This window comes from Castor canadensis, chromosome 11 (assembly GCF_047511655.1).
Source record: "Castor canadensis chromosome 11, mCasCan1.hap1v2, whole genome shotgun sequence".
Lineage (NCBI taxonomy): Eukaryota > Metazoa > Chordata > Mammalia > Rodentia > Castoridae > Castor > Castor canadensis.
The window spans coordinates 114,208,718-114,429,384 of NC_133396.1; the positions used below are offsets into that span (position 1 = coordinate 114,208,718).

The 220,667-nt window shown below is 38.1% G+C and overlaps 2 protein-coding genes, 1 long non-coding RNA gene, 1 other non-coding gene and 1 pseudogene across 5 annotated transcripts; 3 read left to right on the forward strand and 2 right to left on the reverse strand.

Moving 5' to 3' along the window:
* Positions 1 to 30,996: 30,996 nt before the first annotated feature.
* LOC109676370 (heat shock protein HSP 90-beta pseudogene) lies at positions 30,997 to 40,434 on the forward strand (annotated as a pseudogene).
* A 21,672-nt stretch (positions 40,435 to 62,106) lies between these two features.
* LOC141413936 (uncharacterized) lies at positions 62,107 to 83,340 on the reverse strand. Of its 2 annotated transcripts, XR_012438974.1 has the most exons (3): positions 83,205 to 83,340; positions 82,338 to 82,468; positions 62,107 to 62,405 (listed from the first exon to the last, which is right to left on the reverse strand). It is a non-coding gene; the product is annotated as an uncharacterized lncRNA (long non-coding RNA). The 2 variants fall into 2 exon arrangements; XR_012438973.1 differs by lacking the exon at positions 62,107 to 62,405 and having other exon boundaries at positions 82,289 to 82,468.
* On the forward strand, positions 83,327 to 179,085 carry Rab3gap2 (RAB3 GTPase activating non-catalytic protein subunit 2). The gene is made up of 35 exons (XM_020157737.2): positions 83,327 to 83,458; positions 97,915 to 97,979; positions 114,411 to 114,534; positions 115,554 to 115,635; positions 117,443 to 117,490; positions 117,569 to 117,644; positions 117,934 to 118,035; positions 121,750 to 121,849; positions 123,984 to 124,082; positions 130,843 to 130,991; positions 131,831 to 131,910; positions 132,034 to 132,123; positions 134,074 to 134,213; positions 136,140 to 136,356; positions 136,898 to 137,041; positions 137,245 to 137,327; positions 137,671 to 137,735; positions 141,462 to 141,552; positions 143,540 to 143,667; positions 148,702 to 148,915; positions 149,302 to 149,399; positions 154,552 to 154,657; positions 155,426 to 155,586; positions 156,620 to 156,848; positions 159,623 to 159,796; positions 159,894 to 160,000; positions 162,273 to 162,339; positions 163,278 to 163,348; positions 165,927 to 165,962; positions 167,200 to 167,274; positions 167,729 to 167,947; positions 169,776 to 169,865; positions 170,837 to 171,058; positions 171,997 to 172,155; positions 172,355 to 179,085. Exons 1-35 carry the CDS (start codon positions 83,344 to 83,346, stop codon positions 172,508 to 172,510), a joined length of 4,182 nt encoding a protein of 1,393 aa, XP_020013326.2. The 5' UTR covers positions 83,327 to 83,343; the 3' UTR covers positions 172,511 to 179,085.
* LOC141414439 (small nucleolar RNA SNORA36 family) lies at positions 126,187 to 126,318 on the forward strand. The gene has a single exon (XR_012439467.1). It is a non-coding gene; the product is annotated as a small nucleolar RNA SNORA36 family (small nucleolar RNA).
* Positions 175,626 to 219,847, reverse strand: Iars2 (isoleucyl-tRNA synthetase 2, mitochondrial). Its single transcript, XM_020157738.2, has 23 exons — positions 219,419 to 219,847; positions 218,080 to 218,202; positions 213,761 to 213,920; positions 212,272 to 212,420; positions 212,141 to 212,190; positions 211,950 to 212,059; positions 211,777 to 211,867; positions 211,059 to 211,174; positions 208,304 to 208,473; positions 206,981 to 207,071; positions 205,022 to 205,173; positions 201,292 to 201,452; positions 191,502 to 191,604; positions 190,952 to 191,045; positions 185,679 to 185,787; positions 184,032 to 184,134; positions 182,909 to 183,034; positions 181,827 to 181,958; positions 180,774 to 180,880; positions 179,700 to 179,845; positions 178,921 to 179,111; positions 177,384 to 177,528; positions 175,626 to 176,192 (listed from the first exon to the last, which is right to left on the reverse strand). Exons 1-23 carry the CDS (start codon positions 219,683 to 219,685, stop codon positions 176,050 to 176,052), a joined length of 3,039 nt encoding a protein of 1,012 aa, XP_020013327.2. The 5' UTR covers positions 219,686 to 219,847; the 3' UTR covers positions 175,626 to 176,049.
* Between the last annotated feature and the right edge of the window lie 820 nt (positions 219,848 to 220,667).

Below are 220,667 nucleotides of genomic sequence, written 5' to 3' on the forward strand. Positions count from 1 at the left end.
GCAGAAGTTACTACTCAAACAGAGACTCAGCAAAGGAGAGCATGGTTTCGCTCTAAAACTCTAGACTGGTCACAGACTCCACCAAGAGAAGTCTGTAGAGAAATTTTATATTCCACTGCCATTTTAAGCAATATTGAATCACCTTGATCATAAGGCCCAGTGGAAAGCATGACTTGCACCACAGCCTGGACCTGCTGTGCAAAAGCCCTCCCTAAACCAGAAGCTATCTAGGCTTCTGGGCAAAGGGCTGGTGCAGCACATGCATAGAGAGTATGTATTGCCTCTAAAATCCAAAGATGGACCAGACCAGCACTGCCACATTATTGTAAAACAAGAGAAAACAGTGGAGGCAGAGGAATGGCCTGATAAGTACTAATATATATATATAAAGATTCCTCTGGCTACCGTGTGAATAAATGATTGCAAGGAGCTTAAGTACAAGTGAGGAGTCAAGGCAGGAAGTATTACATACAGTAGGCCAGGCATAAAATGATGGACGCGATGTAGAAGAGTGCAGGAGGGAATGGGCAGAAGTGGGGAGATCCCAGAGCTATCAAGCGGAAAGGGTAACAGGATCCAGTGATGCGTTAGAGCTAGGAAAGTTTGGAGGTGGAGGACCCCTGGGTCCCAGCTTCCACCCCAGAGAATGATGGTATATTTAGAGATAAGAAATGCTAGAAGACCAATGAGTTCAGACTGATCTGACCTCAGTCACAGCTCCATTAAGAACTGGATTGTACAGTGTCATTGTACCATTTCTTCAACCTTTTAGGTATGTTCCAGTTGTTACATTTCTATTAAGCAATAATATAAAGGGCTTGACACACGGCAAGTGCTCATAAATGTATGAACGAGTATGGCTTTTCTTCCTGCTGCTCAACAACAGCAGAGTTATCAAAGGCATATGCTTTCAGACTATCCATGGGCAGCTAAATGATGGACGTAACCCTCAGCATTTACAGATGAAATACAGATAGGATCAAATATAAATCCCAAGTCAGGGAGTGGTAAGGACAAAAGGAAAGAACATGGAAAAAAGAGCAGTAATTCTTTCTGTAGTAGCATGGGAAGAGCTTTGAATAAAATTATAAGTGCCATATAAAGTAGGACTATATTAATCCATGTAAACATTTCATGTCTAATGGGAAACATGACTCTGGCCTAAGTTCCAAAACACTGACTTTTAAGAGTTACTGACCCTGAAGCTTTGGGGAGAAGCACTGAGTCTGGGGATTTTCCCAGCTGGAGGATAACTGCCACAGCACTGATGGTTGTCAAGAGAGATCACTGAAGCTTCCTAAGCAGAGACTTCCCAGGAAACAGGACAGCCTAGAGTGGCAATAATGACCGCACAGCAAGTAAGAGAGATGATACTGGGGTATATATTCCTTTCCTTTCAGCTTTAATAAAAAAAAAAAAAAACACTACCTCCAGTTCCTGTGACTCTGAAAGGATTAACCAGAGACTCAATCTAACCCTTCCATTCATCCACTAGACCAATGTTATCGATCCCAGAAGGGGCACAGCAGGCTGATCCAGTCCATCGCTCACATCCCCTGTGCTGCCATTTCCACCTACTGAAGAATCTTTTAAATGCCTAAGAATCCACAGGAACGAGTGTCTGAGGATAAGGGACTTGAGCTCACTGGGTTCAGAGGGTGGCTTCTGGAACTGAAACAGCAAGGTAATTTGCCCTCCTGGTGATTACTTGGACTTTGCTGTTTCTGATTAAACCAACCAAGATGGCACCAAAGATACACTCTTTCCAAGCCCACACAGCAACATTATTCCTACCTCTTTACCACCTTAGAGACCACAATGGTTAGCACATGTCAATGCTGATGGAATGGTTGTTGAAGCAATAGTAAAAAGAGAAGCTAAAATAATATTAACATTTCCAAGGCACCAATACAACTTTTAGGCCTTTATTTATTCACATTTATAGGACCCTTCCATGATTCAGGCATTGTTTTACTGTGCTAAAGACCACAAGGCAAGGTCCTACACTCAAGGAATTCTCACATATAACTAAGGAGTCAATGAGAGACAATGGGCCAGTGTAGAAGGTGCCATGGCATGACTGCAAGGGGTCCCCAGGATTCCAAGCTCCACACACATGAGTGAGTTGATTTCAGAAAAGCATGGCCTTCATTTACCAAGCAGTTGCTGAGAACCCACCATGTGCCACGTGCTGCCAAGAGCCTACGGATTTTCTGAGGGATCAAAACGAGGATAGACCAGTCCCTCATGGAAGATGGACCATGGACTTCAGAGTAGTGAGGTTCTGGGCTCAGATTTTAGCTCTACTCTTTTGTAACTAGATTTTCTTTGGCATATTTGAAACCTCACCAAGCATCTGTTTCATTATCTGTGAAATGGGAGCAATTATAGTGCACACCTCTCATCTTTTTATGGAAATTAAGTAAGAAAACCACATGCTGGTCACCATTCTTGACACATATGCATTTAAAAGGTATTTCCTTAAAAAAAAAGGCTGTGTCTGTATTTGTATGTATGTACTAAAAACCAAAATTTTCTTTTTATTCAGGCCTTAGCAAGTTGACCTAAAACAAGACATTGGGGTGAAGGGACCTAGAGCATGGGAGGAGAACAGGATCCAGGACAGTGTGTGGGTCTGACTAACAGTTGTCTCCTAGAGTATCACCACCACCACCACCATCATCTTCTGTTCCCATGTATGCATTTCCATTTAACTCAAGTGAGATTTGTTTATGGTAACAACTTTGAAAATTATTCTAGTCAAAGCCAAGAAAATATCAGAATCCAGTCTTAGTAGCTATTTAAAGAATAAGGGTATCCCTCCAAAAGAGAATAGAGGTGTTTTTTCCAAATAGGACAGAAAATATCAAAACTATATCAAACATCAACTTACATTCATTTTTGCTCCTGTTATTTTTGCTTTACTTTATTTTCAGATATGCTCTTGCGTTTTTGCCTGAGCTGATCTCAGACCTCCATCCTTCTACCACCCCACCCCACTGCTTGTTTGTTGAGATAGGGTCTTGCTAACTCCTGCCTGGCTGGCCTTGAGTCACTAGATTCTCCTCTCTGCCTTCTGCATAACTGGGATTGCAAGCATGGCATGTTCCACCACCACAGGCCATCCTTTTAAAACAATGTAGTAATAAGTATAGAGAAACACTTCATCCTGCAACTCTGAGTTTACTAAGCCTGCACTAAACTGATGCTACTGTAAGAGGTACTTAAACTGCTTCTGCTAAAAAAGCACTGACTCCTCACTTGGGCCCACAAATTAACTCAAAGCAGGAGAAAAGCCTGGCATCTCCATCTCCATTTTGTACCTGTTGTCCTTTGTCTGAGCCATTCTCTCCTGCAGCCCCCTTGAATCAAGGAAGGACAGGAGTGATCAATAACATCTTTATGACATGGTATTGAAACTTCCCCTAAGGAACAGCAGAGGCCTGCAGGACAGACCACCCCTCCAAATGAGGACATTACCTATAATAATGAGGCTGCACCCTGGAGCAGGAGTAATCATGTCTTGGGAACCAGCTCACTCTCCTCAAGTGATGACAGCAATAACATCTCCAGAACTCTTGAAGAATGGGGACTGAGATAATGGTCAACTAGGCCCCCCACCACCACTGGAGCACACCTGTGACTGGGGCTGTTTCACTATGCATACCATTTGTTTCCTGCCATAATTCTTTGTCTAAAACTCAGGTCTGTACACGAAGATGGCTGAAGATGGGCTAAGTGCTTACTTTGCCTCTTTCCACAGTGTGCCCCAGGCTGTGTAATAAATCTCCTTTCTCCATCCTTCACCATTACCTGTCTCTTTTTTAGTGTGTAGGAGCAAGTGGACCGGAAGGACCTGACATGTGGAAGCCCAGGAGCTTGGACCTTGGGTCCGAAACTGGTTTCAATTCCAGGTATGACTCCAGCATGGTAACCTCAAGCTTACTGCCCTCACAACCAATGTGTCTGAACTTGGTGCTCAGGATTTTATTTATTAGCAAGCATAGAATTTTAGGCTTATAGGAATTAATTTCCAGGTCTCCAAAAATGTCCACCCACTTGTATTTTTCTCCATTCTAAGCCCAATGCTTTTCCAAATTAAAGACATTCTTCTCCATGCTTGGAAAGTGTAATTTTATAGCACAACATTTTAATAGATCTTCGCAATGGCCAGTATCACAGATAGCCATTGTATAGGCACATGTCTAAAGACATCTCCTTCCATTTCCATAAAGTCAAAAATATCATGAAATGCTTTTGTACATATTGAGGAAAGTGAAAATTGGCCAACAAGTTTCATTACAAAAGCCTCAACATTGCAACTAAGCAAATTCTACACCTGTTTTTGCAGTGCTGCAGGTAATGGGAACAGGACATTTAGCAGGTGAGTCTTGGTTCATAATTTTTTTTGCAAAAAGTTTATGGAATTTGCCAAAACTTACAGCCCCCTGTCCCCCAAATCTATCTCTTTGTCTCTCTATCTATTTGTCTATCTGGAAGGAGGGAGGGAAGGAGAGGGAGGGAAGGAGAGAGACAGAGAGAGAGAGAGAGAGAGAGAGAGAAATAGCTATCTGTGATTGTGATGCTGGCCATTGCGAAGATCTGTTAAAATGTTGTGCTATAAAATTACACTTTCCAAGTGTGGAGAAGAATGTCTTCAATTTGGAAAAGCATTGGGTGCTGCTTTACATTTGGATGTCAACAATCTTATGCTTTGTTTTTTATGCAAAAAGAAAATTTTAGGCAATGAGTTCTTCATAGAAGGATAAGTTTGCTCTCTCTCTCTCTCTGTCTTCCTCCCTCTCTCCCTCTCTCTTCAGACATACATACACACACCCTCTTTTGCACATACTCTCTTGCCCTTCCATCCTCCTTTATGGGAAGACACAGCAAGAAGATCCTGGGGTGAGATAATCCAGTGGGAGGCAAAAGGAGAAGGTGATGGTGGGGGAGGGGTGAACATGATCTAAGTACATTATGTACACATATAAAAACAGAATAATGAAACCCATAAAAATTTTAAATGGGGGAAGGGGATAAGAAAGAGTTATATAAGGGCTGAATATGATCAAAGTACATTATATGCATGTGTGGAAATATCACAGTGAAATCCTTTTGTATAATTAATATATGCTAGAAAAATTAAAGTCTTTGCATGATGGGAGCCTCTCAACCTTGTACTTCCCTGCCTTGGGAACTATAAGAAATAAATCTCTGTTCTTTATAAATTATCCAATCTCGCATATTCTGTTACAGCAACACAAAACAGATTAAGACACATGATTATAATAGTCTCAATGTTAAAATTTTAACTAGCTCAATACAAAGTACAATGTTAAAAGCTTAACCAGTGCTTAATACAAAGTACAGGCAAAGTCAAAGATGAGCTCGTGAGTTGATTGACTTAAATTTCATACTTAAAGTCATATCATTCATTCATGTAAACTATAAATCATGGTTGCCAACATTAGGGTCTAGGGCAAATACAGTGACGGTGACTACAAAGGCAGACAATCTATTCTTGTCCATTTGACAGTAAGTCAGTGTTGCTTTCAGCTACAATTTTTTGAGCCACTATATGGTATTATCCTTTTTCCCCTCATCTTCCTCATCCATCAGTGAAAATAGACCTTTCATATCCCAAGTTCAGCAAACAAAACTTGTAATGCGAAAACCAGGACAACACCAGGCAAAGAAGGACACTGGTCTCCCTACAAAGCATTAGTTCTTCCAACAATGACTGGGAGCTGCCTCCACTTGGAGAGGTTTAATGATGTCACTAGAGCATGTTACCACACCACTCCATAGTGGATTCTCTCATCTTTCTCATCTGTAAGAGGAAGCAACTCCTCTCCTTACAGGGTTAAAAATACTGCACTCATCACCCCAGCGTTGAGAACACGTGCATGCCCCAGAATACAGAAGCAGAGGCCTGGCTTAGAGAAACACAGAGCAACAACATCTTACTGTCTCTTTAACTGGAATGCACGCAGTGTAACTTGTGGGAAAAGAAAGCTCTGTATCTTGAGCAATATTCAGTAAAATCTTTCTGAAAGTAATAACAAGAGTCCTATTATAAAAATGAACATTCTACTGATACCCAAGAATTTTGAAAACTATGGCCCCTCCATACATTTTTAAGATGACATATAAAAATCACATATATCACAATGTCTGTTTTGTTATAAATAATAGCTTTTTATTATTAGCATATATCAATTGTGCAAAGGGTTTCATTGTGACATTTCCATACACATAATATGCTTTGATCAGATTCTCTCTCTACTACTCTTTTTATCCCCCTCCCTCCCTGTTTAAAACAATTTTAATAGGTTATGTTATTCTATTTTCATACATGTATATAAACTACTTAAGGCATATCCATCCCTCCATCTCTCTTTTTTTCCCCACCCTTCTTGCTGGTCTCCCCCCACACAAACTCATACTCATATCATTCATTTTTTTAAGTTCTTTATTCTGCATATGAGAGAGAGAGCACTCTCTAGCACTTGAGCTGCACTCCCAGTCCTTTCTGCTTTAGACATTTTTCTAATAGGGTATTGCATTTATCCCCAGGCTATCCTGGATCTCAGTCCTCCTATTTATGCTTTCCATGCACTGAGGATGACAAGCATGCACCAACAGGCCCAGACTGTATTGCTTGAGATGGGGTCTCTTGCAATTCTTGCCCACTCTGTCCTTGAACTACAATCCAAGTAACTAGGATTACAGATGCAAGCCACTGCTTGGCTTGGATCTTGTTTTTTAATCCAACCTGCCAGTCTATGTTTTTTGATTGGAAAATTGAGACCACCAACATTAAGAGTTATTATGGAAAGTTAAGTAGTAATTCTTGTCATTTTGTTGTTTTTTTAGTACTTGATTCCTCCCTACTCATTAGCTTATCTACTCTTGTAGTGAGATTTATTCTTTTCCACATTTTTATCATGTTTACCTTCCTCTTCTGTGTTTGAATTCCTTTAAGTATTTCTGCAGTGCTGTTTAGTGGTCATTAATTCATTTAGTTTTTGTTTATCATGGATGGTTTTTACCTCTTCAGTTATGAAGGATAGTTTTTCTGAACACAGTAATCTATGTTGGCAGTTATTGTCTTTAATGACTTGAAATACATCATCATGTCTTTCTTGCTTTTAAAGTTTGTGTTGAGAAATCTCATTCTTATGGGTTTGTATTCGAGTGGACTTGTTGCTTCTCTTTTTTACCTCTCAATATTCTTTCCTTGTTCTGAGTATCTAATGTTTTAACTACAGTTGCCTTAGAGAGGTTTTTTTCTGGTTTTGTCTATTTGAGTCCTAAAAGTCTCCTGTACCAGGATGACCATCTCTTTCTCAAAATATGGGTGGTTTTCTGCTATTACTCTATTGAATATGTTTTATATGCCTTAAGCTTGCATTTTATCCTTCTTTTATGCCCATAATTTGTAGGTACACCCTTTTAATAATATCTCAGAGGTCTAACATGTTCCATTTGTACTTCTTTTTTTCTTTATCTTTATCTGAATTTTTTAGTACTTCTATCTTGTCTTCAAGTCCTAATATTCTGCCTTCAATTTGATCCAGTCTACTGAAGGGGCTTTCAACTGAATTTTTAATTTGGCTTATTTAGCTTTTCATTTCCAGAATTTCAAATTTGTTAAAAGGATTTCTATATCTTTACTGAATTCCTCTTTCATACCCTGCATTGTCTTCTTATTTTATTTGGCTGTTTATTTGTATTGTCTTGGAATTCATTTGGTGGTTCATTTGTATCCTCTCTAATTTTGTTGATCAATCTTCTAATTTTTTTTTTGAGTTGTCTGGGACTACATCCACTTCACTATCATTAGTGTTCAATGGTGTGGAGCTGTTAACTTTTGGAGTTGTCAGTTTGACTTATTTTTTCATAGTTCTTGTGCTTCTGTGTTAGAATTTGTGCATATGAGGCCAAACCATTGGTTGGATAGTTTTTTGCTTTGTTTTTTGCAATATTAGGGGTTAAACTCAGGGCCTCATGTTTGCTAGGCAGGAGCTCTATCATCTGAGCCACTCCACTAGCCCTGGTTGGATGTTTTAATCACCTCTAGTCTTGCTATTTAGGCCAGAGCTATGTAGTGGCAGAATTGAGGTTTTATTTCTCACCATAGAACTGGGATATGGCTTAGAAGCCAAGCATTCACCCACATACTCAGGGAACCAGGCCTATTCCCAGCACTGCTCAGATCAAGAAAAACTTGCCAGAGTCTCTCACAGGGACATTTGTCTGCTTTTGGGCTGCTTAACTATAGAATCTTCCCTTCTTTGTGAATTAGGAACCACTGCTGGCTGCAGGGAGCTTCACAGCCTGTGGGCCAAGCAGGTTCCCTCTTGCTCCACAATTTGTGTTCCCAGGGGAATCAAGCATCTAAACCTAGGGGTATTCCCTAAATGCATTACAGCTGGAAGGAGAGTGGGGCAAATGGAGCCCTGAGTTCTATAGTGACAAGGGGAGAACAGAGGATCCAAGGCACTCTGCCTGCTGGTCTTAGTACTTTCAGATCCCATCCAGCAATTCACTTCCCTGTGGTGGTGGGGAGGAGGCTGTGGAAAACATGGTTCTGAGGGCCTAAGCTTCGGACTCTCAGTCATGCTTAGCAGCCAACACATGCCAGGATACAGTTCCTCAGAAGTGACTATCAGTGCTTTCAGAACCTGCCCAGTATTTTACCTCTCCACAGGTTGAAGGGCTATGGCTATCACTTCATTTAGGGAGGCCCAGGCTCAAGGGCCTCAGACCTACCTGGTAAAATGTGTAGACAGAGGGGAGGTTCTCAAGGCCAAGAAATATGCTTGCAATGGATTCAGTGCTTTGTTTGCATGGGGATCCTTAGGAGATGGAACTTGCTCCTCACCAGGAGGGTGAGGCCTCCAATCACTGTGCTCATCATTGCCCAAGCTCCCTGCTGATTATACTTTTCAACAGGCCCATAAACAGACCCTCTCCATCTCCAAGACCTCTTCTCATGGCTGTCTCCCTCCCAGACACTGTGGCAGCATGACTCTAGACTCCCTGAGCATTGATTGGTCCTTGTTTTCCAGTCCCCAGAATATCTCAGTCTCACCAGGTCTCCTCTCAAGATGGCACCTTGCTGTAGCTCTCCAAGAGAAGGGGAACAACAAAATATCCTCTACTGAAGCTAGCCTTCCATACTACAGTAGTCACTATGTCTCTGAATCCCACACTGAGTTTAAGACTTGTGGGGAGTACAGGCTTATTCTATAGCTAGAATTACCAATCTCTCACCAAGGCTATCTGGCTTGCCTTGTGATTCCATCTTTGGCTTTCTCCCCCTGCCCTATGAGCCAGAGATGGAGCTTATGGCTGTTTTCTGCTTTTCTCTTTCACCTTCCTTTTTCTCTGTGCTTTTCAGCTGTCCTGACACTTCTTTTGTGGTTCCCAATGCCCTTCCTGTTTATCTTTCTTCAGAATATAGTCTCCCTTTTGTTACTTGACTGGTCTCATTCATGGTGTCAACATGAAGGACACTCCTCATCGGCCATCTTGAACAGACAGCAATGACTTTTTCAAGACTATTATATTATCTGACGAAATATATTACCATTTGATACCTATCACCATTCACTTTAAACATATGAGAAAGGGGTTTTTTAGCATTTGGAAATTTAACATCTTTCTTTGTTCTATTTGAATGCATATTTTTATTATGCTTCCTACACACACAAAAAAAATGTATCCTAATACATTTTTACGGTTAAAACTCTTGGATCATGCCATTTTTTCTGCAATGAAAAATACATATTAATTGAAATTTAAAAATTTCTAAATTTTTTTACTTCCTGTGACCTAAGATATTAATCTTTAAACAAATTCTTGGATTGCACTATTATGAAGATTGTTAAATAAAATGATCACATGAAATAAATATTTATATAAATACAGATTATAGTAATACATAAAATTATAATGGGGATTCATCTTTTAGTGATATGAATCATGATCAGACTTTTTCTGAATATAGATTTGGCCACTAGCATATCACTTTATATTTTGTTAATGAGTTAAAACTAATTTTAAATTTTCATAAGATGAAATAAACATTGATTGTAATTTGGATGAATATTTCATAATATGATTTTATAATATAAGTTCTAACAATGTATCTTAGGGAAGCTTCCTGTAACATTTCAATGAACTAGTGTCACTACCCTACATCATCATCAGAGTTGACTTGCTTTCTAGCTATAAGTGAATTGGTGATACTCCTCTGAAAATAGCTGAGAGAAAAATTTTACATTTAAATGTCTTATGAAATCTATTTTCAGCATTTCGTATTTCTTATTTTTACAAAACTCTTGATAGGATGAAAGAGGCAAAATAATTAAACAAAATTGTCCCTTCTTCCTCATCCCAGTCTACATACATCTGAATTGGGACTTCCTGCATAGGGAATGTCTCTCTCCAACTTTAAGAGAAATACTAGAGAAGATAGGAAACTTAGGGATTCACAGTGCCTTCATTACCTATCCAACAAAGCCCTCCCTCTGCCAGGTACTTAGAGGTTTTTACATGCTTGGTCAATTGTGCCCACAGTAAGATTCGAAATAAGTGAAGGACATGAAAGCTCTTGTGAACTCAAGCCCATTCATTAGGAAAGACTATCTTAGTAGGGAGGGGTGAAGATATAAAAACTGATTTCCTTAAAACTGTATGCATCATATACCTTTAAAGACAATTTTTGTACACCTCAGAGGAATGTGTACTCCAATTTGAAATCTACTAAAAAGATTAGCTTGGGCTTTTAGTAAGTGAAATGTCAATCCCAGAGCTGCCATTATTAGCAGAGTAAACTTAGGCAGGCTTTTTAGTCTCTGTAAGTCTATGTGGGTTTTTATAGGGTAAAATGGGAAAATCTCTTATCTATATGCATATATATATCTATCTATATAGATATTAACACATTTATATCTCCTATTTATTTATCATATATATAGGATATATATATATTATAAAGTTATAGTGGTAATTAAATAAGATGCTCCTTGACTTATGGTGGGGTTGCATCCCAATAAACCTATTGTAAGTTGAAAATATCATTATGTAAAAATGCACATAAAACACATAAACCTACCAAACATCATATCTTAGCCCAACTTACCTTAAACATGCTCAGAACACTTACTTACACTGAGCTACAGTTGGGTAAAACCATCCAACACAAAGCCTATTTTATAATAAAGTATTGACTATCTCATGCACACGCACAGATGGGCATTTTATAGACATGATGAGATGTAAAATAACAACATCCAAAAATGCCACCATAGAGTACTGGTTGTTAATCCTCATGACTAGGAGCTGTGGCTCACTGCTGCTGCCCAGCATGGCAAGAGAATATTGTAGGGCATATTACTGGCTTAGGGGGAAAAAAAAAATCAAATTTCAAAAACAATTTTTTTTTTGCAGTGCTGAATAGCTATAGACTAGAGGCCACTTCTTTTAGTTCAAAGACTTGGAGACACATAGGCCAGGCCAGGTCTAAGTCTGAAGGCCATCCTAGCTACCATTTACCAGGTATAATGCTCCAATGATTCAACTTTTTTTCCTCGTGGGTATAATAAGACTAGTGTTTCAGAGTTAGTAAGGAAAAATACCTGGCCAATAGATATCTAAGGCAGAATGTTACATCCACAAAAAGCACCCAAAGGGCTATACTAGTTCAAAAAAGAGAGAACAACTTTCAGTTCTGGAAAGGGCTGATGGAGAAGGCTGCCTGAAAGAGGTGCATTTAAGATTGTCCTCAAAGTCCTGGTTAGATTTTGACAAGTGGAGATGGGAAGAAAGGCTGTGTGTAGTAAAAGGGATAGAATATGTTTAAAGGGCAAAGGTGGGAGTTTATAAGGATAGATTAAGGAATGAATAATTTGCATAAATAGGTGATAGCAAGAGATACAGTTATTGTCTCATGTGTTTATATTCTCACCTCACACCTCAGGTGGTAAAATTGGAAAGGTAGTTTGTTCATAGCAGGAGAACCTTGAATGCTGGACTTGGGAGCTATGGGTGGGAGAGCTAAAGTCAAAATTGACTCAGAGATCTGTAGCTAGGTGCAGGCCCTTGACTATAATACAGAAGTAGTAGAAAAGAACGGGTTTTATATTCCTTACTTATTCCTCATTGCACCTGGGTTGGATCACGTTAGGATATATTTCAGGATTCTGTTTGGAGAATGTTCTTAGGCTGACATTTCCCAGTTCTTGGGTTCACTCAAAACCCTTAAAGTTAACACACACACGTACCACAAAATAGTCCACCATGGCCATACACATTTGTAAAATATGCATACTGTGTCCTTTTTTTACAAGTTACGATGTGCATTAACATACTAAAAAGTCTGAGAAGTCCTGAAACCAATGAACCCTTTAATTTAATCCAGCGTTCTCATATTGTTTTCAGCACAGCATGCTGTCTTTACAGCAGCATTACTAACAGTTGTGCATAGGGTTCTACAGAACCCATTTTGCGTCTTAGACAAGACCTATATGGGCAACTGAATTATGGTTTTGGTTAGGGAACTGGGGAGAAGCAGGTGGGAATGCACAGGGTTACAGACAGATTGTTCATGCTGTATAAAACCAAGCTGTCTGGACCAAGAGTCGTGTAGATAAGCTTCATTGTAGAAAATTAATGAGCAGATAAAAGAATGTGACCATCCTGAAATTTGGCAAGAATGGCTGACACTTTCTTCTTTAAACACTAATTCTTTTAAGTTTTTAACTCTTCATATTCTGCCTGTTAACCCTTTTTAGAGCCAGAACTTCGGACTGCTTTCTGCCTGTTTTGAAAAGTGATTCTGTAGCTTGAGCAACACTGACTGTGACATTCAGGGTCACTGCAGCCAGAGCTCTTTTTAATAGTCTTGCTCCTGGCATCTTTGACTTCTTCCCAACAGTGGAGGCCTTCTCAGTTCATATTGGAACTACAAACATTTCTTCCCACTGAAAATCCAGGGGCTATAAATTGGCAAATGAGTAAGATATAGAGGCTTCTCTTCTGAGTAACAGGTGACTAGAAATGGACATTTTGGGGCTTGGTTATGGCTCAAGTCGTAGCAAGCATGAAGCTCCAAGTTCAAGCCCCAGTGTGCCATCCAAAAAAAAAAAGGAAGGGGAGGAAAAAAAAGGAAGAGAGACTTTTAGAAGATAACAACTTCTCTAAATGGTAATTGATAAATTTTCAGTATTTAAAATCCAACCTTTGAGCCACTGCAGATTACAGAGACCATAAGCTCTCTGTCCATGGAGTGAAGGCCTGGATATAAAAACAGTATGAGCCATACATAAGAGCATCTGCAGAACCAAAAGCAGAATGAGCAAACTACACTAGAACAAAGACAATTCTCCTAGACACCCTTTGAAAAGTATTTCAATAATTCCTATTGTGGAAGAATTTGAGGTTATAAAGTCTAGAATTAAATAATCCTTTTAAGCATATTGACATATATATTTATAGCAAGTAGACTTTTACTGCAAGTCGCAAACAAAATTTTGGTTCTCAGAATGGACAGAACCAGATGGGCAGCATGCCTCACAACAGACCACATTAACCGCACTTAGCCTTGTCATATGCCATGCTTTTCCTGCTATCTTTAGATACTTCTGGCTACATACTAGCTTTAGATACCCCCAAGATTTAAATTTAGCTACATATTAGCTGTCCTTTGCAAAGATGAAATTCTAAAGGCAATTACCAAGGGTTTCCCTCCATATATTAATATTCTGATCCAAAAGCATTAAAGTCTTACTCTTTTTCCTTCTATCCTCTGGGAGTGAATATTATATCACAAGCATGATTTTGACTCTGAAAAAAAATGGCACTGCTTCTATGGGATGCACATTCTTCCTCTGAAAAGTGGGACTATTGATGCATAATAGTAACTTTTCCCACCAACCCTTTACAGCTAACTCCATTATTAATGAAACATCAGTATCAGCCAGAAAGATGCTATATAGACATGAAGTATTAGGAAGCTGTACAAATCATAAGCAGTGCCATCAATGACTTCTTGAGAGTCTCAGTGTGCTGTCGATCACAAGGTACAAGCTTAATCTTAGAGAAGCTAAGTCAGTATAAATAATAAGAGAATTGATGTGACAACTCAAGGGCATTGGTGTCATGAAGGCTGTTCTCGCTTCCCATTATCTGTTCCTCACCCAATTCACTCTGCTGTTATAGCCAAACTCTCTCATAGAGGGTTTTCTTTTCAAATTTGCCTGGAGAATGCAGGGAAAACACTCTCACCACAATCAAAGCAGCATTTTCAAGCAGTGAATCCTACTCCAGCTCTCATTGCCTCTTACTAATTGTGGGCAGAGGGAAAAAAAAAAAAAACCCAAACCCAATCACCCATCCTTTCAATGTTCTATGCAGAGAAGGCAGAGATTCCAGGTGAGCAACAAGCCATAGTCCCTTGGTGTCTCTTATTTCTGGCTTCCATTGCAGAAATGCAAAATGTTGGCCAGTTCTATTGCAATGTGTCTTTCTTTTAGCTCTTACCTAGGAATGATTTCTGAAAAAGAAAGAGGCTGAGAAAGAAGGCCTTCTCCCCTGGACTTATGTCAGATGTATGTGGCAAAGGGGGAGAACTTTTTTTTTTTATTGTAAGCCTTTTCTCCTACTCAGGGAGAATTTGATATGCTCTCATGAGGGCCTGCTCGAACTTCTCCTATGCCCACTTCTGCTGCAAGTCACTATTGGAGGGATAATATTACTGATGTGATTGAACATATCCCTGAGTTGTGTTGAGTCAACACAAATGGAACAAGAACCACAGATAGAGAGGCTTTTTGCTCAACCTCAAATCAGCTGAAATTTGTGCCAGAGGAAAATGCAAAAGCTCTGTTGGAAAGGCTGTGACTAAAAGTCTGAATATTGTGCAAGGTCAAAAACAGCAAAACCAGATCATGAAGGCTATCTAAGAGTCAGATTGGCAGGCAGAGGAAGAGCTGGGAAATGCAAAGCAATAAACAGGCAGTAAAGTCAGCAACACAAAGAGTGGTTAGGTTCCAATCAGAACGATGGTCAGAGTGAGGGAAATGAAGGAAAAGATAAATATTGAGTCTCTGAACTGAAGTAGAACATACCAGAGCTGAACCTGGAAGCCCAGGACCAGCAGAAGGGAGTACAAGACTGGTGCAAATGCCTGGCAGCAATGAGATCCTGTGTCCAGCCCTTCTGCTTCCCTGACAACTTGCTGTTTGTGACACTTTCATGGTTTAGGGGCTGCTCTACTAACACATGTTCCTGGATTGCTTTAGGTGCCTTTACTTAGCATCCTAAAGGAGATCATTTTATCAAAGGAAAGAAAAGCATACTTTTCTATTGTTTAGTTTTCAATCCTCTATATGAAATAATCCCTATGTTGGATTGAATTTAATTCCATGTTTAGAGAACTCTGGCTTGTCAGTTTGGAAATTGTATTCATGTCTCCAACTCCATATTGGCATCTTCCTGTGAACATAAAGGAAAAAACAAGTCTAAGCCATCACTTTTCTTCCTGACTCCTAACCCTACAAGCCTAACAACTTACCCATTTGCATAGATGCAAATGAAAGGCAAGACCAAATGCCTATTTAGCAAGTACCACTAGACAAATGAGGCAGCTGCCACAACTGCTGAAGTTGGTGATATACCTAAGGAATGGCAGGATTCAGGAAGGAAAGAAGGAAAGTTTTAACTGTGTTTTGCAATGCTACATTGCAAGAACTATTGTGCTGTGTGTTTCAATTCCAACTTATATTTTAGTGTGTGAGGCACATTTGAGATAGTTTCTGATCCAAGCCCCTTGATGTCAGCCCTCACTGGATTTCAATTTTTGCTTCTGGAGCTCATCATGTCTTTGAAAACACTTCATAGGATGAACTAAATCTAGATCTTCTAAGTTTTTCTCAAAGGAGAAAGTGAGATTCATTTTACTTTCAAATCATTAAATTGGTTAAAACGTTGGTTAGAGAAATGTGTGTGAATTAGATCAATGTAATAGGTAATAGGTGTTTAGGTAAGATTTCTGTCATATGTTTCAGCCTCTGCCTTGCCCTGTCCCAATAAAACACCTTGAGAGCCCTTCATTATAACATTTGTAAATCGGTAAATTCCAACAAACCTGAAGAAACCAGCTATCTCATTTCCTTTACTGAATAAAATGTGCTTCTTCATGAAATTACCATGCTATTATTTAAACTCAAGGTTATTTATAATTTACTCATTATGAAGCAACTTGGAAGATAAAATGATTCTTTCTTCTTACTATAATGACTAATTGCTACAAAATAAAATGAAATATGTTCATGTATTGTTACCTGTCAATCATTTAGTTTTGAATCATTCTTCTGGTTAACACAGAGATGCCATTTGCTTTATACTAAGATTTTTCAATTTGTAAATAGTTGGAATTAAATAAATTTATATAAAAATATTGCTGAATATAATTTGTCCTTTTTGATTATTTTGTAAAAAGGACTTTAAAATGGTCATTATAAGGATTCATTGAACTGGGGTTGGGTTGAAATGCCAGTTGGGAAGTATTCTTAATTTCAATTTTTTTTCTAATACTACAAATGAAGACTCAATGTTTTGAAGTAGAATATTTAACTTGGCTTACAATGGCACCAGAGTAACACCCTCAACACATTCTCTCAGGATACCTGATAAGCATAAAAAAGACAAAAATCTCACATCAACACCTAAAACCACAACTCACAATAATGCTATTGCAAGAATCTTAGAAATAATTTAATTAATGATAATATACATGTAATCAGTGGTCCATATTTGCTTCACTGTTGAAAAAAATAGCTATCAGTCTGAAAGAAAATAGGAAAATGCTTTATGATTTTCCTGACTACTATTTTCAATTTGAAAATTCAAATTCTACACTAATGATAAAATTAGCCAATAAAATCCCAGGGGAAAAAAGTTGGGATATTGATACATGGTCAGTAAAGACAGTCATGGGGTAGATCAATAGAAGAGCAGTTGACTAGGAATGGTCCACACAGTAACTACATGATGCTCTTTAGACCCACAACCAGAATGCATTAGAACCTTTAGGATTTTTATATTGCAATCTCTAAGGGCAGGGACTCTGTTGCTTGCTCATTATAATATTCCCAGGACCAAGTAGGGCATCTGACACACAGAACATGCTAAAAAATTAGTGTAAATAAGTGAATAGCATAGATCCACTTATATCCAACAGTAAGATTCTAACACCACTTGAAAGATATTTGGCCTAAAAATATTTTCTTACAATTAGACTCCTCTTTGAGTTATAAATTCTGATTCTAAAGAAACCATTTGGGAACCAACTTCTTGCCTATCTACCAAGAGATATGAGTACTAGCTACATAGACACACTATACATTATAAATTTGTCTGTACTTGAAAAATATGCTGTGGTACTTTTAATGATGCCTATCTTATGCTATATTGTCCTGCTGTGATGCTTGGATCTAACCAAATTATAATAAATAGGCAAAGACATTGCGAACTGTTTCTTCTATGCCTGTCTCCGCTTTTTAGGGATGTTCTTATTACAAATAAGAACCTCAATTTACTGCAACCCAATTTTCCATTCATCCATAAGAGCTCCAACACAGGCATTTTTACTTAGTATGAGAACCTCAGCAATGAAAAAGAGGTAAACGAATCTCTACTGCAGTAAGACCAGGGCTACTATTTCATAAGAAGTAGGATTAAAATCATATTAAAGTAGGTAAATGGAAGTCACCCTTGTAATCCTAGCTACTTGGGAAGCTGAGAGATCAGGAGGATTGTGGTTTCAGGCCAGCCTGGGCAAAAGTTTGTGCAACTTAATCTCAACAGAAAAAAGATTGTCAGGGTAGCACATACCTGTCCTTCCAACTATGGCAGGAAACCTAAATCAGTAGGATTACAGTCTATACTCAGCTAGGCAAAAAAGGCAGACTCTATCTCCAAAATAACTGGAGCAAAAAGGACTAGAGGCATGGCTCAAGTAGTAAAGTGCCTGCCTAGAAAGTACAAAGCCTTGAGTTCAAATCCTAGTCCCCCCCCCCCCGACACCCAAATAAGTTGATAGAAAAACAAAATTAGTCTCTCCATGGTGGGGTAAGACTGCTCTTGGGTCATTGAAGAGAAACTAGTCATCATGGCAGCTCATCCAGTGCCTCTCACATTCCAACCCCCATCCATACAGGGCTGAGAGGAAGGTTGAGTACAGCCACTCTCCTCAGGGATAAGAGGAGGGCCCTGGGGAAGACTCCACTGACATCCAACTGAAACCCAAGGTGGCTGAGAGTGTAAGGCACAAGAGGGAATGGGCTTGGACTCCTTTGGCCTGCGGGGAAGTATAGCGTGCTCTGAAGGAAGAATGGGGTACTTTAACAAGGGCATTTCTTATGTGGGAAGAACATGTGAAAGACTGGGCAGATGGAGTTAGGACATGACAGACAACTGAACGAGCCCAACACTGTTCTCAGCTCATCGCACCTTATCCATCCTTGTGCACAACAAGAGAGCAAGTGATAAACAAAAAAAAAAAGAAAGAACTCACAGCTCAAGATCACATGCTCTGTAATGCTTGGGACACTTGGTTCCACCCTTCATTCACATTTTAGCATTAGTTTGGTTAATTTGGTCTGGAAAGGATCAGGTCTGCTACTCAGTTACCTCCTGAACACCGCATACCCCTTCCTTTCAGTTTCCCAGGCCTTATCTGGGAAAAGAAATTAATTAATTGGTGACTCTCTCTGCCTAGTCATGCACAAAGACCAAATAGGGTCCATTAGCAATTGTTCCTCAATTCAAGACAAGGAGGAAGGAACATTGCCTCAAGACAAAAAGAAACATGCCCAGAAACTCTTTTCAACACACCTTCCTATGCCAATTCCCTATAAACCAGGGGGAGATAAAACAGAACAAATGGAGCCCTTCTTTCATCTTCTGACTCTTTTTTAACTCCTATTGTTCAAAGAAAGAAATTTAGATGGCCACATGTAGGATTAAAACTAGCCATGAATTCTTTCAATTTCTCACATCAAAAGGTACAGAGTATTTTGTGCTTTTTAAGTTGATAGGCCTGATGACCTGCTTCCCTTCCTGGAATGTGATGCCATGTAAACAAGACTTCCGGGGTGGCCTCCTGGAAGACACAAAACCATGTGGCTAGAGAAGCCCCGGACATGAGTGAACCAGTTCAGGTGGCCTCTCCAGCATAGCGGCTTCCAGGTTGCCAGACTTCTCAAGTGTTGGTTCAAGGCTCCCAAGGTGTGTGTCCTAGAAAGAAAGCCTAAAGGATATTGAATTGCTTTTCCTAACAGAACCTCAGAAGTCACACAGCACCACTTTTATTGCATTATATTCATTAAAAGTGAGTTACTAAGGCCAACCATATTCAAAGGGAAGGGAATTAAACTCTACCATGTTAGTGAGTGAGAATTTGCAGACTTGTTTTAAAACTACCATAAGGCTCATCTCCACTCTGTGGGTATGAACTGACTCACATAGAAACAGATCAAAAAGCTCAAGGGGCCCAGTGTCAACAAGACATGTGAGTGACAGCCTTGGGATGCCAGCCCTGAGTCTTTGAGTCACTCCAGGCTGATGCCAGGTGGAGCGGAGTTAAGCTACTCTTGCCAAGATCTGCCCAAATTATAGATTTATAAGCAGAATTAAGAGGGATGAGGACTGGAGTCCAAAACATGGTGCTTAGAGGCCAGAGGAACTCACGAAGAAGAAAGGAGGGAAAACAAGCCAGAGAATGTTTAAGGACAGTACACATTTTCAAATAAGCAGAGACTACATGGTATTCTCCATTCCTGGGATCTCATCGAGGTTGGGAGTATGAGGAAAACAATTCTCCATCCCAGACAAGGAACTTTCTTTTCTATCTTAGAGGAATCAGATAACAAGACAAAATTAGTGAAGATGAAACTTTAGAGGGATAATTTTGAACCATGTGTTCAAAAATGGAAAGTTTCAGCGTGTCAAACATTAAAACTACCTTAACATAAAACTACTTATATTCATTCATCTATCACTAGCTGACCTCACGTTACATGCAAAGAAGTGGGTTAAAAATGAATAGAGGGAGTGATGGGACAAAAAAAAGATGGATAGAAGATGATGCTTAAAATTTTCTGGATATGAATGAAAAGGATTTGTGAGAGTAAACTACCACTCTTCAGAAAGAGAAAGATTTAGACTCTGCAGGAATTTAAACATAACAGTGAAATTTCTTATCCAGCAGTGGCTTTTTTTTTTGGAAATCCATTGAATATTCTCTTTTCTTCAGGAACTATTCATCCAGTCATCAGCACCAAGAATAAACTAAGCCTCCAGCCATGAGAGAACTTTATGATTTGATCAGCAGGTTTGGAAAACAATAATGGGATGGAAATCATATATGCTGAGCATCTACTAGGGGTTGAAGGATAATTTATTATGAGTCTGTGACTATATAAAATAATCTCATATTTTCACTGTGGAAGGTTACCATAGATTTTCTACCCATTTGCCAACAAGAATGTACAGAAAGAAAGCAATGTTAGAGCCTGTATTCAAAATAACTATCTGTTGCTATTGGTAACTAAGTCTCAGAGTAAATTGAACTGTAGGAATCTATGCCTCCTGTTGATTTTCAGATGGTTGAAAATTTTAGCAAAGTAACTTAGTTTATTTTGGGGTTTTATGGTTCAAGTATTTCTCAGAAGGTCAGTAGGCCTTGGGAAGTTTTATGTTCTATATTTAGATTACAAAAACTATGTTTTAAACAAGAATGTTTGGGAGTTATCCGAAAATTAAACTTAAAAAAAGTGAATTAGAAGATAAGTAAGATATCAGCTGTTGACTCAACCACTTGCATGTCCCCATTCAGGGCATCATCATAGATCTTTTCACTTCATGGCAGCTATTGCTCATACTCTCTAGGCCTTTCCAGTATCCTCTTAAATTTGTTTTTCTTTCAATCTTCACCCTATGTTTACCCTTTGGACTTGATGAAAAATTTGATTAACTCAGTGTACACACTGGGATTTTTGCAGTTGCAAGTAACAGAGTGTCCAACCCAAACTTGTAAACCAAAAACAGAATACATAGGCTTATGCAATTGTAAAGTTCAGAAGTTCAAAAGCATCATTGTGCTGTAGCTCAAATGATCTCAAGGACTCATCTTCTCTCTATCCTGTGACTCTACTTCTGTGTTGACTCCATTCTCAGAACTCTCTCTTTCCCTAAAACCCTAAAATGACTGCTACTGTCTCTGGGAACAATTTTCTTACAGGTTCAAATCTGATAGAAAACAGTGAGTATTTTTGACTCAGAACTCTTAAGAAATATCCAGAAATTCACACTGATTAGTCCAGGCCATATCTCAATCCAATCCCTATGCCAAGAAAATACACAATGACAATTGGCTTAGGTCTCAATCCAGTTTTCCCCCTAGATCAAGAGCCTCATCTGAACCATAAGGAATGAAGTGAAAAAGAGAAGCGTGTCCAAAGAAAAAATAGGGGCTATTGACAGAAGGGAGGCATCCAATAAACACCCATTGCACCCAACTTTGAACATACTCTCTATCTTCCTAGGCTGAGCTCAACACTGTAGTCATATCAGACTCTCTACTGCCCTAATTTTCCTTATTCCTTTCCCTCTTGATGCCATCACATGCTGAGCTGTGTGCAATAGGATCTGAGCCTGTTGATTATCATGAAGAGTGTAAATGATCTTACTCTAAGACAATAGAGTAAGACATACATGAACCGAAGGAGTGACTCAAGTGTTAGATTACCTGCCTAGCTAGTACAAGGCCCTGAGTTCAAACCCCAGTTCCACCAAAAAAAAAAAAAAAGAAAAGACTTACATTATTGAAGTCATTGGGTTCCATTCAATGAAGCACCCTAGCAACACCAGGTACCTGTGGAAATGAGCATTATTGCTTCCAAAGTATACTAATCATGTAAACTAAAGCACATATAATTGTTAAAATCTGCTCTGATGTAGAAAGAACTATGATAGTGATTGGGGACTAAAATATGCCACCCCCAAATAGGCCCCTCAGCATAAGGATTATTCTGAAGGAAATTGAGGAACAACAGATCCAGGAAAAGCTCTGAAAATAGAGCATAAGTTTCCTTTTTAAAAGGAAATTTACATTTATAAAAGCAGTTTCTATTTATAAAGATGACACTCTCTCCTATACCAGGAAAAAGGAAGATGACTAATCAACAGAGACCATACCAGCTTAAATCTGCATAACACATCTTAATCTAGGTTTACCACAGATTTCTCAATTACCTTCCTGTAATCTACCTTTCCCACCTAGCCTAAAACCCCTTTTTCTTTGCCTAGCCAGGGTGGTATACAAACCTTCAAGTCTGGCTGCTGTCTTGAGTCACATTTTCTTTTGTCAACAATGATATATACATATCTGATTTTTTTTTCCCCTTGTGTGATTTTTTTTTTTTTTTGGTAGCACTGGTGTTTGAACTCAGGGCCTCACACTTGCTAAGCAGGTGCTGTTACTGCCTGAGCCACTCTGCCAGCTCATTTTTTTTTTCTCTTGTTAATGTTTTTTATCTGTTTTGTATCGTTAGTGAATTTAGAACATAGAGAGACAGGTTTTTCCTCCCCTGCAGACCTAGAATGCACCAGACCTAGCATGCTATAAAACATTTAACATTGTGACCAATGAAATTTGGAAGTGCTTTAATCTCTTGTTTGCAGAATATTTAAGTACTTATCCTCCAAGCAAATAATCTCTTTGAGACTTCTTTTCAACCTAGAAAAAACAAGGTCAACTTCAAGCATATAAGGGACTGTGAGCAAAGTGGTCACATAAAAGAAATAGATTCAATTTGTGATTTTTCTTGAGTATATGTTAGAGCTAAAAGAAAAAGTTCAGAGCACATTTCATTTGACATAGTTTTATCCAGAGTCATTAAATGCCAGAGCTACGTATACAATATAGAAATGAAACAAACAACATCATTGTCCTCATGGTACAAATGGTCCAGCAAGAAATACACCCACGAACAATGTACACATGAACACATGCATTAGCAAATGTCACTGAGTGTGGCAGTAACCCTGATTGAGAGCCACTGCACCCTTCCCACTTCTCTTTGAACATTCCCACATGGAAAACAGATGAGCAGGTATTGGTTCTGTGACACTCTAGTCCCTACTTGGCATCTTCCCACTGGTGACTTCTCTTCCTCTGTTTTATTTTTTTTCTTCCCATTAAACCCTGCTGTGTTGACCATCATAGCTCTTTTCTGCTACTTTCCTGACTGTTGTGAAAGACCTGTGAACAGGAGGAAGGCTCACTGAATAATTTAAAGGCAGCTTCTCACTTGCAGAAGCAATGCTCCAGTTACCTAAGATAGCAGCAGGCCACACAGCTTTGTGTCTGTGTCCAGGCAGGCACGCACTGGTGTTGCTAAAATAACCAGTGAATCAGCAATGGCCATAACTACTCAAAGCATCTTGGGCTTCATTCAGAGTTGAGGGATGATGCTGTACCTGGATTAGTTAATAGCAGTGGGACAGAAGGCAAAAGGTATCACTAGCCTTTGTTATAACAACACATTCATGAGCAGTTACATGCTTCTTGAAATCAAATATGGAAGTTTTATCTTCTTCCCCTTTCTTACCACCAGTCTCTCAAGCATTTCAATGATCACCTTCCCCTGGGGATTTAGAGAAAAACAAATCATGATTACAGACTCCTTCCATGATGAAAACAAAATACAGGAAGACCTATAACTCCTCAGCAAGCTCTATTTACTCAAACCCCCACAGAAAAATTCAAAACATTCCTTAAATTATGAACTTGCAAAATTTCTAGCTGGGATTGTTGAAACATGCTGATTGAGACAGGGCTGAATACTGAGTAGAAGCTAAAATTGGAAGGAGAATGGAAACAAATCCAAGAAACAGGGTCCTCCTTACATTTGCTCTGTGATGGTTGCTTTCATTAATTTAATTAAGCTCCTGGATTAATTTAGGTAAGCCCCTCCTGATTCATTCCTGTTCCTACAGGGAGCTCAGCATGAGCCTAAGCTGGTTCACTCCAAGACTCTGGCACTTCAAGGCATGTTGCAAGGACTTCTGGGTAGGTGGGGGATCCACCAGGAATTTGCTTACATGAGGGACAGAAGAGCCTCCTGGAAAAGAATTCCTGCTCAGGAAAGAAACCTCCAGTGCAAACAAGTTTACCCAAAGATATTGGTCCAGAAAGAGAGGTACTGAAAGGACAAAAGGGATGAATGAAGGGCCTCTTGGAAACTGAGGGAGCCTCAAACTCCAGTTTTGAAACTCTTGAAATATTACTTTTAAAAAATACAAAACCTGGGTGATAAAAATTGGCATATTTTACACATTTACATATATTAACATATTTGGTTTTTAACACCATGATAAAAGCACATTGCAAATAAGTGATGTTATTCACAAGTTTTTAAAGGATTTATAAACATTACTAATTCATAATTTAGTGCAAGTGATATGATCCAGTACGGGGTCCCAAGAAAAAAGCTATATGGGGAAAGCTGTCTTCTCTGTTTTGGTGGCCTCTCTCTAAGATGGAATGGGTGACCTCATTGGACTCATCCCTGTCACTGACTGTCTGTCCCTCAGAGCATCCTTCTACTCCATCCTCACTGACCCAGCCCATATTTTATGTCTGGGGGCTGCAGGAGAAGAGCAATTGGAAACCACAAGAACTCTTTATGCATAAGCTCCAAGAGACACTGAGCATGCAGACAGACCTTCTGGTGCCAATAACTTCTTCACCAACTTGGTGACTCCGGCAAACACAGGATTTGGCTTAGGCCTTATCACCTTGACCAGGCATCAGCAGCCTTGGCACAGGTATCATTGGGCCATCACAGAAGTGGAAATGTCTTTGACTGACCCCAGTCATGGCTGTATCTTCTAGGCATATGGACAACAAAGCTGCCACTTTCAGTGTTGAGAGCCAGGGTGGCAGGAAAAATATGGTAGCCATCAGATAACCATGAAGATCTTGTTCCATCAATTAATCCTTCCCTGGTCTCTTCCTTAGGGGCTGGGCTACCCACAGGGAGCAAACATTCTGTTTCTCCATGGCTGGTTTTACAGAGGCAGACCACTCAGGGGATCACTGCCTGTGACTGGATGGGTAAGTCTCTTTAATTCTCTGTTTTAGTACTAAGAAGCCTGCTTGTCCATAGACACAAGGCTTATTCTGCATTATCAGGAAGTTTTAAAATATTACAACTGTGACTTCATATGCCAACTCTTTGTTTTATTTCTAGATTAGTTCAGGACTTGGTAAAGAGAAAGAGCTACTTATTGTCTCCTAAATACAGGAACCATTGTCATCGCCTCCACCATCATCAATCGTTATCACTGTATTTCAAGGGTCTGTTATATTATTTGGCCCTAGGAGACACCTAAAAAGACATTTAAAGTAATGGATGAGAAAATATGCAATACTCATCCCTGGGCAATATCAGAAATATCTGGTAGGAATTTGAGTGGTGTATAATAAGAGTGCATGTCCAGAGGAAAATGGTTTGATGATTGCTATCATGACTCAATTTTTATCTTAAGGTTTATATACCCCAGGAAATATATCTCACTCATTTAGTGACTCATACTTTCAAGAAACATGAGCATTTAGCATGCAACAAGCATATAGAAAGAGAATCCCTGCATTTAAGCAGTTCACAATCAAGTTGTCTAGGCAGATTTGATGTAACAGAAATTTAATATGACACGATTTACCAACAATGTAAACCAATTACTAAAGTGGCATAGAGGAGATGAAAATTAATTCTGTCCATCAAAAGAGTTGGGAAAGTTTCAGAAAGCTGAAGACAAAAAATATATAAACTAAAGTCTGTTGATTCACAATATAGAAAAGAAAGAAATGTTCAAGACATAGAGCAAACCACCTGTTAACTGTCAATTCTTAAAGCCAGCAAGTTAATTAGAATCCAGTTCGAATGAACTAGTGATTTATCCATTTCAAGAAGTAGTGTTGAGGACCTACCAAATTCTCAAGGTAATATGGGTGACATAAGGATTACATGAGAGTTAGATGTAAAGGGGCAACATGGAGCCTCCCTGGCTATCCTCTTAGGACTGAACTCTTACTCCCAGGCTCTGTGCTTGGAAAATGTTCCCTTCCTATGGGGATTCTTGCAGGTGGGGAAAAACAGGGAATGTGAACTTTGATCCAAACTTGAACCTATCATCCTGGGCATCCTGGATCAAATTTTTAAAATTCTCACATCAAACTTCTAAGCAATATTGTATTGTAAGCAGTAGAACATGAAATTACTTTTGGACAAAGATGCCTTTGTTCTGGAAACCATAATTCTCATGGAAATAACCACCTCAACCAACAGGTACACAATGGCAGAGATGTTTATGCTACTTGACCTTTTTCCATGACTATAGTTAATAAGATAAATGGCCCATCTAATATGGACCAATCTCTTCCTAGACTAAGAGCTGGACTAAGAGACACTTACAAATTACTGACGGCTACCTGAATCGAAATAATATATACCTGGACACTGTGCAACCATGTTTCCACCGTGTGCATGGACAAGCAATGGCCAATTTGTAGAGAGAGGATAATTACACACAGTGGGAAAGAGCAAGGGCAAGTCCAGCTGATAACAACCAAATCCCTGTGAACTAGCTTTGCCTCCTGCCCTCGGAGCCTCCTGCTCGCTATTAAACCTCTAAACATCTGCTTTATTGCTTAAGTTAGTTTAGTGGAATCTGCTTATTTGTCATCAAAGAGCCTTAGTTTAAAAAAAATATAATTAAGCTGAGGCCATTTTCTGGGATCTGTGGTTTGTAACCCTCCAAAATTTTAATTGATTTGCATGGTCCTATAAAGTCTATTTCATTGTGGGGTACTTCCTAAATATGACCTTAGACATATTATTCTATAAATTATCTTTTGTTTCTGGAAATATAGTTGCTCAAGGGTTGCTATTATGACCCCAAGATGGTAGCTGGAATATGAAGGCATGGGTGCTATTTCAAACAGAGGAGAAACTTGGAGGGAAAAAAATGGATTGAGTTTAGCAATGTTTACATTGTACTGGTTGTTTGTGTCTCTAATCTAGTGTTATTCTAACTCAGTTGAGGAAAAAGAACTGATGTCCAGTTATGTTCTAAAGGGACTATGCTTGTGAGTATGGAGGATACCTTCTATGAATTGGAGTTGCATTTTTTTTAAAGAGTAGAAATTCCCATAACTTATCCTAGTGGGATGGGTAGATCCAGGCCAGAAATAAAAGACTTAATGGCAGGAAACCTTATACCTTTAGCAGGATTTGGAGATATGAGGCCTGTGGCTCAGTAGAGGGGAGAACATATGTGAGATTTTTTTTTCCCCATGAAAAACTCTGACTTTCACCACTGTGAGGCAGGCCAGAAGAGCTATATAAGCTTCACCCAGTGGACTCTGAGGACAGAGTCTTGGCTAGCAGTCATAGATAATACAAGTTTTCTATTTCTCTGCATTATAATTGCCTTCTGTGATAGTAAAACCTTCAGAAAAGTTTCATTACAGTCTGGTTTTGGTTAAGCTGCAAATAAGGAAGAATAGGTGTGAAATGGTAAAAGGAATGCAGATTTTCCTCATCCTGAGGTCAGCTTTGTGATAGCAGGATTAACTGAAGAGAGACAGAATATTCTAAAACTGCAGAAAGTGGTCAGAGGAGAGTTGAGTCTCCCAGCCTGGAATCAGTCAAAACAGAAGCATAGATGTGGCCACTCTGACCTAGGAACCAGCAGGAGGCAACCCCCCACCAACTTCTTCCCAGCATGCTAGAGGGAAAACAATTATGACAGAGACCAGCTAGATGTTCAACAGTATTGTTTCCTACTTCTAAGCACATACAAGCCTATAGCCCCCAGATGACTTGCAATGGCCAAAGGGGATGTGGACCCTAAAATCTCCATATTCTCCCCTGCCTGGCCTCTCTTTGTTTGTTCCATTCAGAAGGTATGCAAAGGACTCCAAGAGGGTCATAGAAGACACAGCAAATTCAAAGCTAGAGGGAGGCTGAATCCCTGAGCTATTACTTGTAGAACTGCCACACCTGTTTTGAGTCGTGATGGGAGCAAGGAATAAACAGTCATTGTGTTAAACCACTGAGATTCTGAGGTTGGTTTGCTAACATCTAACATTAATTACTCTGACTAATACAGCAGCATAAAAACATGTCTGAAGTCCTGTTTTTGCACAGATGAGCCTTTGAAACACTAGAGTTGGGTTTACACAAAACTGAATCTCTCCCCAAAGAGCTTACAATGCTGTGGAAAGCTTAGAGAAAAAGTGACAATAGAAGGATAAATAGGAACCTAATAAATGACTTTGTTTTCCTGTTGCAGCTGTTAGTGATAAGGCACAGAGCAACCAGGAAAACACTTAAACAAAAACTTTCATAGTGCCATTCCCCTGACAGAATTGCCAAGAGGTGAGTGCTTGTTTTACAAGAGGTGAAGTCATTGCCATCCTACCCACTCATTAAAAGAAGCCTCCATTTTTTTCTTTGATCAGCTCACAGGTTTTGTTTATAACCTTTATTTTCTGCATTGCCATGGTTTTGTCTTTTGTTTTCTGTATCTGATGGAAAATAAAACAAAATAGAACAGTACACTATGACAATTCTTACTGAACCAAGACCTTGCCAACATAATGCTGTGTCCATAAGTAACTACAAACTAAAATATGACTAAGACTTCAAAAATAGCTGACCTGGTCTCCTGAGATAGTTGAACTTTCTTTTTTAACTGGGTAGAAAGAGAAATCCAGCCAGGTGAAGCAGGCCTGTGGCTTTATTTTTGGTTTTGTTTCTTATTAATTTGGGGTTTGAACTCAGGGCCTTGTGCTCACCAGGCAGGTGCTCTACCACTCAAGCCACATCCCTTATGCTAGGCTTTGTTTGTTTTTAAGTTCTCAAGTAACTTATGACACACGCTACAACATGGATGAACCTTGGTAATTATGCTAAGTTAAAAAAAAAACAGCCATATATTGTGAAATTCTATTTGTATGAAATGTCCAGGCAAATCCATGGAGACAGAAAACAGATTAGTGTTGCCAGAGACTAGAGGGAGAGGGAAAGAGGAGTGAGTGCTGCTTAGTGGGTACAGGGTTTCCTTTGAGGGTGATAAAACTGTTCTGAACCAGCTAGTGACGATGGTTGCATGACACTGCCAATGGATTATACACTTTAAAATGGTGCCACCAAGTATGATGGTACACACCTATAATCCCAGCACTTGGGGGGCTAAGATTGAAGGATGGTGAGTTTGAGGCCAGCCTGAGCTACATAGTAAATTCCAAACTAGCCTGGGGTACATAGTAAGATCCTGGCTCAAAAACAATAGCTTTTATGTTCAGTGAAGTTTATCTCAATTTTAAAAATCTGATGTTTAAAAATGTTTAGCATTTATTTATAATCCATTAGGATAAAAACCCACTTTATGCAGTTTCAATTCAAAATTCTGATAAAAAAATTAACTTAGTATTGTCTTCCTTGCCCCCACACTCCTGCTGTCTTCTACTTATCCTTCCTGAGGCTATAGTATCAATAATGGTAGCATTAAAACAACAAAAATTAAATGCAACTCAAAAACCCAGTGGCAGAAACACAGCTCAACTTCAGGGCAATTGCCAAATCAATAGGAAATAATGTGCTCTTTAGTGAAGTCCTGGGGGAGATTGGGCTTCTACTCATGGCAGACACAGAGTTATAGGTTCCTGGATGAGAAATTAATAAACGAAGAAACACATCAGAGGGCTTCCTGCTTCTCTCCACATTCTGCTGTTGCTGTTATTTTTAGACTCTGCCATTTTTAAAAATCTGGCTTTTGTGACAAACCAGATTTAGATAGTGAAGAAGAAAAGAGGTTGAAAGACAGACAAGGGGTTAGACTATGATTATTGTGTTGACCCTGGAAAGTCATGTCACAGATGCTATGCCAACCAGTGAGAAAAAAGACACAGGACTGAAGAAAATGGACTGAGGCCAGGAGTGGTGGTACATGTTTGTAATCTCAGCTACATGGGAGGCGGAAGTAGGAGGATCATGGTTAGCTTCCCTGCCAAGTGGGAGTCCCTGAGTTCAAGGCCTAGTACTGCTGAAGAAAGGAGGGAGGGAAGGAAGAAAAGAGAGACAGAGGGAGAAAGAGGAAGGAAAGAAGGAAGAAAAGAAGGAAGGAAGGAAGGAAGGAGGGAGGGAGGGAGGGAGGGAAAAGCCTTTTCTTTAAATCTTGCCCTCCTTCTTTCTTCTTCAGCCACGCTTTCTTCTCAGATAGAGAATTTGGCATCTCTGCCTGAGCTGGGAAATAAAAGTGGTGTGGATGGAGAGAGATGGTGTCACCTCATAAAAAGTCTACATCTTCATCCAGAGGCCCCCTGGCTGCTCTGTTTGCTGGTTTCTAGGCATATCAGAATGCCAAGCTGTATGTCAGCAACACCCCATGTCAAGCACAACCAAGAGCAAATGCCACTCAGTGCTTTTGGCTGTCAAGCCCACATCCTAGCCCTACTTTGGAGAAAATTGTGAAAAGAATCTGTATGCTGGAGAAGCTCTGCTTGCAAGAACCAATTGCTAAATTTTCAAGAATTTGCAAGTGGGTTCTTAAAACCATTAGTTTAAAAATTGTATTACAAACATTACTAGAGTTAAAAGAGCTCTCAGTTAATGGTCATAATTTATAAAGTAATAAATAGTTTAAAAAAACAGTAGATTACATAACAGATGTTATGATGATAAATTGGGAAAAGATTTAGCAGATTGAGATGCAACTCCATTTGTTTTATCATGCTTGAATTGCAACATAGGCTGAATATGGATATATTAAACTCATCAAAAATCAATACACTCTTGAGTCACCCCCATGTAGCCTAGGTGCTGAGTGCGAGTCAGACATGGTTCAGGCCCACCCTGCTGTGTTGAACTTGCAGCCCTTTCTTTTCAAGATGCCTGAGGAAGTAGACCATGGAGAGGAGGAGGTGGAGACTTTTGCCTTTCAGGCAGAAATTGCCCAACTCATATCTCTCATCATCAATACATTCTATTCCAACAAGGAAGTTTTCTTTGGGAGTTGATCTCCAATGCTTCTGATGCCTTGAACAAGATTCACTATGAGAGCCTGACAGACCCTTCCAAGTTGGACAGTGGGAAAGAGCTGAAAACTGACATCATCCCAAACCCTCAGGAACACACCCTGACTTTGGTGGACACAGGCGTTGGTATGTCCAAGGCTGACCTCATAAACAACTTGGGAACCTTTGCCAAGTCTGGTATTAAAGCATTTATGGAGGCTCTTCAGGCTGGTGCAGACATCTCCATGATTGGGCAGTTTGGTGTTAGGTTTTATTCTGCTTATCTGGTGGCAGAGAAGGTGGTGATCACAAAGCACAATGACAACAAGCAGTATGCCTGGGAGTCTTCTGCTGGGGGTTACCTCACTGTTCGTGCTGACCATGATGAGTCCATTGGCTGAGGTACCAAAGTGATCCTCCACCTCAGAGAAGATCATACAGAGTACTTAGAGGAGAGGCAGGTCAAAGAAGTGGTAAAGAAGCACTCGCAGTTCATGGGCTATCCCATCACCCTCTATTTGGAAAAGGAACGGGAGAAGGAGATCAGTGATGACGAGGCAGAGGAAGAGGAAGGTGAGAAAGAGGAGGAAGATAAGGATGAGAGAAGAAGCCCAAGATTGAAGATGTGGGCTCAGATGAGGAAGATGACAGTGGTAAGGATAAGAAAAAGAAAACCAAGAAGATTAAGGAGAAATACATTGATCAGGAAGAACTGAACAAGACCAAGTCCATTTGGACAAGGAACCCTGATGACATCACTCAGGAAGAATATGGAGAATTCTACAAGAGCCTCACTAATGACTGGGAAGATCACGTGGCAGTTAAACACTTCTCTGTAGAAGGTCAGCTGGAATTCAGGGCATTGCTCTTTGTTCCCCTTTGACCTTTTTGAGAACAAGAAGAAGAAGAACAACATCAAACTTTACATCCACCATGTGTTTATTATGGATAGCTGTGATGAGTTGATACCAGAGTATCTGAACTTTATTCGAGGTGTGGTTGATTCTGAGCACTTACCCCTGAATATCCCCCGAGAAATGCTCGAGCAGAGCAAAATCTTGAAAGTCAGCACAAAAACATTGTGAAGTGCCTTGAGCTCTTTTCTGAGCTGGCAGAGAAAAGGAGAACTACAAGAAGTTCTATAAGGGGGGACTCCAAGATGGCGACTAGAGGGAGGAAGCAGAAAGTGAGCCTCCTATAGTGAAATCTTGGAGAGACGCCAGAGACACACTTTGCAGGCATAATCACTGAGAAGAGGCATAACTTTGACCCCTCCACACCTCCAGCCAGCGCAGAGAATCTCCACTTCACATTAAACGGAGAAACCAGGAGGGCTCCTGGGCCGCCAGTCGCCCACGCCCAGATGGCTTGGGAAGACGTGGACCAGGTGAGCTTTGTAATACCGAGGTACTCCCACAGACAAGCCTGGGCCAGAGCAGCATAGCCCCCAGGACAGACTGACCTCCACCAGGGGAAAAAAAGAGAAACTGAGTAATAAGCAATAGGAACAAATAAGACACGCAGGAAAGAGGGTGGGGCGCCCTGAGCGCTGAAGATTGGGGGAAGGGAATCCTTCCCGGGACTGTAAATAAACAAGCCGGGCAGACCAGAGAGCTTCTGGTGGGAGTGGGGGCAGGGCGTGCGCCCAGCAACCAGGAGCGGGAAAGCTGGTGAGAGTGGTGGAGGGAGGAAAACTCCACAGGAGAGGAGGGAAGACCCACTTCCCACGTGAACTGTAAACAAACATGGTGGCTGGCAGGAGCAGCAGCACTGCCCAGTAATCAGGAGCAGGAAAGCTTGTGAAAGTGGCAGTGGGAGGAAAACTTCACAGGAGGTGGGGAAGACCCACCTCCCACATGAACTGTAAATAAACACGCAGGCCTAAGAACACAGGTGAAGTGTCAGCTTTCCCAGTGCTTAGAAAGGGGAAAGCTTGTAGCAGAGGCTCCCGCACAGGAGAACTCTGAACAAACAAAGCCCGCAGGGCCAGGTGAGTGCTAAGCTCACCCCAGAGATCTGCATAAACAATGCCTCCAGCAACAGCAGGCTGACAGCAGCGGGCAGGGAAGCCACAGCTGCAGATACCATTCTCAGAACTGTCTCCAGACTCTTTTTTTTTTTCTTTTTCTCCCTACCTTTGATGAGAGAACAACCGAATTATACCTGCAAGTGGAAAAACTTACTGAAACTGTATTGCATTTGAATTTGGGACACTTGGTGGGGCTTTGTGTGTGTGTGTGTGTGTGTGTGTGTGTGTGTGTGAGTGTGTAGATTTGTTCTACTTTATGCATCCCCTTTGATGAGACAATTGCAGAACAACATCTGAGGCACCAACTCCAGGACTGGAGACTGAGATAGACACCCAAATTATTAAGATTGAAACTTCATTGCATTTGAACTTGGAGGTTTTTTGGGTTTTTGGTGTTTTTTTTTTTTATTTTCTATTTTCCATTTTATTTTAATTCATTTTTATATACAGATATTTCTTTCATTTACTTATTTTTTATTTTTATTCCTATCTATTTTTTTATTTTTGATTTTCAATCCTCTCTCTGTCTCTCTAATGTCTGTTCAGCTTACTGTTGATTAGTACACTAAAGCTCCCTGTTTATACATTTGAAACTTTTTTGTCTGAAACCTTGTTCTGCTTTCTTCCTCTTGTCTGTGTATTTGTTTTCTCCTTTTCTTTAACTTCTTGCTTTCCATCTCAGCTCACCCTTCCATTCTAAATATTACCATTGTTATTATTACAAGCTAGAAAATACTTAATTGCACAATACAGGGACAGTAACAACACCAAAGACAATGACAGGAAGACAAAAAAACAGGGAAACCAGTTTCCCCACAGCAAAAAACTAGTACAGGAACCAGAGGGGAATGAAGAAAACAGAAACTCAGATCCAGATTCCAACAAAATGAAGATAAACTATGCCAAAGGACCCAATGAAGCCCACAAGAATAATTTAAAAGAAGACATACTACAGGTACTCAATGAGAATTTTATAGAGATGATACTGGATAGGGCCAACCAAAATGTACAGGAGACACTCAAGAAATTCCAAGACAACAAAAATAGAGAATTTGAAAAAGCAAAGAAGAAATAAAGGAAACCATAGAAGCACTGTATAAACACCAAAGTGAAACAGAGAACACAATGAATAAACGGATAAATAAACTCAGGACAAAAATAGACAACATTAAAGAGGAAACCAGCCAGGATATGGAAAACCTCAGAAAAAAGAACGAAACAGAACTGCAAAACAAAACAGAAGGCCAATCCAGCAGAATAGAACAAACAGAAGACAGAATCTCAGAACTTGAAGATGAAATGGTAATGAAAGGAAAAACCGAAGAACTATTAATTAAACAACTCAAGACCTGTGAAAAGAAAATGCAAGAACTCACCGACTCCATCAAAAGACCAAACTTGAGAATCATGGGCATCGAAGAAGGAGAAGAGGTGCAAGTGAAGGGAATGCGTAATCTATTCCACAAAATAATAACGAAAAATTTCCCAAATCTAGAGAAAGATATTCCCATCGAGATGCAAGAGGCCTCCAGGACACCAAACAGACCAGATCAAAATAGAACTACCCCACGACATATCATCATAAAACAACAAGTTCAGAAACTAAGGAAAGAATACTGAAGGCTGTAAGAGAGAAAAAACAAGTAACATACAAAGGTAAACCCATCAAAATCACAGCAGACTTCTCAACAGAAACATTAAAAGCAAGAAGAGCGTGGGGTGAGATCTTCCGGGCACTGAATGAAAATACCTTCAACCCCAGAATACTCTACCCAGAAAAACTATCATTCAAAATAGATGGAGCAATAAAAGTCTTCCATGATAAGCAGAAACTAAAACAATATGTGACCACAAAGCCACCACTACAAAGGATTCTTCAAGGGATTCTGCACACAGAAAGTGAAACCCAACTTAACCATGAAAAGACAGGCAGCACCAAACCACAGGAAAAGAAAAAGCAAGACAGTAGAGAGTAACCCCAATTTAGGTACACACAATCAAACCTTCAAACAACTAAAACAACTAAATGACAGGAATCACCACATACCTATCAGTACTAATGCTTAATGTTAACGGACTTAATTCACCCATCAAAAGGCACTGCTTGAAGAAATGGATTAAAAAGGAAGATCTAACAATTTGTTGCTTACAGGAGACCCATCTCACTGACAGAAATAAGCATAGGCTTAGGATGAAAGGCTGGAAGAAGATTTACCAAGCCAATGGCCCCCAAAAACAGGCAGGAGTAGCAATACTTATCTCTGACAAAGTAGACTACAAACCTACATTGATCAAACGAGATAAAGAAGGACATTCCATACTAATAAAAGGGGAAATAGACCAAAAGGAAATAATAATTATCAACTGTATGCACCCAATGTCAACGCACCCAATTTCATCAAACATACCCTGAAAGACCTAAAAGCATATATAAATGCCAACACAGTGGTTGTGGGAGACTTTAACACCCCATTATCATCAATAGAGAGGTCATCCAAACAAAAAATCAATAAAGAAATCCAAGATCTAAAATATGCAATAGATCAAATGGACCTAGTTGATGTCTACAGAACATTTCATCCAATTTCTACACAATATACATTCTTCTCAGCACCCATGGAACCTTCTCCAAAATAGATCATATCCTAGGACACAAAGCAAGTCTCAGCAAATATAAGAAAACAGAAATTATACCATGCATACTATCTGATCACAATGCAGTAAAAGTAGAACTCAACAACAAAAGTAAAGACAAAAAACATGCAAACAGCTGGAAACTAAATAACTCATTACTTAATGAAGAATTGATCATCGATGCAATAAAAGAGGAAATAAAAAAGTTCCTGTAAGTCAAGGAAAATGAAAACACAACCTACCAGAACCTACGGGACACAGCTAAGGCAGTCCTGAGAGGAAAGTTTATAGCCATGACTGCATATATTAAAAAGACTGAAAGATCCCAAATCAATGACCTAATGATACATCTCAAACTCCTAGAAAAACAAGAACAAGCAAATCCCAAAACAAATAGGAGAGAAATAATAAAAATAAGAGCTGAAATCAATGAAATAGAAACCAAAAAAACCATACAAAGAATTAATGAAACAAAAAGTTGGTTCTTTGAAAAAATAAACAAGATCGATAGACCCCTGGCAAACCTGACTAAAATGAGGAGAGAAAAAACCCAAATTAGTAGAATCAGGAATGCAAAAGGGGAGATAACAACAAACACCATGGAAGTCCAGGAAATCATCAGACACTACTTTGAGAACCTATATTCAAATAAATTAGAAAATCTTAAAGAAATGGACAGATTTCTAGATACATATGATCATCCAAAACTGAACCAAGAGGAAATTAATCACCTGAATAGACCTATAACACAAAATGAAATTGAAGCAGCAATCAATAGTCTCCCCAAAAGGAAAAGTTTAGGACCTGATGGATTCTCTGCTGAACTCTTTCAGACCTTTAAAGAAGAACTGATACCAACCCTCCTTAAACTGTTCCACGAAACAGAAAGGGAAGGAAAACTGCCTAATACATTTTATGAAGCCAGTATTACACTTATCCCAAAACCAGGCAAAGACACCTCCAAAAAGGAGAACTATAGGCCAATCTCCTTAATGAACATTGATGCAAAAATCCTCAACAAAACAATAGCGAACCGAATTCAACAACACATCAAAAAGATTATTCACCACGATCAAGTAGGCTTCATCCCAGGGATGCAGGGGTGGTTCAACATATGAAAATCAATAAATGTAATAAACCACATTAACAGAAGCAAAGACAAAAACCACTTGATCATCTCAATAGATGCAGAAAAAGCCTTTGATAAGATCCAACATCATTTCATGATAAAAGCTCTAAGAAAACTAGGAATAGAAGGAAAGTACCTCAACATTATAAAAGCTATACATGACAAACCTATAGCCAGCATTATACTTAACAGAGAAAAACTGAAATCATTCCCTCTAAAATCAGGAACCAGACAAGGATGCCCACTATCTCCACTCCTATTCAACATAGTACTGGAATTCCTAGCCAGAGCAATTAGGCAAGAAGAAGGAATAAAAGGAATACAAATAGGTAAAGAAACTGTCAAAATATCCCTATTTGCAGATGACATGATCCTATACCTTAAAGACCCAAAAAACTTTGGTTTTTGGTTTTTTGACTTCTGATGATGTCAGAAGCTTCTAGACATCATCAATACTATAGCAAGGTAGCAGGATATAAAATCAACATAGAAAATCATTAGCATTTCTATACACTAACAATGAGCAAACTGAAAAAGAATATATGAAAACAATTCCATTTACAATAGCCTCAAAAAAAAATCAAATACCTAGGTGTAAACCTAACAAAAGATGTGAAAGACCTCTACAAGGAAAACTATAAACTTCTGAAGAAAGAGACTGAGGAAGACTATAGAAAGTGGAGAGATCTCCCATGCTCATGGATTGGTAGAATCAACATAATAAAATGTTTACACTCCCAAAAGTAATCTACATGTTTAATGCAATTCCCATCAAAATTCCAATGACATTCATTAAAGAGATCAAAAAATTACCGTGAAATTTATATGGAAACACAAGAGGCCACGAATAGCCAAGGCAATACTCAGTCAAAAGAACAATGCAGGACGTATCACAATACCTGACTTCAAACTATATTACAAAGCAATAACAATAAAAACAGCATGGTACTGGCACAAAAACAGACATGAAGACCAGTAGAACAGAATAGAGGACCCAGATATGAAGCCACACAACTATAACCAACTTGTCTTTGACAAAGGAGCTAAAAATATACAATGGAGAAATAGCAGCCTCTTCAACAAAAACTGCTGGGAAAACTGGTTAGCAGTCTGCAAAAAAATGAAACTAGATCCATGTATATCACCCTATACCAAAATTAACTCAAATGGATCAAGGATCTTAATATCAGACCACAAACTCTAAAGTTGATACAGGAAAGAGTAGGAAATACTCTGAAGTTAGTAGGTATAGGTAAGAACTTTCTCAACAAAACCCCAGCAGCACAGCAACTAAGAGATAGCATAGATAAATGGGACCTCATGAAGCTAAAAAGCTTCTGTTCATCAAAAGAAATGGTCTCTACACTGAAGAGAACACCCACAGAGTGGGAGAAAATATTTGCCAGCTATACATCAGACAAAGGACTGATAACCAGAATATATAGGGAACTTAAAAAAACTAAATTCTCCCAATACTAATGAACCAGTAAAGAAATGGGCAAGTGAACTAAACAGAACTTTCTCAAAAGAAGAAATTCAAATGGCCAGAAAACACATGAAAAAATGCTCACCATCTCTAGCAATAAAGGAAATGCAAATTAAAACCACGCTAAGATTCCACCTCACCCCTGTTAGAATAGCCATCATTAGCAACACCACCAACAACAGCTGTTGGCAAGGATGCGGGGAAAAAGGAACCCTCTTACACTGTTGGTGGGAATGTAAACTAGTACAACCACTCTGGAAAAAAATTTGGAGGCTACTTAAAAAGCTAGACATTGATCTACCATTTGATCCAGCAATACCACTCTTGGGGATATACCCAAAAGAATGTGACACAGGTTACTCCAGAGGCACCTGCACACCCATGTTTATTGCGGCACTATTCACAATAGCCAAGTTATGGAAACAGCCAAGATGCCCCACCACCGACGAATGGATTAAGAAAATGTGGTATCTATACACAATGGAATTTTATGCAGCCATGAAGAAGAACGAAATGTTATCATTCACTGGTAAATGGATGGAATTGGAGAACATCATTCTGAGTGAGGTTAGCCTGGCCCAAAAGACCAAAAATCATATGTTCTCCCTCATATGCGGACATTAGATCAAGGGCAAACACAACAATGGGATTGGACTTTGAGCACATGATAAAAGCGAGAGCACACAAGGGAGGGGTGAGGATAGGTAAGACACCTAAAAAATTAGCTAGCATTTGTTGCCCTTAACGCAGAAAAACTAAAGCAGATACCTTAAAAGCAACTGAGGCCAGTAGGAAAAGAGGACCAGGAACTAGAGAAATGGTGAGATCAAAAAGAATTAACCTAGAAGGTAACACACATGCACAGGAAATCAATGTGAGTCAATGCCCTGTGTAGCTATCCTTATCTCAACCAGCAAAAACCCTTGTTCCTTCCTATTATTGCTTATACTCTCTCTTCAACAAAATTAGAGATAAGGGCAAAATAGTTTCTGCTGGGTATCGAGGGGGTGGGTGGGAGAGGGAGGGGGCAGAGTGGGTGGTAAGGGAGGGGGTGGGGGCAGGGGGGAGAAATGACCCAAGCCTTGTATGTACATATGAATAATAAAAGAAGAAAAAAAAAAGAAGTTCTATGAGGCATTCTCTAAGAACTAAAGCTTGGAATTCATAAGGACTCCACCAATCGACGACTGCTTTCTGAGCTGCTGAGCTATCTCACCTCTCAGTCTGGAGATGAGATGACTTCCCTGTCAGAGTCTGTCTCTCCATTAAAGGAGACTCAGAAGTCCATCTACTACATCACAGGCAAGAGTGAAGAGCAGGTGGCCAACTCAGTCTTCGTAGAGCAGTTGAGGAAGCCCGGCTTTGAGGTGGTGTACATGACAGAGCCCATTGAAGAGTACTGCATAGAGCAGCTGAAGGAGTTCGATGGGAAGAGCCTGGTGTCTGTGACCAAGGAGGGCCTGGAGCTGCTTGAGGATGAGGAGGAGAAGAAAATGAAGAAGAGCAAGGCCAAATTTGAGAATCTCTGCAAGCTCATGAAAGAAATCTTGGATAAGAAGGTTGAGAAGGTGACAATCTCCAATAGGCTTGTGTCTTCTCCCTGCTGCATTGTGACCAGCACCTATGACTGGACAGCCAACATGGAATGGATCATGAAGGTCCAGGCATTTAGAGACAAGTCTACAGTGGGTAAATGATGGCCAAAAAGCACCTGGAGGGGAATCCTGACCACCCCATTATGGAGACACTGAGGCAGAAGGCTGAGGCAGACAAAAATGACAAGGCTGTCACGGACCTGGTGGTGCTCTGGTTTGAAACTGCGCTGCTTTCTTCTGGCTTTTTCCTTGAGGACCCCCCAGACCCACTCCAACTGCATCTACCACATGATCAAGCTAGGCCTGGGCATTGATGAGAATGAAGTGACACCTGAGGAACCCAGCACTGCTGTTCCTGACGAGATCCCCCCACCTGCCTCTGGCATGGAAGAAATAGATTAGGCGTGTTCCAATTCCCATTTGGAAACCTGTGCCCTCTGTATAGTGTCCCCATGACTCCATAGCAGCCCTGAATGGCCCTGTCCTGCCTGGCTTCCTCTGCTGATGCCTAGTATTTTGTGTTTGTTTTTGTTTTTTCTTCCTCCTGTCCTGTGTGTAAGGCAGGAAAGAAGGGCCAACAGTCCTGGCACCTCTCTCATTTTGACAGCAGGGTTGGGTGTTATGTAATGTATTTTTGTTTATTTTATTCTGAAATTAAAGTATGCAAAATAAAGAAGATGCAGTTTTATACAAAAAAATCAATACAAGCATTTTGTGAGAGTAAATTGGCAATATGGAGTTTATAATAAAGTACATTGTATATTTTTAGTACTAGTAGTAAACTGTATGCCTCACACTTTTTACGGCACTCAAGCCCATGATAAACTCATAAACTTTCTTTTTATTTTTAGAGAGCCAATTATGAAACTTCATCAGTACACCATTGCCTGAAGTCTATAATCCCAGGAGACCTGAATTGCGTAGTTGTTTCATCTCGATAATGGAAGGAAGGGAGGAAAGGTGAGAGAAGGGAGGGGAGAGGGAAGGAGAGGAAGGGACTTCCCAGACAATCCCATTCCTTGCTTTTCAAGTCTGAAATAGTGAAGAAAATGATAGCTACAAGTGACTCGGGGTTCATTCTTCACATAGGTAAGAGCAGGTGGCCCTCCTACCCGAAATGGTTTGAGAGGCACTTTAAACCACCCAGCCCAGAAATTTCTATCCCTTTGGCCTGCCCAAACCTGCTCCTTGAAATTTGCAGGATGTGAGCGCCCTTCCTTTGGGTGAGCCTGTCTCCCACAGCTTTCTCTTGCCTTATTAGCACCTTAGACCACATCTGTGTATAAATAACTAGATGTGACCTTGAAAATCTTGGAACTTCTCAGGAAAAAGAGATGTAATAGAAAGTTCTGGTGTGTGGAGAGCTGGGAACCAATAGAAACATCTGGCATGCTACCTTGGCAATACAGGTCAGAAATGGGAGAAATGCTGTGCCTTAGGACGTGGGCACAGAGAGGCTACGGGAGCGTAAGGGCTTTGCAAAGGGAAGTGGAAACACGCTAAGTCTCCATCACTTCCAGCCAGCCTGCTGTGAGCACTAGTCCTTGGAGTTGAAGTGAACTTTCATGTAAAGGATGGGTTCTGGGTGGCAATGATGTGCCAGTGTAGGTCTTTGGTTGTAATACTAATCCGTGGATACAAGGATGGTAGGGAAGGCTGTGCCTAGGTGAGAAGCACAGCATATGTGGAAGTCTTCTGTACCTTCCACTTAATTTTGCTGTGAGCCTACAACTTCTCTGAAGAATAAACCTATTTGAAAATAGGAGGTTAAGATCCTAAGGATTTACCTTGTTTACAGCTCTAGTCGGCAAACCTAGAGGGCCTCTTGCCCTGCCTCTCACCATTTTCACCTCCCAGTGTCTCTTACCATGACAGTCACAATTATAATTCTTGGGACAATAAAGTCATAATTTAATAAGTAGCTATCAAGGTGTGGATTGATACATGAAAAGGTGGTGGTGGGGGGATGGTGAGAGAAAGAGGCACCTCCAGAACCTGAAATCAATTAACGGAACTAATAAATACTTAATGTTTTATCTTTCAACGCCTTCCTGCCCTTTGCCCTTTGGATCAAAAACACTTATTTTAGTCTTCTCGGAAGTGTGTTTACTGTGACTGCCTTGCTTTTCAAAATGTATATTCTGCATCTCTGTTCAAAGGTTTCTTTGACCTTACTTCCTATTATTCCTGTTTTCCAAATGTAGCCTTGAGCTGCTCTTCAATACTATCATCAAACCTTTGAAGTTTATTTACTTGTGATGCAAGGAGCTCCCTCCTCTCTCTCTCCATGTGTGTTCCTAGAAAGGCCAGATGGTCAGAATATTGGTTTGTATTTAAGTATAAAACAGATCCTAAAATCTGATGTGAGCATAGCCTGGCTGGTCTTTATTCTCTCATCTCTTCCCTCCTACATGTATTTTACCAAATAGCAAAAGTCATTTTTAAGGGTGGGACTAGTTGTTAGTGGCCACTGTAAAAAAAAACGCCAAGAGCAGAGTGCCAGATCAAAGTCAGCTGAGGGAGGGGGCCCTTAGGTTCCCTGTGCCTGACATGACCCCCATCCTCTCTGCAGTGATGTCATTCTAATGACCCTTAACCTGTGTGACTGAGCCTGCTTCATTCACAGAGCTCAGCAGCCGCTCCTGGCCACCCAAATCACCCTGATCCACCTGAATCTCCATTAAGTGCTCCCTTAACCTGCTGTTAAAGGTGCTGGTGCAATCTGTGATCAGAATTCCAAATTCTTCGTATCCCACCAGAAAGAATTCATGGCAGGACACGTGAGTGTGAAGAGAGATTATTAAAAGTTAGGGATGAGAAATACAAAGGGAAGCACAGTGGGGCCCAGGTAGAAGCCACAAACTGAGAGAGCATGTTTTCGCCTTCTGGTGCTCTTAAAACCTATGATAACCTATGGGGAGGGGCAGACCAGGTGGTTCTCATTCAATAATCAATGAGTGGGAAGGGGAGGGGTAAGTCCCAGCCAGGTGAGAGTGGTTCCTGAGCCAAAGCATGGTTAATCTAAGATGTAACTTTTTTTTTCTATGAGTCCAGAACTTGCCCTACTTTAGCTTGCCTCACTGTTAGACTTGGGTCCACCTAAACCAAAAAATGCAACCAAAGAGTCAAAGAAAATTACATTTTTTTATGTGTATGGTTTTTTTTTCCCTCTGTTTGAAGACAAACCTCATTTCCACATCTTGTGAATAACTTTTACTGGAAAAAATAACAATATACTGCACAGGAACCATTCCAGAAATGCAGAATGTGTGACGGTAGTGCATTTTCTTCTCTTATGCAGCCAATGGTCCATAAGCAGACACTTTCACTCCATGATCAGATCACAGAGGTCAGATCAGAGGGTTGGCATGCATCATTTAATGCCATTTTTTCAAAGATGTCACCTTTGTTATTTTTTTTTTTTTTTTTTTTAGCCTTGTATGCACATATGAAAGATGTCACCTTTGAGAAGTTACTGCACAACCAGGTAGTCATCTGAATGCCCTCAACTCTCAGACAGACCCCAGTGACAGATGTGTCTTCCTAGAGATTAGCTCTCAAGTGAGTGCTCTCTGTTTATTTCCCAACATTGTAAAGAAAGCAATCCAGGGACTGGAGGTGTGGCTCAAGCAGTAGAACTCCTACCTAGCAAATCTGAAAGCCTTGAGTTCAAACCCCAGGACTGCCAAAAAATAAATAAATAAAAAGAAAACAAGCAGGAAATCCAGTGTAGATGAAGCAACTACAACCTGAGTTAAATTCTTGACACTTATTGAAGCTGCTAATATTTTTATAGGATAGCAAATAAATTGATGACTGTGTGAAATATTCATTCTTAATAAGTAGCAGTCAAAACCATGATGAAGTTTTGATTGCCGGTGGCGCTTCTTTTGGTTGCACATGACCAGGTAGTTAAAGGCAAATGCATGGTAGATGTTTCTGGGAGTCTAGCTTGGGAATATTGTTCATGAATGACCAAAAAAGAGATTATATGAGTCATGACTATTTCCTTGCTGACAGGTTCACCAGCAGCCTGGCTCTGAAGAAAGGCAAAGGAAGAGATCAGTGAAGGGTTGGTGGCTCTGTGGGGACTAGCTCCTCTTTACTCTGCCTGCTGGAAATACTCATTTAATATCTGCTGGAAGCACTCACAGATGTCACAAAGTGTACGGAGCATTAGAAATGGCTGTGCTGAGCTGTAGTGCTTACTGAGTCGAGGCCTCGGGCAGAACACAAGGCAGAAGCTAAGCCACAGGGAAAGAAGACAGTGTGGAGGAAACTTAGTGGGCCCATTTGTGTCTCTGAGGCATCTCTTCTCTGAGTCCTGCCCTCCCCATTACAGCTACTGCTAAAGCAAACAAACAAACAAAAATAAATAAAACATAACAGCAGCCAACTTGCTTCTGTAGCTTTTATGTCTGCTCACTCAGAAAGGGCTGTACTCTCTCTTAGCTGCAGTCAGCCCAGCTGACCTAGGGGCCCAGCCATCACTCCTGCAAGGGCACCAATAGCTGAAGAAATTCATTGCTAAAGAAAGACAAGGAGTACAGGCCCATTCCTGGGAGAGTCCAGATTTCCAAAACTTTTTGCCTTTGACCTTGTTTTCCTAAACAAAACTCCAAAAGGGTGAGTCATCTGGGGGAGGGATCATGGTTTAGAAATGCAAATATGAGAATTTCTGGGACATTTGAGATTAGCAAGGGAGAACAGCAGATGTGATCAGAAATTACATTTCCTCTACCTACAAAGTGTGCAGTTTTAGACAAATTATTTTTCTATAACCAAGTTTTCTTTCTTGTAAAATGGAATGATAATATATCTGTAAAGGAAAAGGAAAAAGTCAATACTACAAACTACCATAATTTGTTTTGGGGTGGGGGGGTAGGGAGGGAGCAGTACAGATTTGGTCTCAGGGCTTCGTGCTTGCTAGGCGGGCACTGTACCGCTTGAACTATATTTCCAGTCCTAAGTGCTACAATTTCTTTCAGAGGAGTATGGGACCTTTGTGCTGAGCTTCTTTGATGGGTTCACTTGGCTTTGGACTTTCTGAAAACAGTCCAGGAGGGAGTTCCTGAGGAATGGGGTGGTAATAGGGAAAGAAAAGAGGATCTGGTAAACCCTCCAGATTGTTGAAAAAAGGGGATCATTTATGAACTCAGGGATTTTAAGGGTTGATAGACCTTGGTTCAAATCCTGCCTCTGCCAGTTACAAACTGTGAAGCTTTGGGCAAATTCTTTGGCTTCAGTTTCCTCATACGGAAAACTGGTATACTTCTCTCTCAGAGTCATGAGGATTAAATGAAACAATCATTGTGAAGCACCTCGTAAAGTATCTATTGCTACTGTGGTTGTGAATGCCCCTGAATAGATGATCTGACCTCCATAACATTGGACCCCTTAGGGAAGGCACATTCCCTGCCTGTTCAACTACAAATGAGCACGTCTTTGGCCCAACCACTCCAGCATCCAGGGCCATATCACTTGCAGTGCAGGGAGCACAAGGAGCATTGTTATCTGTGAGACATACCACAATGGAAGCCCACCATTGACTCTGATCCTTTTCTTCCCCATTTTCCCCTTAATGTTTTTCTGGTTCAGGAAAGCATTTGCTTTCTATGATTGGGATGACATATGTGAAAGACCTATATTTATGCAAATAAAATCAATGAAATGTATTTGAAAATTTGCAAAGAAACTCAGGTGTGTTACACAAAAGTAAAGCATTAGAATTATTATTACCGGAAGGAAGGGGCTTAATAAATACAAGCCTGGCTATTCCTTTTTAGGTCAAGTACAGTGTTGTTGCTTTAGCTTTTTTTTCAAATACATTACCTAGACAGCAAAAGATTTACAAAAATCCTCTTTGGAGTTCTAGCTATTTTCTCCAGGCTGACTGAATGAAAGCCTTGTTTGTCTATAAGAAGGTTCTGCCTGTTGGACCTGCCTGGAAGATGATCACAAGGCTGTGCTTCCTTCTGAGCCTCTGTCCCAGGTACCTCCATCCCAAGTGGCAGTGAGTGAGCTGGGCCTAGGGCTAGGTACTGGGAATGAGAGTGGAGAAGGCAGGCAGGTTTCTGCTGCAAAAAAATGCTTACTATGGAAAACATCTGAAATAAGCAAAAACCTACACAAATATTCATTTGCTTCCTTCTTGGTGACTAAAATAATGCTAAACAGAACCAGAGTAGACAAATGGAAGAGTTGGCTAAGTCTGAGAGCTTAGGCAAAGGCTTCTCTGGAGAAATTATATTTACACTAATGCAAGAGATTAGAGTGTACAGAAGAAGAAGAAGAAGAGAGAGAGCAGTCTTTCAGAAAGAGGAAACAGCATATGCAAAGGCTCAGAGGCAGGAAGGAATTGGTGATTGAGGATGTGAAAAAAGATCAAGCATGTGGAGTCTAGTAAACAGATGGGTGGAAGAGGGCTCCTAGGAATGAATCTTCCAGTTTGTTTATGTTGGAAAATGGTGGAGATAAGTCCTACCTTTCACAACTAGGGAAATAACCATTCATAATGAATAAGAGAGAATGGCAGCAAAGGAAGTGAGTTCAGAACAGACATTTGTCATAAAGTGTGTGGTTGGTTTATTCAACTAACTAGACTACTGAGCCACTGGACCCAAGGTCAAGGATTAACTTGAACTGGCTAGACGTCCTCAGTTTCATAGCCAGGTTGTAAACACTTGGGCAACGGCAAGGCTTTTTGCAAATGTGCATGGTCTTGTGCAAACCTATCCCTAAAATAGAAACAGACTCAAAATATACTGGGTAGATAATGTTGATGAGCATCACGCAGAGAGAAGACAATTATAATTTATAGCGACCAAATATGTTGTGATAAGACTCTGGGCATCCCAGCACTACTCCGTAAGTAGCTCTTCTGCTTCCACAGGAAGCACATGGTGAGTCCTGTGCAGTGACTCACTTTAGTGAGTATCTCTCCCTCTCTCTCTCCAGACCTGCTTATGTTGTCCTGACTTCTTGGAGGCAGAACGTATGTAAAGCTAGCCACAGGCAGCCATGCCTCATGCTTAATCCCGGCATCAAAGGTCCATCTGTGCTCATGAAGATGCCAGGATGGAGGTGGGTCCTCCTAATGGGCTATCCTGGGGCCTGTAATCCACCCACTCTGGGATAGTACTTTTCTGCCCAGCACCCCCACATACATGCACTGCCCCTCCAGGATGTGACAACCCCATGTGTGTCAAGTGGGAGTAATCTCATTTCAGCAAGGAGAAACAAGAGAAATCCTTTCCCTCCTCTTTTAGGCTCACAATGGAAATATTTTTTGCAAATGTCTGCTAAGAAACATAAAAGCTCTTCCTCCTTCTTCATCTCCCTCTCATCTTCCTCTTCCTTTTCCTTCTCCTCTATCTTTCCCTCCTCTTTCTCATTTTCCTCTTCCTCCTCTTTCTTTTTAACACTTCTCTATACATTCTAATTTTCCTTTAATGAATGTCTCATGTTTGAATAAACAGAGAAAAGGAAAGGGGAAAAATGAAGGAAAGAGGAAGTAGGAGCTCAATCCCAAGTCCCCTAGAAAGAGGTAACTGTGGTGTGGTGAGAAGCCTAGGGTCTGGCCCTGAACCTTTCACTTATGAATTCTAGAATCCTCAGCTCCAGAGGGGAGGGAAGGATTTAGATAAATTTAGATTTCTAAATTTCCAGATCTAATTCTAGGTCTAAAATTAAAAGTCTAAACTAAAGGAACTTGTGAATAAGTTTATTTCTTATGGCAAAAGATTCCTTCAGGGACAAGAAGTATGCTCTATAACTTCAGTCTAAATCTATGAAACAGAGAAACCAACCTGAGCAAGGCCACAGGACTCATCCAGTAACATATTATTTAGTGATTCTAGATGTATTTTTAGAGATGCTGGAAAAATTTCTTTTAATACTACTTTGCTTCAAGTTAAGTTAAAATTAGTCTCAAAAAATTTTTTTATTCATCCTCAGCTTTAGGAATAAGTAAGATTATAGGATTCCTAAACATTTCCTATTGAATGGGACCATCATTGAGTAATTCTTTCTCTTCTGAAAAGTCATTCATGCCCTCCCCCAGAAAAAATCTTCTACTCCCTTTCATATCTAGGGGAGGTATAATGAGCAGATGGCACCAAACCCCAGTCCCATCACCCTAGAGCAATCCTCCATAAACTAAGGCATAAGCAGAATTGTTTTTATTCCTTTCATAGGAAATGTCTTCCTGCATATCACTTCTGTCCCCAGAGAGCCAGACCCAGGAAGTTTGTGGTTGTTGGAAGAACCAAAACTAGAATTTACCTAGCTGGTTCTGACTTTCTATGGTAGCTTTATCACGTGCAAACAGTAAGGAGGTTCCCTCACCCTCTCTCTCTTCTATAGATCATGGTTGCACCTCACCAGAGTGTCACCCTCAGAACAGTAATTTATGGATGCCACCAGAGGGCTTGAACTGTGAATCACAAAATCAATGCAGAAAATTGACAATCTGCAAACCAAGTGAGAAAGCAATTTGCATAATTGGAGTTTATGGTTGAATTAGGTCATATAACCACCACAATAGGCTACTGGTTATTAGCATTCCCATTTTATAGACCTGAAGTCTGAGGCTCTGTACATGTTGAATATCCCTTATCCAAAATGCTTGGGACCAGAAGGGTTTGGAATTTTCCATATTTTAGAATATTTGCATATATATGCACATATGCATAATGAAATATATTGGAAGTGGAACCATATATGTCTAAACATGAAGTTAATTTATGTTTCTTATGCACTTTGTACACATTGCCTGAAGGCCATTCTATACAACACTTTTAGTGTACCTATGTTTTTTTTAAATTGTTCTGTTTTGTGACAGGGTTTCACTATGCTGTCCAGGCTGGCCTCAAACTCTCAATCCTCCTGCCTCAGCCTCCCAAGTAGCTGGGACTACAAGTGTACACCACTGTGTCCATCTATGTGCCTGTATTTTAACTGTGACCCATTACATGACATCAGGTGTGGAATTTTCCACTTGTGGTGGTACTGAAAAAGTTTCAGATTTTGTAGCATTTCAGATTTTTGGATTAGGGATGCTCAACCTGTATCAGGTTTTCATGAATATTAATCTATACTTTTAATAATAAATTTAAAATAGCCAAGAATAATAGATCAAATATAGATGGGGAGGCTAAAAAAAATACATCTATCATGATACTGTGGAGTACCAGCTGTTTTCACATTTCCCTGAAATCCATAGAACTTCACTGTCTAATAGGGTCAGCTCTACCTACATGAGGCTACTTAAATTTAAATTAGTTAATTTAAATAAAATTTAAATTTCAGTTCCTCAGTCACACTAGCCACCTTTCAAATGTTCAATGGCAACACATAGCTGATGGCTACCATATTGGAACAGCACAGATTTGAACGGCATTTCCATCATCACAGAAAATTCCATTGAAGAGCATTGCTCTAGGCTGTCCTCATGAATGACAGGGTCCGTTCTTAGAAGATGATAATTTTTCAAGTGCTATTGTCTGAGCTATACTTGTGTTGAGTTCAGAGAGAGAAGAAAAAATCCACTTCCTCCAGTTAAAGGGACAAGATGCAGCAGACAGCCTTTGTTTCCAGTCTTTGGAGAAAACTGCTCACTTGCAGAGGAGCCAGAGTTGCTTCAATGGCCAAATAGCAGAATTCCTTTGGGTCACATAGGCACATAATCATTCTCCTCCACTTCATGTGATCTGCTGGATAAGTGAACTCAGGGCCTTCCCTCTGGAGGCCCCATCAGGTTTTGCTCACCTCACATCCTTCACTCATGCAGCCAGCCAGAGGTAAGTAAAATCCTTACATTTGACTCAGAGTCAAATCTAAAGTGTGAAGGCGGAGGAAATCCAAGGTAAGAAATTTCATTTATGCCTCAAGCCTAAGCCACAGATCCATTTATCCCCACCAAAGCTGCATGGAGAGTTAGTGGCATTGGCTTGTTCTTTAATAAAACTGTAACTTGATTATTATTTGATATTCCTATGTGTACTCCTCCTTGGGGAAGCTACAGGGAAGAGATTAACTACCAAAACAGTATTGACGAATTCTTTGGTTAACTAAACATTAACTATTGTCATCAAAACAATAGTTATGGTTTGATAACTATTGTTTTGGTTTGAATGTGTCCCCTCCAAACTTTAGATGTTGAAAATTAATGGCCAAGGTAAAGATATTAAGAGGTGAAGTGTTTAAGAGGTGATTAGGACAAGAGGGCTTCTCCCTTCATGGATAGGATTAAAACCTTTATGAAAGAGGCTTCACTCAGCATTTTTCTGGCTTGCCCTCCACCTTCTGCCATGTGAGGACACAGTGTTCATCGCCTCCAGAGGATGCAACAATAAGGCACTATCTTGGAAGCAGAGAGTAGCCTTCAACAGGCAACTAAACCCGATGGTGCCCTGATCTTGAAGTTCCAAGTCTCCAGAAATGTGAGAAAACAAATCTCTTATCTTTATGAATTACTCAGTCTCAGGTTTTTCTTACAGCAGCACAAAGTGGACCAAGACACCATCTTACAATTATTAACACTCAACCCATTTCCTTCCTTTGGAACATGTTGAGTGTTATCTCCTTTCTGAAATTCTCCTTATTTAGCTTCAACTATGGTAATTTCTGAGTTTTCTTTTTATCTCTGATTATTCATAAAAATGCCTGTCATTTATTCTTCCCTTTGAACCCCTTAAATGTTGACATTTCTCAAGATCCCATGTTCAACTCTTTATTTTGAACTCTACTTGGATAACAGTACCTGTATTCATGAGTTCCTCTACTTTCCACATATTAATGCCATTCTAGTCACATCTCATATGACTACATACATATACTCAAATCACTACTTGAATGTCCCACAGGAAATCCAAAGTTATTTTATTATAAACAGAACTCTTAATTTTGTCTTCCTATTGTTAACCATTTTTTTTCCATTTCAACCCAGGATAGTCGTCTTTGATCATCTTCACTGATCAACTCTAGCACTGATTTACATTTCTGAAATCCTAGGTTTCCTTTGACAGCCTGAACCACAGAACTCTATGAAAACAACTGATGCAATATCGAAGGTTTTTAAGAGGTAATATTCATGCTAGTAAGGATACATGTAAGGGATACTATCACAAATTCTCATGTAAATGTAAGTTTACATATTAAAAAGTGATTTGACATTATGTATTGTGATGATTAATTTTGGTTGTCAACTTGGCTGGATTAAAGAATCCCCAGAAAAGTTGTAAAGTGCATTTTTGGACATGTCTGTGTGGGTGTTTCCAGAAGAGACAGGCAGGTCATGAGTAGGTGTCACCATCTAACAGGCTGGGACCTGAATGGAAACAAAAGCAGAAGGAGGAAGCTATCTCTTTTTCCCATTATACCCTCCTTGAATGGATGTGGGTTTTTCTGCTGCTGTCACCTGTGGACATCAGACTCCAGGTTCTTTAGTCTTTGAACATGAACTTGTATCAGTGGCTCTGAAAGAGGTTTTCAGGCCTTTGGCCTTGGACTGGAGCTGCATCATTGTCCTCTATCTCATTCTGAGCTTCTGACTTCTTGGACTGAGCAGTTATTGGTTTTCTTGGCTTTCCAGACCTCAGATAACATTGTGAGACCATCAAACCTCTGATTATGTAAGCCAATCTAATAAACCCCTTTTATAATTATGTATACCCTACTGATTCTGTTTCAATGGAAAAACCTAATATATGTATTGCTGCCAATACCAGAACACTCCTCCAGAACGCTCTTGGGACCCTGAAGTAATGTAGTGAGACAGACTTCAATCTGGCATTGAGGATCTTAGGAAACTACTCTGCCTTCATGAGGCCAAGTGTCACTCCTGCTAGCAGCTCAGAAGTAAACAAAGTGATGCCTTAAGACCAGCTTATCAGAATAATTTTTCACAAAGGTTTAATCGTACCGAATCTCAAAACACATTACCCATAGTATGCCCTGGACCCATCTGTCTTCCATCATTATAGCAACTCTCTACCCATTACATCAGGATGTCGGAACTGATGATAGAAGTCAGGCTGCAAATATACACATTCCCTCAAAATGTGGAGGGGTTTGTCCTCCTCCTCTCATACCACTTCATGAATCTCTTTCTTCTTGTCATGATTATTTATATCTATTTCCCTGGTACACTTTGTATTATCCTTAGTAAAGATCATCTTGTTCATTGTTTAAATTCCTGTGCCCTACATAAGGTTTTACATGGGAATAGGGAAAATTCAGTAATAACTGACAGATAAGATTTCTACATGAGACAAAAAAAGTGAATCAATAATCTCCATCCTGACCATTCAAAATCATCCCTTTAATTCTGTTTTCTTGATGGCTGAAACACATTTCAAAATTTACTTTTTGACCATCTTCTTGTGAAAGAAGATGGGGTGGAGAGGGAAAGGAAAGGATACTGATGGTTGAAGTGAGATCGATTTATCTATGCAAAGACAGCATAATGAAATCTATCAAACACTGTTTGTAAAGGGGGAAGAGGGAGGGGGAAGTGGGAATATAATGGAGGGGGGTGAACTTGTTCAAAGCACACTCTATGGAATTACCACAATAAAACCCCCTTGTATTGTTAATGTATGCTAACTCAAAAATACAACAAAACTATTTCAAAATGTCATCCAAATAAATACACACACACACACGTGGATATTGTAAAACAAAAGATATAGCCAGACTTGCAAGACATGTTGGTGCATGCTTATACTCTCAGCAGTCCAGAGCTGAGGAAGGGCTACGTCACAAGTCTGTGTCTTAAAAAACTAAGAAAAAAAAAAAAAGAAAGAAAGAAGAAAGAGAAGGAGAAAAAGAAAAAAGGAAAAAGAAAGAAAGAAAAACAAGAGAGTAAGAGTTCTAGGAAATATATCAAATGATGGAATTAGAGATATTCCGTCCATGTGTAGTTACTATATTCAGAATATGAAAAAAAGGAGAGACATCAGACTGTTTCTCGTTTGTTAAATTAGTACCTGTTGACATAGCTTCTAGTTACACATTCTCTTCAATCACATTTGAGTATCACTGTTTTCCCTTACAGTATAGGGATTTTTGCACATGGAGGCAGTTGGCCAGTACATCTAAAGAGAAGCATCTAGTTGAATATCCCTTATCTGAAATCCGTGGAACCTGAAGTGTTTCAAATTTCAGATACAGAGATTTTTGGAATATTTGCATAGAGATAATGAGGAATAGGGGAAAAAATAAAGCCCAAATACATCTGAGTTCCAATCCTAATGTTACCACCCAGTGGCTAAGCAACTTGGATCAAATGACCTTCCTCTGGGAGCCCAGTTTGAGCATCAGTAATACCACTCCTGATATGTATGAAAATTAAAGGAGGTACAATGCTTGAAAAATTATTGGTAAACTTCCCTCTTTTCAAACATGGCCCACTTTACTAAGAAAAGGACATTGTGAATAATTAAAATTGTCATTAATTCCCACAGTTCATTAAATATCTTCTTTTGAAGAACTCAAAGGATTTAAAATTAAATTTTAAATGCTATTGTGTGGACAGAATCCACCTACATCTGGAAAACTGAAGGTTGAATCTCTGTTCTTGTTGCCAGCAATTAGAATCTTTATGGTTATTTCCCTGAAAACCTCCTACTGTTTCATCAAATCTTTTTAGAAGGGACACCCGACTCACCAGGGCCTGAGGTTACATTTAGATGTGAAAATTACACAGAGACAAGGAGAGATGAGTAATATTTCTCAGTTCATTTATTACCCAAAGTGTTTTGGAGGTAGGAGGAAAGGAAGATGGGAGGAACTTCTAAAGAGTGATCAGTTTTATGAGGCAAAAATATTTTCATAATTTTGTTCTATAAGGTGAGATTACCTTTAATAAAATACTTATCTTAGAACTGGAGTTAGAAATGGAATAACTGCTAATTCTCTTCTGTTTCTCCTTCACAACAGGAACATTACAATGAATGTAATAGATTTGATATAGCTTGGATCTGGAATGCTCCCCCAAAGGCCCATGTATTAAAAGCTTAGCTTAGCTTGGTGCAATTGGGGGGTGGTGAACATCTAAGAGATGGAGCTTATTGGGAGGTCTCTCAGTCACTGGGGGTGTGGACCCTGGTCTCTTCTTTCTTTCCTTCACTTTCCTGCCATTGGGAATACGGTTTTGCTCCACCATGTGCCCCTACCATGATATGCCACCACATATCCAAAGAAACAGGACCAACCAACCATGGACTGAAACCTTCAAAACTGTAAACCAAAATAATTATTCCCTCTTTATAAACTTATCATCTCAGTTATTTGTTACAGAAACAGAAAGCTGACTAACACAAGAATCACATGAAAAAATTTTTTTATCCTACCACACCTTTCCTCATCTCTCCCTCGTGCCTCTCAGAATTGGAAAGCTGAGGTCAAAATAACTCATGTTCAGGTTCCAGCTGCCTTCTGCAAGTTGTATGACCTTTGGCAAGTTACCCTCTCTGAGTCCCAGTTCCTCACCTATAACATAGCAAAGAGCATTGTCTATCAGACATCAGTTTCTGTCCTGCCAAATTGTTAGCACTAATGATGCATCACTTCCTAAAGGCAGTATCTGGGCCTCTAGGAAAGGGGGTGGTAGTTTGGATCTGGAATGTCCACCAAAGGCTCGTGGGTTGAAGGCTTGCTCCGCGGCTGGTGGTGCTATGAGAGGTGGTAGAAACTTTAGGAAGTGAGGCCTAGTTGGAGGAAATAGGTCATTGGAGGTGTGCCTTTCAAAGGTATATTGGGACCCTGGTCCCCTGCTCTTTCTCACTGTACTTTCTGGCTGCCATGAGGAAGAAAATTTGCCCCACCATGTACTCCCTACGATGTTCTGCCTTGCCACAAGCCAAGAAAAAAATGGAGCCAAGGAACCATGAATTGAAACCCCTGAATCTGTGAGCCAAAATAAATCTCCTCCTTTCAAAGTATTTCTCTCAAGTGACAGAAAACTGATTAACACAAAGAGTATGCTAAAAATACTTCCCTCTCAGAAAAGAGACCTGACCTAACCTCCTACACATTCATCTGCCACCTGACTTGCCTGTAGTATATAGCAAACCTGTGTCTGTGTGAGCATTGACCTAGTCAGCTTCACTTAGCAGACCACTCTAATTCCTTCACTGTGCCTTGCTGTCTCTTGCTCCAGGGTTACACTGAAGACATCTCCCCTACAGGAATATTCTTCACTCTAGTTCCCATCCCCAACTCATGTCTCCTAGTTGCTGCCTACTCTTTCTTCAGATGTCAACCTAAACATCTCTTTCCCAAGGACACTGTCCCTGATCTAGACTTGGTTCAATTCCCTCTACAGTGGAATCCCATAACGACCTGTGCTTTCCCAAATATGACATGTATTCCACATGACATTACTTGTTTAGTATCTGTTTTCTTGGCTAGATTATAAACTCGACAAAGGCAGGGGTCATAACAGAGATCTCAAGGACTTAATCCTGAAGCACAGTAGATGTTCAATTATGCACTCTTGAATTGTTATCTGTAGTGGTGATGCACATATACATATATGTATTTACAGAAGGAGTGCTAGGTGTTTGAGAACACAGTATGGGGAAGTGGGAAGAATGCAGTTAAGATGGGGTCCAGCAAAAAGACATTATTATAATTTATCTCTTTATTTTAAATACACATAGAGGGAGTTAAATAGCAGAGTAGACTGAAGAACTGAGAATTCAACAGCCAGGTACTCTGCCTGTGAAATTTCTTATGTAACCTTTGCTGAATAGGACACAGTACAGAAAAAGTCAGCATCACAGAACAACCTCTGATTATCTGTAGCTGGTTCAAAATAATGGAAACTGCAAGCATTTCATTGCCCAGTTTGGCTAAGACCCCAGATATGTCATCTTACATGCTGGGTGCTTCTTTTTCCCCTTTGGTGAATATCAAGAGGCAGACAGTATATATGGCAGTTATAAGTGCCCTGCCTTTGTACTGAGAGGTAAAGGCATATAGGTTTTCTTCAAGTGTGAGAACTAAACACAAGAATAGAATTCTTGGCTCGAAAGAAGAGATTTTCAATATAAGTGAGAGGACTGAGGTGGGAAACAAGCATTGTGAAAGTTTATCACAATGGTTCTAAAATTTTGAAAGAGAAGTTACTTTGTTTTTCTCTTCAGGTAACATATTACTTAAAGATATGTGTGTGCTTATGTATATATAATATTTTCTAAAGACATGAATGTGTGTGTGTGTGTGTGTATAAAGAAAGAATAATAAAGCAAATATGGAAAAGTATTATTAATTGGTGAAGGATATACAGGGGCACTTCTTTTAAGTATTCATGCAATTTTCAACAGATAGGAAATTTGCAATTAACAGCATCATTATGATTAATAAAGGCAAAGTCTGTATTTTTAAAACATTTTATTTAGTCTATTCAAAGGCCTTGTAAAACTTACTGAGCCCCAGGTTCCTCTACCCAGTAGAATGCATAAAAATCCCTACTGGAAAGGCATTCCCAGCTCCCCAACATCAGCTAGTTCACTGCTCTAAAGTAGACATTAAAGGAGGTGCTGCAGCCTCTTTCTGGAGGACTTGACATGCATTGAAGTTTTGGACACAATCTCACTGAGAGGCAGAAGGCTGGCGCAGATAAAAACCTCTCCCTTCCCAGGTCCTTTTGGTTATCAATTGGTCTGAGTGTTGAAGAAGAGGGTTAGAGTGTCTCCCTTGTGATTTGACTACTCAGATTTTTGACGCTGACACATCACTTCTGTTTTGTTCTGCTTTGTTTTCTTTTCTGTCTCCTGAAAGATCTGTGCTCTAGTGTCTACCTGGCAAAGTTGCTGGAGGCAGCATTCCTGGAAGCTCCCTGCTCCAGGTGATGTCAGGTCTCCTGTGACCCCACCACCACATATCCGAGAATATTACATCATTCCAGGATGTGATTCCTTCTAACATACAGCTTGCTGCTACTGGGCTTCAGCTGGTGGCTGCTGCTGGGAGTAGCAGGTGTGACTTCAGGCTGAGGCAGCTTTGCCCAGGTCTGCATACAAGGCTAGGAGGACAGAAGACTCACTTGAGGGTTGCAATGCTGGGGACAACTGCAGTGGCTTCTGGGACAGGTCACATAGCACATTCAACATACTGTCACATTCCATAGTTGAAGATTAGGAGTGAAAGGAACATGTCTTTTACTTTTCAAGATGAGGGGAATGTGTGCGTGTGTTCATGTTTTGTTGAGTTAGATATTTTGGTATGTCAGGCTTGGATTATGTGTGCAAATGCTTAAGTGTGCTGTGCCTATGGATTGGATGAAGGAAAGTGATTCTGATTACCATAACTCACATATAGACAGGAATGGAACAAGATGCGTTAGAGGGGCATTAAAAGACAAGGTCTACTGTGAAAACATTTGTAATCCATAATTATTTCAAAGTAATTACACAGGCAAAGTATTAGGGATAAAGGAAGCAGACAAGCAATAAAATGATCAGTAAGGACAATTAAAAAATATCAATAAAAATAATCACTATGCTCTAACATATGCTAGACACTATGTCAGGAAAACTTGTTAACAGCATGGCTGAGTAAGTAGGGTACTCTTTGTCTTATAGTGGCTTTAACCTTGTCTCTTAAGGGGCCCTATTAGGGTCCAGTTGCCCACTACTCCCAGCCCACTAACACTAAGCTCAATTGTACCAACTTCTTATGATTCGGAGTGATTCAAATGCATGTGCATTTGGATCACTTCTTCCTGGAGACAAGCTCAGGCCCAGGAATGATGGCTTGAGACAATCACATGGATCTGAATCCTGCAGGCTCCCAGCCTCCTTGTCAGGCCTACAGAAAGCATTAGTTTCACTCAGGTATACCAGGAGCTTTAATCAAAGTGACTTCTGTTTTTATTTCCTCTGAGCAATAAGTTTTTGGTGTCTTTACCATGTCTATAACCTCATGTGGTGCTCATCTTTTGTAGCACTTCATCTTCTACCACTGCTTCTTGTCTACAAGTCATTCCCAAAACTCCCTCTTCCCTTCCCTTCCCTTCCCTTCCCATCAGCATGTGTACTTTAACTCAGTCTTTTAAAACTAAATCAGGAGTCTACAAAGTATCTGCTTCTCTTTTTATTCTGCTGCCTGCCTCCTAGGCCTGGTATCCTAGCAACCCTGGCTCTTCTCAGCCAAGGAGGTGGATGTGTCAGAGGGAGCCTGGGTGGCAGAGGTGAGAACGTGAAGAAAGCTCTTTCCTCCCAGGCCCTGAAGTACAGAATTGCTGCTTCACAGTAATTAATATTACAGAAGAGGAGATTTTCTTTCCCTGGCATATCTTATACTCAACCCTAAGGGTAGGAAATAATTTGCTAAGGCGGGCAGGGCTGCAAGTTGGTGTCAGAAGCAGAGATTTCTATTTAAAAGATACTTAATGATACTGCACCTGGCTTTTCCTGAGAATTAATGAGAAAAAAAAAAACAGTGAGGTTACATGTTATTTCTTTTTGATATAACAGTTAGACAGATGTGCCATTCATAAAGGGTGCATTGGAGTTGTTCTTTAACAGTAACAATTTTAGAGCTAAGAGGGATGTTTGGATCATGTTGTTCAACTATCATTTTGTTTTGTAACCTGATAAACTGAGGCCCAAAGAAGTTAAATTACTCACCTGTGCATCTCCTAACAAGAGAAAACTGGAGTTGGGATTAAACTGCTATCCCCCGCAGGGCTCAGCTGATGCTTTTTCTATTCCTCAATGCTGCCTTCCAGAGCCCAAGTAGATGTGCCACATTGGCTCCCATCACTCAAGAGCATGGGTTGCAAAACAGTTGGAAGTGTTCTGGGGTGAGGTTTGTGTTGGAGACAAAGCAGAACTAACTGAGCCACATGTTGTGTGCTCTTGGCCTCACTGGCAACATGTTCTTCCTGGTTGAACAGACAGGGACAGATAGTAGTGAGGAAGCACAGAAAGCCAATCACTCTTGACCCACCAGACTGGTATTGAAAGACCAGCTTTTGGCTTTACCTTAAGTTTACAGTCAGAAGAAAGGAGACAATGTCCTATACCCAAAGAGACTGCACCTAGCCATTTACTTAATTCAGAGATATTCCTGGATAAATTTTAGCAGCTGCTAGAATTACTTTAAAGAAACTATCTTTAAAGAAAAAGGGGAATTGATAAGTTTTTCTAGCAAGGCATAATAACTTAGAGTAACTTAGCTGGACATGGTGGCACACACTTGTAATTCCAGCAGTCTTCTTTGCCCACATAGCAAGTCTTCTCTCTTTGGTAGGAAAGATGACCATAGTCATTTAGTTTCATATCTTACAGCACCACAACCTCAAGACAGGACAGTTGTTTCTCCAGCTTCAAGCTCAGAAATCCCAGGAAGGACTTTGATAGACTCAGCTGATAGTTCAGATACTTCCCCAGAACCCTCACTGTGTTGGGGAGGAATGGAGAGCTATAATAAACCAGCCCTGTTACTGGCCCACATCTCTGTGAGTGGCGGAGGAAGAGGGAGGGTAGTTACTGGAACAAGGGGTGATGGAAAGTATGCCTGGATGACAAAAATACAACAACTATCACTGTGTACTACATCTTGTTTTCTGCAAGTGCTGGAACGCAACACAACTTCCATTACCTCATGCTTCTCCATCCAGCCCACATGCTTACATATGGACCATTAATTAATAAACTTGGATGATGACACTGGCAGTTCTTGGCAAGTTAATCAGCCTGTCACAATTGATCCATATCAGTATATCTGGGAAGAACCCTCCAAGGATTGGAGGGCAGGAAGGGCGTACTACAATGAAGAGTCTAGAGGAGAAAGCAAGAGATTGGACTTTAACCCTGGTTTTGCCACTATCAACTCTATCACCTCAGGAAAGTCCCTTCATCTCTGTTCACTTATCAAATGGGAGAAGTTAGCCCAGGAGGTCACTAAGATAAATCTGACCCTAACATTCTACAGGTACAACAGGGCATGTCACGGCCCCCTCTAGTGGGGTCATTTAAAGTAGGAAAAGAACCCAGAAAAATTTCATTTCTATCTAAAAAGAGGAACAACTTTCTCTACAGAGCCTGGTGTTCCTAGGAACACCGTTAAAAAGCAGTATGGGGGTGGAAGGGTACCACTGTTTATCAATCAAAGTCCTAGAGAAGTGCAAAAAAACAAGACACCAAGGGGCTGGCGGAATGGCTCAACTTATAGAGCACCTGCTTAGCAAGCTTGAGGCCCTGGTTTCAAACCCCAGTACTGCCAAACAAAAAAATAAGATACCACTTTCCCACAAGGAAGTGTAGCACACTGACATCTATTCATACTGACACCAAGTTCAGCCAGTAGGTGGCAGAAATACACAGTTGTTACACCTTTCCAAAACTCAGGAACAAAACACACACAAACCATATGCCAGTTTTGGAAGACTGAGAGTTAACTATGTAAATAGTAGAGGAGGAGAGGGAGAGAGAGATTAGTCTCACAAATGTTATTGGCCCAAACTCATTTATTCCAGAAATTTTTATTAAGTATCTACTGTGTCCTAGGCTTTTAATGTGGATCATAGCACCAAAGATGAGAGAAGTCATAGTTCTTATATTCTAATATGAGACACAAATATTACATAAATATGAGTATAGTATGTGCCATAATATGGAAACCTCGGGTGATTTCTGAACTCATAACAGGAGTCCCAAACCTTGACTTTGGTATCATAGGAAGTATCCCTGAGAAAGTGACCTTTAAGCTGAGCTTTGTGAGTACTAGGAGGAACCAGGTCAATTGTGTGGTATGCGTAGGAAACAGAGCAAAGACTATGCAAATTGTGTGTGAGAAATAATTTTAAGTTTTAAAAACATTATTTAAACTGTTATCACATGCTATGCCCTGGAGATGCACAGATGAATACAATACTTATTCTTGCCCTTGCAATTATTTATCGATGACAAAGGAGAGGGCCAGGAGCCAATCATAGCTATTGTCCCAGAAGGCTGTGGTTGAAAATTGAGGGTAATTATGAAGTTAATAGGCATGTGGAAGATATAAAAGGCAAAGTTTTTCTTAATAACCACCACACTTTAGGGACATAAGCCTTTCTAGACATGTATTTTGATAGTGTGCACTGCAAAGGATGAAGAAGCTAGGCAGCTTGTGTCCTAGACTAAAATGCCTGGCACAGAATATGTAGCTAATAAGTGTTCAGGAATGGTTGAAGGAATGAGTGAATGAATAATAGGAACTCACGGTGTGTTCAACAACTAGAAGTGTCTGATGTCTCTCAGACAGTGACTGAGATTCTGACAGCATTTCAAGACTTAAAAAAGATCTCTAATTTGAGCTACCATCACCTCCATTCTTTTTGTTGACCATTCCACCTCCCCAGGTCTTGGAGCCTTCCTCTCTACAACCAATAACTGAGACACTTTGATAAGTGTGCTCTTCCATTACACTAAAGATGGAGAAAAGCAGCCCCAGCTCAGTGGTAGCTGTGCTGAGGACACTTAGCAAGGTGCTGAGAGAATAGGGATCAAAATCACTCTTCCTTCATACTTAAACTTTATTTCACAGAGTTAGCATATGTACCAAAGACTCAGAAGAAGAATATGTTGGAAATTCAATCATTTTAAACACGAGAAGTCTCATTATTTAAAGGAAGACTGGTGATTCCTTTTTCAAAAATCAAGATTTCTAAACTATGGGGACTTTCATGTTATGTATTCTTAAGGTGCAGGTGAACTTCAAGATTGAAATTTGTGGTTACAAAAACAAAGTTAAGTTTCTAAAACAATTTAAGAAATCATACCATATCCTGTGGAAAACAACTCCAACTGATTTAAGGAGTATGGGATTCATTAAAATGTTAGGCATATCACAGAATCATAAATTCAGTTGAAGAACAGTCCAAAGCAATGAATCAGGAATGGGCCTTGAATCATGCCATAGAACTGGTCTCTTGCAGACTGTTCCACAATAACAGCCTAGGACATAGTTGATGTTCAATCAACATTTCTGGAATAAATGCAGTTTACTACAGTTATACTGCAGTTTGAATCACTGACACAAGATTAGCTCCAGCCACAAGCAACAGAGACCCTACATTACAGGACCTTAGGGTTGATATGTACTTCCCTTTCCATGTTTTCTTTGGCAGTACTAGATAGAGTTTGAACTCAGGGCTTTGCATTTGAGAGAAGGCACTCTATTGCTTGAGCCATGCTCCAGTCCTTCCCTTTCCATATTAAAGTTTGTAGACTAACAGCTGACAGAACTGTTCCTTGGAGCCCCCAGAGATACAGACCACTTTGATTTTGTTGCTTCTCTATTCAGGGCCTCCATTACTGGGGTTATCTTGTGGTTCATGATAGCTACTCCAACTCCAGCCATCCTGGTCCCCATCCCTGGCAACATAAAAGAAAAAGGAGTGAAGTCCCAACTGTCTTTTAATGAAGGATCACAATATCAGGCAATACACATCCACTTGGACAGAACTACATAAACCAAGGAAAACTGGGAAATATAGTCTTCATTTTGAGTGACACATACCAAGTTAAAACTAAAGGTATAGCTACTATGGATGAAAGGAAGGAAGAATAGACAACCAGTAGCCTCTACTACACAAAGCAGGTACCAGTCTCAAGACACCACTTTTACCTCTACTAGCCCCCAAGCACACAGGTATTCTACAGTCACTGCTACTAAAAGGAACTCTGGAACAGAGTTCAAGGTCGTGTGCCCATACCCATTGAGAGTCAGACTAGGAAAGTGAGCATCTGGGCTAATTGCTATCTGGAGTGGTGAACAGAACTCCACAGTCCATAATCTGTGTAAGACGTGACATTGCCCAAACATAAGAAGAGTGTGGCAGTGCTAAGTGACCTAAAAGAATGACTTCATGCCTCCTTTTAACCACCAAGTTTCCCTTCTACCACCAAGATGACATGAACCCTAGATAGATCATCAAATAATTACAGTCCTAGTCAACACTGATTTTGCTCTTTCTCATCCAGGATTCCATTGCTACATAAAAATACTACTACTTCTCGAAATGATTTCTTCCATATGATACCAAAAGTGCAGGCAACAAAAGGACTACACCAAATTTAAAACTTTTGTGCACCAAAGGACACAATCAACAAAGTAAAAAGATAGCATAAAGAATAGAAGAAAATATTAATAAATCAGGTGTTTAATAAGGGATTATTCAGAATATATAAGAAACTCCTGCAATTAAAAATACTTAAAAATGGGCAAAGAATGTGAATAGATATTTTTCCAAAGAAGGCATATGAGTAGCCAAAAATCACATGAAAAGATGCTCAACATCACTAAGCATTCAGGATATGAAAATCAAACCCCATACACTTTAGGATGGCTCCACTCAAAAAAGCAGAAGGTAAGTGTTGGCAAGGAGGTGAAAAGTTGGGGCCCTGTATATGATTAGTAGGAACAAAAAATGGTGCAGCCACTATGGAAAACTATGGTAGTTCTTCAAAATCAAAAATAGAATTGCCGAATGAACCGACAACTCCACTTCCGGGTATACACCAAAAGAATTAAGAGTAGGGTCTCAAAGAAATATTAGTACAACTATATTTAAAACAGCATTATTCACAACAGCCAAAAGGTAAAAGCAATACAAGTGTCTGTTGACAGATGAATGGATAAACAAAATGTGGTATACACATACAATGGGATTTATTCAGCCTAAAAATGAAGGCAATTCTGATACATGCTACAACATGGATGAACCTTCATGCTATGGTGTCTGCCTAAGGACCAGGTGTGAAGGCTTGGTCACCAGCCTATAGTGCTATTGGGAGGTGGTGGAACCTTTAGAAGGTGGGCCCTAGTGGAAGTTAAGTCCCTTGGGGCTGTGCCCTTGGAGGGATCAGTGAGACCCCAAGTCCCTTCCTCTCTTTCTGCTTTAGCTCCCATGAGATGAGCAGCTTCCTCTTTGCCATGTGCTCCCACTATAATGTACTGCCTTACCTCAGGCTCAAAAGCCAAAATAGACCTTTCACCCTTAAAGGCTGATTTGTCTCAGGTGGTTGTTAAAGTAATGGAAAGCTCACTAATACACTTGAGGAATTATGCTTAGTGAAATAAGCCAGTCACAAAAGGATGAATACTATATTATTTCACTTATATAACGTGCCTAGAATAGTCAAAGTAGACACAAAGTAGAACAGTGGTTGCCTGGGGTTGTGGGGAAAGGAAGATGGGAATTTGTAAAATGGTGCATTCAGTTGCTGTGGAAAACAGGTGTAGTTTTTGGAAATGAAGAGTCTGGAGCTGGGATGAGCTGGGTGGCTCAGGCCTGTAATCCTAGCTGCTAGGAGGTAGGGTCATCCTGGAGAGATAGTTAGCAAGAGCCTACCTCAACCAGTGAAAAGCTAGGCACAGTGGTGTGCACTTATCATCTTAGCCCCAACAGAAAAGTAAATTGCTCTCACATGGGAAAAAGAATGGGCTTTTTTTTAACCTGTAATTTAAAGGAATTTAACTTCTGTGGATATGGAGAGTAAGATAGTACACTTAATTAATTACAGTTTTGGTATTCTGAGAAAGCTTTAGTCCAGCATTTTTCTTATATTGACAAATATGCTCCAGGATTAAAATATAAGCGAATGAAGCAACCAGACCCATAATTCTCAGAAATATTCAACTGCAGTAATACAAGCAAGTGCAGTTCACTAGTCCCACTACTACTTGAAAGTCCATGACTATGATTTGCATCATATCTTATCGTCCACAGAAAGCTGCCACCTACTGTACATTATTTCATCTGAACCTTGTAACAATCCTACAAGGAAATTAAACAAGTATCAATATTTCTATTTATAAGTAGAAACGAAGCATGTCAGAGGACAAATAACATGTACAGGGTTAGACGGTTCAAGGCAGGGTAAAGACTCAGACCAGAAGGCAAAAGTACATTTCCTTTAATTACACTGTAATCCCTCCCTTGGCACTTAGAAACACAAGGTAATTAATATAAAAAGCAGGCAAGAATACTGCGTCTTTTAAATACATGCGCTGGGTTATTTTTTAGTGTTTTTTGTATTTTGCTCTTTCATTATGTCTTTTTTTTCCCAATGAGGGGACCCTATTCTTAAAAAGAAAGAATTTATGATAGTTTTTATTCTAGCTTTAAGAATGACTAAAAATATCTGACAGTCTTTTGGTAATAAGTCCCATAAATGCTGGATAAAATGTAATAGGTACTATTTTAAATCATAGCTAAGGGCACCAAACCAAAGAGAAAATCCTGGGTGCCAGAAACAAAAAGGAAAACTGAGAAGCAAAGAAGTAGGTTTATGAACTGACACAAACCATGTTGGAGCAATGGGTGGTATCAGCTGTGGTAATCCAGGGGCATTAGTGACCAGCTGGGGAATGATGACCATGTCTGGGGCTTGCTCAAACCAGGGTTTGGAACTGAGAACCTCCCTCATAAAAGCAGGATCCTAAAAGAGCTGCCCCTTTATGAAAGAGAATTTAGAAAACAACCCACCTTCCAGCCCAGGGAATAAAGATAGCTTATCTGGATAGATCCAGCTCTGTGTAGGAAAAATTATCCCCACACATTTCACAACCATGGGAATCCACTACCCCTCAAAACAAGCTATGGAATTGATAAAAAAAAATTTGGTTTCAAGCTTCAGATTCACCTAAGACATCTAGCTAGAGCAAACCAACTTAATCTAAGAACCATGTCCCCAATCCAGGCTGCACAGAATTCTCACACATAAGTTCTACTAAAGATAACAGTCCTAAATTACAAAACACATGAAGAAACAATCTACTCTGATTGAGTCAGAATAGACCTCCCTCCAAGAACATTTGATATGAGAACAATTTAATGGAAACCAAAAAATAAGTATGTCCAAATTTATCCAAGACATAATAAAATAAAATTCAAACATAATAAAATAAAATTGCACTGTTGAAACAAAACCTAGGAAGACATTTTAATAAACCAAAAGTAATTTCTAAATGTTAGAAACATAGTGATTGAAATTTTAAATTATAATAAACAGGTTAAATAGTTAGACAAAGCTAAAGAAAATTTTAGCAAACAAAGATAAACTTAGGAAATTGTCTAGGATACTGCTCAAACTACAAGAGAGGAAAAGAAGAGAGGAGAATGCAATGTGAAAATCCTAGCCTATATTAAATAGATATTCAAGAGGAAGCATTTAAGAATTAATGACTAGATATTACCTAAGATTGGTGAAAAGACATGAATCCCTAGGTTCAAAAGGCCAGTGAGTTTTAAACAGTATAAATAAATCTATACATAGAAACACCACAACATTTTTTCAGAGCACCAAAAATCAAAAGGAAATCAGAAAGCAACCACAGAGAAAATATAAAAATAACTTCAAAGAAAGAAAAATTTCCAACTCAACACTAAGCATAAGAAACAGAAGACAATGTGATAGCTTTTAAGTAATATGGTAAAATAATTCTCAACCTAAAGACTGCAGTAACTTTCCCCTTTAAGAAGAGAAATTGTCAGGCAAACACTGAAAGAATTACTAGGCATGCATCCACGATGAAAAATACTGTTCAGTGATGCACCGAAAACAGAAAAGGAAACTCAGGAGAGGGATCTACAAAACAATGATTTCTGTTGTGGTAGTTTCCATATATTTTATATATGTAAATGTCACATACTAGTTGGAGATGCTAGTGGCACCGGGAAAGAACAGCCTCTGAACTGCAGAATTATTAGGCCCAAAACATCAAAAGTACCATGCTACAAAATATTTTCTGTAATTATATTATGCTGTATACATAAGAGATAATGAGATTATTAAATGTACTCATTGAATGTGAGAATCTCTATCATATTGCTAGGGTGCAGTAACTGATCAAAGGCACAGTTTTGTAGTTGACAGTGCTAATAAATGCTTTATCCCTCACAATAAAGACAAACTTTAAAGGCACTGGTGCTAGGCTTGGTGGTACATGCCTGTAATCCCTGTGCTCCAGAGGCTGAGGCAGGATTGTGAGTTTAAGGCTAGCCTGGGCTACATATGAAACCCTATCTCAAAACAACAACAAAGCAAAAAATAAAACAAACCAAAATGCACTGCTAGTACTGAAATAATAAAAATAAAATGAGTTTAAAATGTCCATTTTAAGACGTTTCAGGGACATGTAACAATGTAGAGGCTATAACTTCAATGAAACAGCACTGGTGTTCTCAATGATCATTAGGATTCCCCTTGATGATCTCTTTCAAGAGAGAAAAGTCCTAATCAGTACAACGAAACCAGATTCAGGGTGTGGCTGATACATATCCTTGCCTTAAATGTCCTGCATTACTAATAAGTTCATTTATTAAAACTTCTCGAAGTGCGCTTTTCATATTCATTAGTAACTTTCGTTAAGCATTCTATCTGTAGATCCATGATCAATAATACTGAATACTTTAAATTGTAATGTATAGAACATTCAAAGAATTTCACTCACTAAGATATTAACGTGCACTAACCAGGATTCCATTTAGCACTGAAATATTTATTAATATATTAATTAATTATTAAAATCCTTATTTTATTCATTGGTTAACATCTCAGCACTTTTGATATTTAATTTCTTTGAAAAAAGTCTCAAAATAGGTATTTGCCAGCTTTCAGGCCTTAATGTCATACCTTACAAAAACTATTGCTCTCCAAAGAGTAAATATATTTTAGAGAATAGGGTTTAGCTAAAATAGCTGAGCTCTACCAAACCCATGTATAAAATAATATCAAGTCCACAGAGAGCATATAACTAGTGTACAAAATGAAGTAGAGCTGGGGAGAAGAGGAGGGAATAGACAAATAAAAATAGAATGCTAGTAGATGGTAAAAGGTTAATACTATGCAGTTAAATTAGTTAATAAAATACAAGAAAAGATTGCACAAATTTAAAAAAATGAAATGTGGGCAGTTTATTTCTACATATAAAATCCATATTAATGTAGTGTCATCATAAATGACAGAAACTTCTAAATATTGACAGTTATTATATGTACTACATAATCAGTCTAATTTTCTGATTAAATGAAGGCTGGTAAATCATTTCCTTGCCTCAAAGATTCAGAAGCATCTGAGATTCGAGACCTCTAGGATTACACAAAGCATACACTAAATAAAAAGTATTTGTTTTTACTCCTCTTTGATAAAAAAAAATCAGTACTTGTTAATATTTGTTGAAATAGAAAAATGTTTGAAGACACATTTTTAAAATGACTGGTCCCATTGGAAGTTGCTGGACAATCAAAAAGTCAGAGCAGGTTTTTTTCAAATTCTGCAAGAACAACAAATAATGTTTTAGGTTCCTGTTTATAAATGGTTCTTTAGTCTTTTGTCTTTTTAAACACAAAGTTTATTCAGGATAAATTTTTTGCAATGAATTCAATGCTTTGGTTTGCTTTGAGTCTTGATATTTTAAAAAACAGTATTCTATATGGAAATGTCATAATGAAACCTGCCATGAACAACTAATAGATGTTACTAGAAATATTTTTTTAAAAATCAGTGTTCATTGCTTTTGGGATTTTTTGCCATGTACATATCACGCAATTGCTTGAATCTTTGTATTGATTAAGGCCTTGAGCCACCATAAATTACCTGCTGGTCACTTGTATTTTGAATTTAGTGAATTGGTATCTTACATAATCCCTGGTCACTGACCTCCTTAAGTGTCAAAAATCATTTTCCCTTTATATAACAGGTAGAGATAAATCATTAAAACGGTCTATTTTTTGTTAAATATAAAGCTTAGTGAGAGAACCAGAAACGAAATAGTGTTCACAGCAGGATCAGTTCTATATTTTTTTTTAAAGTCAGGTGCTCATGAAAGGCTAGTTAAGGCATTTTAAAGAGCTATGTATTAAGAAAACACATAAGATACAAGTCACCTCATTGATAAGAAAGACAACCAAGAATGTCACCATTCTTCTATTATCAATTAAAAAAATTTACCACTACTCTTACAGAAAATTCAGAATTAAAAAAAAATTTCTTTAAACTTTCAAATTCAGAAGAAACTCAGAGAGGGAAAGGCATGAGGATGAGGAGAGTGGAGGGAAATCATAACTATTAGGAAATATGTCATGCTAGGTGTGGTGTCAGCCTGGACTATATAATAGCATGATGTAACAAAAAAAGTTAAAAAGTTATCTGTAATAAACACCACTTGTGATTTTTGTATAAACTGACCAGCCAGTTAAAATATAGCCTGATGTATTAATGCTAATTAATTTATTTAAAATACTTTAAAAAATATAATGGAAAAAGTCAAACCAAAATCATAATAATACTTAGATAGGGATATAATAAAATAATTCCAACAGGATCTCTTTTGTGTTGGTTCACTCCATACTCACCCAAATTACTATTCCCACAATAGATAGAGCCTATTAAGAAAATTTCTCATTGTGAAGTGTTCCAACTGCAGAAAATGCTTGACAGTTACTGTCATGTGCTTGTTTCTGAAATATATTTTCTTATATTTTAACATCTCTTAAATATACATTAAAAATAAGATTATGTTATGGTTCAACTGGCAATGTTTCTTATTTATTCATGGTTAATGAAAAAAGGATTTGCACTAACAAGTTTGCATGCATTATCTTTTGTAATCATCAGGACAGGTACAATGAAGATAATGTTAATATTCCCATAATAAAGGTGACAAAACTGAGATTAGGGAGACTGGAATAACTTGGCTGATTACATTACTGTGTTCATCAGCTTTTGACCACTGTGACAAAATACCTGGGAAAATCAACTTAAAGGAGGAAATGTTTGTTTGGCTCACAGTTTTGGAATTTTCAGTCCATGCCACTGGTCCTGTGATGGGAAACATGTGGGACAGCAAAATCTGTTCATCTCACAGTGGCTAGGAAACAGCGCAAGAGAAAGGGGCCAGGGACAAAGGCCCTCCCAGTGCCCCCCTTTGAACAACAAGGCCTCACCTCCTAATGTTTTCACCATCTCCCAATAGCCGGTTAAGTTATGAATCCAAAAATGAACTAACCCATTCATGAGGTCAGACTCCTCCTGATCTGATCACTTCCCAAAGGCCCCACCTCTGAACACTATTGCCTTGGGGACCCCAAACCATACAGCTACTAAAAAACCTAGTTCTGGAATCCAAGTTTAACTTGTTCTGACTTTAGAAAATCTGTTACAGTTGGGATCTGGATTGACTTCCAAAGGCTCACATATTGAAAGCTTGGTCCCCAGTTGACAGTGATATTGAAAGATGGTGGGAACTCTAGGAAGTGGAGCCTAGTTGGAGGAAGTAAGTCACAGGGGTTGTGACTCTGAAGGGTATATTTTGTCCTAGGGTCCTGGCTCTCTTTCCTTCTGCTTTCTGGCTGCTATGAGGTGAGCAGCCTTCTCTACCACATGTTCCTGCTGCCATGATATTTAATTTGCTTAGGCCCAAAGCAAAAGTCAGCCAACTGAAACTGTATGCCAAAATAAATCTTTTCTCCTTCAAATTGGTTTTATTAGGTATTTTTTCATGGCATGAAAAGCTGACTAACACACAGCCCTTGATCTTGCCAGTCTATACCATTTTATGCATTTGATAAGACTCAGTAAAAAGACCAGGAATTAAGAGGTATATAGAAAAAGACCAGTTTTACATTAAAATATAAGACAGGTGCCTCATTAAAATATGAGATCAAAGTTTATTAAAGACAGTTTTTAAAGCTTTCTGTGGTTACAGTCAGTAATGTATTGTTAAACATGTAACAACGTAAGTCCTAATTTGAAGTTTTTGCTGATTTCTGTGATATAAATATTCTTATTGTGGCAGATTTTAAGATACCAAGATGAAACTATCTTACATGTTTCCTGAACAGTTAACAGTCAGATCTGGCAAGCTGGTAGGAGCTAAGCTCCAGCACACTGTTGCCAGTAAAGGTGAACTAATGGTGAATGAAATGTCTTTTCTCTCAATTCTCTTATTATACAGTCTTATTTGCAATAGTAGTATTAATTGAGTTGGAAAGGAGGTTTTAAGCAGGCAAAATTATCATGAAGCAAACTTAAGATGGCAAGTCTGCTAAAGAGAAGGTATTTGCAGGGGGTTAATAAATATAGTCATAGTTTGACTGTGATGGTCAAACTAAAGATTTTCTAAAAGAAAAAAATAAAACTCAATAATGAAATGTAGAGATTATTGTAAAATTGGAAGTGTTGTAAATGATGACAAAGACTGGAAAAAAAAGGGCCACAAACTAAAAAAGCTTAAAAGAAAGAGAATGATTGGAGTGAAAAAAAAGTTTCCGTTTCATAAGATGTGAACCTTTAAATTTAGAGAAAATACTTTCAAACACTGAAGTTGGAAAAATAAAAAGTTCAAAGATATTCAACTGTGATATACAAGCTGCAACAGGGAATGTGTTTATAATGTGATAGGCAAACATGCCAGGGCAGGCCTGTGGACATGGCTCAAGTGACAGAGCACCTGCATAGCGAGCACCAGGCTGTGTTTTTTTTTTACTGAGTTCAAATCTCAGTACTGCAAATAATAAAAAGCCAGAGCATTTAACAGGAGACAGATGGTGCAGGTTAAATTCCATTATCCAGACTTTAAGGAGCTGTCCACTGATGTTTGTTGTTCTAGAATTTTCTCCGTTAACTACTGTTTGAAATTTGCAGGGTATTGGTTGACCTTTGTAAAGAAAAAAAATCCTGCTTGCAAATGGTATTTACTTTAACTAAACAATTAACATTAAGCACATTCTGTGTCTCTGTACATTTTTTAAAGAACTCACCTCCATAACAAAAAATATATTCCATTCACAGCAAGTGTATGAAGTGGAGCCTTCAGTGGCTCTGATTCAAGGAACAGGACTTCCCACACAAGGTCTCCTGCTCTGGAGCTTTTCAGCAAATATTCTGATGCCCTCAAAATAGCCTCCTTCTACTTGCCCCTCCATGCCCTCACCTCTATGTAATAAGACCCATAATTTCCTTTTTATTATTTTTTCTAAATTAAGTTTATTTTTAACAGATGTATAAAAACATAAAATTATACATATTAATGGGGGTCTAGTGATGTTTCCATACATGTATACATTTTATAATGCTTAAATAAGGTTAAACATATCTATATCACCCAATGATCAGCCTCTCCCCATTCCTCCATCCCCTCTACTGTCCCTGGCTTCTAGTAGACACCATTTTACTTTCAGCTTCTATAAGACCAACTTTTTTCAGTTTCCACATATGAGTGAGGTCATGCAGAACCTGTCTTTCTGTGCCTGGCTTATTTCACTTAACATGATTATCTTGATTCCATCTATGTTGTTCCTAATGACAATATTTCATTCCTTTTATAACTGGGTAGGCTGTTGTGAATATGTACCACATCTTCCTTGTCCATTCATCAGTTGGTGTTTCCACTTCTTGGCTGTTATGAATAATGCTGCAACAAACCTAGGAGTGCAGATGTCTCTTTGACATACTAATTTTGTGTGTATATATACAGTAATGGGATTGCTAGAATATACAGTAGATCTACTTTTAACTTTTCAAGGAAACTCTATACTGTTTTCCATAGTGGTTGTACTAATTTGCATTCCCGCCAACAGTGTGCAAGGCTTCCCTTTCCTCCACATCCTCACCAGCACTTTTATCTTTTGTATTTTTTGACATTAGCCACTCTACTTGGAGTGGAATGATATTCATTGTGGTTTTAATTTGCATTTCCCTGATGATGCAGTGAGCTTTTTTCCACATACCTGTTGGGCATTTGTTTTGTGTTTTTTTTTTAATTTTTATTTTTTTATTATTCATATGTGCATACAATGCTTGGCTCATTTCTCCCCCCGCCCTCACCCCCTCCCTTACCACCCACCCCGCCCCCTCCCTCTCTCTCCCACCCCCTCGATACCCAGCAGAAACTATTTTGCCCTTATCTCTAATTTTGTTGAAGAGAGAGTATAAGCAGTAATAGGAAGGAACAAGGGTTTTTGCTAGTTGAGATAAGGATAGCTATACAGGGAGTTGACTCACATTAATTTCCTGTGCATGTGTGTTACCTTCTAGGTTAATTATTTTTGATCTAACCTTTTCTCTAGTTCCTGGTCCCCTTTTCCTATTGGTCTCAGTTGCTTTTAAGGTATCTGCTTTAGTTTCTCTGCGTTGAGGGCAACAAATGCTAGCTAATTTTTTAGGTGTCTTACCTATCCTCATATCTCCCTTGTGTGCACTCGTTTTTATCATGTGCTCAAAGTCCAATCCCATTGTTGTGTTTGTCCTTGATCTAATGTCCACATATGAGGGAGAATATATGATTTTTGGTCTTTTGGGCCAGGCTAACCTCACTCAGAATGATGTTCTCCAATTCCATCCATTTACCAGTGAATGATAACATTTCGTTCTTCTTCATGGCTGCATAAAATTCCATTGTGTATAAATACCACATTTTCTTGACCCATTCGTCAGTAGTGGGGCATCTTGGCTGTTTCCATAACTTGGCTATTGTGAATAGTGCTGCAATAAACATGGGTGTGCAGGTGCCTCTGGAGTAACCTGTGTCACAGTCTTTTGGGTATATCTCCAAGAGTGGTATTGCTAGATCAAATGGTAGATCAATGTTTAGCTTTTTAAGTAGCCTCCAAATTTTTTTCCAGAGTGGTTGTACTAGTTTATGTTCCCACCACCTGTTGGGCATTTGTATGTGTTCTTTTGAGAAATGTCTGTTTAAGGACGATAGTCTCTGTCCTGAGTCATTTAATGATTTTACCCCTCTTTGTCTCTCCAGCTTTTCCAGTCTCATCTTTTTTTGGTTTGGTTTGGTTTATTTTTTTTTTAGGTACAGTCTTGCTATGCAGACCAGGCTGGCCTTAAACTCACAATCTTCCTACCTCAGCCTCCAGTGTGCTGGGCTTACCGATATGCACCACCACACCTGGCTTCCAGTATTATCTTAACACTCTCCTTTTAACTCCAGACAGGCTAAAGGATATTTAATTCTCTAAATACGTTGTGTCCTCTCATGTCTGGGACTATGAGGGATTTCCTCTGTGACTAAGGATTCTCAGCCTCCCTGCTCCCGTTCTATCCTCCAGCCTGTTTATATCTGGTTAACCCAAACCCTTTGGCTTTGGCTTAGATGATCCTTCTTCCAGGGAGCCCTCTGTGATCCTCACAGCGCAATGTCCCTCTTAAAATGTGCTCCCTTGAGCTGTTCCCATCATTGTACTTTCAAAGGGAGTTATAATTGCCTAATTATTTATCTGTGTCTGCTATTGGAATCTATTATCTATTAGCACACATATGTGTTTCTTTTGTGTTTTGTGGATAGTTAGCTCCTGGTACCCAGTAGGTATTTTTTAATGTGTTGAATACATGAATTTCACAAAGGTAAAGAGGTCATAATCTCTGCCCTTGAGGACATCACCACCTACTGGGGGCAACAGAAATGCATATAAACCATAAGACAAGGTGCTGAATTTCAGAATAGACACAGACTGAAAGGCTATGGTGAAGCTGGGTGTAGTAGTGCACACCTGTAATCCTAGTACTCAGCAAGGCCAGCCTGTGCTATATAGTGAGACCCTGTCTAAAAAAAAAACCTACAGAAGTCCAAAATGACTAAATTTGCCTGGGAAGTCAGACCTTTCAAAAAGAAAGTGATATTTGTGTTGGGTTTTGAAGGACTTCCACGTTTTCCTAGTAAAGAAGAAGCACAGAGCAGATGCTCAGAAATGAACAAGCTCCAGAATGTCTCTGGATGGTTCAAATCTTTCAGATGCCTTTTGGTGCAAGAGAGATAGGAAAGAATAGAGCATAACCACAAAGAAGAGATTCAGCTAATTAGGACAGTAGAATAGATTGTATTTGTAAAATGTAAGTGTCATAAAGTCACATCAGAGGCTGTTAGGAGGAAAGCTGTCACTGACTACAGGTATTGCAAGGAACCTGCATCAAGAAGAGTGAATGCACAGTCAGGTGTGGTGACTTATGCCTGTAATTCCAGCAGTTCAGGAGGGAGAGATCAGGAAGACTGCAGCTCAAGGCCAGCCTGGGCAAAAAGTTTAGCAAGACCTTATCTCAACCAAAAAGCCAGGTGTGGAGATGCATGACTGTCATCCCAGCTATACAGGAGGCCCTAGGTAGCTGGATCATGTCTGAGACCAGCACCTGGCAAAAAGTGAGACCCTATCTGGAAAATAACCTAAAGCAAAAAGGGCTGAGGGGCATGGCTCAAGTGGTACAGCTACTGCTTAGTAAGTGGGAGGCACTGACTTCAAACCTCAGTACTGCCAAAAGAAAAAGGATAAAAAAAAGCGTGAAAACATTTGATCACCTGATGTCAGTCAATGTAAGGAGAAATTAGGTCTTAGGAAATTAGGTCTTGGCACTCAGCAAAACACATGATGGAATCTACTTGGCTGGGAAAGTTTTAGCAAGAAGGAACAGAAATCAAAATTCAACACAAATTTTGCCTTATGTGAAAATTACCATGCACATCACTGGCAGCTGGAGCAGAGGAATACAAGAACCCTCCCAGCCTACAAAAACTGGTCTCCTCCTGCCATCACAGAGTGCAAGGAAATGTGAGAAGTGGCATTAATGAAAAAAAGGAACCAAAGGAGATATTTCTCACACTAAAAAATATTAATTACTCCTAATTTTTGAAGGAAATGAAATTTAAGGAAGTTTAAAATCACACAGGTCATCTCTACGGGCTCATCCCCACTTATAGTGTCACACTTCACATCTAGAGATAGCTGCTTGAGTTTGTACACATGAATCATTGCTACACCCAAGCTTTTTGTTATGATGCTTCCTCTGCCAGGGATATTTTGTCCCCATTCCCTTCTGTCCTCATTAGCCAGCTAAAATCAGTCTTCAACATTCACATGTGATCTACAAAAAGCCTTTTTTTTTTTTTGAATCCCAAGGCTATGTTTTTTGACCCTGATCTGTGCCTTTGTGATATTTTTACCTGTCTCTGTGTTGGTTGTCTCCCACCTCCATCAGTAGCAGGTCTTCTTGTATTTAAATTCACAGGGACTCCAACCAGTCAGGGCTCCCAATAGGCATGCAGAAATCATTCTTGAGTGAATCAGAGAATAAATGAAAGGGTCTTGGGAAGATTTACTGAGTAAAATGATTAGGCATATGCCTCTGAAGACAAATCTAGAGGCAATGTGTAGGATGCTTGAAGTGGGAAGACATCAGACTTAGAAGCTGGAGGGAGCAGGGAGCTATCAAAACAGCCCAGCAAGTGAACTAAACAGAACTTTCTCAAAAGAAGAAATTCAAATGTCCAAAAAACACATGAAAAAATGCTCACCATCCCTTGCAATAAAGGAAATGCAAATTAAAACCACACTAAGACTCTACCTCACCCCTGTTAGAATAGCCATCATTAGCAACACCACTAACAACAGGTGTTGGCGAGGACATGGGGGGAAAAAGGAACCCTCTTACACTGTTGGTGGGAATGTAAACTAGTACAACCACTCTGGAAAAAATTTGGAGGCCACTTAAAAAATCTAAACATTGATCTACCATTTGATCCAGCAATACCACTCTTGGGTGTACCCAAAAGAATGTGACACAGGTTACTCCAGAGGCACCTGCACACCCATGTTTATTGCAGCACTATTCATAATAGCCATGTTATGGAAACAGCCAAGATGCCCCACTACTGATGAATGGATCAAGAAAATGTGGTATTTATACACAATGGAATTTTATGCAGCCATGAAGAAGAATGAAATGTTATCATTCGCAGGTAAATGGGTGGAATTGGAGAACATCATTCTGAGTGAGGTTAGCCTGGCCCAAAAGACCAAAAATCATATGTTCTCCCTCATATGAGGACATTAGATCAAGGGCAAACACAACAAGGGAATTGGACTTTGATCACATGATAAAGCAAGAACACACAAGGAAGGTATGAGGATAGGTAAGACACCCAAAAAACTAGCTAGCATTTGTTGCCCTCAACGCAGAGAAACTAAAGCAGATACTTTAAAGCAACTGAGGCCAATAGGAGAAAGGGACCAGGAACTGGAGAAAAGGTTGGTTCAAGAAGAATTAACTTAGAAGGTAACACACATGTACAGGAAATCAATGCATGTCAACTCCCTGTATAGCTATCCTTATCTCAACTAGCAAAAACCCTTGGTCCTTCCTATTATTGATTATACTCTCTCTTCAACAAAATTAGAGATAAGGGCAGAATAGTTTCTGCCTGGTAGCAAGGGGTAAGGGGGGAGGGAGGGAAGGGGAGAGAAATGACCCAAACAGTGTATGCACATATGAATAAAATAAAAAATTAAAAAACAAACAAACAAAAAAACAGCCCAGGCAGGGAGGTGGCAGAGAGGATGGTCAGGAGGGGCTCAATCCATTTTAGAAGTTAATCAGCAGAACTCGGTGGCTGTCTGGTGAACACGGTGGAGAGAAAATGACACATTAGTGTTTCTGTGAATAGGTCATTCACTAAGAAAAGAGTAATATCATTAACAGAATGAAAGGAGTCTGGATAATTCCAGGGACTTTGAAGAAGGGACTGGTGGAAGGACGAAAGATGACAAGAAGGTAGTAAAATATACAGAAATGAAGACAATGGGGAAAAGAAGGAGCTGGGAGGTTGCTGCTTCATTGTAGCAAAGGTTAGGGAAAGCATTAAAGATTGAGTAGCCCAAAGTGGTAACACTACAATGAAGTCAAGAAGGATGTTGGCTTGCCTTAGCTATCCTAGCTCATAAATTACAAGGCACTGGTTTTCAGACTTGAGGTCCAGCAGTTTCTTCTTCTCCTGTCCATGGTTTTCATTATAAACACTGTTAGTTGGAACTTATCTTTCAGCTACCAAACATTGTGGACATTCTTTTATTTCACAAAATCTTTTAAGGCTCGACTTTGTTGTGCCCAAAATAAGAAAATAAGAAGTACTTGGTTATCTGGGGTTTATTTTTATGTCTCAATGAAAGAAAAGTTATTTAGGCAATTTTAAATCCCAGGTAATTCATTTAACCTATTTTTGAATTATGCTAGAGAAAAAGAATACCAGTATAAATAAAAATTCTTTTCTTTAAGCTAAGTATATGGAATAGACAACACTTCCTTCATGGACAAGTTCTTCTTCTTACTCAAGTTGTATTGTGTCAAGATCAGGTTCAGCTACATTAACAGAAAATCCCCAAAAGCAGTGGCTGAAGCATCTGGATTCATTTTGTTATATAAAAGAAGTACATATATGACAGTCCAAGCTTGGCAATGGCACCTCTACCAAGCAAAGGAACTTCAGTCTTCTGTATTTAATATACTACACACTAGTTCAAATTATTTCATTGTCTAAAAAGGATGCTGGAGACATAGCTATTTCAAATTCTAGGTAGGAAAAAGGAAAGGGGAAAGAAAGTACAGGAGTTTATGTTAGCTATTTGTTAGCTATCTGTTCCTCTTTCCAATATTCTATTTGTGCTCCTGGAAATCCCTCTCCAATATTCTAACTATTTGTGCTCTATTTCATTGGCCAGAACTTAGTCACATGGATACACTCAGAGAATTTGGGAAATGTGGTTTGTTTTCAAATCTGGGAACATAGCTGCCCCAGTAATATAAGGTTTCTCTTGGTAAAAACAAAAAACAAGGGAACAGGGGATTGGTAATGGTTAGTAGTAATTGCTTCTATAACTATCAATTCTCATTTAAAATGTGATGGCTTACTAACCTAACACGTCCTGAAAATCTTAGAGTAAAGAAGATGGAGCACTACAGTACTATAGTACTATAGTACTGATATTTGTTTGCTGACTATGCTAATATCTTCTTTTTCTTATGTCATTGTAGATTTTGATCTAAAATAAATATTGGAAAATGCGGAAAATATATTTTCTTGCATTCAAAAAGTAACAAAACACAATGTTTGATGAAGTGAAATTTTCCTTTCATAATTGGCCAATGCCTGCCACAAGAAAACTCTTCTTTGTCTTTTAAAAAGTTCTTCCTTTAGTCATAAAGGAAAAGAAATTGCCAATGCCTCTGTGAGTATTAGAAAAATAACCTATTTCTGAAGAAAGGCTATATATTTTGTGCCAAGGAAACAGTTTGGCAGTTCTGTAAGCTGGACATCACTTGTGACTCCATAACTGCCAAATGCAATCATCTCTTCTCAGCCTTCATTCCCGTTAAATTCCTCATTGAATCTAGCACAATAGATCTGTCTGTTTGCACACATTTTGTCTCCCTCCTTTGGTTCTGTGGCATGGTCCTACTGTATATGATTTCCTTCTTTGATGCTTTCTTTTCCATCTCCTAGAGCTTCTACCATACACCCCTAAAAATAGACAGTCCCCCAGCTTCCCCAACCCCTAACCTTGTTTTCACTTCACATAGACTCTGCTGACATTTCATTCCCTCCCTTCAATATAACTTCCATGTAGATGACTTCCATAGGTAACTTCTAGCTCTGGTGTCTTTAATCCCACCCTTCTAACTTTTGTTTAGAAAACAACTTTTTAAAACCTAGCTCTTCCATAGGCACTTCAAATGTAACAAATTCATCCCATTCTTGTTGACCCCAAACTCAATTCCTCTTTTTGCATCCTTGTCTTGGTTGCTGACATGACACTGTCACTTCTTCCATTCTTTAGTCTGAGCATTGGAGCATCATCTTGGGTCTTATTTTTCCATCCTACCACCTATGTCTAATGTGTACCAAAATTCCCTTGACTTAGCTTCCAGAGTTGTACTGTCTTCAACTATCATTATTTCTCATTTAGAATATTCCTATGATGTCTTGAAGGGTTTCTTTGTAATCAGGCATCCCACATACTGCCCAAAAGTTTCCCAGTGGCTACTTCCAGCACACAAAATAAAGCAGATGATAGTATTTGGATTTTAAGGTTGTCTATAATCTGAAATCAATCCGTTTATCACCTTCTGAATCTCTTTCCCACCACTCTTTTCCCATGAAATAAACCTAGTCATCAAAATTATTCTCTTCTTTACTTCTCCACTGCCCTTTATCCAAAGTCACCCAAGGTGCTCATCACACTGTTTTTTGTTAGTTATTTGTGCTCATCTGTTTCCAGGTAGTGGGTCTGTGCCAAGCTTGTTCTTATCACCTTACTGTGCTCACTACAGAAATTGTAGTATAACAACTCCTTCATAGATGTTTGTTAAATCAAAATTAGTTGTAGAAAGTCCTTGCTTCTGCTCACATGGTCCTCAATTCAAGGAAGATTTTTGGCAAAGCTATGAGGTAAGGCTTCATTAGCTTTCCATCCCCTTTCTCTGCTCTCTTTTCTTTCACCTTAGAGATGCTCAGTGTTATCCATCCTGACCACTCAGGCCTCTTACTGACTGGGGTGCCTTTTGAGCAACTCCAATTCTCATACCTTCCCTCTTCCCAGTCTCTTACCAAAATCTATATATCCCTAGGACTGACCTTACATCTCAGCCTCTTCATCCTACAGATCAAGAAACAAAGGCCCAGAAAGATACACACATTGCCCAAGGTCATGAAACTGGTTGGTGACAGGATTGAGACAGTCCCAATATCTCTTGACTCAAAGACCATTGCTCATTCTCTCATACTTGGCTTCTAATCCTTTGACCTCAGGCTGCTGCTAAGTATTGCCAAGAGCCTGAAGCTAATCATCCTTAGAGGCATCTCTCTCTTATCAGCTCTGAGTGCTCTAAGTCACAGTAATAGATTCCAGAGGTCAGAACACTTTCCCCAGCTTCCAAACCCATACCTAAGAGAGACACTGTCTATGTTGGGATATGTAAGGTCTGCACATTTTCCACAATGTGCTTTCTTGCGACTGTGTGGTTAGTGATATTCACTGTCTGGCACTCTCCTCCCACACTCCACAGAAACCATGGCAGCAGATCTCCAAGGCATCGCCCTCCAGATTTACAACTTCCTGGGAGAAGAGTTCAGTTCATGAATGTGTTGTAATTTCTGTGAAGGGTATCTAAAGTCCTTTAAAACATTCATGAATGAACCTTTTCAACACCACTTGGAAGGAAGTCAGGGACTTCACTATTGAATTGAAACTAAGCCAACAGGGTAATGAAATTCAATGACCTCTACAAAGAAGAGATACAAATGCCTCAGGGTAGAACAAAGGCCAGCTGAGCCAGAAAAGGGCAGTTACTTTCACAAAATCCATTTACCTGAACAAGCACTTGAATACTTTTCAAGGAATGACATTGTATTCTTCCATAAAGTGTCATGTGTTTTTTGTTTGTTTGTTTTTGGTGGGACAGGGGTTTCAACTCAGAGCTTTATGCTTGCAAAGCAGGCACTCTACTGCTTGAGCCACATCTCCAGTCCATTTTGCTCTGGCTATTTTTAGAGATGGGGTCTTTCAAACTATTTGCCTGGACTGGCTTTGAACTGCAACTCTCATGATCTCATCTTCCCAAGTAGCTAGGATCTTTATTCACCTGGCCATGTGTTCTTTATTTACCTAGGAAAGCTAGAATCTAAATTTAATGTTAGTCTTGGTGTTGGTGCTACATTTTAGGGAGTGATCTTAGAATTGGATTATTCTACTAAGTGATGGTCTGAGGAAGCACTGCATTTTTTTTTTTTTGGATGAAAGAAGGGAACATTGGCAACTGCCTTTACAGGTCCCTGACACTTGAAACAACCTTGTATTACATCTAATCCCACCCTGATTTACAGCAGAAGAGTTCCCTGATAATCTGATCATGTAGAAATTATCTATGCTATTTCATGAAAAACCATTCTACTCTAGAAGCAGGTAAGGGAGTAAGAACTTGGGCACTCAATTACAGCTGTTATATTATTAGGACTACATGTGTACACAGATCTGAAAGGATTGAATGCTCTAACCCCATCTCTAATCCCATCTATTTGCTTTCTATTTATTCTTGTATCATTTTCTCTATCGTAAAAAGTGGATGATCTATTTAGGTTGGGAAGTGTGTGAGTTTTATTGTAGTAAAGTTTTATTGGTTCTCTACTCTTTAGAAAATTAACTTCAATGGACTTCAAGAGGTTCTTTAGTGAGATTTAAATCAGTTTTTTTCATTTAAAAACTGGAATGAAATACAGGTATAGTGGTGCTTGTGTGTAATTCTTACACTTGGGACACTGAGGCAGAAGGACTGCCACTTCCAGGCCACCCTGGGCTACACAGTAAGACCTTGTCTTGAAAAAACAAAAGACACCCTCTTTCAAGATGGCATTTGTGACTATGTAATTGGACAATGTATGGAAAAATACTTTAAAAGAATCAGATTATTCTATTTACGTACACTTTTCATTCCATTTATTCCTAAAGCAAATATTTATTAATCACTTACTACATGGCAGGTCCTATATCAAATAGCAGGTATATAAATGGAGTTGAGTGAGATTCCCAGGCAGGCCTTCAAGAGCTTAAAATAAGTCTGTTCTTGATTATGGTAGACTTGCTCCAAATGCTAAACCAAACCTGAAAACAAACAAAAACTAAGTCAGGTTCTCCTGTTGTATTGTCATGGTGTTTTATACTTCTTTCTCTCCTAGCATTGTTACAATTTTAGTTACATAGTTAAGTAATCAGTTGCTTACTGTGTCAGTCACTATTTTAGTTTCATGGGAACATGTTCCTTTTGGTTCAGCTACTCAGCGCCTAGTACGGTTGGCATAGGAAAAACTAACAAATATTTGTTGCAAGGATGAACGAACGAATGAATGAAACAGTAAATGGATGATGAAAACATACAGCGAATAATACAGTGCAACCCCATACTATGTTAGGCTTGCACAGTACTATAAGAATTTATAGGAAAAGCATTTAAAGCCAGCCTTGATGAAGCTGATTTTCAGAACAGAAGCTAATCTTTGCAAACATGATACATGCATGACATCTGTATTTTATTCAGGCACCTGTCACTAACTTAAACCACATTATTCTCTGTGAAATATCAACAGTAGGCCACCCATAAGATTGGCTGAATGATTCAAAGGCCGGCGCAAAGTCCAGTTAGATCATATTTGGCTAAAAGCCAGAATGAATGAAAGGGTTCCCTCTCTGTAGCAGAACTGGAGCTGAAATTTCGCACTAAACAGCCACGTCCACTTCCACATCGGATTCCCGGGGCTGTAGCTCCGCAGGTCACGTGACGCGGGTCCCACCTCCTGGGCCATCCTGCGCACGCGCACTGCTCCGGGGCGTCTGCGCTTACCTTGCTGACAGCTTCCGGTTTGGTTTCTCCGCACCCTGTGTGGCTGAAGCTTTTGGGGTTTGACCGTGGCGGCCGGGGGGCAGAGGGGGGCAGGGTGTAGTGAGGTAAAGTGAGTTCCCAAGTGGGGTTCCCCGCAGCCATGGCCTGCTCCATTGTCCAGTTCTGCTACTTCCAGGACCTCCAAGCCGCCCGGGACTTCCTCTTTCCTCACCTGCGGGAGGAGACCCCCGGCGGCGCCGTGCGGAGGGACGCCAGTAAGTGCCCCTTGTGTCGCGGTTCCCTTCCCCGGCAGCCAACCCGCGGCCTCAGCTCGACGGTTCCGGTGCCGCTCCCCGCCCCGGCCCGCTGGGCCGCCGGTTCCCCGCGCCTCCCTCTTGGGCGCCAGGACGGCTCCCTTGCTGGTCGCGTCGTCCTCATCTCTCCCTGGCTTTTCTCCTCAGCCTCTGCCTGCTGGCCAAAACCTGTGTTTGGCTTCCTGTCGCCTCGCCTTCCCCCTCTTCCCCACCCTCTCCTTCCCCTTCTTCCCCACCCTCTCCTTCCCCTTCCTAGCTTTCTCCTCCCTCCAGTTCACTGGCCCGTGTCCCCTACCCCTGGTCCCTATTCGTTGCCAGATGACAGGCCTCCTCCCTGTTGCTGCCCCAGCGCCCACTCTTCTCCATCCCTGGATCAGTGGCTTTCGCCACATTCCCGTCCAGAAGTGTTTATCATCCCCCACACTCGCCCTTTTTCCAACCCTTTTCTTCTCGCTCAGTTTTAGAGATTAAGTGGCTGCTTGGCGAGTGAGGGACTTCTAAGGTGGGAGGTAAACTCCCGAATAAAAATAACCTATTAGGAGGAGAATCTACTTTAGGGACTAACATTACAATGACGTAGCCAAAAAAAAAAAAGTTAATATGCTTTAATTGAGGTGAGATGCCTTCCACCTGTCATTACCATCAAACAGTGTTAATAAGCCCTTCCTCATGCAATATAAAATCCCAAGCCCAGGTCATTAGATACTACCAAGTTCTCGGAATTCGCTACTGTTTTACTTTTGACAGGTGAAGTTTTGTCTTTATTTTGCATTTCCCATATGAAGCACGTATTGTCACATTGTGCTGTAATGAAGTGGTGATAGAAGGCCCACTTTAAAAAAAAACCTTTCCCTTCTCAAAATTTAGAAGCTATCCTGGACACTCCGGAGGCGCAGGCAGGAGGGTCGTGAATTCTAGGCCAGCCTGGGCCTGTCAAATCAAAACTATCCATTACTGAGTATTTACTCTGTGCCAGTCATTTATGTAGCAAGCCAGTATAGGTTGGTAGTTGCTGTCCTCTTGGAGCTTAGGGTTTACAGGTAGAGACAGATGTCAGTAGCTACAATTCAGAGTGATTGAGACGGGAAGTAATACTGAAGTCTACTTTTAAGTAGTAGGTAAAGGAATAAGGTAAAGTAATAGTATGTGCGGAGGAATAAGGCCTGAAATGGTAAGAAAAGCTGGTGGAGAGGAGGATGTGAAAGGAAGAGTAGGAAGAAGGGGGCTGGAATCTAGAAAGGAGCAAGATCATGAAGAAATCTTGTGAAACTTACTGGGTGCCTTTGGAAGACTTCAAGCAAAGAAGTGACACATCAGATTTGTACTGAATGTAATGAACAGAATTTATTGAATATATGTAACGTGCCCTGGCAGCAATGTGTAGGGAAATAGGGAGCAGGAAAATTACTAGGGAGTCATGTGAACTTGAACTAAACCTTAGCATTATTTGAGAGGAAAGGCTAAATAAATATTAAGGGATCTGAAGGACCTAGTGCAAAGTCTGGTGATAGGGACTATCGCTGAGAGTGAGAGGGAGTTTAGTATGTCTTTGACTTGGGCAAGGGTATATGATGAGAATGAAGGCATTTTAACCTTTCACTTTTTTTAATACATTTCAGGGGGGAGAAATGGCCCAAACGATGTAGGCACATATGAATAAATGAATAAAACTTTTCATATTTGAAATGCCTGTTGTGTGTCCCAAGCGATGAAGCCAGTTGAACAGTAAATACGAAATCTAAAACTTGATAGGCAGTTCTGAGCCAGGAATATTAATTTAGGAGTCACCAGTAGAATGTCAATTCATTCTCAAAGATTATGTATATTGTGAAATGAACTGAGTACCAAAGATGTAATCTTAGAGGAACACTGAAATTTAGGAGTCAATTAGTAGTTATTGAGAAAATTGAAAAGCGAGAAAAAACACTGGACATGGTGGCTCACTCTGTAATCCTAGCACTTGAGGCTGAGGCAGGAGGATTTTGAATTTGAGGCCAGCCTGAGCCAAAAACCAAGACCCTACCCTTCCTATCTGGAAGTGTACATCAGTGGTAGAGTTGCTTGCCTAGCTTTCACAGAGCCCTGGATTTGATCACCAGCTCTAAAGAACACATGCCTACACCCGCATGCACTGAAAGAGAGAAACCAGATGATAGTAATGCCCCTGGAGCTGAAGGAGTAGAGAATTTGATGCAGGTGAGAAGTAGTTGGCAGTTTTGCAAATGTAGAAGTCAGGATTAGAAAAGTACTCACTGGTTTTGGAAAGATGAAGGTGACTGAGACCTTAGAATATTTTCAGTGGAATAGCTGGGGCAGAAAGCATATTTACAGGATGCTGAGGAGTTAGAAACTAAAATAGACTATTTCAAGGAGCTTGGTTGTGAAGGATAAAAGATGCAAGGCTATGGAAAGGAAATGTAGAGAAAAGGGACACATCATCCTGTCTTTCTGATGTCACTCTACTGGTCCAGACCCCCATGTTCTCAGTGTAGGCTGTGGCACCAGCTTTCTAACAAATCTTCCTCCTTCTGCTCTTGGCTTATAATTAGTTTTCAGCCACAGTTAGAGTAAGCTTCTAAGACATAACTTAAACCCCAATGTTCCTCTCTTTACAACCCCATCTATGGCTTTTGATTGCACTTAATATAAAATTCAAACTCCTTTACCAGGCTTTGTGCTTCCCTAAAAAAAAAAAAAAAGAAGAAGAAAAGTAAAATAAAGTACGTGTTCCTACATGGCTCATAAGACACTGAGCCTCCTGCCACTTCTTGTGCTTCATACCTTTTTCCTCTTACTTCTTACACTTGAGATACTGTTGATTAACTAGCCAAGCTCATTTGTGCCTGAGGCCTTTGTCCTTGCTGTTGACTGTGTCTTGGATGCCCCTTGCAGATCTTTGCATGCTGGTTGCATCTTATTTGAGTGTCAGCTTAAATGTCAGCGCCTCACCCCAGCCCTTTCTGACCATTCCAATCTAAAGTATGCTTGCTACTGCTTGTTATTCTCAATCATATCCTGTTTATTTTTATCACCATGTCTGTATTGTCCAGTGCGATGCCCTCTAGCCACATGTGGCTTTTGAGTCCTGGAATGTAACCAGTTCAACTGAAGAACTGAATTTTTAAACTTAAATAGTCAAATGTGGCTAATGTTTATAATATTGTATGGCACCATTTTGGATGCTAAAATTCAGGTTCATATAGATTAAATACTTGTCCAGGGTCACACAGTGAAGAGTAGACCCAGGATATGAACTCAGTCCATATCCTGTCTAGGGTGGCACTCAAACCTAGATTTATAGACCTAGTTTGTCGCTATAGTTTATTACGCTTTTAAATCAAATTCTAAGGTTTAGAGTGTGGTGTTATTGTGGCTACCATGGGTTCATTTGGAAAATAAACTCTTAACCATTGAGCCCTTTTGCAAAGACTATATTTTAACATATGTTCAAATTGTGCTTTCATTTACAGATACAAATTTTAAAGTCGTGTATTCTGCAGATAGTTTACACATAATTCTTAGACTAATTAGGGCTATGGATTTCTATAATCATCCCTGGCCATCTTTTACAAAGCATCAGTTTTTGTGACGATCTCGTCATTATGAAGACCTCAACCTAAACTTTTGTTACAGTGAAATATTAGAAAGTAAAAATGAGGTTAAGGGCTGGGGGTGTATCTCAGTGGTAGAGCACATGCATGCGCAAGGTCCTGGTTTCAACGCCCAGGACCAAAAAAACAGCAATGAAGGTTAATAGAGTTGGTAAGTAGGACCTCCTCCACTGATGGAGGTTGGCTTTGCTTTTTGTCACTTTATAGTGATGAAATTATAGTGTTAATTTTTACTGCAGTGCATATCTGGAGGATATGTAAAAACAAAGAAAACCTCCCAACTACTTGTGAAATAAATAGGTTTAATATTACTTGTACTTAAATGTAGACAGCTAGTGTAGATACAGTAATACTTGGTGCTAGGGCACCCAGATCATAATACTGCTCTCTTCTGCATTTGAATTCCCAGAGAATAACAGTATGACAACTGTGCTATTTTGTATGTTTAGTTAGGAGACAATCATCTGTAGCTTGAAAAGATCTTGAAGTCTACTATTTCCCAGTGTTAACAATTATGAAAACTGTCAATAGTTGTTTTTATAAATCAAATAACGTCTATTTCAGACATGAAATCTGATCATACTACTTTAAAGTTGCAGGAATGGGTATCGGTAGTAGTATGAGTCCCCACTTAACATACAGTGACATAATTTTAAATGAGACTGATTTTAAGACCAGAGCTTTCTGAAATTTATACTTGAATTGGGCAAAAGGTATAAATATGCAGAGAGAGTGCATCAGAATATTTGGACATAATTTGAATATAATATTTTGGATCCCTTAATTTACCTAATAAGTAATTTCCTGTTGGCATACTAAAAAAGTAGAATAGTTTTTAATAGATATTAAACTAAAAAGCTTCTGCACAGCAAATAAGCATTCACAGAGATACTCTACAGAATGGCAGAAACATTTGCTGACTATTCTAGATTAATAATATGTAAGGAACTCATGTAACTCAGTAGCAAATTAATAATGATCCTATTAAAAAATGGGTAACTGACCTGAATAGACATTTCTCAAAAGAACATATGGAAATGGTCAAGAAAAATGCTCAATACAACTAATCAGGAAAATGCAAATCAAAACCACAATGTGATATCATCTTATCCCAGTTGGAATAGCTGTTATCAAAAAGACCAAAAAGTTATGGTTTTTTACTGAGAATATTTTCCTATTGATGGACTTTTAAATTGCAACCCATTTATTATGTTGGAGCTATCTAGGTAGTGATTTCTCTGCAGTTGTTCATAAAATGTTTTAGAGTAAAGTGAGTTAATATATAAATAATAGATTTTTTTGTTGTTTTTATGAAGGTGGACTTAAAGATTTCTTAGGTTTTTGGGGAGGGAACATATTTATTTTTTTAAACTTTTTAGAGCAGTCTTGCCTGAGGCCAGGAAGATGTGCTACATTTCTGCTTTATACTATTTTCAGTTCTGACATTTCTTGCATTTGACCTTCAGGATGTACTTCTTTATGATATGAGGAACCATTTATTTAAGGACTGGAGTCATTAGGATTCTAGAACTCAAAAAGGCCTTAAAGATCTAGTTTGATTTAATCATGATGGTTTGAAAGAAATGGACTCCTGCTTGACAAAAATGGGATGATTTAATTTTATTAACATATATTAGTTGTACAGGGGTGTTCATTGTGACATTTGTATATGTGCTTATGATGTATCCTAATTGACCTTATTTTAGAAGCTATGTATTTTTATTTGCTGAGAAATAGGCTAATATGAAGTTTATTTTCCCATTTCCTTACAAATACAAAAAGGCTAATAGTTCTGAGGCATAGATAATTAAGAAGCAACTTCTTTATTCTTTGTTACTGTTGATTTTGTGCTGCTATGTGATGCTTCCTTACTTGAGCTAAAAAGAGCCGGGTAAAACTTGAACCTTCTGAATTATGTATAAGTCATAGGTTCTAGAGGTTCTTACTTTTTATAGAAACAAGTACATTACCTCTCTTTTTTTTTTTCAGTTCTCAGAAAAATGGAAATGAATGTGCTTCTGTGCTACAAAGATCTTTTGTTAAACCATGGAAAATTAAGTTTTCCTTTTCCTAACATTTATGGTTTCAGTTTCTCATTTAGTTTTTGACCTTGACTTACTTATACAAATACTGTCAAATTAATTGTCCACTTCTAGAATTCAATTTCCTTTTTAGCTTCAGGTCCTTAAATGAAAAACATAAACTCCGTTTATGGACAGACTATTCAAAGGCAAATTAGGATGATGTATTTTAGAAATTATAAACAGAGCTTCAAAAAGCAGAAACTGAATTTCTTATTTAAGCTTTTGTTAGTAGACTAATTTATTCATTGAAAATACCCCAAGACATCTGAGGGCAGAAGTGGCATGGGTCAAGTGGTGGAGTGCTTGCCTAGCATGTGTGAGGCCCTGGTTCAATCCCCACCACTGCAAAAATAAATAAATAGATCTGAAATTTCTTTGAGGATTGAAATGAATTTGTTTTCTCTATGGTTTGAAGGTTTCATTAATTTAAGTGACAGACAGTTTTTTGGTTTTTTTTTTTTAAACTAGTATTATCTAATCTCTAGGGAAAAATTCTCTCTGGAAGGGAATTGTGGTTACATTTTACATTTTGAAGTCATTGGTTTTATTTTTTCAGGCAAAACATTTAACTTGATAAGGTTATGAAAAAGGATTTATCGTTACTTTGCCAATTATTCTAGGCAGTTCAAAATAGTCCTGTTCAGTGATGGGTATTATAAAATGTTCAAGAGTGAAAGCCAGGTTAATGACAAATGAGGAGGTAGTTGTACTTTTATCACTATTACTTATAATTTCATCTTGTACCGTTTTATTTTTTCTATAATCATGTGAGTTGGTTGGAGATCAGCTTATTTAGAGAGAAGTTATGATTCAAGATGTGCTATAAAATGAGAGGCAGAAATTTCAGCAATTGAGAAACAAAATATTTTAAGCTGGAAAACTTCTTTTTCTAGGTTTTTATTTATTAGGTAGATTTTCTTCCTTTTTTTTCCCCACTATTAGCATCCATTAATAGTACAAAGGTGTTTCATTGTGATAATTTCATGGATGCCTACAGTGTACTTTGACCAAGTTTATCCCTTCTATTATATTAACTTCTTTCTCTCCTTCCCCTGCTCCGTGCAAACTTCTTGAAAGACTCAAACTGAATCCTCATTGAAAACCTTGATTATCTGTGAATTTTAAGGAAAAATGGCTGGGAATATGAATAGAATAAAGTTTAAGGAAAACTCATCCCTCAAGAAAGGAGTAGGGGAAAAAATTAAATATTCAAAACTACTTAGAGATGTGTGTCTCACAGATCCAGAAATGCAGTTTTATCAGTAGGCTGTATAGGAAATGAGATGAGAAAGCCCAGTTAAAACAACATTTGAAATACTTGCTTACAGGCAAAATGTTGTCCTGATGTGATAGTTTTCTAATGTCTGCTTTAGGAAAAACATATGCATGTGAATCACAGATGGAAGTAACAAGCTTTGAGATTGCTTTTAGATTGCTCCAGTAGGCAATATTTGCTATTTTTGAGCTGTTATTAGTATAACCTGTTTTATTCAGTATTAGCAAGATGAATATATGTGTAATGGAGTATGGACACAGCTTAACAGTGATATAATAAGCTTTTTGTCCTCCTTCAGAAGGGTATGGTAATTTTTTTGGGAACTCAGTGGCCTTTGTAAATTCTTTTTTCTAGTTCTACCAAGAAATAGTGTGTGTCAGGCATGGTAGTAAATAGCTGTAATCCCAGAACCATTTGGGAGGTGGAGGCAGGAGGATATGGGTTCAAGGCCAGCCTAAGTACAAAATGAGAACCTGTCTCAAAAGAAAAAAAGGAAAGAAAAAAGTCATTAATATTGAAAGTTACATGTAATTGAGTGAGCAAATTGATTTTCCTTATTGATTCAGGATCTTTTGTTAGTAATGATAGTTTTGTTTTGAAATGCTGAAATATACATTGTGCACATGCATGTATATGTATGAAATGTAAAGATTCTTTAATCCATAGTAACCTATCCACTCTGAACTAGATTTCCAGAGAATCTTTTCTTATACCATAAAATTCTCTACTTAGACTTGAATTGGAACAATAATACCATATTTTCCTATTATTTCTTAATAAAAACTAGAGCTAGGAATTGGTGCTTTTTGATTATTTTGTCTCAGTTAAAACAATGTAATCAAATTATCAATATGTTTCCTAGAAAAGTTTAAAACATGATTTTGATTCTGAATATTCTGTAAAAAAAATAGTCTTACTGTTTGTATTTCTGTTGAAATGCAAAAGGCTGGGTTAGAATCAACAGCTGATTTGCTCATTACATTTAAAAAAATATGAATTTAAATCCAGCTACTTTAATGACAATATACAGAAACATTTTGGTAAGAATGTTGTTTTTAACATTCAACAAAGTATGTTTCTTAAAAGATTTTTATTAGCTAATTGTATAAACTAATGGATTTCATTATGACATTTATATATTTATGTAATGTACTTTGATCATAATCACCCTCCCTCCTAGTTCTCTCTTGTCCCCCTTTCCCATCTGCTGGTTCTTTTTCTCTTCCCAATAGTCCCTCTTCTACTTTCATGTTCTTTTTTTAAGCAATCTATTTTTTCTTTATTGTTGTGCGGGGGCGGGGGGGGCGTACATTGTGGCATTTACAAAGGTCTTACAATGTATCAATTATCATACTTTAATTCATCCCTTCCACTGCTCCTTTTATCCTCCCCTCTGCCATTTATGGAACAGTTTCAGCAGGTACCATTTTTGCATTTACATATATGTGTACACATTTTTTGCACCATATTCATCCTCCTACCCCCTTTCCCACCACCTCCTCCCTCCCAGTGATGCCAGCCCTCCCCCCCTGGGCAGGACCTGTTCTGCCCTCCTATTCTCCATTTTGCAGAAAAAAGATAAGAAGAAAAACATGACATTTTTGCTAGTTTGCGATATTTCATGTCTTTTTTTAGAAATCTGGATGACACATTGGAGAGAAAATGTGATATCTGTCTTTCTGAGTCTGGCTTATTTCACTTAACATGATGATCTTCAGTTTCATCCATTTTCCTGTAAACAATATAATTTTGTTATTCATTATGGCAGAATACTTTTCCATTGTGTATAAATGTGACATTTTTATCCATTCGTCTATAGATAGAGATCTATGCTGATTCCATAACTTGGCTGTTGTGAATAATGATAAAATCTTGATAAACTTCGGTGTGCAAGTATCTCAATTTATTATATGTTGTCTTTGATTCCTTGAGGTATGTACCCAAGAGTGGTATAGCTGCATCATATAGTAATTCTATTCCTAGTTTTTTGAAGAACCTCATTCTGATTTCCATAAAATAATAAAATAATGAATAGAATAGACTAGAAAATAGAATAATGAAAGACTCTTTGTTTAGCAAATATTTATCATTTATGATGTCCTAGAAATTATTTTTATATATGTGTATATATAAATGTATGTGTGTTCACAGAATATGCATCCTGTGTCCTAGAGCTTAGTAGTTGTGTAGACCAGATGTGCATGTTAAGTCAGACAGCTGCAAGTTAACTAATAATGTAGCAGATAACCTGGAAGAGTATGTAATTAAATTCTGGATGAGAAACACAATGCTACTGTAGTTTCATAAAGAAGGGAGATCATTGATGGTTGCAAGCAAACCTCATGAAAAATTAATCTGAGCCCTGGGGAAATTAGAGGTAGAGAAGTAAGGCCAATGTGAGGGCATTTACTTAACATATGGGATATGCAATAGCAGAGAATAAGAACAAAAGTGTATTTGGAGGTTGATCGTTAAAACAGCTGTCAAGCGTGCCATGTGCCAGGCACTATCATTAGTGTTTGTGTGGTTTAATTAGCCCATTTTGTTAAAGAGGAAACTGAGGCAGTAAGTTAAATAAATTGCCAACTCATCTAAAACTGGGCAACCAACCCAGACAACCTGATGCCAGGAACCTTGTTCTGCACCTGCTGTGTCTTACTCCATTGTCACTAGCCACATGTGCTGTTGAGTATTTGGAATGTGGCTAGTATGAAGTATGACCTGCTCTAAATATAAAATAGTCAGATTTCTTAACACTTAATACAAAAAAAGGAATAAAATAGCTCATGAATAATTTCACGTTGATTATGTATTGAAATGATAGCATTCTAACTATATTATTTTAAATATTAAGTTTAATTTCATCTATTTTTTAAAATGCAAGTAATTAATTTAGAGGTGTATGTGCAGAACACATAAGTTTATATTAGTCAGCACTACTAAAGACAGCCTGCCATTGAGCACACAGTCCAACTGTGAAAGAATAGAGAACAGAGTGATGATAGGCCAAAGAAATAAGGATATTGAGAACCGGATTAAACTGGCATTCATATCTTTTCAAAGTTAGTATTCCTTTGAGTGTGATCCATAGCCATTGGCCTCCGAATAGTTGGATGGAGAATATTAGTAAACACACGTTTACTAGGTTTATTGATATTTTCTAAATGCAGACTTCCTGAAACAGTCCCTGAAAGTGGCATCATCTCTACACTGCCAGCCATTCTTAACTCATTATTTCAGTTTCTTTTTTGCAAAGGTTTTCAAGCTACCTGGAGAGGGAGATCTGCAGGAGGTACAGATTCTGATTTTGTGAATGCAATGAATATGAATGCTTTTTCTCATTTTCTGATCAAGTTCATTGGGTTGTACTTTAACAAAATGAAAGACACAGGCAGTTGATGACAATGTCACTTAAAAAATTGCTTTGGGGATATCCAGTGGTTGCTACTTATTTAATAAATAGGGGGAAAAGCAGTTAAAATTACCCGATTATTTGTAGTCCAGCCTTTGACTGAAATGAGTGCCACATAGCTCAGTTAGCAAACTGGATGACTGCCAATGGCTGTGTGATACAGTTGTGGGGTTTGGAGTCTTTACAATGGACCCAGACTGCCCTAAAGTTTTCTGTCTTGAGTGTCCTTATTCTATGATACATGTTGTTGCTTTGATTTATCTTTTTAGTTATACCAGGGCTCTCAAGTTTTCCTAGCCTATAGAATATATTGATGTATTTATTCTTCTAAGAAACAGTCATAGTGAACTGCTTTTAGCTTCTCTTTACGATAATTCTTTTGTGTGTGTGGTACTGGGGCTTGAACTCAGGGCTTTCGCCTTGAGCTACTCCCCAGCCCTATTTTTGTAAAGGGTTTTTTCAAAATAGGGTCTCGCAAACTATTTGCCTGGGTTGGCTTTGAACCACAATCCTTCGATATCTGCCTCCTGAGAGCTAGGATTACAGGTGTGAGCCACCGGCACCCAACATCTTTATAACAATTGATAATAAATTAAGCAAATTAGTCATATTTGTTCATGATTACACGAAATTTATAGATTTCAAGGTCTTAGGAATATTCCATGTTAACATAAAACAGTGCCTCAAATTTATGTTGAACATAGTGCCTTGGTCACCTGTAACCTTAATCAGTGATTAGTTAAGAAACATTGCTAACCATATTGATGGAAGAATATTATCCTTCATGGAAAGATTTGCAGAAGGAAAAACTATGCCTGAGTAAAATTCTTCACAGGAATGTAGTCTCTATTAGATATTCATCAGCTATTTTTTCCAATATAAACAATCTTTTTCCCCAAAGAGTATGCTATGACTGCTTGCATAATTTGAAGGCATGAGAAACAACTTTGGTAAAGGGCTGGCATTCTAACACTTTTTAACAGCTGACAATAGCTGTCAAATAGTAGCTTGCAAAACAATATCAAATTATTTTCAACAGAAGTTAAGAGGCCTCAAAAGTTACACCACTTGCATTGAGTCTTTTCCTTCAGTTGAGAGAAGCTTCCTAGTCAAGCTTTCCACCCATTGAAAAATGGGTAAGCTTTCATGAGTACAAATATCTTGTATAAAGTATTCCTCAAAGTCTTTCTCTTCTTGAATGTTTTAAATTGTGGCATAAAGAAATAGTCTTTGCAGGGATAGGAAATCCAAATTCTCTCTTCCGTTTGATTGTATGAGTCATTTCTGAATTGAGTCAGGTACTTTTTATACCAATATGAAGAAGAAATAAAACATTTTTTTATAGTTTTGTATGCTATTCAACAGCTCAGACTGAACTATTTGAAGGTTTTTTTGCTTTTGTATATCCAGCACTTAGTACAATATCTAGCACCTGCAAGATGCTGTTTGATGAATGAATGAATGATTAGCTGACTTTCCTGAAAGGCTTTTAATTTTGTGTGGTCTTCTTGATGTTCTGGTAATTTGATATATACATTATTTTTAATAGCAATTTAAAAAGCAAATCATGAGCATTAATTTCTTGTACAGGAGACGATTAAAACTGTAAATGGGAGGCCTGGTTGCTTTCATTATCCCACAGTAACACAGTTGTTTTTGGTACAATGGGAACATGAATGAGGAGATTGCCTAACAATTATAGCCAAAGAACAAATTGTAGTTTTCTAAGTTAAAAAGTCTGTAAGTCTCAATATCACAGGAATGTTTCTACTTTAAAATAATCTGAAAAAGAAAACTAAAAAAACCCCAAAAAACCCCAACCAGTTAGAGCTCTCTTACTTAGTCCTAAAATGTAAAGCCCACCGTTCCCTCATCTTCTCCTTCTTCATGAACCTTAGCAGGAGTTAAGTGTAGCATAATTAATTCTTAGGAGGGTAGGCTGTGAAATTCAGAACTGAATTCAAGCCCCACTGTGCCTCTGACTCCTGTGTGATCTGGTCACACCACTTAAACTCTCTACAGAATCTGCTTTTCTCACTGTCACATGAGGATGATAAAGGACCCTTGTGCTGTTTAAGTTGAGGTAACGTCTATAAAGCAATTAGGCATATAGAAATGTTGAGTGTGTACTAGTTGTTATGTGTGTTGCATCTTTCTTCCTCTCTGCCTTTTCTTATTCATGTTGACTTTTCCCCCAATTATTTTGAAAGGTTTCTAGCTACTATTTAAAGGTTTTTGTTTGTTTGTGGTGTTGGGGATCAAATGAAGAGCCTTTTGCATGCTTGGCAATAGCTCTGTCATGGAGTACAGCCTCAGCTCAATTTTTTTTTTGTATACCTCATTCCCTTGTCCAAGTTTCTGTAATAGTGGACTCCAGAATTATTACAGCCACATGTTTCACAGTTACAGTTTTGTTTATCTCCTATACAAAATCATAAATTCTTTAAGGGCAAGAGTGTGTTTATATTTTAGTTCCTTTTACAAGGTTTGGTACGTGGTATTTAGCAGAGTAATTGTTAAATTGTTAATTGACTTGTATATGGAAATTTGTAATTGTGCAGTTTTCATCAAATGGTAGTGCTATTTTTAGACTAATATATGCCTACCAATGTACTTGTGATGTTAGGAAGTATTATTTGACATTTCAGTGCTCAAGATTAGACTACTGTTACTAAAGCTAATTGAGTAGTGATTCCAAGTACCAGACTGTAACAAGTTTTTTTTTTTTTAAATCATCTCTGTATAATTGATTTTGGTAACTTTTAGAACTGTGTGAGTAAGTGAAGTTCTGCATGCTTCCTTCCTACTGTAAACCATCAAGATCAGTCCCCTTTTTTGCTTTCTGAGACAGGGTCTTGGTATGTACCCAAGCTGGCTTGGAACTTGCTATGTAGCCCAGGCTGTAATTGATCTTGTGATCCTCCTACCTCAGCCTCTTGAGAGCCATGATGACCCCTTACAACAACCCTACTGGTTATAAGTACTATTGTTTTTTCGTGCATTTGTAGTGAGAAAACTAAAATTTAAAGGTGGGGGTTAACTTGCTTGAGATTACAGAGCTAGATCCAGATTTGAACAAGCATTAGATACTTTGTATTTATTACCACAAGTCAAATTAAAATTTGATAAAAATTCAAGTAAAACTTCGGCAGTCTGAATTGATAGCCTAAAGTTTTATTTGAACTTTATAAAGTCTTTAATTTGAGGTAATACATATAAAGTATCTAATCCTTGTCACATTTGTTGCCCAAAAAATGATAGTTTTATTTCTTCTTCTGATAAATTCCAAGATAATTGTATAGAAACAAATAACATGAGCAATTTAGGGGATGATACTCTTGTTTGAGGAGTCTTTTAAATTCCTCATTGTCTTATTTTAGTGAACATGATATTTCAGTCCAGGAGGATGTTTCCATATGTAAAAGACAGAGTATCAGAAAAGGGTGCTGAATAGGTGGCTTGTCTTGTTTCAAAATTTAGTTTTCTTTTTCATGGATACATTGTCTTCCCTACCACCCACCCCAGCTGGGGGTTGAACCCAGGGCTCTGTGCATGCTAGGCAAGAACTCTACCACTGAGCCAAGAAACAGTTCATTGTCTCTTGTCTTATCAAGAAACAATTCATTGTTAGGGCATTTGTGTGAAATTTTAGGGTTTTTGTTTGTTTGTTTTTGTCACCGCTTATTTGTCTAATGTCTTATGTAACAAACATCTGTCATTTAAAAAAATTGTAGTGGCTCAGCCACTCCACCAGCTTAACAAATTTTTTTAAGTCGCCTACGCAGTTTGATTTCAGTGTAGATATAGTTGTCCAATATCTTAGGATTCAAGTAACTTGCACAGAGTTCTATTAGTACATAGAATTGGAAAGATGTTTACTGATTGTTACTACATATAGCACTATCCAGATATAACATAGTTTAAAATTGTTTTCTTCCTTAATTGGTTCTGTTATTTGTAGAGGAAATGGTTTTAAAATATTAAAAATCCTATGTTTTATGCACTTTCTTTTGTTTTTTTTTTTTTTTTGATAGGTAAAACAACAAATTGGGAAGATGATGGTTGGGGAGCATGGGAAGAAACAGAACCCCAAGAACCTGTAAGTCTTTATAAATGTATGTGTAGTTTTTAATAGTGGTATTTTCCTTTTGTAATGATAGTAACATATTTCAGTGTTATGTCACAGACATTTTTATGTTTACTTATTAGTACCTAACTAGATTCCTACTTGTTTTTTGTTGGTTGTTTGGTTTTTCATGTGTACAGTATTGGGAATTAAACCCAGGGCCTTGCGCTTGCCAGGTAAGCACTCTACCACTTTACCTACATCCCTAGCTCTAGATACCTGCTCTTAAAGAACTTGATGACTTTGTTACTAAGTGGTGTTTTAGTCTGTGTTGTAGCAAAATGTTTGAGACTGAGTAATCTATAAAGAACAAAAACTTAATGATTTATGGTCTAGAGTCTGAGAAGTACAAGTTTGAGGGCCTGACATCTGGCAGAAGATGAGGCAGAGTAAGGGAAAGAGAGTATGTGTGTGTAAAGAGGGCCAAGCTCCTCCTCTCATAACAAACCTGCTCCTGTGATAACAGACTCGTCCCTCGTAGAGACATTAATCCATTCACTCTGCCCTCATGGCCTAATCACTTCTCATAGGTCGTACCTCCCCACACTGTCACATTGTGGAGTAGAACATGCCTTTTGGTAAGTATCCCCTAGCAATGGGATAGTTGGAGAATGGGTTGTGTTAGGATTCTTTTTTGTTTGGTTGGTTTTTAAAATTTTTTTTATTTGTTGTTTTATGATTCTTTATTCTTCATAACTTACTCTTTTAGAGTCTTAATTATTTATTCAACAAATCTTGGCTGTGCCCACCATATTAAAGGCCTTTGTGTAGGTGTTAGGAACATAACAGTGAACAAGGTAGACAAAGTCCCTAGATATGTTAACGTATTTTCACCTATAAGCAGTGGAAATCTAACTTAAACTGCCTTAAACAACAAAAAATTTTATTAACTCACACAGAAGATAGTTTAGAAATAAGAAAGCTTCTGGGTTGATCAGGTGATTCAACTGTGTCAAGTTCTTCTCTTCTGTCTACTTTGTAAATAGACTGTTATTCTCTCAGATATAGTATGGCAACATGTTTCTTCATTTGTTACCAAAAAGAGAAGACTCAGACTTCCCATTAGTCTTTAGAAGGAAACAACTTTCTTAGAAGCCTTTAACAAACCTTGAGGTAAATTTTCCTGGCCAGAACTTGGCCACATGCTCATTTCTGAACTAATCACTGGCAAACGATACCAGATTTTCATTAGTCTGTCATACCATTCAATGGGGTTAGGGGATAAAAGAGTCAACTTCTCTGGCTACACAGAGTAGTTGGTACTTGAACAACATTAGGGTCTTTTTTTCAAAGAATGAATGAACATATATACTAAATAGATCTTCTTACACTCTCTGTTCCCAGGAGCTTACACTCTACTGGGGGAGAGAAAGAGAAAAGAAAGTTAGGAGAAAGTTGTCAGTAATATTAGGTATGCAGAGAATTCAAGTGGTTATGTGATAGCAAGTGATCCAGTGACTACTATACATTGGGTGGTCAGAGGATGTGACATTTAGGCTGAGTCCAAAAAGACAACATGAGTCGATGTGAAGATTTAGCAAAGAGTATTTTAGGTCAGGGCAGCCACTCACATAAAGTCATTAGGCAGGAAGGGCCTTTTTTTTTTTTTCCTTTTTCTTTTATTATTCATATGTGCATACAAGGCTTGGTTCATTTCTCCCCCCTGCCCCCACCCCCTCCCTTACCACCCACTCCGCCCTCTCCCTCTCCCCCCCCTCAATACCCAGCAGAAACTATTTTGCCCTTATTTCTAATTTTGTTGTAGAGAGAGTATAAGCAATAATAGGAAGGAACAAGGGTTTTTGCTGGTTGAGATAAGGATAGCTATACAGGGAGTTGACTCACATTGATTTAGGCAGGAAGGGCCTTGAAGTTTGAAGGGACATAAAGGCCAGTGTGGCATGGCAGGACTGAGAGACTGCTACAAGAAGGGTCAGAGAAGTAAGAAGGCCAGACTTAAAGCTTTGTGAATTTGGAGTTTCTTCTAAATGTGATGGGAAAATACACATCTGATTTCTGATTTCTACAGCTTACTTTGGCCTTGTGGGGAATGGGTTGAAGTAGGGAGCAAAAGTGTAAGCAGCGGGTATGATGAGGCAGCTGTTGTAGCAGTTGAGTTAGAAAATAATGGTGGCTTGGCTAAAGTGGTACTGATGAAAATAAGAAACAGATGGATTCTGGATAAGTTCTAGAGAACACTAAGACTTTCCAATGAGATGGTTGCTAAGGATGAGGAGGAAATAAACGATCAAGAGTAACTTCTTTGATCTGGGGTGTGGTGTGGAATAAATAAAACATGATTGGTAAAATGTTGCAGCTTCCAAAAGATGAGCATTAAGTACTATTCTCTTTATTTTTATTAATATTAAAAAATATCTATAATAAAGTTTTTTTTAAAACCCTGTACCAGATATTTGGCTTGAGCAACTGAGAGGATGATGTGTCATATTGAGTTGGGAAGGATGAGGAAAATAATAGGTTTGAAGGAAAAATTAAAGAGCATCCTGTGCTAAGGAGTAGAAACATGCTCATATAATAAAGATTTATGGGACGATCTCTATGTGCAGATTAAGAACAGGAAACCATTCCAGAAGACCTCTGGGAGAATTGGAATGTGTTGAATAGTTTAAAATCCTATTCAAATATTGAATGTCTCATCATCACAGCAAACGAACACCCTGTCCCTTGCTTTTCTCATGCTGTGTGAAAATGGATACTCAGCTGCTCTGTCTTTGCCTTTATTAACACTGGCTTCTGCCAAAAAAATATGTGAACTAAAGGGGGAATTTTCCACAAAGCACTTAAGGAATGGCCTCTTTCCCTAGCCTTGTTTGTGTCATTGCACTGAGCATTGTTTTTATTATCACTATTTGCTTTCTTTTATGCCTCTTCTATTAGACTGTGAACTTTTTGAGATTAGGCTGGGTCTGAGTAATAATAGGATCTTAGAGCAGGTGCTTCAGTGCATGGTTTCTGAAAGAATGTGAAACAGTACCATTTTAAACTATAGAAAAGGGGAGCCAAACCCAGTGAAAATTGGAACAGAATAAGACATGACACACAAAAATACCAAATGTTTCATTAATCATTTAGGTTTCTAGATATCTTTAAAGAGACTCCCTTTCATTCCTGAGTTTGGTAATTTGTATTTTCTCTACTTTTTTCCTTTGGTTAATCTACCTAACTTTTTTCAATTTTGTTAATTTTTTTTTTCAAAGCTGTTGGTTTTAAAACTTACAGTTTCAATGACTTCTGTATTGTTTTAAATTATAGCGTTAATTCTCTTTGAGTTTGATTTGTTCTTTTCCTAGCATTATCTATTTATTTTCTTTAAATATATTTTATTATATCCATGGGCAGTGAAATCCCAACACATATAAATATAGACCCTGCTAAGTGTTTGATAATACCAAGCTTGTATGCCTCAAGTATGGTTTTAAGGCCAGCAACCTCAATTTCTATCTTTCTGTCTGGGCCAGGGCCCAATCTTGCTTAGTGAACAATTCTACTATTTCTTTCCTCAATCCCAGCAGCTTCTTTTCATTCAGTGAATACATACATTTCTTTTACTCTGCTCTTTTCTAGATTGAAGTCTAATTTGGTATATGTTTGGACTTTGATCACTTCATCAATTATTTGTTTTAACTGGCCAGCTGCAGGGAGGACAACATTTTTTAGCTTCTTAGGTGACATTGTAGATTACTTATTTAAAATCTATTTTCTCTCCTAACATAATACTATAAATTTCCCTTAAAGCAGTGACTTAGCTCTGTCCACAAATTTTATTATGTTGTGTTTTCAGTTTCATTCAGTTCAATTTTCTGCTTTCCCTCGTGATTTCTGTTTTCATCTGTATGTTAGTTAGAAGTATAATGCTTAATTTCCAAATATAATAATCTATCTTAATGGAGTGGAGGGGGACTTATCCTAAGACCCCCTGCACCTGAAACTCAGATAGTATTGAAACCTATACAGACTGTTTATCCTCTACATTTGTATCTATGATAAAGTTTAATACATAAATTATATACAGTAAGAGATTAACAACAATAATAACAAAATGGAATAAATTTAATAATATATCATAATAAAATTGCCAGCATCATTTCCTTTGGGCTTTGGGACCCATATTAAATCAGGGCTACTTGAACACAAGCCCTGTGATACCCAGATAGTTGCTCTGATAACCAAAATGACTGCTAAGTGACTAGCTAGTGGGGAGCATGTACACAGTGGATACACTGGACAAAAGGATAATTCACATTTTCACCATATCAGGGCATGTTAGTGTGGGACAGGGTGAGAATTCATCACGCTGCTCAGAACAATGCACAGTTTAAAACTTATGAATTGTTTATTCCTGGAATTCTCTGTGTAATGTTTTTGGACTGTGATTGACTTCAGGTAACTCAAACCACAGAAAGCAAAATTCAGGATTAAGGGGACTACTGTATTTGGGAATTTCACAGATTTCTTTCTGTTGATCATTTTTAATTTCATTCTGATGCTATCAGAGAACATACTTTGTATTCTTCCAAACCTTTTATATTTATTAAGACCTGTCTTATGGCTTCATATGTGGTCTGCCATATATAATGTTTCATATATATGAAAAGAATATACATTCTGTTACTGATGAGTAGAATTACAAATTTCAATTAGGTTAAATTGGTCACTAATGTTCATGTCATCTATATTCTTCCTGATTTTCTTGTTTTTGTTCACTAATTTTATCTGTTCTTTCTAGTCTTGTCAGTTTTTGCTTCGTGTATTTTGGGATTCTGTTGTGAAGTGTGTATACATTTATATTTGTCATATCTTCCTGATAGTTTGCATTCTGAAATACTTCTCTTTGTTTCTAGTGGTGCTCATTATGTTCATGTCTGTTTTGTCTAATATTTAGCTACTTCACCTCTCTTTAGGTTACTGTTTTTCATGATGTATTTCTTTTCCATCCTTTTATCTTTAATCTATTCTTTTAATCTAAATTGTGTCTTTCATAGACAACAGATAGTTGGATCTTTCTTTAGTCAACTTGATAATCTTGGCCTTTGATTGCAGTGAATAGTTTCTTCACATGTAATGTAATTATTGATATGGTTCAATTTGTATCTGTCATTTTGCTCTTTGTTTTCTATCTGCTATATGTCTTTTTAGTTCCTTTGTTATGCCTTTACTTTGTTCTTTTGTGTTAAACAAATTTTGCGAGGAGAGAAGAGGGTTTGGTATGACTGGGATTTGAACCTCAGGGCTCTGTGTTTGCAAAGCAGGCACTCTATTGCTTGAGCCACACCTCCACTCCATTTTGCTCTGGTTGTTTTAGAAATGGTGTCTTGTGAATTATTTGCCTGGGCTGGCCTCGAACCATGATTTTCCCGATCTCAGCCTCCCAAGTAGCGAGGATTACAAGTGTGAGCCACCAGTGCCCAAGCATCTTTTGCTTATATCTTTTGTTTGTATTCTTTCTCTTTTTCTTTGTCACACTCACAGCTATACCAGACCTGACAGAAATTTTACTCAACTGAGGGTAAAACTTCTGTTATTTCTACTACTGTCAGTGATTATGAACAACTCCAAAGGCATAACTAGCCTTGGAGGCACCAACAACAACAACAAAAAAATCAGTACAATTTGGCAAATTTGTGAAATGCAGAAGTATAAGCTATAGTCAAGGTAGCAGATATAGCTAGCTGCCCAGTAGGAAGGTAAAGAATGGAATGGAATGGAAAGTTTCTACTCTCTTTTGCTAGCAGAGAGCACACTCAAAACCTGCCTTTCCTGAGTGTGTAACTAGGTCTTACCCACACTAAAGATGATACCAGCAATGGAAGTAAAATGTCCTGAAGTCAGTCAGCTTAAGGTTGTGTCAAGGTACCATAACCAAACAATGATAGGGTCCTCTGTCAGTTACCATTGGTTGGAGGTTTTTTTGACTGACAGAGGAGACTTAATGTTTATTCTCTGTTATTCTGGTATTAGAGAGCTGTTTTGTTTTGGTCCTTAGGAAAGCAGCAGAGGCATATAGATAAACAACAGGTAGAGCTAGCAAAGAGTACAGTGGAGCAGCAGCTACCACCGCTGAATATAGCTGCCTTACAGACCAGCTGCTGCTACTGAGTTCACCAGAAAACTGTAGAAACTCCAGGGTGCTTTTTATCTCCACAAGTCTCTTAGCTCTTTGAGAGTAGTTTCTCATTTTTATGGCATTAGAGAGTAAACGGCTTTTGTATTTAGAGAGACTTAGTACCATAGTCTGGAAAAGTCTTTTTTTTTTTAACAAAGGAAGAAAGTCTCTTTAGCTTTTTCTGATTCTGAGATGTCAGCTATAATAGGGGCTTAATGAAGAAAGCATATTCTAGATCCAGTACTGCTGTGAGGCAGTGATAACATCAGCAACAAAGGGTACAACAAGTTCATTGCCTTGAAGGATGAAGACTGGGGAAACCATGATCAGAGTGAAGACAACAGCACACAGAAAGATGGTGAGAAAGAAATAACAGGCTGAGACTAGAGTCAAACTAGCAGCTAGAGGAAGGTTGATGTCCCTGGATCAGGAGCATCCCCTGTAGTGTGACTGCAATTCCTGGCACTCCATGAAGACCCTGGGATGTCCCACCACTAACAGAGCTGTGAACATTACATCAGACAGATTAGCACCATTGCCTCTGTGGACCAGTTCTGGAAGTTTTATGGTATATCCCAGGAACCCGATAGCCACAGTGACTTCCATCTCATCAAAGAAGAACTAAACCATGTGGGAGGATGATGCAAATAAAAATGATTACAAGTGGATCATACACCTGCAGAAGGGCTTAGCTTCCCGTTGCTGGAAGAATCCTTGTCTTGGCCATGCTGGAGGAACAGTTCTGGTTGGGGAAGAGGTCTGTGGGACTGTGATCTCTGTCTGCCTTCAGGTAAATATTCTATCAATACACAATAAGACCTCTAGTGACCAAGAAACCACAACATGAATCTAGGATGTTCTTCAGTGAGTGTTTAACTTACCTCCCAACACTGTTACCAAATACAAAAGTCACACTGAGAACGTCAAGTACATGTCCCTGAGCGTAGCAAAAGTGTCTTCATAGTTGTCTCCATAAGCATGTGGTAGTATAGGAGATTGGCTTGTAGAGAAGGGACAGACCAGGCTCCCCTGTAGGGCTTCTTGCCACTACCTGCAGCTCTTACCATTGAGGTTCTCTACCACCTACACTGTGAGGTGCTTTGGAACAGAGAGTCCTCTGCAGAAACCCAGTTGCACTGCCTCTTACTAAGTTTTTGCCAGGTGTGGCTTCAAATAACCATCCTCCTTGTCTCCACCATCTGAGTAGGTGAGATTACAGGTATGTACCCACTACACCTGATTTTTGGGGAGGCCTTTTTTCCTGGCTAACACACAACTGTGCTCTCTCTCTCTGTGTTCTCACTTGGCCTCTCCTTTGTGCACACTTGGGGGTGGGGAGTGTGTTCTGATGCCTTTTTCCCCTATAAGGACATTTGTCCTATAGAATACGGCCTTACAGGACCTCATTTAACCTAAATTATCTCCTTACTGACCCTGTCTTCTTTTTTTTTTTTTTTTTTCATTTTTCTTTTATTATTCATATGTGCATACAAGGCTTGGTTCATTTCTCCCCCCTGCCCCCACCCCCTCCCTTACCACCCACTCCGCCCCCTCCCTCTCCCCCCCTCGCTACCCAGCAGAAACTACTTTGCCCTTATTTCTAATTTTGTTGTAGAGAGAGTATAAGCAATAATAGGAAGGAACAAGTGTTTTTGCTGGTTGAGATAAGGGTAGCTATACAGGGCATTGACTCACATTGATTTCCTGTGCGTGGGTGTTACCTTCTAGGTTAATTCTTTTTGATCTAACCTTTTCTCTAGTACCTGTTCCCCTTTTCCTATTGGCCTCAGTTGCTTTAGTTTCTCTGCGTTAAGGGCAACAAATGCTAGCTAGTTTTTTAGGTGTCTTACCTATCCTCACCCCTCCCTTGTGTGCTCTCGCTTTTATCATGTGCTCATAGTCCAATCCCCTTGTTGTGTTTGCCCTTGATCTAATGTCCACATATGAGGGAGAACATACGATTTTTGGTTTTTTGAGCTAACCTCACTCAGAATGATGTTCTCCAATTCCATCCATTTACCAGCGAATGATAACATTTCGTTCTTCTTCATGGCTGCATAAAATTCCATTGTGTATAGATACCACATTTTCTTAATCCATTCGTCAGTGGTGGGGCATCTTGGCTGTTTCCATAACTTGGCTATTGTGAATAGTGCCGCAATAAACATGGATGTGCAGGTGCCTCTGGAGTAACAGTCTTTTGGGTATATCCCCAAGAGTGGTATTGCTGGATCAAATGGTAGATCGATGTCCAGCTTTTTAAGTAGCCTCCAAATTTTTTTCCAGAGTGGTTGTACTAGTCTACATTCCCACCAACAGTGTAAGAGGGTTCCTTTTTCCCCGCATCCTCGCCAACACCTGTTGGTGGTGTTGCTGATGATGGCTATTCTAACAGGGGTGAGGTGGAATCTTAGCGTGGTTTTAATTTGCATTTCCTTTATTGCTAGAGATGGTGAGCATTTTTTCATGTGTTTTCTGGCCATTTGAATTTCTTCTTTTGAGAAAGTTCTGTTTAGTTCACGTGCCCATTTCTTAATTGGTTCATTAGTTTTGGGATAATTTAGTTTTTTAAGTTCCCTGTATATTCTGGTTATCAGTCCTTTGTCTGATGTATAGTTGGCAAATATTTTCTCCCACTCTGTGGGTGTTCTCTTCACTTTAGAGACCATTTCTTTTGATGAACAGAAGCTTTTTAGTTTTATGAGGTCCCATTTATCTATGCTATCTTTTAGTTGCTGTGCTGCTGGGGTTTCATTGAGAAAGTTCTTACCTATACCTACTAACTCCAGAGTATTTCCTACTCTTTCTTGTATCAACTTAAGAGTTTGTGGTCTGATATTAAGATCCTTGATCCATTTTGAGTTAATCTTGGTATAGGGTGATATACATGGATCTAGTTTCAGTTTTTTGCAGACTGCTAACCAGTTTTCCCAGCAGTTTTTGTTGAAGAGGCTGCTATTTCTCCATCGTATATTTTTAGCTTCTTTGTCAAAGATAAGTTGCTTATAGTTGTGTGGCTTCATATCTGGATCCTCTATTCTGTTCCACTGGTCTTCATGTCTGTTTTTGTGCCAGTACCATGCGTTTTTATCGTTATTGCTTTGTAATAAAGTTTGAAGTCAGGTATTGTGATACCTCCTGCATTGTTCTTTTGACTGAGTATTGCCGTGGCTATTCGTGGCCTCTTGTGTTTCCATATAAATTTAACAGTAGATTTTTCAATCTCTTTAATGAATGTCATTGGAATTTTGATGGGAATTGCATTAAACATGTAGTTTACTTTTGGGAGTATCGACATTTTGACTATGTTGATTCTACCAACATGAGCATGGGAGATCTCTCCACTTTCTATAGTCTTCCTCAATCTCTTTCTTCAGAAGTGTATAGTTTTCCTTGTAGAGGTCTTTCACATCTTTTATTAGGTTTACACCTAGGTATTTGATTTTGTTTGAGGCTATTGTAAATGGAATTGTTTTCATACATTCTTTTTCCGTTTGCTCATTGTTAGTGTATAGAAATGCTAATGATTTTTCTATGTTGATTTTATATCCTGCTACCTTGCTATAGCTGTTGCTGACCCTGTCTTCAAATGTAGTCACATTAAAGCTTCAATCTGTAAATTGGCATGGGAAGGAGATACAGTTCAGTTCATGACAAAATAATGAGTCCAAGACAAGCATAATTCTAGTTGGGCAAGTGAAAAGAATAAGGAATTCCTACTTGCCCATAAGTAAATGCAGTACGAGAATGAAAAGGCAAGCAGAACAGGCTTTTAAGATGGATAAAGAAAACAAAGATCATCTTCTGCACTTACTGTGTTTTAAGTGGCATCATAAAATTGCTGCTTGCTTGGGAAAATTAGAAAAGAAAGTAGAGGCACTTTGCCATATACTAAATGGTGATCCTGTAAGATAGTAAATAACTTTGTTAGGTGTTTTGCTTCGTTTTGCAGTGTTACAGGGGCTTTAGTTGGGATTTTAAGTTTTGGCTGTAAGAAATAAGTGATTATATTGGAATATTGTGCTCAACCAGCCTCATGTTATAAAGGGAATTGAAGAAGTTTGGAAGAAGCTTGAAACAGCTTAATTTAATTTTAGCTGGTAAGGTAAATTTAATGACCTTCCTTCATTGGTGTAAATTCTTGGTAAATGGGAAATAGTTATGGGTGCAGGAATGCAGGAATGCTCTGGGTCAAGGTGCTTGGTTTTGATAGGCAGCATGGAAACTTCCATTCAAAGAGACTTTGTCATATGCTCCGTCTGTTTTTACAAAAACTAGCACAATACAGTTTATAGAGGCAATTATGATCTATCAGAATAACAAGGAGTAAGAACATGCTGGTAAAATACGGGCCCCAGAGAAATGTTTATTTATAGGCAAAAAAAAAAAAAAAGACTATAACAATCTGATTTAAAGATTCTTAGAACATTAATAATTTGGGATGATGCTGGGAAATCTCTTGCCTTATTTAATTATTTCCTTTAGATTGGTGCCTTCTGCCACATAGGAGACACAAACATCAGATTAGCTAGAGGCAGAAGGAGCTCATTCAAAATCATGCTAAAGACATGCTGTAGTTTATCCTCATGAAAAGTAGCATTTGAACCTTTGTGAGAAACACTCATTTCGCCAGTGACCTTCCTCTCAACATTAACACAAGCAGGGTCTAGCCCAGTAATTCTAATTAGGAAATGATCCCCCCCGCCCCCGACACACACCTCTTCAGTAGACATTTGGCAAGGATCTAGCATTGATGAAATAATTTTGGTTTCCACAGTTTGACAGGTGCAGCTAGTGGATAGAGGCCAAGGATCCTGCTAAGCTGAGCATCTTACAATGCAGAGGACCACCCCCCACACTGAATAAAATCATCCTGCCCAAAATGTCAGTTGTGCTGAGGTTCAGAAGCCTTGGTTTAGTTCATGGTTTTTTTTTGTTTTATTTTTTGGTGGCACTGGGGTTTGAACGCAGGGCCTCATGCTTGCTAGGAAAGTGCTCTTATTGCTTGAGCCATTTTGCCAGCTAGTCCATGGTTTTTAATGTAACTCTTGCAGTATGTCTGTATGCCTTTCTGGATTTTTGCTCTTCTTAATTTCTTGGCCTTTTGGGGGAGTTTCATAGCATTTGTTCTATAAGACCATTAGTTTCAGCAGATTCTGAAAGTGATTTGCTAGTGTGAAAAGTACAGCTAGACAATAATTTGTCAGCAGACAAAGGTACATTTAAGTTGTTTCTGGATCTTTGTCCTCAAAGCAATATGTAGTCCCAAGTTCAGTGTACATGGCATTGTGTTTGCCTAAATGCTTAAGGGACCAGTTTCAGAATCCCTGGAATTAACTGCCACTTGGTCTTTTTCTTGTTTAATTTTAGTTCACATCTCTACTCCTCAGAGATCCACAATAGGGTACTTTCTCTTGAATGAATTTGGGCTTTGTAGTGGGGCTCTGGCTGGATGCAGTGGGTGAAGGGACCTGGAGGCCTGACTGGTTGAACACACTTTCAACCAGGCCTCCTTGTTTTAGCTTCATCCTTGCCCTCACTTCCAAAGGAACCTTGGCACTAATTCCTGTGCCTATTAATAGTTTCGCAGTACAACTGCATCTGCTTCTTGGCCTTCCTCTCTATCACTTAGTGCATTCTAGTTCTCAGTCAAAACTTTTTGGCTATTCTCTGCTCTTTTTTTTTGTTGTTGTTTATTTGTTTTGTTTTCCTTTTAATGCTTTTGACTTTAAAATAATTCCTTTGGACTGGCTATGTAACTCAGTGATAGATCACTTGGTTAACATGTATGAGTTCCCAGGATCCCTCCCTACTATCACAAAAAAACAACAAAAAAAGTTTTTTCAGGGGATGTATAGCCAAGTGGTTGAGCACATAATTAGCATGCACAGTTCCTGTGTTTGATCCCCAGCCCCCAGCAGTCATCCCACAAATTCTTCTACTGTTGTATTTAGTAGAGTTTTGGTATTGAGGAGAATGAGAGTAAAACTTAGGGGCTTAATTCACCCTCTTTACCTGAAAATTCAAATAGACTTTCATTTACATATTGCTCTATTCCTTGCTTTTTCCATTAAATGAAACTTGATAGTTTTTCCATATCTGCACATATAAATATATTCTTTTCAAGAAATATTATTTTATTACATCGATGTACTGGTGTTTATTTAATCACACATCTATTGTGGGACATCTGGTTTTGTTTGCTCCCTCTCTTCTTCCTTCCTTCGAAATTCCTTACATCTACTATGCATCTTTGGCTACAGGCGGGCACATAGTGTCAGGACTAAGAGTCAAACTGCCTGAATTTCTGTTCTAATTCTGCCATTTATGAAGCCTTGGATGAGTTACTTAATTCCCTGAGTTCAATTGCCCTGTTTCTAAAGTGAGACTAATAACAGCATCTGATTATTATGAAGATTAAATGAGATATGCCTGGAACACACTAAGTGCTCAATAAATAATACCTTGGCTTATTATTCCATTAAATTCCTGAAAGTGGAACTACTAGGGCAAAGATATGTACACTTAAAATTTTGATATAAATTGTTACATGGCATCTTTAAAAGGCTGTTCGAGTTTGTGTTCCAAATAGAGGTAAATGAGTATGCTTTTTTCTACTTGCTGTTTACAGACATAAAACAGCTCTGAGCCACCTGCTTTTTATTGTTGATATGCTTTTGTCTGTTTTGTAAAGGTGAAATATTTCTCTATACCCATTTTTGAAAATCAAACATTGGGAAGCAAAAGTCTAGTAGGAATTATTTGGTGCTTTCTTGTTCCCCATGGCACCTAGTGGAGCACATGGATTTAGTATCAAATAATCATTCAGGAAATACAGAAATATGCTTTTTAGATTTGGAGTTCCATTTTAATTATTTGTGAAATGAATTTTTTGCAAGTAATAAAATTGTTTTACCATATGTATTATAGAAAATTCAGATATTAGAGAAAAATGCAAACAGAACAGTCTAACATCTAAGAATAATCATTTTTCTATTGCTCTATACAGATAGAAGGCTCAGTAGGCAGATGAATGGGCACAGAAGATTTTATAAAAATGTGATCATATTAATGTATAATTTAAGAATGAATAATAGCAGAACTAATTCTACTTTAATTGATAGCTGAAGTAAAACTATAAAAGTTACTGAGTTATAGTTAACTTTCTCTAAGGTTAAAAGCTGAGATCAAAGTTGTAGGGGTTTTGTTAATAATTTTATTTGTGAGTTTTTCTTTGACATTTGTAATCAAATTTAGAAAGAGTTCACGCCTTGCCCCATTTTACTTTTGGAAGGACCTCAATATTTTTCATTTGTGCATTTTAGGTTCAGTCTGGAAAATAGCCTTGACTGGTGGTACTTTTCATTTTTGAGGAAGCTGTAGGATTCGACAGAGGTGCTGTATAACTTCCCCATCTCTGCCTTACCTGTTTCACATATTAATTTTGTATACAGGTTTGTTTGGGAATAAGTCCCACGAGCCCCCCACCAAAAAAAAAAAAAAACCTAAACTAAAAGAAGAAGAAAAGTTTGAAAAATATTAGGCACTGCATATATTAGTAGCAAACTAGTGAAAAAGAGAAAAACAGTCATATAGTTTTCTTTGTTTCTTTTTGTGTCTCAACATTGCTGGAGCACTTATGTCTCTGGTTTTAAAAGTATACATGAGTATTTTATTTGGATGACTTAGGTGGCAAACTGCTGAGAATTACAGTGAATGTGCTGACAGCTCCTTAATTACACTGGATTTTGCTACACCACTGTGATGTAAAAGTTAGCACAGTGACAAAAACAACATAAGTTAGGAACGTTGGAGTTGTCGACTAAGGTTGGAAGCTTTGAGAAACTGCTCCTGGCTACTTCAGTGGTGATCCAACTACAGTATGTCATACAACAGAAAACATTTGCCACCATGTTTACTAAGTGATATTTACCAACCCGACCCCCATAGTGGCCAGCTATTACACTGTTGCAACTTCATCACCTGATACCTTGTGAAAGAATAATCATTTGACATATTTGTGGGTTTAAAATCAAAAGAAATATTTCAAAGTGTATGCTATAGCCCTAGTTGTTCAGAAAGAATTCCTTTTCATAAGCCACAGTAGTGGCCTCTATGTTTGTGCAGATTAAGTTTTCACAGTCTTAATTCAAAGAAAATTCTTGACATGTAAGCCACACTAAATTATAATTATAGCTTTTCCCCTTGCTTGCAACAGGATTATGTTTTGTGTGTTTTGTATTGTTGTTGCTTTGTGGTGCTGGGAATGGAACCTAGGACTTTGTGCATTCACTCTACCGCGGAGCTACTTCCCTAATCACCCCTCCCCTACGTTCTATAGATCTGGATGCACTTAATGCTAATTTTAGTAACTGCATGCTACTTTTTTGGAAAATTAAGGTAGTTTCTGGTGTAGCACCTTTAAGTGATAAGATACTTTTTTCTTGTTGTTCTTTTAAATTTCACGCCTCACTTGGGAAATTAACTACCTTGTCAGTTATGTTGTTACTTTAGGATCACTAGCTTCAAGGGAGCAATATTGGTGACTATGGACTCCAGTAGTGTGGGGAGCTTTTTCCAAAAATGTAATAATTGGTAGGCAAATGTCCTTGTGGTACAAAGCAAAATTATGGGCCTGCATCGTCAGCCAGCAAATGTGCGCTGCTGCTCTTGTTGGGCTCCACGGAGCATTGTTCTGTACAGCCTGTTCCCTGCCTGAGCTTTCTCAATGATGTGGAGATTGAGTGTTATGAAAGCTAATGCTAATTCCTTGTGATCCAGCTGAGGGTTCCTCTTCCTGACTATACCACTATTTTGGTTACTCTTTGCTTTTACTTGGGCCTCCATTCAAAGATTAGACACAGGAACTACTTCATACAGATCCACATTCTTTATTTTTGATTTATATTCCTGCTGCCCCTGCATTGAGCTGGATCCTCCAGAACCCATGAGAAAATACCTGTTCTCAAGCATGAGGGAATGCAGTTTAGAAGTATATGGAGGTGACACTTTTTGTGATTTAGATTGACAGATTCAGAGTTCAGACATCTTTTGAAAAGTCTATGGAAGAGCAAGCACTTTTTAAAAAAATTACTAGTCACATTACAAATTAGTACATCATGTGTGGAGCACAATTTGAGAATAGCTAGCAAATTTATTAATTCACATTCCCTTTGACCCAAGCAGTTTCAGTCCCACACAAATGAATTGGCAAATTATTCATAGCATAGTTAGTTTGTAACAGCACAAGATTGTAAGCAACATAAATGTCCATCAATAGGGAGGTAGTTAAATAAATTTGGTGCGTTCATAAAATGGAATGCTATGCAGCCATTAAAAAGGATATAGAAACTTCATGTTGTGTGAAGTCTTAAAGTATACGTTAGAGCAAAAAGCAAACTGTTAAACATATCTTTTGCTACCATTCTTGTAAGGAAAAGGGGAGGAAAGGGTAGTAGATGTGTTTATGTGTATAAAGTAGCTCTGAAAATACTCATAGAACTGATTTCACTGATTGTCTCTCGATTGGACAACTAGATGGCTAGAGAACAGGAACATGAGCAAGACTTTCCAAAGAAGACCTTTCTATTCTCATTGAATTTAAGCCACAGGATGTTACCTACATAATAACTAAGCATCCAGTTTAGAAAAAATAATACCTTGCAGGCTAAATAAAAGGCAAGAAATACCACATTTTATTGCATACTTTTGTAGATCCTAGAACCATCAATCATCAGATAGTGATGATTCTTTGTTATCTGACTGCAGATATCACACCTGTCTCATTGTAAGCAAATTTCCTAACATTGAGCCATTACTGGAATGATTCTTATTTGATACTCTTCTAGTGCCTTGCTTGTTTGTGTTTAAAAATTTTTCATTAATATTCAAGACAGATTTATTTATATTGGGTATTTGTTGGTCATCCTTAGCGTGTTTTGATAAGGAATATTATAAAACTTAAAATTACTGGGAATCTGTAACATTTTGCTCTGGTTATTTTGGAGACAGAGTCTTGCTGTTTCCCCAAGCTGTCCAGGACAGCAATCCTCCTATTTATGCTTCTTGAAGTAGCTGAAATGACAGGCATTATATATACTTTTTGCACCCAGTAGGTCTTGAGCTATCCAGTCTCAGCCTCTCAAGCAGCTAGGATTACAGGTGTGAACCTCTGGTGCCCAGCTTCTTTTTCCTTTTTTTCTTCCCTCTTGCCCTCCTAAGGCAGACAAGCTAAGTTGAAATATGTTTTCATTTATAGTAAATTGTATTTTTACCCATAGGAAGAAGAAGGAAATACTTGCAAAACACAAAGAAGTTCCTGGCTTCAAGATTGTGTTTTATCCTTATCACCAACCAATGATCTCATGGTTATTGCTCGGGAGCAAAAAGCTGTGTTTCTAGTGCGTAAGTACCCTGTTGTCCTGTGGCCTTTTTTTTTTTTTTATTCATTTACTCACATCTGTGGCCTTTATTTTAATGCATAGAATAGAACAGAAAAAAGTTATTTCTATTTTAAGAATGGTGTGGTTTTCAGGTATAATTTGAAAACTTGTTACACCATACATTTTTATTTGGAGTGTAAGTTTTCATCTTATAAAATTTAAGATTTGAGGATATATAAGATATGGAAAACCTCACTGAACAAAATAAGATATATATAAAATGGCTGTGGAATGGCCTTATAAAGCAAAGTTATCCTCAGTGGCATGAACCTAATAGAAAAATTTTCTGTTACCTGAAGATAAAATTAGTCCTATAATAGCCTGATGTAATAGTCTTTTAACTGGTGGCTCACACCTGTAATCCTTGTTACTTGGGAGGCAGAGATTGGGAGAATCACAGTTCCGGCCCAATCTGGGCAAAAAAGTTTGAGAGACCCACTTTTTAATGGCAAAAAGCTGGACATGATGGCATGCACCTGTCATCCCAGCCATGGTGGGAAGCATAAAATAGGATCATGATCCAGACTCACTTTTGCAGGCAAAAAGTGAGACCTTATCTTCAAAATAACCAGAGCAAAAAGGGCTGGAGGCATGGCTCAAGTGCTAGAGTGACTGCCTTACAAGCACGAATCTTTGAGTTCAAACCTAGTCAAATAAATAAATAAAATAAATAAATGTCTTATAAATAAAATATGTAGGGTGGGGCATGGGAATTAATAATTTTGTGCTATAAGAACTATGCGTAGAATAGTGTGTTCCATGGGTTTCATTGGAGGAAAGAGATAAAAGGGTAGGAAACCAGGTTTTTTAACAAAAATCTTGAACTTTTTTTTAAACATCTCATATTTATCTATAGAAACATCCAAGTCAATCAATAGAAAAGTATTAAATTTTTTACTTATCTTTCTAAAGGGAAAGAGCAAAATTTATCAGTTGCTGCCTTAGTATACTATGTTTTATATGGTGTCTTAATTTTTTCAGCAAAATGGAAATATAGTGACAAAGGAAAGGAAGAAATGCAATTTGCTGTTGGTTGGAGTGGTTCTTTAAATGTTGAAGAAGGGTAGGTACCAGTTATTTCTTTGTTTGTTTGTTTCTCTCAGTGTTAAATGTGCATATGAAGTAGATTTCTTTGCAAGTTACTTAAGAAATTCTATCAGGAAATGTTTAGTAATGTATATGCATCACAGCTGTAAAGGTTGTAGAGAATGGTTTACTCAGCAAATTTTAATTTTACTCATCGTGATTTTTTTTTTTTTCAAAAATCTAGTTTGGAGAAGATTTCAGGCAGAGTTCAGAACGAATCTCATAAAGTCCTTTTTACATTTTGTCTTTTCCATGTGCTCTCCATTACTAATTTTTCATCCAGAAAAGCGAAAGGCAGCCATTGTCTTCCTACTTTACTAGTATTGAGCTTGTACCTGAAAAGGACAGTGTTACACTCATTCTTAAACCCACAAATACTTCAGAAATGCAAGTTGGAGAACCATGATCTCTAAGTGGTTACCTGATGGAGCTGCTAGCCTGGAACACTGAGTCAAAAACTGTATTCATTTAAATTTTATGATAGAAAACTATCTGATCAGAATGAATAAGAAGATCCTTCAGACTTTGAATTAGATGAAAGATGATCAAATGGAAGTGCCTAATGCCTGCCTGGCACATTACAGATGATCAGTGAAATGTTTTCTACTATTATCAAAGTAAAAGATAACATTTCTCATTTAGCCTAAGCATTATAAAGATTTAATGTCTGTCAGAAATATAAAGCAAAAAAATATTACTTGTAAAACAACAAGCAACAGGTTAATTTTTTCCATTTTTTACCTAGTATGTTGGATAGGGCAGGAGTGTTTATAGGTTTTGAATAAGCTGGTAATGGTCACGAGGCTTGACAGCTTAAACAAAAACCAGTTTGTAGAAGTTGTTTCTATTTCCCGGACTTGGCTCTGAGTGTTTGACAATATTTTAAATCAGCATGCCAGGAAAGCAGTCTTTTTTCTTAGGAGGCCTGGGCGTAGTGGCTCATTCCTATAATCTCAACTACTTGGGAGGCAGCGATCAGGAGGATTATGGTTTAAGGCCAGCCCAGGAAAAACATTAGTGAAACCCCATCTCAACATAGAAGGTGGACATAGTGGCACGCAGTTGTTATCCCAGCTATACAGGGGGCATAGGTTATGAGGATCACAGCCCAAGGCCAGCCATGAGATCCTATTCAAAAAATAACTAAAGGAAAAAAGGGCTGGATATGTCTCAATTGGTGGAGCTCTTGCCTAACAAACGTGAGGTCCTGAGTTCAAACCCTAGTACCACCAAAAAATAAATAAATCTTTTTTAGGGAACATCATACGTTTAGAAATAAGTTACCAAGGTTAATTTTTGCAGAATCTGAAACCAGTCACTTGAAGTATAGTAAATTTCTGGAGGAAGATACCACACAGAAATGCAATTTGCCTATAATGTGTCTGGGAGTTCCTCCTCCATCTGCCCAGCACTGATCTCAAACAAGGAGGTGGGCTGAAGTTCTCATCTGATGTGGAAGAGAGGGAGATGGTGGCAAATGAGTGCCTGTTATCATTTAAGATTTTCCAGGTTTTGTGTACAATCAGTTGTGTACATAAAATTTTGCTTTCTTGAATGCTCTTCATGAGAATAGAGAGTGAAAAAATACTGTTTTTACTAATTTCAGATGATACATATTTACTTGTAAATATGTATTCTTACCTAGGCATCAAATAAAACCAGTCCACAGAAGTCATCTTCCACTTAATTGCCTTTTAACATCAAATTATAAAGAAATAAAAGTAATTGATAAATTCAGTGCATAAGCATGTGATTTTTCTATGTGATTATGTTTTTGTTTTTAGGGAATGTGTAACTAGTGCTCTGTGTATCCCACTAGCAAGTCAAAAGAGGTAAGGACAAATAAGAATTACCTGTTTGCTTTGCTTTGATGTCTGAGCTGTTAAGATCATGACCTTTGTTTGTTACAGGAGTTCTACTGGGCGTCCTGACTGGACCTGCATTGTGGTGGGTTTTACCTCAGGTTATGTGCGCTTCTACACAGAGGTGAGTTGGGTTTTCAGCAGTCAGAAAGCATTAATTGACTGTAGTAGTTAGTCGTGAATGTCCAGTTTACTAACTGTGACTTCTTTATGTGTTGTTTATGCTTCATGGGGGTGGACAGGCAGTGGAACCTTCTGATTGAAGGTTCAGAGAAGAAAAGCTATTCTTCTGAAAAGAGAATATCTGGTGTCCCTGGAACACTATTGGGGAAATGATATTGTGCGCCTTGCCATACTTGTTCAGGCTTAGTAGTGAGAAAACAAGCAGGGCCCTTCTCTGTGCTTCCTCCTAGAATGGTGTGCTTTTGCTTGCACAACTTTTAAATGAAGACTCAGTGATTCAGCTCAAATGCAGGACCTATGAAATCCCCCGACATCCTGGCGTGACTGAGCAGGTAGTGTAAAAGATTATGTTCAAAGTAATTTGAAGGCATTTCTCCCTGACTTTTTGTGTGAAAACTTAACGATATTTTTGCCTAGGACCACAGTTAGCTATGCTGTCTTTCTAGAAATATAATCTATTTGTAGCTGAATACAGAATACTGTTCCTGCTTGTATTTTTAAATGAAATACTGCATTATTGACTTAAGATAAATGTGTGTATGTATATATAAAACTATATCTTCTTAATTTTGATTTAGATGTCAAAATTACTCCTAGTAAAAGAAAAGTTCTCATCTCACAGTCAAAGACTAATTGCAGAACCACTTACACCAATATGCTTTTATTTGGTCTGCATTTATTTGCTCAGAACTGTATGATATGCCTTCTTTTTTGTACTACTTGTTTTCCAAGAGATTTCAAGTAAATAAATGTATGTTTGTATAGACATATACAGACTTAAATAGCACGATTCAAGGGCCAGAACTAACTATAGAAGAAACAATCTAGTAAACAGACTAATCAGTTATATAAAGAAGTACCTAAATAATTGCTAATTTCTAAGGGCAGAATAAACTGTACAAGTTTAGTGAATAGGTAGCTTAATTAGGACTAAGACGATAAGAGAAAATTTCATAGAGGAGGTAAGATTTGAATTAAGCCTTGCATAGTGGGCATGGAATTTAAGTAATGGGAAAAGAAAGGAAAGTGTTTCAGGAGAAGAATGAGGGAAGATTCAAAGATAAGACTACATGTAACAACAAAGGGACCTATGTTTGCAAATAATGAGAAACTGGTGAATAGGCAGAGTGGCCAATTTTGCATAAACTCAAACATTAAGTACAAATCAGAATTCATTCAGAAGATGAGAGAAGCTCCTAAAGATTTATGAGAAAAGTGATATAATCAAAGAGTTATAGAAGGACTCTTTCTTCAAGATGAATTGGAGTTGTGAGACAGTGGCATCAGTGAGGCTGGTTACCATTGTTTTGTTTTGTCTTTGTCTTGTCTCATTTTGGTTTGGTTTAGTTTGACTTCATTTGAGACAGGGCTTGCTCTAGAACTTGCTCTGTGGTGGAGGCCTAGAACTCATGATCCTCCTTCCTCAGCCTCCTGAGTGCTAAGGTTACAGGTATGCACCACTACACTGTCTAGTTGTCTGGTTTTTTTGTTTTTGTTTGTTTGTTTTTTTTAAGTTATGTGTACTAGATGTGTACTATTAGGAACCAGAATTAGAACAGCTTCAGAAGAGAGAAAAGACCAGTGCAAAAATCATTTTGAAGCAACAGTTGACAACATTGGCTTTTGTTCAGAGATGTAGAACACAAAAATAGAAATGAGTAGAAGATAACTCAAAGGCATTCATTCTAAGGAGTGCCATTGATAAAAGTATAAGACGAACTATAGCATTTGACTGTAAGTAAAAGTTATTAAATGTGACTTTAAGCATGTTGAGTTTGAGGCAGTAGTAGGAAATAAAATGAAGATACCAGCATCATGTGATGATACAAGACTGTATAGGCATAGAGACTAGATTGGATTGGTGATTAAAGTCATAGATAATGAACTCTTCCAAGTAAAGGGCATAGGAAAATAAAACTCTTAGCTGAAAATGTATGTCTTAGCAATGTTCACCGTAAGGAGGTGGGAGAAAGTAGGGTTATTGAAGGCAACAAAGAAGGAGCTGTTGGAAGCCTAAGATGATCTGTGTCTTAAGGTGCAGGGATTTTGAGATACTTCTCAAGAGACGTTTTCCATTTCTCTGCAAATTCACTGGATGATTAAGATTCTTGTAACACTTTAAACTTGGTCATGCCTATCGTTTTTAGAACTGATGGAAGAATATAACTAACATTAAATGCTTGCTTGCTATTTGCTATACAAGCCAAGAAAATCACCTTTTAGCTAAAATGTATGTGGGATTTGAACTCAGGGCTTTGTACTTGCTAGGCAAGCACTCTACCACTTGAGCCATGTCTCCAGCCCTTTTTGCTTTAGGTTATTTGGGCCTCCTGCCTTTTACATAGGGCCAGCCCCAAACTACAATCATCCTACCTATGCCTCCTGTGGAGCTGGAATTCAGGCTTGCACAACCATGCCCAGCTTTGTCAAGTAAGCAAGCTTTGTCTTGCTCACTTTTTACCCAGACTGGCCTGAAACTGTGATCCTTCTGATCTCTGTTTTCCAGGTAGCTAGGATTACAGGTATGAGCCACCATGCCCAGTCCCTAAAAAAATAATTAAACTCAGGCAAGAAAGACTTTGTTGTCATTCTGTATGCTATGTAAGCATCTTTAGATCTGACTTACCAATTTTTACATATAAAAACATGTGTATTTGCTTCTTTTCAACATAACTCCCAGACCTATCAGAGATAGATATGAAAATGAAAATTGTGAATACTTTGTCACCAACAGACTCACCTGAAGGAATTTATGCTACTGGAAAATCCTGCTAAGTGATGCAGACATGTTTACAATAATGACAAGCTGCTCATTCATTCACAAATATTTATATATTGCCTATTTTGTGTCCAGTCCAGTTATAAGCTCTGAGGATTCACTGGTGGTGAGTCAAACATGGAGCTTGCAGTTTGGGGGCCATGGAGGGAAACCACAGTAAACAACTAGAGATCAAGGTGATTCCAGACTCTGCTATGAAGGAAGTCATCACGTTGATGGAACAGTGTTATGACAAGAGAATTGGGATGCTGTTTGTGATAGGGGATGTTGAACAGCCCTCTGAGAAACACTGAGCTAAGACCTGAATGACTAGAAAATGTGGCAGGTGAAATCTGGATGGAGAAGATGCAGGCACATGCAAAGGACTGAAGTGATGTTGATCTTCCTGTTGAAGGAGTAAGGGCAGAAGATGTGAGGTCACATTAGACATGTGACATGCCAGAGCTCAGGTTTTATTCCAAATGCAGGGGGAAGCCATTGGAGAGTTTGAGGCAAGAGAGTGAATTAATCTGCTGTGTCTCATGCAGGTGATGCTGGCTGTGTGGTGCATGGGTTATAGAGAGCAAGAGGCTAAGATGAATGTTCACCGATAAGAATTAGCTAAGTAAATTTGGGTACACAAGCTGTGTGCAGTGGCTGTAATCCAGTTCCTTGGGAGACTGAGGCAGGAGGATCAGTTGACTCCGGATTTCTAGTCCAACCTGGGCAATATAGTGAGACCTTGCCTCAAAAAAAAAAAAAGTATGCACAATAGACTATTGTGGAGCCATGTAAAAAAAAAAAGAGTTGTTCACTTATTAAAATGAAAAAAATAACAGGCTATATTGAGAAATAAAGAGTTGTGGCTTAGAATACTATGTGATATGCTTCTATGCAAATGTGTATGAATGCATTTGCACTGGGACATTTCTAGGATTTCTGGTGAGTTCTTATTTCTGTTTTTATATATTGCTTATATCTGTGCTTATATTTATGAAATTGAAAAAAAAACTGTCACTCTTATCATCTATCCTGAGAACATTTCCACCATATACAAAAGCTCATATTTGAGAAGAATTTTAAGTCTTTGGCTAAAAGGCATTATGAAATTAATTTCCATTTTTTTAAACTGTTCTCTCCTGGTGTTCTTTGTGTATTGGACAGTTTAGTCATAATATTTAATTTTATGTTATTCATGAAATTCAGGTATTTTAAAAAAGTAAAGTATGCTTATTTTGCCATATCTGCTTAAGAAATGTGTCATTTCCTTTTTTAATTTCTCAAATAGAATGAAGAGTTGAGTATTTTATATCCAGCTGCCATTGTGACCATTGATGGATTCAGCCTTTTTCAGTCCCTTCGTGCTTGTCGAAACCAGGTTGCAAAAGGTAATTTTTTGGCAAGTGTTATTTAACTCCTGATGCTGTTGGTTTTATTTAATTGACCTACTTATAGAACTACATGAAAAATGATGATAAAGGAAACCCCTGCTCTGACAGGTAATGGGTTAGATTGCTTAGTGAGATAAAAGTGAGGCTGAACATCAGTGTTCTTTATATGTTGCCAACAGAGAGTGGCAACCCGGGAGCAGCAGGCTTTCTTCACTAACACAGACACGTGTCTTGGTTAGGAGTGAGATTTCCACCTGCACCAACAGTCAGCATTTGGTTAGGAATTTGGTTGCAGCTGGCAGCTTCTCACTAGATGAGCAGCTATGGGACCAACATGCTGTACGTTGCTTCTTTCCTCGCTGAGGAGAAGGTGTCAGTGTGTTCAGGGACATTTGCACCACGTAGGCAAGGCCCAGAAGGAAGTCCACATCAGCCTCTCTTTTTGCTTACTTGGAATACTTCTAAATGGGGAAAACTTAGAGGTCCAACTCCATGTGTGTAGAGTGTACCATGTTAGTAGGGATGAAAACTACACAAGTCAAGAATTCTTACTTTTACTTCCCATGGCTTATATTGTGATGCTACTGTGTCCTTGGAAAAGGATATGGTATATTATCAAGTTCAAGATGCAGTTGATTGTAAGATGCACTGTTACTTTACCACTATGAAGAAAAATGTTGCTAGTGAAAGACACACCATTGATTTTTAAGATCCTGGTTTTAGAGATGTTAAAATATGATGAAGAAGAAGCATACGTAAAAATACCAATAGCAGTGCCTACTTCTTTCCTCTTTTTTCTTGGATGATGTAGAGGAACCTTAGTAGCCCTTAGTTTAACTCTTAAATGGTTGAGACAGATCTCTGAAAAGTTTAGGATATTGTGCTACTTCATAAAATTGTTTCTAAATCCACCCTGACTATAAAATGCAAAATAAGCAATTTCTTCTGGGAGATTGTACTATCTTATATTGCAATAGAAAATTTTGTTGTGTCTTTTAGCAGATTGTGATTGGTAAAATTCTTAAATCTTGGTTTTTAATGCTACATGCTTTTGTATTAGGTCAGAATATTTTTGAATTTATACCTATTTTCATTATCTTTTAAATTATTTAAATTTAACTCATTATAAACTTTACTATTTTGACAACATTTAAAATAATCTCCATTAATATACATGCCCAAAGAAACTACTATTTTTCTATAGGTAAGAATTCTATTAATAAAGTTAACTAGAAATAGACCATTATGTTGTAACTGGCATTGTCAGCCATTTAATTTTTCACCATTTTAAATTCCTATTTACTTGTTTTATATAAGACTGTAAAATCATTTTGTCTTCCAGAAAGTAAGGCATTAAGCCACTTAGTTTAGTGTTCTCTTATTGTAAGTTGCTCTAAGAAGAATTCTGGTTACTTAGCTGCAAATCGTTGTGACATTTGTTTCAGCATTTAGGAGAATTCTGTTTTGTAGACCTGCCTATCAAATATATAGTGTTTAGAGAATTATAAGGTATCTTTCTTCACTTTCCAGAGCAAACAGCCAAAACTCAGTGGTATGCTGATATGGAACTTCCTTATAAATGGGACTTTGCACACAAACTTTTGGCAAGGGGAATGTCATCACTCACTAGGAAGAGAGACATAGTTAAAGATTGGCATTTCATGAATTTTCTGGCAGTACTATTTCTGTTAATATTTCTATCAAGTTGGAGCTAAGTGACCTAGATTAGAAACAGTGCTCTCCATGTGCTCAGTTTACTTTTTCACTGAGTAAATCACAGGATGGGGTTACCAGGATTTCCCGCACTTTGTCAGCCAGGAGCAATTTCTTACTTGGCATCAAGTGCAGTTTGAATTCACCTTGATGTTTAGTGATCTTGTAGGCTTTCTAATGGTTGTCTTCTCTAATTTGGGTCTGCCAATGTCCCTTGCACAAGTCAGCTTAGTCTTTTAAAGATTTGCATTTTTGTGTGTTCCCATGGCATGAATATATCTGTTTGCCTTGTTTCTAATTTTGCTTCATTATTACTTGAAATTTTAGAGTACAAAATGATTATATATTTAATTTTTTGTAAAACTGCATTTTATCCATTATAATTAAGTTTGAATTGTCTAATTTTTATCTTTGACAGCTGCAGCATCAGGCAATGAGAATATACAACCACCACCGTTAGCTTATAAGAAATGGGGTCTACAAGATATTGACACTATTATTGATCATGCTAGTATTGGTAAGTATTAATAGTGCAAATTCTTTTTAGAATTTACTTCTTACACATTTTGATTGAAGTGTCTCGTTTATTTGAAATGGACACTTACTGTGTGAAAAAATGCATTGCCTTTAGTGACAGACTCAGGCTTATGTCTTTAAGAAGTAGTAACAGTTTTAATTAGGCCAACAGTAGCAGTATCATATAGGTATAAGTAACTGTGTGACTTAGTTTGTGTATAGACAGTTTTGGTCAACATATTGACCATGTAAATCAGTCTTTTAGAAATGTAACCTTTAAACCAGCAGAATGTAGATAATATTTCTTCTTGCAACAGTTTTAGAGGGCTTATTATGTTAGGCGTCAAGAATACAGAAATGAAAGCTAAGCATGATGATACATGCCTGTAATCCCAGTACTTGGAAGGCTGAGGCAGGATGACAGCAAGTTTGATGCCAGCCTGGGCTACATAGTGAGACCAGAGAGAGTACAGAGATGAAAAGGTACAGTATTTGCTGTCTATAACACAAGTCTAATTGGAAGAAACACATGAGAATAGCTAGAGTGTCCCAGCCTAACAATTGTTATGTGGACAAACGGACCAGCAACTGTGGGAACCAAGCCTTGACATTGGGGAGAGGAGCTTAACTTTAATCTGACATTGAAAGAATGAGTAGGACTTAACCAGGAGAACAAGCAAAAAGGAGACATTCTAGCCAACATGTACATAGGCACAGGGGAGAAGTGCATAGTATGCTGGAGAAATGAGTGTTGGGGATGACTGACAAGAATGAGGCCAGATACGTAGAGAGGTCTGATTTTGAAGTCCTTGATGTACTATGCAGAGGGATATCTAAAAGTTTTCATTTAGAACTTTCTTCTTGCCACATTGAGAGCTACCGAGGAATTCTGAGCAAAGGAATCACATTTGTGTTAAAAAATCACTTTGGGGTTGGAGGCGTGGCTCAAAGTGTGGAGTGTCTGCTGAGCAAGCACGAAGCCCTGAATTCAAGTCCCACTACCACCAAAAAAAAAAAAATCACTTTGGTTGTAATTTAGAGGCTGGAGGATTCAAAATTAGTAAGGAGAAACTGGGTATCATGTCTACCTGTAATCTCAGCTACCCTGGAGTCTGAGGCAGGACAGCCCATTCAAGGCCAGCCTGGGCAACACGGTGATGCCTCATCTCAAAAAAAAAAAAAAAATGCAGCACTGGTAAACTATCATAGTCTTAGTAAGAAGGAGTGAATTCTTACTGAATTTTAAAATGGGAGGCAAGAAGAAGGAAATACTGTTGTAAAAAAAAGTCTTTTTTTATCAGTGTAATATAAGCTTGTTAAAAATTCAACCAGTACATAAATAAAGAGAAGAAGGGAAAAAAAATCAGAGATACTCATCATTGGTGTTTTGGAAATAAAACATTTTGTAACGTCCTTGTAGATTTTCTGGTATGTGTGTAAGTGTGTCTGTGATATGTATATGGTCTTGTGGAGAAATATGTTTTCATAAATAGTATTATAGCAACCATGCCATAACCCTTTTCCAATCAGTGCATCTTTTTGCCAATTTTACTAAATATACATTCAGTCAGCCAGAGTCAGATGGTACACATAGGATAAGTGAAAGGTTTAGATACAGAGGATCTATTTATGAAGATATGGTAGGAAAACCATATAGTTCAGTGTCCCAGTGCTTCTTAGCAGCCAAGCTAGGCCTAAAGAGATAAGGGCAGGGAACAGCTCCAGAACTTGGAGATAATTAAAATCAGTGCCTGGAAGGCAGAATGACTTTGGCTCAAGGGTCACAGCCAGCTTTCAGGGAGGAAGCCTGGGAATAGAGGTCCTGACTTCATTTTCCTTTCACTCTTGGATCTCCTGATAGGACTTCCCATTGTCTGAATTCAACCAGAAGTCAACATGATCTGTATGCAAAGTGGTAAGTTAGGGAAGGGAGCAGTGTGAATTTAGAAGGCTGACAGCAGGTATCAGACTCATAAGTCATCTGGTTCTATTCACTGCATAGTTCTCCATTGTTCTTACATAGAACACTCTGGAATAAGCACCTTGTTGGTAAATGTTTCAGTGTGTCTTTACTTTTTTTGCTAACAGAAATGCTACCATAAAAATTCCAAAGTGTTGAGTTCAGTTCAGGGTATCTTCCCTGCTCTGTTAATTGAACTTTGGAACATTGACACTGGCTGGGGAAAATGATTGGATAGAAAATGTATTTCTATTCATTTAATCCCCAGCCTACAAATGAAAAAACAAATTGTCCAATAAACTTTGTTTTATGTACATCTTTATGTAAAGGTTGAATTAAGTCATTCAACAAGTAAAGAAATATTATGTCCTAGGGACAAATATTGATGCTAGACAAGATAGTCCAGACCCCTGTTCAGATGAAACTTACTGTCCAGTGATAGCAAGACAAACAATAAAGAAACTAAATGAATAAATACAGTATTGTCAAAATGCTAATAGGCATCATGAGGAAAATAAGCAGATGGTTATGATTGAGAATAGAGTACTTAGGTTGACTTGTGAGGGAAGGCCTCTCCCGGAACCACATTCAGACTGAGAGCTGAAGGGTATGGGACCAGCTGTAAGAAGAGCTGTAATAGCATTCTAAGCAGAGGAAGAAAGGTATAGGGCCAGGGACCTCGAAGACCTTAGAGTGTTCAAAAGACAGAATGGAGGTTAGTAAGATCTGATGGTTAAGATGAAGGGGAACAGGAGAAAGTTAGATTGGAGGTTGTAGATGAAGTTCAGGTCACATAGGTATATGAAGGTCAAATTTTATTCTAAATCCAGTAAATGAGATTGGTGGATTCTAAGTAGGAGATTTATATTTTCAAGTATCCCTTTAGGGTTTTTTTTTTTTTTTTTTTTGAGACAGAGTCTCACTGTACAACCCAGGCTGGCTTCGAGGCTCATGGTCCTCCTGCCTCAGCTTCCTGAGTCCTGAGATCACAGGATATGTCACTATACCCAGCCTTCAAGGATTTCTGAATTGTTATGTTTGAGCAACTAGGTAGACAAGCAGATTGTGTGTACTAAAATGAGAATAAGGAAGAGGAGGAAGAGCTCAAGATGGACAAATCAAGAGAGATTTTTTTTAACAAGTTTTTTTTTTTGGTTAAAACTATACATTCCAATAGTAGTATAAAGCAAGCAAATCGAACATGTGAGTCTGAAGTTTAGGGAGGAAGTTGAGATTGTAGATATAAACTGGGGGAGGAGGGAATGGTTAACTTGGAATGTCTCATTGAGATCAAGAAAGGAAGAGGGTCCATTGGATTTTATAAGATAGAGCTCTTTATTGACTCTTGACTCTTTATTTAATGGTAAGGATGAAAGCCAGATTGGGGTTGATTTAGGTTTCAAAATAAATGTTTCCACTCCCTACTTTTTAAAAAATCACAAACAAGGGAAACTAGAAATAGAATCACTTTATGTCTAGTCCCAACCTCTTCCTTGATCTTTGTAGTCATTTTTCTAGCTTCCTTCTGAACATTGTTCCTTGGATATCCAAACTGAACATCCAAAATTGAATTCTTGATTTCCTCCTATCTACCTTGCTCCTTTTTTCTTTGTCTCTCCTGTGGTTGCGCCTTACAGTGGCATACGGGGCCTATCTGGCTCACGATACCTCTTTGGGGCCTGTCTCTACAGTACTCCTCACTGTGTTCCATCACACTGATCTTCTTGTTCTCCAGGCGTACCACACATATTATCACTTCAGAGCAGTTATAGTTACTGCTCCTCTGCCTGGAAAACTTTACCTCTCTTGGCTTTCTCCCTCACTTCATTCAGGTCTCTGTTCAAATATCACTTTGTCAAACAGGCCTTCTCCAGCCACTATAATAGATGTAGGAAGTTATCCAGTGAGGTTGACTTTATGGAGGTTTATGTTGAGGAATTTCATTGTGTTTCAAAGTGTAGAAAGGACTCAGATGTTCAGGGAAAACCATAAATGACAAGGTAATTATAACTTCTGAAAAAATCATAACTAAGGAAATATAATTATAGAAGGTACTTTATCTCAGCCGTGAGTAATATTTATATCATTCTTAATGCAAACAGTGAATGTAAATTTAATAAAAAAGGAGATACAAATATATTGGAAAGGTGAGAGGAAGAGGGGCTGTAAATAAGCCATATCACTTTAAATCCATGAAACATACTTAAATTGGTGACAAAGGACAACACTCATCAAGATTCAACTATCAGTGTGTTGCTATGTATAGGAACATGCAGCAGAAGAACATGTTAAACAATCCATAGAGATGTGGTCAGCAAAATCTACGCTGAGAGAAATTAGTGTCAACCCACCTTGTTTCTTTGATAAGTAAGTTTGCAAGGACTGGGAGTCAGGGGACTCCAGGGGAGGTGCTGTGGCCTGTGGATCTAGGGCTGGTCTCATGACCATTATTTTTTTATTGTGGGCCTTACTTTAATCCCAGTTGTTTTGCTTTGGGGGGCAATTAGTTGTTTTGCTTCATGAGCAGAAAATATAGAAAGTTCAGGTCAATCCAGGTTAAGATTTAGCCAGGTGAGTATGTGGAGGAAGTTGGGTGCAGAGGAGTTGTGAGTATTTGCAAGAATGAATATAAAGCAAAAAGGATCAAAGCTGGATAAGAAGAGAAATGATCACAAGAATTGCTTGATAAGTAACAGAAAAAAATACAGGATTAATGAATTGAAACTCCTGATAAAAATTGTGAGGTTATTGCAGGGGGTTACTAAAGTAATTGAGATGGAAAGCTAGGTAGTCAAAAAGTTATGAAGGTTACAAGGAATGTACAGATGATGACAGAGTCTGAGTGAGACCTGGCACTGAAAAGGAATGGCTTAAATTGTGAGAAGGTAAAGGTCATTGGTGTGAGGATAGAAACAACACAGCAGTCATTTCCTCAGAATAAATTAGGGTCAATTCTTTTAAAATGTTTGCTATATTACCACCTTGTCTGCTGGATATCTTGTAGCAATTTACACTCCACCCCTTATATTATGTAGGAATATGAAAAGAAACTTTTAAACCTTAAATTCCAGTTTATATGCCATCAGTTCATTCTTTGATATTGTTCTGGTAGAATCACACAAAACTTGTATCAATTTTGTAATGCAGTCCCACTGTTTCATATGTCATATCTTGAATTTCTTTGTGACTCTGAGACAGGCATTCTGATCTTTTAGAATAGTCCAACATTTACAAGGATTTATTTGATCACTTTAATCTCTAAATCCATTGAATGATTTGCTGTGATTTTGCTAAAAGAATTTTCTTTTCCAAGATTCTTCTTCAGAAACAGTGTGTCTTTTGACAGTTTGGGGGCAAAGTAGAGGCAAACTCTAGAAATGAAAATTATCATATGGAAGCTAGACTTGTGGCTCACATCTATAATCCTAGTCACTCAGAAGGCAGAGAGCCAGAGGAAGATCATGGTTTGAGGCCAGCCCAGAGGGAAAAGTTTGCTATATTCCAACTCAACCAGTAAAAGCTGGGCATGGTAGTGTACACTTGCCATCCCAGCTGCTCAGAAAGTGTAAATAGGAGGATCAAGGTTCAGCCAGACCCTATTCAAAGAATAAGTAAAGTAGAAAGGGCTAGGAGTGTGGCTTAAGTGGTAGAGCCTAGCAAGCACAAGAGACCCTGAGTTTTAGGAGGAAGAGAGAAAAGGGCAGGTGGAGGAGGAGAAGGAGAAGGAAATTAGTAGAATATTTAATAATATTGATTAAATGAAAAATAACTTCATTATAAAAAGTTGAGGTTTCTGGACTACAAAGTATATGTTTGAGAGTGTGTGTATATTTTCACTGTCTTGGGAAGGTATGGAACGCAGGTACTCACCTTTTTTGGTAAATTATTGCCACCTCTATGGTATGCAGTATACTTAAAAATTTTTTAAATGCAGATTCCCAGCCCAGGTGCAGTGGTTCATGACTATAGTCCCAGCTACTTGGAAGGGTGAGGCAGGAGAATCTCTTGATCTCAGGAGTTCAAGGCCAGCCTGGGGAACATAGATCCTGTCTCAAAAAAAAAAAAATTAAAAATGCAGGTCCCCTTTAACCTTCCACTTTCATTTATAAGAATTGCTGTAGAGATAGACTTAAATAGGTGTGCAAGGACATATTAAGGACAGACGTGGCATCATTCTTTGTAGTGCCCAAAGATCAGAAACGATTTAAATGCTTATCAGTGGATAAATCAGATCATGGTTGTTCATGGAAGGGAATACTAGGATCAATTGAAAACAATGAAGAATGTGTTCTTGATACTAAATAAAAAAGCAAGGCACACCTCAGTTTATTTAGTATACTAGTGTGTGTGTATATGTGCCACCTCTGGAAGGCAGCATTAGAACTGAATCAATTGTTGCCTCTAAGAAGTCAACTGATACTTGGGGATTTAGGTGGATTATATATTTCTTGTACCTTCTGGGTTTATATCTGTTTGAAAAATTAATATTTAGAGCTGGGACTTGGCTTAAGTGGTAGAGCACCTGCCTAGCAAGCATGAAGCCCTGAGTTCAAATCTCAGTACCACCTAAAAACTTAATATTTAAATTGTTTTTATAGTATTTTATAGGCTAGAGAAAATATAAATGACAATATATATTTTTCTAATGTTGATTTTGTAGTTTTAAAAATGACCCTTGTCTGTTAAATAAAATTAAATGATTAGTATCTCAGAATAGAATTGAAGTAAAAGTGTAATAACCAAAAATGATAGTGTCATTTCAGTATATTCAAATCATGCATTTTTGTTTTTGTGTCATTAGGTATTATGACACTGTCCCCTTTTGATCAAATGAAGACTGCCTCCAATATAGGTGGATTTAATGCAACAATTAAAAACAGTCCTCCTGCCATGTCTCAGTATATCACTGTGGGGGCCAATCCATTTACTGGCTTCTTCTATGCTCTAGAGGTATGAGTTTCATCACCAGTCATGAGTAAACCTATCCTTACTTTTTTTACCTTGTCTGAAAAATTGGATACAGTAATGTAGCATTAGAAAGATTAATCAATTTACATTTCTTAGTTTGAATTGAAGCTAAAATTAATCACAACTAGGTTTTTTCTAAATTCTTTAGATTAACTGAAAAAAGTATTAAATAGTCAAGATAAAACAAGCAGTTTTGTTTCTGAAGTCTTGAGTTCTTTGGTAGTTGAATTTTGTTTAAATATTTTGCAATAGTTAGAAGCTCTGGCTTGTTAATTATGTAGCCCACCAAGGATTTGAATAAATGAGAACTTATAAAGACAGAACAAGCTACCAACTATACTTGATATATGTGGTGAAAATTGCTTCCTTAAATAGAGAAAAGTTAGATCTTACATTTTATAGCTCTTATTCTTACTTGAAAAACAGCCTTCTCAGAACTATCCAACCTGCCTTTTTACTTTTACAAATATATACTTATTTTAAAAAGAATGAGGGAAAAGAGCCAGTTATATGTAGATGGGAAACCATAGCACAGTAGAATAATGTCATCTTAATAGCCTAATTTAATGTTTTAGTTATATTTTAAAGAGAGAAATCCCAAAGGTAAACTAAACTATTAGTGATTGTGGTTTTCAATTACAGAATTAATTTTTTTTATTATATTACTACTAAAATAAAGTTTCTACCATCTGAAAGAAGCTGAGCTGCTGGTCCAGGCTTTACAACTTTTCAAAACATTTTGAAATAAATCTTATTTAGAAAATAGATTTTGATTCTTTCTAAGCTGCTAAGTTTTCTCTTTCACCTGTCTTGTTTTACAGGGAAGCACACAACCATTATTATCTCATGTTGCACTAGCAGTTGCAAGTAAACTCACTTCTGCTTTATTTAATGCTGCCAGGTAATTAACTGACAATTAAAAATTATCTAATTTGTATCTAGCATGGTTTTAGCTTATAGTTTGATAGTCTGCACTTTAAAATCCTTGAGGCTCTAGTTTTATTCTAAATTTTTTTTTTTTTAGTGGTTGGCTTGGTTGGAAAAGTAAGCACGAAGAAGAAGCTGTCCAGAAGCAAAAGCCAAAGATGGAACCTGCTACCCCATTAGCTGTAAGGCAAGTCTGCCATGTTTCTTACATTTTAGTACTTTTAGAAATGCATTATTACATTTATGGTCTTCTAGTATGCTTAGATTTAATTTAATGGATTTAATTTCATGAGTCTTTGGAGCTTCTGAAAATCACTAGTGTGGGAATCTTTTTTGCACTAAAATGTAAACTCCATGAGAAGAGTGATTCTTGTCTGTTTTGTTCACAGCTGCTCCTTCTCATATAGCAGGTGCTCAAGATGTACTGGTTGAGTGTGCTTTTTAACAAGCATCTGTAAACTTTAGCTTAAGTTACTGGAAAATTAGTTTAATGATAGTGTTAAGTTTCATTCTTTAAAATGTTCAGACAGAGGGAATAAGGGAAGAAGATGGAGACGGTGAACTTATTTTTAAGATACATTATAAACTCATATGAAAATGTCACAGTGTGTCCCCGCTGTACAACTACTGTATGCTGATTAAAAAAAAAACTAAATGGGGGGTGGGGGCAGGGGGGAGAAATGAACCAAGCCTTGTATGCACATATGAATAATAAAAGAAAAATGAAAAAAAAAAAAAAACCTAAATGGGAATGGAAAAAAATGTCCAGTTTAGCACTAAGCTATATAAACTTAAAAAATATTTAGTGATGAAGCAGTAGGATTGTGAGGTCAAGGCCAACCTGGACTACTTAGCCAGACTCTGATTCACAAATAAATAAATGAAATTAAGTAGGTAAATAAATAGTAAAAACAGGAGTCAGATGTATTCAAGCACTCTTCAGAATATTGGCTTGTGCTTTTTTCCTTGTTTACTTCACTAGTGCTTTAGAATGTGTTAGTTCTTCTGTGAGGGTTGTTTTTTTGTTTTTGTTTTTGCTGGAGGAAGCATGATTTTTGCTTGATTTTGGTTTTAAATATTATTACCTAGGATAAAGTACTACCCTAAAGAAAACAATACCCCCAACTCCTCTTTTTAAAGATGTTCTGCACCTGAAGAAAGCCAACTATTTAATTCTTAATAAAATTTATTGAAACTTATCTTCTAAGATATTTTTCATCGTATTTTAAAATATTGTAACAAACCACATTTCCTAAATTCACTCAACAGTCAAGAAATTGGGGTCAGGCACCATAACTTTTGCCTATAGTCCAAGTTGAGTGGGAGGAGGATTGTTCTTCTAGGCCAGTCTGGGCAAAAAAGTTAGTGAGACCCATCTCAGCCCATAAGCTTGGCATGGTGGTGCATGCCTGTCATCCTCGCTATAAGGGAAGCATAATGGTCCTGGCCAACCCTAGCAAAAACGCCAGTGGTAGAGTGCCTGCCTAGCAAGTACAAGGCTGTAAATTCAAACCCGGTACCACCAACAATAAATTGGCCCAATGGCCCTATATATCTCAAATGCATATAACAGAGTTTGAGCACTTTGTCTCAGGGACAGCTTCTCAAGATGAGCTAGTCCTTTTCCAGTACCTCTTTACTTCTACTTTACCCATAGTTCTAAGAAGTTGATTATAGGCCAATTGCAGTTTAGCAGTAACTCTTTAGAAAAAGAGAAGTTCTTGCTCTGGCAGACACATTAGTGTCAGCAAAATATGCTACCTCACAAAAAAGAGAACAGAATAGGAGCAATGACTTAAAATAGACAAAAGATGCCTCTATAGGAGCAAAGCAGTCTAAAATTTGATTGTGAGAGTATTTCTATGAATTATATTTCATATTTTCTAAAAGTATAAAGTTGTGGATTATAGATACCCACAGAAAACTTACCTAAGACTGTGTTTTATTTTTTTTATGTATGTATTTTATATTGTAAATGTCAGATGTGCTTAACTAGTAAATTAACTGTTAACCCAGGCAAGGTTCATATTTCTTTATGTAAAAGCAGATGCACCCTATCTTATTTATGGATTTTATTATTCTGTTATAAGTTTGTAGATTCAAGTGTGATTTGAGCTTTTGTTTTTTTGTATAACAGATTTGGACTTCCAGATTCTAGACGCCATGGTGAAAGCATATGTCTGTCTCCGTGTAACACACTGGCAGCAGTCACAGATGATTTTGGCAGAGTTATTTTATTGGATGTAGCTAGAGGAATTGCAATACGTATGTGGAAAGGTACATCCTTACAAAGATCCAGGAAAAAGTTAATTCACTTTTTACTCCATTATTTGAGCAACATCCTTCAGCTTCTGGTCGAACACAGTATTTAGTCCTTTATGTTTTCACTCTCTTTTTTATGTTTTCTCTTTTTAACATAAACTCAGATCAGCAGCACTTGGTCTAGTAATCAGTCAATACATCCTTTAAGTTTGATCACCTTATAGGCACTTTTAACCACTGCCTTATTGCATCATCTTTCAATTCTCATTGTCAATTTCTGAATTCATTTTCTTGCCCCTGCCACATTCATTTCCCTTCACAAGGCTGCTCTTGAGCCAAATATTCTCCCAAACCTAAAATGCCAAGTCCTTCAGGTTTAAGAAAATAAAACAGGCAAAATCCATCTTCACTGCCTTGACATAGTTACATCCATATGCTTACATCAATCCACTTACTTTATCTGTAAACTATGTCACTTAGTTTCATTTAGCTACTACTAACAGACCTGAGTATGTGATTTTCATGTTGTCACCACAATATCCTCAGAACCCAGTCTCCTTCCATGGTGCTTCCTCACTCATGGTTCTCACAGACCGCCTTCTTTGTATTCTGGGAAGGAAGGACAAGAGGGGAAGTAGACAATTCTGCCAACAGAGGCGTTCCACTTTAAAGATGATTCTCCAAAGTCCCTCTAACTTTTATCCACAATAAATTAGCCAGGATCTAGTGACATGGTCAAACCTACCTGTAAGGGAGACTTGAATAAAGTAAAGCCTCTCTGTCTAAGGAAGGAGAGAGAGAATGCATTGCCTAGAATCATCTAAATAATACCATGTGTCTTCATAGATCACTGGTTAGAAGCCATAATCACAGTGCAGTCTTGTCTGTACTTAACAATCTGAGAAATAATGGATTTAAGTTACTCTGAACTAAATTGAGGCCACTATCACCTTCTTTCCATGGCTGGCAGAGTGGCTCAAGTGGCAGAAAACCTGCCTAGCAAGCAGAGGCCTTGAGTCTAAACCCTAGTATCACCAAAAAAATAAAAACAACCAACCAACTAACCAACCAAACAAAAACCTATCAACTTCTTGCTAAAGAACTCATACAGTGACAGGTGTGCAGTCTTTACCTGCCATGTGTTTTAAGTATCTGTACAAGTACATGTCAGTGCTATAGACACATAATTTGCCCTTGGTATTTGGCCTTTGGAACAGCATCAAAGAAAGCCATGTTCTCAAGCAAGATTTGTCCAACTGGCTTAAGAAGACATTGCTATACCAACTAGCTCAAATCTGCTATGGCCATCTCATTGCTGGCATTGTTGCCTTTGTGCAGGTGCTTGTCCTTTGTATTGTGTGCTGTCCTATGAGAGGGCCACCCAAAATAAAAGAGTGTCAGCTGCTTCACTGTCATACATAGGAGCGTTCAGACATTGCCGTCATGCTTCCTACCAAGGGGCTTGACTAGCAAGAAGTTGACTTGGTCTTTTGACTTTTTATTTTAAAGCCAAACCTATAATCTCTCCAGAAATTTTTAAAAGGAAGCAAGATTTCAAAGAGAGGGAAAGAAAGAAATGGGAGAAGTGAAGGGAGTGAAGGGGAAGTTCTCAACAAGGCTGCAGTGATATTTGTAGTATTTCCTTCTAAAGAAAAGTGATGTGAAGCAAATATAGACAGTAAAATAGTGAAATTTGAGGTCTTAGTGACAGATTATTGTATTTTTTACTATCTGGGTGTGGCTGAAATGGTAGAGCACTTGCTTTGTGAATGCGAAGCCCTGAATTCAAACCCTAGTCTCACCTAAAAAAAAATGTCATAATAAAGTAATGTATTTCTGTAGCTTTCCTGATACCCTCACTTCCCTCTAAGTATTTCAAAGTGCTTCACAAGGCTACTACTGAGCTCAGATTATTAGCTTCCCTTTTCCTCTGTTCCCAAGGGTACCGAGACGCACAAATTGGATGGATTCAAATTGTAGAGGACCTCCATGAAAGAGTACCAGAAAAGGTGGATTTTTCTCCTTTTGGAAATACTCAGGGTCCCAGTCGAGTAGCTCAGTTCCTTGTGATCTATGCTCCAAGGAGGGGAATATTAGAAGTATGGAGCACACAGCAGGGACCTAGAGTGGGAGCTTTCAACGTGGGTAAGCACTGCAGGTAAGTTGCAATTCCTAGAATTTGCTGGTTACATGAAGAAATACAGGAATGCTTTTAGTAAAGCTGCTGTTTAGATTGCAAATTGCTTGAGAATTATAATGTTCTCTATTATGGTTTTTCCTGTGAGTGCCTGATATGTAATTAAGAATTAAGTATTTAATAACAAATATTACTAAAAATGCCACAATATGCCACTGAGTGAAAGTTAGCTTGGCACAGCCTTTGTCACTTACTTAGGCTGTGAAGGCTTGGAAGAAAGGTTACTACAGGTTCTCTTAGTGATGATGTTAAGCAAGGTAAATGCTTTGTTTGCTATTGAAATGTAAGCCTGATTGTGTACATTTAATTTTCCAGAACCTTTATAAAAGGTAGAGCTCTGCCGGTCAAGACCTGCTTTACTTGGTTTTGGTATCAGTATTTATTTGTTGTATTAATGCTCCTGAGTTGTGGTAACATAGCCTCTCCTAGCTATAGTAAAAGCACCTTTTAGCATTTCTGCTTTCTCCAGTATTTTTACCATTTTGGCATGTGATTTCCATAGGTTACTGTATCCTGGCTATAAAATAATGGGCTTAAATAACATTACCAGTCAGAGTTGGCAGCCACAGACATACCAGATCTGCCTTGTTGACCCCGTGTCTGCAAGTGTGAAAACAGTGAATGTTCCTTTCCATTTAGCTCTGAGGTAAGGTGTACTGAGGTAACTTTTCATAGACCCTGGGCTTGTCATTCTTTGTTTTGTGGTTAATGATTTGCTATTTCTTTTATCACCAGAAGATACCTTAAAGTTAAATAGAAAGTATATGAAGGAAAAAGAAAATTGGGTTGTATCAGAATTAGAAGGAACACAATTTCATATTCTGTAAGAAGTTCTATTTATTATTTTAGTGATAAGAAGAGTGAACGAGCCAAGGACATGCATTTAGTGAAGAAACTTGCAGCTTTGCTGAAAATGAAATCTCCTAATATGGGTAGGTATCCTTTAATAAAAACAATGAAGGATTTCTGTCATTTTTCGAATCAACAAAATGTTCCAAATGGAACTATTAAAATACCTTTGTTGATGAGCTAAATCAACTCCTTTCCAAAAAGGAGGGGAGGTACATGTCATCGTCTCCTGCACTTTTTCTTGAAAGTGCACTGTGAGGATGAAGTATGCCATCTTGGAGATATTAAAATTTGTAACAATAAAATAATAGTGTAGGAGAACCCCAACATCCTTTAAACTGATAGTACAAATATGCCCATTTTCTTTCAGAGGAATAATTTACTGTATTAAAAAATGAAAATTCTACCTTGATTTTTTTCTTATAGATTTGGTTGAAACAGAAATAAAGGAATTGGTTCTTGATATTAAGTACCCTGCAACCAAAAAACAAGTAAGTGTATCTTAATAAGTCAACTTTCTCACCAAGTGACTCTTCTATATAACTCTTAATAAAATCTTCATTTTCCTGTTTCTCTCCATACACTACAAACTAGTGTCCTTTTGTATTTTATTCATTTTCATCCCTTTTTGTATTCCCACCTGGAAGTTTCTGTTGTTGCTCTCTTTTGTAAAAATGAAGTAATATTACCAATACACAAGTGTACATGTTTTATACATGCATATTTGTGTGTAACATATATTTGGATTGAAGAGTAATAGTAAAATAAGCACACATATGTGACTACCCAACCTAGGAAATAGACTGTTACCAGGAAATCTAAAGAGCATGTTCTTCTTCAGTCTCACTCTCTTCTTCCATCTGGATGGTAACCCCAATTCTGAATTTTGTGTTTCTCTTGCTAACCACATCATTTCTGAGTGACTCCTCTGAACCCTCTTAGTGCATTTTCTGTCTTTTAAAACTGTGTACAAATGGAGACATGCTCTATATCTTCTGTGACTTATCCTTCCTTCATTGTTACATTGCTCTAAGTGATCCCTGCTGAGGTATGGAGCTGTGGTTGTGGTAGTTTATTTATTTACTATGCCATGTGAATTCCACTCTGTGATGTAAGTTATTCACTCTCCTGTTAGTGAACATTTACGTCATTTCCACTTTTTGCTATTCAAACAATGATTCCATGCTTATCCTTGTACACATTTCCCTGTGCACATAAGCCAGTGATTCTTTTGAGCATATACCTAAGAGTAGAATCATTAGGGTATGAGTTATTATAGCTGTACTAGTTTATAACAAATTGTTCCTCAAAATAGCTCTACTAATTTATACTCCCACTTGTAATGGAGGAGAGTCTGTGTTTCATAGACTCAGCATTCCATGGTATTGCAGACTTGATACCTTTGTTCAGGCTTGTGGTTATAGTATGGTGACTGATTGTGACTTCTTTTATTCCCACTCCTTCTATCCAAACCCTTCATAATGCTCCTCATATCCTGATTTCACAGCTTCTTATGTGGCACTTCGGTCCCCAAGGATAACCCTAAACTCCTACTCTACCTTTTCGTTTTATAGTGCTGGGGTTTGAACCCAGGGCCTCTTTCATGCTAAGGCACTCCACTACCACTCAGCTGCACCCGCAGCACTGCTATTCTTATTTATTTATTTTTGGTGGGACTGTGGTTTGAACTCAGAGTTTCATGTTTGCAAAGCAGGTGCCCTACTGCTTGAGCCACACCTCCAATTCTCTGCTAGTCTATTTTTAGTTAGAACCAAATAGTTAATTGTTAGACTATATATTTTCTACTTTGTGTATACTAGTCATGGTTCTCCAACTTTTTCCTCTTTAGCTCTTTTAAGTGCTTTCAAGTGGGAACCTTACCAAATACTCCATTTTCATATGTCACAGCATTTAAAATAATGCTACTGTGAGAAATACAATAAAAAACAAATCACAGTGTTTTTTTCCTATTCTCTTACACAGTTACTCAATGCTTCTACTACTCAATATGGGGGATTTTTTTTTTTCACATACACCAATTTCTCCTAAAGATTTTTGTAGTCAGCACTAGATGAGTGTTCCCTAGTTCGGTTCAGTTCTGACACTACATACCTGAAGAGAGTGTCAGATCTCACAGGTTGAGGGCTAGGTCCCACAAGACTAACCCCAATTCAAATACTAGTCACCTATACTTTTGACTGACTATGACTCCTCCTCAGGTTTGATTAATCTGCTAGATGGCACACAGATTTCAGGAGAACGCTTATGTTTACCTGTTTATTATAAACGATGTTGCAAAGAATACAGGTGAACAGCCAGATGGAAGAGATGCATAGGGCAAGGCACATGAGGAGGGGCACAGAGCTTCTGTGTCCTCCCTCCAGGCAAGTCACCCTCAGGAACCTCCATGTGTTCAGCTATTTGAAGTTTCAGCATTTGAAGCTCTCCAAACCCCATCCTTTCAAGTATTTATGCAGGCTTTATTACTTAGGCATAATTGATTACATTATTGATTATTGGTGATCAGCCCCATCTTTAGCACTTCTTCCTTCCTTAGGAGGGCTAAAAGTTCTAATTGTCTAATCACATAATTTGTTCAAATGGGAACCAGCCACCATCCTGAGACTATCTAGGAGCCCACCTCATTAAAATAGAACATGCTTCTATCTCCCAGGAAACTGCAAAGGTCTTAGTTCATTTAGGAATCTGGGGTCAAACATCAAATGTTAGAACAAAAGATTCTCCTAGCACCTCTATCTGCAGGGGTTTTAGGAACCAAGGCAGAGCTCAAACATTAGAACAAAAGATTCTTCTAGCACTTCTCTTGCTCAGGAAATTGTTAAGTTTTAGAAGCTCTGTGCCAGGGACTAGAGGTAGAGACCAATATGTTTATTTCTTATGTCACAGCTACATACATGGGAGAATTTTAGTAAAGAGTGATTTTTTTGCAGTCATTTTTTAATACACTTTTGTCTTACTGTTAAACAAGAAAGTCTCTGGCTTTTATTCCATTGTTCATTCTACTGACTGCTAATTGGCTTTCATTTTCCCCCAGGCCAAGTCTTAATTATTGAAGATGACACTGTGATTGCAAGGTGGGCATCTAGAGAGGCAGTAGAGAGTCATAGCTCCAACAATGCTCATTTTGATGCAGTTACTGTTCTTACATCATGGAACAACAAAATTGAGAAACCTTTAACACAGTGCAGATTATCTTCTTGGGTTTTTCTTTTTCTTTTTTTGTAATTACTGAATCGTTTATGAAGTGTGGTTTTTTTTTAAATTACAAATGTTGGAAAACCCAATAGCAAAAGTTATCAGTTGTCTTATGACAGCTAGAGGAAAGGAAGAATCCATTTTAGGTTTTGGCAGACTAAATACAGTGATGGCCAAGAAAGCAAGGCAGAAACTAGCCTGTATAGTAGTTGGAAGAACAGAGGCAGATTACATTCATCCTGAGTTCTTGTATCTTTATATCTTCTTTTTCTTGGCCATCTTCTAAGCCTATTTCCCACAAGTACAGAAGTTAATTGTGTTATGATTTGATCTTTGTCTCATAACACATTCTTAAATTACATTATTACATTTTTAAAGTATTTAGTCTCATCAGTTAAAATCCAATTAATGTGCTAAGGTAAAAGGATAAATAGGAACTTTTAACTCTTGTCTAATTCATTGGTGATCCTGATGGTTGCTACATTGGACATGGGGAGAAATTTTAGAAGTGGTGAATGAAGACTCTAAAGTAACTAGAAGGCTGGGAGTGGTGAGAAGTAGGTTGGGGCAGATACGATAGCTAGCTAGCATGGCCTGTAAATTTAGCCTGCTATGCACATATCCATTAATTGATCTGTAACTAAGTTGGCAGCTCTTATTACAAGCACAACAATAACCTGTGCTTTTCATGTATGCTTAGAGAGTAGAGGCTTATTCAAACTCTTCTTATTGGTGATTTTGTCTCGGCCATTCTGTTAAATAGCAGTTGCCTTCTAGTTGTTTCATTCCCTGTCTAGACTTTATGTTACACCATATTTCGTGTGGCATGAAGGGGATTACATATTGCTTGCTTTAATTCTCAGGTATGTATGTATCCACATCTTAAGCATGGAACCTCCCTTTGAAATTTGATATGGTGTAAGTATAAGCATAAATATAAAATATAAAAACCAAAGCCATTGTCTTATAATTACTAGAATTACTCAATATCTTTCTTTTAGGCTTTGGAAAGCATTTTGGCAAGTGAACGTTTACCATTTTCCTGCCTTAGAAACATCACTCAGACTTTAATGGACACTTTAAAAAATCAAGGTAATAGAGTTTGTACTGTTTGGAGGTAATGGCTTCACAACAAATTTTATATCTCCTTATGGCGCTTATGATACTATTATGTTACTTTAATGTGGAAATAATATATATTAAAATAAGGAAACCTATATCTTTGATCTATGGGGGCCTTATTATTTCCTATTTAATGTATGCAGTTGATCTAAGCTGTCTCTGAATGTATTGACTGTATTTCTGATTGGAACTTTTTTTTGTATGAGACTCGCTGTTGTGAGAAGAGATGGCTGTATAGAATGATGAGTAGTGGTTATTCAGACAGAGTTGTAGAACATTGTGAAAGCCATTGGCACAAGGGGGAAGTCAGCCATTGATATGCACAAAACAGCCAGGTTCTCTTGCTTCCCTCCTCATTTGCTTTACTTTATGACAGAATAGAGATTTTTGTAGGGTGCATTCTTAAGTAATCTCATTCTGACCCAGATAATGATCAAAATACTTATTTTTTAATATGTTTTGTTAGTGCTTACCATGTACATTGGCTCATCCGTTTCTCTCATGAGCAGAGTTAGGACCTCCCAAATCACAGACTATAGTTAGATATTTGTCCAAATACTGTTTTGTATTTGTTTGAAAAGAATTACATTTGAAACTGGGCTGTAACTGCATATTCTGTCCAATTGAGCTAGCAAAATTCATCTTATTCTGAATTCCCAACATCAATTAAATTGTAGTGTACAATGTATTGAATTTATCAATACATTGCTTCATCAATTGCTTATGTTAATCATATAAAGCCAACTTTATATTTAATTGTATTTATATTTATGTTTAAGCCAGGCTACAGTGACTTTAAAAAAATCATACTATGTTCTTTCAGAACTTTAAGCATCACTTTTTTTATTATTGATTTGTTCAATAGATATGTACATCTGGCTTTGGGTAAACAGTAAACTTCTTAGTGTTCACAACTTATTAGAAATACCTCTTTTACAAGACATACAAGGGAAGTGTAGCTCAAGCGATAGAGTGCCTGCCTATCTAAGCATGAAGCCCCGAGTTCAAACCCCAGTACAATCAAAAGTAAAAAAGACATACTATATTTATAGTCCTCTATCCCTCAAAGGCTTTAACAAAGTATAAAATATATAGTAAATGAAAAATTATCTTGCACATGGTTGGAAATAAAACCAAACCATAAAATAATCACAATTCAAATTTTACCCATAAATGAGAGTCCTAAAATTTCCATTATTTTATATGCAAAGTTTTATTATGGTTATAAGAATTTGGACAGTTTTCCATGTTACTATAGCCTAAATAAGATTCTAAATAAGATTCTTGGGGTTGTCATTGTCTGCCTTTTCAAAAATAAATATTTGTTTCATATTAGATATAAATATGTAATTTATTATACAGAACTTTTGTTTTGTTCTTCTGAAGACAGTCTCACTATTAGCTCAGGCCGGCCTGGAACTCATGTTGTGTAGCCAGGCTGACTTCAACTCATGATCCTCTGCTTTGGCCTTCCAAGTGCTGGAATTATAGATGGTGCTACCATTGCCTGCCCAGTCAGGCATATATTAATCTTGAGCAAAATAAAACCTAATTAATGGAAGGTTTTAAGTAGAATTCTGTCTTCAATCTCTTTGTCAGCCTTTCTTTAGGATACATTTGTCACAATCCAGTTTCTGGTTGAATTTTATCATCTTTGGCCACCATGATAATTGGAAGAGCAAGGCAGCTTTGTATTTGTAGGTCCTTAGTGTAAGCATAATGGACGGCATATAAATTATGGAGCAACAGAGAACATTTTCAAAGATGTTTCTGGATTACTTTTTGAAATCTTAAGTATTACATGAACACCTTTCTTTCTATTTCAAAATCTTTTATAACTTAAGTATCTCAGTATTTAATACAATAGAACATCAACAAATTACATATTACTAAGATTTAATGAAAGAAAAGCCTTTTTATAAGTCTGTTGAATATATGTTTTTCCTTCTGCCTTTAGAGCTTGAATCTGTTGATGAAGGATTGCTACAGTTTTGTGCCAATAAACTGAAATTACTTCATCTTTATGAGTCTGTCAGTCAATTAAATTCTCTTGATTTTCATTCAGACACACCATTCTCTGATAATGTGAGTAATCCCAAGTTTTAGTATTATACATAGTAATCTCTTTGATTATTTTTAATTTTTAAAATTTTTAGTAAACAAATAGAAAATTAAGATTTTTTTTCTTATAAAGTTTAAAGGTATATTTTCTTTATCTGGCCTCCTGCTGGCTCTCTGTCCCTTCTTGCTAAATTTCTGATTTCTATGAGAATATTACATTTTATTGTTAATTCATCTTTACTGCTATAAATTTATTTTGTTTTTCTCAACACATTTTTATTGTGACTTTTTCCTTTTTTTGTTGTTGTTGTTGTACTGATTTGAAATCAAGACCTCAAATTTGCTAGGCAGGCATTCTACCACTTTAACCATGCCCCCAAGCCCTTTTTGCTTTAGTTCTTTTTCAGAAAGGGTCTCATGCTTTTTGCTTGGGCCATCTTGGACCTGGCTCCTTCTATTTATGCTTACCATGCAGTTAGAATGTCACACCTGGCTTGTTTGTTCACATAGCTTCTTGCTAACTTTTTGCCTAAGCTGGCCTCAAACTGCAGTTCTCCTGATTTCTGCTCCCCAAGTAGCTGGGATTACAGGTGTGTAGTACCATGCCCAGACCTTTAAGGTGACTTCTTAAAAAGTTTGTAATGAAAATAGATTCAGGTTATTGATAATGACAAAACTATAATTTCTTTTTTTGCATGTTCTTATTTATTTATCTGTGGCACTGGGGATTAAACTCAGGGCCTCATGCTTGTTAGGCAAGAAGAGCTCTACCCTTTGCATCACATCCCAGTGCTGTAATTTGTTTTAAAGAAAGTCTGGGGCTGGCAGAGTGGCTCAAGTAGTAGAGTGCCTGCTCAGCGAGCTCAAGGTCCCAGTACCACAAAAAACAAAAACAAAAAACTGTATTGTTAGTAAACTGATACAGCTTGCCCTTTTGTGCACTATCTAATGAAATACATTTTAAAATATTGTCTGACAGTTAAAAATAATTTTAATAAATGTTCTATTTTTATTCTGTGAAACATAAAATAGTGACAGCTCCTCATAGTCTTTATTATGGTGCAGTATTACTTCTGAAGAATGTATGCAAAATTCTTCCTTTTCTATGTGGAGAAGTAAAGTTTCTGGTAATGAAGAGTAGCGCACATGGTCCTTTCTCCCTCATGTAACTGTCCGCAGGTTGTCAGCCTCCAGCCCTCATGTCTCCTACCTATCTGAGGGAGGATTGCTCAAATGATCTTAGTGATTTGTCATGTCATTAGGAATGCCTGTTAAAAATTACCTGGTATATCTGAAAGTTAATTGAGGTTTAAAGTCAAAACTTTTTGTTTAAATACACTTTTAAGTGCATATGAATAAAATTTTTTAAAGAAAAATGAGAGAAGATTTTTCTCTTTGAATGGAAACAGCCCACACATTCTGATACCGTCTTTTCTGTCTTTGTAATTTCAGATGGATTTTAACAATAACACATGCGGGTAGTAGTCTGTGATTACCATTATAAATGACAAAACCAATTTTTCAGGACCTTCTATTTACTTCAACAATAATGCAATTTTAAGTTGCTGGAAGGTTCAAATCAAATCTGATTTCTGTAGTATTTCCTGGACAGATCATAGGTTCTTCAATGCATAATTTTCTCGTAAGATCCAAATGCTCTTGCATGTGCCCTGCCAAATGAAGTTAAGAAACTGTGCGTAACAGTAGACTACTGGGAAGGCTGAGGTGGGAAGATTACTTGAGCCCAGGAGTTCAAGGCCAGCCCAGGCAACATAATGAGACCCTGTCCCAAAAAATGCAAAACAGAGAAAAACCACAACAGATAGAGTCAAATATACTTGATTAAGGATCCTCTGTAGAGTTATTTCTACTTGTTAGCTCATTACACAGCCTTTTGTAGGATTCATTAGTACTCGATCGGCCCACATAGTATGTAAAGATGAAAGAATTGCAGAGTTTTAAAAATCAGTTGACAGATTGTTTTGTATTTTTAAAGGCCTTTTTAAGAAGTAAAACCATATTTCCTGTAGACTTGTTTGGGTACTTCAGAAACAGGCAGCCAGTTTCTAGACTCAGTGGTTAATACAAGCTCACATATAAATCAATACTTTGAACTACCAGTGTATGTTTAATTGCATTTCACACTTTACCTGTGCTTAAAGACAGTAGCCTAAAGTGACAAATAAAAGAAATTTTTCTTATTTAAGAATGTGGCTTTACAGAGCAATTAGGCAAGAAGAAGGAATAAAAGGAATACAAATAGGTAAAGAAACTGTCAAAATATCCCTATTTGCAGACGACATGATCCTATACCTTAAAGACCCAAAAAACTCTACTCAGAAGCTTCTAGACATCATCAATAGCTATAGCAAGGTAGCAGGATATAAAATCAACATAGAAAAATCATTAGCATTTCTATACACTAACAATGAGCAAACGGAAAAAGAATGTATGAAAACAATTCCATTTACAATAGCCTCAAAAAAAATCAAATACCTAGGTGTAAACCTAACAAAAGATGTGAAAGACCTCTACAAGGAAAACTATACACTTCTGAAGAAAGAGATTGAGGAAGACTATAGAAAGTGGAGAGATCTCCCATGCTCATGGATTGGTAGAATCAACATAGTAAAAATGTCTATACTCCCAAAAGTAATCTACATGTTTAATGCAATTCCCATCAAAATTCCAATGACATTCATCAAAGAGATTGAAAAATCTAGTGTTAAATTTATATGGAAACACAAGAGGCCACGAATAGCCAAGGCAATACTCAGTCAAAAGAACAATGCCGGAGGTATCACAATACCTGACTTCAAGCTATATTACAAAGCAATAATAATAAAAACAGCATGGTACTGGCACAAAAACAGACATGAAGACCAGTGGAACAGAATAGAGGATCCAGATATGAAGCCACACAACTATAAGCAACTTATCTTTGACAAAGGAGCTAAAAATATACGATGGAGAAATAGCAGCCTCTTCAACAAAAACTGCTGGGAAAACTGGTTAGCAGTCTGCAAAAAACTGAAACTAGATCCATGTATATCACCCTATACCAAGATTAACTCAAAATGGATCAAGGATCTTAATATCAGACCACAAACTCTTAAGTTGATACAAGAAAGAGTAGGAAATACTCTGGAGTTAGTAGGTATAGGTAAGAACTTTCTCAATGAAACCCCAGCAGCACAGCAACTAAGAGATAGCATAGATAAATGGGACCTCATAAAACTAAAAAGCTTCTGTTCATCAAAAGAAATGGTCTCTAAACTGAAGAGAACACCCACAGAGTGGGAGAAAATATTTGCCAACTATACATCAGACAAAGGACTGATAACCAGAATATACAGGGAACTTAAAAAACTAAATTCTCCCAAAACTAATGAACCAATAAAGAAATGGGCATGTGAACTAAACAGAACTTTCTCAAAAGAAGAAATTCAAATGGCCAGAAAACACATGAAAAAATGCTCACCATCTCTAGCAATAAAGGAAATGCAAATTAAAACCACGCTAAGATTCTACCTCACCCCTGTTAGAATAGCCATCATCAGCAACACCACCAACAACAGGTGTTGGCGAGGATGCGGGGGAAAAAGGAACCCTCTTACACTGTTGGTGGGAATGTAGACTAGTACAACCACTCTGGAAAAAAATTTGGAGGCTACTTAAAAAGCTGGACATCGATCTACCATTTGATCCAGCAATACCACTCTTGGGGATATACCCAAAAGACTGTTACTCCAGAGGCACCTGCACATCCATGTTTATTGCGGCACTATTCACAATAGCCAAGTTATGGAAACAGCCAAGATGCCCCAGCACTGACGAATGGATTAAGAAAATGTGGTATCTATACACAATGGAATTTTATGCAGCCATGAAGAAGAACGAAATGTTATCATTTGCTGGTAAATGGATGGAATTGGAGAACATCATTCTGAGTGAGGTTAGCCTGGCTCAAAAGACCAAAAATCGTATGTTCTCCCTCATATGTGGACATTAGATCAAGGGCAAACACAACAAGGGGATTGGACTATGAGCACATGATAAAAGCGAGAGCACACAAGGGAGGGGTGAGGATAGGTAAGACACCTAAAAAACTAGCTAGCATTTGTTGCCCTTAATGCAGAGAAACTAAAGCAGATACCTTAAAGCAACTGAGGCCAATAGGAAAAGGGGACCAGGAACTAGAGAAAAGGTTAGATTAAAAAGAATTAACCTAGAAGGTAACACCCACGCACAGGAAATCAATGTGAGTCAATGCCCTGTATAGCTATCCTTATCTCAACCAGCAAAACCCCTTGTTCCTTCCTATTATTGCTTATACTCTCTCTACAACAAAATTAGAGATAAGGGCAAAATAGTTTCTGCGGGGTATTGAGGGGGGGAGTGGGAGGGGGTGGAGTGGGTGGTAAGGGAGGGGGTGGGGGCAGGGGGGAGAAATAAACTAAGCCTTGTATGCACATATGAATAATAAAAGAAAAATGAAAAAAAAAAAAAAAAAAGAATGTGGCTTTATAGTCAGGTGTGTGTTGCATGCCTGTAATCCCAGCACTTGGGAGCTGAGGCAGGAGGATGGGGAGTTCATGGCCAGCCTGGGCTACATAGTGAGATCTGTGGGGTGGGGGAAGTTGGGGCTTTACTTATATAGCATGGGGAAAAGAAAGCTTTGCTTGCTGTGACAAATTTTGGGGGGGGTTCAAAAGTAATAGTAGTATCAGGAAATGTTTCTGCATATAGGGTATATAAAAATAATTTTTTTCTGGTTATCTGATAACATGTTTATTAAAGTCGTAACATTTTAGAAGAGCATAGAGTAATCTCAAGCTTTCTGAAATGTTATTTTCAGTAGCATGTAGTTTTTTAAGATTGCTTAAATAACCTATTCATGAAATGTAATTTGAGAGTAAAGTTTAAGCGAAGTACATGTCATTTAATGTAAAAAGTCACCTTTTGCTTACAGCCTTGAATTTTAGTTCAGGGCTGACACTGGGAAATTCATAGAAAGAGACAAGTCTGGTCAGAACTTTTTTTTCTTCTGTTCCTAAGGACTTGGCTGTGTTGTTGAGGCTTGAGGAACAAGAACTCTTTAAGCTCCAGGCATTGCTAGAGAAATATAAACAAGAGAACACCAGAACTTCTGTTCGATTTTCTGATGATAAAGATGGTGTGTTGCCTGTAAAGACATTCCTTGAATATTTAGAATATGAGAAAGATGTGCTCAGCATAAAGAAAATAAGTGAAGAGGAGTATGTGGCTTTAGGTAGGTAAATAATAAATTACTCCTTTTGCCCTCCGTCTTCTAGAAGAGAGCCTGGAAGGGGCATACAGCATCTCAAAGATTCATTCTGTCTTGGAATTAGCCGGAGAATTTATTTAATGTATAATTTTTTGGTCAGCAAAAGATTATATAAACACACACACACTCAGACACACACACACAATGTTGTACAAATGATGTTATTAAGTCTATTAAAGGGAAGGTGTTAACTGTAATGATTTGCTTTCTGGTTTAATAAACACATTGAATCACTAATTTCTCTCATGCTGTTTTGCTCTCTGGAACTCTGGATTGCAGTAGTTCAGGAAGATTGTTAATCTAAATGGTAATTAGTTATGGATGAATGTGTTTTGTTTTTGTTTTACTAGGCAGTTTCTTTTTCTGGAAGTGTTTGCATGGAGAAAGCTCCACAGAGGATATGTGTCACACTTTGGAGTCTGCTGGACTTAGCCCTCAGCAGTTGTTGGTAAGGTTTTCTGGATGCTGTTCTTCTTAGATGTTATGCAGAACAGTTTAATCATGAAAAATACCTAAAAATGGTCAAAGAAACTTGTAATCACTATGTTTAATAGCATATGATTGTTTTATTTTTCTTGTTTCCTAGAAATTTGGTTTTTTAAGATGATTTCACTATGTAGCCTAGGCTGATCTCAAACTCTTAGTTTTCCTGCCTTAGCCTCCCAAGTGCTGGGGTTATAGACGTGCTCTACCATGCCTGGTTTGTTCTGTATAGATTTTAACAAGCATAGTCTATGATTGGCTCAAAATGAATTTAGATTTTGGCATGTACAAATGCATTTGCAGTGGACTTTGATTATTAGTAAAAGTTTTCATTGTAGAATTAAAAATGATGTACCGAGAATGTAGCTCAATGATAGACCACCTGCCTGGCATGCATGAGGCCTAGAGTTCCATCCCTTGCACTGCAAAAAAAGTTTTTTTAAAATTAAAAAAAATACTAAAAAAGATCCTAAAGAACAAAATTAATTTCCTTTACAGCTATACAGAATTGTTACTAACATTTCCAAATGTTTCCAATATATGTTAAGATATATTCTTTATGCTATAACAAATATAAAATAAAGAATCATCCAGCTGGGCATGGTGGTACATGCCAGTAATCCCAGCACTTGGGAGGCAGAGGCAGGAGGACCATGAATTCAGTGCCAGCCTGGTGGGCCATGTAGTGAATTTGAGGCTAGCCTATGGTATGTAGTAAGAACTTATCTGGGGTTAAAAACAAAAATGTTTTTAACGTCTTTTAACAAGGGAGTGGGGGCAGGGGGGAGAAATGACCCAAGCCTTGTATGCACATATGAATAATAAAACAATAAAAAAAAAAAACGAAAAACCATCCAGTGGGAAATCTATAGCACTAAATTTTTTGCCCTTTCTGAAAAGAGCAAAGAAAGTTACCCCAGCTTCTTCATCACTTCTCCCTGTTATCTGCCCCATACATACACACATGTACACATTTCTTTCACACTATCACGCATATGTTATATTTTGGCCTGAATTTGGGCATCCTGCCTCTGAGAGCTTATTGACTGCATTAGTGTATTTTTTATTGCATATTTAAGTTATTTAAAAGTGGGTTCTGTTCTCCCTCTTTCTGAAGACTATATGCCAGAAACTAAGACATTTAAAAACATGTATGAGGTTTACATGGATGTTAAGCAAAGTCCTTTAGTAGATTAATGTTTAAACAAACTATGGTACAACTGTGTATCAAAACTAAAAATAATAAACTGTTGAGAAACTCAACAACCTGGATGATCCTCATGAAAAATATATGAAGTGGAAAAAGGCCAATCTTAAAAAGGTACACACTACCATACTTCTATTTATGTAGCATTTATGAAATAGCATGATTAGATGGACAACAGATTAATGGTTGCTAAAGGTTAGGCAGGAGTTGGGGAAGGAGATGGTGATGACTCTAAAGGGATAACAGGGAGTCTTGTGTTATGGTTTGGTGTCTTGATTACAATGGTGAGGAAAACTACCTGCGATCAAATTAGAGATATCTATACACGCAAACAAGTGCATGTGTTACTGGTAGAATCTGAATGAGTTCTATGGATTTTACAAGTGGGTCTTGACCTTGGGTAAAATATTAGCTTTAGGGGAATCAGTGGGAAGTTTGTGGGTCTTCCTATGCATTTCTTTTTATTACCAGTGCATCTGCAGCTATTTCATAATAAGTTATTAATAAATGAGTTCAAAGTTGAGATGCTTAAATAAGTTGAGTGCAGACTACTTACTTTATATTGTGTTTAAACAATATGAACAAAACTGTGTTGTCTGCATTCCTATTTTCTGACTTTTAAAAATATTTCAAGTGATAGTCTTACTGGAATTCCATTCATGAACAAATTTGGGCCAGAAGTGGTGGTACATACCTGTAATCCCAGCATTTGGATTATTGAAGCAGGAAATTCAAGATTTAAAACCTAACCTGGGCTGCATAATAAGACCCTGTCTCATAAAAGTGAAAGAAAGAAAGAAATGTAGTATTTGTTATTTTTATTAGTTTGTATAACTTTTGAGAGATTTCTAGATGTACTATACAGACAGATATTTCTGTAAAATTTGCCTTCAATTTAGTCACTATTTTTGTTGCATTCATGTAATTCACATATGACAACTGATTAATTTTTCAGAACATTGAAAGCTTCATATAGATCCTCAGTGGAAATTGATGAAGGTTTAGATACTATACAGACTATAACTAACTCTGGTTTTCAGAAAAGACTAGAAAATAAGGCTCACGCAAAAGACTAATAAGATGGCTATCTTTCTAAGTATAGAAAGACAAGGCCAATAGATGACTTCCTCACAGTCTGGCTGCCATAATTCCAGTGAATGCAGGATTAAAGCATTAAGGATGTTGATATTGTACAAGGGTACTTTCTGGAAGCTAACGTTCATCAGACATTAGAGCTATCTACTAAAAGCACGTGAGATTTTCTGTTTCCTTCTTAGGTACAGAATTTATTTATTTATTCATTCATTCATTGTGGCACTGGAGTTTGAACTCAGAGCTTCATGCTTTCTAGGTAGGCACTCTTCCACTTAAACCATTTCTCCAGCCCTTTTTGCTCTCTTTGAGACAGGGACTTGCTTCTTGCCCAGGCCAGCCTGGACTGCAATCCTCCTATTTTATGCATCCCATCATAGTTGGAATGACACAGTGTGCCACTGTGCCACTCTATTGGTTGAGAATTCTACCATTGAACCGCCAGTGCCTCTTCTCATTATTGGTTGAGATGGGGTTTTGAAAATCTGCCCAGGCTAGCCTCCCACTGCAATCCTCCAGATCTCAGCCTCCCAAATAGTTAGATTACAGGTGTGAGCATAGCTTAGGTATAGATTTTAACAAATCTTAGGTATTGCCTAAACAGAGTAGAGGAACTAACTAAATTTCATGGTTCCTGCTATTCCAAATCTGTTATTCCAATCCTGTTTCATGACTGTCAATTTGTAATGTATTTATATGTAAAACAGTATGATTCCCCTTTTTAATATGTGAATTTGTGGTATGCATGTTCATATTACGAATAATGTAACATTGTTTCTGTATGGTTCGAAACAATACTATACATAGTTGTGATGATAGTTACCTTTTATACTGTCCCCTCCTGTTAAGTGTATCTGTGTATATGTTTCTGTATGATAGTTTAATTTATCTCTGTATTATCCTCTTAGGTTATTTTTCTTCCTTCACCTTTACTTTATCTGAAATTTAAAATACCTGTTGTTTATAAGTGATCTTTAAATTATATCCCTGTGTTCTGATGGTTCCCTTGTCACCCACATTTGATACTGATCTGTATATAAACAAAAGCCCAACTGTTGGGAATATTTTAAGTTAAAAAATAAGGGGCTAGTCAAACAGTACAGCACCTGCCTAGTAAGTGCAAAGCCCTAAGTTCAACCTCACTACTTAAAAAAAAAACAAAAAAACAAAATTCTAGATTATAAACAGAGGTTATTGCATGGGTAAAAGATAAAAGGAACTGATACTAGGAAGGGACAGGAGAAAGTTAAGCAGAGGAACAGGGTTGCTTTATTTGTTTGTTTCAGAATTTATTGAAGGTGGTGGTAGAAGGAAGAGTGGTTAGTTGAAGAGAAAAGTAGAAGAATTCACAGCATGAAGAGAGGTCCAAAGCTTCGCAGTTAACTTGTTTAGTTTGGCTTCCTTCATCTGAAATAAGCTTTTGGGTTGCCAGTCTTTAAAAGCATTTTGAACTTTGTTGGCGATACTTACTTTTAAAGTAAACCCTGGTCATATGTTTTATTACAAAAGTCAATCAGAGAGGGTCTAGTGACAACTTAATGTTGAACCTAAAAGATTAAATAAATTCTGCCCTCCCTACCATATTTCCTTCTGATTTGCTTCACAGCACATGTGCACAAAAAACAATGAAGACGGTTATTTCCCATTGACTATAAATGTTTTTGTTACCTTTACAGGCAACTGGTTTGTTAGTCTGACTAATGATTGTAAGCAAAGAATGTATTTGGTTGTTAATGAAACATTTCTATATGGAGTAAGTTAGGAAGTGGGCTGACATGGGAGAAACTTGGAAGGAAAGGTTTAAAAGGGAAAAATAAAAGACTTCATGGGGGTGGGGGAAGGAGGTAGAGAGATTTGATATGTATAAAATTTATGTGTATATTTATATACATAAATACTCATGAAATTTTTGAAGGAAGAGAAAAATATCTGGGTTAGAGTCTGGCAGATCTAGGTTCAGATGGCAGTTCTGACTCATTAGGTGCATTCTGCTTGTTTCATCATTTCTGAAATTTGTATGACTATACCTGCCGCAGTGGTTGTTAGGCTCAAAGGAGATGGTAGGCAATGTCAAGCACTTATAGCTCCGAGCCTTCATAAATTCATTTCCTTCTTGCACTTCTCCCTCAGCTCCTTCCTTCCTTAAGTTTTGAAAATTATTTGAACTAACACATTTAAACTGACAGCCAGCCTGTAGTGTTAGCCCTTTTCTCACATGAAGGCACTGCAGTATTGGGAGCAGTCTGGGCCCCCCACAGACACTAGTACTTACATAGTGATGCTGGGCCATTAAACTTCTCATTATCCCAGAATTCTCTTCAAGCAAATTTTATAAATCTTAAAAATGTAAATTTAAATAGAAACGCTGATTCATAGGTATCTTAAAAGTCATTTACGTTGACTTACATGATCTTGTTTGAAAATGTGTTTTTCAAAATTTGTTAGTGATTTTAAAATAGGAGTTTGGTAGTTCTTTTAAAATTATTCTCAATGCCATGTCCACAGTATTTGTATGGCCAAGGCCAGAGCAAGATCCACAGCTCCAGTTCCTCTCTGTCTCCTACCAAAACCTACATCCTAGAGGCACTCAGTGATCCACAGAAAATCCACAAGTGGTACATAACCTAAGTAAAAGATAATGGTGGTACTGAAATACCCAGTGGATGATGAAGATCTCCTGAGTGGACAGGGACCCTTGTTCTGACCCTCACACCACATGAGAGAATATCCACGTACGCATGTGGTGTCCATGAGAATGTGAGATCTATCTGGTCTGTTGACTATTTTTTTAGACTAATAGACTTAAATTTGATTTCAGTCTCTGCTCCTGAGTGTTTGGCTTTCTAAAGAAAAAGATATTTTGGATAAAGCACAGTCTGTGTGCTGTCTTCATACAATGCTGTCCCTTCTGAGCAAGATGAAAGGTAGGATGCTGGTGCATGTTGTGGTTCAGCATTCTCAGAATCTTGGAAACAAAATTTAGTGTTTGAAATGCTGCAAAAACAAGGAAGGAAGATACTTTCTTTTAACAAAATGGACCATAATATATGAAACATTTCATTGTAGAGATTCTTCTATGTATTAATAGAAAACTTACAATGTATTTGAAGTATGTACTTAATTGAATATATTTAATGTGTGAAGATTAAGTTTATCTTCATAAACTATAACCTGATCTGAATACATTTTCTTAACTCAGTAAGGCAAATTGAATGGTCTTTGGTAAAGGAAATATTTTGTTTATTTTTTGATATTATTAGAACGATAATCTGTTTTATTAATATATTCAATACTGTAATTCAATTCAAATATTAGATTAAGTTTGTATCATAAAATATAACACGTGCACAATACATTTTCTTAACTTAGGAAGGCAATTTAAATGGTCTTTGGTAGAGGTAAGATTTTGCTTTTTTCTGATAGAACAATAATATTTTAAAGTATTCAGTAGTAGTTTTCAGTAATGAAAATATTACAAGTAAGGATTTAACATTGATTCAGAAACAAGATGACTAATAGTAAAAAGAAGTGGGGAGTAAATATTGTCAGTAAAATAGATCACAAGGTTTATTTTCTAGCACATTCAGAAATATGTAGGTATATCTTTGGGCAATTTAGTGTTAAACATAAAAGATTAGATTAAAAAAATGTACACTGTAGAATTTGCTTTTTTCTCTTCTCCATTCCTCCAGTGGCCATCGATGAGACCTGGGATTCCCAGTCTGTGTCGCCTTGGTGGCAGCAGGTGCGCATGGCCTGTACTCAGTCTGAGAACAATGGAGCTGCTCTGTTGTCTGCACATGTTGGGCATTCTGTTGCTGTGCAGATATCAAACAACATATTAGAGAGAAAAGTAAGTGGGCAAAGGAGTGGCTTTGCTTTGTAGCCGTGTACTCAGCTAAGAGGATGCTTTTCCTCTCCTGGGAATACGTTGTCTTCAGTGTTATGGAATACCTAGAATTTGAAATGTGTGTCCAGCGGGTTTTTGTTTGTTTGGGGTAGTTTGAGGTGGAGAGGAATTTGGAGCAGCTGGTGATGTTTTTTCTGAGCCTCTCAAAGTAGTCTCCTAGCTTGAATTTCCTCGTCTAAAAGAGGTCAGTTAGACTGTTTCACTTTTCACATTATTCTGAAGTTCCTTGGTTATCTTTATTCCTCAACCCCTTATAGGCAGGCACTCTACCACTTGAGCCACTTCACCAGCCTTCTTATAAACGTAGCACTGAAGGACACTAATAAGAATTTCCTCATCTCGTGAAGACTCAAATTTATATTAAGACAAAAGACTAACCTATCTTATATCTCGTGGTGGATCAAAAAGGGCTGGGGGCGTGGTTCAAGTGATAGAGTGCTTTCTTAGCAAGTGTCTTGCACTTGCTAAGTTCAAACCCTAGTACCACCATATATGGTTTTTTCTAGGGTAATATTACATTAATTTGGAGAGACACCTCTGATATACATCTGTGGGGATTTACTTAACATTGTCAATCTTAGTAGTTTATGAGCTAAATTTAATATTGCCAGCTCATGATGTTTATAATGATGATGAGATAAGATTTCAGGTAGGTTTCTTAAGTTGACCAGTGTATTCTGAAGAGATGTCAGTGTCCCAGTTGTACTGATAGGAAAGGCTATGGCCCTTCCCAAGGGAAGCCCAGAAAACTTTTTGAAATGTACATGAGTTGAACCAGGTCATTACTGCAGGATCCCCTATAAGTATCCTGAGTCACGAAAGTCTCAGTCTCATCCAGTCAAGTAGTAGCATTTGTGAAACAGTCTTTGTGTATTGTGTTGTGAGGTAGGATACATCTGCTTTTAAGTCAAAAGTTCATTAAGTGAATGTTGATTTAAAGTCTTTGCCAGAGAATCACTAGGGTATTTTCTCTTAGTTTTCTCAGACAGTTTTGGGTGCTGATGCAGAGGTCCTCACTGATTCCTGGGAGGCCCTTTCTCTTGACACTGAATACTGGAAACTTCTGCTGAAACAGCTGGAGGATTGCCTAATTCTTGAGACTCTGCTTAACAGTAAGGGGAGCACACCAACCTCTAGATTGTCCTCGCTGCAGGCCGAGCCACTTCCACGTCTTTCTGTGAAAAAATTGTTGGAAGGAGGGAAAGGTAAGGTAAAGTTTATAGGAGCATTTTTATCTGGATTGTTCTGTGGTGTTTTTAAAATTAATTTTGACTAATCCTAGGTTTTAGTTAAAATGAAGCATCTCTGGAACTCCTGTCTTTGAATCTGAGCCTTCCTCCTCCAAGAACCCTTTTCCTGATCCACTTACTGCCAGCTTTTTCCTATTCCTCCTGATCACCACAGAACTTTATTCCTCTCTATCTTTTTCTTTACTTAAGTATGTTTTATTTTTAATTGCCACATAGTAATCGTACATATTTATGGCATACAAGTTGACATTTTAATACAAGGATGTAAATGTAATGATTATTAGATCAGAATAATTGGCTTATCTGTCATCTTAGACATTTATCATTTCTTTGGGTTGGGAGTATTCAAAATGCCCTGTACTTACTATTTTGAAATATATAATTGTTATCAACCGTGGTTACCCTACTGTGCTGTAGAAGAGCAGAGGTTATTCCTCCTATCCAGCCATACCCCATGCCCATTAACCATCTCTCTCCATCCCTGTCTGTCCCCCATACCTACCCCCAGCCTCTGCTGGCCATTCTTCTACTCTACTTAAATAAGTTCAACTTTTGAATTTCCACATGTAAGTGAGAACATGCTTGCTTACTTTTCCTATCAGAAGCTCTATTAGGCATTTTGATACCAGCATACCTGTATTTCTAGGTTTACAAATACCTAAGTATTTATAGATTCTTACTTAATTAACTTGTTTTCTCATTCTTTTTTTTCCTTTTAATTAGGATTTTAAAAATATCTTTAGCTGTATTTAAGTCATGGGAAGTCTTCAAGGGAGTCTAAAAAGTAGAGAGTTGACCAGAATCCCCTCATGAGAGCCTTCAGAGTGTGTTTCAAACTGCACATGCTCAAGTCCCATTATGTTGTAAACTTTCAACTCAAGAGAGTGGACTCAGCATGTTTATTTCCTATTCCTTTTGAAGCTACTTTTATCTTGGTCCATTTTGTGTTACTTTAATGAACTACCGAGGCAGCCTCATTTGTAAAGAAAAGAGGTTTATTTTAGCTGATTGTTCTAGAAGCATGAAGTCTAAGAGCTACATCTGGTGATGGTCTTCTGCTGGCAGAGTCTCAAAGCTGTGCAGAACATTCCATGCCAAATGACAGAGAATACATGTGGTACTCGGGTTTTGAACTCAGGGCCTTACACCTTGCCAGTCAGATGCTTTATCGTATGAACCACACTTCCAGCCTGTTTCCTCATTCTCGTGACAATTTTTTTAATTGTAAATTTACTACACTCCATGTTGCCACCTAGTAAAAGTATGGGGACACCATTTTAATATGAACTTAAGAAATATAATCAGGGCCTTAATTTTGGAATGATAATTGTAGGATGATTTAGAAACCAAGCATAAGAAATTAGCTCACCCAGCACATGGTTCCCAGTTATCTTCACTGATGTTTGTGAGTTTACTATATATAAAGCATTCTTTTTGTGGAAAGGTTTGGGGTTTTTTTGTTTTGTTTTTCTGGTACTGGGGATAAAAACCAGGGCCTTGTATGTGCTAAGCAAGTACCACTGGGCTGCATCCCTGGCCCAGAAGGTTTCAGGAGAGAAGTTGGGTATGGCAGGGCATGTCTGAGGCCTCAGCTCCTTCGGAGGCTGAGGTGGTAGGATTGCTTGAGCTCATGAGTTTGAGACCAGCCTGGGCAATGTAGCAAGACCCGTCTCAAAAAAAAAAAAAAAAAATAGGAGGGAAGATTGCGATAAATGTTTTGTAAGTTCTAAAAAATGTATAATTTTTTAAAGGTGGTAAACAGGACTCTTCACACATCTTGAATGTTTTTCACCTGGCATTTACAATTTTTTGTACTATATTGATGGCTGAAACATGGTATATAGTTTCTTGTTGTTGATTAGCTATAGCTAAATTTTGCCCACAAATATGTCATATAAGTAAATTATATGTCTGTTAAAAGTAATATTATGTCAGGCACTGGTGACTCATGCTTGTAATCCTAGCTACTCAGGAGGCAGAGATCAGGAGGATGGCAGTTTGTGAGACCCTATCTTGAAAAGACCAATCACAAAAATGGCTCAAGGTGTGGCCCTGAGTTCAAACCCCAATACAGAAAAAAAAAAAAAAAAAGCAATATTATAGGTCACGCACAGTGTCACACACCTGTAACATTGAGGAGGCCAAGGCAAGAAGATTGAGAGTTTGAGGCCAGCTGACCTACACAGTGAGCCCCTGTCTCAAAAAAGAAAAAAAGCAATAATATATATTGTTCTGGGGAGCCTAGCTGAGTGTCATGTTAATTAATCTGTTTTCACTTACAATTTAAGTGAACGTGTTTTTTAAAATGAAGAAATTTTTCACCTGGGAGTATGGCTCAAGTAGTAGAACACTTGACTAGCAAGTGTGAGGCTCTGAACTCAAACCACAGTACTGCCCCAAAAAATTATCCTAATACCATCTGTGTGTGGTAAAAGTATATTTTGAATTATGACTGTAGAAAGTGTTTGGTACATGTATAGACATGTATGCAAATGCATTTAAATTTTCTGAAAACAAACTGCCCTCAGATCAAAAATCTCACTTGCCCTCACCAGATGAATGATAGGTAGTAACACTGCTGTAAATCTCAGGGCTTCTTGGGGTCACTGTGAGGCTCAAAACTGAATGTAGCGCTTTAGATTTCTTGCTAAGAAAATGCACTGTATTGGCTCCATTAAGCAAATACTTTGGCTCAATGTTTTACTGATTTTCTCGTCTTCAACCTATAGGTGGCATTGCAGACTGTGTAGCCAAGTGGATATTTAAACATGACTTCAGTCCTGAGCTATTAAAACTGGCTAATAAAGAAAGTGATGTAGAAAATCCAGACAAACCCAAAGAAGGTATTAGCAGAGGTTTCCTTGCGGTGTCAGAGGTGGAGATGGACTTAGGAGCCATATCAGGTGATGCACAAATAATGAGAATAATGAAATCCAAAGTGAAGCGATGTACTTGCTTCTTCATTAGGGAAAGTAACTTGCCCTCTGTCCTGACTTTCAGACTTGCTGCGTTTAGCCTATGAGCAGTTTCCTTGTAGCCTTGAGCTTGATGTGCTGCATGCACATTGCTGCTGGGAGTATGTTGTCCAGTGGAACAAAGATCCAGAGGTAAGACCCATTCCCTTTTTTCATGCTGGTTCTGTTCTGTGCTTAGACTGTCTACACACACGGGACTGCTAAACAATTTATTATTAATGCTGGCTTTTTCCCTTCTGATGTCTGTGTGTAGTAAGTGTGGGAGGCCTTTTCATTCATTACTATTTACAGTGGTCACATTACACCTAGGAAGTGTAGGCATTGCCATTACCTCCATTCTAGAGAAGAGAAAACTAGGGCAGAGAAGTTAAGTCCCTGCATACAGATACATCATTAAGTAAGCATCAGGTTTAAACCTAGGCTTGTTTATTTGAAGCCAGTGTGTTTTCTATTCCCTAGTAAATTGTGACAGGTATTTTTTCTTTCTTTCTGAATTTTTGGATGAGATGGCATCTAACAGAAGACTCTTAGTGTAGTCATCTTGATAAAAGTCAGAGTAAACATGTTAATGCTAACCTAGTAACCTAGTGTCTGGCTGTTCAGATGTCTGTATGTTTTTATTACTTCTCTTCATCTCAGAAGAACAAGCAGGAGCTGGGGATGTGGCTGAGGTGGTAGAGCACTTGCCTAGCACGTGAGGCTCTGGGCTGACTTGACTTGCTCAGGTTTGGCCTCGTGGCCCTGTCAGCTCTCCGCTCAGGCTCCATTCTCTACCACCTCTCTCTGGAAGCAGCATAGAGAGAAGGCCCAAGCCTGGATTTGATACCAGGTGATGACTGACTTGTGTCTGGCCACTGAATCTATAGCCTGTTTTTCTCCTAAACCCTGTTTTTCCCCCCTCCGCCATTTTAATGAAGGTGCCAATCCTTCAGGGTTGACACCAGGATGGAGTAAGATGCAAAACATCTTAAATTATTCCTCTTGAATCAAAATTCTTAATTGTCTGTAGGTGAGATTACAACCTTGTTTAAAAAAAAATCTCAGATGAACTAATTCACTCTTTCCTTCAAAAAAATTCTTTGATATGTAACTTATTGCATATTAAAGGAAGACACTAATAAAGTAAGTGATTAAACTTTAAAATAATGGTGTCAGTAAAGGGGAAATCCCCGTGCTCCTCACATCATTCTCTTCGTTTGACTACTACACAGCCTGAGTGAGAATATATTTAGGTTACTCTTTTTCTGAGACAGGTTCTTGCTGACCTCAACACTCAAAATCTTCTTGCTTCAACTTCCCAAGTGCTACATGCATCACTATACCCAGTGGGCTCTCTACTTTTTAAACGACACATTTTTCCAGTCCATTAAAAAGAATAGGAGGCAGAAATCAGCAGGATTATGGTTCAAGGTTAACACTGGGCAAAAAGTTAGCAAGACCCCCATCTCAACAAATAAGCCAGACACAGTGGAACATATCTGTAATCCTAGCTACTTGGGAGGTTATAGGTAGGAGGATCGTGCCCTGAAGCCAACTCTAGGCAAAAACACAAGACCCTACCTGAAAATTAAAGCAAAAAAAAAAGGTCAGGGAGAGGATGGGATTGGGGACGTGCCTTAAATGGTAGAACACCTACCTGCCTAGTAAGTATAAGGTCCTGAACTCAAACCTCAGTGCTACCAAAAAAATAATAATAGCAAAAAGTTGAATTTCGAACATCCCCTCTGATATTTCACATTTTCTTCCTGTTCTCACTTTTTCTTTTTAGCACTTACTGTTAGCATACTCTCTAGTGTGCTTATTGGTCGTGTCTGTCGTCCAGCTCACTCACTAGAATGTAGCCCAGTGGAGGTGAGGCTCTGGGCTATTCTTGTTCAGTATGTGTGTTTGTTGCCTCACACAGGGTTTGGGGTATAGTAAATACTGTCGAATGATGAACTCACTATTTTCACATCCATGTGAAATTCAAGTGTCCATTGGAAAGAATCCTTATGTGCTAGACAGACACATGAGTTTGACTCTACCTGTCAGAGTACATGACCGAAGAGTTTCTAGGACTTAATCATTGTGTGAGTAATGTGAATTTAGGAGGGACTGTTGAAGTTGTCATAACAGAAGCTACTTCTTACCTAAATAACTCCCTGGGTTTTTCTTTGTTTGCTTGCTTACTTGGTTAGTGTTTTGGACTTTTTGAGTCAGGGTCTAGTGAGGTACACAGGCTGGCCTGAGACTTGCTGTATCCCAGGCTGGCTTCAAACTTGTGATCCTCTTGTCTCGCCCTAATTCCATGTTTTTATTACAACATTCCTAAATAGCTTTATACAGAAATTTACGTAAGAAGTCTCCATTGATATTTGAAACACCTATTAAATAACCTTTTTTCTCTATCTTTTCTGTTTGTAAGGAAACACGATTTTTTGTTAGATCAATAGAACACTTGAAACACATTCTTAATGCCCATGTTCAGAATGGTAAGTAAATACATGCTAAAAACATCACTGATTATTCAAAAGAGAGATGCTTTAATAATAAAGAAGTTTTAACTTGCTTATCCTACCACCTAGCTTAGCTATCTTGCTGTATGCAAAGTATTTCCCTTTAAACTGCTTGGAAAAAATGCTATCCAGAGTGGGGCTGGGGTTGTAGGAATTGTTACCAAGAATTGTCCCCCAAGCTGTCAGATTTATGCTGGCTAATTGCCAGCTGTTTAGAAATTTTAGTTGTAATGACACTTCTTAGTGAATATGTAAATAGAAAACCCAGATGTTTTTGTTTGCTTGGGGTTTTTTAAAAATATTTTTTATATTTTGTTTTTTAACACTTTATGAATTAAGCGATTCTTAATATTCTTGTGCATATCTTTTGTTAGTCATTTCTCATGGGTAAAATGGCTAGATGATAGGATACATACATATGTAGCTGTAGTAGATACTACAAAACAGTTTTCCAGATAGTTTACCAACTTATTATTTCACCAACAATGTCTGCCCCATGATCCATGTCTTTGTTAGCACTTGGTATATTAGCATTAAAAATCTAGGTGTTCAGGGGTGTAGCTCAGTGGTGGAGCCTTGCTTAGCATTTATTAGGCCCAGCTCTGCAAAAAAAAGGAATCAGTAAAAATATTTTAGCCTTTCTGGTGGTTGTGTGATACTATCTTCTGTGATTTTATATTTTGTTCTCATTCCTCACTGGAATCTTTCAGCCATTTTGATAGACTCTTCTGCAGTCTGGTTCTGAGTTTTATTAAAGATGAAGATTATTGTTGACTTTTTAAGTATTGCATAAGATATAAAAAATTATTTCTCAGTAAAGAGCTTGTAGAATTTAATAAGTTTGAGGAAGACAGTGTCTGTGCATGTGATGGAAGCGACAGTATGTCAGCACACTGCTTTCACTTCCTATCTAGGTATTGCGTTGATGATGTGGAACACGTTCTTGGTTAAGAGATTTTCTGCTGCTGCATACTTGATGGATAAGGTAAGTAGTTTTAAATTTTGAGTACTGACTTTTTATTTAGTTAGTTCCCTTAATTGACAGATAATAGAAAGATTGTTCCACATACACTTTCCTCATGCTCTGGTAAGTGTAATTCCCAGTACTGGTATTGTAATGACATGAAGAAGAGCCGTAAAGCCTCGAGGGTATACTGTTCAGTAGAAATCTCTGCCTAAATGCCTTAGCATGGTTGGTTGATTCAAGAAAGTAATTACATTTTATTTTAAGTTGAAATACATGGATACATACTTAATTCATCAATCTTTGCATTTAGAGACAAGATATTTTCTTTGAATAGGGCTGATTGTGGTTCTAGTTTGGTTTTCTTACATAAATCTCATCCATAATGCATTGTCTTTCATTTCTAGATCCTATTTCTTTACAACTGTGATATAACTTAAGTGCAAAGTCTTAGTATTTTATAATTTCCTAATCATTGTAGTTGTTTCTTTTCTATTTTATCTAAGAGATAAAGAGGAGAATATTCTCCTCTACAAATGTTTCTAAGGTATTCAGCATAACAGTGATATAAGTAGCTTCCTTTTCCTCATTTATATTTCCTCATATAGTTAAATCACATAATTACATTGACACGTGCAGCCAGAATGAGTAGATTTGGAAACAGGTATAACATGTAAGCATAGAAATCAACTGATGGAACTAGAATCTGCTTGCGTGCTAGAGACTAGCTACTAGCTTCAAGCCAAGTGACCAGGGGAGCTAGTTAATATGTTTTACAGGCCAGTCAAGAAAATAGGGTAACCTGGTATCAGTTAAGTGAATATCAAGAGACTCACCTGTATGACAACAGCATATGCTGCTGAAATGTACAGTGACAACAACCACTTCTGCGTCATGACTAGCACTGCAACCCAGACCTCTTTTAGGTCACTGCTCCCCTTGAAAATGCTTTGTTTGATTTATTTGCCAGTAATAGCAACTGCTTTATTTGCCAGTAATAGCAACTGCCAAGTTAAATGTAACCATTTTGAGGCTGGGGGAGTAGCTCAGGAGAAGCTCAAGAGTTGATGAACACGCACAGTACGAGGGAAAGTAACCATCCTTCCTTCCTTGCTTCTCTCCCTGCCGGACTCACTGCTTCCTTCCTACAACTTACTTCCTTTGGCCATGCGATAGCGCTCTCTTACTCTACACTTCTGACCTCCTCTTTTGAGAGAATACTCTTAACAAGTAATGTATACATGTGTCACAATTTGTAGTTTCATAAGAGTCGCACATCCACAGTCACAACTTTGCTTTCAGTAACTTAAAGGCGGGATTTCATTTCACACTCATTGACTCAGTTGATTCTGGGCCAGTGAAGCTTTTTGGGCAGATGAACTTGTTGGAGGAAGAGGCTATTCACCTCATTGCAGGCAGGAAGCAGAGTGAGGGAGGAAGGGCCTCAGAGCCAGGTGTAACCTTCAAAGGCACACCCCTGGTGACCTACTTCCTCCAGCTAGGCCCTCCCTCCTAAATTCTCCAGAGCCTTAGCACCACCAGCTGTGACCAAGCATTCAACACACAAGCCTGTTGGGGACAGTTAACCTGTAATCTTAGCTACTCTTGATGTGGAGATAGGGAGGATGATGGTTCACAGGCAGCCCAGACAAAAAGTTAGCAAGACCCCATCTCAGCAGAAAAGCCAAGAGTGGTGATTCACACCTGGAGGCATAAGTAGAAAGATCATACTTAAATATCACACACACACTTGGCAAAAAGTGTAAGATGCTATCTGAAAAATAACTAAAGTGAAAAGGACTAGGATTGTGGCTCAAGTATTAGAATGCTTGCTTATGTAGCAAGCATAAGGCCATGAATTCAAACCCTAGTACTACCAAGATAAATAAATAGGCACAATTTAGAGCAAGAAGCATTTCCTTTGCAGGCAGCAGATTTTGGATTTTCTAGTATATGATCTGCTTAGCGAAAGGCACAATAAATGGAGGCTATTATACTAGATACATTGGGGCGGTTTTAAGCAAAGGAATTGTACTCTCCTTTTTCTTCCTTTTCCCTTTCCTTCCCCTCCTTCCTCCCTCCCGCCCCCTCCCTCTTCCCTTCCCTCCTTCCCTTCTTCCTTCTCCTTTCTTTCTTTATAGGTTCTTGCTCTGTGGCCCAGACTGTTTAAACTCATGCCTCCTACCTGAGCCTCTTGAGAGCTATGATTACAGAATATAATCCTGTAAACTCTCTTATGAGAGCTTTTTCTTTATAGTTCAAAAATACAGAGTTTATTTTAGCTGTGTGTGTCATACTTGCCTGTAATCCCAGCACTCAGGAGACTGAAGCAGAAGAGTCTCAAGTTTGAGACTACCCTGAGCTACATAGTGAGACCCTGTCATAAAACATACACACATACATATGTATATAAAGTTGATTTTTAAAAAGGATTTTGAGTTCTACGAAATTAATTGCATCAACAAATAACTAATGGCAGGTTACGACATTTATTTATAGCTGCATTTGTAGTTTGTAAATTTTATTTTTTATTTTTTATACCATTGTAATGCCTTTTAATTTAATAAATATTTTAGCATTTTGTATCCTTTTGTCTCAGGTTGGAAAAGCACCAAAAGATAGGTTATGCCGAAGGGTAAGTGAATCTCTTAACTGTAAGTACAGTTGTTAATCCTACAGTTAACTGTGGGGTGAACTTTGCCTTTTACTGTTTTGATGACATGTCAGGAGATAAGAAAATAAAATATTAAGGAAATGGTCATGAACTATGACCAATTTTAACTTACCTTTCCAGATTGTCAACTAACATGTTTAAACTAAGTTTTCCTAAGATGTATTCAATTTGGACCATGGTCAGAAAGATAACATGCTACCATTTTTACATATTTTTGCTCCACTTTAGAAATTTATAATAGAAAAATCCAACATCAAATCGAAGCACACTCATAAGAGTAGTAGTAATAGCAATTGTATAAACACAATATTGGCCTAAGTAAGATTCTAATACACAGGTACTGGGCTTCTGCTTGAGGCTAGTGAGGAAATGTTCTTATTGCCAGTATCTTAAGAGATACTGGGACATATGAATCAAGCTGTTATAGGTCCTCATTCCCAAACAGTCACCATTGTTGAAGAATACTGGTATGTTCTTGAGAGTGGTTGTATGACTAGAGATGTGTGGTGTGTGCATGTGTGCATCTGTAAATTCTGTACTTTGGGATGTGGAGAATGCAGTGACTGTTGGTTTTTAAAGACTGTACATGAATGCTGCTTGGACAGGCCTAGTAAAGGAGTCAGTAGGAGCACTCGTGTTCCACAGCATGACTGGCATTTGGTTCTCAAGTGGGGAATTTTAGTTTTGTTCCAATGATTAGTTCGGTCCCTAGAAGATGCTCTGAAACCAGACCAGATTGGTTTTGTTTTTTTTTTTTTTAAGAACTTTTCAGGTTGGACTTTCATGTGTCTTGTGTTCCGTGTTAGTTGGCTAGCAATCTCAAAAACCAACTGTCATTACCATGCACAAAGAACACTGCTGTTTATCTACCCTTGTATGTATGTGATTGAACTGAGGGCTTTGAATAAGCTAAGCACACGCTTGACTGCTGAGCTGTATCCCCTCCCTAGATCACTAATTTTTTTTTTTTAAAGTTGATAGTAGTAATACTTTTTTGAAACCTAGTTTTCAAATTGGTTGACCCTACAAAACCTACAGGAAGGAACTTAAGTGTGTCAGTGACTTGACTTCAGTTTCTTGCCAGTTGATTCAGTGTAGAAAGTCAGGTGAATAGATGTGCTGCTGGGTCCTGTGTTTTTGATAAAGTAACTACAGAAGTTTTTCTTCAGGGGCTAATTATGTTCTGTTTTGAAAACAGGATGTAGGGATGAGTGACACAGCAATGACGTCTTTCCTGGGCTCCTGCTTAGATCTTCTTCAGACTTTAATGGAGGTAAAAGTGGTGTACTCTAGCCAGCATGGTGGTGCATGCCTGTAATCCCAGCACTCAAGGCTGAGGCAGGAGGATTCCCAAGTTCAAGATCAGTCTGGGATACATAGTGAGACAATGTCTCAAAGCAAAAAAAAAGAAAAAAAAAGGGGAGGGGAGAGAGGGTAATTCTCATTCTGAGCAGCTTCTAATATATTAAATACTGTGAAAATCACTGGCCTTAAGAAAGGACTGCTTTAATGAGATAATTTTTCATTTATTCATTTCTAGATTTTGGCTTAAGCTTAAATATTAGTGTTCGTTCCTACTAGATTAGATTTTGTGTTCTTTTTATTATGATGAGGGGGGGTGTTACAGAACATGGATTTGCACTTTGCTGCTAAAAAACTCTTTAGGCTATTTGCAAGCTGTTATTTTTCCAGTTCTTAACACAGTCCTCCATTCTCAAAACCCTTAGGCAGATGTTAGCAGGGATGAAATGCAAGTGCCAGTTCTGGACACTGAGGATGCTTGGCTGGCTGTTGAAGGCCCGATCTCCATAGTGGAACTGGCCCTGGAGCAGAAGCACATCCACTATGCGCTGGTGGAGCACCATTCCATCTTGTGCTCCATGCTGTATGCAGTCATGCGGTTTTCTCTGAAGACTGTGAAGCCACTTTCCCTTTTTGATAGTAAGGTGAGTACCTCTCTTTCTTCCCCCAGTCCCTCTGATTCTTGCCATAAACCTCTCAAAGGAGAAAAATGTTGTTGGACCCAAATGTGGTAAAGGCAAGTGCCATTGGTTGGTTCCCTGCCCCTGACCAAAGCAGGTCTCAGAAGCAAAGCCACCCTTGGACACCACCTATCCCTGTCACCATTATTTTTGGCTCCCCTCATATCTTTCATGTGTAGATTAAAGAATTAAAAAGAAAAAAAAATGGAGCTGATTCTAGTACCTTCCTCATGGTTGTTTTGAGGAAATTTACAGTTTCAATATGATGCACTTACCCATGTCTGACTCGTGGTAAATAATAAATGGTGCAATTATAGACCCTTATTACATCTAAGATTACCAAGTGGGAACTAGATAGTAACAGATGGTGTGTGTGGAAGAGCTTTCAACCATGATACCCAAAATGTAAATGGGTTTCCTTGGGAAGCCTGGTGTTTCCCCCTCCATACCGTCGGGGTTGGAAATCAAACCCAGGGCCTTGCTCATGCTAGGCAAGTACTACCACTGAACTACATTCCCAGCTCTGCTGGGTACATAGCTTTAACCCGTCTTGGCAGTCACACTGTGTGACCTAGAGTAATAGGTTATTCAATATGGGAGATACTTGAGAAGATATTTGGAATGACTCGTTTGCAAAAGAAATAGTAACTCAAGGGGGCACAGCTCTAGTGGTGAGGCACTTGCTAAAGGCCCTGAGTTCAATTTTCAGTACACCAAAAAATAAAAATATTACACTGTACCCCAAGATTATGGGAGTAATTTGCCCAAGGTAATCCCATTGGAAGTGGTGGGTCTGGAGCTGGAGCCTGGGTCTTTCAACTTAAATGCTATTGCTTGTTGCTCTGTAGTACAAAGGAATTTTTGATGTGCTATTTTCTAATACTGTTTTGATTCTTCACACATCATCTATTTTCTTAAACAAGGTGGTTTTAAACAACTCAACAACTGTTTAAGAGGATGCAGAGTACATGCTGTTTTAGAAATCTGTTACTGCTTAGCAAATCATTTTAAAACTTGGGGGCTGGAAACAACATTTATTACGTTGTTTTGTTTTTGTTTTTTAGTGCTAGGGATCAACCCAGGGCTTTGCACATGGTAGGCAGGTGCTCAACCACTGAACTATACATGCCCCTGCCCCTTGGTTTTTTGACACAGGTTCTCACATATACCACCACACCTAGCTTACCATCTCAGTTTTTGTGGGTAAGGAATGTGACTTCCCTTATCTAGGTGCAGCTTGCATAACATCTCTCATGAGAACTGAAGTTAGGGTGTTGGCTGGGGATGTTGTCTCACCTAAAGGCTCAGCTGGGGTGGGAATAATGATCCACTTCCAGGCCTGGTTGTTGGCAAGATTCAATTCTTTGCTACATGCTCCTCTCCATAGGGCAGCTTACTTGGCTACTGGCTTCCCTCATAGGTAGTAAGAGTGAATGCAAGCACCCAAGGCAGAAACCACAGTACTTTCATAACTTAACCTTGGAAGTGACATGCTGTCACCTCTGCCTGATTCTATTTGCTAGGAGTAATATCAGCTCACAGTCAAGGGGATGGAATCCTAGGGCATGAATATCAGGAGGAAGGGTCACTAGGGGCCATCTTAAAGGCTGCCTCTAATATACTAGATAATTGTTATAAAAATTAAAAGAATAAAATTCTAAAATCTTATCATTTAAGGAGAAAATTTAAATCAACCATAAATTATTCATGATTTAAAGATTTATTTTTTTTAAATCTTTCCCTTTTCTCCCTTAAGCCAACTCATCAGTTTTCTTGATTTCTTTGTCTTTAGGGAAAAAATGCATTTTTCAAAGACCTGACATCAATTCAGTTATTACCTAGTGGGGAAATGGATCCAAATTTTATTTCTGTACGACAACAGGTAAATTCTGTTACTGAATTTCATTCTTGTTTCTTCAGAAGAAAAACAGGAAAGGAAAATCTAATCGTCCTTTAAAGCATGACCACTTTCAAGGTATTCTTGAGAGCTAGTTTCCCTTTAAACTATTGTTTCCTTTTTTGATAACTAAAACAATTTTAATGGAAGTGCCACTCTGACAGAGAAGCCAATAATTACTTTCATTTAGATATTTTTTTTCATGTTGAACAGAAACCTTTTATTTTTAATTCAACATTTACTTAGGGTAAAATTTGGGAGGTTTTAAAAATCACTTTAGTTCAAATATTTTGCAAATTATTTTTCAAATGTTTACATATTTTGTCATAGTTTTAGTCATATTACACATACTCATATTACCTTGCAATTTGGTATTCCATATAAATGTTTTATATTTCCTTGAGTATTTCTAGTTATGGCCTTGTAATGTTTCACTGTGTTGATGTTGTATTATTTGCTCACCCAGTCTCTAATACTAGATTCTAGTCTCCCAGTTAATTATAATATCAAATTAATATTGCTTTACTTTTTGGCCTTTAACTTGTTCCTAAATATACATTCCTTACAGTGTACTGATTGAATCGAAGAGGAAGGACATCTTTAGGGGACCTAGTACACATTTCAATACTGATACTCTCAAAATTGTATGACAGATTTTAATACCGCCCATTAATGATTGAGGGAATAATACTAACATTACCAAGACTGTTTTTATCAACAACTTGACCCTTCAGAACTCTTCCCTAAAACACAAGAGAATTTCTTCTTTTTTTCCCTTCCTCCCTCCCTTCCTTCCTTCATTATCTTTTTTCCATTTTTTTATTAGGATATATTTGTTGTACAGGGGGGTTCATTATGACAATTCTGATTAGTTTTACATTATATGTTGGTTAGATTGATTTCATTATTATTAGATGAAACTTACTAATGAGACATTGCTGTATCTCTTTCTCAAGTTCTTATTGAAAGTTGTTAGTGCAGCTGTCCAGGCCCAGCATTCAGCCAGCAAGGACAAAGAATCCTTAGAAGAGGCAGCAACCACTCCTTTTGGGAAAGACCAGGATTGGCCAGTTCTAGCTGTGGATTTAGCCCATCACCTTCAAGTCAGCGAAGATGTTGTTAGACGGCATTATGTGGGGGAGCTCTACAACTACGGAGTGGACCACTTAGGAGAAGAGGTAATGATGACCCCATGGGAGTAAAGAATCAGTAAAACCTCTAAGATAGCTCTTTGCTGTTCCTTTTCTTAGAACTTTTAAGTGCAAAAATAGAAAAGAATATTAAAATGTAAAACTCTTTTGAGTAAATTTCTATAGTCTGCCATGGCATTGATGGTCTGCTGGAGGAGAAAAGCACACTAAATTTTGTATTGAGTGATAAGCATTGTGAAGAAAATAGTCAAATGAATAAATAAGAGCTGCTATAATGGGGTAACAGAAAAATATTGTTTGAACTCAGTCCCTAAGGATAAGAAGCAGCTAGCCACTTAGAAAACTGGAGGAACAGTGCTGAAGACAGAATGATGGAACACAGAGGCCCTGAGGTTGGGACCAGCATGGCTAGGTGCAGGATGAGAAAGACTAGTGTAGTTGCCAAACTTAGTAAGAAGTATGAAATAAGGAGGGGAGGGTGGCCAGGGCCACAACAAAGAGTCTCCAAGCCCATGGTTATTCTAAGTGTATTCAGTAGCCATCAGAGTATTTGAAGCAGTGATGACATGATGTAATTCCCTTTCTGAACAAAATGCTTGAAAATATGTAGACACACTGAGTTATGTAGTCATGCTGAATTGAAAAGTTACATGATAAACTAGGGTTATAGCTCAGTGGTAGAGTGCTTACCTAGCACTGGTGATCCCTAGCACGGGGCAGGGGGCACACTCATGAAAGAAAGAAAAATTACTAGAAGAGAACGGGGTGGGGGTAGGGTAGAGTGGAATAGCCAGTTGATGAGCAGAAATTCAAGTCTAAATTAGCTAAGTTTGATTGGGTTTCATTTTAGTTATATACATGGCCACACCTCAAAAAACAAGAATCTCTTCAATGGTATCTCCTTTCTTAGAAGAAATAAATTGATTTGTTCTTACTACGTTATTTCTCTGTGTTCCTATCTTCAGGCCATTCTACAGGTTCATGACAAAGAGGTCCTTGCCTCTCAGCTGCTGGTGTTGACAGGGCAGAGGCTGGCTCACGCACTCCTCCACACCCAGACGAAAGAAGGGATGGAGCTTCTGGCCAGACTTCCACCCACACTCTGCACTTGGCTGAAGGCAATGGTAAGTACAGTAGAGTGAAATCAGACAGGTCACTGGATGTTTCCTTAAATGAATAATCCATAACAATTATGAAAAGAACTGAACTACAAGTTCAGTTTACCTAGTTCCAAATAACTAAAAGTGTTTTTACAGGGAAATTAACTGCTGTGGTAAGTCTAGTTGTATATTACTAATGGATTATTTTTGTGTCCATTTGCAGAACCCCCAGGATCTTCAGAACACTGAAGTGCCAATTGCAACAACCGCTAAACTAGTAAATAAAGTAATTGAGCTTTTACCAGAAAAACATGGGCAGTATAGTCTAGCCTTGCACCTCATTGAGGCTGTGGAAGCCATATCTATTCCTTCTTTATGACATTTATCTACTGAAAATAATCTAAAATTGTGTGACTACAACATCAATTAGTGCATGGCCATTTTACATAGTAAGATCTAGAATTTTATGGAATATCTTTTTTGTTTTGTAAAATAAATAAAAATATCTATTACTTTCAAAAAGTGCTGTCCTGGCTAAATTCCACTCCTTTGGTTAATATTGAGGATAAAATATAAATTAACATTAATTGTACTATAATTGATACAGATGTTTTACTGTATCAAACATTTAAGTCGCTTTATTGTTAAACATCGCTATTTAAAATTGTTTATAATTTACAGATGTTATTATAGGATTCTGCATTTCACATTCAACCTGTTATTGTTGTGATTAAATTAAATGTGCTCATGTATAGTCCCCATCAGAACTGTTAGAGAAACATCCCACTTTCCTTTAAAGACTGTTGAGAAAATGTATTTGTTACCATGATTAACCCTACGTCAGGCTGCACCTGGGAGTGCTGGGTGCAGGTAGGTCTTTTTTAGAGGTGCTGTTGCTGCTGCCTTCAGAGAAGGAATGGGTTTCAGGCCTTTAGAAGGGACACCAGGTAGAACCCTTAACCTGTTGTACTTGCCAAAATGAGAATCTGAGATGTGAACAACCAGCAAAATCAATTATAATGTAAATTTCTGCCAAGCTGAAAAGCTATATACATACAAATCAGGAAACTGTAAAAATGTATGATTTTGTAAAACTTATATAAAAAAAGAAAAAAAAAGCAAAGACTCTAAGATATTTAAGTCCAATTTTATTTTTCCTATAAATGTTTAGAAATGTTTGCTTCTGGGATTTGATAGTGTTATCTGTCCATGGGAACAGTAATGGGAAAAAAGTGCTTAGTGACATTACGGCTTTAGCAAACCTACCTCACTCACAGGTTGAAAGGATAAAATACAACTAATTTTGTACCCTACAGTGCCTACAGCAATACAAGTGCTAAATATCTGTTGATCAAAACCAAACTAACAAAAGTCTGTAAGAAGTGCTTTGAGCTCTATAAATACCAAGTACTTATTATGATGTATCTTTGGAATGTAGCCACAGTGCAATTACTGATACCTGTCATGGACAATTGTTATTCGTAGTAACTCATTGTGATAGAGAAGTTTGTTTCTTCGCTCCCTTGTAAGAAGCCAACTGTAGCATTTTGCACAGTTGAGGAAAATGATATAAAGAGAAAAATGTCTGATATTTAAGAATATTCAAATATTCTTTTTCACTAAAAGATCACCTCTAAGTTAAGAACCTAACTGGCTAAAACTGAATTATTGTTAATGTAGCTATCAGAGTTCAAATCTTGAAAGAAAAATGTTTTAGGTTTTGAGAGACTGGGGTGGGCCTGTGAGTCTGACAGAGGTACAAGTGGTATAGAATAGCAACACTGGAAAGGGCCTGAGCTAGCCCAGCCTCCCCTCCTCTGCTTGGATCTCCACTGCCCCAGCCAGCCACATTCTAGAATTCCTTATAAGCGTACCTCGCTTCATATAAATAGTCACTTGTGACTTGTGTTCTAAGAGACTAATTTTTCCTATGATTTCTTAAATTCTCTGAAAGTAGTAAGAATTTAGGCAGCCAAAGAAACTGAGAATTATAAGCATTTTTAAGGATTAAATCTTTTACTCTCTAATTCCATTATCGCTTGGAGGGGGTGGTGCTTGCATTTTAGATAGTAAAACTGGCTGACTTTAACTCTGGTATGAAATAGTCAAACCTGAGAACCACTGAGAATAAGCTGAAATCTGGTTCACAGAACCATAACACAAGTCATTGAGTCTCTAGTTAGATGTGTCATCCATAGAATTTTAAAACTGAATTCTGAATTTTATGGTTAAAAAAAGCAGTTAAATACTCTACTACTTCATTAAGGGCTTTTAAAATAAATCTGATAACAAAAAAAGGAAAATTATGCTGGGTGTGGTGTTGCATGCCTGAAATTCCAGCTACTTGGGAGGCAGAGACAGGAGGATCTCCAATTGGGAAGCCAGCCTGGAAAAGGTAGAACAATGTCTCAAAAGCAAAATATGGGCTCAAACTCAGTAAGTGTAAAGCCCTGGTTCAATCTCCAGTACCACAAAAAGAAAAAAATGCCTATGTATACGTTCTGTCACAAAGGAATTGGATTTCCCATAGAACAGGTGGTTTCTGAGATACAGGGCATGTGGCCCTTAGCGCAGGTACTGCTGTAACCAGTTGTGTTTTCCTACATACACTCCCCTAATTTCTTCTTTACAGTCATGTTTTACCTTATGAAATTCTATTGTACAATGCTGAAGGGAAAAATGTTCAAATAATCCTAATTTCTACATTACAGGTTGTGCTCAGGTATAGAACTAGAGGCGTCAGGATAAATGCAGAGGTACATGGCACCAGGCTTCTAAGTGCTTCAGACTTTTGTAAAAAGAAAAAAAAAAAAAACAGTTTTATCTTTGTTTTATAAAAATTCATCCAAGGTCAAAGTAAACCCTTTCACATTTAAATTTAAAAAAAAAAAAAAACATGATTAATTTCAATTTAAAATCACAGAAAACTAAGATTTAGTAATAATAAGCTTACATTAATTACAACATTCATGTAGACGTTGCTATGGCCCATTTCATTTACAAGAGACAAATATTTTTACAGTACACTATAGCAAGAGTGAAAGCCCTCCCTCCCTCGCAGGAATGGGTTTGCTGGGCTTCTGAAAGTAAGACTTCTGCTGAATAGATTAGCCATCCTTAGATTTTAATCCTATACTGGATTGTTTATAAAATGCTCTTTTATCTATTGTAATGTATTGTAAGTAGTGAAATTCTGTATATATTGCTATTTTCTTCATGTTCATTGTTGTGAACTTATGTATATTAGTGAAATAAATTCTCAGCTTTCATTTTGTTTCCTTAACATTCAAAAATGTAAGTATTAATCCCTCTTGAGAAATAAATTTGGGAAGGTTTCTCCTTCTAATCAAAAAACCCAAGCTGTTAAAAAGCTTAATGTTTGCTAGCGGGAGTACAAAATGACTTGGTCTCTTAGGGGGAACACACCTCTGCCCTCCCCTTCAAAACCACATGCTTTCCATTTGTTATTCACAACTTTTGACCAACGTCAGTCAGCAGGTGTCCAGAATGCCTTTATTTTCAGAACTTAAATACTGAGTCAAAAAGATTTTTATAAAATATAAAACAGATTCTGCTCAGCCACAGTTGAAGGAAAGCCTATTCGACATCTATGTTCTGAATAAGTCTATGTAGATATATATAAATACATATATATGGTGTGTATGCATAAATATATATATGTATATGTATATATGTATACACACACACACATATATTTCCATGTGTATGTACACAGGAAATACTTCTTTTATAATTCTGATTCTGAACCTCATCCTTCACGAGTTACTCTTCCACTCCTTACTTAAGCCTTCCTTTCTTTAGCCTTCCTTTCTTTCTGATACTGTAAATAATCCATCTAAACTCCCAGTCAATAGTGTCAAGAGTGTTCTTGCTCAGAAAGCTGTTAACCCCAGAGTTCTACTTTCCTCCAACCACCTCTGCACATCGGGGACAGAGTGTGTCTGAAGACTCAGCTGTGTATTTCCAACATCGAGGGCACTTTTCCTTGGTAGTTGGTACAACAATTACTTTATATGAAGACTCTTCGCGAATATCACCACCTGTGAGAAAAACACAGAGTATTTCAAACAAACCATTCAACTTGTACCACTTTCCTAATTGGCTTAACAGGTGTTCCTTTCCAAAGCTTTCTCATCCACGCCTTGGGAAAGCTGGTCAGGTTTTGCCTCGTTACATAAACTGCCAAGACAATGGGAAAAAATGAAGAAAACCAAACAATGAGAGATGCTGTGGGACTAAACTAGCTGATTTTTACCCAAGTCACTGAGTTCTGTATCTGTTCAGGTGGAGCAGACTTTCTAACTCTGGTATATAGTTTTGATCAGTACAAAGCCTTGCCAGACTTTGACTTGACTAAGGATTTTAAAAATCCCAAGTTAAACAACAACTGTAGTGACCCCACTCAAAACTTCACTAGCCCTCACACTGATAAAAATAAGTAAGTAAATAATTTTCTAGTCATTGTGCAAAGAATTTACAGTGACCAGCAACTCAGTAGCCAAGAGGCAGGAAAACTGCAAGTTTCAGGCCAACCCAGGCAAAAAAATAGCTAGACCCTGTCTCAAAAAAATAAAAGGCCTAGAATATGACACAAGTAACCAGCATATTCAATCCCCAGTGCTACAAAAAAATCAATAGATTCTGAAAAGCAGATTCACCCAGAATCTTTACTACATGAACAATGCTGCCACGCCTCAAATTTAAAATGACCCCTGTAAATTAGCCTCCCACCTCCCACTGGTACCTGAAAGCTACAAACAGGTCACCTTTCACAAGACACCAACTGCTTATTCTCTGTTAGTGCTACTCTACCTTCACTCCCAATAATGACAGTGAACCAAGTTGATAGAAAGTGCCTTATAAAACAGAAATATCTGCAAAATGCTTGTGAGGTACCACTTCTTTAATCCCTCATTAAAAATGGCTAAATATTTTACTATGGGCTATGCATAAGAAATTTCAGAGTCAACACAGAAGGGTGGGCAGGGCTAGGTGGTACTAAGAACTGGGACACGAGAAATGGGAGCAAGTGAAGCTGAACAGTTAGCCTTTCATTCCCATAGTCATCAGGCAGGAAGGACACTTTTGAGAGCTGGCTTAGACATGTGGCAATTACGTTGTTTCCACAGAAAGATGTGTTCCAAGTATGCATCTGCCTTCAGAATAAACCTAGTCCACTTCTGAAGCTGGACATGACCCACAACCACTTGCCACTCTCACATGCTTCCCACCTTCTAAATTGATGAGGAATGTCCCTTTAAGCTCAATTCCATCTGCAGTTCTCTCGCGTGGATCCTGGGCCAGTAAAGTTGACTGGGAAGCCATCATTAGCTCATTCAACTGAGAGGTGCTGGAGGTTTCTTCAGCTTGTAGCATCTGAAAGTGAGTGTGTGAAACCTACTGTTTAAATTTTCACTATGAGTTCAACTTATTTACTGGAATATCATCCATGCTTTTCTATACTTTGTTAGATGCAAATTGTCACAAAGAACAACAAAAAACACTATATGGTATTTACTATCCCAATTTTACAAATGAGTAAACCAGCAAAGTGGTTAATTTGCCCAAGTTTCTCAACCAGGCAACTCAAGCCCAGGTCTGTCAGCCACAAAGCCCCTTCCCCCTCTCTCTTCCCCCCTTATCATGCTTCCTACATTCAGAGAGGAACTAAGATACTGTATCTGGACAAAGACCAACAGTGCAGACCAACTGTAGACCAACAGTGACAATCTGAATGATACATAGGACCCTTCCAAAGTACATTGAATTTGGATGTCTGATAAACACTTTTACATTTTCCATTGTGATTTTGACTTTCAAAATGAGTTTGTGAGCTAAGCAATACAGATGTTCATTTTATTAAAAACAACCCACAAAAAAAGAAACTCAAAGAGATTAATTTGGTTTTAACAAGTTCATGCAATTAGTTAATTGCCAGAACCAGGACTCCATGTGACAGCTTGCTTTGATTCCTAAGGAAAATACATTTATGTTTTAAAAAAACCCTGACGTACTTTAATCACTACAATGATCTAAAGCCAAGGAAACAGCATATGGGGAAAAAACTTAGGACCAAGTTGTGTGGCCTTGACTAGGTTACAACTTCAATGTCCTCAGCTTCCTTACGCAAAATTAAGGAGTCAATGCTTCCCAACTTTTAAATCTTAAAATGTTAATATCTGTTCTTATTTTCTGTTAACAGCAATCTCAAACCTACTTGCAATTTCAAGTGTCAAATCTTAACCACTTTAATTACATTGTTAAAAATTTAGGCGTGGTGTGGTGCTTTGAGATATATGTGATAATTTGCTCCAACAAAGAATTTTCTGCAGCACTTGGTGGTGCATGCTTGTAATCCCAGCACTCGGGAGGCTGAAATAGAAAGATTATGAGTTCAAAGCTACCCTGGGTTACAAAATTTTTTTTTCTAGATCTCATGAAATTAAAGAACTAATTTTTGGATTTCCTTTGAATCTGGTCCACATGGACAAAAATCTCAAAGAACCAAGCCCTTACTAAAAAATTCCCATTTTTATATACTCTAATGGACTGCCATAGATTTACATTCCAGTGACCTTCTAAATAGCCCTGAGGGTTTTCGACTCAAACAGAACTCTCATACCTTCCTTGTCCTATACTATACATTTTATAAGATGTAGGAAACAAAGAATCACCGTTAACATCAATATATCTTAAGATATTTTCTTAAATTCTGGGTGAAGCTGTATACCACCAATACCGTTTCAAAGGGTGCCAATTGCTACATACCTCTATAATCTCAAAGAGCAGCCCAGGCTCTATCACAATGACAACCTCATACTCAGCAGCATTTTTGCCAGGGATGCTTCCAAGAAAGGAGTCTCGCATTGCACACGCGCTCTCCACCGCTTCCTCCAGCCCAGGCTTCTTCCAAATAGAACTTGTGCTAATCCACCCAGTGCGAAAAACACTCTTGGGTTCTTAAAAAAACAAACAGGTCAACTGATTTACATATTTGCTAAACTGTATATAAGCTCTACCATTAAACATTTACTCTTAATGGGAAATAAGGATTGCTATTTATGGTAATTGTGCAATAAATATTTACAAAATATAGAAACAATGGGAGATATCCATTACATGTAAACAGGTAAACTAATAAAGTTCTCAAAGAAAAAAAAGAAGATATACCCCAAAATTAACAGCTGTTGTCTATACTTGTAGGACAATGAGTAGCTTTCCCACATTTTCCTAAACAATTTCTAATTTTCTAAAAGCTTACCAGAATCAGGAGAAAAAAAAAAACCTACCATAAAAGTATTCACTTTTATGGTTTGTCTTAATAAAACCTAAAAAATGTTGTTTTGGGACATGTACAAAGACTTTTAAGAAAGTGATTTCTCAATGTTGCCAAGGTGCTAGTACATTTCGGAAAGCACTAGAGATGGCTCAAAGGCCACTCTGAAGTCGTCCTACTCCACAGCAATAGGTTCAGAAACCACTAAATGTCACAAAGTATCAGTGCAGATGAGTGAGCAGAACTATGTGAAGCAGATAAAGTTCCTTACCTTTAATATAAGGTATGTGCTGGAAGACCTCTTCAGCCAAGTGAGGAAGGATGGGAGCAAAAGAACGAACTAATACATCCAAGATTTCAGCTAACGCAGTCTGACAAGAGCGTCGTTTAGGATCATTTTCACTTTCACAATAAAGCCTGAACAAGAAGAACTTATTCAGCAGTTGACAACACTTTACACATTGTGCTCACCACAACAGAATCTGCCTTGGTTATTTTTGTTCTTACAGTGGCTAAGTTATGGCTCCAGTCAAGTTGTAAAATATTCGTTCACACACAACTTATCGTCTATTCCACTTTGCTGTCTCCAGGTGTGCCCACGTCCCTCAACACAACTCATGGTTGGGGAGCAAGAGAGGAAAAACAAAAAAACCTCCTGCTAATGTCCAAGTCTGATTTTCAGACTGAAAATCTGATTGTCTAGATTTTCAATCTAGACTCTAAGATGGTATTTAACATGTGACTCCCACCCTAAAATGCCGTAAGTGTTTTAAGGGCAGCACTGTGAGGTATAATCCCTATGCAGAAGGCTCCCAAGGTGCGGTGCTGACAGTCCAGGGCTGACACCTCACAGTGGAATGGTGACTACCAACAGCTCCTTCATCTGTGTGCCGCCGGAGCACCAAGTGAAGGCTTAGTGTCAACCCTCTTCTAAAAAGACACCACTGACGTGATACAATGTAATAAGGTAACTGCCCTTGCATTTCTCTCTCCCTCAAGATTTGCAAACCACTGCGGTGTCAAAAGCACTGTTCACTCCCTCACATTTGCAGTGATCACTAACTGAACACTTACTTTAGTCATCTCTTCTTATCCTCATAACCACTTTAGGATGTAGGTTTTATCATCCCCATTTTTCAGATGAAGAGATAGATTATGCTTTAAATTGCCCCAAGTCACACAGCTAGGAAGTGGCAGGGCACAAACTGATAATCACACTGGACTTTGGAACCCAATCTTGATGACCACACAATGCTGTCATCTCTGTATTCCCAACATTCACCAAGCACAAAGTAGACATTCAAGAAATATTAGTTGAGTATTTTTAACACTTAGTCATACATACCTATCCTTGATTATGCTGAAATAAAAGTTGGAGAGTTCTCTAGTGTAAAATGCTTTTAATAGTCGAACAACCTTTCCAAAATCATATTGCTTGTATGAGTCGGTAATCTAGAGAACAAAGTCAAAATAAACTTGGGAGCTGGTATAAACAAGTGAAAATGGAAGTTAAAATAAGCAAAATATGTTCCCATCAGGCGGATAAATAAAAAATAGTCACTAATGCAAAAAGACCTGAGAACCTTCCAAACATCATTCTTAACAAATTTGACTACACTAGAGGATACTGCACTACTCTGGGAACTACAAAAGAATGAGCGCCAAATAAAGGGAGGATCAAGGATCTTTTTGTTTGGTTTGACTTTTTTGTGGTTTGGTTTTTGTTCTAATTTGCAGTGCTGGGAATCAAACCCAGATTCTTGTGCATGCTAGGCAATAACTCTAACCACTGAGCTACATCCCAGCCCTCAAGTTTAAGTGATAAAGTCACACCATTTTTAATGCAGCAGAGTGGAAATTATTGACAATTGATTAATGTTCCCTCATTTCTGCCTCATTTACTTTTGATTTGAGCAAAAATTGGTATATATGCCTCTGAATTAAGGTTACAACTGAAGCAAATGTATTTCTAATTTGGAGAAAACACGAATTATTTGTCTCTGTGTAAATGAGCAAATATATATCCTAACAGACATAAGAATGGTCATTTCAGTTCTATTACTATGAGGGACACATCTGTATGTAAACAAAGTTGAACTTTATTCCTTCTTGTTGGACAAACAGAGCTATCTGGAGAGAAAAGCCTGGTCTGTGGGGAAACCTGAGACCACTGCTTCCAGCTAGGTACTTTTCTAGTCTTTTGAGATCTAAGAAAGACATTAAAGCACTTCTCACCTAAGGTCAACTAGGAACATGTGGAATTATCAAATATAACCTTTCTCAAGAGTGCTCTAGTTACTATTTCTAGGAAGCTCTGTTCCACTCAGATGAAACTAAAATGTAACACACGAGAGTACTGATATTTCTGCTGCTCAAAAGCTTACAAATGTACACCTACCTTGGTTGCTAAGTCCTGCAGCAGGTGTAGCATGTACTGGTCTATGACATACATGTTGTTCACAGGAATGGAGTCTGTCTCTGGGTTAAAACCAGCCACGTTTCCCAGAAGAAAGCGGAGCGTGTTTCTAAGCTACTCACAGTGAGAAAAAGTATACAGTCAAAAAAATTCATGGGCCTTCAATTTTCATGAAAAGTTACTTTATAATTCTGTAAGTTTAACCCAACTTTTGTTGCTTTCCTAATAGGGTACTTGCTAAAAATCCTATCATTTCTAAATAATAAACTATAGATGAATAAACAAGCTCTCATTCTAATAGCCCAGTTGTACAAACATCCACTAGATTTTTATGCCTAAAGAATAAGTTGTTATTATATTCCTTTATAATTTCAAAGAGCAAACCACCTTTCAATGGCCTAGTTTATTCATGTGTGTAGGTAAGAGTGTTTTTTTCACCTGTTTCACAAGTGAAAAGAAAGATAAATGCAGTTAGTTTGGAGCCTCAGAGGACATGGAAAGTATCTAAAACTAGTATATTTTCACGTCACACTATGTTACAGTTTATGTAGTAATAAAGTGTCAAAAGCATTATGTAAAATCCTTACTGTAATGTTTTTGTGAGTTTTTTTTTATTTTATAGTACTGGAGTTTGAACTCAAGGCCTAGTAAGCACTTTACTACTTTGAGCCACACCTCCAGCCCTTTTCACTTTTGTTATTTTTCTGTAGGTCCTAGCATTTTGCCCAGGGCTGCCTTGGAATGCAATCCTCCTACCTATGCCTTTCATGTAGCTGGAATCATAAACATGCACCACTGCCCTGGGCTTGTCTTTGAGATAGGGTTTTGCTAACTTTCTGCATAGGTTGGCCTCAATCCTCGACCCTCCTGATCCCTACCCCCAGTAGCTGGGATTGTAGGCATGTACTACTGTGCCAGGTCTTACTAATATTTGTAAACAAATTAACACAGGATAGTTAGAAATGTTCACAACATGGGAACTAAGCTAAACAAAACAAGCCCCATTTTTTGCAACAGTGATTTAGAAACTTTTCATTCAGAAATAGGAATAGTATGGCTCTAACCTTGCCAATGTCATCTCTGGCAGCACTGAGTGCAGATGGGCCAACTGTCACTTCAGTAAAGACGTTGGACTCAGCCACCCACCAGCGAAGGACATCAGCACCATAGGGAGGCTCTTTAGTTTGATCCTTTTCATTGAGAAACAACATATAAACAGAATGGCTTTCAGTTCCAATTAGCCAAACAGACGTTTTAGGTAAAGTTCTTATTCAGAAATGCAAGACAATGAATGTAAGTGTATAAACTATGTATGCCAGCATTGTAACGAAATATGGACTAGCAATCTTGAATAAAGCTGCATCTAAAGACAAAAATGCAAAGGAGCAGTGCTGTGCAGCCTTGCTCAATGCACAGATGGGAGCACGTTTTTCCTCCCAGGCCATGTCCTCAGCCATCTATGCTAGGCACAGAGCAGTGCCAGGGATGCCCTGCAATGTGGGTGGGAAGGCAGAGACTGCTTTCCCTTTCACTGCTGCCTGGCAACTCTGTGCATAGAGCATTGAGTGGCTGGCTACAGCAGTAAAAAGCCACAGGAGCAATGAAACAGAAGAGTGAGTTCTCTTATGAAAGCAACTCCAAAAACTCCTAAACTGTCAACAACCCCAGATTTGATGTCTGTCCTTGCTTAAAGTTACACTGTGTCAATTCTAAGAATAAATATGCATTTAGAAAATGCAAACTCATTTTTTTCTTATAAGATTCTATTTAACTATAAAATTACAGTTTACACATATGAAAAGTTTAGAGATTCAGACCAGAAATGTATCAAGAGGACTTTTATTCTGGCCCTTCCTTTCTTTGTTTAACTCAGGTAGGTAAGAGTTTAGGTTTACAACACGGCAAGTCATCCTCTATTCTCTGAATTATTTTTCTTTAATAAACAGGGGTCTCACTCTGTTTCACAGGCTGGCCCTGACCTCCTGGGCTTAAGTGATTGTGCTGCCTCAGCCTCCCGAGGAGCTGGGACTGTAGGCACATGCCACCATGCCTAGTACACTTTCTCTTAATAGAAAAGATAGTTGTGTTCTTTTTTTAAAAAAAAATAGACATGACTGTATTAAGGGTTTGAGCTGCCAATTTAAGAGCCTTAAAACGAAATTAAATGAACTTTATAGAAACACCTACTTGTCCTCCACTGATGACAATATCAGGATTAATGACATTCCCAAGAGACTTGGACATCTTTTCTCCCTTTTCTCCAAGGGTAAATCCATGGACAACCACTGTCCTAAGAAGACAAACAACTGTTTCAATGTTGAGCACAACTATAATTTCTTTTTGAAGATGACTGAGAATTTTAAAAGAGTATCTTAGTTTGACACAAAAGTAAGATTTTTCTTGGCAGATTACAGATGAAATCTTTTTGGAAAGTACACTTCTCAGCAACGTACGCATGAGGATTGGTAAACACAATCCTCTCTACTTAAACACAGGAAACTTCGGGTGTTTTCAGTCACAGAACACATTTTCCTCATGTCTGTGTACTGATTTTTTTTTTTTTTTGGTTACTGAAACCAACCAGGAAAAAGCATGTCTAAAAAAGAGCAGAATATCACCTCAAAATCACTTGCAAAAAGACCACTTGAAAAAAGCAGGATCCTGCTACTTCATTCATGTTGAAAACATATTGCAAAAAAAAGAGACACATATAAGTTGATCTAGGATGGATTTTCACTGTTAAAGTAGCAAAAATCTTAAGCTGTATAAAAGTCTAATTGAACTTCTGCCCACACATTTGAAAAAGGAAAAGCAATTATCTGTACTTAACAAGAATTTCTAATTAATAAAATTCCCTAAGTAATGTTTCAGTTCACTTATCACTGCAGGTGTCAGAAATAGGGATGTTTCAGCTTGGGCTGTTTTCTTCCAACCTAGAAAATCCCTCCCTGTGTCCTGGTCCAGAAAGTACGACCATAGATCACAGCTCAAGATCTGGCTTTGTGACATTTCCCAATGATCCCAGCTGATGCCAATTCTCTCCTCTAGACGTTACAGTCGCATCAGAGTGACAAGATACCTCTGTGGTGCTCTTTGTCTCTGTTTTCTTTTTTCTTGTGTGTGTGTGTGTGTGTGTGTGTGTGTGTGTGTGTGTGTGTGTATGTGTGTGTTACTAAGAATTGAACTTGGGCTCCTACAAGCATGTTACCACTTGAGCCACACCCCTAATCCTTCTTGCTTAATTTAGTTTTGTTTTTTCACATGGTTCTCACACCAACTTTACCAGGCTGGCCTTAAGCCACGATCTGTCTACCTCTGCTTCCCAAGTAGCTGGGATTACAGATGTGTACCACCATACATGGCTTGGGTTTTGTTTGGTTTTTTATCATTAGCCAAGTACAAAACACAGCTTGTTTTTGAGACAGGGTCTCACTAATTTTTGTCTATGCTGGAACCACTATCCTCCTGTCTCCCAAGTACCTGGGATTACAGGTGTATGCCACCACACCCAGCTTCTTTTCTTAATTTAAATTATTTCTCTAATGTGACAGGAGACTCTAGTGCTTTCACATATATTACACCATGACCTTGTCTTCAGTTTTACAGTGCCAAATTCAACATGCCAAGTTTTTTACCACAATGACTTAGTAAGCACTTTCATTCAGAAGCAGGAAAAGTAATGGCTCTAATCATCATGCTGATGTCATGTAGTGTATATATAATGTCACACCTAGGTATGTACACGTATACCTGCTCAAGGCTTCCCACACCAGCAGGAGCTCAGAACGGGCAGTAAAGAATGCTGTCTCACTTGGCTCAGGGATAAATACTTACTTGAAAGGTGCTTTTTTCCTTACTGCCACACTTGTTAATAAGGAAGACTGAAACCATCCCCCAAGCTGGTCTTTTCCTTCCAAGTACAAATCTGCCATTTGGCCAGTACCTAAAAAAGAGATACTTTTTAAAAAATATAGAAACTTAATTAAAATAACAAAATAAAAATAAGGATCTATCAAAGCATTAAAATAATCAAAATAATGACGTTACTTATTTTTGGTGTCACCTAGTAGCCAATTGCCTTCACCTGAGGGGTCACCTCCACTGTCATTGTATTAACCAAGAGAAAAATGATAACCTTCAGTACCATCTCCAGAACCACAGCTCACTAAAACACTGTCTCAACTAGGAGTGGTTTATACTAATTATCACTATCAATGTATTTCCAGTTAAATCTATAATGAAAATAAAATACTATTAATTCAATAAATACTGGCTGAGCATCTAGCAACTATAAATGCCAATTCATTCCATCCTTCTAACTAATAAAAGCAGGCATTATTCTTATCCCCATCTTAGAGATGCAGAAAGTGAGAACACACAGATTTTATGCTTGCAGAGAGAACAGTCTCTGCAAACTGAGAGAACGGGACTCTGCCTGGACTATGGCTCCAGGGAGCAGCTTTTAACCAAAAAGCCACACTGCTTCAACAGATCTGAGCTTCATCATGAGGTTCACAAAGACCAGCGAGACACCGTCTCAAACAAACACAAAACCGGTACCTCTAGTACAGTTACTTTAGCTCTTAGAAAAATTATGAAGATTCGTATTTAGAGAAAACAATAAGCTGTTCAGTACCTCTGAGATTGTGAATTAGGCATGGAAGTAATTAAAAGATTAAACCAACTATTAAAAATTACCATAAAAGTGAAACCAGCAAAACATTGAGTTACCTATGCTTTCACGACTGAATTGGTTAACTTAGATGAACTGATGAATTTTAAGCAAGATTATTTTATTTAGTTAAGAAGATAAATTGCCAGGTATTGTGGGCACATGCCTGTTCTCCCAGAACTCGGAGGCTGAGGCAGGAAGACTGTTGAGTTCCAGGCCAGTCTGGGCTACATAGGGAAAGACGTTTTCAAAAAAAAGATAAACTAGCACCAGCAAGTATGGCAAAACTATTGCTTAATCTATACAGCACCTGAAAATAATCACTAAAAATATACTAAAATGTAACTATTAATTTTTAAAATTAGGCTATTTCTGACATAATATTGCATGTCCTTTAAAAAGTAACATTTTTAAAAAGGTTACTTATAAACCTAAGTTGTAAGGCTACCTTTGTGGTTTTTTTAAAACAAAAAAAAGACCTCTTTTCTCTATTAACTTCAATTTATTTCTGTTTAAAAAAATCAGAAATGAAATAGAGTAAAGGCTGCTATTTCAGTAGATGACTAGATAAATGAGCTGCAAGCTGTAGTATATTCAGACAATGGAATGCTATTCAGAGCTTAAAAAGAAAACGAGCTATCAAACCAGCACAGGACATGGAGTAAATTTAGATGTGTATTAAGTGAAGTGAAAAGGCTACAATAATTCCAACTACATGGCATTCTGAAAAAGCAAAACTATGGAAACTATGACAAGATCAGTGGTGGCTATACACTGGGGAGGGAGGAGGAATAGGTAGAGCACAGAGGATTTTCAGGACATTGTTACTGCTCTGTGTGATACTGTGATGTCATTAGACATCTATCCAAACTCAGAATGTACACCAAGAGAGAACCCTAATATAAACTATGGGCTTTGGGTGATAATGCGGTATCAATGTAGGTTTCTTTTTTTGTGTGTGTGGTACTGGGGCTTGAACTCGGGCCTTCACCTTGAGCCATTCCACCAGCCCTATTTTTGTGAAGGGTTTTTGAGATAGGTCTTGCAGAACTATATGCCCAGGCTGGCTTTGAACCATGATCCTCCTGATCTCTGCCTCCTGAGTAGCTAGGATTACAGACGTGAGCCACAGGCACCCAGCTTCAATGTAGGTTTCTTGTCTGTAACAAATATGCCACTCTGGCAGAATGCTAACAGTGGGAGAGGCTATATGTGTTTGTGGGTACAATTGAACTGTACTCTCAGCTCAATTTTACTGTAAACTTAAAAGTGCTCTAAAAAATAAAGTATTAAAAATTACACACACATTATTTTTTAATCACTGAAATAATGCCTCAGTATGCTGAGTGCAGTAGTTCATCATAGCTACTTGGGAGGTGGAGATCAGGAGGACTGCAGTTAAAGACTAGCCCTGACTAGTCTGGGAGTGGTGGCACATGTCTGTCATCCCAACCTCCCAGGAAGCACAAATAGGAGGATCATGGTCCATACCAGCCTGGGCATAAACATGAGACATATTCAATAAATACCAAAAGCAGAGGCCAGGCACAGTGGCTCAAGCCTTATAATCCTATTTACTCAGGAGGCAAAGATCAGGAGAATGGCGGTTTGAGGCCAGCGCAGACAAAAAGTTCACAAGACCCCATCTTAACTAATGCCTGGGTGTGAGAATGCAACTGTCATCCCAGCTACATGGGGAAGGTAAGTCGGCCTGGGGATAAAACAAGACCCTATATTAAAAACCACATCAAAAGAGCTGATGAAATGGCTCAAATGGTAGAGTACCTGCCTACCAAGAGCAAGGCACTTAGTTCAAAACCCAGTACCTCCAAAAATAAATAAATAAACAAGTAAGGTAAAAATGCCTCAAAATTTTTTTTAAAAATGTGTTTGATGTGTCAATATGACTTATTATATATAAACAAACTCACAAAAATGCCATTCCCAGCTGGGCATGGTGGATCACACCTATAATCCCAGCACCTGGGAGACTGAGACAGAAGAATCCTGAGCTACACGGTGAGATCCTGACTCAAGAAAAAAAAATACCATTTCCTTTCAGAAAGTTTTCAGGTTTTAATTTCTTGGGTTTTATTGACTTTGATTTCACAATGTTACAGGTATTTGACCTGATATCAGAACTTACGAGCCAAATCACTCTCACTGCTATAAAATTTGTCAGCAGAAAGTAAAACCAGCTATGTATGCTACATAACTGAATTCATCCTGTTACACATTAGTAGGTGCAGATGAAGACTGACAGCTAAAACTAAGCTCTAAAGCAAGTTCATTTTATTTTGCAATAATATATTTTCAAGGAAATAGGCAGACACTGAATCATTTTACATTTGATTTGACATAAACCATTTGAGAAAGAAAAGTATAGTAAGACTTCTTGAGAAAGTAAACTTCTTAAAAAAAAAAGCCTTACTGCTTTTCAAACTATGAATTCACCATTCACCACCTCATACCTTGACTCTCTTTCCCATTTCACTCTTTCTACTTCTGAGATTTTTATCATGAAATACAAAGGAAGGAAACAGAATTTAAGCCAATGAATCTACTACTGATTTATCTCATAAGGTTTTTACTGATTGACTGGGAAGTGATACTTGGTGAAAGAGTAGAAATACAGTACAGATTGGGTGCATCAGACACTTAAATGACAAGGTAATTTTCCTTCTTTGAGCCAATGATTTAAATATGGCAGGAAAGGAAATGATTTGTTGAGTAGGTACATTTTAACCTCTGACTTCATTAATAAAGAATTTATGTCACAGTCAAAATTACCTGGATAAAAATATCAACACACTAGAGAGCAGGAAACTTTTCTTCCTGCTATCACTTACCGTAAGTCACATTATTTTCCTATATGTTCTACTTATGGGAAAAAAGTACTCAAATTTGAAATATTTCCTTACATACACCTGGAGAAACACAATTATGAAATAATATTGACAATTACTACACAAAAAATTATGAGAAATAATGTGTAGCATATTTGGTCATTATAAACTATTATGTACATTTTAGCTGCCAGAGAGTAAGCATGAATTTACATGCATTGTTTTTCAAATTTTCTAACCTGAAAGTAAGGTCCAAATGAAGGAAATGTAGTTACTTTTCCTAAGAATCCTCCCAACAGTGAGGCCGACTATCAGAATATTCCACATAAAACTTGAGGACAGGGCTGGAGGTATGGCTCAAGCAACAGAGCACCTGCCTATCAAGTTCAAAAATCAAAACAAAAAACACCTAAGAATGATTCCTTTCAACGCCTTTAATGGCAAGCTACACAAACATGCTATTTGTCCCACATGCCCTTGTTCTGTAAAGAAAAACACCTCTCAGGCCACAGTTGGCACTTAGTGGGAGTGTGAGCCTGACTCTGACTTCACAGAGCTCACAGACTTGCTCATTCTATGCCTACCCATTCACGTAGGATCCTTCAGGATATTTCTTGTAAAGCATCTAGGCATGCCCTTTGATGTGTACCTTCCTTCTACTGCTCCCTTCTAATTCCTGCCCCAGGTATCCCTTTTCTCTTTAACCAATGAGTCAAAACTCACCCTAACTAGGACTGGGTATCGAATCAGCCAGCCATCTCTGTGGAGAAGGAAAAAGCCATGAAAAGGCAGTGTGGTGTGGAGGAATGAGAACTGGAAGTCAGAGGACCTGAGTTCCAGTCTGATACTAACTATATAGCCATGTGACCATAACCTCCTTGGCATAAATGATGGGGTCATATTATAACAGTGATTTCTAAACTGGGTGCCTTGGGTTTGCCAAAGAGGCCAAGGAGAATGAACTAGTTAAGAAGGAGGAAAAATCACACACATACACATACACACACACACACACACACACACACACACTGTACACTTGTTTTTTTCAAACAGGGTCTCTCACTATGTAGTTCAGACTGGCCTCAAAATTCTTGATCCTCCTGCTTGTATGAGACATGTACCACCACACCTGCCTAAAAATTTCCATTTTTATCTATCTATGTATTATAGTTCTAAGTAAAAATTCAGGGGTGGGGGCATGACTCAAGTGATAAAGCACTTGTCTACCATTTACAAGGCCTTAGGTTCAATCCTCAGTGCCCTGCACAAAATAAAAAGATAAAGAAAAAGAAAAGAAAAATATAAATAAAAGATATAAGTTTTAAAGAAAAAATGTAAGTTTTTCATCATGAAACAAACAAACAAAAAAAGAAGTTGGGAGAAATCATTGGATAAAATGTTCTCTAAGGCTCCTTCCAGGTCAAAAGTTACTTCTACTATAGCAGATCTTCTTCCAAATAAAGCAAAAAAATAAAGAAAGAAATAAAATAACAAAGGAATAAGTTTTTTATTTATAGTTTCTTCTAAGTGACATTTCTGTATTTTCAAGACTTCTTGGTTTTGGTATGTAATCTTCTTTTGTAAATTACCTGGAAGAACACAAGACCATGAGGTTCCACTGTCAAACCAGATATCCAGAATGTCCTGCCCTGGCACATATTCCAAGGCACCGGGACCGCCAACCTAGTAAGGTAATGCACAAAAACTTTACTTATGCAAAGGCCACAAAACACAGCAAATATTCCAAAAGTCTTAAGAAAATGAAAAACAACCATTTAATCCACATTTTTAAATAAAATTTAAAACATTCAAAAGCATTTCACAGTTCTGTACAACTCTTTCCACTGGTGTGTAAAAGTGGCCCTCGTTACTCAACAACTCATTTACCAATATAATAAGCACATTATTTTTTGAACTTAACTTCTAGTCTGAACTTTTCGACGTGTGATCTCACAGTCCCGATGGACCCATGTCTCAAGTGCGTGCGCTTAGGCCACGGGACCTCCAGGAGGTAACTAATGGCCCTGGCGCTCCCTGCCATGTTAAATGCTGTGCTTCTGCTGCGCAACCACACAATTTTCAACTGCTGACTCCAAGAATTCTTCACGCTGTCCTCACATCACACAAAGAGACCCTCACCTGAGATAACACATCTTTTGGAAGAAGCTGCTCCGGAGGAAGAGTCCACCAGATATCACTGCCATGTTGTTCCACTAATTTAGCGATATGCTCAATGGTTTGGCTGTTTTAGGGGAAGAGGCAATATTACTCAATGTGTAATGAGTGACAGACTTTTAAAAAACTTTAAAACAGCGGTATCTTTTTTTTTTTTTTGGCACTACTGGGGTTTGAACTCAGGTTCCTGCACTTGCTAGGTAGGCTCTAGCTCCAGGCCCCTCACTCCCCCTGCCCCATTTTTTACTTTAGTTACTTTTCAGATAGGGTCTCCAAGTTTTGTCTGGGGCAGGCCTTGGACCCTGATTACCTATGGCCTCTCTCACAGCTAGATCACAGCTGTGTGTATGCATAGCACCCAGCTAATTTGTTGAGATGGAGGTCTCACTAAATTTCTGCTTGGGCTGGCCCCAAATCACAATCCTCCCTATCTCCACCTTCTGAGTAGCTGGGATTATAGATATGAGGTACTGCACCTGACACTGTTTGGGGCTTCTGGATTTCTGTGAAATCCAGGCTGGCCTGGAGCTTGCTATGTAGCCTAGGGTAGCCTTGAACTTGCAGTCCTCCTGCTATCACCTTCTAAGTGCTGGGATAATAGGAATCTTTTCTTATCTTTAGTAGGATCTTCCCTTCCTTGTTTGGTTGCCACCATCATTCTAAATTCCACATGAATAAAAACAAATGGTTCATATGTACCCCTAAAGAAGAAGAGAGACGTCTGCTAACCTATTTCAGTTAATGACTTCCCTATTTCTACCCATCTATTTTTTGTCCAGGTACCTATACTCAAAGCCCCTAATTACCCTCCTCCAATTCCTGCCCAGATTAAGCCAGCACGTTCTGTCAGTTCTGCCTTTGAAATATTACAGTTGTCCCCAATGACACTACATTACTGCCACAACACTAGATTTATGCAATGGTCTTTTTCCCCCATTCTCATCCCTTCTGTTTTCATGATACACCCTGACACAGATGCATTCCTAAAACTGCTCTTATCACACAAATTTTCTGCTCAAAAACTTTCAAAGGCTCTCTTACTGTGAACAGAACTGAATTTCCCAGCAGAAGCAGTAATGCTGTACTGAAGCCTGAACTCTGTCAGCAGGTAACCGGGCTTTTGTCCCGACTCTGCCACTCTGTATTTATGTGGCCAAGCACAAGTCCAAGACTTCTCTAGACTTGGTGATCCCCTGTTAGGAAAAATAATCCAATTCATGTGTCCAAAAAGTACTCAGCACTTCCAATGTCTTGGGCATGACTGTAGGCACTAGAGATAGAGCAGCTGGCAAAATAGAGAAGAGCCCTCCCCTAAAGGAACTTACACTGCAGTGATCCTGCATACATCCCTTAAAACAGCAACGATACCGGATTATACATGAACATTTAGCACAGTGCCTAACACACAAGCTGATGCCAGTGCCTGCATTTCATATCCATATTGAAACTGGTCATGGCTTTGGAAAGACAGGAACATAGGAATTATTTGAAAATTAGACTCAGAAACAGTTATACAAAAGTTTCTCTCACAATAGGATACTGTTAAGCTACTAAAACATCTAACTTGTTGCAGCTTTGTTGCTATTACAGCATCTTCAAGGTGCTTCCCATCAAGTCACAGCACAGGCAATGGCCAAGAGCCTGGACCCTGCAGCCTTGGCTACGGCTTCGGTTTAGTTTCTGGCTCTATCACTTATGCATGTGACCCTGCGCAAGGCACTCAGCATTTTTGTACCTCAGTTTCCTCATTTGTAAAACTGTGAAAACAGCATCAACAGACTTATTATGGGTATTAACTGAGCTAATACATAAAGCACCTACAACAACACCTGGCACATTTTAACATACACATAAGCATTCAAGCTAATTGCTTGAAGTCAGGTAAATTTAGACAGATTTATGTTAATTACTAAAAACATTTACCCATATTTAAGGATAAAAATACACATACTAGGACGAACTTTCAAAATATTCTTCTTCCGGAACATCATACTACATTAGTGTACGTAACTAAGAATGTACTGTAGGTCCACAGAAACGGACAAGTGGCAGACAGGAGAAAGGGTCGGCTTCTCAGTCTGCACCTGTGTCTTATTAACCTCAATGACGCAAAGCAAATCACCGAGCTTCTCTGGATCTGATAATTCACAGGTAAAATGAAGTGTTTACAAAAATCGCTGTGAGAAGCAAAAATCGAATGGGCAATGTTAAATATACTCTACAAATGAAATATCTCAGATAAGATACTATTAAGTTGATATTTTATGAAAGATAGACAGTGTGATGCTACCAGCACAAACTCTGAAGAATTTATAAATAATAAGAATGTAAAATGTGCACAAGTCACTCACTTTAGATGAACTTTAGTGGTGAAGGTAAACTTGTGTGCTGTGCGACCATAAAAACTTTATGCAATAAGTATCTAGTTACAAGATGATAGTATTTAGTTACACATTACTATTTTATATAGTTTGGACAGAACACTTTATCAGTTAAGAAAATACCAGTATACTCAGTACACCGTAATAGAAAAATCCGAATAAATGTAATGTCTAAAAGAAAAATAAGAGAGCACGTGCCTGTAATCCCAGACTTACGAGGCTGAGGCAGGAAGGCTTAGAGTTCCAGGCCGGCCTGGGTTACACATCATGACTCTGTTTCAAACCACCAACCTCCCTCCACCCAAAAAAAAAAAAAAACAAAAAGAGAAACCAGAAAAGTACATTTATACATATATATATATATGTATTTGTATATATAATTATTATACATATGCTGTTTATACCAATTATGGAATTTTCATCAAAAAAGAATGATTCTAAAACTGGGTGTCATTTGCACTGCTTTTTTTTTTTTTAAATAATGTTATCATTAGATTGGCAATTTTAGGCATGCAATAAAATAGTTTTGATATACTGGAAATAGATAAAAGTAATAAATACCTAAGTAAAGTGAGTGGTTCAAATTTCTTATTAATTCAGTAAATAAGGTAGAGATATTAGGATTACTATTACCACTAATGAAGAGCATGTACCCGGCATACTGTGCTCTTCAAGGCACTTTACAAGCACACTCCCCTGGGATTCACAGACAGCCTGTAAATCACATCTTGACAACTGACTGTTCTCCGCTTTAGGGTTCCTAAGGTCATGAGGCAAAACAAGTAATACAGTCTGAACAAGGACTTAAAGTATGTGGTCCAAATCATGTTCAGTGTTGTTTTTCTTCTCTATTCTGCCCCTGTAACAACCTGAATTGTCACTGTCACTGATCTTCTATTCTCTAGAGTTTGTTAAGCCTGACAAAGTGCTCTTATTACCTAGGCGTAATAAAGACTGAACCAGAGATGAGATCAGGGGACCAGGGAGTCTCAGGAGATTAGTGTGTTGACAGAGCAAGCACTGAGTCCAAAGACCACACTCTATGTGACTTGTTCATTAATGACAGGAATCGAGAACATTATTCTTCCAAGCTTCAGTTTCTATGAACACTGGAAAAACTATGTGAACATTTTCATTGTGGAAAAAAACTCTTAATAACTAAAGAAAAGTGAGTTGTCTTATCATAATACATCTAGTAGATTTTAGAATGCTGAATCTCACTTCAATGAATCTTTTTTTGGTAACAAACATAAGGTAACTCAATAATGTTTTAAAAATTACAATTTAAGTATTTATTTAGCTACACTCAAGTACTTTACTGAGTCTATAAAAGTACCAAAGGAAGATTCCAATTTTGCTCTTGGCATGTTATTAAAGTAAACCGTAAAACCCACCAATTTTAAACATCTCTAGTCTAAGTCATTTTAATTACTATATTTTCTTATAAGCTATTAGTAATTCACTTAGATACATATAATGTTTTAATATAAAAAGAAATATAACCTAACTTCTTTTTTTGCAGTGCCAGGGATTAGATCTAGACCTTTACCAATGACAGGCAAGTGCTCTACCACTGAACTACAGCCCCAGCCAGTGATACTCCAAACCCTTAATTTTGTGTTTTACACACTTTTTATTGATAAATTATACTGTTTTTTCACTTAGAAAGGTCTCTTATCTCAGTGAGGAGGAAAGTTTGTTTTCCTGTCAGTTTAGCAGAGCCCAATATTTTTCTTTATTGCAAATGAATGTGAATCTGAACAAAAGAAAATGTTTTCAACATATCCAAAAGAAATGTGAAACATTTTCAAGAAGGAAGAGAAGCTCTGCCTCACTAATAAAGCAAGCCTCACTCATATGCAGAGCAAGACTTGCTAACTTACTTTATATTGTAAAATACAAAAATACCACGTTCTAAATAAAACCTACCAAATATGCTATATACTAAGCAGTATGTCCTGCAATTCAGCTGTATTTTGAGATTTCTGGATAACAAAATCACTTATATTTTAATTTAAAACAGTAAATAGAAGCAACTCTAGAATTAGATATAAAGAAAACCAAACAAGCATAATATAATGTAAAAGTATTTCAAAAGGTTACATTATACACAACAAATATGTATAATTTTGTCAATAAAAATTAGTTAATTAAAACAAATTTAGGCTGGATGTGTGGTTCAAGTGGTAGAATACCTGCCTAGTAAGCACAGGTCCTAAATTCAAACTCTAATACCACCAAAAAAATAAATTAAAAACTGAACATTCATAACAAATAAAAGTGCAAATCAAAAAAAAAAACCTTAAAAAAAATCAAAAGTGCACAGAATTGCTGTCACAAAGAAAAAACTTCCTCTTGCACTCTACTCTGGTAGACTGAATGACCCTAAAATATTGTGGTGGCTGGGCCCGGCGCCAGTGGCTCATGCTTGTAATCCTAGCTACTCAGGAGGCAGAGGTCAAGAGGGTCATGGTTCAAAGCCAGCCAAGGGCAAACAGTTCGCATGACCCTATCCCAAAAAAAACTACCACAGAACAGGGCTGGTGGAGTGGCTCAAGGTGTAGGCCCAGAGTTCAAACCCCAGTACCGAGAAAAAAAAAAAATTGTGGTAGTTTTAAAAACAAAATCTGCACTGGGCATGGTGGTACATGCCTATAATCCCAGCAACTCTACAGGCAGAGGCAGGAGGCTCACAAGTTTGAGGCCATGCGATCACATGACAAGACCCTGTCTCAAAAAAACCAAAAGCTGAGAATTAGCTCAGGGGTGGAGTGCTTGTCTAGTATGTGCAAGGTCCTGATTCAGCTCCCAACACTGCAAAATAACAAATTAAATTTAAAATATGCAGTAAAAATAAACACAGATATATAACCTAAACTTTGGGGTAAATACAATTATAAAATAGAGATGAGTTTAATGTTCACACAAAGTCTGAAAAAATAGTTTGGAAAAAAACACAAGTTAAAGCTACGTAAGTTCTCAAAAGGTACTCACAGGGCCGTGGCAAAAACACAGAGCCAAATGCTGCAGAGGTTCTGTTTGTTTGACTTTCACACCCACGGCCAAGCTACCACCTTCAGTGGATGTACAGTCACTCTTCCACAACCGACTTAGATGATATCTTCTTTTTTTATATCACTACATTCTTTCACAAACAACTATACTGGACATTTTACATACATATCTTTGTATAAAAGTCCTTATTCCTCTTACCTCCCAATGATAAATACTTAGAAGGGAATGTGAGTTCATGCTTTAAGGTTTTCTTTTTTTAACTTTTTTTTGGTGCTTTTTCATTCCTTAAGTTTCTTAAAGACACTTTTCTAGCCATTTTTCCCTGTGATAGTATCTTTGGAAATTTAAGAATTATCCTCTTTATTTTTTTAATTACATCATATACTTAAAACAAATACAAAGTTAACTTACAACCTAAAGATCAGCATAAATTACTGTTGATAAGAGTAGGTGGAACCACTTATCAGCATGTAATCTATCATACATAAGTTCATTTTAATGCTGTATTTCATAAAGCAGTAAGTCCATAATAAAACTTTGTACTTTACCCAAAGGCCTTATCTAAGCACATGCGTTATATGTCCCTTCTAAGGTTTCAATTTGTGGAAAGCCAGTAGGCAGCACGAGCAACCGTAATACCAGCCAATCACTCTGAACTTTGCTATCAATTGAGCTGCAGGCTTATTTAGCATGTTACAGGAAATTAAGCAGCATTAAGATTTCCAGGTAAGGAAGAAACTGTTGCTGTCGCTCCACTGTTTAATGTGTTTTGTCTTTATTAGCAACACTATTAAGGACTATAATACAACTTTTCTTCTGCAAGTTACTGGAGGAAGCACAGGTAAGAGGCTCAACGTTTCTCAGTGGTTTGCAATTTGGGAGGGAGAACCCTATTTTTAATCTGCACTTACGTTTAAAGGTTACACAGGAAACAATTTGCAAAAGTGTTTCTTTCTTTAATGAATATTTTTCACTGAAATGTCATTATTATTAAGCAAAAATGTAAAGTAGCTAAAGTTAGCACCCAAATTAAACTGGAAATTCCTTGCCAGATTCTACTAAATTTCTCATATCTAGACATGAAGGTCTAAGTTTCCCAAATGCGTATGTTAACACTCCAAGAGTGTTGAATTGATTTCAACAATTGGAAATGAAAGAAATTTAATCAACAATTGCTTTTCTAGGTAGCCAATGTTTCTAAACTTTATCTTTTTATGGTAAAAATTATGTTTCATTTTCATTAACGAGGAGAATTTACCCTAAATTGCAATGGCACTATATTATATGTAAAATGGCCAATGATCTTAATATCTAAAATGGAATTATTTTTTGGGAAAGTACAAATGAATACAAAACTACTATCAGAACTAAACATCAGAGTTTGAAATCTACCAGTCCCTGAATTATACTTAGAATATGAGTAAGTCAAGATTTTCTTCTGTGAAACAAGTAAATTTGTAGATAATCTATAGTCTTTCATCATCAAAAGTTATAGAGGTTTATCATGGTAGTACAAGCCTGCAATCCCAGCACTTAGGAGGCTGAGGCAAGAGGATCATAAATTGAAGCCAGTCTGGGCTACACAGTGAGATCATGTCTGAAAATAAACCCCCTCAAACCAAGAAAACCAAAAACAAATAAAGAAAAGCAGAAGGAAGAATGGGAGTGTACTTCTGTGGCCTGTGGTAGAGCAATTGCCTAGCATGTGCCAGGCTCTGGTTCAATTCCCCAGAACCACGCACAAAAACAATAAAAACAAAAATAAGCAGAAGGAATCTTCTGGCAAGCTTAATGGAGTTATCAAGTGTAACAGCAACTCCATGTGGACTGTGTACAATTTCCAGTGGAGGTGCTGTTACTTTTGATGGTTACCAGCTTGCTACAATACAAAAGTTTAAGAAGAAAGAAAACTGTGGTCACTGGATTCTCATTTGATTGCAGAGGAAAAATGGTTAACTTTTCATTCCATTTTATAAACCTCACAAATAATTAAGAATAAATATCAATTTTCTTAAACTTAAGTGTTATGTCAAAAAGAGGACCTAACCATGGAAGAAGAATAGTCATCATTCCAAAATGGTATACAGGAAAATGACCTATGAATTGACAGACAATATAGCTAAATTTGTCTGTCACTTCTGTAGGCCAATATTCTGTATTTCTCTGCTACTTCAAAATCAAAAATCAACTATTAGTATGCAAGCAACACAATGGCAGATAACAGAAAAAAATCTAATGCAACCAGGTAAATGTACTGACTAAATAAAATATAAATGCTTCCTAATGAAAACTTGTTGTGTTTTTCTGACAAAGCTCATGTTTACTTCATCTAACTTACTGGCCACTTAACCTATGAATATTTTTATTGTAAATAATGGTCAATTAAACCACTCTGCTCATGTCTGGGAGTATAACTAAGTGGTAGAGCATATACTTAGCACTCATGGGGCCTTGGGTCCAATGCCCAGCACTGTAAGGAAAAAAGAAATGGTTGCTCTATTTATTATATATGCATGTAGTCCTCCTCAATCAGTGCTTCAAGGAAATCACTACAAGTCTTGTTCTCTAAATAGTCAAAGGAATGAGAAATAATGGCAGTGGCTTATAAATTTCCTTAAAAGGAAACTTCACTGTGAAATGTTATATAATATTTTTGTTAATTTACCTCAAATTTAGTTGTTTAAATTCTTAATAGAGGTTATTACAATATTAGTGTTTACAACTGACCAAACTCCAAATTATAAAACAGAAATAATATTTATCCAGTCTTAAGTTAGCTCTAAATAGTAACAATACTGAAATAGCCTTATAACAGCTTCCTGGTTTATAGCTCTAGCTTCCTTTCCTAAACCTCTTAGTCCTTGTGCCTACATAAATGTTTAAATTCCTGAATACTCACAACTTGCTCCAGCCAATCGTTCTTAGTGTCTAGGTTGGTATTCCCCTCACAGGCCCTACCTGCCCAGTGTATTTTCACACAGACACTATGCTTTTCTCCCTCCTGTCTTCAGCTCCTGCTGATCCCACCACTTGTGAAACTTTTCCCATTTCCCACCACGTGCTGGAGGTCACATCCTGTGAGAACGAAGCCAGCAAGATGCTTTATGGACCCACGTCTGTGCAAAGCAGAGGCTCTAGCTTTCTCCAGATCCTGCTGCCTGACGGTGTCATATCACCTTCCAAGTAGTGGTAGAACCTACCTTTCAAAATGAAGATGAGTTCTCACACAAATGATACTAAGCACTACCCAAACAAATAAAAAAGTAAAAATAAAAAAATACAGGGGCTGTGGGTATAGCTCAGTGGTAGGGCACATTCAACGCCCTGGGTTCAATCTCTAGCAGCAAAATAAAAATAAAATAAATATAAAGAAAAAATATCCAGCTAGGCGCCAGTGGCTCACGCCTGTAATCCTATCTACTCAGGAGGATTGTGGTTTGAAGTCAGCAGGGCAAACAGTTCACAAGACCCTATCTCGAAAAAAAACCCATCACAGAAAAGGACTGGCGGGGGTGCCTCAAGGTGTAAGTCCTGAGTTCAAGCCCCAGAACCACAAAAAAAGAAAAAAAAAAAAAAATCCAGTATGTGCCTTTAGCTGACTAAAAAAACCAAACTTTAATCAACATTGTTAAAAATCTTCTAAAATAAGCTGGTTGTGGTGGTGCATAACTGCAGTCACAGCACTTGAAGGCAGAGAAAGAAGATTTGGAATTTGAAGCCAGCCTAGGCTACAGAGTGAGGTCAAAGACAACCCGGGTTATACAGTGAGACCCTATCTCAAGATAAATAAATAAAGAACAAAAAATAACCAGGAAAAAACAAAAAATAGCCAATGTAATCAAGTGCATTTAGCTATCTCATAGTTTCTTAAAGTATTCAAATGATTGCCTAATGTCATTTCTAAAGAACAGGGGAGCCTAAGAAAAAAGTGACAGTTTAGGCTCCCCTATTAAATAAATACTGTTCATCTGTGGGTTCCTGATGCTTTAAGCTAACATAATAAATTCTCACGGAAAAGTACAGCTTTTGCTTCTAAATATTGATATTAAAAAATCTAGTTTTTGTTAATATTCCAACCATACAAAAGGGCTTTTTTAGAAATTTATATTTTATTTCCCACTCCCAAAAAATGCTATTTTAGAATATTTAAAGCATGGCATCATAAGTCAGGTGTGGAAGTGCACACCTATAATCCCAGTACTCAGGAAGCAAAAGCAAGAGGATACAGAATTCCAGAGCAGCCTGGGCTATAGTGACACCCTCATTCACTCAGTCAATTGATCAATTAATAAAATTAAAATACATGAAGTCAATAGTTTATACCTGTTTTCAATTCTGAAAGAAAACAAATGTTCTACCTGTTGATCAAATATTCATCTTTTGTCTTGTGATGAAACACAGGAATTGGAACACCCCAGACTCTTTGCCTGGATATACACCAATATGGCCTCCTGTCGATCATGTCTACCATGGCATTCAGTGCTGCTCCAGGAATAAACTTCACTGTTTTTAACAGTTCCTGCAATTTAGTCATACATCAAGAGAGGGACAACAGAACACATTTTATACAACTGTCATTATTTCTAATATAGTTCTTCATGTGGGATGTCTGTATTATCCACATGCCTCCCTACCCCATCCCTCCAAATATGACAAACAAATGAACGAAAACTGAGGGATGGGGCCATGGCTCAAGTCTAGCAAGCAGAGCCCCTGAGTTCAAGCCCTAGAGTAGATAGCAACCCCAGCACTCAGGAGGCTGTGGCAGGAGGACTGAGAGTTTGAGACCATCCTAGGCTACACAGCAAGACCATGTGTACTAAAAAAAAAAGACCAGACTTTACCTTTGGAGGCTATAACAGGAGATTTTTACAACATTTCTAATTTACACCAACACCAGATAAAAGCTGGTAATAAAAACATTTAATAGAACTCTTATATATACTTTATTAAACTACAGTTAAGATCAATGCAATCTTATATCAGTCATTTTTTAAAATCTTATACAATAAGCCACTATCGAAGGCTGACAAACAAGGATTACAATATAATCTGATTTTACATAGCATGGTTTTCAATATACAAAACACAAAACACTTGCTCAACATAAATTTCCTGCTATTTATTTGCCATCTCCTAAGAACTCTTCCTTCCTTCAATCTCCCAAAAAGTTGTAAACTACCAACATTTGATTTCATTTGTCAAATACCAAAAGATGAACTATATAATGCAAATAGTTGCTAATAATCTCAACAAGCCAAAATATGTTAGTCATTACAAAAAATATCTATATGCATTAACAAATGCATATTTTCAGAGCAGGTTTAAATAATTTCCTAACTTACTTTAACTAACTAAAATCCCTCCACCCCCAAAACCTATTGGAGTTCTACCTCCTAGAAGAATGGGATTCAATTACTTTAGGGATTCAGTTAATACTTGGTTTTAAAAAAATCCATGAAATGTGAATGGCTGGATTTTGTGATTTTCTTAAGGAATAAATATTACTTTGTAAGGTGCTGATAATGGCATCTAAACTGTGTTCTAAAGGGTCTTTATCAAAATTTGGAGGCTACTTAAAAAGCTAAACATTGATCTACCATTTGATCTAGCAATACCACTCTTGGGGATATACCCAAAAGACTGTGACACAGGTTACTCCAGAGGCACCTGCACACCCATGTTAATTGCAGCTCTATTCACAATAGCCAAGTTATGGAAACAGCCAAGATGCCCCACCACCGACAAATGGATCAAGAAAATGTGGTATCTATACACAATGGAATTTTATGCAGCCATGAAGAAGAACGAAATGTTATCATTCGCTGGTAAATGGATGGAATTGGAGAACATCATTCTGAGTGAGGTTAGCCTGGCCCAAAAGACCAAAAATCATATGTTCTCCCACATATGTGGACATTAGATCAAGGGCAAACACAACAATGGGATTAGACTATGAACACATGATAAAAGCGAGAGCACACAAGGGAGGGGTGAGGATAGGTAAGACACCTAAAAACTAGCTAGCATTTGTTGCCCTTAATGCAGAGAAACTAAAGCAGATACCTTAAAAGCAACTGAGGCCAATAGGAAAAGGGGAACAGGTACTAGAGAAAAGGTTAGATCAAAAAGAATTAACCTAGAAGGTAACACCCACGCACAGGAAATCAATGTGAGTCAATGCCCTGTATAGCTATCCTTATCTCAACCAGCAAAAACCCTTGTTCCTTCCTATTACTGCTTATACTCTCTCTTCAACAAAATTAGAGATAAGGGCAAAATAGTTTCTGCTGGGTATTGAGGGGGTGGGGGGGAGAGTGAGGGGGCAGGGTGGGTGGTAAGGGAGGGGGTGGGGGCAGGGGGGAGAAATGAGCCAAGCATTGTATGCACATATGAATAATTAAAAAATAAAAAATAAAAAATAATAAAGGGTCTTTATCTACCCATAACTCAGGAGACTAAAGCAGGAGATTCACCAGTTCAAGGCCAGCCCGGGCTACATAGAAAGACTCTGTCCTCCCCAACCTCTAAAAAGAATCTTTATCTGCAGGGCATGGTAGCATAGGCCTATCATCCCAGCACTATGGAGGCTGAAGAAGGGGGACTACAAGGCAGATGCCAGCCTGGGCTATAAAGCAAGATCCTGTCCCCCACTCCAAAAAAAAAAAAAGGCTTTTATCTTTCAGATACATATGCTGAAATATGGCCTGGAAGCAATATAATATAGAAGAAACAATGCCTGGTGTTTGCTTCAAACAATCCAGTGGGATAAAAGGTGGGGAGGGGAGGCACAGATAAAAAAAAAAGTTTGCCAAAAGTTGATTATTATTGAAGATAAGTGACAGGAATGTGGCAATAAATTACCCTATTCTTGCTACTTCTCTTTTTGTCTATTTGGTCTTAGTTTTTTGAGCTAGGTAGGGTCTTGCTACATAACTCAGGGTCTTACTATATAGCATAGCCTTCCCTGGAACTCCTACTTCACCTTCCGAGTGCTGGGATTATAGCAGGTGTGTGCTATATTCTTGCTATTTCTGCAAAAAGCAACAGAAAATAGTCAATAAAAAAATGTCGTAAAAAATTGACTTTGCTTAAACATATTACATCAGACTTAGATGTTCTGCAAGCAAAAATCTGTGCAAAGCTGGAAGTTACAAATGTTAACACTTACAAGTAAAGAAGATAGGCTTTATAGGAATGAAACACTAAAAAATATAAACTGCTACAGACAGCTTTAGCAAGGACCCCAAATTGCCAAGCCAACAAATGAACCAGCCAAACAGTAGAATCTTAGAGACAGAACAAATATCTGTATTTTCAACCAAGTTACCAAATATTTATCTCAGTGCAATACAACCCAGTTATTTGTGGAAGATAATACACACACATATAAGAATATATACATATAAACTGGACATGGTGGCTTATGCCTATGATCCCAGCTACTTGAGAGGCTGACTTGCCAGCCTGGGCTAATAACCATCTCCAAATTAAACAAAGCAAAATGGACTGGAGATGTGGCTTGAGTGGCAGAGTGCCTGGTTTGCAAGTGTGAAGCCCTGAGTTCAAACTCCAGCACCACACACACAAAAGATACATATGTATATTAAATAAAGAGCTCAAATACATATGCAACACTTGCAATACCAATTATAAAGTATTTGCTAACTCTAAGCATGACATTCTAAACTGCGATTTCAATCTCAAGGAAATAAGAACCTACTGTGTGCCAGGCACTGTTCTGGGAAGTTTTACTCACTCCCGAGGTAGACATTTATCACTTAGAGACAGATGAGACAGATGAGAGGTTAACGAAGTTCCAGGAGGTTACACTTCTGGCTAAGCTCAGTTCTGCCCTGATTGTGTGCTATTTTCACTACATTGGGCAGGAAAGTGACCAGACAACTCATTTAACCTAGTTAAGGCTCATTTCCCATACATGTATAATCAAAGAATAAAGTACAAGGTCCTTTCAGATCTAAAAGTGTACAATTTTAGGAAAACAAATCATAATAGAAACAATCTCTTCTACTTCTAAAACCCCACCTCAACCTCACCCGACCCATTATAATAGGATGCCTTTCATACCTTAGCTGTAGTTTTTACCTCCGTGATGTTGATAAACCACTGCTTGCTGGCACGAATAACCACTGGTTTCTTAGTCCTCCAGTCATAGGGATAGCTGTGTATCATTTTTTCCTCTTTCACCAAATTCTTTGAAGTCTGAAGCATCTTTATAACTTAAAAAAAATTACATTAGATATAGTTAAAAGGCATTATAAAAAACCTAATAATACTCTAAGCTACAAGGAAGCACTAAATCTGGACCAGTAGGTGCCAATAAGAGTAGCCACCTTCCAGATATTGAAGACATAATCTGGTATTTACTGACAAAGAAAAATGGGACTGGAAACCTTAATCAGACTCCAAATTATGCCATTCCCATAGCTCTTCATTTAAAAGGAATGATGAACAGAATTTATCTAGACTTCTAATGTGAAATTCAAAATCATAATCTTTCATATCACAAATCTTAAAATGGTCTTTCAGGTAATCTAGAAGAAACCAGGTGTAGTGATTGTGATGATCTGAACTGTGCCCCCAAAAATGTACTAACCTGAGAATATGACTCTGCTTGGGTATTGGGTCTCTGCAGATGAAACTACATTAAAAAGGTCTCACACTGGATTAGAGTGGGCCCTAAATCCAGTAACTGCTGTCCTTGTGAGAGAAGAGGATACAGAGAAACACGCAGAGCTGAAGGAAGCTATGTGACAACAGAGGCAGAAAATAGAGTGCTGTAGCTATAAGGAATGCCAAGCATCTGCGGGAGCCACCAGAAGCTAGGATGAGGCCAGTAATGATTCTTCTGTGGAACACAGTCCTGCCAATACCTTGATTTGTAACTCTTATCTAGTCTCCAGAATGTGAGAGCATACCTTTCTGGATTTGTTTTTTTTCACTTGGGGTTTGAACTCAGGGCCTACACCTTGAGCCACTTACCAGCCCTTTTTTCTTTTCTTTTCTTTTTTTTTTTTTTGAGATAGGATCTTGTGAACTATTTGCCTGGGATGGCTTTGAACTATGATCCTCCTAATCTCTGCCTCCTGAGTAACTAGGATTACAGACATGAGTCACCAGTGCCTGGCCAAATTTCTGTTATTTTAAGCCAATTTGTTATAGGAGCCCTAGAAAGGTAATCTACCAGGTCAAATTAGCCTTTGTACTAGTGCGGACAAAGAAAGGTTTCATAACACCTGGTCTCTAACTCCATGAAGAAAGGCAGAAAGACAGTTCAAGACTGAAGAACCTCCATGATCCTAATACACGAGCTATACTACATGGTCAGTTATTTGGGAGGGTTACCTAAAAACAGAGAATGTCTTATTCACAGTCAATACCCAGCCCCATGCGTGATTTTTATCTTGCACAAAAGTAGTATTGCTGAGTATTATGTTTGCAACCCTAAAATAACATTGCCTCCTGGTGACTGTCTTGATTTGCTTATATAAGTAAAGCATCTTTGGAGCAAAAGACAAAAATGTCATAAACTCCATTTTAAACCATGTGGCTAGGGTGTGATGGTACATGCCTGCAATCCCAACACTCAAGTGGCTCAGACAGGAGGACTGAGAGTTCAACACTAGTCTGGGTTACACAGCAAGACCCTGTCTTAAAAAATAAATAAAATTATAGGTTACATGCCTATAACCTAGCTACTCCAGAGACAGAGATTAAGAGGATCATGGTCCAAAGCCAGCCTGGGAAAATTGAAACCCTATCTGAAAAACAACTAAAGCAAAAAGGGCTGGGCATGGCTCAATGGTAGAATGTCTGCTTAGCAAGTGGGAGGGAGGCCTTGGGTTCAAACCCTGTACCATGAAAAAAAAATAATAAATTTTTAGAAAGTAAAATAAACCATGTGTCTAAACAAAATAATTTTAGCTTTTGTTTGTGTTGAAAGTATAAAGGAAAATAGCTAGCAAAGGTTGATGCTGGCCGCTTTTCAGAAAACATGCTTATGTAATCAGCAGACACAAAACTCACCCACATCTGTTCCCTCTCCCAGGACAGCCTTCTTCTGAAGCTCAGGACCTGCATCTTCTGTGAAAATCCCACCTTCATCCACTAAGCAATCCTACAAAGTGTCACAAAGTGTTATTTTTGTTTCTTTAATCTTTTTTTAATTTCTTTTATTCATATGTGCATACAATGTTTGGGTCATTTCTTCCCCCTTCCCCCAACCCCCTCCCTTATTTTGAACAATTAAAACATCAAAACATTTTATCTTATGACAATCTCTACTAAAACAATACATTTAATTTCTTTCTTTTTTTCTTTGTGGCACTGAACTCAGGGCAAAAAAATACATTTAAAACATCTAAGTACAGCCCAGTTTTTCTCTACATTGAAAATTTGGGTGTTCCGTATTTATTCAACAGAAATTTGTGAATTTTATATATCTAAATCAACAAAGGCAAAATGTGTTATTAAAGCATATACCTACAGTTTAATAACAAAAAGTTACGCTGAAAATATACTGGAACTTCTTTAACTGGTCTCTATTATTTATATATCTATGGCAATATACACAGGTCTTCATTTTGAGGATCACCTTTTAACTAAATGGAAAAAGTTGCTAAAGTAATAAAAGTCTGTAAAATGAATTTGGAAAATCTGTTTGGAGAGGACAAAACAAAACTGTCCTTCTTAAGTACTTAGTAAGATCCATTTGCCATTCCAGGGACCGAAAGTAATTTGTCCATGTGACTCAAGCTTCAGAGGAAGTACAGGCATACCTTGGAGCTATTGTGGGTTTGGTTCCAGATCACCGCAACAAAACAAGTATCACAGCAAAACAAATATTGCAAATAAAGCAAGTAATATGAACTTTTGGTTTCCCAAGTGCACAGGAAAGTTAGGTTTAGCTATACTGTGCAATAGCATAATGATTAAAACAACAACGTACATACTTTAATCAAAAATATTTTATTACTAAAAAAATGCTAACAATCATCTCAGCTGCTGGAAAAATGGTGCTTTACTTGCTCAACACAGGTTTGCCACAAACCTTCAGTTTGTAAAAAATGCACATCTGCAAACCACAATGAAGCACAAGAAAACAAGGTCTGCGCGCATTTAAAAAATGCCCTCATGTAATGTACAGTATACCATTCTGATTTTGTGCTAATTCTGGGAACCTTTCTCAATTGGTATGAATTAATGAAGTTTTGCGTATTTTACAAACCTAAGCATTTCACAATTTAATTATTATGACAAAATTATTATCAAGAAATAAAGATGTTTGTTAGAATTTATCACTTTCACTCTACACTATGAATAATTAAAAAGAAGAAAGAGGTGCAGTACCATAGGCAGGTTGTGTTCAGATGCAACACTGTAATCTTCCATACCATGAGCTGGGGCTGTGTGAACCAAACCTGTTCCTTTTGCCATGGTCACGTGGTTTGCAGGTAAAAGCGGAGACACTTTATCAGGAATTAAAGGATGACTACAAGTACCATGTACCAAATCTCCACCTATGAGGAAAGAAAACCATTATTAAGAACTGTTTTTTATGATAATTCTACCTTTTCAGTAACCTTAGAACAGAACATCAAGTTAACTTTTTATTGTTGGTTTTGGGGTTTTTAAAAATTTTTTATATATGGTGCTGGGAACTGAAGCCAGAACTTTGCAAATGCTAGGCAAGTGTTCTATCAGAGCTACACCCCAGTAGAATGTAAGGAACTGGCTGGGATCAAAGTCTGACTTTCCCTCTTACTTATAAATTTTAAGAATCTATAAAATCCAGATAATTATGGCACCTACTTCGAAGGGTTGCTGTGAAGATAGTGTTAACACATTGTGTGTGTTTTAGGCACTTAGCATGTCCAATAAAATAAGTACTTTAAAATATCAGCTATTTTATCTATGGCAACAAATAGATAACTCAAATGAGTCCAAGAAAACTTCTCTGATTTATGTACAGCCTGTAAATTTTAGAACGTAAAGACAAAGGAATTCAAGATCAACAGGTGGATGACTGCAGGTCACAAGGCTATCTCTTTAGGAAATCATTGCTGCTACTCTCATAGCACTACTCTAAAAAGGTAGGAGATGATAAATAATACCTGATACTTACTGGGCCCCTACTAACTCAACATAAATTCTCACTTCATCTTCATAATAATGCTATAAAGTAGCTAATACTGCCATCAATTTACAAATAGGAAAACATTCCGAAAATTTGGACAATATGCCCAAGATCACACAGCTAATAAATAATGAATCCCAAATTTTAAGGCAAGCCTAACTCTAACTTTAATGTTCTATATAACTCTAGCTAGCTTCCTTTAGTAATGTATCATAATCCATCACCTGTTAGTTTTTCTATACCATTATTACTGCTTTCTACCTTTATTATCTTTTGAGTTGGGTTCCATAAACTATTCTTTCATGTGTTCTAAATAGGACTTAGATTTACTGAATGGATTCTGGTTCTACCTATTTACTGAGTAAGTTTGTTCACCCTGTCTACTCTTTCATAATTAAACTTCATTGACTTCCTTAATGCTTAGCTCCTCCCCACAAGTGATTCTTCCTTCCAAATAGATTTAAAAAAAAAAAAAAATCTATTGCCATAGAGAAAATCTACTCTTACAATAGTTTTTTCTATCCATGTAGCAATCAAAGCTATGTAACATATTAACACTACCAAAAGAACAATGCAAGCCAATGTGGTGGTACACACCTGTAATTCCAGCTACTCGGGAGGCAGAGGCAGGAGAATTGCCAGTTCAAGTCCACCCTGGAAAAGTTACCAAGATCCTATCTCAAAAACAAAATACAAAAGTTCTGGGAGATATGGCTCAATGGATAGGGTGCTTGCCCACCATGTAAAAAGTCCAGGGCTCAATCCCCAGGGCCACAATTAAAAAAAAAAATTAAAAATCCACTGGCCCACTGGGGAGGATGAGGCAGGAGGATTTTGAGTTCAGGACCAGAATGGACTACATAGTGAGTTCCAGGCCAGCCTGGGTCACTTAGCAAGACCTTTCCTGCCTTTGATATAATCCCTGTTAATTTTGTTAAGGTAGTTGTTTATACTAAGTTGAGTTTCTGTTTTTGTTGTTTTGTTTTTGTGGTACTGGGTTTGAAGTCAAGGCTTTGCCTTGACATGAAAGGTACTCTGTCACTTGAGGCATGCCCCAGAGGGCCTTCGGTTTTAGTTATTTTTTAGGTAGGGTCTTGTGATTATGCCCTGTCCGACAAAGACCACAATCTTCCTACTATGCCTTCCACATAGCTGAACTGACAGGCGTGAGTCACCACACTCGGCCATGTTTTTTATATTTCTAATTGGCTTACATCTGAACTAATAAACTTACAGGACTTTCCTGTTTAGCTAGGCAGTCTCTCTATTTTTTTGCATCTTTATTCATGTGATTACTTTTTAGCATGAAACTCAAGGATGTATCATCTCTAAGGATCACATACCATTTTAAACTTCCCCAGACTTCTACAGTTATATTTCAAAACCAGTCACTACAATGAAGTCCCATATTGTAAATTACAAAGAATTCTTCTAATTCTCTGTTAAAATCACATACTAAAAAATAAGCGTATTTATTTCTGCTTTTATAAAATCAGCTAAAAACAATTTTAACCTTTTGGTGGAACCAGGGTTTTGAACTCAGGATATTGCGCTTGCAAAGCAGGTGTTCCGCTGCTTGAGCCACACCTCCAGGCAATTTTGCTCTGGTTATTTTGAAGATGGGGTCTCACGAACTATTTGTGTGGGATAGCCTCGAAAGGCAATCCTCCCAATCTCAGCCTAAAAAGTAGCTAAGATTATACCCAGCCAAGAAACAGTCTTATATCTTGTGCCTTTGTCAATGTTCATATTTTTCTAAAGTCTCATCATGTTCAAAGTACCTTTTCCTTCAGAGAATAAAGTTTAATAATGTCTAACTTACAATGAATATAAAATATATTCTAGAAAGATGGAGGCCATATCTGTTTCACGATTCACCATGAGGCATGTGCAACACAGTAGCAAACTCCCATCAGCCCAACATCTTGATGGCTGCAATAGTCAGGTTATCTGTAACTAACTCTTCACCTGAAAATGTTGAAATGACCTCAAACATTGTGTCCAAAGCAGAAGCAACAGATGCTACTTTATCTGCAGCCAGTATGTAGAGGTCTCCAGAAGTGGAACACTTCACAACAGCATACCTACCATAGAATTTTAGGAGAAAGTTACTAATAATGAAAAAAGAAAAACCACGGTTAACATTTTAGCTTCCAACATCATTTTAGAAAAGCTACAAGATCAAAAAGTAATTTTTTCTTTTTTTGGGGGAACTGGAGTTTGAACTCAGAGCTTCATACTCTACCCCTTGAGCCATACTTCCAGTCTATTTTGCTCTGGTTATTTTGGAGACAGGGTCTCGTGGACTATTTGTCCAAGCTGGCCTCAAGCAGCAATCCTCTCAATCTCAGCCTCCTAAGTAGTTAGTATTACAGGCATGAGTCACCAGTGCTTGGCATTTTTTAAATTTTTTTTCCTGCAGTACAGAGGTTTGAACTGAGCCTCACCCTTGCTAGGCAGGTGGTCCACCACTTGAGCCACACCTGCAGCTCAAAAAGTACTCCATACTTTATATTTGTTTCATTTAAAAAAAAAAAAAAAAGCTGGAATCTAAGGCTTGATAAAAACTATATAAACACAATAATTAAGCTACAATTCACCCAAATTTTAAGAGGCTAATAAAGATGAAATAAATTCAACATAATGCTAATGATGGACTGATTCCTTTTTGCAATAATACACCTACTTTGAATCTGGCATATAACAGATTGCCTGATTGGCTGGAATTGTCCAAGGCTGGGTGGTCCAGACTAAAACACTAACAGGAGATGAACCATCTGTGAAAATAAAGATGTGACTATGTTAGCAAAGTTTACAATTCCATAGCTTTAATACACTCGAGCAACAAGTAGCTCTTACCTACAAGGGATGCCAACTTAGGAGAGGGTTTCAAGAGAGGGAATTTGACATATACTGAACGACTGACATGTTCAGGATTATATTCCAGTTCTGCTTCAGCCAAAGCAGTCCTAGAGATTTAAAAATGTTAAACATAAGTATTTGGAAACATCACATTTCTCCCCTTTAATTACCAAAGAACATAAAGGTACCTTGATGAGGGAGACCAAAACACAGGCTTGTAAGATCGATAAACCAAGCCCTGTAAAAGACAAGGATATTATATCATTAAAGCTGCAATTTTGTAATATATCACTAAAAGGAAAAAGAAATGCTTCATTACCTTCTCATACATCTGGTAAAAAACTCTCAACTGTTTGGCCTCATACTTTCCATCAAATGTATAGTAGCAATTATTCCAATCTGCCATTATTCCCCAGCGAATAAATGCTGATTTCTGTTTCTCGATGGCGGCTTTAGCAAATGATCTAGCTAAAAACAGAAAAGAAAGACAGGAAAGGGAAAAGCTTTTGAAAAAAAATGAATTCAAATTCTTAGGCCTGATGTAGCATGTAGCTCTCTAAATGTAGATGTTATATACAGTTTAGATTAGAATTTTTTTTAAATAGGAAGATTATTTGAAAGTATTCATAAGATATGACAAATTCTAAAATTAAGTGGAATTCCAAAAGCTAAAATTTTATTACTGTCTTCTGTATTTTCCAGCCTATACAATGACCTCATATTTAGAAAGATAAACTGAAAAAATAATTCCTCATTTTCTTTTAAGTGTGTGTGGTTTTTTTGAGGCAGGGTCTCATTATGAAGCCTAGGCTAGCCTTCCAATCTTCCTGCCACAGGTTCCCAAGGGCTGAGACTGTAGACTCATGCCACCATGCCTGGCTCCATGTTCTGGTTTTTTTTTTTTGTTTTGTTTTTTTGCAGTACTGGGGCTTGAACTCAGAGTCTCATGCTAAACAAATGGTTTATTACTTCAGCCACTCTCCTAGTCCTTTGGCTTTTAGTGATTTTTTTCTTGTTGTTCTTTGTTTTCAGATAGTCTCATCCTTTTGCCCAGGCTGGTCTCAGACAGCAATCCTCCTACCTTTTTGCCTCTTAAGTAGCTGAGATTATACCTATGTGCTACTGTGCCTAGTTTCTTTTTTCAGAGTCTTGCTGACTTTTTTGCCAGCCAGCCGCAGACCCTGATCCTTTTTTGGTTAGTTGGTTAGTTGGTTCGTTATTTCTGAGACAGTTTCACTACAAAACCCAGGCTGGCCACAAACTCATGAGGCTCCTGCCTCAGCCTTCAGGAGTATGAGGACTGCAAGCATTTGCCCACCAAGCCCAGCTCTAAAATACATGTATTTTAAAATTTACTTTTACTTTAACATCTAAAATGAGTTAATCAGCTCTATCCAGTAAAGGAAAAAAAAAAAAATACTGGGCTGGGAGTGTAACTCAAGTGGTAGAGTATCTGCCTAGAAAGCTTGAGGCCCCAAGTTCAAACCCCAGTACTGTTGAAATCTTAAAAAAAGAAAAAGCTTTTAAAAGTTGACTAAAATAGTAGTATAATAAAACATGACCACTAAACAACCATGCAGTTTGATATACTCACAAAGTTTTTTCCTTTAGTCAATAAATAGAAATTCTCACAAAATTAAACAAAAATGTGAATTTTCTGAGACAAAGCAGTTCCCAACAGAGCTTTCTACAACCAAAACAACCACCAAATTAAAACTCTCATAAGTCCCTTTAGTAAAGCCCTAACTTTTCCAATGGACCAAAGCATTTATAAATATCATTTTAAAACAGAAATAGAGATTATTTACCTTTCTCTCTAATTTCCATAGTTGAAAGATTCTGAGCTTTTCCACCAAGTTCTGATAACACTTTTATTTCAATAGGCAACCCATGACAATCCCAGCCAGGCACAAAATGTATTTTGGAACCTCTCATCATATGATATCTATTAGCTATGTCTTTCAAAATCTGCAGAGGTGAAAGAACAATCATCACCCATATACAGAGCACATGGTCCATAACTTACAGTCTTTTCTCAATATAATGCCATTTTAAAACAAAGCCCAATTTTAAAAGAATCTATATAAAATAACCTATTAAATCTACAAATTCAAGGCGCTACATAAACACAGACGTTATAGATGTTTCATTTTTTAAAATGTCATTAAGTCTAACCAGATTAAAAACTCAAACAAGAAAAATATAAGTTAAAAACACTGTACCCAAAATTACTAATTCATTTGTAAAGTTGGAATATGGGGAAAAGGAGCTCATATTACCTACAGAGAGACACTTTGACTTTCTAAAAATCAGAGAATACAAATAAGTCAATTAGAAAATCTTCTTCACTCTTAAGAAAAATTAACAAAATACCATACTATATTACTACATGTAACTATGAAATATTGTAGAAGTATTGCAGAATTTGTAATGTACTCAGAGAATGAATATTGTGGTTCTCTTTTGGCTATTAACAAAAACCCTCACTAAGGCAGGAGACCTCTTCACTAGGTCTGAGTCTGTAAAGTACTTATTTGCCTTTCTTAACTCATTTTAGATATGAGAGGGCAGGAGAGCCTTTTTTAAAATGAATTACCATTACAAAATGGAGGATCAAAGGCAAAGGACAGATTTGGCTGCAGGCTCAATTTCCTTCTTCCCAAGAGGAAACAGTGCTCTGACCACTAGCCCAGAAGTCCAGAAAGTAATTTCCTCCTTTCCACACCTATCAAAAGTAGAAAAGACATTACACATTCCTCTTACTCCCTCCCCCCATTTAAAACTCAAGTTATCAAACTTTTTACCAAAAACTGGAGGAAGCCATGTGATCTACATAAGTCATGTAAAAAAGTTCACCCAGTCGTATATACTTAAGATTGCACATCCTATTAGGCATATTACTTAACTCTTTCCATTCTTCACTATTAGAAATTACTTGTTTTCTCATTATCCACCCCTTCTCTGTAAAACATAAGCTGCATGAAGTCAGAGATCCCACGTGTCCTTTTTACTGGAGAATTCCCAGAACTTAAAATCATGTGTGAGGTACAGAGAAATTTACAAGAATTAGTGGGCATCTTATTTTGTAGTATTATTTGCTAATTTTTTGGTAAATCTTTTAATAATATATTATGTAATAAATTTGTTAATAGTAAAAAAAATGTGTCTGGAACTATTCTACAAATATTTACCAAATAAATGAATGCATGCATGCATATATTTTCTAGGTCATGATGTCTTATATGGTAGCCACTAATCGCATGTGACTTTGGGTCACAAATTGAAATAGACTGTAAATATAAGCTATATGCAAATTTTAAGTACTTATTACAAATGAGACTTGGAATATCTCAAAATTTTTTACACTGACTATATGTTGAAAAGATATTTTTTAGATATTTTAAGTTAAATCTAACAGTAAAATTAATTTCACTTTTTTATTTGGACTATTTTTGTGGCTACTAGAAAATTTTAACTTACCTATATAGCTCCCATTTGTAGTTTGCATTATACTTCTATTACATAGTGCTGCTTTCAAGCATATGATAGAATAAAATCAATCACCTCCGCTAACATTTAACAGCGTACATAACAAGGATTTTTTAAAACATAATCACACAAGCTATTGATATATATAGACACAGGAATACTTTAGTAACTTCTCAGTATCAAACACTACCCTCCTCCTCCCCCAAAGACTTCTTCCATACTTCAAAACTCATTTGCCTCTTTGGTCCCCTTCACTTTCCTATCACCATATTCATGTATTCCTTTGCTTGACAGAAAAATTCTTGATTCCTACTATGAATTGTTCAAGGAACCTGGAGATGGCAGTAAACAGGAAAGATAAGGCCTTTTTTTCTTTTTTGAATGGAAGACAATTATATCAAAAAATGCAAGTTAAAGGGTTAGAAAATGACATTTGGGGGTTGAGGTGGCACTTTTTTTTAAATCAGTACTGGGGGGGTTGAATTCAGAGCTTCGTGCTTGTTAAGCAGGCACTGTACCACTTGAGCCACACCTCCATCCCAAAGTGGTACTATTTCAGATGGTGGTCAGGAAAATTTGATGAGATGTCATTTGAACAGAACCTGAAGGCATACAGGAAGTAAGCCATTGGTATTACCTGAGAAATGCACTCCAGGCAGGAGAAAAGAAACAAGACCTCACTTGGTTTGTCTGAGGAAGAGCAATAACTGACCTTCCCCTGGTCCTCCCAATGTGCCCATGGTCTCTGACAGAGGTTCCAGGTAGTCATATAAAAGATAGTTTTGAGGGCTGGGAGTGTGGCTCAAGTGGTATAGCACCTGCACGGCAAGTGTGAGGCCCTGAGTTCAAACCCCATAACACCAAAAAATAAAATTAAAGATGAGAAACAGAGAAAGAGAGAAGTGGTTTTCATGACGCTTCCATTTATTAGAATTACTCCTCCACCCTCAATCCACATGGTGCTGACTCCCCTCTATTATAGCTCCAAGAGTGAGTGAACACATGATCCGTCATAGCCCTCAACATATTCTATCCCCAAGTCTGCAAGGATTAATTTGGGCATAGATGTATGACACTAATCAGGCAAATGGGATTCGGTTTCAATACTTTTGTAAGAACCGCTGGAATAAAGATGGAAGAATGTAAGACTGGAACTCCTGGAAAACATGCAGGAGGATGGGGAGAGTCATAAAAAGAGGAATGCCTACCAAAGAGTAAAAGATGGAGAGAAACCAATTCCTAATACATTTCAGTACCTAAGTCCAGGCATGCCGACAACTCAAACTATGGATTTTACACTTAACACAGCCAGTAAAATGGACCTGGGAATGCAGCCTAATAGTGTATGTACCTAGTACGCACGAGGCCCTGGGTTTGATCAAAAGCACCCCTTCTCCCGGAAAAAGCCAATAAATTCTGTTTTGCCTAATCCAGGTAGGACTTGTCCTTTCTATTCCTTATAATCAAAAGAGTCTGGAACAAGAGTTGTATTTGGTATTCTTGTTATAAAACATGATCTTACTGTATACATTTAAAATAACAGCCTCCAGCCTGTAATCCTAGCTACTCCAGTCAACTACCACAGAAAAACAGTGTGGTCTCACCTCCACCCCGGAACAAAAGCTGAGTGGGGAGCATAGAGAACCACCTCACCAATCTGTCAGAAGGCTCCCTTTCCCTTCTCCTCCACGTGAGTACTGTAAGAAAGCTAAATAAATAAGGAGGTAATGCCAGGTGGTAAGGAAACCTCTGGCTATAGTGTCTGTGGAGACCCCCTGGAGATCTGGACAGCCACTCCCACCAGCAGTAACCAGACATCCCTGCCTATTTCCACTGGGTGCTGTCAGAAGAAAATTAGTGCAGAGGCAGGGCTTTCATCGCCACCCAGTGGAGACAAGGCAGATGAGCACTCTCTAGCCAGAAGGGTATCAGTGCAGACCTAGGTAGGAAAAGGCAGAACTCCACCTCGCCAGCAGTGGCAGGAATTCTCTCCCTCAGCGTCAAAAGATGACTGGTGCGCTGGGGACATGGCTCAAGTGGTAGAGTGCCTGCTTACGGAGCACAAGGTCTTGACTTTAAACCCTAGAACTGCACCCCTCTCTCAAAGAATAAGAAGAGGGGGAGGTTAGGCTGAGTGAAAGATGTCTACTTCTAGAAGTCAAGCAGTGACCCTCTCCTGCCAGAGTGGAGTTACAGAAAGCCAGTGAAAACAGGCCATTTAAATAATCTTCAGAATCTCAAAATGCTCAAATATCCAGGTTTCAACTAAAAAAAAAAAAATCACTCATCATACCAAGAGCCAGGAAGATTTGACACTAAATGAAAAAAGACAATCAATAGATAACCAACACTGAGATGATAGAGGTATTAGGATTACCTCATAAAGATTTTAAAGCAGCCTTAACAAAAAGGTTTCATAAGCAATTGTAAAAAAATATGAAAAGTAGAAATCCTCAGTAAAGAGCAGAATGCCTCAGCAAAGAAGTAGAACCATATAAAACCCCTAAAACAACTCTTTATTTGTATGTGACAATGCAATTTACATAATCGCCCCATGATTTTTTTAAAATACACACCTTTGTACAGAGTATTTACATAAACATTTTCTTTCAAGTCTCATAACCTAAATTATAATTACCTTATTTAAAGCGTGTCCAATGTGAGGGTCACCATTTGCATAAGGAGGTCCATCATGAAGACAAAACTCTGTCTTTACTTTTCTTTCTCTTTGCCATGAATAAAGTTCTGAAAACCCACACTTCTGTTTAAAAAGAACAATGTCTAAACATCATATAAGTACATACTGCACAATCTTACCAAAAATAACAGCCAATGCATGCTTATTTCTTATCCCAATCTACTGAACTCTGATTTTTATATAAAGGTAAAGTTTCTGAAATGTGCATTTGAGTAGTCTCTTAAAACTTTTCAATAGTTTCCTAAACTTTATATGATATACATACTGTATAAAGGTTTAGTGCCACTAAATTCTTGGACAGCCCTTCCCAGCCCTCACTCTTCAATCCTGCCCTACTGAATGAAGGACCTGTAGATTCCTCCAATACATTCATAGCTTCTTCTTGGTTTTCTTTGGCCTCAATGTTTGCCACTTCCTAGATCTGGAACAACACTGGGTCCCACACCCCCTCTCACACTTGCTGTGTGATACTGGCCAAGTCACTGATGGACTTGTTTCATCTGAAAAAATAATTACAATAACCATCTTATAGAGTAAATGTGAAGATTAAATGAGAAAACATCTGAAATTATTACACTTTTTGGTATATAGAAGGCACCAGGTAAAACACTTAAAAAAAAAAAATTAAGTTGGTGGTGTGGCTCAAGTGGTAGAACACCTGCCAAGCACTTACAAAGCCCTGAGCTCAAGCCCAGATTGGGTGAGGAGGAGAGGAGAGGGGAGGGGAGGGGAGGGGGAAGAGGAAAAAAAAAAAAGGAAAATTAGATGGTTGGGCTGGGTGCAGTTCTGTGGTAGAGTTGCTTGCCTGGCCTCAAATCTGGGTTTGATCCCCAGCACCACTAAAAATAAATAAGTAAGTAATAAGTTAATAAAAACACATTAAAGGGCGGACTGTAGCTCAATGATGCAGGGCCTATCATATGCAAGGCAGGAGGGGAGCCTGTGTTAGATCCCCAGCACTGCAAAAAAGAAAAATTGGTTGGGCGCTGGTGGCTCACTCCTGTAATACTAGTTACTTGGGAGGCTGAGATCAGGAGGATCGTGGTTCGAGGCCAGCCAGGGCAAATAGTGTTCCAGACCCCATCTCTCAACTAATAAAGCAAAATGGACTGGAGGCGTGGCTCAAGCGCGAGAGCGCCTGCTTGGCAAGCTTGAAGCCCTAAGTTCAAATCCTATTCTCATGGGGGAGAGGGGAAGGGTTCCGGCAATAAAATCTGTGGGAACCCGATGGCCTCCACGGTCTGGTCCCAATGGGCGGCCCGCGCCATCGCCCCCGTACCTGCTGGATCTCCAGCTCCGCGTCGGGCTGCTGGCGACCCAGCAGCTTCATGGGAAAGCTGGTCTGCGGCAGCAGCACGGTGTCCCGGTACTTGCCGCTATTCGGGTTGGGCAGTTCGGTACCCGCCCCGGTGACTGACCGCACCAGAAGCCTCGTCGTCGTCCCCCGCCACTCCAGGCGACAGGGAAACCGGGGCGGCCCCCATAAGCTCCCGGCCGCGGCCAGAGCCGCAGTCCCCGGCCCGCGAGGGCGCAGCCCCCAACGCATGGCGGGGCAACCCCAGGACAACCCTATGAGCGCGGGGTCCCCGGCTACTATCCGGGTTCAGAAAGCAGGGACTCCCCCTCCAAAGAACCTGGGCCCGCCTCGGGAGTGCGCAGGCGCTCGGGGCACTGAAGGGCAGGGAGCGAGCTGAGTGCGCGGCCTTCCCGGGTCGGCGAGGTGTGAGCCGCTCCGGGTCTTCGCTGCAGCCTTCGGGGCGGAGCGGCTCCAAGGGGGCGGGGAGAGGTACAGTTCCCAAGCAGTGTATTCATTCTAATCTAAATGCCCTGCTTTTTGGTAAATAAATACAATGTACCTAAGATATCACTTGGTAGGAAATAGGTTAAAAAGTTAATCGCCGGCAAGTGGTGTGCACATCTGTAATCCCAACAGAGGCTGAGCTAGGAGGATTGAAAATTCGAGGCCAGCCTAACGGATTTTCTACAAAAATAGGAAAAATATATGTATATAAATATAATTATATAGTACATATTATACATGTGTAATTATATATACATGTACATGTATATGTATATAGATACCAGAAAATGAGAATGCAACTGGTAAATAGTACATACTCGATTAATTTCAGCCTTTTACCAGACAATGTTCCCAAATCTTGTACCTATATTAATTCATTTAATTTTCAAAACCAAGCGAGGGGAAGATACAACATACCAATACACCCCTTGTGAGGCAAATGGGGAAACGGAGGTAAACAGAGTTAAGAAACTTGCCCAGGACCATACAACTAAGACGTAGCAGTGCCTGTGTGCATAACTACAACCTTGCATTGCCTCCCCTACAGCACACCTTGGGAGAAAACAATTTGAACACATTTCAAAAATAATATGCAAGATGTATAAAGTGCTGCTACAAATCAAGATATATAAAAACAAGCCAGTCCCCCCACCCCCACCCCCCCAAAAATACCACAAAAGTAAATCATAAGCAAAGAAATGGACTGGGGTTGTGGCTAAAGAGGTAG

Excerpts from the sequence above, each read along its gene's own strand:
- Rab3gap2 (XM_020157737.2), top strand. The coding sequence starts at position 83,344 with ATGGCCTGCTCCATTGTCCAGTTCTGCTACTTCCAGGACCTCCAAGCC. Across the intron at positions 132,124-134,073 it reads GCTACCCCATTAGCTGTAAG|ATTTGGACTTCCAGATTCTA; the intron begins GCAAGTCTGCCA and ends TTTGTATAACAG. Across the intron at positions 162,340-163,277 it reads TAATGCCCATGTTCAGAATG|GTATTGCGTTGATGATGTGG; the intron begins GTAAGTAAATAC and ends CTTCCTATCTAG.
- Iars2 (XM_020157738.2), bottom strand. The coding sequence starts at position 219,685 with ATGCGTTGGGGGCTGCGCCCTCGCGGGCCGGGGACTGCGGCTCTGGCC. Across the intron at positions 211,868-211,949 it reads TAAGTTGGCATCCCTTGTAG|ATGGTTCATCTCCTGTTAGT; the intron begins GTAAGAGCTACT and ends TTATTTTCACAG. Across the intron at positions 201,453-205,021 it reads AGGTAAAAACTACAGCTAAG|GAACTGTTAAAAACAGTGAA; the intron begins GTATGAAAGGCA and ends ACTAAATTGCAG.